We start from the raw sequence: 288,358 nt of genomic DNA, 5'->3' as shown, positions 1-288,358 counted from the left end.
GCTTCGGTAATGAAATCTGTTACTTTTATGCTTGTTAGAAGATATTTTGGCAAACTTTATCTTCCTTATTTAATCTGCAAAAAGATGTGTTTTTTCGATGTGACCTCATCAGACATCATCGTCTTTTTTTAATTTGAATTTTCACCATTGAAGAACTCAGGTCAAACGAACCACAAGTTGATTATAAACTAATGAACCAGTCGATGAAAGTATAAATCGACTAAGAGTTAGATAATCAGCTTTATGTATATTGTGCTGACATTTTGCATTCTATCACGTTCACATAAACTATAGATTCACTATAAGGTTTGTTATTGTTAGTTTGTTACTTTCATTTCGTATTTTTGTTTACTCATTGAAGAGTAAAATATCAAATTTGCCAATAAAATATATGGTTTAAAAAATTAACGCGTTATCTTTCAAAGAAATGCTTTTAATTTTATCTTGTATCTGCATGGTTTCCTTTGTCATTCTACACCAAAGAAACAAGCAAACATTTGTTTAATTTCCCAATCTTTACTCCATATAGAATTGGAATTCTTTATTCAACGCGTTGAAGTGACATTTATCGACGTTACACAAAGTTACATCCTATTTGTACACTACCATGCGATTTGCAAACTGTCTATGTCTTTATAACTATTTCAATCTTGTATTAATCTATTAGAGAAGGCAGTTATAAATCATGAGAAATATTGCAATGACTGGAAATTGTCTCTTTCTCATGTAACGAGAAACCTACTCGACCAAAGTTTCATGTATAGTAAGTTTAAAGCATTTTGAAAGTTTGTTACTGTTGAACTGGTTATGGAATGTTTGCCAATCAAGCGACCATTGACATGTGTCATTTGTTGTACATCCACTGTAGGTGTTATCATCCACAGGGACTCGGTTAGCAGATTAAAATTTTGTTAATCAATGTTTTTTTTGTTTTTTTTTTTTATTATTTCCTGTCTATTTGTATTACTTTATTAACGTATTTGACGTTGACATCACTATTTCTTTGTTTTCTGGCAATGTGCAGTTTACTTTTCATATCCGTATACTGAAAATCTGCTAACCGAGTCCCTGTGTTATCATCAGCGCACCATATCACTTATTTGCATATTAAATAATATTTCTTATTCGTTTCATCATTTTTATTATACGTATTATTACCATAATTATTAGCAGATCATTATTTTTGTGCATTTGTTCGAGACTGAAAGGTGTTTAGTGTTTTATAAGAACTTTAAGTTGATAGTTTGGTAGTACATACGTATTCTTATCCTGAGTTGCATGCATTGGAGGTCATATGCAGTCAAATTGAAATATTTTTATCGGAAAAATAATTCATAGTTTTACTAATGATATATTTTAGACTGAAAAACTCTTTCTATTTAATGATTGTTAATCAAGGAAATTTTGAATATTGGCTGTGGATGCAAACATGTATGTTGAGTATGGCGCAAATGTACTCCAAAAGTAGTCCAATCCTAATCGTCGTGGAGGTGAACAAGAAACTGGACACTACTGATGCACGTTTTACTTTGTATCAATAAAATAAAAAAGGTAGTATATCAATGTCCAGTTAAGTAGTTGCTTTCTTTATTTTTTTTTGTATTTTTGTTTTGAGTCATATTTGATGTTTTGTTTTTAGAACAACATGTTACAAAATAGACGTCTCTATTTTTAATTCTTAATATATTAATTATAGAAAAAAGTCAAGGTTAACATTTCTTATATAAACGTACAGTTAGAACGTTTGACATTTACTGTTATATAAATGTTAAGACATAACATAAAACTACCATTTGTTTTCCAGGACTTTTTACATGCTAGTAACATGTTACTGTCAATGACTTGTACTTTACTTACATATTAAGATCGTGCATGTAAAGGATTCAGTTATTATATTATGTTTGCTTTGGTTTTTTTTTAGGTAAAGTGAATGAATTTCTTCACACCATAACTCACTTAAAAGGGAAGGCTGACAATTTATGTAAATGTTTTATATTAACCCCGATTAAGTCTTTTTATAATATTTTTACAATTTGTCCTAAGTAGGAGACCAAACGATAGGTACCAACACCTGTTTCACATACATTGCAGACAATACGAAGTCATGACGTGCCTTCGTTCTGGCAAATAAAGACAATAGTAGTATACCGCTGTTCGAAATTCATAAATCGATTGAGAAAAAAACAAAACCGGGTTACAAACTAAAACTGAGGGAAACACATTAAATATAAGAGGAGAACTACGACACAACAGAAACACAACATTAAAATGTAACACACACAGAAACGAACTATAATATAACAATGGCCATTTTCCTGACTTGGTACAGGCAAAAATAATAATCCTTTACTGCATCATCATATAGAGTATTGATTTGCACAACTTTGAAACAGTATCGCAACCTCATCCAGTATCAAAATTCATAATCGACTGAAATAATATCGTAAACTTATCTAGTATCAGTATTCATAGACTACTATTATTATAGTATTGTACACTTGTCTAGTATTAACGTTCATAATCTACTGAAATAGTATGATAAACTTATGCATTATTAAAAAGGCGAGCGATGCCAAGGGGACTTTCAAAAACTCATATGTGGAAGAGAAAACGACAACGCCATGGCAAAAGAAAAAACGAACAAAAAGATGAACGAGTCCACCAAAAACTACATATTCATGTGTAGTAAATTATGGAAACCCGCTTTAAATACAGTAACAAAAACGCATTCAGGAAAAATCATTAAATTCAGTCTTCAATAAATTAACAGTTTTCTTTAATTCAATTGTCTTTTTTTAAGAGATAAATCATCTCTCATGTATATGAATTTGAACTTGAAAGCAAAGGTTATCGCAAAGAGACACACGTGCTTGTTTCCTAGCTACATCCCATTCATGAAGCTGATATGACACATCAAAATAAGAATTTTACTACGTTATAGAGCAACCCTACTAAGTCCAATATCGAATTTTCGTTCGCTGTTCATGACATTGCAAATGTTGTGTGAAATCATTTCATAAATTCTTTAGATCTTTTAGAGTGTAGGATTATACGATCTTCTAGACTACACCAACAATTGATGTTCTTTCAGCTTGCTGCCAGTAACTGTGAACCTTCTTTGATACGGTATTATTATATAGTATGTTCGTTGTACTTGTGTTTTTGTTTTTGTTGTTGATGATATATGAATTACATCTAGTAATGCTGAAATATTAAATTTTTCTTTAAGCTTCGTGTTCTTCCTATCCACTTCGCAGGAAGTTGAAGATAAGCAAACAAGCAAAATTCTATGCCATTTGGTCTCTAGTGGAGAGTTGTCTCATTGGCAATTATACAACATCTTTTTTATTTTTATATTAACTCAGCCACATGTTCATTGTCTTTATTTATATATATATATAAGTCTAAATTGAAAACAACGTTCAAACCTATGATTGCGTTGGATAAAAACCGCAATTTGTATACATGTGCATGCAAAACAAATTTATTGTTAGAGGGGTCTAAATACAGCACAAACAACATTTTCCAAAAGACCAAAAAAGTGAAAAAGTATATTTTAACAAAACGCATTTGACTAACAGGTCGAACAATAAATGTTCTTAAACCCTGCTGACTGCCACTGGCGATTACCAAATAAACGGATCACCAGATGTAACAAAATGGACCTTAACTATTAATTTAATACCAAACAGAAAACAATAAACTTGCGGAAAAGATGGTACACCGCAAACAAAAGGTGCAAAAATTGTACACCATATTCGGATTTCGACAATTAATGTCTCTTCAGTGATGTAAGGAATCGCAACGGTATTTGGAAGGCCATATAATTTACCTCAATTTAGGATAGACTCTTGAATTTTGAAGAGTCGAAAAAGGACGAACGGATCATATAAACCCGAAGGCAAATATAAACAAGCCCAAACAAAAAATATAAACAAGTCTAAATTGAAAACAACGTTCAAACCTATGATTGCGTTGGATAAAAACCGCAATTTCTATACGTGTGCATGCAAAACAAATTTCTTGGTAGAGGGGTCTAAATACAGCACAAACAACATTTTTCAAAAGACCAAAAAAAGTGAAAAAGTATATTTTAACAAAACGCATTTGACTAGCAGGTCGAACAACGTATATTCTTAAACCCTGCTGACTGCCATTGGCGATTGCCAAATAAACAGATCACCAGATGGAACAAAATGGATCTTAACTATTTATTTAATACCAAACAGAAAATATATATATATATATATACAAGTCTAAATTGAAAACAACGTTCAAACCTATGATTGCGTTGGATAAAAACCGCAATTTTTATACGTGTGCATGCAAAACAAATTTCTTGGTACAGGGGTCTAAATACAGCACAAACAACATTTTCCAAAAGATCAAAAAAGTGAAAAAGTATATTTTTAACAAAACGCATTTGACTAGCAGGTCGAACAACGGATATTCTTAAACCCTGCTGACTGCCATTGGCGATTGCCAAATAAACAGATCACCAGATGGAACAAAATGGATCTTAACTATAGGGAAAACGGTACTATTTATTCTGCCATAGGCGACACTACTAACATTTTCTAAATTTACCACTTTTTATAATAAAAACCTGGACAAAACAGTTATGTGTGGTGTTAGTACTTTATTACTCTGTTTTAAAAATTGAAGCCAAATAGTATCATGACCAACTTCCAACGGAGCTTGTTTATGTTATCCATGCCCACCGTCATTTTGCATTAAATTTATGAAATTTTGGAAGTCTTTTCGAATAATTCTCTAGAAAATATTTCAATGGGTTTCAAAATTTATATTGTAAATATACACACTGCAGTTATTCATAGATAAATAAAAAAATATATTGTACCCTTACATCCAATCACAGCGCTCCTAGGTTGACTTCCTTCACCTGCCTTGGGTACACAAAAGACCAACCTAATGCTGGGAAAATGTAATAGTACCGTTTTCCCTATACTGTGACATAAAGATATAAAGAATTCTTATGACACCATTAATGCAATACTGGCTTATTGTGAAAACCTTGGCTATAATAAATTCTTGTATGTCCCCATTACTTAAAGAAACATGGACCATTTCATGTCCCCACCCCTATATGCTGGTTTACCTCTTTCTGTACTTCTTTCAGATAAGGCTTAATAAACTACCTGTATCCAATCATATCTTATCTTATTTAAAAAGAATAATAAACAGTACCATTCAAACAGATAAAAATGACAGTTCCATTCAATTTGTATTCAATTTATCCAAAATTTACAACATAAGCACAAATTCAAGATTTTTCATACTAATCTCCATTCCATGCTTTAGTATATGCCATATTGTGGTTCAAAATTTCAGAACTTGTTATAAAATCCATTATTCTGTCTTGGGATGATAAAAACAAAGATATTAGACACTTATAACATTAAATATGCAAAATACTCAGCTGTAAAGTTGCCTTTCTTGCCTGTATCAGTCTATGAACAAGCTTAATTATGTCCCTTGGGAGTATTCATTTCCAACAAAAGTCCTTTTAAACAGTAGAAAATGAAAAATTATATATGCTTGGTATAATTAAAGATAGAAACTACAAAATGAAGCACTATTCAAACATTTACTGCATGAATTGACAAGAATGTGATCAATTCTTTACACTGGAGAATATAAAATATACCTAAATTTAGCCTCAATTGGGCCTCTTTTTTTCTTAGATGGACAATTTTTACACTGAAAATGCTTCTATTATGACCAAATATTGCCTTACTCCATAAACAGTTCAAACTTAACCAGACAATTTCCCAATTTAATAGATTATGTCTTGAGAATTACCCAAGCGATACATTTAGGAAATTACACAGCAAAAAAGGCAAATATTTAAGTTAAAAATGTTTGTCGCGACTTGAATTCTGGTGTTTCCAATTGAATTAATCATTGCCAAAGGTGAAAACAAATACAAAAGAACTAAAGTTAGGTGCATTTTATACAATATAGTTAATATTGAAATCCTAGAATGAAGTTTTATATCAGTACCCATCAATTTGACTTATTATGATGACTCAGCACTTTTCTCAGCACAGTATTTGTCTCAGTGAAAAATTTCTATTCTTGGTGATAAAATTCATATGTATTAATCAAAAGCTTCAAAATAGTGTAATATAACTGAAGTCTGATTGATTTTGGTTTCCCTTGCTATCTTCAGTATAGGGAAAACGGTACTATTTATTCTGCCATAGGCGACACTACTAACATTTTCTAAATTTACCACTTTTTATAATAAAAACCTGGACAAAACAGTTATGTGTGGTGTTAGTACTTTATTACTCTGTTTTAAAAATTGAAGCCAAATAGTATCATGACCAACTTCCAACGGAGCTTGTTTATGTTATCCATGCCCACCGTCATTTTGCATTAAATTTATGAAATTTTGGAAGTCTTTTCGAATAATTCTCTAGAAAATATTTCAATGGGTTTCAAAATTTATATTGTAAATATACACACTGCAGTTATTCATAGATAAATAAAAAAATATATTGTACCCTTACATCCAATCACAGCGCTCCTAGGTTGACTTCCTTCACCTGCCTTGGGTACACAAAAGACCAACCTAATGCTGGGAAAATGTAATAGTACCGTTTTCCCTATAAATTTAATACCAATATATATAGATTCTACCACTGCATCGAGTGTGATACGATATTTATCCACTCGAGACAGTTAAATTTTCAAATTTAAAACGCGAGGCTCGCCGAGCGTTTTAAATATTTAAAATTTAACTGTCGAGAGTGGATAAATATCGTATTACACGAGATTTGGTGGTGGAATCTGTTTCTCTAATGATTTTCAAACAATACGCAGGCAAATTTATTCCTTCTTTTCGAATGATCTGCAAAAAGATGTGTTCTTTCTATGTGATGTCATCAGGCATGGTCGCCTTTTTTCATGCCGTCACAATAGGAAATTCAGAGGAAAGCAAGAAAATTCGACGTCATAATCGGATTTTAACCAATGAAGAACTGAGATCAAACGAACCACACGTTGATTAAATTTTTTTTATACAATGGGTGCAGAAAGGGATAAATTGACGAAGAATTAGAGAAATATATATATATCACTGTTTTATCGACTTAAGTATTGGTGCTTAATTGTTCTGTCGTTTTTCGTTTACTTAATATTAGTGCTTCTAAAAAATGGACTCTCGTCTCACATTCTGTCACAAACAAATGAGAACAGACTTGGCAAATAGCTATTGTCAATGCGGTTAATATTTGATAACGAACATGACATTACATTATTTCTCCTGAACAGGATGAGCGAAGAAAAAGACAAAGTTTTTCTTGTTTGAAACGCTCTCATGGGAATGCTTACCTTGTGATATTCCATGACGACATCTTACATAACAACTTTCGATACAATATCATTTATTGTGGTAATTTTGTAAATTTTCATTTGTACAGAATACGGCATTGTTTTATTCACATAAAAAATACTTATGTGAAGACAAAATGCTCTTTATTCAATAGAACGAAATAATTTGTAAAGGAGCAATTTTAAAAGTACTTTAAGCGTGATCTAAGTCACTTTAACATTGTTTGATTGCTTTCACCTGTGCTTTTGTTGTCTGTTATAGAAGGTATTATACATCAACTTGATGTTTATGAATTCATTGTATCCAACTGATAAAAATAAAAAGGAGAGAAGTTGAGATCTACAAAAACGTTTTATTTTAATTTTTGGTTTTAAATTCTCTTTGATTCGGTTTTCAAACTGTTTTGTTTCAAGCGCAACTAATGGGTTTTCCATGTAGACCTGGCGTACCAAATTATAAGCCTGGTAAATTTGAAATGTTTTTAGTGCGACTATAAACATCCCAGTAGTCGACGCTTCTTCAATGACACGAAATATCATTTAAACGATCATTTACTGTAAATGTTCTGCTTTGAACTGTTAAATTATGTCTACCACCATACATATATGAATTATCCGTATTTGTCACATTAGGAATGTTTGCTTTTTTAAATGTTCGTCACTTTATACTTGTCTTGGAAGTCTAACTGTTTTGATTTGAACGCCACTGATGAGTCATATATAGACACAATGCTCGTTTAAAGTCCCAAATTGATTAGTTTTTTTTTTTAAATCACTGCATGTTCATGGCAAGCCAAGAACCTCGTCATTGGCTGCCTTAAGTTATACCTCAATGAAGTGTTTTTCACCAAAGAATCTGATATTAATTGCAAGGGGTGGCGATCAGCTTCAGGAAAAATAACTGTTACCGCGATAATCGATAATAAACGTCCAGTGTCCCATTGTTGCTAGATTTGTTCACTAAGTCTTGTTCGCAATATCAGAATCTTATCACAGGAAGAAAGACTAGAAAATGATACATTGCGTAACATTTCCCATTGAATTAGTTAGAAGAAATGTTTGATATTCAGATAAAACACGAGATAACTATGTGTTTTCTGTCAGCGTTACTGCATACACCAATCTAATTAAAATATAGATCTCGGATTTCGTTATACTACGATATACTACATACGTATGTAGTATAACGTAGTATTACGAAATCCGAGATCTATATTTTAATTAGATTGTGCATACACATTCACTGCATTATTTAATTTCGAGTTAAAAGTCGTTTTACTTTTATGAACGGTGGATGTGAATTTCACGAACCTTTCAAATAAACATTGTTAAAAGATATATTTATACGTTTTTTTTAAAAAGCATAATAAAGGCCAAGTCACAAATATTAGAATATAGCAATACGAGAACATAGTAAAATGGCTTATTACACTAAGTCAAATTAACCATTTTATTGGTATGTAAATTTATATTACCCTAATACGCATTCAGTAGAGTCTGAAATGATTCATCTAGATCAATATACAAATGTTTTTAAATTAATAAAAAAAAAAACACGGACAAAACGGATGATGATGAGGATGAATGGCTGCTTATTGTCCAGCGGCAAATTAATATGCATATTCAGGACGAGAAAAATGTTAATGTAGTATGAATATTAACCCTGCTTTGTCCTAGACCGACACGCTGAGCCGGGTTTTTAACGTGCTAGTTCACAAGGTAACAGCCCCCAGGAAGACATGTCAGTACAAAACGGTTACAATCAAAAACTATAAATCACTCCTATTTCTCCACGGTTAAATCATCCTAATTTGTTTTTCATTTTCATGTAAACCTATATTGAGATAATTTGTATTTATCATACTATTACCCAGGATGCTCGGTGGCATGACAACTTCAATGCTAAAGCATAAAAAGGGCGATAACTTAAACGTTCTTCTTTATATTTACAGCAAAGACATGAATAGAACATATTCTTTCTTCAATTTCTGGACGAGTAGACGTAGCTTTGACTATTTATTTCTCCACTTTATTTCAAACACTTTGTAGCTGATTTACCCCGTATCGAACTCGAAATTTAACCCGAATAAATTTTCCTGGTAACGGTTGTTCACATTTGGCCCTTTTAAGTAATTTCCTCTCAAAAATTGAATGATGATGGATGACTGCTGAACGTCCAGCGGCAAATTAATATGCATATTCAGGACGAGAACATGTCAATGTAATATGGACATTTACCCTACTTTGTACTAGACCGACAAGCTGAGCCGGATTTTTAACGTGCTAGTTCACAAGGTAACAGTCCGCAGGAAGACATATCACCGTACCCGGACACATTTTTCTGACTCTGAGCCGACCAGTCTTTGCTTTAACTCCTTAATGCTGCGTGCTTAGCGGAGAAGCAGCAAATACCAATTTTAAAGTCTTTGGTTTGACCCGGCCGGGGTTCGAACCCACGACCTCCCGCACTAGAGGCAAACACGCTAACACGAGAACAAAATTGACACGCATGAGCAATTATATTTATTTTAACGACAAAATGAAAAGCATTATAATTTCAATTTTCATTTCTACTGATATCTTTTATAAGGACAAATTGCCGGGTGATTAAAAATATTGAAAGAAGTAAAGGTAAGCTATCGTCAGGAGTATAAGAGATGTGGAAGATACCAACTGATAAGTCGAACACAAGCTGACAACGCCTTGGAAACAAAATTAAAAACGACAAACAACAGTCTACAAAACACAACATAAAAAAACCAAAGAAACACAAGCCCCACCTAAAACCCGAGTATCACGAGTATAAGGGGTTTATTTCATCATAATATCATTGACTTTTTGATCGTGGTTATGGTGCTCTCACAATGATCTATCGTCTCTGATTTCGTCAGACGGCTGCAACCATCATTACATTGTAGAAACAGCCTCAAATTGTCTCCACTTTGCGTTCACATGTAGAATGCGAGGCATTTAAGAAGCAATTTTCATGTTTTCAAAAGAATTAGATGGACATTGCTATAAATTGAAGACAAATAAAATTAAAAAAAATGCCGGAAAAATTGGTACCATCACTGTTTGCATACTTTCATAAGATTAAAACTACGCTCTTGATTAAATGTAGATTTCTAGTGGTTCAGTTTCCGCTTGGAAAATACAACTTAGAGGCAACAGTAGTGTACCTATGGTCTAAGCCCGTACATTCGTCTAAACAAACTTTAAAAAATCCAAACGAAACGAAGCCTGGTGCGTCGACATGGTATCACGTCTCATGCTTTGCATGTATTATCCGACATGCATGCGAATCCAAAATGGAAATAAGAAACACAACAAAGAATATGAAGCAATCGGTGGTTTTTACAGATCAGACCACTTTTCTGGTATTTCAAAAGCAGAACTCAGACCGCGAAATCATGTCTCTTGTACTTTCACAAACAGAAACTTGATGTCAGTCAACTTATTCGTAATGGTTATCGTAAAACTTAGATGGTTATTGTTCTTTCACGTTGTCCCGCTGAAATCGTATAATGTAAACATGCACGTGCGAAGTAAAAAACAGAAAAACTTAGATAAATATTCATTAGTCTCATAAATTATGTAAAACAAATACACAGACATTTTTATTGAATACGCCATAATGTTTTAATTACAGAAACTTTTAAATAACTACTCAAAATAATATTGAATCCCATCGCAGACGATATTCACCTCTAAACTTAAAAAAAAAGTGAAATACAAGGGATGAGTCCGTATTCCTGTGTTACACCAATTAAATTACAAATACCATCATAAATATTTGAATCCTAAAATAAATTCTGAATCCTATGTATCATTTGCATATCCATCCATTTATATTGGATGCACAACATGCAGTAACTTGTAGCGAAAAAAAATTGAAGCTTAAAATAATTAATAAAACCAATTACTCTTTCCTCTCTCCCAAATAAGCGAACCTGCAATTTTCTGTTCCGAGACAAATGTTGCCAGTGTCAAGCAGACTCACCATTTAACAATGTTAGACAGTCAGCATTTATGCACTTACAACATACATCATGTTAATCTATATTTAATTGTAAACCAAATCCCTGTCATTTTATAGTACGACGACAAATTAAAACAAATTAGAATACCATTTTAGCAAACAATAATAAAATATTAATTATTTACACTTTACAGCTTCATCTGTACAACAGTAGAAATACATTAGTAAATGACGATAAACTGTATAAATCTTATAACGTAGGTCATTGTTAATATAATCTGTATCCGGAGAAACTACACCTAGCGTCATGATCACCACTTTCCATCATTCTTCCGCCCTTTTTGTCTCCATTTACAGCGTAAACTTGATCACCCTTTAGTAACATCACTATGGTGACAGTAGTTGCAGTACTCCTATCATCATGGTTATAAGCATCAGGGAATGCTATATCAGCTGTATTACCATTTATTTTCAATAACAGTGTCATGTACGACTTATTATATGCAACACTTACTGTAAAACAAAGGTTTCGATCATGTTGTTATTTTTTTTTTTAAATTGCGGGTTTGATTATCTTTTTTTAAATGTGTGTGCAATTATCTTTTACAATACTGTGTTGAATGAGGTCTAAGCCTTTCCCCGAACTATCCAATATACTGGACGATGAAACTTTTTCTGTGTCTCCCGACATGTGTATTCCACGTTGAACTTTGTTAATAAAGTATTTCAAATATCCACACATTAGAAAACACACACTGACAACAAGAGACTTTCCATGATCGATTTTCTTAATAAATACGTTAACTTTGTACAAATTATTTTTCCAACGAAATTTAAAAATTTAAAATTAATTATTCATTATTCCAACAAAAGAACATGGTGAAATAAATATATGTTTGTTCACTACTTATCTTACTTACCTGTGTTAAAAATATACGTTCCGCTAGATGGTGCAGTGAAAACACCAGTCAAAACATCGTAGCCATCACCAATGTTAAGATTGACTTTGTCGTAAATGATTTTCTTATTTAGAGAAAACCAATCTATTCCTCTGTCAACCGAGATATATGCATAGAATGCAACTCTCGTTGCTACAAAAGACAACATAAAACTTGTTCTGTTTAACTCTTTCATACAGTTGTACATATATTATATATTAGAAGTGAGAGTTCAACATTTCTTTGCACTCACTTTACTACTTCATGTACAAATTGCGTTGTTTAGGTTGCAAACATGAATATTTGTCAAACCGATTGAAGATACAGACTATCCTTCATGATAATATGACATAGGGAAATCTTGAATCAATTTAAAATAGGTAGGGTGAATGCCCTTTAAATTCAGATCCCTTTATTATAAACGCCAGAAGATATTCCTTTTTATAACCAAAAAAGGACAATCAATTAACGCTTAGCTGTAAAAAATTGATATGCATGTACTACTAAGGGCCTATTTGTAAAAGCATTTAACAATGCAGGACAAAAATCAAAAATTTTCATATTCATGTATCATGATTAAATAATTATGCTTATTCATAATTACCGTTAAGTTCCTCCCGGAGTCGTTGGTTTTCAGCTTTCAAATCTTCAACCTCTGCTTTTAAGTCAGCCATCAACTGCTTCAGCTCATCAATGTTAGATTTTGCCTCATTGAATACCGGGAAGTATTCTAGAACGGACTGTTCAGGAGTTGCATAGGCAAGTGATAACAATGCAAAAGCAAAAGACACCTTCATGATATTTTTCTATGTGAAGCTAAAAAAGTAAATCCATTTTATTTTAATCCTTAACTATTTACATTGGTATATTTAAATCTCAAAATATTGACGTACTTAAATATCGCATTGAATCTATATGAATATTTTGTGTAGCTTTATATTGATCAAGACGTGATTGGTAAATTAAACTACCAGTATAACATGTTTATTTTAACTATGTGTTCTTCTTTAACCTAGTTTTAAATGTACATTTATATTTTACTTTCAAAGACATAAAAGGCCTGTTCATGAGTGACTCTGTTTTCAAAAACATTAAAAGACCTTTTCATGAGTGACTTCATTTTCAAAGACATTAAAAAGCTCCTCATTAAATGAGTTATAAGTTCAGTCCATGTCAAATCGAAAACAAAGATACCAGAATTTCTTTTCAATCAAATCACTAAGAGATATGAAATGAAATATTTTTACAGTTGCGATCACCATTTTCTACCGATTAAAACATTATTAGAAATTCACGAGAGAGATTACATTGTAATATTCATAGCTATTGTATTATAATTTGTTTGCACACAAATGAATTTAGTTATAAAAAACGAAACCAATAAGATAGCAAGACCACCCCTCCCCAAGGTTGACCAAATGATTTGAACACGCGATATGTAATGCATGGCCGTTTGTTTTGATGTGCGACATTTAGCAACCTTAGGAGATTACCATGTAATATGCAAGAAAATGACCTCACAAGGGATCTGTAGGCGTTCTTTAGCATCGGAAATATTTCTGCTCTACCAAACATACTATTTGTTTTCAGTATTACCGAATTTCCAACACTTTCCCGGTTGACCATACTTTACTTAATTTTCGCTTATTTTTTCCGACTAGAATAATCGACCAGAATAATCATGTTAAATCTTCAAATGATTTATGAAGAGCGCTACATGTGGACCATGATCTGCTTACCCTTCATGAGCACCCGAGGTCATCCCCGGTTTTGGTGGGGTTCGTATTGCCCAGTCTTTAATTTTCTGTGCTGTGTTTTGTATACTGTTTTTTTTTGTCTTTTGATTTTTTTTCTAGCCATGGCATTGTCAGTTTGTTTTCGACTAATGAGTTTGATTGTTCCTTTACTATCTCTCGCCTCTCTTTCATATGGTTACTGCAACCATAAATTAATATGAGTTTACTTAGTGAAATGATCAGTACTCATTTCAGGGATTAACATTAGTGTTTTGAAAATTTCTAGAGTAAAGGAAGAGAGAAAATATCAAGTGGACAACAAAAACATCAAAAGTCTAATTAAGACAACACCATTGCCAAACAAAAAGGAAGAAAAGTCATACAACAATAATTAAAACATTAAACAGAAAAACTAGATTCAACCACATAAACCCAGTACAAAAAAATGACCTAACGGTTTAAAAATGTTAAAGGCCTTTTGGGTCTTTCTCTTTTCTTATTTTGTTGACCATTCTTTTTACCTTGTGAATATCTGATAAGGTTTTTTGAATATTTATGTTATATTTGCTGCTTGATGATAAACAGATGTCTACAAATGTATGAATTAAACCAAACAAGAGGCACACATGTATCGCACACCTTGTAAAACAATCGAAAGTTTGCTAATAAGAACTTTTATATGCACATTTTATAATTACTCTTGTGATGCTGATCATGTCTTAATTTACATGTTTAACCTATTTCCTATAGTTTTATTTACTAGATAACAGCCAAATTGCAAAAAAAAAAAAAAAAAAAAAAAAAAAAAAAAAAATCTACATTTCAGGGATTATAACTCCAAAAAGGGTTGTGAAACTTTTCGAATAGATAGATATTGTCATGCTGATTATTTTTGCATTTTGCATTTTACACTTTTAACTTAGCTCCTGTAGTTATCAAGATACAACAAAACAATTATATTTCAGGGACAATAACTCTTATGGGAACAGGGCGACACTTTTAACATACATGTTTCCTATGATTTTTACGGTAATAGCCAACAACTGCTAAGAATTGGGAAAAAAATCGATATTTCAGGGGCAATTACTCAAATCCAGTAGTGCGATTTTTCTGCAAATTTCAGGGTGGATATATCATGCCATACTGATCCTATTTGCAATTTAATCTTTTAAACTAGCTCCTATAGTATTTGAAATAATGGCAAGGGAATGTCAGAAAAGTTGAAAATCAATATTGCCGGGCACTAACTCTAAAATAGGTAGGCATATGTTTTTCATGATTGATTGACCTGGATGTAAGATGAATATTGTTTTTTTGTTTTGTTTTAATGCATTCGTTATGGATCAAAATACACTAATTTCCACCAAAATTCCGATACTGACTATTAATGCAGAATTTAGAAACAGGTACAGGGGAAAGTTTTCAAAACTTTTCTTATACAAATCGACAAAGAGCAAAATTGATTAATGTGTATGTCAGATCAGAACAGTTAACCTTAAGAGGTTAAACCTAAGTATTGATACCAAAATTTAACCAAATTAAGAAAAGTATAAGATGATTTAGAAGGTACGTCATATCCTAGTTTTAAATAATACATCACCCCGAAAAAAATTAAAACTTGACCAATTTGTCTTGTCCTAGGTTTGTTACAACTAAAATATATATTTAACAGTGACAATTTTGCCTAAAATTTCAATGCCAAATACTCCAAATGTTCCATATTAATCACATATCAGAAGGTCATCTTTTCAAAAAAAGCCTTGTCCTATTACAAGCTCTTTAGAAAATATCTCAGCTGAAAGGTGCAATTGACCACGATGTATAATGTTTCCCACATTTGGGGCGTAATAGATGCCAAACTGTTATTGAAACGGTGACGTCAACTAATTGATTCAAATGTTTGACGTTCATTTAATAAATCCGTGATATCACTAAAATGGAACACGATTTCATGGATTTAGTGCGTCCGAAGCTTTTGCATTTCCCTTCATCAGAAACTCTAAAAACCAAAACATTGAAAAGCAAGCGATTTATAAACATATAGAAACGTTAGATGTATGACTAAAAATACGAACAATTTAAACTGAAATATTGTAATGTTCCGGTGTTTTCGAGTCAGGAATCACGGCGATACGTATATATGTGGGCCTCCGGTGAAGGAAGAAAAATCAAAAATTATAATGGAAGTTCATAAATTTTATGATTTGCTGCTACTGTAAAACTCAATAATAACAAGAACAGTGGTTCATAAAACATACGACATATAAAATAAAATACATTTATATATATATTACAGCTAGGAACATTACTTGCACCAAGTTTAACCAAACAATTCTGCAGACATTAGGAGCCGACAATCTACTCGAGATACTGCATACTAATACTAGTACTCTACATATTTGATGCAAAAGAATCTCCTTGGTGCACTGCATTCAAATACTCGGCATACTCAGTGCATAGTCAACGATTTACCCAAGCAACCAGTACTTCAGCATTTTGATATGAAGACTTGGTTAAATTATCCAGTCTATTAAATATTTTCATCAAGCACTTGTACTTGTTGCAGCAAATCATAATAGTTTAAAATTTACTGCTTATCGTGGTGAGGTTCTTGGAGAGAATCTCCCAGTTGGAAAATGCGTTCTGTTCTAATATTTATACAAAAGCGTCGTTTACTGGTGACGTAATACGCAAGTTCTTCATAAACAAGAACAGGAACACATAATGTTACATTTGGTGCGTTACTATGAGAGTAAATGTAATCAAATACAAAAATGAACAATCAAACTTGTGAATAAATTCAATACGTAGATTTAACGAAGTCATTTAATAATATTAGGTCCAGGTAAGCTATTCCTTCTGTAAAATACGGAACAGACCGCAACAACAGACATCTGCCTTTATCAAGTGAGGAACGAAGACCACAGTGAAAAATATAAACACAACTAGGTAATTAACACAAGTTAATACCAAAGTAACAATATAAACTGTCAAATCAAAGGGGAGTAACAATGTTATAACATGTCATTGTAATTTCTTGTTTTATAATTTCACGGTCTTTTCGTTCACTTTAACCATATCAAAGTCTTGATACGTGCTATTGCTATGCATACCAATGTTTCGTCTTCTGATTCTGAAATAGAAGGAATGTTTCGAAATGAATTGTCTTTCTTTTCAATTTTTCTTTTCTTCTTATATGGTGAGTTAGATATTTTCCATACATAACTACAAATAAAGATACGTAGGATAAATATCTGGTGAAGAGTGGTTAGAGGAAATGTTACGAAATTATCCTCATTTTTATATAAATTGCTACTTGTCCACTACACAGATTATGGTTATGAATCTAAGTGGTTGAAATTTATAAAGAATATTTTAGATTGTTGTGGTATGTCAAATATTTGGCAGAACCAAACTGATTTTTCGTCAATATGGATTATAAAATGTGTTGAGCAGAAACTTAAAAATAAATTTATACAGTTTTGGTATTCAGAAATGTGCAAATTGTTTTGGCTTTTAACTAGCTGTCAGTAACTGCGAGTACTCTCAAATCGTACTTTCTTGTTTATTTGACCTGTTGATACTAATTGTATTGCTTTTTTGTTATTTAATGTTATTCAGGGTTATATCTGGTCTATATACCAGCTTTTATAAGTGTTTGGTATAACTATAAATTTTCACTTCGTACTATGAACTTCAAAATTATTCATTTGGTAATAATATTTCCTTTCTCGATTGGTACTGTACACGAACACCTGACAACAAAATTATTTTCATTTACCTGTGTTTATAGTTATTGCAAATGGATGGTATTTATGTTCGAGCATATTGTTTTTCTTTAATTGTTTAACATTTCTTACCGATATAACATGTTACTTTTTTGAATATTCTTCCCTTAGTTTATTTATTTTGTATTAACATTGTGTCATAGGTCAAATTTATTTGTTCAGTGTATGTTCAATGGTGTTAATATGTCTTTTGATTGAGTTAAGCTATTTCAGTTGATATTTTATAGTGTGTCTTTCTATGTTGTGATGTTACACTAATGTTTCAGAAAAAGGGTGAAGGTTTGGTACCATTAAAACGTTTAAACCCGCTGCATTTGTTTGCACCTGTCCTAAGTCAGGAATCTGATTTTCAGTAGTTGTCGTTTGTTGATGTGGTTCATAAGTGTTTCTCGTTTCTCGTTTTTTATATAGATTAGACCGTTGGTTTTCCCGTTTGAATGGTTTTACACTAGTAATTTTTTGGGGCCTTTTATAGCTTACGGTTCGGTGTGAGCCAAGGCTCCGTGTTGAAGACCGTACTGTGACCTATAGTGGTTTACTTTTATAAATTTTTACTTGGATGGAGAGTTGTCTCATTGGCACTCATACCACATCTTCTTATATCTAAGTCTCCTAAAGCATTGTGCTAAACAATGTTCAAAACTAATATCTGTTTAAAAAAGTGTATCTAAGATTTATCCCCATATCATATTTACATCCATTGTAAATTTAAAAGTGGTAGTCACCGATTGCCAGTCGAGACCGTTGGAAATGGCAAAATTTGCCAAGAGGCAAAATAGTGTGTCCTCTCTGTAATTCGATGGCCATCGGTGACGAATACCACTAAACTATGTCATGTAGCTATATCAATACTGCTACAAAAATCTGCTTTCCCCATTTTGTGTCTTGAAAATGTAAACATTTATTTGTTTGAACGACTATATTCTTCAAACAATGTAATCGTAATCATATTAAATAAACTGTAAATTTATTAAGAACGTCTTAATTTTCATGACTTATACTTACACATTACACAGGTTGTTTCGTTGGTATAGAACAAAAGCAACTAGAGCACCTATGACAATGAAAGATAAAATAATCCCCAGAATTGCTCCAATTGATAATCCACTTGTCGTCGACTCTTGATTGTTGATTAATGGTAGTGTGACAAGATCATGTGATGTATCACAGTATGCATATTTCAGATATTCATCAACCTGACATTGTGTTTGTACGTCACAATCGGTTCTTGATCTTGCTGAATCGACAATACCGCCTTCTATCCAACCACAAAGACAGCTCTGACTTCCCAAATCTCTTGCGAGAAGGAGACTATCTTTGCTCGCTAGTTTCTTACCACTGTTTTTACATCCGGCCACTGCATCGGCATATGTGAAATCTTGCATAATTTGATCAGAATAAATGACGTCAATAACTTTAACTAAAAAAAATTGTACAAGAGATCATTCAGGTAAGCATACGCTATAGTAATGCAATATAGGAATCAATAGGGATAACAAGAAGTCACCTCCTTTACTCTTTAGCTTTATCGGTACTTATCAACCATCATGCTTTCAGTTTTACGAAGAATCTATTTTTAAAAATCTTTTCAGTGAAACAACATAGCAAATCTTAAACCAACTCTATATATATAATGAAATATATAATATATCAAAGGTTGCTGATAAAATTGTTCTTTTATTTTTGATTAGGAGCAAAATAATGCAAAGAGTCACCTAAGAGACTTAGAACTTCATTTTGATTTTTTGATGCTCAAATTGTAAAATTGCTAAGCAAAACCTTCACAAGAGCCAGAAAAACCACGTAATTTGATATGATTGAGTGTAAACAACATAACCTACGGGCATATTAAGGTTAGATATGGTCGAAAAGTGGCCATTGCTAACATAAGGCTGCGATCAAACAGGATGTTACAGTAGTTTAATGATGCAACTTCAACTGTTCTTTATTTTGTCATAAAATTGAACAGGCGTTGCCGCTTTTCAACGTGAATTTTAATCATGACACTTGGTGGGGTTTGTGTTGCTCAGTCATTAGTTTTCTATGTTGTGTTTCGTGTACTATTGTTTGTCTGTTGGTCTTTTTCTTTTTTAGCCATGGCGTTATCAGTTAATTTTCGACTTATAAGTTTGAATGTCCCTTTGGTATATTTCGCCTCTCTTTTATAACCTTATTTTTGATATGATCCGGCACTTATCCATGAAAATCAAGAGAAGTTTACCGATTTTCAAATCTCATAAATCTAATTTTCAAATAAAGGTAAAGTACAAAAAACACAGGGTTTTCGAATTGCATGAACTCGATCCGTTGACAATGTTAGCGTCTTCTGCAATGCATGGACTCGAATATAACACGGGTTAAAATGTTATTCAGCTATGTAAAACCAACTTTATTTTAAAACTCACCACAGAACAAACCATTATACGTTGAGATGGTACCTGGAGGGCAATCTTGACAATGACCATTCTGGTAAAAACTATTACCGCTACAGCATATGTCACCTACCGTCTGTCCCCTAAAAGAACAACAATATTTTCATAATTTTCTCATAAATTATAATGAAATAGCTGACTTTTCATGAGATCTGAAATTTTGTAAAATGTCATTGTGGTCGTCCTTATTGTTTTAGATAAGGCCTTGACAAAATTTAAATATCAAAATGCCAACAGCAATAATGAAATTTTACATGGAAAATTTTGAGTTTCCAAATCATAAGGGTTTAGAATCTTCACTTGCAACGTAATTGCATTAATATTTTTTTATGAACATAGCAATTGTCTATGAAAATATTACAAATAAATTGAAAGTTAAGACATATTTTTGTTTCCTCAAAACTTCATCACATACATCTTAAATAAGTCCTTTTGACAGGAAGCAATTTTTGTATATTTCCGATTAGTATCATGGTTTGAATACAATAATTCCAACCCTATGATACGATAATATATTTCTATAAAGAGACATTTACATTGATAATTATCATATGAATTTTGTTAGCGGTTTGCTGACCTTTTTGGCACAAATTTTGGATTTTTGACTTTCGATGCTCTTTACTTTTGATTTAAATTTTGCATTCGCATTGTTTTGATTCAAGCGCCATTGATGATTCTGATGTAGACGAAACGTGTATCTGACGTAGCCTGGTATCTTGGATGAGTGCTTACAACCACGTGTATTAGATCGATGATTGTGGTTAATACGGTCCTTTTCTGACATTGCACTGTTCATAAAATATCAATATCATTCAAAAATGATAAGGTTTTCTACTCTACTTCGTTATACATTTGGCATTTCAACTGTATAAATGGGTTTCACTGAAGTCACGAAACGCGCATTTAGCTTTTACATTTTAGCCTGAGCTGATTTGTGCAAGTGTTTTTTTTTGCAACACTTTATGGTGTTCTATCATCTTACAATTGGCAATTATTTTTTCAATGAGTGTATTGTACAATTAATGGCGCTCAATACTAGTATTTAGTAAAATGGGAAAATAAATAAAGTTAAATCAAAAATAACTTTTGTCACTCATATGATACGTGACACATTTATATTTGTGTATTTGATTGTCACCAATGTGATATGTGGCACACGTTTATGTATGTATATAAATTGCATAGATGCACGAGAAGTTAATTATAAAATGAAGAAGTATTGTTGGAAGTACGTAGTTGATTCATGATGAGAAACTGTTATTAGTTAATGTCTTACGTGTTTCTCTTTGTTCTCCGTTCATATGGGTCAATAAAGCAATATTTTAGTCCAACTTTGATTGGGACTCTAGTCGAAGGTGTTGAAAGTTTGGACTTTTCAAATCCGGAAACTCTAATATCTAGTTGACCGTATATTGATGGCTTGATTTTATCAGGATCGATGACACTATCAGTACCTAAATAAAATCAAAATTAAGGCAATAGAATTTGTCAATATTACTGAGATTTTCTATGTGTTCTGCTTGATCCCTATTGAATCTTGAGTCTTTATACTGCATTGTAGGGAAAATTTAACCTGTCGACACACCCGAAACTGCTTCATTGTACTGTAACATGTAGTACGAATGGAATTCATACGTGTTCATAGGAAATCTTTTCTTGGTTTGTATATTCAAAATGATTTTCGAGTTTTGAACATCGGTAAACTAACATCTACAGTTGCCCCGTAGTAAACTAGCATTTCGATTCTAAATATTTATATTACAACAGCTGGCTGTTGGTTTGGTCTTTTACTCTATTATAGTTGTTTTTTCATTATTACCTAGTGTGTGAATGCATATCTGTGGCATCAAATTCCCTCCATCAGTATCGCAGACACGGTATGGATTTTCAATACGTTCTTGACGGCAGGTAAGGTCTTTGCCTAGAGAGTATGACATTCGCATAGGAATAGATGGTGTTATGATATACTCAGTTCCGTCTTTGTAATCATATAATCTGTTTCCGGTATTACTTGGAGTAACAATCACTTCTACCTATGCACAGAAATGATAATATATTAAGTCGTCTGTAAAAATATAAAAAAATCAGATCAAATATTTTCTATTATTCCAAGCTTCCAAGAAAAAAAGTTTTTATGAAAATATGAAAAGCGAAATATTTCAATAAAAAAGTCGTTATAAAATGAAAAGGAATTACATCATTTTTATGATAAAAAAATGAAATCAAAATTATCAAGTGGTACATTACTTAGTCTAGTATTGAAAGATCTTTTTAGATGAAAACAAGTAAAATCAATCGATTATGCAAACATAAAATAAGTCTCAAAATTATACATAGAAGATCGCGATACAGATATACTAGTAAAAAAAGAAACGTTTACTTACACAAATTTCATGTCATATAATGTATAAAATGTCAACTTATATTTTATAACAATGAACACATCGTTCAAAAATCAACCTCTATGAAGATAAAGACACAATTGAAGCCGGGAAACTCTGTGACGTCGTTTCAGTATTGCTCCATTCAACGGACGTCGTGCCCGTAGGCCACACTGACGAAGACGATTTCGGATAGTTTTGTCTGAAATTCTGTTGTTTGATCTTCCGGGTACACGCCTGGCTGTAGTTGCTGCAGTCACAAAGCAATTGCGCAGTTGCATCTGACCAATTTGCCTGTTCTGATGTAACGTCGTTGGTCGAGGTCTTCTCTTCCGGAACGAGGGCGACCAGATTGGGTGCCTGTGTGCACCAAACGAACCACAAATCTATAAATTAATTTGGTTTTCAACTGCATTTTGTGACATTCCTGCTTGCAACATCCCAATGGTTCTTTCCCTCTCATCTTGACGAAAATGGGGCAGGGTGTTGACTTACGTGTAGATTTTTATCGTTTTCAAATTAACCTTTTGTTAACTGATTTAAACGACACAATTTGTGACCTTCATAACAATTCAAACACACCGGGATGACGCTTTATTTAGAAAGTAGTAAATAAAACCGTCAATTTCTGAAAACGACGTTAAAACATTCTAAAACATATTCAAACGACCAAAATCGATAAGAATACAACATCACTTTTAAATGTTCAGACACAAGATAATTAAATTATGCACGAAGTTTTCAAAAACTAATAAAAACTGATATAACGTTTCTTTTTTTACTAGTATATATAACCCTGTTTGTTTTTACAAAGATATTTTTATTCTATATTTACTATTTGAAGAATATAAAAGTAAAAGAATGAAATGTATTTTTAACTGTACATATTTTTGGTTACCTGATTCGAGAAACTGTTGTGAACTGGCAAGTACATTTCAAATCCGTCAATATAAATCACAAAGCTCTTATGGGCGTCCGGTATCCATCCTCTGTCAATAAGCCATTTTGAGTTCGGAATTTGAAATTGAACAGTTTCACCTTTGTATATTTTTGATAAATCTATCCAGTTTCGATTTGTTTCATTAAATGAGTTTGGTTGAGTGGGCAGATCTACATATTTTAAAATTGGATTGCAGCTTACGTCTTTCAAGGATAATAACCTATCAACATTTGTAGAAATACCTTGACAGTCATTTGGTTGTCTTCCCATTTTGTATTCTAGGATGTCACAAAGCATATACACGTTAGCAAATTGTACAATGCTCGTTGATATGTAAGATGCAGCTGCAAATGATTCTATTTCGAAAATTGTTAAATTACTAGGAAACCTTGCACGTGTTCCTGAACCAAGTATTGATGAGCTTTGTATTTGTGTAAGTGATCTCATCAACGAAGCCATCTTCTCCAGTAGATTTTCCTGAAAATCAAAGATTTCTTCTAATGACACCACAAGCTTTATAGCTTCTGCTTTTGCATCTGGACAAGCATTTGTAGCCCATATTGTTGTTTTAAACGCCGCTGATGCCACACCACTTGTTTCTTCAATTGATGAACAAAGGTCATCGATAAAACCTTCCCAATAGCTACTCAAAACAGTCAACTCGTACTTTTCAAGCTTTCCAGAGTAATTTTCATAATGTATAAAAAAATTAGATTGCAGTTGGAAAACATTTCGTCAGATATTGATTCTGGTGTGATTCTGTCTATGATATTCTTGATTGTCTGAAGTAAGGGTGCGTTTTGGTTTATTTTTTTGCTGATTTCAGCAGACTGTTTTTGAAGCTTTATCAAATAACCTGTTTTAGCAACGGATTTAGCAACAATTGCAGCAGCTTGTGCTACTTCACCGGTAGCTTCCAAAACATCAACTGTATTACCACTATTAAAAATCCATTTAAGGGGATTTGATGCTTCTGCAGCACGTGCTGCTAATTTTACTCCTGCTTCAACTAAATCTCCTGCGGCGGCTGAAGTAAAAGCAAGCAGAAGAACCCCAACTGACGACTTTAGTTTTGTTTTTGCTTTTTCGTGAATATTGTTGTATGAATCAATATCAGATTTTATACTATCTATATCTGCTGTTAATTTTTTACTTTCAAACTGAGCTATGCTTTTGAAATAAGTTCCTAGTTGTTGAAAGCGATCTTGAATTTCGTTTTTTATTTGAACAGCAGCAACCTGCAGGTCAAGTGACATTTCCTGGCTAAGTTCTTTTATTTGTGAGATTCGCATGTTCTTTATGTATTCTTTATAGTCAATGGATGTTACCAAGACCTTTCTTTTTGAAGTATATCCAGAGACCCCTGTTCCATACGTAAGAACAAATGCCCTTAATTGGTCTAATGTTTTAGCGAATGCACACAGAAGCCAATCAAATGATGGATATTCGGCCATAAAGTTGCATTTAACAGCAGAACTTTTAGGAAGTATTTTCAGAAGGTTGTTAGTCTTGATCAATTGTTTGGATCTGAACTCATCATAAATCGTAGTTAGAATTTCTGTTGTTATTTTTGTTATTTCACTTTTTTGTATCTTAGAATTTTGATGCATATTTTTAGGTGCTCTTTGGAATAAGGTAAAAATTGAAAACTTTGCAGCTTTAATTTCCAGTGAAGATTCATTCCAATCTGCCTCTGTCACCAAACCACACAGATTATCTATAGAATCTGCCAATTCAAAAAAGGGAATCAGTTGACAATATGGGTCGTCACGGTTGATTAAACAACACTCTGAAACTTCAGAAATTAGATGTTCAGAAACAGTCTTTCTGAACGGTTTAGTCCATGAACATAAATTAGATCGTGTTAACAGATGATTTTCAAATTCGGCAGCATATATCCACTGAGCTACTGGTATTTTTGAAATCAAATCAACAGGGCCGCAATTTAACTTTAATAAAACTGGATCAAGGTACCAGGCCAAAAGCAGAGCTGAATACATATATGAATTGTTGTCATGTTCACTGTCTAGGACACTGCTGAGTCTCTGTAAATCGTATTTCACATATTGTCCTATTTTATATAAACGTAAGTACACACAACCAACAGTCGAAGTATCTAAATAACTGCATTCTGCTTCTGTAGTGTTAATGCGAGCTTCGTTATCATTCATGTTATCAAATATATGATTCCCTGCTTTGAATAATTGATCATTATATAGGTTTTCAAACATGTCGAAATCGGGACCTGATGCTTTAGCAGGTAAAGCAAGTGTGATGCAAAGTTTTCTTAATTCAATATGCGTTGATTCATTAACAAAGAATGTCGCAGTGGCACTTTTCAAACACACACTTTGCAAAATCACTAATAAATACCATTGAACGGTAGACATGATAACTGCTAGAAAAAAAAGTACATACAAGATAAAGAAATATTAATTTTCAAAACTTTGTTTATTTAAAAACTAAATTAAACAAGGAAAATCACTATGAAATAATATAGCTTATGATCCCTATGCATTTGTCTTTAAACAATTTTCAGCTTTGATCTTTTAAAAAGTACATACAAGAAGACATCATTTTCATATCAATATATATAGATATAGTGTGTCCAGTCAGATGTGTTATATAAGGTAATTTTATTCGCAACATAACTTGTTTCATATCATGAACTTATTTCTACTAAATAAATGTAATAGAATTTAAGACCTGAACTTAAATTCAGTTATCACGATGCGGTGTACTGTTATGTTTGGTTTCGAGTTATGCAGGCTTACAGTGTGATGGTCATCATCCAGGTATAAACTGTTGAGTCAAACAATATAATATTTTCTTCCACAAATAAGACCAAACACCGGTAAGTATTGTGAATAGAAGGTAATTGAAATATAAACAATAGTAACTTATTTGTGAACTTGTTTTACTGACAATGGGAAATGTGTACAGAAATTTACATAGATTATATAGCTTTAATATTCTTGAAAAAAAGCAAACAATTTGTTTTCAAATTGTACATAATAATTCGTTAACCTGTCAAGATTTGGATTCTGGGACATTGTGAAACATGTCCAGAAGTGAAAACATATTTAAATCAGATGCCTGATAGGGTGACTCTGTTAATTGTAAGAAACATTATTTTCCTGAACACTATTCAAGGTCTTATTGTTTTCATTTATAAAATATTAAGTATTCATGCATTTTCATGTACTGCAACAGAAGAATGAATTACAATTTAGAAAGAAAAAAGGTGTACCTGCAGCACAACTTCTTTTGAATAATATAATTTGTATATATAGTTAACAATTTTTCTTTTTTATTAGATTGAAAATATTTTATAATTATTGATGAATGTATTTGGCACGCAGCTAGGTAGCGATCATCCATTTTATGGTGATGGACAGTGTAACCAATGTCTGGTTTAACTGTCAGTCTGGCAGAATTCAATGCTTTAATACATTTTGTCTGATAAATAGTATCATTAACTACAGATGGACAATGTAAGGATATTGATCCCTCACCTGTTGTTCAACGGTTATCCAAATTGCTTTAATCTTATCTTCAGTTAACACAATCTAAGGTAGTTATTTATACATATATTTGACAGTACGGTTGCCATAAATAGCGATCTGCCGGTAACCTCACATATTTAGACATATCAAGGTAAAAAAAAATCTTTGAAGAGCAATCACTCCTATACAGAGTTTACTGAGTCTAAATAAACGATTTCGGAAAAATTAAACTTCGTAAAAAATAAATAAAAATTGTCATTAAAAAGATAGAACCCCAAAAAGTGTTTCGGTCACGTTGACTTATTTGTAGATATTGTCTTATTGATATATTTTGCTATTTGAAGTGTCTATCTTTCTATTATATTTTCCATTTTAAGGCCAAATAATAATATATATGTGTTTCCGGTTACTCAACCGACCTTATTTTTTTTTACGGCCGTTTTGCCGACCTTAACACTTTTTATGTGATTAGATCAACCGATTCTTATTTTCGCTACAACAAATATAGTTTCTTCATTTATTGCATTAAAAACTTCATGTTCCTTTCCAAATCGCTTCTGAAAGTTTGTCATCTTGCATTTGTTGTTTGTCCGCCATTGACAATTTAAACGAATCTCCGGTCGGAAACGGATCAACGGAACTCCATTCTTACGATAATAACTACAGACTCACGAATGACACAGATGACAGAAGAATAATTACCGCAAAAGTGAAAAATACGCATTCAGCACACATTAATAAACATTTGGTTGGATCACCGTATTTACAAGTACAAAACATGTATATATTTAAATGCAAATGAAGTGTTTCAATTCGTTGATTTAAGTTGCCCCTTATCGTACCTTGTCCTTTGTTAAATTTTTTAACTTTATACATTTTTAATAATAAATAATGAATTTCATTAACAGAATAGTTTGATATCTAATGGCTTGATACTTCATTATCAGATATAAATAAATACACAGGTTTACAAATATTGAAGATGCACTAATTATAAAGCTGAGATAAATAGAACCCACTTAGTCGCAGTCAAATCTATTTATGTCTTATCGTTTGTGGTTAGAATTCGGTATTTTCGGTACATTTCACATATGTCTTATTCGTCAGTATAGTCGCGTTAATTTCCATTTTCCATAGATAAAGTATTGTGTTAGTCCAAATAATTATGACGTCGCCACAGCATGAATTCAAATAGCCTTTCAAGACCGCCATAATCATGATAATTATTTGAACTAGTATTGTGAAAATAATTGTGAATTTTTGGATCTCGTTACATATAATTGTATGAATTTCAAGATTACCTTTGATAATGTATACGTCACTTTTTTGTGGAGTTGATCCATTCATGTGACGTGTAGTTTGTGGTGTCCTGTGCTGTTGTTTTAACAAATTCATGGGAGATGTCCGTTGTTATTCTGCAGTTTACATGTTATAATGTACTATTATATTATTTATTTCTCTGTGCTGAGTGTTCTTGCGTTTGTTTGTACTGTATTCCTGTAACGTAGTGTTGTCATTGTAGCGGTATTTTTTTAACTTTGCCATATACGCGGGAGTTTTGGCTAGCCATAAAACCAGGTTCAGCCCACCATTTTTTTGTTCCAAGTCAGGAATATGGCAGTTGGTATCAAATAGTCCGTTTCTATGTATGTTGGCGTTTTTTTTTTTTGCAGTTCAGTTCTTCTGTTGTTTCGTTGTTTTCATCTTATAGTTGATGTGTTTCCCTCGGTTTTAGTTTGTAACCCGCATTTGTTTTCTATTAATCGATTTATGACTTTTTAACAGCGGTATACTACTGTTGCCTTTTATTTACATCACGGGTTTTGCTGTACCGTATAGCTACATTCTTGCCTTTTGATCACTGGCAAATCTAAATCTATCGAACACTCCCACCCTACCCCCTCCGATAAAAAAAACCTACCTACCTACCCTATTTTGAAAACTGATGTAATAGGAAACACAAATATTTTTTTTGGCCTAAAAGACAAAACCACTAAAATGAGTAAATATTAAAGAGCAATAACTCCAATAGTGTGTCGACTGGTGATATCGACCTTTAGACTTATTTGCAGATCTTGTCTTGCTGATCTTTATTATTTATTTGAGTTTTTATCTGTCTATCTATTATAGCTTTTAAGATATAAAGCAAAACCGCAAAATTGATAAAAATGGTCATTAAAGTGCAATAACTTAAATAAGGAGTCGTCGGACTATTTCTCCCATGTTGACAAATTTATAGGTCTTGTCTTGCTTAACATTTTTGCTATTAAATTTTTTCTCTTTCTATTACAGTTTAAGAGATACTAGATAAAACTGAAAACAATTGGCCAAATTTGTAATTTGAGGGCAACAATTCCTACAATGTATAAGAAGTTATCTGACAGCTTTGATGTCAAGGACATTAATCAGATCTCAACATTCTTAACATTTCTGTCTATGTCAGATTTTCTCATTTTATAGCGGTTTCAAAACATGCGTTTTACCCATTTAATCTATCTCTAGCTATGTTTGTTGGCAGTGAGGGTAATCGAACACGTTTTTAAACTAGATACCACAAATGATGCTTGTGGTTAAGTTAAGTGAAATTTGGCCAAGTAGTTTCAAGATGTTTGTAAAAGTTAACGGACGACGGACGTTAAGTGATGAGAGAAGATCACATGTTTTTTTTTTTGGCCCAGGTGAGTTAAAAAAAAGTCAGACTAAAAGACTCTCCATATGTTGAAACATGAAAGAAGATGGACAGCTATGTAACAACAATTGTTGATATTACATTAAGAATATAAAAGCCATGAAAGATGTTAAAATCAAGAAAAGTCAGTAAAACAATTACGTGAAAAAGAGGTGAAGCAGAAATGTTATATATAAAAACTCACCACACGAAGTGATCGTCTTCTACTTTTAGTAGTACCATCGATTTAACTGGGTGGTTTAATAGGACACATTTATTTAACTAACAGATTTAAGACATTTAACTTTTCAATAATATGTATTCAAATCATTTAACGTGCTTTGTATTGAAGGAGCCTATTAGTTATTTGCACTACGCTATGCAACGGCCATTTACTTTTTTTCATTAAAATAATAACAATGTTTACTCTTTCATAATCGTATTTTCTATTTTTCAGTTTTGAATATTTTCTTAAATTTCATCTGAAGGGGGTATATGAGCTATGATATTTCTAATGTTTCGTAAGAATGGAACGTTGACTAAACCCATGTGATTTCCTAACGGCCTTAGCCCTCCTTTTCACGGGTTTATAGGGTTAAAAAGCCAATAGTAATTAAAACAATACAAGAAAACAATCAATTTCAGCCAACAAAATGATATGAACCGTAAACATGTAATTGAAGAAAATTGAATTTTCAAAATGTATTTATATTCTGCTATCTTAATATATATATCCTTTTAATAGATATTTAAAGGAATTGTTAAACTAACTATTACAGCCTGGAAGTTTAGTAATTCATTCAAGGGTTAGCAGGACTAATGCTGTAATATTTTAATATACAGTACATACAAGTGCATCCAGAAATACCATGTTAGCTGTATCGGTCATATCATTCTAATGTAGAATAACAAGTAGACAGACGAAAAAGTTATGATTTTTGATAAAAATGAGAAATATCATATCAAATGCATTGTTTTAAAAAAGTCTTGATACAGGTAAGACATGCCGACAGGTATTTATCGCGTATACTGCCATTTATGTGTGAAATCGATACACATATAGTTCAATATATAGAATTTTCATGAACAGAGCTTGCCGAAAAAAATATATCGTTTAACATAATCATTAATGTTGTACAACTTTAAACCGGTTTTGTCGATATTGAATTAAATTACACTATGCTGCTTTCGTCATGTAGCTCACGTTTACTGTCAAATATTGATACATTCTACCATTTTCACTGTAGGGGCGATTTACATTTTTACAATAGGAATGTTATTCATTTTCCTCAAATATAGTCCTAATTCAGCGATTACAAACTTAATAAAGTCTCCGACTCGGAAGGATTTGAAAATGCATACTTTGTAAGTGAATGTATGACGCCGCTATAGGATTAAACACACATTTTTAGAGGTTATTAATGTGCAAACTGGGGCGATTAACTCACAAACTGAAAAAGAGTATAAAGGAAGTTTATGTTAAGCTAATGGGTCAGCAACCCAGTTTTCACACCAATAACCTCTATAGAAATGTGTATTAATGTCGTATACAAACTTCGTATCAGCGTTTTGTTTAAGACGGAAATATGTTGTGATGTAAAAAATGATAATGACTTTGTTCCTGATTTTTCCAATTATGTGAAAATTATTTATATTTGGGATAATATTTAGTATACAATTAAGAAGTTTTTGCAATGAAAGCGAGCTGCTTTTTGAATAATTAGCCGTGTATGAAACCTTTATGAACAATATAATAACTTAAAACTGCTATAGAGAAACTGTGACTTGTAACTTGTTTCTATCTAAATGTGATATTTGCCGCTTGATGATAAGCACAATTCTACCAATAAATCAATTAAACTCATATAGCCCGAAAAAAAACATTAAAACCGGAGAAACTATACTTACATGTATGTGTTGAGTATTTTGGCATCAGTTGTTCGACAATGTGCATACATAATATATTTTCCAACAATATCAAAAATAGAATTTTAAAAGTAAAAATGATCTTTGTTATTCGCTTATGATTTTATTTATATTCATTTGTACAGACATAGACTCGATGCGATTAAGTTCTTGACATACGATACTCTTGTCAGTTGCCTAAAACTCTATGTTTTTCTTATTGTACTGTTTCGTTGACATGATCCCTACATAAAGGACAAGTGGCGGCAATGGCCGTTTTTTACTCCATCTCCGAATTTTATTCAGCTTTTCAAATCGACATCTTTACCTCAATGACGTAAAATTGATTTCACATAAGACGATACTGCTTTCATATAACTTCAAATGTTTGACAAAAGGTGTAAACAAATTAATTGTTATTCTCAGACTTTTGATAGAGACGATAATTATTAACTTTGCTAAAACCTTGTCTGAATTTACCGTCTATTAAATGTTAGAAGCGCATTTCCAGAAGGTAGGGCAAGTTTTGCGGTTAAAGACTAAAGCTATAGAGAAGCTTTTGTATTTTAGGTGGGGACTGTCTATCGGGTTGAACATTCTGGTATATAAACTGATATTGACTATAAAGGCAGAATACAGAAACGTGTACAAGGTAAAGTTTTTATTACACAAAACAACAAAGAGTAAACGCATTAATTTGTATGTCAAATAAAGATTAACCTATATGAAATGAAACCAAAACACCTATGCATTGGTATCAACATTTAATAAAAATGAGAAAAGGGTAAAAACATCTCTTATTTAGAAAGTATCTCTTTTCTAGGTTTTGGTCTCGCCTTCGACGAAAGGCGATACATATTATGTTGCTTTTCCGGCAACGACGAAGGCTGCGGTATCGTCGTCGTATGCGTCAACAATTATTAGGTTTTCTACTTAAGTCAGTTTGATAGGAACTACTTGTGAAAGATCAATGATATTGTCTCTAAAGTAACATTTACTATCAGTACATATCAGTTTTACGACTATTTCGAGGCCTTTCCCCCTAAGTCATGGTCCAGTGACATTCAGTCTATTAACAATTTTCCATGTTAAGTTTTCTGCTTAAATTAGGTTGATAGGGACTAACGTTGATACATCAATTATATATTCTATAAATTTGCATTACTATCGGTACATATCAGTTGAATAACTATTTTGAAGCCCTGTCCCCTAGGTCATGACTTTGAATTTATTAGCAATTTTCAATGTTATGTTTTCTGCTTAGGTCAACAACAATGCAAGCAACATTGTTTACCAGCATTTCAATCAGCATGATCATTCAATCCTTAGCTTTCTATGCAAGATTGCATCATCGAAAAAAATATACAACATGACTAACAATCTTCATCTTGCAACACCTCTCCGTAGACAAAAAAAAGATTACTGGATTCGACAATTGGGAACTGCGACACCATATGGTTGCAATGACAAAATTGATGGTATAGGAAGAAAGAAAATAAGTTGACCGTTATGGAATATCTGTTTCACAGATGACGACCGACATGTTCCAATTGTCGTAACTACCATCTCGTCCCCTTTCCCCCGAATATGACCTACCACATATCACCGGGTTTGTACTTACTTGAGCAACACGAATGGTGTCACATGTTGAACAGGATCTGTTTACCCTTCCGGAGCACCTGAGATCAATCCTAGTTTTTGGTGGGGTTCGTGTTGCTCAGTCTTTGGTTTTCATGTTGTTTTGTGTACTGTTGTTTGTCTGTTTGTCTTTTTCTTTTTTAGCCATTGCGTTGTCAGTTTATTTTCGACTTTTGATTGTGAATGTCCCTTTGGTATCCTTCGCCTCTCTCTTTATAGGAACTACTTGTGATACTATCGGTTCATATCAGTTTGACGATTATTACGAGGCCCTGCCCTAGGTCATGAGTTTGAATTAATTAACAATTTTCAATGTTATGTTTTCTGCTGAATTCAGTTTGATAGGAACTAATTGTGATAAATAATTGATATTTTTAATAAGTTGTATTACTATCAGTACATATTAGTTTGACAACAATTTCCAAGCCCTGCCTCCGTATGTCATGGTCCAGTGACTTTCAATTAATTACCAATTTCAATGTTAAGATTTCTGCCTCAGTCAGTTTGATAGGAACTTTTCATGATAGACAATGGTATGTTCTTAAAGTTGCATTACTATCAGTACATCTCAGTTTGTCGACCACTTCGAGGCCCCAGCCCCTTCGGTTATGGTCCAGCAACCTCGATTTAATTAGCAATGTTATTATTCATCAGATTTTCCTTTTCTATGAATTATGTTCAGACAGGAGAGACATATCTCTGTGTCAACAGTTTGTTCATTAAATATTTTATTTAAGCAATTAACCACGATGCAATGTTACATATATTTGTGATGCAATTAGCGCCAAACTATCATTGAAATGGTGATGGCCGCTAATTGATTCTTGTGTTTGACGTCGTGAAATAAACAGATAATTTCCCATATTATTAATTTGTATATTTTAACTAATTTGATTCGTTCAAATGTATAGTAACATGTCAAACCGTATTTTCAAAGGCAGATTGAAAACGTCGGATAGAAAAGTGATATTGCACAGTTGTTTTGAATATCTATAAAAAAAATATAAAAACTGCAATTCCGTATGACGCATTCCCCTTTTCCCCGAATGTGACCTACATAATTAGACTTATCACCGGGTTTGTACTTACAATAGCAACACATGGGTGCCACATGTGGAGCAGGATCTGCTTTCCCTTCCGGATCAACTGAGATCACCACCAGTGTTTGGTGGGGTTTGTGTTGCTCAATCTTTGGTTTTCTGTGTTGTGTTTTGTGTACTGATGTTTATCTGTTGGTCTTTTATTTCAGCCATGGCGTTGTCAGTTTATTTTCGACTTATGTGTTTGAATAAACCTTTTGGTATCTTTCGTCTCTTTTTTCCTAACAACCAATCAAACGAATTTCTGCCGAGCTTCCGGCGTATTGTCAATACAGCAGACGGGCCGTAGGGATAATGCCGCAAAAAAATTATTTGAGGTACTGGAAGACGACGAAAGGGGAATTGAATGCATAATATTGATAGCAAAAAACACTAAGAAGCAGACGAACATGGCATTAAATAGTTGCCATAAATACATGACGGAGAAAGGCCTACCGTTTGAATATTCAGCAGGACAATGACCAATTTGGCGAAGTTCAAGCTAAGTTTTACCTGGAAAAGAAAAAAAAACAAAAAACGGAGAAATGCACAGAAATGCACAAAACAAATCAAATATGCAATCATACCGACAAGGATTACAGCGGCATCTGCCAAAACACAGAGACATTGACATCTTAAATGAAAGGGGATTCTTTCAAGAAGTCGACCAAACCATTCAAATGTATGACAAAAGAGCTGAAACGACTTGGTCTTACTGTGTTGGAGCACTACCCATCCATTGCTGATGAGGACATGGAAAACATTTACAGTTATAAGGTAAATATACAAAATAAAGTTCTTTAATTTTCATTTAACATTTCTGACAATGTGTATTTAAATGTATAACTGCATATAGTGTATCAATGCTGTGCATATACATGTACATGTATATATATATCATATTCAAAATTTCATTTCAGGTTTTCGTGAACATAATGATACATTGTGGCTGCAGAGGCAAGGGGAACTTGCTAATTTGACAAGAAAAGACTTTGCAGTTAAGCGATATCCGAACACCGAACATTATTGCATACACGTGTACATGTATGTATTACATACAAATATTTTATACCAAAGATATGGGATTAACAAAAATGATGTTTGCGCACATATAATAAAATGAACAACAATTTGCATGTTAATACGTATACTATTCTCATTCAAATACAATCTTGCAATTTGACTTGAATTAATCATTGAAAAGTTAAGACAGTAAAAGGATGCTGTGAATATTTCTTTACAAATCAATTTAATGGAAAAAGACAAAATAGATGAGACTAAAGCTGATAGAATATGATATGGGGTCAATATCTGTGATTAACTACCTCATAACAAAACACGTCATTACTTGTCAGTCATTTAATTTTCCAGAAGGGTTGCTGTCTCTTTGACATATACAATATAGATCGCTACATGTTGTATACCCAAAATCTGTTTTAATTTTATTTCACAATACGATCAATATTTTATTCAAATGAAGCCATGTTTTATTTGTCTTTTCAGATAGTGACCGATGTCCTGTAAGATCATTTGTTAAATGAATTTGCCATCTAATTCCAAAATGTGATGAGTTGTTCAGCAGCCAAGATTTACTCGTAAAGAAGAGATCTATTACGACAATATTTCGCTTGGACACAACAAGCTTTGCAACTATAAGAATGAAATAAGCTAAGCAGCGGATCGGTCCAGAGAGTATACTTATTATTTTTATAGGGCGTCCACATTTTGGATGAATCTCACATTCCCAACCGACACATTATGAGTGTGACAGAGTACAAGTCGGAGGCTTCTTTAAATACATACAGTGGGAAAACATGTGAAAAAACCTAGAACGTAATGTCTGAAATAATAAGTGAAAAAAAAACTTGGTAGTACAACTAGTGTTCTTAAGCCGGCTACTTTGTCATCATGTCTAGATTTGTGTTTTATGTTTATCGCAAACTAATGTCACTGTTGACACTTAGGAAATATCGACTGTCACATTTGAAACATTTGATTTACAGCCTCTGTCAAATTCATAAACTTAAAATATGCTTAATGATGGTGTTGATAATTTGGTGAAATCACTTGAAATTCCAAAACAATCATTATGTGTACCAAATCAGTCAAAATCAGTAGATACAAACAATGACACGAAAACCATGATAGTTGGCCAATGTCAAGTTGCAGTATTTAATAAATAAGTAAAAGATCAAATAATGGAAGAGATTCGGAAATGTATTCATTGAAATTATACCAGAATTTCATTGGCCTTAACATAGTCTTCGGAAAAGATTAAATTATTTTGTGATATATACAAAAGTCATATAATTTCAACATATTGTTAAAAAGTTTAAAAACTGAAGTTTTGTTTCATGATAAATTTCTTTCAAAATGCCTTCATGGCTTAAAAAAGAAAATGCAATAGAATTAGGTCAATATACGTAAGAAAAATTAAAAAAAAAAAATGGAAAGAACAAATATGAGGTAAACGTAAAAGAGACTATTTAATATGTACAAAATGAAACTATTGATAGAAAAACAACATAAACGAAATAAATGCATTGACAATATTGATAGATAGAAATGGACGCCTACCACACATAATTGAAACAGAAGCTAATTTGATTTGAAAGTCTGATGCATTGACGCCTAACAATAAGAAATGCAATAAATGTAAATTTGGCGCAGTAAAAATGTAAATGCACCTTTTAGTTGTTGAGAAATAGGCACTATTTTGTAAAATCTATACAATATTCAAATCAGATTTCCAGTCAGACTTTTCACATTCAATTACTAGTCATTGAATAGATCCGAAATACTATTGAAATGGAATAACACTTCATGAATTTCGTACGTCCGAAATTCTTTTCTGGATTGACCTCCATTAAGAACTCTAAACCCAAAACATTCGAAAACCAGCGATGTAGAAATACGTCGAAACGTTAGTAGATATATGACTAAAGGTCACTAACAGGTAAAACCTGAAATATTATTATATGTCATTGTAATGTCTTGTTTTAAACTTTCATGACTTTTCATTCATTTCCATTTGATCAAAGTCTTTGTAAACACTATCGCTGGGCATACCACATTCTTTCGGCGGAGTGTTTCTTTTGATTCTGAAATAGAAGGAAAATTTTCAATGAATACCGAAATTAACTTTACATATACACTTTTCCAGATCTACAAAAAGCGCTTTTGAAATTGATAAATCAAAATTGGCAAAAACAGAAGAATATCATGTTGACTAAACTCGTGTAGTCACAACATAAGTTTATTTGAACTGATACATTTTAGTTTTTCATCGGATTTAATGCCATCAATATTGATATTTACATAAAAGTGTTATCATTTATCAGCAAAAAGTTTAGATTTTGGCAATTAAACCAGAAAAAGAGAAGATAGTACAGCGATTCATATCACTATTTAATAGCAGTGATAAGGTATCTTTTTGATGACAGAAAATAGAAGCAATGAAAATTGCATTCCAAATCCATAACTACAAAGCATCTTCTGAAAGTATCGTTACTGCATCTGGAAAATTTGAGAAAATGACACTTTTCCTGTTTTATCAAAACTAATTGCTATTTTTAGAACAAGAGAAAAGATAAAATATCTATGTAATACTTCTATGTAAATCAGATGTAATCGTTTCATATTTAATACATGTCTTGGCATCTGTAACTTTAGAAATGAGGCGTGTAATACCAAAAAAACGCATATGCAAAACAATTCCCTTTGCAAGTGTAAACTGATCTCTCATGATGAGTAGTACACTGTTACATGTATACATAGTACAGGAATGTTCTCTGGTGATCCAAATCCGTTACATTACATACACAATTCTCTTGGTTTACATTTATGGGGAACCATCAGAAGAAAGTTCTGAAAGCCACATGTTTTTTGAAGAGCGAGATTAATAACAGTAAATGGTCATTTCTGCCTGATGAGTCTTTAGTAATAGTAAACAATAAATCATATTTCTCACTTTACCCCCTCTCTTGCGTAAAAATCTGGTTTAAGTTGGTGATTCGTGCATATCAGTAGATTTATTACCCGATAACGTGCCCGCTACATGTATCTCTCCTTTTAGGGTTCATTCGATTCTCTTGGTATTGTTCCTTACCTAGATTTGTCTATTCTTAATCGATGTTTGCGGTTTTATCATCGGCAAACTACCAGTACTTTCAAATTAATTTAAGTTTTACAATATACTCCTAATTTCGTTTACGTTGAAGACAATTTGTATTCATGACTTGTACTTACGTATCATATTGTTTTTTTCGCTTGTACAGAATAAACGCAGAAACCAGAGCAGCTATGGCAATGACAGATAAAGTAATCCCTAGAATGGCTCCAATGGGTAATCCACTTGTTGTCGACTCTTTGTTCTTGACTGATGGCTGTGTGACAAGATCATATGTTGTATCACAGTATGCATATTTCAGATATTCATCAATTTGACATTTTGTTCGTACATCACAATCTGCTTTTGATTTTGCTGAATCAACAATACCGCCCTCTATCCATCCACAAAGACAGCTTTGACTTCCCAAATCTCTTGCGAGAAGGAGACTATCTTTGCTCGCTAGTTTCTTACCATTGTTTTTACATCCGGCCACTGCATCGGCATATGTGAAATCTTGCATAATTTGTTCAGCATAAATGACGTCAACAACGTTCCCTAAACGAAATTGTAAAAAAAGATCATTCAGGTGATAATCAGTTAGGAGTTTATGGTAGTTCATCAACCTTGTTATCCCTATAGTGCTTTCATTCCTACATGAATCCAATTTTAGTTGTTTTTTTTTTATCTTTGAAAGTTTCTTGGACATTTCTGCTTAGTTTTAAAAGATAAACATACGCGGATTTTTGTAAAAACATTTTGAATATCTTCTTTTTATTAGTATGCTTTTGATTTGTGAAACAATTTTTTGGAGAAAAACATTTTTATTAAGTTTAATGATTTAAGGCAAATGCTGACATTTTATGCTATATATTTACCTTATTAAAACGTCATCGATGAAAATTAGACTTTGCTTACATTAAGCTGAGATCAAACAGAAAGTATATAAAAAGAAGAAGATGTGGTATGATTGCCGATGATGCAACTATTAACAAAATTCCAAATGACGTAGATGTAAACGTAAGCAACTATAATTCAACGTAAGGCCTTCAGCAGAGAGCAAAAATTATACCGTAAAGTAAGCTTTAAAAGGCCCTCGCATGACACAATGTAACACAATTCAAAAGAAAAAAACAACGGCCTTATTAGTGAACAAAACGTATGATAGGCAGGTACATACATAATTTGGCGGGTTCAAACATGTAAACAAGCACTCAAACCTCCCTTAACCGTAAAAAACACAACGTTTAGTTCATATATGCAACTTAATCCCCTCGTTTGACCAATATGTTGCCATGGTAATAGGTATGGATTGTTTTCTTTTTCATTCCTAAAATTGTTTCAGGCTGTTAATTTATTTGTTTGATAATATTTCGTTTACATAAGCTATATTCTATTAAGTATTTATATATGGAGCAAGGCTGACATTTAAGTTTCTATATTTATTTGACGTTTCTACAATTTTGCAATGTTATTCATGTGTGCTTACCATTTTAAAAGGACGTATTTAAATAAAATACATGTAATTATATTATTTGAATATGAATTAAGCATCTCAGCTGTCCCGTCTGAGTGGGATGCACATTATGCCTTGTACGCAAGCCTCGTGGCGTCACGATAGCTAAACAGGCTTTGTTGGATGGATATGATTCGAGCAATGGTTACTGCCTGGAAGTACTTCAGCCGTTTTGAGGAGTTAAATATATGAATTGTCGATGTGTTTATTTTCTTTAATTAATTTGTTATTTGTTTTTTTTTTCTGCCTTGAGTATCTTTCAAAGTGCCGTGGAATATACCCCATTCACTTTATCTCAGAACCACTCCTTTTACACCATAATGCTGGATAGGATGTGTCGTTTTTTCGACATGAATTTTAAGTATGGCAATGGTATCCTTATTTTTTACATAAGCAGGCACTTAAGCAATGAATTAAATAATATTCAGCTATGTAATACCTACATTAATTATAAACTTACCACAGAACAATCCATTATGCATTGAGATGGTACCTGCAGGGCAATTCTGACATTGGCCATTATGGTAAAAACTATTGCCGTTACAGCAAATTTCACCTATCGCGTTTGTCTCCTAAAAAAAAAGATAAAAAGATATTATTATACTATCATAACTTTCTCATAAAAAAGTATGAAACATTGGACATTACGATCAGTCAACAAGAGATCTGAAATTTTGTAAATTGTCATTTTGAATATTCTTATTGTTTTTAAATATAGGTTTTGCCAAACTAAAAGGTAATCCAGAAGTCAACAGCAATGTTGAAAACGCATATCAACAAGTTTGATTTCCCAAATTATAAGGGGTCATAATAAAAAAATCATGTTTTGAGTGATTTTTAAGATCCTCATAAAATTGCTTAATTGCATTATTACAATAAAAATGAGGAGATAAGGTACTATGATTGCCAATGAGATAACTATCCACCAGAGATTGCCAATGAGACAACTATCCACCAGAGATTGCCAACGAGACAACTATCCAAAAGAGATTGCCAATGAGACAACTTTCCACCAGAGATTGCCAATGAGACAACTATTCACCAGAGATTGCCAATGAGACAACTATCCACCAGAGATTGCCAATGAGACAACTATCCACCAGAGATTGCCAATGAGACAACTATCCACCAGAGTTAAAATAAAGTTGAAGTAAGCAATTACAGGTCACTGTCTTGTTTCAACAATAAGATTAAACAATACCGTATAGTCGGCTATAAAAGTCAGGACATAAAAATTTTAAACAATTTAAACTAGAAAACTAACGGCCTAATTCGAACAAAACAATTTACGAAAAACAAATATGATAAACATAAATCAACGACAACCACAGTGTTAAAGGCTCCTGACTTGTTACAGACACATACATAATGTGGCTGGGTTAAACATGTTTGTGAGTACTCAATCCTCCCCTTAACCTGGGACAGAGGTGTTACAGCACAACATAAGAACAAACTATAAAAATCAGTTTCAATTGGCTAAACTCAAAAGATTGGTACGAGGAACAAAAACCACTAGCATAAAAACAATAGACATAAATCATCGAAATAAGAGTACTCACAGTTACAGAAACCTAGCTCAAAGCCAATACAACTAATAAATAAATTTGATCTCCAAGACTAAAGTATCAATCAGTACACATTCAACGCATTTGGTATTAAGACGTCACAAACAGTAATGTCAATTTTCTATGAAAAGATTACATAAAACTGTATATCAAGATATCATAAAATTCCGTTAAAATGAGTTTTCAACCATAAAACAGTTGTAAGGCAAAGTTTATGCAACCTTTTCAGGGTTTGACTATACTTTTTGTCCTTTCCGGTCGTACATGTAAACAAATGTGTCTGCTCTTCAAAGTTTGTTTTATGTACTGAACTTAAGTTCATCCCTGGTTTTGTGTCGGGTTCGTGTTTTCTGGGTTGTGTTTCGTATACTGTAAATTGTCTTTTGGTCGTTTTTCGTTTTTTGCCATGGCATTGTCAGGTCGTCTGAATGTCCCTTTAGTATCGTTCGTTTCAGTTTTGCTTTGATCATCACAGAAGAAACATTAATTGTTGAATTGCGCATATCGTTCAGTAAAATTGATATCGTTAATGTTAATATAATATATTTGTTAATGTGACAATGAAAACATTCTCTCAAAACTTCATCGCATAAATCTTGAGTTATTTCTGATAAGAATCGATATACTTGTCAATATTTTCGGTAAATTTCATGGCTTAAAAATAATCATATATTTCAACACAATGATTTAACTCTATAAGGAGAAATTTTAATTCATTACAATTATTTGATGTTTGTGAACAACCGGATAGGCCTAATATGGTTTTGCAAACCTTTTTGGTCCTATTATTTTTCGGTGCTCTCCAACTTTGCTATATATTTTGCTTTCAAATTTGTTTTTGTTTAATTCAAGCGCCAATGATTAGTCGGATGTAAATGAACCACGCGTCTGGCATACTAAATTACAAACTTGGTAACTGGGTCGATTTCAATGCTTGTTGATACGGTAATTTTCTGACATTTACTGTGTAATGGAAAGTAAAAAAATCATTCAAAACACTTAGATTTCTACTCAATGGCATAGGTCGCCTCGACCAGATAAAGGCATTACTTTGCTGCATTGATGTACTTTCCAATATCGGAATAAACACATTTTTTCTAGAGATTATTGATATGTACACTGTGACCGTTTAACTCGCGAACTGAATAAAAGTAAAAAAACAAATGGAATTATCGACCGAGTGAACACATCAAAAACCTCTGGAAAGTATGTGTTCAATCTTTGTAATTCTCATCTGAACCATTTGCTACTTTTTCTTTCAATTTAAACATGTGCATCACTCATGAATTTATCACAGTGAAATCTACATAATGTTTATATAGGCTACAATTAAACATGGTCCATATAAATGCAAATCATGGAAAAGTATTCTAACACACCAATCATATTAGAGTATTTGTAAATATGAAACTCATATAAGCAGTATTGCTCTTCATCTTCGTTATCGAGTTGGCCTACCAACTGTTTAAAAACAAGTACTTAAGAGTCTTATGTACACGAAACGAGTATCAAGCGAACTGAATTATAAGCCTGGTATTTTCTCATTAGTTTTATGCCCCTTGTAAACGTGATTTGTCGGTAATATTTTCTGATGATCTTTTACCGTACTACCTGACCATTAATATTATTTTTACAATGAGTATTAAAGTTGTACAATGGAATGGCGAAATAATTTATTAAAAGTTAAATCAACTTTTGTCACCCGCATGTTACACACTTATATCTGTGTATTTAATTGTCACCCGTATAATACATACAAATTAGGCACAAATTTATTTTTTTTATCTGAAATGCTTTTAATGCATGATAAGTTACATTTTGAAAATAAAATACCCTTTGGAAGTATGTAATCGATTTATTAGATTACAATTGATGAATTAATGTCTTACGTGCTTCTCCTTTTTCTCCGTTCATTGGGATCACCAGGGTCAATAAAGCAATATTTTATTCCAACTTTAATTGGAACTCCAGTGGAAGGGGTGGAAAGATGGAACTTTTCTAATCCAGAAATTCTAATATCTAGTTGACCGTATATGGATGGTTTGATTTTATCAGAAGGGATGACACTTTCAGCACCTATATAACATGAAATATGTTGCGAAATGCCACATCAATAAATTTATTTTAACACAACATATCAATATTTCTTAGATTTTCTATGTGTTCGAGTTGTTCCCTATTGGATCTTGAGTCTTAATAATGCATGTATGGACAGCTTACCTTGAAAATTATTTCATTATTTGTTTCAATCAAAACCTAGCGTGCAAAATCAATGCATTATTATGATATATGTGGCATCAAAATTCCTCAATTAGTATCGCAAACCCGGTATTTCTAGGCGGCAGATAATTTGTTTGCAAGAGAATTTTATAAAATGTTGTCGTAATTTATCCTGTCAACTCACCCGAGACTGCTTTATTGTACGCATGAAGTTAATGTGTTTTCCTATGACATTTCTCTTAGTTTGTATATTAAAAAGTATTCGCGAGTTTTAAACATCGGTAAACTAAATTAAATGTTTCCTCGTAGTGTAATAGTATTTAAATCTTTATATTTTTTTTTTTTAAATTAATGCTGTTTGGTTGAAAATTATTTGATGTTTTTTTTTATTCATACCTAGTGTTTGAATGCATATCTGTTGCATCAAATTCCCTCCATCAGTATCGCAAACCCGGTATGGATTTTCAAGTTTTTTTTGACGGCATATACTGTCTTTGCCTAGAGAATATGACATTCGCATCGGAACGGATGGTGTTATGATATACTCAGTTCCGTCCTTGTAATCATATAATCTGTTTCCAGTATTGCTCGGTGTAACAGTGACTTCAACCTAAATCAGAGAAATATCATTATATTAAATAGTCTAAAGTTACCAAAGAGGGAATCAAAACAGGTCAAAGCGACATGGCAAAAAGAAAAACAACAAAATTCAAACAACTTACAGCTAACAAGTTACTAGAAAAAACTAAAGACAAAGACTGAGAAACACAAACCCAACTAAAATACGGAGGTTTATCTCAGGTGTTCCGGAAGGGTGGAAAATTCCTACTCCCTATGTGCCACCGTCGTGTTATTCCTATAAAATATGCTAAGTTATATCACGTGATAATGCAAGGACAGCAAATGACCAGATAAAGATTCGTTTATCATACAAATCAAAAACGGTGTTCTGAAAATATGAATACAAGATTTTTCAATCAGAAAAGTAGTTACAAAAAAAACAGTAGTTACACTTTTTTTTATAAAACTGGTAGTCAAAAATTTTATTTTCAAGTGGCACATTCCATAATTAAACAATTACTTTAAATTCTTAGAGGTAAATGAATCGATTATACAAACATATTAAGATTCTCAAAAATTTTGATTATAAAACCGCGATATACGTATACCCCTGTCTGTATTTAGAAATATAGTTGCAGTCAATATAGACTGTTTGAGAAATTAAAAATAAAGGTATTACACATGTAACTGTGTTTTTTACTGTTTTTAGTTACCTGATTTGAGGAGTTGGTGTAAACTGGCAGGTACATTTCAAATCCTTCAATATAGATGGCATAGCTGTTTTGGGCTTTCGTTATCCATCCATTGTCAATAAGCCATTTTGAGTTTGGAACTTGAAATTGAACAGTTTCACCTTTGTATATCTTTGATAAATCAATCCAGTCTCGAATTGTTCCATTAAATGAACTTGGTTGAGTCGGCAGATCTACATATTTCAAAATTTGGTTGCAGCTGACATCTTGCAATGACAGTAACCTATCAATATTTGTAGAAATACCTTGACAGTCATTTGGTTTTCTTCCCATTTTGTATTCTAGGATGTCACAAAGCATAAACACGTTAGTAAATTGTACAATGCTGTTTGTTATATATGATGCAGCTGCAAATGATTTTATTTCCAAAATTGTTAAACTACTTGGAAACTTGGCACGTGTTCCGGAACCAAGTATTGATGAGCTTTGTATTTGTGTCAGTGATCTCATCAACGAAGCCATCTTCTCCAGCAGATTTTGCTGAAAGTCATAGATTTCTTCTAATGACACCACAAGTTTTGTAGCTTCTGCCTTTGCGTTTGGACAAGCATTTGTAGCCCATATTGTTGTTTTAAACACCGCTGATGCTATACCACTTGTTTGTTCAATTGATGAACATAGGTCATCAATGAAACCTCCCCAATAACTACTCAAAACAGACAACTCGACCTTCTTAAGCTTTCCGGAGTACTTTCCGTAATGTTTAAAAAAATCAGATTGCAGGCTGGTAAACTTTTCGTCAGATATTGATTCTGGTGTGACTCTGTCTATGATGTTCTTGATTGTCTGAAGTAAGGGTGCGTTTTGGTTTATTTTTTTGCTGATGTCAGCAGATTGTTTTTGAAGTTTTGTCAAATAACCTATTTTAGAAATGGCTTTAGCAACAATTGCAGTAGATTGCGCTACTTCCCTGGTAGCTTCCATAACATCAACTGTATTGCCACTATTAAAAATCCATTTAAGAGGATTTGATGCTTCTGCAGCACGTGCTACTAATTTTACTCCTGCTTCAACTAAATCACTGGCGGCGGCCGATGTAAAAGCCAGCAAAAGACCCGTAATTTTGTTCTTTAAATTTTGTTTGGCTTCTTCGTGAACTTTCTTGTATGAATCAATACTCGATTTTATACTTGCTATATCTGCAGTTAATTTTTTACTTTCAAACTCGGCTATGCTTTTGAAATAAGTTCCTAGTTGTTGGAAGCGATCTTGAATTTCGTTTTTTATTTGAACAGCAGCAACTTGCAGGTCAAGTGACATTTTCTGACTCAGTTCTTTTATTTGTGAGATTCTCATGTTCTTTATGTATTCATGATAATCAATCGATGTTACCAAGACCTTCCTTTTTGACGTATATCCAGAGACACTTGTTCCATACGTAAGAACAAATGCTCTTAATTGGTCTAATGTTTTAGCGAATGCACACAGAAGCCAGTCAAATGATGGATATTCGGCCATAAAGTTGCATTTAACAGCAGAACTTTTTGGAAGTATTTTTAAAAGGTCTATAGTCTTGGTCAATTGTTTTGATTTGAACTCATCATAAAAGATATTAAGAATTTCTGTCGTTATTTGTGTGATTTCACTTTTCTGTATTTTAGATTTTTGAAGCATGCTTTGTGGTGCTTTTTGGAATAAGGTAAAAATTGAAAACTTTGCAGCTTTGATTTCCAATGAAGATTCATTCCAATCTGCCTCTGTCACCAAACCACACAGATTATCTATAGAATCTACCAGTTCAAAAAAGGGAACCAGTTGACAATATGGGTCGTCACGGTTGATTAAACACCACTCTGAAACTTCAGAAAATAGATGTTCAGAAACATTCTTTCTGAACGGTTTAGTCCATGAACATAAATTAGATCGTGTTAACAGATTATTTTCAAATTCGGCAGCATATTTCCACTGAGCTATTGGTATTTTTGAGATCTGATCAACAGGGCCGCAATCTAACTTTAATAAAACTGGATCAAGGTACCAGGCCGAGAGCTGAACTGAATACATGTATGAATTTGTATCGTGTGCACTGCCCAAAACACTGCTAAGTCTTTGTAAATCGTTTTTCATATATTGCCCTATTTTGTATAAACGTAAGAACACACAACGAGCAGTCGAAGTATCAAATCTATTGCATTCTTCTTCGGTAGCATTAATATCAGTCATGTTATTAAATATAGGATTCCCTACTTTAAATAGTTGATTATGATATAGGTTTTCAAACAGGTCGAAATCAGGACCGGAAGCTTTAGGTATAGCAGGTATTGCGAATATAATACATATTTTTCTTATTTCATTATTCGTAGATTCATTATCAAAGATTGTTGAGGTGGCAGTTTTTAAACACACACTTTGGAAGATCACTATTAAATACCATTGAACAGTAGACATGATAACTGCTAAAAAATACAATGAAGATAAAATAATGATGTATAATTCTTGTTAATTTACAAAACGTTGAATATTTGAAAAGCATATTAATGAGCGAAAGTCACTCTTAAATGATACATGTATATAGCATCTCTATAGATTTAAAAAGATGTGGTACTATGTTTGCCAATGAGACAATTGTACATGTCAATACTTTAACATCAGTATAAACTAAATACAAAATATGCAACCTTAAACTGAACGGTAAGTTTTACTACAAGTCTGTAAAAGTGAACATGGTGTACCAAGATGTCCCCTTAGCAAGGATTTTTTAAAGGCTCTACCATGCTAAAAAATTAGAATTGAAAGGTATTCTTTCTTCAAGAATCTGACAAAATAAATGATTTTATACGGTTTAACTATTTGATTTGCAATTTGAGCTACTAGAAAATATTACAAGCCGTTTTTAAAATATTCACAAATGTCCACTGCGTAACGATATATGTCCCCTATGAAACGGTATGTGTCCACTTCGCAACGGATTGTGTCAACTTCGAAACGAATTGTTGCGAAGTGGACCGTTGCGCAGTGGACGTATTTACATGTTAGCAGGCCATTGTTGTTACACGCGGTTCTCCAATACATGTTTTTATGATTATTGTCATAGATAATACATTTTATTTCATAAACTCCACGTTTTTTTATGATTTGAGGTCAACATTTCTTAAAAAAAAAGACGTTGCAAAGTGGACAAATAAAAAAGTACGCTATCCGAATAGGACTTGCAAATTGATTCAATGCAGACGAACTATATCATCAGCATCCAAAGATGACCGCCATTTTACTAAATGAAGTTGTATTAGTGGCAAGTAAAAGGAAAGATCATTACAATTTTAATGAAAGGATGATTATAATTATGCCAATTGTTTGTTGTCGTTGCGAAGTGGGCATTTTTTCATGGACGCCACTTAAAATCTGATAGCACAAATCTATTTGAACTTATCTAAATATTTTAATACTTTTTGCAATGTTCAGATGTAGCTCTATGACAAAACATTGAAAAAGGAGCAAAAAAGATTGGTAAATTGTATTAAATTTTGAAGATTTGAATTAACTTTCAAATGTGGACAGAGCGTTTTTGTTGTTTTTGAGCACTTTAATCTGATATTTTCAGAGAGTCTTTACCACAAAGCAGACAAAACGTGTTGTCGTTGTCTTTACCCTAGGTACAATTTATAGACTGAGACAAAAAAAAAAATACATATGATTTTACCACAATTTAAGCCCTTGACAGAGAAAGTGGACATGTTTTGAAAAACGCCCACCTGAAGAATGAAAAACAACCATCAGTTAGTAATTATCAATAGTGATACATCAAAGAGTCATAAATGTCAAGTAATAAGAATAAGAGTTTAGAATAAAGTAAATATTGCATTTTTGCCAGAAAATTGTAGGTAACCCTCAGTAGTCAATATTGTGTGTGAGTGCCGATTTCGAGGCTATATAACGTAACTAACATGATCCCGATAACTTTTACTCCAATTGCCGTCTATTTTATACATGGACTTGTTAGTAAACTTAAGATTGGTATACTTTTATTAGTTTCTATGTAATTTAAGAATTTACCCCCCAAAAAATTCGACGGACTTACAGTTTCTTCGATGTTAAAAAGTGACAGAATATGGACAGTTACATGTATGTACATGTTCATGTAACAACAATTGATTTGATATTAAAGTAAGAATATAACAGACATAAATGATGTCAAATCAAGAATAGCCATTAAAAAATTACGTGCAAACGAGGTGAATCAGGACTGCTATAAATAAATCTTACCACAAGGAAGTTATATCGTCTTATATTTAGGTGAATGGTTAAATAGGGCACATTTATTTTTAGAATATAGCAAAGTACTCTCGACCAATGAAATTGTAGAATTGGATGCCTCTTAATTGTGAAGAATGAATGTAAATCATGTTCTTAGTAAGGGATTATCCTATTATTTGGGTCTATTTACAGTTCAAAACAAAGAGTTTCTATAAATGAGTTACAACTGCCCCGAAGCACATTTATCAGATTGAAAGGATTTATCACACAGTTTTTGAAACTGACTCAAAGTTGAATTGTGAAACAAACAAAAATCTCAAAATAAGTTGAAGTTTACTGGTGCAGTAAAATTGGTACCGTGAATTTTATTATGAAAATATTAATAACTTCAAATTACTATAAAATTAAACAATACCAAAGCAATGCAAAAAAAATCAAAAAAATCTTTCAGATAAAAAATAACCTAAATCTTATTGGCTGTGAAATAAAATTTAGTTGTAAACTCAAATGTATTAATTGATTTAAACTGTTAATAAAAAAGGATAATTCCTCATTAAAATATTACATGATTTACATTCATACTCACAATCAGGAAACATACAATTCATACCTTTTCTTTCTACTGTTGTGTCACCTAATATCTATAACGCATTTAAAAAAAAAAAAATCCCAAATGATAAGAAAGTCCTCACATCACCAAAACTTATCCATAAATGACATGCCGAAAAAGGAAGTCATGCATCAATTATAAACATTGCACTGACAATGAAACTAATTCTTGAATAGATCATTTGAGCCTTGAGCACTTTACAATATTCTAAGTTTGTAAGAGAATGATAATCCCTTACTTCATGATAAGTACTCGCTAACGCTCGTACTTATTCATGAAGAAAGGGATTATCATTCTCTTACATATACGAAGACTTTTATTTAACTACCTGTCTAAAGACCTTTAACTCTTTAATTATAATATGTACTCAAGTTATCTAAGTGAACAACCTGGGTATTGTATTAAACGTAGTTATTTACTTAACGCAAAATAACGGCTATTTAATTTCTTCAAACCGATTTATCATAAAAAAAAAATGTCAGCTTTTTTAAAACCTTATTCCCTTGTTTTCAGCTTTGAATATTTCCCTAAATTTCGAAATAATTCGATTTACATACAAAACGATAACTTGTGGTACCTTGTCTGTAGTTAATACGGGTGCCACATGTGGAGCAGGATCTGATTACCCCTTTTTGTTTTTGGTTAGGTTCATGTTGCTCAGTCTTTAAAAGGCCAAAGATCAGAAAATGATACAAGATATAAAATATAAAGCTCGGTCATTAAAAGGTTATGTTCCGTGAACATGCGCTAGATTAAACTTGAAATTAAAACAAAATGTATTCATATTCTATCTTCATGAAATATTGTATCTATTAATTGTAAAACTTATTTTTTTCATTTCTTTGCTTAACCTTTATTCCCTGAAAGTTCAGCAACTCGTCCCAGGGTTACCCAGACCAACGCTGTTATCTGGATAAATTGTTATATAGCAGTGGTGGAATAACGTTATATTTAATTGTTAAAAAGTGTTATGCTATTCCATACACCTATGTGCTTTGGTAGACTATAAGAAAAAAGATACTTGGAAAGGCAACACGAGTATGCGCACATCAGTTTAACTTAAAACTGTGACCAGATCTTATAAATCTTCATACATGTAGCACTGCAACCTATACCTATTATATACTGAAGCATATATATTAAGAGAAACCATTGAAAACAATTAACAATAATAAAACCTTTTTTTCAAAGCCGTAATAGCTATAAACTCATCATCGATATCAGGACTAAAATGTTTGTACGACAGACGCGCGTTTCGTCTACAAAAGACTCATCAGTGACGCTCGAATAAAAACAGCAAACACGGCCAAATAAAGTTCGAAGTTGAAGAGCGTTGAGGACCCAAAATTCCTATTTTTGAATGGGTTGTTTTAAGATCTCTTAAAGTAAAGTTGTTTATACAGAAATTTATGCAAATTTTAAAGGACCGCTCTAAAGCATGTTCGTAATTGTTGCAGTAATTATATGCATATGTTTCATAATTATGTAACTCTGATATACTTTTTTTTAATTCCGTTATCAAGCAATTTATAATAATATAATTCGATTTACATACAAAACGATAACTTGTGGTACCTTGTCTGTAGTTACAACGGGTGCCAAATGAAGAACAGGATCTGCTTACCCCTTTTTGTTTTTGGTTAGATTCATGTCGCTCAGTCTTTAGTTGTGTTTTGTGTACTGTTGTTAGTCGTTTGGTCTTATTCTTAGTTTTGCCATGGCGTTATCAGTGTATTTTCGACTTATGACTTATGAGAATGTCCCTTTGATATCTTTCGCCTCACTGTTACAACATATATTCGTGAAGGAAAGATAGTTTTCTTTCAACATTTGGGTTTTTAAAGATATGTGTACATATACCTAAATTCTATGAGGTTTTTAGTTCGAATTAATACCAACGATCTCGCTGAAATATCTACAGAGTACCTACTTTTTTTTATCAAACAAATGCTTCCAGTCTTTCGTAGGTGTTATTAAGAGAGAACAACCAGACGTATTTGTTGCTTAGGGTATATGCTCCTATACTTTAAGTTTTTGAAATAGCATTTTTATTAACGTATTAAACCCTACATCTCCTTTTATTCGTGATTTTCTTTTTCTGTTATCTGATCACGAACAAATGCAATTTTTGAATTACACAAGATTGGTTATTTCAACCTACGCTGTTGATGACGTTGCTGTATAAAATTTTACCCCAATAAAGTCACCGAGTACCAAGTAGAAGGCGGGGAAACTGTCTTGTAACAGTACTTGGTTAAAGTAGTTTGAGTTTGCTTTCTGTTTACCTTTAATGTCTGTTTGTTTTGTTCACACATTGTTGTCAATATAATGGAATTTTATGCGACTGTCATACAAGTGAGAGGTTTAGCTAGCTATAAAACCAGGTTCAATTCACCATTTTCTACATAAGAAAATGCCTGTACCAAGTCAGGAATATGACAGTTGTTATCCATTCGTTTAATGCGTTTGAGCTTTTGATTTTGCTATTTGATTAGGGACTTTCTGTTTCGAATTTTCCTCGGAGTTCGATATTTTAGTTATTTTACTTTTTTGCATTCAGCTACTATGAACATTCTTCGATACGGTATTTTTAAATATAGCTTTATGTGTAAACATATTTTGTCGTCTGTTATATCATTTTTGTAGATTCGAGTTATTTTCCTATACTATTTTTTGTTATTGTGCTCATTTTTCTCTTTTTATAATTAACTGATATAAATTAAGAAGGGGTTGCTACAAAGCACTAGACAAACCCGCGAGATGCGAATTCATGTGCATTTTAAAGTAAAGAACCTTGTCAGTGATGTTTTTATCTTTTTTTTTTTTTTTATATTTTACTAATTTTTACTTTTTAAACATATGCTATAAACATCCCTCTGTCTCATTAAAGGAAACTTAAAGGTTATTCAAATCCTAAATTTTAACCTACTAGGTAGAACTATAAATGATGTAAATAGCACATAATTATAAATACTTGTTTTAAAATCCACAGTTCTCATCTGTTTAGAAAACTATTAAATTTTAGCACCCCATCACACTATGTAAATATTTGTTAAGTGTTAAAACCTATATCCCAAGTGGGAGTGCTCCGATATATAACGGAGGATAATACCTGTACAGAACAGAACAGATGGTATCAACCTATTTGTTTTTTCATGATGTTTGGTGATGGTGACAGATCTTTGATAGTGTGTGTTAAATACTTCCAAATATTTATGACTAGGTGCAATTTTGATCTTGACCTTATAATATATTATACTTCATGTCAAAATGCCAGATTTTGATTGGCTGATAGGAGGGAGACAATTTACTCTATCCCATGGCAAATACTCTATTACCCTTCACGGAGACGCTTGATCAAGATCGATCAAGTGTGCGCATTAATAAATAATGATGATTGTTATGTACAAGACGTCATAGTTTATTACTTTGAATTTGAAATTTGATAGACAGTAATAACAGAACATTCAGTATAATAAATTAAATAACACATATCTGAGAGGGTGATAGAGCAGATTGTTACCCCTCGAAAAGACATTGTCAAACTTGGCTTCGCCTCAGTTGACAACGTTTTTCTCGGGGTAACAATCTGCTCTATCACTCTCTCAGCTATGTGTTATTCATATAATGTTACTCTCTTGTCAATTGTCTATGCCCATATTATGTTAATTGACATTTAGATATCATTGAGATTTTATGTCTTGAAGTTGCTGTTTTGTTAAAGTTTGCGTCACATCTCTTTTTATATTGACTTTAGTTCTCGGCTTTTTTAATAGGTAATTTTCTAAAAATTGAGTTTTTACTCCCCCATGCAGATTTAAATACATACTACTTGGCAGTTAAGGTAAATATTCTACCTATTTTAAGGAAACTAAGAAACCGTACTTTCCTTAGAGAATCAAATACTAAACCATTATATCACTTTGACATATCAGCTTAAGGCCTCCTCTGAACATTTGAAGGTCCCTGATATGTTTTGACTACTAAAACAACCAACAAATCCGTTAAATATCGTTTCATCTTGGCTTCAAATAAGTGGTCCCGTCTTATCTATCTGTTTTTTTAACTAGTTTCTTCACTAAAATTAAAGAACTTGTTATCACCTTTTTAATAAGGCATAAGAAAATAATGGAATTGTTTTTTGCTGGGAGTGCGCCGTGTCGAAATTCTTTGAGTATTTTGGATAATTTACGTGCTTTGTTTTTTATGTTTCGTTCTTTTCTGTTAACAGATTTTACTTTTCGACTATGTGCACTACACGTGAACACCATATTTTAAAATTAAGTTAAGTGGTCCATTGAAACATCTGAATGCATTATTTAACGTTATTTGCAACAAAAAGGGCAAATTTGCTACTACATATGTAGGACTCAAATCTATGGCGGGTTCCAAATCTATGGCAGATTCCTAATCTATGGCAAATGTGACGTCATGTCATCCCAAATCTATGGCAGATTTTTTATAATCCTAATCTATGGTAAGTTTTGTAATTTCTAATCTATGGCGGATTTTTGTTGTTTCCAAATCTATGGCAAATTTTGTGCAAACGGAAAACAATGCAGTACATATGACCAATGACTTGTCTTAAACAAGTGGAAATGTACGGGAGCATGTCTATAAACATTCCATAATGGTCAACCAAATCGTGATGGCAACTAACAAATTTCGTAAATGATGAAGTCATATACCTTAATACAGACTTCAAGATTGAAATAAACATTTTCTTATCTGTGCATGGTACCTGTTTAACCCATTCATTAAACCAACTAGTAAGTCTCTTAACAAACAAAAAGGCAGTTTTTTATATTAAAGAAATAAATAAAAATGAACAGTTTGAATTTTCACATAATTTTTTTTTCATCGTTTATACATCTTTTTTATTTAATGACGATTTAAATCAAATTGGAATCCGGTAATTTCATCTTTCACTTTATAAATTTTGCCAGCCGTAGACAGTAAAATATTTACTATAACTCCTTTTCTAAAATATCCGGTACTGAAAACAGCGGTACCCTTATTCAACGCGGGCTTCGGCAGGTACAGCATATTTTGTCCTTCATCCGGATAATAGGTCAAATCTTCCTTTAAACCATCCGCAAATTGTCGTCGAGGGAAATACCTTCATTTGGAATGGTGCTCAAATCTATAGGTTCCACCATCGTTAGCGTCGGCGACGATTTAATACGGCGTTATTCAATTGTGACATTTTATGTTACTTTTTTCCCACGAAAATTACGCAATTTAAAGATCTGCCATAGATTTGGAGAAAACAAAAATCTGCCATAGATTTTATTTGTTTGACGTTTGTAACGTCACATTTGCCATAGATTAGGAATCTGCCATATATTTGGAACCCGCCATAGATTTGAGTCCTACACATATACTTTATACTGGTAATTTAATGAGATGATTAAAGCAGTAATTTACATTCTAATAACATCTTTTTTATAATATCTGTGAAGGTTTGGCAATGACGTTTATCGACAGTTTGTTGGTATTCCCATGAGCACCAATTACGCCCCTTAGACAGCAGACTTTTTCGTGTTCATAGTTTTTGACCAAACGCAGTAAAGATCCGTCCAAATTACATACCGTTACCTTCAAGATATTTTACTTAAAGTAATTTTAAACAGAATTCAAAAATACATTAATTTTATTATACTGCAGAAATTTACCCAAGGGAATTGTCTTTAGATAAATCCTATATTAACAACAACAACTATCCGTTTCTATATTTGGATATTCAGTTTCACACGGGAAATTCTATGAACGTACTGGTATATTATTTGATTTCGTTACCAGAATTTAAATAAAACTTTTAACAAAGTCTTCCATATATACAGAGATTTGGTATGGAAGTAAGGTTAGAGAACCCGGGGAGAACATCAAAAACAATGGTTCTCACTGGTAATATCTTTTTTTCTGCAAACCCCTCATACATATCTGGGGAAATCAATACTCGATTGTCAGGATCTTTAAACCAATGCAGTGTGTCGTGGTTTAGTCCAGTGTCAAATAATGAATTTCCTTCTGCACGTTTTTGACACTTTTCTTTATCGGCAGTATATTTGGCTTCTGCAAGGTTTTGACACTTTTCTTTATCTGCAGTTTATTTGGCTTCTGCAAAGTTTTGACGATTTTCTTTATCGGCAGTATATTTGGCTTCTGCAAGGTTTTGACGCTTTTCTTTATCAGCAGTATATTTAGCTTCTGCAAGGTTTTGACGCTTTTCTGTATCGGCAGTAATATGGCTTTTGCAAGGTTTTGACGCTTTTCTTTATCGACAGTATATTTGGCTTTTGCAACGTTTTGACGCTTTTCTTTATCGGCAGTATATTTGGCTTCTGCAAGGTTTTGACGCTTTTCTTTATCGGCAGATTATTTGGCTTCTGCAAGGTTTTGACGCTTTTCTTTATCGGTTGTATATTTGGCTTCTGCAAGGTTTAATAGCATTCAAAGGGGTAATGACAAAAACTTCAACGTATATATTGCCATTAAATTTTCTTTCAGTTCTTTTCTCATTTCTTGTGCCACTTTTATTAAGACTTCTTTGGTACTTTGGAAGTACATAACAGTCAAAGCAACTTCCTAACTGAAATCCTTAGCATGCATTCGAATGCTTGTTGCGTTTGAATTTATCTATAGGAAACAAACTTTGCGAGAGTCTTTTTTTTTTACCTGAGTTGCCTCGCTGATTGCAAATTCGTACTCCATTGCACGTCTACTCCTGGTTGTTGATCGTTGAGGAGTAGATTTAGTTTGGATAGTAAAATTCAGTGTTGGTACATAATCTATGTCCGTCGGATCTTTTGATATCCGCCCCGTTGTCAGTCGATAACGCAAAATCACGATCGATCGTGCACATGCACATTATTTCTCTTAACTAGAGTATTATACACAAATACTTTCACTATCTATCTAGAATATTCTTGAACGTTTCATTCATTTAGCTCGATTAACGATGAAAATTACATAAACGATATAAAATAAAGATCAATTGTCTTTATAATTGCGTACTATTCGCAACACATTCAACTGCTTGAAATGACTGTGGGCATTGATTGTTTATGTTAGCAGTAATTAAGGTCCATGTTATGAATGAGATACTTTTCACTTGACAATTTAAAATACATTTTCCGCATGTAACAGGACACACGATTTTAGACATCCCTTGGTCTCGTGCATATTTATATTAAAATATAACATCTACAAACGAAGAAGAGTGTATCCTGGTGGGGAATAAGATATAAAGTATCCAAGTGTTAAAAAAAGATAAAAAAAACTGAAAACCTTTAGGTTCTTTTTTCAGTTTAACCTTATCTTGGCAACAGAAATATCATGTACATGTATAGGGTATCTTCAACCTATGCCAACATTTCTTTTCGTAACAAATAAAATATAATAGGTGTTGAATAGATTCAGTTGTCATATCTTTTAGTAGATAGTAATACAGGGTAAAACATGGAAACATGGGGATGGATTTTCCGCAAACGATACATGCATTATTTTAAAATTATTTAACAGTTTAAATAAATCAAGTGTACACTACATACCGTAACAATCGATGACTTATAGATAAGAAAACAACTGAGCCAATTTAAACGTAATCCTTTGTCAGTTAAAACTATAATTTGCGAATTATATTAAAAATATATTAACCTACATTGTATCAAAGAACGATTTTAAAATGCAAATATCGTGAAAACTGAAGCTGTTACGGAAATATATCAAGCGTTAACATGCTTAGAAAGTCAGGATCTACTTTTAGTTTAAAAAAAGGAGTCATTGTCCTTTCGTCTCTAATATTTTAAAGGTTACCCATTGCAGGTCACGTGTCAGATTAATAATTTTGTTATATACTGAACAATTAATTCCAATAGGGCAAACTTAAGACACGTAATTGATACAAAGTGACAAAATTTACACACACTAAAAATAAACCCGATTAAGGGTACTTAGTTAAAAGAATAAAGGTTGCAATGTGATATTACTTACCTCGATAAACGTTCAAGTTTATCGTATATGATATTTCGAAGTCTAAATTTAAATCTAGATTCACATGAAGATCAGATAAATGATTTGGGGAAAAGTTAAAATATTTATCGATTACGACAGTCAAATAACTACTCAGGTATTTAAGTATTTATACAATCTTGACCTTCGATTTTTATGTAAGGGAGTTAATCGAGAAAGGCCAATTAACTCATTAAATGTTGTTCCTCATTATCGTGCAAGTTTATAACCAAACTCGTTATTGATTTGTTATGATTTGTTCAAACAATTTTACATAATACGATTGGGTTAAAATATTTATACAAAACTACTAGACGATATATTATTGAAAATGTGGTATCTAAAAGTATTATTCAATTTGTATCAAATATTAACCTAAATACAAACATTGAACCTAAACGACAATGAGTTTGAATCGTCGTGTTTAACGTTTAATTTCTACAAAAATCAATTCAAATTATACATTCTAAATTTAATTATGATACTGTAGGAAACTGAAAGATGTAAAATATTTTACTAAAATGTAGTTGAAGATTTAAAATAATTTTCTTAAATTGACAATTTTTATTATTTCTATCAGAAATGTATTTGAATGATTTAATAGAAAACAAAGGATATGAGGTATCCATTCATGACACAAAATCAGTACATGTACAACAAAAACCACACAAAAAGCAAAGGAACAGCGCTTGTATTGCTGTTTTAAACTTGTTGTTTTAACCAAAATATAAGCTTCCGTTTGTGATTGCATTGGCTAAATTTACATATCAATAATCTCTAGAATACCTTTTCCTGTGACATTACATGAAAAACTCAAAGCCTCATTTATCTGGTTACTTGAACAAAGCCAAAGTGTGGTATACAATATGTAGGACAAACAGGACGGACATTTTTTTTAGACGAACACAGGAACATCTATACCGCTTCCGAAAACCAAAGAAATTCAAAAGTATAATTTACCAACATTAGGGTAAACAATCACAATATTAAATTTATAAGATTCGATCCAGAAACAACAAGGGCAATCGCATAAACAATTTGAAGTTTCCCGTAAAATTATCGAACTGTCTTGGATTAAACTACTGCAGACACATATCCCTGCGTCTAAATGAGGGTAGGAATGCCCTTTACCGTCAGGCGTCAAACGGTCATTTTCGGCTACCGTTAGCGTCAAATTGGTTAAAATTTTATCGTGATTCGTCATAATATCCTTATCGTGATTCGTCAGAGGTATGAAATAATTAACCGTTACCGTTATTTTAGGAAAGAATTTAACGTGATTCGTCAAAATCAGTTGATTTTGATTATCGTCATAAAGAAAAGGTTCATTTTATCGTCAGGCACCTAAAATTACCGTTATCGTCATTTGGCAAGATTTTTTACCGTTATTCGTCATGAAGGTACCCCCATTACGACCCTCTCTAAATGACAATATAATGGGTCAAGGGAACATATCTAAGACTTCTTCTATTGATATAATGAATATTGTTGATAAAAGACAACGTAATAATAGGTCTCATGGCAAACGTATCAATCGAAATCAACGAATTATAAACATCGTATAAATTATACACTTGATGAACTATCTATTTTTAAAAACAATGGTAGGCATCATTTATTATGTAAACTGGGTCAAATACCAATTAGTAAATTACATATTTTCAAGAAGTGTGACACAATCTCGTTCTTCATCCCACTTCATGAATATTCGCGTATAATTACAGCTTTTTGCCATCATAGGCTGTTCCCGCGTATCGATAAACCTGAAGATCATAAACGGCATTTTCTGAAAATTAAATATATTACATGTAACAGAGGTATTGATTTCATCAACTTATCGAATATATTTAATGACTCTACCATTCAAAACTTTATACCCCCCTATTTTGATAACACAGAACCACCTATTATTTCGTATACATACAAAAAAATACCAGCAGAGAGAAGTTTAATTTTTAATTATACGTCAGTAACAGCAGACGTCAGTGTAGAAAATAATGCTCCTCTAACTTGAGACTGTGAATCGTCGAATTTTAGATATGATACCTATGGTCATGATATTACGGGGGACCTCAATATCGTTCAAGACCGAGAGATTAAAAACTTTTTGAAAAAAGGACCGAAACATTGTCCTCCATCTAAAATAGATTGGAAACAGTGTCGTCAGGTCACAAAAGACGCTCTTTCATCGTATTGTGAAAATTGGTGTAAACGGGACAAATCTGATAAAAAAAACTCTTAATTCTTATTTAAATAAATGTATGAATGCTGTGGAAATTCGAATATCACATTTTGAAAATAATTTAGAAATAAATAAAAGAGTACATAATACGCCTAGTTCCAGAATAAGAAACAAACTTCAAGTACTCGCAAAGCGGTTTGTGTTTGTACCAGCCGACAAAGCAGACAATAATGTGGTGGTGGTATGCCGTAAATACTACACGGACGTTCTTAAGAATGAAAATTTAAATTCTTCTACATTCAAGTCCGTGCGCTCCACAGAGAGTCATATAGTAAACAATCATATCATAACCACATCACAGCTTAAGGCCTCTTCTGAACATTTGAAGGTCCCTACTATGTATTGAATACCTAAACTCCACAAAAAAACAGTAAATATTGTTTCATCTCGGACTCTAGTAAGTGTTCTACAACTAATCTTTCAGTGCTTTTAACTAGTCCCTTAACTACTATCAAATAACTTATCATTAACTTTTGTAATAAAACATATGAAAACAATGGAATTAACTATTTTTGGAGTGTAAATAATTCTTTGGATGTTTTAGATAAATTACGTGCCTTTGATGGCCCTTTTGATTCTGTTGACAGTTTTGACTTTTCAACTCTTTACACTACACTTCCACACAAGCTTATCAAACAAAAGTTTTCCTATTTGATTAAATGGTCGTTCGGTAAATCTGAATACAAACATATTTGCTGCAACTCATTTAAAGCCTTCTTCTCTAACGAGAAAGGTAAATATGCTAGATATACTTACTGGAGGTGTGATGAGATGATTGAAGCTGTTAATTTTCTCCTTGATAATATTTATGTACGTTACGGCAATACAGTTTATCGACAGGTTGTAGGTATTCCTATGGGCACCAATTGAGCCCATCTAATAGCAGACTTGTTCTTGTACTGTTATGAATCACAGTATATGGCCAAACTCAGTAAAGATCCGTCTAAATTGCATTTTATTTGATAAATACAACAACACCTATCGTTATCTTGATGATATTTTTCGTTAAATAATCAAAAATTTTCTAAATATTGTTATATACTTATGCACATTCATGGCTCTACAATCTGTCGATACTTGTATCTTATCATTGCACAAGGTCATGTTTTTATCTGACTGTTAATGACGTTTTTACACTAAATTCATTGGATGTTGGATGTGTACTGATTGATATTTAAGTCTGAGATGCATTATTTTTTTATTAGTTGTTATTGGCTTTGAACTAGCTGTCAGTAACTGCGAGTACTCTCAGATCTGTACTTAGTGTCTTTTTGTTGTAGGGATGTATAAGTACCCTGTCACGTCCACTCTGTGTTTTTGTTATATGTTTTTCTGCTTTGTATCAATCTGATGAGTTAAGCCCTTTTCAACTGATTTTTATAGTTTAAAAAAAAATGTTCTTATGTTGTACTGTTACACCACTGTCCCAGCTTAGGGGAAGGTTGGCGCGCCTTCAAACTAGTTAAACCCCGCCACATTCTGTATGTGCCTGTCCAAAGTCAAGAGCCTGTAATTCAGTGGTTGTCGTTTGTTCCTGTATATCTTAAAATTGAGAATGGAAATGGGGAATATGTCAAAGAGACAACAACCCGACCAAAGAGCAGACAACAGCCGAAGGCCACCAATGGGTCTTCAACGCAGCGAGAAAATCCCGCACCCGGAGGTGATCCTCAGCTGGCCCCTAAATAAAATTGTGTACTAGTTCAGTGAAAATGGACGTCACACTAAACTCCAAAACATATAAATGAACTAAAATTAAAAACACATACAAGACTAACAAAGGCCAGAGGCTCCTGACTTGGGACAGGCGCAAAAATGCAGCGGGGTTAAACATGTTTTGTGAGATCTCAACCCCCCCCCCCCCTATACCAATAGCCAATGTAGAATAAAGAAACACATAGCAATACGCACAGTAAAACTCAGTTCAAAAGAAGTCCGAGTCCTATGTCAGAAAAGGTAACAAAAGAAACTAAGCAAAATGACAATGATACATAAATGAACAAAGGACTACTAGCAGTTACTGGCATGCCAGCTCCAGACCTCAATTAAACTGATTGAAAGATTATGTCTTCATCATATGAAAATCAAGTACAATCCCTCCCGTAAGGGGTTCAGTATCATACCATCATAAAATATATGAGAAGAACATAACCCGTATCATACCAGTAACTGGTTTTAGAATTAATGTGTTTATTTCCAATGCAAAGACCATATGAGTGAATCAATATTAATACCAAAATATACAATCCTTAATGACTTGACAACAGTATCGTAACTATATCCTTTCCGAGAAAGTCTGTTTAAAGGTTTGGTTAGCTTTTGAGTTGAATGCCGACATTTTTGTGCTTTGTAAAGAATATTACCATAAAATATTGGATGTAAAATACCCGAACGTATAAGATGTCTGCATGTTGATTTATATTTACGAATGATATCCTTGTACCGATGATAAAATTTAGTATATGTTTTGACTAGTTTGTGATAAAGAAAACCCTCGTGTAATAATTTTTCAGTAATACAGAGATTTCTTTCGTTGAAATCAAATACGTTGTTACATACACGAGCGAATTGAACAAGTTGAGATATATAAAAACCATAAGATGGTGACAAAGGAAGGTCACCATCTAAAAATGGATAATTAACAATAGGAAATGAAAAATCATCTCTTTTATCATAAATTTTGGTATTAAGCTTCCCGTTAAAGATAAAGAAATCAAGATCCAGGAAAGGACAGTGTTTATTGTTAGTATTAGCTTTATTTAAAGTCAGTTCGGCAGGATAAATCTCTTTAGCGTACATACTGAAGTCGTCATTATTGAGAGCCAATATATCATCTAAATATATCATATAAACAGAGATCCCCCCCCCCTTTTTTGGAACATGATGGCCAAATTTTTATTCATCCTTTGGACAAATCAGAGATCCTGAACAATCAGTTTGCTAATATAGCTAATATTGATACGAAACCAGAAATTCCTGATAATAATGAGCCTCCTCCATATCATTTAAACAAATTTGTCATCACTGAGAAAGAAATTTTAGACCAGTTAAAAATCTTGAATGTTAACAAACCAGCTGGACCTGACGGTATCAGTCCTAGAATTTTAAAAGAGGTTGCTAGCTTTATTTCTAAACCATTAACTAAGTTATTTAATATGTCTCTATCAGTTAAACAGGTTCCACTATTATGGAAAATTGCACATGTTAATCCTATTTTTAAAGGGAAAGGTAGTCCACATTCAGCTCTAAACTATCGTCCAATATCTGTTACTAGTATTGTTTGTAAGATTATGGAAAAGTTCTATTTAAACATTTGTATAATTATATGAGGAGTAATAACCTTTTGTCAAAGTTTCAATCTGGATTTCAGCCAGGTGACTCTACTGTTAATCAGTTAATCGAAATATATCATAAAATTATTAGTAATATGGATAGTGGGAGGGATGTAAGGTTTGTATTTTGTGATGTATCTAGAGCTTTTGATAAAGTTTGGCATAAAGGACTTTTATTTAAACTTAAACAATCTGGCTTAAATGATCAGCTCTTATCTTGGATAGAAAGTTATCTTTCAGATCGTCAACAAAAGGTAGTTTCAGAAGGCTTTTCGCCAACTCTAAGAAGTATACATGCAGGTGTCCCTCAGGGATCAGTTTTGGGACCCTTTCTGTTTCTTATTTATATAAATGATATAGTAAATGACATTGCTAATGATATTAGACTTTTTGCAGATAACATCTCTTTATTTGTTATAGTAGATGATGATCATGCTGTAGCAGCTGCTTCTTTGACTGATGACTTGGATGTTATCTCAAACTGGGCAAAATCATGGGCTGTTCAATTTAACTCTAAGAAAACTAAAAATATTGTATTTACTAGAAGGGAAAGAAGCATCCACCTGTATTTTTTGGGATAAATGGCGAAAAGGTTGAGAAAATAAATATTCACTGTCATCTTGGGATAACATTTCAGTCATCAGCTTCATGGAACACACATATTGATATTATTTATAAAAAAACATGCTCTCGTCTATCTGTGCTTCGTCAAGTTAAACATTTATTAGTTAGGAGTTCACTTATACGTATTTATTATGCTTTTATTAGACCTATATTAGAGTATGGTGATATTGTTTGGGGCAATTGCTCCCAGCACGAGTCTGAGCTTCTTGAAAATATCCAAATAGGACCTGCTAGAATTATTACAGGATTACGACGTAATTCCTCAAGACAAACACTTTATATTGAATTAGGTATAGAAACTCTGGAGAATAGACGTAATAAACATAAGCTAATACTATTCTATAAAATATTAAATGGGATGACACCTGCATACTTATATGAGTTAGTCCAGCCATATCTTCCTAGACAAACCCCTTATACTTTGAGGAATGAAAATAACACTTTTCACCCACCTCTTGCTAGAACTAGCTCTTATTTTAATAGTTTCATTCCTTCCACTATAAGACTTTGGAATAGTCTTCCTTTGAGTTTACAAAAATCCCCAAGTTTGGGTATATTTAGAAGTGGACTGGACAAATTTTATAGGACTGATGATATATTTAAACCTTTCATCTATGGGATAAGGAAACTTAATATAAGTCATTGTCAACTCAGAAATAATGCTAGCAACCTAAAATCTCATTTGTTTAATCATTTCTTATCCTAGAACACTTTTTGTGCAAACTATAATCACCCTGTTGAGGATAACCAACATTTCTTTTTTATTTGCCCTAAGTACAATGATGTAAGACAGATCCTACTTGATTCCATTTACTCCATTGCTGATATGTTGACATAAATATTGAATTATTACTTTTTTGAAACAGATTATTTTCATATTTTTATATTTTAAATCTGTTCAGAAATATATCAGTGACACTCAACGTTTTGTTTGAAATTTACTCAATTTTTGTTTTATTTAGTTTTATTTTTTAATTTTTTTCTCCTCCACTTCAACATTAATTCATTTATTGCACTAAGTAAGCTTAGTGTCTCTTTCAAGCCATACATATATATTTCTAATGACTTATAAAGGATATTTGCATGTTTCAATGCACTTGAATAAATGATGAGTAATTGCCTAGTATATACTTAAATATACTTTACATTTAATAAGTAACACTGTAAACATATATTTGCTCGTGTGTGCTCATAAGTAGCATGCATGTTCCACTATATAACATTATTTTAAATACAGTTGTTATAATTGAATTATACCTTGTACATGTAATATGGAGAGAGCTTTTGCCTGTTGCTCAATCCTTTTCATATCTTGAATAAAATATGTTTAAAATCAAATTATCTAAATATCTAAAAGTGTTATTAAATTTTTGAATCAGATGCTGTTTCGATGGGTCTTTGCTGATTTTTATCATAAACTGTAACTCATAACAATACAGAAACAGGTCCGCAATAAGTGGTGCACAGTTAGTCCCCATGGGAATTCCGATAACCTGACGATATACGGAATCTCCATAGCGAACAAAAATGTTATCTAGTAAAAATGCAAGGGCAGTTATAGTATCAAAGCAGGTCCAATTGACATAGTTCTTTTGTTTGTTGTTACTAAAAAATGACCTAAAAGAGTTTGAACATATATATTCGCATCCGACTTTTTAAATGCCCATTTAATCAGGTGTGTGAATTTTTTCTTAATAAGATCATGAGGCAAAGTGGTATATAGGGTAGAAAAATCAAAACTTTGAACAGATTCGAAATCACCAATATAAACATGCAATTTATCAAGTACTTCCAACGAATTTTTGACACTCCAAAAGTAATTAATTCCACTATTTTCAAAGGCCTTATTTGAACAATTTATTACCAGGTTTTTATTGTACCAAGTGTACTAGTGAGTAGAATAAATAGTGGAACAATGGCTTGAAGACGAAATAAATCTATATTTGTAAGGAGTTTTGTGCAGCTTCGGAAGCCAGTACATAGTTGGAACTTTCATTGTATTTGGTTCTGCTTGTAAAGAGGTAGCTAAAAGTTCATGTTTGTTACAGATGTCATTTTCCGAAAATGGAGTCAGTTGGAATGTTGGTGAATTCGTGATTTCCTTTTGTAGAACTTCAATGTAAAATTTACGTCAAACAATAATGATATTGTTAGCAGTCTTATCAGCCCGTACAAAAAAATTATTTGTTTTTCGATCATTATTTTGTACATAAATCAGGCCGTTAGTTTTCTCGTTTGAATTGTTTTACATGTCATTTCGGGGCCTTTTATAGCTGACTATGCGGTATGGGTTTTACTCATTGATGAAGGCCGTACGGTGACCTATACTTGTTAATGTCGGTGTCATTTGGTTTCTTGTGGAAAGTTGTCTCATTGGCAATCATACCACATCTTCTTTTGTTTGCATTGAATCCTATAATAACGACAACTAGATAGGTACCAAATTGAATGCTAATGGATTGGCATTCCCTTTGGGATATCACGATCCCCGCTCAAAAAGTACAAAGGCTTTTGTATTTTCATGGTTTAATTGCTACATATTGACAGTTAGTTATCATTTTATTTATTTAAATTGTTTACAAAAATGTCATTACACTGAAACTAAGATTTTGACTCTCTTTGCCCAAAGGGAACTCATGACAATTTTTGTTGTCCTTTTCAGTCGCTTTTGGCTATAATGCTTCCTAACGTTTTATATATTTCACTGCACTTTTCATTGATCTCTAGTGTACGTATATGTTGACAGTTATGTCCACAAAAATGAAATTTAAATACATTGTGTACTATTTTGAAGGGCAGTTTAATATGAATCCTTTCTTTCTAGGAATATACAGTCGGCTTTGTGGTAGCTCTTGCAAATTCAAATTTTAGTCATAAGAGACCAAAGGAAAAAAGACTTAAAATGGTACACAGGTGTTTTGATTTTCTTCCGGTATTCATATCTTTAAGTTCATCTTGAAAGCTCTCAGGAGTAAGAAAACATAGTATACATTATTTTTATAGTTTTGAAGCTATAAAATGGGACAAGAATTCTAACTAAATTCATTGAATCGATTTACTGTGTACAGCCTATAACTACTGTGGGTACATCAATGTTTTCGAACGGAGAACTGCTGTGCCCACAGTATTTCGTGCCCTTAATTTGAATAGTTACATGTAAGTACAGCTATAATTATTCGCCATTCTTGTGATTTTGACCACTACCAATTAGGTAACAGATTGTTTAAGATACCAGAAACGAAGTAGATGACTCTATGATTATCATTTATCAATCAAACGAAAATTTTGTATCAACAACAGTTACATTCTGTACATATCATTTTTTAAGAACAAATCTATTTGTAATTCGAGATTTGACGATTTTAAGGCAAATACAGTAACGTTTTTTTGTTGATTTTATGTGCTATCTATAAACATTCTTATCTATTTTGAAAGATATCATTCAGTCATATTCCCAGAAAAATAAAACAGATACATACATCTTTTCTTTCGATTTTCAGTTAAAGTTCACCGAGCCGCAATTGTATGAAAAGATTTACCAAAATATGTGACATAGCCCATTTACTGTACACTATCATTAGTGTGTTCTTTACTTATCGATATTTTTTCTTATTATTTTCTTAAATTTCTGACACAATCATGTAATATTATATAAGGATGTATTTCAGGTTTGAGACAAATTTCATGTGAAGGAAGTCACGTTGACTATATTTGCATTTCAATAATTTAGTTTAATAAAATTCCAACAAACCTTTAGATTTAACGTTAGACAACAAAATAACTTAACATATATGACCTTTTTATACTTGCATACGTCTATCAAAGTTTGAAGTTCAATACCAAATAATTAGATCACTTTTCGTTTATATCAAATAAATTTTACCTCAGTGGTATGTTTAAGCTATTTGTGAACATTGATGGTCCTTGAAGTAATAAATTCCCACCACGTAATTATATTGTAGAAAAACAAAGGATATGGGGTATCCAGTCATGACACAAAATCGGTACATCCACAGCAAAAAAAAAAAAAACACACGAAAAGCAAAGTAACAGCGCTTTATTGCTGTTCTTCATAGACAACAGTCTTCAACACAAGAGAGTTGTCTACATAATATGTCCCTAGTCGTTTGGACTCCCCCTTTTGTCTGATTATCTGATTAAAATTTCATGTTTTATATATATATATATATATATATATATGCTACCCTCTTATGTGTGGAATAATAATACAACAAAAAAGTGGTCAATGTCCCAAGCGCCTGTGAATATGTCAAGCTCTATCTCACATATTCTAAAAAAGTTAAATAAACTAAAATGAAATTGCCATCAACACCATGAGTTTGTAGGAATTATGTCAAAAGACACTACCAAGGATCTGACGTCAACACAAGAGGTATGTCAACAGACACTACCAAGGATCTGACGTCAACACAAGAAGTATGTCAACAGACACTACCAAGGATCTGACGTCAACACAAGAAGTATGTCAACAGACACTACCAAGGATCTGACGTCAACACAAGAAGTATGTCAAAAGACACTACCAAGGATCTGACGTCAACACAAGAAGTATGTCAAAAGACACAGTGACTACCAAGGATCTGACGTCAACACCAAATACCCCAAAGGACAAAAACATTAAGATATGGTGTAACAATCACTACTTTCGCATTGAATTTTAACTTGTTTCAGTTTGTTATAGAATAAACCAAAATCACCTTTTAGCAATATACAAAACAGCTTTATGTAGCTTTTCCTAAAGATTGATTTGAAAAACGCTTTGAAATGTGTAAATACATTACGACAATGTAAAGTATTGTTTGTCTTGTTTCGGCTTTGAGATTTGATTATACTGTTTCGGCTTCTTATAAATTGGCTTATTTATGAATTAAAGTCAGCAGTCGTTTAATAACTTTGGCCTTACTAAATTGTTGTAAAATAAGTGGAACACCTAGTATTCATATTGTCACAATTGAATTGACCGTTAAGGTACCGTATATATGAATACCTCTGGTAAGCTGACCATTAGATTCTGTGTAGAATAACATTAACATTACTACTATATTAGGTACGGACAATCATGTATGAAAAAAATAATTTAAGGCTAATAGTATTTTACATATTAATATTTAAGCAAACAAAAACAAAAACTAAAGGTTCTAAAAAGCCTGTGTTGCTCGCTTATGTCTATGTGCATCTCTTGCAATGTATGGTCTCCAACAGAATAGAATTCGTGACAAAAATATCTTTTTTGTTGATTTTGTATTGCTGAATCTTTCATTCTGTTTACAATTTCTCTCTATCTCTTGCCCAAAACACAAAAAAGGTTTAAAAAATTGTCATATAAAGACTGCGGCAAAATTTGACTCATTTTAGTAGAGCTTGTCGTGTTGATAAATTTTTGCAATTTAAAGTGTTTATCTATCTAATATAGTTTTCAAGATCAAAGGCAAATACACAAAAACTTGGTAAAAATCGTCATTTAAGAGCAATAAGGAGTTAACTGAAGATTCGACCATTAAGCTTATTTGTTGATCTTTTCTTCCTGATCATTTATGCTTTTTAAAGTTTTTATCTATCTATATTTATCATATACTATAAGATATTAGGCAAACACGTAAAACATTTGTAAAAATCGTCATCGCAGAGCAATACTGTCGTGGAACCCGAGCATTAAATAACAATATATGATAACTCAACATGCAGGTTTTATTCAGGTGACAGCAAATTATACAAAAAATACAGCAAATATATATAAGCAATCAATACAATCAATACAATCGATAGATGTTGTCAAAAGTGATGATTGAGAATGTGTGTAATTGTGCGCACTACGTCATCGGTTAATGATGAGGTCCATATGGCCCGAGAACACAGTTATTTCGTAGTGCATTTCTTTTAGACAATAAAGTCAAATTAAAAAAATCGCACCTGCTCTATCTCAAAAAGATTTTTACAGTGTAGTGTACTACTATTGGGACAAATAATATCAAAATTATAGAAAAGTCTACCAGCTCTAACTCAAAATATTGACAATTCTATGTTAAGGGGGTCTAAAATTCAGTTTGACAGCTTCAGACATACTAATTTTTGACCTTTTTAAACTGGACCTAATCACTACTTAACATAAAGATTCAGCACCCAAATTTTTTTAACATGTAATTTCATCCCCTTACTTAATATTTCATGCATTAAATATAAAGAAATAAATTTGGAAAGTGTATGAAAAAAATTTGCAAGTTATACACTGTCCACACTAGGGACTATATTTGTAGACAACGAAAATCGAAGGACGATAACTGTGTCCTCGGACCATATAAAACATGGAATGGTTCAGTACTATATATTGGTGTTCAGCACCACAATCGCCCCATCTCCGTAGAACCAGGCCAGGGATAAATTAAACGACTGGAAATAACGCACTGTCTGTGAAATTGTAATCCATGTAGTAACATCGAAAAAAAACGATGTCTCATATTTACGCATACAGTTGCATAAAAGTGCATAGTAAATAAATAGTATAAATGTTCTATATTCATATATAACACTATTAACGTTTACAAGTTCATGAAATAAGCAAAATAAACGGTTCAGACTATAATATGCCCATTCCTCTCTGGAAACGTAATCTAATGCGAATTGATACACAGTTCTACAAAGTAACATTATTTTACAACCGGGTTAACAAGATGACGGGTTAGAACCGGAAACCATTTTACTGATGTGATTCTTTTGTTTTTGGATCTGAAAGAATTTTTAGGCATTGTCAGTTTAACTGTCCACAGTAGTACAGACAACAGAATGTTCTTCAGACGACTAACTTCAGTAGCAATTACTGGTAGGTTCCATTGGGTGTTAACTTGATAGCATGCAAAAGGAGACAAGAGATGTGCATACATTTCAAGCACAAGCTTGTGAGGTCGACTACTTAAAAATTTAAAGTTATTGGTTTACTTTATTTTCTGTTGAATCAGATGCAGGTGTTAAACCTGCGGTCCCTGCAGACCTCTGACGGTGAATGTATTGTTAGTATACTCCCTTGTCATGGAATTCACGATCATATAAGTCCTGCATAAAACGTGGTAACAGCATTTCAGACGGCTTATTTTCCTGATCATTAGTGTTCGCTAGTGGTAGATACAATTGTCTGATACTAAACGTCACTTTGATGGATGCGCTATCATCGATAATTTCATGTACTGGTCCAGCGTAGCCTAAATAGGACCATATTTTTTACATGACTTCTAGTATCATGGACAATGTTTATAACGCCTTGTGGTCCAGTGTTCATGACGTTTGCTATCAAGAAATGCAAATGGCTACCTACTAGCACGATCATATAGTCAGCCTCCGGTAGTGATTTAGCTTCCACTTTTTTAAGCATACTTGAAGAGCGGCGAAAGATACCAAAGGGACATTCAAACGCATAAGTTGAATATAAACTGAGAACGCCATGGCTAAAAACAAAATGACCACCAGACAAACAATAGATCATAAAACACATCATTGAAAATTAAAAACTGAGCAAAACGAACCCCATCAAAACTGGGGGTGATCTCAGGTGCTCCAGAAGGGTAAGCAGATCCTGCTCCACATGTGGCACCAGTCGTGCTGCTCATGTTAGCACAAACCCGGTAATAAGTCTAAATCGGTAGGTCACATTTGGGGAAAAGTGGACGGGATTGTAGTTACGACATTTGGAACATATCCGCTATCATCTGTGAAACGGATATTCCATAACTGTCAACCAACTCGAATTTAGAGGTACTCTAACAGATGGAGTCAAAAACAGTCCCAACAGAGACTTACCGCTTCCTCCTTCTAATTGTGGAGGAATTGATTTTCTATTTAAAACAACAGTCGTACGCTCCAAGTCTAGAACAGCGCTGCAAGCAATCAGAAAATCCAATCCATGCTGATTGCATTGATCATATACATGACGCACATATCTTAATGCATAGTGAAGTGTCATAGAATTGGCAATGTTTGTGTCCAAGTTACCAACTGGTAGAGGTCCAATTCCTTTTAAAGGTACACATTCACATTTTTCCGGAGTATTTGAAATCTAGGAACTGCGTACTAAAGTGATAGCAGTAGTGTCAATGGAAGAACTGTCTGGCATATCATTTACAGCTGCAAGTATTACAAAACGTCTACTTACAGTCCTGACAACCAGGTGATTTAGGCTATCTTCCTCCTGAGTCAGACTTGAACCTAGAATGGCATGTTGTTCTGTTCTTTATTTGGTAATGGACAAAGGGAAAACGTAAACTCTGAGGACTCGGGAATTTTGAGTGCGACATTGTTGGGGTTGGTGATATGACATAGTTGTTCTGATGGCGTCTGGATAACGAATGATAATAACCTCTGTAGATGGTGATGTGTTACGCCTTCTATCTTCTAGAAACAGGCCAACTAGAGATGCCACGTCTTTAATATCAGATTGTAAAGAGCTATCTACTTTTTCAAACCTCAGTCTTACTGTTTTGCAAGGCCGTGGGCCTTTGTGGAAGATGATCAGAAACATTGATATCAGAAAAGATTACTTGTCGTTGGGAATATAACTGAGGACTGCCAGAGTAAGACATACTGGCTCCATAAATGGCTTTCTGGTTAACTAATGAAGACTTGGTCCATTTTAATGCTTTATTTGTAGTTCAAGATCTAGAATTTTTCTGTATGACTATCCGGGCTACCTCCTTGCTAACATCCACGCAGAATTGCCTCGGTATCTGTTTGGTCAATGATGTCATCGTTGCGTAGGTAATACATTTCTTTGTAAGCAAATGAACTTGCTCTGCAAATTTCTCTATGGTCTCTCCGTCTATCTGCCTGATGTATTTCAGCTTCTTCTTCTTGCAGATGGTTCCTCCTTGCTTAAGTACTAGTGTTTATTATCGTCATATTTGAATGTATACGATCTTCGGGTATATTCAAGTGCAACCTTGAACAAGCAATCTAGATACCGGCACGTTTTCTTTGAGTCATCCCAATTATGCCGACATGCAGTCCTTTCGAGCTGGTAAATAAAGGCTTCCCAAGATAGATTGCTAGAGCCGGTGAAGACTGGCATCTTCGGCAGTTGCGGACTTTTGCTCCTTTTTCTGACATGGGACTCCTTCCAACGGGATGATTCTCTGTCCAAAAAATCCTCACTTGATGAAGAGGATTCCCCCTGGCAGCGTTTTCTGCCTCTACTCCGGTGAAGTTCCACTGTTGGTCTGACCAGAAGTGGTGTTCACAGACTGATTTGCAGACTGCACATGGGACCCAGGATTATTCCACTGTACTGGGATTGAAGGTATACTTGAAGTTTCTTTATTAGATTCAGGGTAGAAAACTGCATCTGCCGGTACAGTTATGCTAGATTCCCGGTGGTGGAACACTGTAAGACCAAAATGGTGCGCGTTTGGCACCGTGGAACCTTGAATTAAGATGGGGTTATAATATGACAATGGGGCTAAAGTCCACTGTCTAATGTGACCCTGTGAGACAAAATATTTTGATTTGTTTCATGAGTTCCAGTAATGTATTAAGCTTCAATATATGAGGATACTGGCGTAGCCAAAGGTCCCAGTCCAACTTTAGACTGGCTGTCCAACTGTCCTGCTTTGTGAAGCTCGCTTTCGACTGTACTTCCATATTTGACTGAGCGAGCTCAATGTTAGAAATAAGCAAAGGCGGAGCCGAGGTCCCCTGTCCAACAGGAACTTCAGTGTAGGGTTTCTCATGTTTTTGTTTAGCCGCTCCAGGTCTAGTACTAAATTTCAGAAGAGGATGCTGCTGATGCATATAGATCTTCCTGGATGTTTTTGTTCATGGCGTATGACCCATCCAAATTGGAAATTCCAGTTGATTTACTGATAGTTAACACCGTGCTAAAGTCCGGATATGTTGTTGAACTAGCTGGAGTGCTAAATAACTTAGGTTTAGATCCAAATTGTTCCTCAACCTGCTTGTTTTAGTGTTTTATTACAGTGTCTATTGTAGTACCAAAGGCACAAGGTTGTTCCTCTGGGTTTTCAACCTGTTCAGGATGTTAGTCCTGCAATAATGGCAATGGGTTTTTGAACTGGATGGTTGACCTCGTCAACTTGGTTTGCTCCATTTTAGTCATGCGGATACACACGTCTTCAATAGTCTCTTTTGTGTTGTCAATTTCTGATACTTTCTTATCTTCCTCTTGCAGGTCTGATGTGACAGTTGAAATGTCCTGTTTGAATACCTGTCCTAACTTTACTATCTCATTGTGCACCTTTGGCAGGTTCTACAAGATGTTTCTTCAATGTTGATCTGGGCACACTAGTAATACCAAACACTACATTAAAGTCTATGAAGTGTGATGAATCTCTAGCCTCGAGTATTTGTATGTACCATCAATTGATTTTGTTCCATTAGTAACACAGGCTTTGATATCTTTGAATTTATTTATTACGTGAATTTAATTTAAAAGATTTCGCTGATTGTCGGTGTTTGGAAGTTGTCCACTCGAACGATACTGTAGTTCAACCGTGGACACGTGTTGTGAATATGTTCTCCTGAACGGTGATGTATTTTTCGCCGAAGGTCCGTGTTTTGGAATCGTCCACCATGCCCGTACTGTATTTCAACCGTTGACACCGTGTTGTGAAGGTATCCACAGATTAGTACTGTACTTCTACACAATACAAGCTCAATTTGGGCAAGATACAGCCTATGGTGATGTAAAATGGCGACTCACCAAAACGAGAAACGAATTAAATTTTAAACAGTGAATAAAATATACAGTACTGCCTGAAAAAGTACTGAAATATTCCAAATTTGATAGACTGAAGATTATGTTTATAATATATCCTCCGCTGACATTTGCAGAAAATTTAAAGCAAATGGTGTAAAACGTTCCGCGCAGAAGCGGTAATTTTAAAGTCAACAGATTCGAGCTGTCGACGCCGCCAATGTCGTAAGATCTGAGCATGAAATAACAATATATGATAACTCACCTGGGTATATTCAGTATATATAAATAACACATAGCTGAGAGGGTGATAGAGCAGATTGTTACCTCAAGAAAACATTATCAACTGAGGCGAAGCCAAGGTTGACAATGTCTTTTCGAGGGGTAACAATCTGCTCTATCACCTTCTCAGATATGTGTTATTTAATTTATTATACTGAATGTTCTGTTATTACTGTTTATTAAATTTCAAATTCAAAGTAATAAACTATGTCGTCTTGTACATAACAATCATCCGTATTTATTAAAGCGCAAACTTGAGCAAGCGTCTCTGTGAAGGGTAATAGAGTATTTGCCATGGGATAGATTAAATTATCTCCCTCGTATTAACCAATCAAAATCGGCATTTAGACGTGAAGTATAATAAAATCAATACAATCGATAGATGTTGTTGTCAAAAAAAATGAGTGAGAATGTGTGTAATTGTGCGCTCTACGTCATCGATTCATGATGAGGACCATATAAAACATGGAATGGTTCAGTACTACATATTGGTGTTCAGCACCACAATACTTCCAATAAGGAGTCGTGAGACGATTTCGGCTATTTGACTTATTTGTAGACGTTGTCTTTCTGGTCATTTTTGCTTTTTTAAAATTTCTAGATTAAGACAAACAGTCTAACATACATTTAGTTTGTTTTTCATTTCTGTTGTTTAACGCCACCTTCATCGACCTTGACTATACCAGGGCGGCCATTTTGTATTTGTGGAGAAAACCGGAGTAGCCGGAGACATCCACCAACATTGTTCGTGATCTTACATAATGACAGAAGGATGATTTTACTATGCTTATTGTTGAGTGGCATTACCTCCTACATATTAGCACAACAGTGTATGACTTAACATAGCAAAGGGTAGTAGGTATGCTGTATTTACAAGAGGTAAATCCAATCGATCATTTTCTTGATTAGCAATTCAACTGCAGTGAACTTGGTTTTTTTCTCGGTATATACTCTAGTGGGTTTCCAAAAAAAAGATCAGATCTGTAATACAAGTAGATACATGCAGAAATGTGCGTCGCGTACTGTATATTCATGTCATATGTTTGCGCCTTACCATCATAATTTGCGACTTCGTGTTTTCATATCCTAGTTGGCAGAATCTTGAAATTTTATTCATTAGTAGGTACTTCTTGTTCTGGTAATTCCAGGTGTTCTTGGGCAGAATGGCTTATCGTGTCAGAATGTTTCCGATCTACATTGCAAAATGTTGAAAATTTGTTTTGAAATTTGTTTTTATCATTAAGTATATTACATAGATGTTTCATAAGAATCCGTGATTTGGCGGATCGGAAAACAAACTATCATTATGCTTTCCAAAATTATATTCAATTGCCAAATAAGTGCAACATTTATGACTGCATATGCTCTCCATGAAAACGTTTCAACATTGCATACTAGAAAAACAAACCGAAAGCTTGATTTTATTCGTAATTTCATGATAATTGAAATTATAAGAATCGAATGCTTCTTTTTGTATTTATAGGGTTGTAAAAGCGTTGATTGTGCGCACATTTTTAGTGTTAAGCGCTTACGCTTACGCAAGAGACCGACATGTATCAACAAATTTGAACATTCTGCACTGCTCTCAAACATGTTTATTTGTTCGAGCTTCAATGATATAGGTGTATATCATCAGATTAAATGACGTTAGTAGCACTTTTCATTTGCTTTGATCACTCAATTCATCCGGTTGCTGATTTTCGTTCCCATTGTTACAACACTTGTCGTTTGATTGCTGTCTCATTAACTTTTATCCCAACTTCTCCTTTTATTTGAATCCTATTAATTACATTAACAACTAGCAAGCTTCCAAACTACACGACTCCCAAAGAGAACAAGCACCAATACACAATTGTCAGTATAATTATGCTTAAACGTTGATCATTTTTTCGATTCTTTATTTAAATTGGTGATGTTACTTTATTTAAGAAATTGAACATAATACGTACAAACAAAAAAACAATCATAGAACATACGCATCAGTTTATTCCGATTAACGCTGATACAGCAAATATTTACATGACTTTCAGGTAAAGTATACATAATTGGGCGGTATTTCGGATGATATGAAACTGTGTATGCTTTTTGAAGTCGCTGCACTACATCTGAATATCGAAATCTTATATATGTAGCAATTGTACACAATAGATATACACGCATTAAAAAAAGAATTATCAATATGTAGAAAGCACGTACAAAACCTCTTTTTTTAAATCAGGTCGTTAACTACACGTTATGGGTTTACTCACTTTATTAAATTGCGATTTATAGAAATTCTGACTAAGAAATTTGTTTTGCATTTCCGATTTGTTATGAAAATAATGGGAGGTCACCGGCTTCGTTTTTGTTGTCTTAATCATTTATATTCATATAAAAAAAAATGAAAAGCAAAGGTTTTGCAGCATGACGTAAAGCTTTTTTTATTTTGACGTTTTTTTTCTCAGAGTGCATATAGCAATTTAAAATGAGAAAATGTATAGCTATGGTGTTTTAAAGTGTATTCTATGCATATATTATAGATCTATTTAATTTTTTTTTAAATTTAGTGTTCATGTATCGCTGGAAGTGTACTGTACCTTTTCTTTTCGATATTCTGAATCAGAATAACGAGTTTAAAATGTATAAGATTCAACAAAATTAGAAATATCGCCAAGTTATAATTTATAAATTTTTATTTAGACTTATTGTAAGCAAATAAATAAGATACTGACATACATCATGACAAATGATTATGGTCTTTGATAAAAAAATTTACGGTACCATTTTTTCTGAACCAGATGTTCATTTCGACAATACAATCATATATTTTCAGAAATGCTCGTGGCCAAAATATTCTAAAAGACAAAATGTATTAGAAAAATGAAAAGTTTATAAACTAAATTATATGAATACTTAACAAAGACTTGTTTATACCTTGATAAATGTGTATTACAAGTGAAATAAAAAATAAATCCATAAAAATCGGTACAAAAAACAGCACCTTTTAAAAAAAATGTAATCAGAATATGCAATGTATGATGAAAAAACTACTAAAAGCTAGTCGCAGACAACAATTATCTTTGTTCCTGATTTTTACACAAAAACATAAGCTGCAGTACACCAAAAAGATATTTCTTACTGCAACTCCATAGCTAGCATAATAAAGATGTTTATTGTATATGTTCGTATCATATTTTAAAACGCAACATCTTGCTAGGTGGGAAAGGTCAATATGCAATGAACAAAACTCGTGTGCTTTAACACCAACATACAGTACAATAGTCCTCAAACCATATCAGTCTGTATGTTTAAAGTGTATCTATATATACACTCCATACTTCTATCTTCAAGACTTTTTCTTGGTAGATAAACGTTGTACAGGCTCGTGTCTGTTTCTGTGCACAGAATTATCTATGGATTGACACACGTGATGATCAAGATTCGGTACTCCAAGTTCTTCATTTTCATGCCAACCTGCCTAAAAATACAATAAAAAGTAATCAAAGATACCAGGCTTATAATTTTGTACACCAGATGCGCGCTTCGTCTACAAAAAACTCATCAGTGACGCTCGAATCGAACAAAATGATCAAAAATAAATATTGCTTTTTAGCGAATACTTAAGCTTATAAGGTATGGAGATAAATAAGAGATAACAATTATATAGTTAACCTATGTTCTTAACAAGTAAATCTGAATTGGACTATTCCAACCAAGAGAAAAAATCTTTTCAACAATTTGAAAAATATTAAAAAAAGGGGAGATGTGGTATGATTTCTAATGCCTATCAGTGTCCAAATGATGTGGATGAAAGCATCTATTATAATAATAGATCACCGTTCCACCTTCAGCAACAACCAGCAAAACTCCAAACTTGTATAGTCAGCTATAATTTATGACGAAACGAGATACAAATATAACAGACAGCAATCAACGACATTCACTGAAATACAGGTTCCTGACTTCGGACAAGCATTCACAGAATGTGGCTTGATTAAACACGTTTGTGAGCGCTCAATCCTCCCCTAACCTGGGACAGTGGTGAAACAGCACAATATAAGAACAAACTGTGAAATTCACGAAGCACAATAAAAACCCAACTAAAATAAAGACAAAATGCCCACAAATAAGAGTACTTGCAATTACCGAAAGCTACTTTAAAGCATAGGTTGAAAATTATAAGGATTTTATTTTACCAAATGTGTATGTTCTAGTGATAATTTCGAATGTAGACACAAAAGTTAATTATTGCTCAAAGCGGTTTATATTCTTTTAAACAATGGTGTTGACAGATGCATTGATATTAATATCCATTATTAATTAGATCGCAATATGATTCATATATACCTGAGGTTTTTCTCCATTTGATCGACCGTTTGTTACTACACGCTCATTCGTGCTCTCAGATGGACATCTAGTATACTCAATGTTAGCTGTACATTTCATGTCATTTCCAAAGAAATATAAACCCTGAAAAGATGGAAGAATTGCAGTATACTGTATAATGATATAGTATGATATATTACAAGAGACAGGACACTATTTTAAAAATATAATTTTGTTTGAACTATTAAATAATAGAAACAAATATTTTCGTGCAGTGGCAAATATTTCAGGACAAAAGGGAACAAGACAGATATCATAAGGATATACGGTAATATATGATAGGTAAAAAAAACAAAGAAATATACGTAAAAGATGTGCGCTATTGCGTATATTTATAGTTCAAATGAATACATTTCAACAGTGAAAAAAACAAAACGATGTACAAAATTTATATGTTGAACTTACGCCTAACTTTTGAACTTTGGTCTTTGTTTTATGGAAATGAATGACACCAACAACAATTGCAAATACAAGTCCACCAATGAGAATGAAGAAAACTCCCGCGACTTTGTTCAACGAAAGTGATCGTTTCTTTGACTTCTAAAAAAAGAAGGAAAATTATTTAAGATTTTAATTCAAAGAGTAATAATCAGTTGTATTATCTATTATATATTAAATGGACATATTCAGCATTCTATCTACCATACTAATGTATTGTAACTTTAGAATGAATTCGAAATACAAGATACTAGTACACAAATTTGAAGACAACATGGCATAATATGTCTAAAGACAAAACACATAGATAAACAACATGACGACATTGACGTCTCGCCAGCTCGACATAAACAAACCTTTTTTTATATGATTATAATCATTCACTTTACTCGTTGGCTAAAAACATAGGGAATCTTCTTTGATTAAACATTTTATTCACCGCGGAAAAAAACGAAGGGTTAATATAAGATTTGAAACAGCTTCGTGTACGTATATTAAATAGTTCTTGCTTAGGCAACTTCAATAACGTATGCTTATGACATCATGCAAAATTCTAGTTTTTTCTTTTTTTTTTTCAATGTTAATTTTTTTCTTAATAAATTTTATTGAATATTTTAACTTATAAAAGTTTAGCTATTGCCAAAACAGATACTATATTTGATATAAAAGGAGAAGTTAAATATCTTGAGCAAGTACTAGAAATTGGAGATAAAAAGTAATATAATAAAACAATTGTTGACTTTTTATATCAGTTGATATTCAACCCCAGTGATATAAGTAAACATTCACCCTCGGCTGTTGGCCTCTGAGACTATCATATAATTGTGTTTGATAAATCATTGTATCAACCTCATCAACAGTCAATAATTGTATAATATTACACACGAATATGATGATTGTCGTTGATAGTTGGATTGTTTATTTGAATACAAAGAGACGTGAGGGATATATACCTCGTATGAGACAGCAGGCCTGAACGCCACTGCTGTAAAAATAAAAGACATACAAGATACTACTTTGGTGGCTGTAAATAATTTAAAACAAATCACTTACTGTATAACATGTACTTTCAGTAATATAATAATAATGGATCTAAGTTTTAATATTAAATAATTTTGTTCTTAGTCATTTATTGTTTTAGTATAGGATTTGCAGTAAGCTTCAATATTTCGTTTATTTATTATTATTTTCTTTTTAATTTGTATTTCACCGTGTTTGCAGCGAGATGATTAAGAAGTATCGTATAACATAAAATTACAAATACCAATTTGAAAGTTAATTTGAGGGAACCATATTGGCATTTCGAAAAGAAAGTTCTCATTTGCAGGGTGATGCTTGTATATAATTAGATACCAAAAGTTAAAGTTTAGGAGCAATAAAACGAAAATAATACACAACACAGACCATTAAAAGCAACTTAGAAACACGCGTACTTATGCATTGAAGGAATAGCAATCGCTTCTATGCATTCACTGCTTAATCTAAATTCATATGGAATATTACGTTACCGAATGTGTTTCCTGGACTCCACATCCACCCTTTTCAATCCACCATTGGTTTTTCAATTTAATTAACATCCCATTCTCTTTTAGTTTTAAGACAGCTATTGATATTTTCTCCCTGTAAAAACGATTTCATTACAACGAAAAATGCTTTACCAAACAATATAATACATGCGGTGATGTTCATACAATGAACAAATAGTCCAGGAGCTTCCAGATTTATGTATAAACATACAGATCATATATGTTCCAATGCGCATGACACATGTTTAATTTATAAACTAAAACCCAACAGATTATTGAGCAGAATAATTAAAACGCATAGAAGCATATCTACAAAAAGGACACCAAGATTTGGTACGTTATAATAGTTTTTCAATCCATTATGTACTGATCTTTGTTTTGACTGAAGCTGCATGTATCTTTAAGTTAGTCCTTTTTTTTTTTTTGTAAAATTTCTTTTTAAATGAAATTAGCGAGATTTATAGAGTTTTGTATTAAAGTCGTAAGATCCTCAAAATATGAGTATGTTCTGTATACTTGAATGGCTATGTTTTAATGTAAAACACCTGTGATTAATCTTTCTTTTAAAAGAACAAAAAATCCTTGATCTTATTCAAATTTTGAGAAATGTACTGCTATTGAATTATTTTCTTCCCGTACTCTAGTTCGCCGATAGCTTTTCCGTATACAGTAAACTTTCAATGAAAATATCATTCGAAATTCGGCAATCGCACAGCGGAAGTGCGAAGGGAAAAACCGTGATGAAAAAAAAAATACAAACGTGGAAAGCAGAATCTGATGATATAGACCGATTCTGGGTAAACTTCGACAAAAAAAAAACAACCCGACAGGTTATAAGCAACCGATCACCGAATGAAATAAATTTTTCAATAATACGTTATGGGTTAGTGATAATATAAAATACGTGCACATAGTACTTAGTTATTATTTATATTTATAGTTAAGTATTTTATGAATGTATTGGTCCAATAATTTCCTTACCATTATAATCACCAAAGACTTTAAAGGCAAACCTTTATTTTTCAGTAGAAATGACATTCAGTGATGAATTTCTGCAAATCATTTCAAATCTTGGACTATTTAGAAGAAAAAAAATTGAATGATTACCTTAAACCAGAGCGTTTCCATGTGGCGATTCCATAACCTTTTGAATTGAGATTTGGTCCAACTTGCATGGTATCACATGGTTCTTGATGATTGAAGTATTCATTATAAACGGATTCCATCAGAAAAGCAAACTTTCCTTTCATATTACGCACCCGTTCAACGCCTTCTTCCGCTGATTTAACAAATCCCTTTGGCTGGGCAGAAGTCATGTAATTCCACATTGTTTGGTATACAGGCACCTCGGATTTCTAAAATAAAATATTAAATCTAAATGATGTTACGTATATACTTTTGTTTTTCTGAATATTTCACTCACCTCCTCAGCAAAGTAGGAAAATATATTAATTTACATTTAAAATATAACCTGTAATCGCATAAAAAGAATGCAGTCAAAGTCAGCCAACTATGGTATTGAAGTTTTTTCTGAGATAGACAATCATCTAAAAGAGAAAACGCCCAGGTCTGTGCATTTACAGTGTGCAATGAGTTTCTGACGAGTTACATTCACATAATGTCCTTTATTTAATCAATCTTTGATGAGATGTAAAATGCAAAGATGTGTAGACCTGCTATTAAAGAATGTATGTTTGGAAAATATAAATATCAAATTTAACCTGACTATAAAGGATGACGAGAACGGACATGTATACATGTGTATATTAATAATATTTGACTAGCTGTAAGGTTGACGATGTTTTTGTCATTCAAACTGAAGAGAAATCGTGTAAAGAAGCAACAAAAACAATTCTAAAAGAAATACCAACTGACACGGAAAAAATCCTGTGTTGATCCTGATGCTAATGTTCCATATGCGATTTCTGTTTGTTTTGCCAAATCGTCGACGCCTTCAATAGGGGTAAGTAACTTTTCTATGGTCAGAAATGCCGCTAGATTTGCTGTATAAGATGAAATTGTAATCAACACGACAAACCACCAAGCTCCACCAACTATTCTTCCAGCATTAGATCTAAAAAGCATAGGTAAAAAAATATTAGTAAATTTGACCGCCATTTGAACCCTTTGTTATATATAAAACATCTTTTCAAACCTCATAAATATGCAGTGTCAGATGAGTAGGCAGAACACAGAGTGTGGCTTTTTTTCCTTTAACTCAAGGCTGGAGAAATTTCAAATTTAACTTTATGATCACGTTTTGCTAGATTTATAATTTTAATCCCGGTCAAATAATACTTTTTAACCTGTCATGCTTTAAGAACACTTTTATCTAAAGTCAGAGGTCAAAAGTGTAGATTGATTGATTGATTGGTGTAAAATGCCACTTTGGCTATTTCGTGGCAGTCAGTTTTTATTGGTGGAGCAAGCAGAGTGCCCGGAGAGAACCACCTACTTTCGGTAGAAAAATGGACAATCTTAGTCAATTAAGATGATGATGATGATGATGGATGGCTGCTTAAAGTCCAGCGGCAAATTAATATGCATATTCAGGACGAGAACATGCTAATGTAACATGTGTAATATGAATATCAACCCTGCTTTGTACTAGACCGATACGCTGAGTCGGATTTTTAACGTGCTAGTTCACAAGGTAACAGTCCACAGGAAGACATGTCACCTTACATGGACACATTATACTGACTCTGAGCCATCCAGTCTTTAATTTTCCCCTTAATACCGCGTGCCAAGCGAAGAAGCAGCAAATAGCAATTTTGAAGTCTTTGGTTTGATCCGGTTGAGGTTCGAAACAACGACCTCCCGCACTCGAGGCGAACAGGCTACCACGAGACCACCGAGGTGGTTTTTCCTAGTCAATTAAGATTAGAGTTGTAGATATGTAAGGTTTGTTTGATACAATGACCGTAGTTGTTGCTCAGTCTTTATGAACTGTTTTGTATGTTGTTTTGTCTCTCGTCGTTTTTCGTTTTTTCGTTTATTTTTTGCCATGAACTTATCGGTTTCTCTTCGACTTTATGAGTTTTGATTCTCTCTTTGATATCTTCCGCCTCTTTTTCAAATCACTACTTTTACATCCAAGGAAGATATATTTTCACTTACCTTGGACAAGTGTCTGATCCCTGCAACATCATAGATCCCATGGTAAACCAAAACGAACTAGCTAAATTAAATTTATTATTCCCAAGTTTAAACGGTTTTGACCATTCCCATTCAGATGGACTAAATCTTCCTACTAGAAATATTCCAACGCTGACGACAAAGTATGATATTACGATACATAACCATAAAAATATAGAGAAAGGTTGCATGAACGCAAATACTCCAGGTTTCTGAATATCTGGTTTCTTTATCATAATGCTGATACCAGTATTCATAAATGGTTCTGAAAAGTCAACATACTCTTCTCTATCTCGTGTTATAGTCAATGGAGCGATTGATAAATCAACTTCCTGCAACATAAAAATAATAATAATAATAATAATAATAGAATTATAATAATAATAATAATAATAATCATAATCATAATCATTATAATAATAATAATAATAATAATAATAATAATAATAATAATAATGAATAATAATAATAATAATAATAATAATCATAATAATAATAATATTTATAATAATAATAATAATAATAATAATAATAATAATAATAATAATAATAATAATAATTGTTGTTGTTGTTATTGGTTTTGGTAGGCGGCTTACTTATGTAGTAATTGCGCCTTAAATTCATATAACATAAATATTATGTATATATACTTTCATTCCTGAATTCATTTTTAGTATTACGTTTTGGCGAGATTTATATAAAACTTTGACAATATGGTTGACTGTGTTACAATAAAGTATTTATATGTAGAGAGAAAAAAAAAAACACATAACAGAAGGTACATGTAATAGGAAAATGAGAGAGAAAAAAAAGCAAATGATACTTCCTAATGAAATGCACATTATTAATTGATAGGTATCATAAAATTGTTTAGAAATTTCATCTAGTTGTTCACCTTTGTGTCGTCTGTGATATGCTTATAAAAAAAAGTATATTTAGAAACATAAAACAAGACATGTGCTAGTTAAATGCTACCAATGTAAGGACGTCTCCCACGATTGATGTAGCAAATAAAGAATCCTTAAGTAAGGATTGATTGTAGTTTTTCCTTTTCCATAACGGCAAGTTGCGTTAATTTTTCCAAATAAATTTCCAAAGACATACTGGTATTTAGTGATTCCCCCTTCCCTGACGAGAAAAAAAAACACTTCTGTCATTGAATGAGAAATCACCCCTACCTACACCCTTAATCGCCTATTTAGATATATATATATATATGTAATATATAAATGGAGTAAAAATAGAAAAATATGAAAAAAAATAATACCAGTATATTATTAAAACAATGCAATTGTTTGAATTTGTTGTAAGTACAGAGAATGTCAGCGAAACAGAAATGCTGGGATGTGCATATATATATGCAATAATCTGTGTGTGTTTGTCTAACTGACATATGCATCCTCTAGTACAGATTTTAGTTTTTTTCATTTTGTTGTCATAGAAAAGGATTTAGCACTTGTTTCTATTCTAAAAAATATATGAGCTTAATGATTGTGTTTGTTTGTTTTTCTTATTTTCTAATAATATGACTATAATTGTCAGTTTGTGAAGATCTGAAAAGACAATTGTATTTTCCTTTGTTCTTGCTTTTCCTTTAATAATAATAATAATAATAATAATAATAATAATGAACATGTATGCTTGTCCAAATACTGAATGAGCCGAATGAACGTTTAATACATGTAACACATGGTGTTACAATAATAATAAAATAATAATAATAATAATAATAATAATCATAATCATTATAATAATAATAATAATAATAATAATAATAATAATAATAATAATAATAATAATAATGAATAATAAGAATAATAATAATGAATAATAATAATAATAATAATCATAATAATAATAATATTTATAATAATAATAATAATAATAATAATAATAATAATAATAATAATGAACATGTATGCTTGTCCAAATACTGAATGAGCCGAATGAACGTTTAATACATGTAACACATGGTGTTACAATAATAATAAAATAATAATAATAATAATAATAATAATCATAATCATTATAATAATAATAATAATAATAATAATAATAATAATAATAATAATAATAATAATAATAATAATGAATAATAAGAATAATAATAATGAATAATAATAATAATAATAATAATAATAATAATAATAATAATAATAATAATAATAATAATAATAATAATAATGAACATGTATGCTTGTCCAAATACTGAATGAGCCGAATGAACGTTTAATACATGTAACACATGGTGTTACAATAATAATAAAATAATAATAATAATAATAATAATAATAATAATAATAATAATCATAATCATTATAATAATAATAATAATAATAATAATAATAATAATAATAATAATAATAATAATTATAATAATAATAAATAATAATAATAATGAATAATAATAATAATAATAATAATAATAATCATAATCATTATAATAATAATAATAATAATAATAATAATAATAATAATAATAATAATTATAATAATAATAAATAATAATAATAATAATAATAATAATAATAATAATAATAATAATAATAATGAACATGTATGCTTGTCCAAATACTGAATGAGCCGAATGAACGTTTAATACATGTAACACATGGTGTTCCGAATGAATGTTTTGTACATGTCACACATGGTACATGTATTCATAAATGAGGTCATTTTTCAATAGATCTTGCGTTCCTATATACACTTGTGGTTTATATTCACAAGTTTAAGTATATGAACGGTTTTTTTCACTACTATTGTCACAAACAGGTGTTTTAATGTGAATGACAATAATACGCTTTTCATGGAACAATGAATATAAAGAAATTAAGGCATTAGACAGTAAAAGACTTATAAAAGATGATGTGCAACTATTACGTTAGGTAATTGACTTTGACGTCTAATTTTGTAGCAACAGAACTTATGTTAAATTGAATATGTCTACTATCCTTCGTTAAGTTAGATGTTTCCAACATTCCTTATACTTTTTCCATTGAGTTGTATTGATAAGAATTTGAGTGCATTGATAGTTGTGAAAATGAACATGACAAAATCTTCTAAACATGAGATGTTATAGTTTAAACAATAAGGTAAAGGCTCGTTTGTGATATAATTTGTCCTGCCAAAAACATCATCTAGGCATTAGAATATTATTAAAATGCCTAGAAAATCAACCTAACAATGTTAGATTAGATCTGATTCTTTACTTCCTCACCAATAGTGGCTGGAATCGTATTTTTAACTTCTCACTTCTACGGCAACACCGCCTAGCAATTTCGCAGGCGCCTATGAATATATTCAATTTAAAGCATATAGTTTGTATAATATTTAGTCGTTTATAGCACTATAAAAATCGGTATAAAAGTACTTCCGGTATAATCAACTAAAATAAAATAAAAGGAGAAAATAGAGAGACGTCTATCTTGGAGATTGGCAGTGTCTTCATTAACATCATCTGGAAGGTCCCTTTAAATACGAAATAAAGGTGCTCCAATATCAAAGTTTTACACAAACACGCTTCATTACCTTTCTTATGATACGACCGATCAGTCCATTCCACGAACTGTTCTCAGATATATATGTTCCATAAACTCCATCAGTACTATGCTTCAACTTGTATTTAAAATCCACAATGCTTGCAACTTCTCGTATCAATTCTACGGAAAAACCTGTGAATAAATATTTTCTTAAAAGGGTTAATACACCCAGGTATATAAGTGACGTAAAAGCGCAAAAAAATATACAATCAGTATAATTATCTATATTATCTACAATGCATTACTTTTCAACATGTATAGTTATAATGCAATTTATTGTTTTTGATATGATTATGACTAAACTGTATCACGGGTGACGTCACGCCTTTTAATGATGATTTAAGAATCAGTCGTGTGGAAACGTCTTACTTGAATTTTTCCTGCAATTCAAATTGCCCAGACAAAATTTTATGCATTTTGACAGGAAAATTTGATCACTAGATTGTTTACCTCAAATGTTTGTCGCATTTGGTTTCAATCATTTAATTTTAGCATGCATTCCATACCAAAATTTTGTATCATAAAATCATAATAATAAGCAAGTTATTACCAATATTTTAAATTCAAAAAGTTAAGGTCAAGGAACAGTAAATGGGCTATGTCACAGATTTTGCTAAAATTTAATATACAACCTTTGCTCGTTGAACTAAAACTGAAAATCGAAAAAAAATAATGCATTTATCTCTTTTATTTACTGATTTAGTTCCTTCAAAATAGGTGAACATTTGTATAGAAAGCACATAAAATCGGCGAAAAAACTTCTAGAATTTGTCTTAAAATCATCAAATCTCTCATTTCTACTACTTTCTTAAAAAGCTACATGTTTTTGATACATAAATTTCCGTTTTAATAATATAAAATAATCATAATTATGATCACCGACTTTGTTTTTTGTCTAATAATCAATCTGTTACCTAGTTGGTAGTGAAAAACGTCAAAAATTAACGTTTTACGGCCTGCCACGCGATGACGTTACGATTATTTCGACGTTTTGTTGTATTTTTTCACATACCCCCCCCCCCCCCCCCCTTTTGAATGATGTATACCGTTTAAACGAAGTCGGTGACCCTATCATTACTCTACATCATTAAAACGGAAATAAAATTGAGAATGGAAATGGGGAATATGTCAAAGAGACAACAATCCGACCAAAGAGCAGAAAACAGCCGAAGGCCACCAATGGGTCTTCAATGCAGCTAGAAAATTCCGCACCCGGAGGTGGTCCTCAGCTGGCCCCTAAATAAAATTGTGTGCTAGTTCAGTGAAAATGGACGTCCCACTAAACTCCAAAACATATAAATGAACTAAAATTAAAAAACATACTAGACTAACAAAGGCCAGAGGCTCCTGACTTGGGACAGGCGCAAAAATGCGGCGGGTTAATTTAAAACATGTTTTGTGAGATCTGAACCCTCCCCCTATACCTCTAGCCAATGTAAAATAAAGAAACACATAGCAATACGCACAGTAAAACTCAGTTTAAAAGAAGTCCGAGTCCGATTTCAGAATAGGTATCAAAAGAAACTAAGCAAAATGACAATGATACATAAATGAACAAAGGACTACTAGCAGTTACTGACATGCCAGCTCCAGGCCTCAATTAAACTGATTGAAAGATTATGTCTTCATCATATGAAAATCAAGTACAATCCCTCCCGTTAGGGGTTTAGTATCATACCATCATAAAATATATGAGAAGAACATAACCCGTATCATGCCAACAACTGGTTTTAGAATAAATGTGTTTATTTCCGATGCAAAGACCCTATGAGTGAATCAATATTAATACCAAAATATGCAATCCTTAATGACTTGACAACAGTATCGTAACTATACCCTTTCCGAATAAGTCTGTTTAAAGGTTTGGTTAGCTTTTGAGGCGAATGCCGACATTTTTGTGCTTTGTAAAGAATATTACCATAAAATATTGGATGTGAAATACCTGAACGTATAAGATGTTTGCATGTTGATTTATATTTACGAATGATGTCCTTGTACCGATGATAAAATTTAGTAAATGTTTTGACTAGTTTGTGATATCGAAAACCCTGGTGTAATAATTTTTCAGTAATACAGAGATTTCTTTCAATGTATGTATCAACAACATTTAGTTTTTCAAGAAAAAACTATGTTGTAGAAATGAGAGATTTGATGATTTTAAGACAAATTTTTCGCCGACTTTATATGCTTTCTATACAAATGTCCACCTATTTTGAAAGAACGAAATCAGTAATATTTCAGATGATAAAACAGATAAATGCATTATTTTTTCTATCTTCAGTTATAGTTCCACGAGCTAGTCTAGTTGTATGCAAAATTTTACCAAAATCTGTGACATAGCCCATTTACTGTAACTTGACCTTAATTAAGTAGTTCTCAAGAAAAGTCTTTCAAATTATTCAAACGTAAAACATTGCACAACAATGTGTTAGGTAGAACAATGTGCAATTACCAATCTTAATTGGTTGCCGATTGACATCAAATATAGACATAATGATCTGATAAATACAGCTATTTGAAATACTGCTAAGTATCAGCTGTTTGGAAACCCTGCATTTTTAAAAGTATGTTAGCCATGTATCAGAATGAGACAAAAAGACACGTATTCACGAACAATGCAGGATAATTAGAAATAAACAGTTACAAAATTATATGAATGGAACATTCGTCAATATACCTTCATATCGATCGTTTCCTGTCCATGCTGATCCATTTTTCTGTGGTTCTGATTTCAGCATAAAGAAAGGTTTTTCCTTCAAAAAGAAATGCACTCAGCATGCTAATAGAAAACTGTTATTTTTACCGAGTGCACTGTAAAAGCGCCGTGGTCATAATGAGTTTAGTCATCAACACAAATGATTTAAACCAATACGACAAAACAGAAGAACACAATATTTAATAACCCTTTTAGTAGAAGCACTATGAACGATATGTGCATGAAAATGCATAGCATAATCTTAGAATTGGACTTGCGATACAAGGTTTTATGCTTCCTTTGATGTTGTCGTATATAGACGAATTTTGTTAGTGCATGTAACAGACTTAATGTGCAAATGAACATTATAATGATATTGCTTACATTTCAAACGGCTTATTGTCAATTTCAGTGAATCTCAAAATTCATTATGTGGAACTTCTATAGTCTTGTAGAAGTTAAATTTAATGGACTTTTCTACTTTGCTCGATTTCATTTATTTCATTTGGGTGTTTTTGTCACAGACTTTTGTTTTAGACTTAGACAAACATCTCGTATAATAGAGGCAACAGTAATTTACCGATGTTTAAATCTCATAAATCCACGAAGAAGATAAATATCAATTGTTTACATCCACTTCATTTTAACTTTCAATTTTGGTTGATAGTTGTCTCATTGGCAATCATACTACATCTCCTTATTTTTACATCAATTTAAAAAACAAATTCTAATGGAATCTGGATGAGTCTGCTGTATGCATGCATTAAACAGTTTAAATTTCAACACATGAATTCCAAAAGTTACGCTCTACATAGATATAGGAAGATGTGGTATGAGTGCCAATGAGACAACTTTCCATCCAAGTTACAATTTATAAAAGTAAACCATTATAGGTCAAGGTACGGCCTTCAACACGGAGCATTGGCTCACACCGAACAGCAAGCTATAAAGGGCCCCAAAAAATTACTAGTGTAAAACCATTCAAACGGAAAAACCAACGGTCTAATCTACATAAAAACGAGAAACGAGAAACACGTATGAACTACATAAACAGACGACAACTACTGTAATCAGATTCCTGACTTAGGAACACGTACATTATTTGTTGACAATGTATAAAACTATACGTGATATTTACCATCTAACCACCTGATTTGTTTTACGTTTGTTATGCAATTATTACCAGGTTTGAGTTAGCTTTTCTTCTTTGATGTTTTTCTCATGTTTCTGCTTTTTTTTATAATGTAGTGTCCTCTCCATTGTCGATTTTTGATCAGCGTTGATTTGTTTTGCTTGAAATGGTTATTCTACTGTTACTTTTTTTGTCCTTAATTTTGAATTTCATCTTGAAATTTAAAAATTGTTCATCTATAATGAAACGTTCTTAAATAATGCCCATTTTGTATAGCCTAAATAATAAAATTATCGGTACGAAATCTTACTGCACAATAAATGTCTCTTCAGCGATGCTTGAAGCCAAATTATTTGAAAATTCAAAACTTTGAGAGCTCAGAACTAAAAAAGAACAAAAAGTATATCCCCAACGTATCTATATTAAGCCATGCAGGGGCAAATTTTCGAGTATTGATGTGTCAGTACAAACCAGCACACTAATCACAATTTTGATATCTCTGTCAATATCATCTATCTTTTCTTCACTCTTCTCCTCTTGTCCTTTCCATGTGAAACCATTGACGGAATTCCAATCACCTATCTGAAAGAAATTCGTCTTTGTTATACATGATTTGAGGAACGCGAATTCCTATATAGATAATAAAGAAGGCATAGAATTGTGCTATGTATAATTTTATGAACATAATTAAGAAACATTACGACCAATCTAATAAAGGGGTCATTGGTTCGAAGCTGTAAGCAAATGTTATAGACAGAAAACCTATGTTTTTACTTTCTTGCAGAAAAAAAATACTTGCGTAATTTGTATATATTGTAATTCAATTAGCTTTTTTCGTTCATTTCCATTACCCCAACATAGTAACGACAACAAATCTAATGAAAGTTCAATGTTGTGAAATGCAGATAGATATACCAAAGTTATTATAGACCACAGTTATATTATATAAATTACTGGACAGACATGTTATTATTTTAGTAGAATAGAAACATAATACTTTTATAAATGTCAGAAATATTACTCATAATCTAGTTCCATATATCTAATTATTTGATGAGCCCCGATTGTCAGGGAAAGCCAGGTTGCCTATATCATCTTTATCTGTAACTGGTTGTCTTTGATTTATAATACCATAACAGACTGTGTAATCTGTGACATGCAGTCTTTGACAGCTATACTTTGGTCTGGTAATTTGAAATAGATCCCATATTTAACATGCGTACATGTAGTTGAATTTGTCAGTTGCAATTAAAAGGTCATACCTGTACGATGGGTTTCATTTTCAAGTACAAGGAAACCGATCTCAGTTTTAAAATTTATAACGGATAATTTCAAAACAATAAAGAAAAAGTAAATTATTACAAAGTTGAAGTACTCTGTACCTTTGAAGGCCCGAAATCAAGTGACACATGATAAACTCCCATATTGAAATATCTGCGCATACCATTTTCATCAAAAGTGACTCTTCCTGTCAAACCATCAAAGTCCATCTAAAATAGAAATCTATATTACACCATAACCTATACAGGATTTTACTAAATGTCTTGCAACTGGTCAATTCTATTTCGATTGGGGAAGACCTAATTGGAAAATAAAAGATTTTGAAATTAGAACTTACGATCAAGTGTAATTAAGAGGTAAGTATGTTACATGTTGTAAGTAAGAGGTAAGTATGTTACATGTATCTGATAAAGCTGTAACATTTGGAAGCCTTGATTAGGGAAGTTCAGTGTAACTGGTCAATTGCAAGAAATACGCCACTGTTTTAATTAGTGTAAGTGATAATGATAGCTTTCTTAAACAAGGGGCATTAAGTATTACCTTCGTCCGTCCGTACGTCCGTTCAAAAAATAGTTTCCGTTCCCTAACTTAAGTTTGCCTCCACCAAATGCTATGAAACTTAAAATATACGCAATGCTTAAAACCACAAAACTCAGATCAAGGTTGAATTTGGGTGGCGTCACTTTTACCGTTGAGTTATGTAAGTTCATAACGTTATATGCAAGTGGGGGTATCATCTGTGTGCATGGCATCTGTGTCCCATGGACACATTTCCATTTTTTTCATTGCTTTTCGTGTTTTAACAATTTAAACAACCTCATATCACATCTCCTTTTATTCACACCGAAGCCAGCGATTAAATACATGGACACTTACAGCTTTCATTCTTCTCATTATTTCTTGGCCATGCATCCAAGGCCTACCACCGGAACATGGAATCCCTTTGGTTGTATTAAAGTTGTAAATATCTGCACGTCTAAATGTTGTTTTGAAGACATTAGGGTCATTTTCAAGCATCTCTTTAATCGTTTCCTGTAGTATCGTTGCTGCATCAATAGAAAGAGCTGCACCAACCTATTGTATATGTAAAATTATCTTAAGTAACTATGGATGTCAGAACATTGACGGTCCCTGTTATAAATATTTACATTTTTATGTCCTCGGGTGGTTTAGAACTTAACATGCATGTTAAGAATAAAATGCTTGTCTGTAGTTAATGATCGCTGACCTGTATATATATAACGATATATATAATACAGTCTAACAATTCCACTTGTACATGTAAACATAAAGTCATTTCATAAAATTAGATATACAAATTCTATTCGTCCAATTGTTTAGAGGGATGGAATACACATGTCTTTGAAGTATTTTAACAGTCCCTTTTAAGATATTTAATAATGGCATAAAACGAGATCGGAAATTCTCAAAGTTAAGATTAAAGAATACAAATATGTGAATAAGTTTCAAAACAATTTACTGCATTGCTGTTCCATTCTTGGTCGGAAATAAATTACTTGCTAGTATTCCATTTTTTTTTAAATAGAAGTACACGTTCATCAACTAATCAGCTGATTATTTATTACATGTATGCTGCTTTTGACCTCAATAATTAGGCAGTTTCACCAGATGACTAGTATAAATAATATGTTGGATATATTGTATGACTAAATGATTGTATGATTGTTGATCATTCCGAGTTTTTTTGTTTTTTTTTGTATTTTTTGGGGGGTAGGAGGAGGAGGAGGGGAAGGGGGGGGGGGGGCTTCAAACCAACTTGAAACAGGAACCCATCATTTTCTATATTCATAACACATTCACTTACTCTTATTTTGTTACCCCCTGCTCCGGGCCACAAGGATGTTGTTAGCGCTTTCCATTGCTCTATAAACCGGTGAACTTTGTATGTCGAATAATCTATCAGCTGAAATCCTGTAATCTTAACTCCACCATGGCGAAACTTTTCTACTGGAAGACTCAAAAAGTCCTAAAATATCACAGATGGAATCTGTTTTATTTATTAAATTTAATTCAAATGCGTAAAATAAGCAGTTTCAGATTACCAATTATATTGAAACCAGTTTTGAAGACCTAGATTATCTACTTTTGTAAAACGTCACCAGTGTCTGAGCAGAAAGTTGATGAACCAGGGGTATGTCAAAGAACGTCTCGTCCTTTTTCTAAAAAAAATCATCGGAAGGTACCAAGACCTTGTTGATAAATATTTCGTATCAACTTCACAAATAATACATGATGGTCTTGAAGTATAGAGTCTGCGTACTGACGCTGTTTATTATCTTAATAACGTGTTAAAGTGTTCTTTTATTTGTCTTTATTAATATTACTTTTACTGTTTGGTCTGTTTTTGATGATATACATTTGACGTGGCTCTGTACTTATGCATCCCGTCATTGTGTTGTTTGTATTATTTTTCATTTTTACTTATGAGCTTTGTCCGTGTGACTTTATATGTTTCTTTGATACATATGACATGTCCCTGTACTTTAAACATCCCGCCATTGTGTTATTGTTCTATTATAATTTTTGCATACTTTGAACGACAAAATTATTTTATATCTCTACCTGTGTGACGTTTACATTCTGACGTCAAACACGCGATTCTACGCCAGAGTTAATGTTAAAATTACGATTCGGTCCCAGTGCTTAAAATCCCTCGATCCTTTATGGCCGGTTGATTTGGCATACATAAATGAAAGACAAAAATAAGTAAGCAATGAACGAGGTTGTTAATGTGATATATGCTTTTTTGTGCTTGTTTGTCAAATATTTGTTTGTTTTTGTTGTGATTAAGATTGTGACACGGTGTTGACTGCTGTACATTTTCAGTTACCTTTTATGTCTGTTTGTTTTATTCACGCATCGTTGTCAATATAATGGATTTTGATGCGACTGTCAAACAAGTGAGAGGTTTAGCGCTATAAAACCAGGTTTAATCCACCATTTTCTACATAAGAAAATGCCTGTACCAAGTCAGGAATATGACTGTAGGGTGTCATCCTGGTTTGCCCACTTTTAATTACATGCATATGTAAACATGTTGTTTTAACAATTATAGTTTATTTCTGAATTATAGTCATATTTTTTACCTTTTATTTTACCTGTAAAATTTTAAAAAAGATACTACAATCTGCTATTAAATCAAGGAAAAAATGCAAAAATATTTTATATTTTATAAAGTTTTTAGCAGGAAAATGTATTGTATTTAACAAAAAACAAGTAAAAAATAGACCAATGCGTGTATAGAAAATGTATATTATTTTTACACTTTATCAGCGAATAGTTTTCATTGTTGGTACATTCTGAAAAAAAAGTAAAAAAGTAAAATAATGAAAGTGAAGATTAGAATAAATGTCATTTAAATTTCTCTTTATTATTCAATTTTTTTTTTTATTACTATATATATATAAAAATATTAATTTTCGCGAACCATTTAGGTCACGGAAATTTCATTTTTTGCCATCAGTAAGGAGAGTTGTACAAATAATGTGAATACACAGAACCCCGATCCAATTCATCTTTTGCTAAACATATTAATCATTTTCTGTTTTATATCTCCTAACATCATTCCATTTTTCTCTAATTTCGATTAAAATATGCCAAAACCTGCAGTAAAAATAGATGTATGCCCCAAATAAACATTCCCCGATTGGTTGAACTACTATGGCGTCGATGTAAAGCAACGCAAGCCTTGATGTAAAGCAACGCAAGCCTCGATGTAAAGCACACGCTTCCCAAGAGTAAGGAGAGTTGTACAAATAATGTGAATTCACAGACACCCGATCCAATTTATCTTTTGCTAAAAGTGTTCATCATTTTCTGTTTTGTATCTACCAACAACATTCCATTTTTCTATGATCCCGATTTAAACATGTCGAAACCTGCAGTAAAAATAGATGTATGCCCCAAGTAAACATTCCCCGATTGGTTGAAAAGATGTGGCCTCGATCTAAAGCAACGCAAGCACACGCAAAAATTTCCGTTGATATGTTGAACTTCGACCCCAGGATTCAGCCGAGGTAACCTTCAGCCGATTCACATAGAGATTTTCTTGCGCTCAAATGTAATTCTAAGTGAAGTATACTGGTAAAGTAAAATTATATTCTTTTACAGAAATATTTACACATTTTATCATTAATGTATTGTCATGCTTCTGCATATTTACGCTGAGCTTTAGTTAAATATAATTCTATACAAATTTTGTTACGTCAAGCATTAAGAGTAAGAATATATTTCGCGCCAAAACAAGAAAATAATCTGTGTCACAAAATAAGTTTATCAGCATCTTTCTGAAATTTTCCAACAGAAAATAGCGTTAATTATAGAGAAATTTTGGTGAGTATTACTTATTAATGTTAAAGTTCTCCAGAGGTGGTTCTCTACACCTTCTTGGCGGTCAATTTAATCCCATTTATCAATTATCCCCGATGTCGATGACACCCAGTCGATTTGTGTCATGAGCGAAAATCTTATCTATTTGATGAAATAACTTCTTCATTAACTGTACATGCAATTTTTTTGCAGTTTTTGATAATCGTGCACATTCCCATTGCATGTCCGCAAGATAAATGGGTTATGCATTTGTGAATTGTGTAAGTACAGTAATATTGTGTAATGGCGGAGGATAAACATTTGTGACGGTCAGTGCGTGATCACGTGACATTATTATTTGTAAACAAACGGGCTACCCATGTAACACGTGTCGGAACTATCCATACAAGGTGCAATCAATCTTATATTTCACTATTTGATGATATTTCTGTGTCTGTTTGTAGGTTTTGCAGATCAGATGTCATAGTGTAGTTTCATAGACAAAAAAGTACCATGATTGTTCCTGTTCAGTAGTTGTGAATTTTTTTTATAGAATTAGAAGGTAAGTCTACATTAGTCATTATTTAATGAATATAAAAATGACTCAATTCTCTGTGTAATTTTCCCCAATTTTTGAAAGCAGCACATCCACTTTGGACGGGCAAATATCATCTATCTGATATTGGACCAGCTGAAGTCCCACTGCCCTAGCTGGTGTCGCAAAACAATCGTTGGAGGTTAGAGTAATCTCCGATTACAAAACTCAATTCCAATGACAACAATGCCATAATCTTAAATTTAAAGCATTGGAAAAGTAAACAGCAAGAAATCATTAATTGAATATAAATTCAATTCATATAACCGATTTTAAGTTCTTTGACTACATTTATTCAGAAACTATAATATGTCAAATATTTAATTACAATCCAAATTCAGACCTGTATCAAGCTTAAATATTGTGTCCATTTTTGCCCCAACTGTTCAGGGTTGGACCTCTGCGGGTGTATCCAGCTGCGCTCAGCGAATCAGTTTATTTTTTAATTAAGAACTCCTTTTTTCATTCATAAATTACTTTATACTTGGAAATATAATTTTTCTTGGAGTTATAGTTTCTAAAAAAAGTATTGTCATTGAAAGAGTTGACATGTTGCAATGTACATTTATTCTACATAGTTCTATGGTACCAAATCAAAAGTTTATATAAAAGAAAGAAGTCAAAGGTTTCCCATCATAGTTTAGTTACATACATTTTTTTTTGTACCTGAGGTCGTTGAATATAGATCATTATATATATGGAGATGTGTTATGATTGCCAATGAAACAACTATCATCCATACTTACCAGTAGCAAACCACATTTGCAGAGTTGAATAAAATACAGTTGATAACATTTACTTATTACTAAAAAGAAAATGCCTAACTATTTTTAACAGTATTTGAATATCAATTATATGGTCATTCTTATAAATTTCCTGTTACAAAACTTTGAATTTTTCGAAAAACTAAGGATTTTCTTATCCAAAGAATAGATTACCTTAGCCGTATTTGGCACAACTTTTTGGAATTTTGGGTCCTCAATGCTTTTCAACTTTGTACTTGTTTGGCTTTATAACTATTTTGATCTGAGCGTCACTGATGAGTCTTATGTAGACGAAACGCGCGTCTGGCGTATTAAATTATAATCCTGGTACCTTTGATAACTAATTTGACTATAAACATAGATAAAAAAAGGCACAAACTGGACATAATGCACTAGTTCATAAACAAGTGAGAACAATCGCCTTCATATAGTGCTCAGAATATGATATTCATAAAACTTGTTCAATATCATTAGAGAACTCTAAATCTTAAATACTGAAAGCCACCTCTGATAAGTACACTGTACTATGCAAGATAATGATATAACTGGACTAAAAATACACACAACCTGTAATTAACTGCCTTTACAGCGCTTTCGCGCTTTGATTATAAATTTTAGATTTTACGTTTCTGAGTTATGGGGTTTTATTCATTAAAAAAGGGGGATTTTCCAGTTTTCGGACAATAAAAGTTTTCACCAACTTGCAAGAAATTGTGGTGAATTGTTTATATCTATTGACATGAGTTCCCTTTCGATTTTTATATATTTTAGATTTTACATTTCTGAGTTACAGGGTTTTATTCATGAAAAAAGGGGGGATTTTCCAGTTTCGGACAAAAATCAAAAATGCTTTCAGCAGTTTGTATGAAACTTTTGTGAATTGTTTATATCTATATTGATGTAAGCTCCGTTTAGAATTTTATAAATTGTACATTTTACATTTCTGAGTGATGGGGTTTTATTCATTAAAAAAGGGGTGATTTTCCAGTTTTCGGACAATAGCTCAAAAATGCTGTCAGCAATTCTCATGAAACTTAAGTGAATTGTTTATATCTATTGATGCAAGCTCCCTTTACATTTTTATAAATTTCTAATATGACTGGGAATTAATTGAACTTTATTTGTTTATAGTCTGACGACAGATTTACTAAGTATTGCGCAACAGCACAGTGTATTGCACAACAGCAAGAAATCTTTAATTTCATCACGTTCTAATGAAATAACTAGCTTATTTTGCCGAAAGTTAGAATGATTTGATCTAAGATTGAGTAACAAGTACCAGAAGTGATAAAAAAATTGTCTTTATGAAAATAACATGCAACCAACTTTAAAATCAATGCTTTAACCTCCTAAAGAAAATAAATCGTTTATGTCTTTGAATTTCTTTACTTTCAAATGAAAAATTGCTGTTTCATCGACTTGGTAAATGTTGAATATTGCCGATGACAAAAGCGACTGGATTTGAGTATCGTAAACAACAGGGCGGCTAGATTTCGCTTTTGAAGGTCGGTCAAAGCGAAGTAGCGACTTTGTCGCCCCAGTAGCATGGTAACGTGAGCCCTGCACAATGCTCATTACTTTAAAACACAGTCCTATAATATTTTTTATTCTACTTTGAATATTGCCTGCTTATTTCAGCAACTATTCTTACAAAACAATCCTCTATTAATCCTAGGTGTTGCACTCAGTATTGTTGATTATATTTATATGTATATGTAGTAAAGTGAAAGCAACCCCCTTTTTGAAGGTAAGTAACAGTTAACAAACTTTATCACTTATCAGTAGTTTAGAATGGTTTTAAAAAAGATCTAATAGATGTTACATGCATTATGACTTCCTCTCAAAAAGTTTGCATGTGTTTTAAAGTGGTTATTTAGCAATGTAATTTTTTCCGTCAGTATTAACATTAATTTGGAAGTAAGTTAAAGGATTTCAGTTAACCAAAATTATTTCACGCATAATTTATATAAACAAATCCCACGTCGATATATAACATGTACAACAATCAAACATCAACCCACGCCAAACTGAATGTAATTGAAAGACATCTAGAGGTCAATATACAGTCTCGAACAAAAGACAAAATAAGGAAATATAGCGAATTTTTGAGAATTATTATTGTTGCATGTATATTTGCAATATTTAAAATGCATAGTTTAAAATCTTTTGAGTTTTAGGTTCCACCTACCATTTTAGAAAACTGGGATTTCATTGCAGCTAGTCTATTAGATAACATTTTAAAGTTTTGAATGTTTCTTCATCAGTTAACTAAAATAAGTTGGAGGTATGTTCTTATTTCTGACAGATTGGTACTCAACCAATTTGTTCATGAAGCGATTGATAGTTGCTAGATACTGAATGATTTTACCACAAATTTGTTAAAGTTTTAACCGGTGTATATACTTAAAATATGTTAATAAAGTTCATGTCTTTTTCAGGACTTCTGATCCAACCATGTAGTATTGCATGTTTGTGAGATATGGTTTTGGCCAGTAGGATGTTCATGAAGGACCTGTAGTACAAAGTATATCACTGGATTGAGCTCATTGTCTAAGTGTATTATTAAAGTGCTTTGCTTTGAGCTCAGTTCATTGTTATGCAATTCATTCTTTGTGAAGTAAAGATTTGACAGACAACTCTAATGTACAAGGAATTGTCAAAGTAGTATCCATTCTATGTACAATGTAAGTAATAGGGAGATAAAAGCATTTTATTTAGATTTGAACCAAACATTTTTTGTCCATTAGCCAAACTTAAAAAAAAAGCACAAATTCACCAAACAATGCTACTGGCGCTACTAGCAATATGATGCTAGGTTCTTTTGTTACACTTTATTTTTTTACATCTGTACTGCCTACTGGCGACTCAGTCCTAAGTGTAAATGGTCATTCAGTATGTTAAGAAAAAGACCAAAATTTATAAGGCCTATCTGGCCTAATTGATTTCTAAAATATATTTCATTGTACATGTTCAACATTTATCATTCATTTGTTTATTTCTTAACTTGTGTGAATTAACAGTAAATGTTAATTACTACACTTTCATACCATAACAAAACTGCCTTACTGTATTGGTATCACTTATATTTGTATCCATATAACAAAAAAAAAAATTGAAAAGAGAATACTTTTGCAATAGCTTTTTCTTATTGAATACTAAAACTTTTTAGATATTTAGACATATTAAGTAGATGTTCATAATATCCACTTGACATTTTATCATATGACTTCTGTAGTTAGTTATGAGTCTTTGAAGCATGCTCACAAAGGTTCTTTTGTTGATATCATTTTCATACTGGTCAAAACTTTTTTTTGCTTTGACCAGCTTTGGAGGAGATATTTTCAAAAAATTAATAAAAAATAACACAGAAATTCACTTTCTAGCTCATCTAGCCCCAATCATCATGTCAGGCATTGTCATTGCTAAAAAACATTAAATGTCTTCTAAACTGAGAAACAATTTCCACATTTAACCGAAATCTTTTACTTATGATACTGACAATCCTCCACAAAGTAATATAAATAGAACCATACAAATAGTAAGCAAATACGTGTTCTCAGATACCATCTCCCATATAAAAAAATCACATTAAGAAAAAAATGAACCTATTATGTGTTACTCTCCTAGCTACAAAATGTATCCAAAATCAAAGATGTGGAACATATATTTTCAATCATAATCATTTGGTAATTAATGCAATTAGTATCTCTTCCATGCCCGTGTTGAACATAAAAAACTAAATATTACATAAACAACACCCCTAATGCTCATGTTGGATTGTCATTGTGCAACACAGTTAATACATAGAAAACATAAAACATAGAACTCCTTGTGTCATATAAAACACTGTCAAACATCCAATCATACTATCCACACTGATCTGTGTCCACACTTGTTTTTAATAAATATACTGTTCTGAAAAGCTTTACATTTGACACACCAACATCAGTTACAACTTCACCAGAAACAGAATTTACTGACTACTAAACAGCAACCATAGAACTGGACAGGATAAAACTTTACTCATGCCAAGTATTTCTTTATTTGAAACACAGATAAATTATGCATAATTTTTTAAAAAGTGCAAATTTTACAAAGACTAATAGGGGGAAATCGATGGTGGTATTACACTTTCCAACCCGCCTTGTAGAGGCTGTTTAGCTTAAAACTTTAGAAGACATTGGTGAAGCTGACAACATACCCGCTACAACATCATTTACTGATGACGTGACAGAGTTCTGGGTTGACGGATATCGCTTTCTATGGAACCACTTCTACACAGAAGGACCACGCACCACCAATCACCTGGAAGGATGGCACATCAAAATTAAGAAGAGACTCCAACATCTCAACCCCAACATGTACGAGATCACTGAGTAACTGAAGAAGACCCAGGTACTGACAGAATGTAACATTATCCAGTATGCAGCAGGAGGAGCCCGCCCACCAAAAAGACGCAGATACAGAGTAATAGACACCAGACTCCATACAGACAGATACCAACAAGGACTCATCGCGATAAGACTACTCTGACGCAGCTTCCCATCTTTTCCATTTGAACTGAACAACTTCGTGAAATATTGTAATTACTGACTTTGTTAATATATTGTTTTGTGACTTTTGAAATATATTTATAAAAAAGATTGCATTTCCCATCATTATACATATAGTGCCCCATATTACTTATTTATTTCCTTATGCAATGCATTTATATAAACTTGATTCATATATTATATAAATTATGATTGCAATAAAAGACTTGTATTGATGTATTTATATGAAAATCATTCAAAAACTATGGAATAATTAAGACACTTTTATAACTGAATGTCAATGTTTAATCATTAGTAACTGTTGTACACAAATGAATCGATTGAATTGATATTAAATTATTGAGAGAAAAAATATTTGATTTATTAATCATTTTTCTATACAAATGAAAATGTAAAATAAAAAATACCCGAATTTATAGAAAACACTAATAAACTATATACCCAGGTTGGAACAGACTATACAATTGTATGATCATTAAACCTTTTGTCTTTTTTGTTTTCTTTACTAACAGATAATTGGTATAATTAAAAGTGGGCAAACCAGGAGTAAACCGACTGTAGTTGTCCATTCGTTTGATGTGTTGGTTGCTTTTGATATTGCCATTTGATTTGGTTAGGGACTTTCCGTTTTTAATTTTCCTCGGAGTTCAGTATTTTTGTGATTTAACATTTTTCTAGATAGTTCAGATCAATACAGAACTGGATTATATCGTATCACTTGGTAAATACAAATCAACATTTATCAAATGTCTGCCACACGCACAGTTTAAATTAATTAGTTTATCTTAGTATTTTGCTTTACCTTCTTTTGTGGAAAAGATATTCATGTTTAAAGATAAACCGATACTCTGTGTAAAGTCCTAAAGGGTGTTTGACCACCTGAAAAGAACATTTTCTGTTTTTAAAACTACTACACAGCTACTTTAGTACAAGCAATCTTGATGTAAATTTATTCAGTTGCATATAAACTGTACATTTGTTGAGATTATATAAACTGTACATCTGTAAAGCTGTATATAAATTAAAAATGTACATCAATTGAGATGCATATAAACTGTACATCTGTAAAACTGTATAGAAAGTGTGTATCTGTAAAAATGTATATAAACAGTTAATATATATCTTTACAAATGTGTAGTATATTTGCATCTTTCCAGATGTACATATAATATACATCTTAACATGTGCGCAGTCAGTTTATATACATCTCAACAGATGTACAGTTTATACATCTTAACAAACGTACAGTTAAATGCGTCTTATCATATAAACATCAAGATTGCTTGTACTATACACACGTCCTTCTTACCTGCGTTGCTAAAATGTATGAATAATTTTGTTTATTCATTCCAACTTCTCGTATCTGCAAGAAATAATAACAAACTATGCCTTAATATCTTACCGGTAAGCCACATTCACTGTTTATACAGCCTACTGACGATAAACCCTCTTTATAATCATAAAAACTCACAAAAGATATCTAGCTCATAACTAAGTTCGCCAGCCCAGCGTTTCGTCAAAGAAGACCCATTAATTGCACTCCATTGGAACCAAAATCCAAATCCCCCCCCCCCCCCCCCCCCCCAAAAAAAAAAGAAGCTAAATAAGGCTATCATATCTAAGACTTGGTATACCTTAGTATTCGAATAATTCAAAATCTTATAAACAGTAATTAAATCTATCAGTGATATTGCATGACAACACAGAAGACTAAGTGCTGACTACTGGCCAGGTTATACCATTGGAGACGATACGTTAACCATCAGTGGCATCGACCCAGTGGTTGTAAAAATCAATTCATAATTATATGTGCATAATTGCGGGTACTGCACAGTTCAACAGGTTATTAATCACTGAACACGTATATTCTGCTACGTCAACACTTTTTTGTTAACAGTTCATTTCATGTTTACATTAGAGATCATCGATATTTCGATATTTTGCTGCAACAACGAAGACTTTGATGAAGTATTTATTTGAACACAAGAGCCAAAGGAATTGTAAAACCAGATTAAAATTTACAACAACAACAAAAACAGAGTAGAAGATAACTTTGTAATAGTTAAAGTAATTTTGCAATAATTGATGGATGCATTGAAGTTTGATGTTTTAATCTTATGAAGGCTATATTTGCGCATGATTAAAAACTTAAAGCACTATTCTCTCATTTTCTTCTTTTGGTTACCATAAAATTGAATGCAGATCAAAATACAATTCTTAAAAAACTTAAAAATGAAACATAAAAAAAACAATATGTATTTTTATGAAAAAAGAAGAAAACGAGGGATATTGGTTATATACATACCTGCTGCAAAAATACAACATATGATTCCTCAGACTCCAGGTCAATTAGAATCTGTTTTGTGGTAGATCTTAACTCGTTTGAATCTAAAGATTTGAGGTCGTCATGCGCTTGTTTTATGTTCTGTATTCTTCGTATTTTTATATTAACGGGATGATCAGTATTGTTCAGTAGGAGCAATTCTCTTAATTCCTGATAACGCATTAATCCTTTAAATATATAATAGAATGATAATAGTTTATAGGCCGTACTTTGACCTATAATTGTTTACTTTTTATACATTGTGACTAGGATGGAGAGTTAGTTGTCTCATTTGCACTCATACCATATCTTCTTATTAATATATAATTAAAATATGTGAAAATGCGTTTCTAGCGAAAACAATTTGACATACGATTTATCTTTAATCGTAACGGTTAGTCTGAGGACTTTCTATTGACATGAATACATGTTACTAGAACTTGTACCGCTGTTTTTTCTTTTGTCTATCACTATTGTATTATAAAGGTGTTCAAATGAGCTTGACTTCTCTTGAACTGAATTTTAATGTGCGTATTGTTATGCGTTTACTTTTCTACATTGGCTAGAGGTTTAGGGGGAGGGTTGAGATCTCATAAACATGTTTAACCCCGCCGCATTTTTGCGCCTGTCCCAAGTCAGGAGCCTCTAGGCTTTGTTAGTCTTGTATTATTTTTAATTTTAGTTTCTTGTGTACAATTTGGAGTTTAGTATGGCGTTCATTATCACTGAACTAGTATATATATTTGTTTAGGGGCCAGCTGAAGGACGCCTCCGGGTGCGGGAATTTCTCGCTGCATTGAAGACCTGTTGGTGACCTTCTGTTGTTGTCTGTTCTATGGTCGGGTTGTTGTCTCTTTGACACATTCCCCATTTCCATTCTCAATTTTATTGATGTATTTATAAAAAGTTGTTGAGGAAAATATGTTCTTAGAATGCTAATTATTTATTGTACTTTAGCTTCTAAAGGGATATGTGTACATCTATTCACTGAAAGATGTTATGATGGGTACGAAATAAATTAATAATATCATAGACACCAGGATTGCACTGTTGTACACCAGACTCGCGTTTCGTCTACAATAGACCAAGAATAGACTCATCAGTAACGCTCGAATAAAAAAGTTAAAAAGCCCAATAAGTATTTGCGTAATTTGTGTAAATTCCTATGCATAGGACTGAACTGTTAGTGGAGAATACTTGATATTTATTTGCCTCTCTGATGTATTATACCATTTTATGTTATGAAAATATATTTGTATTTACTGTACTGATAAGCATAATGTGCTTAAAGTAATAAAGAATTGAATTAAATTGAAGTACGAAGTTGAAAGCATTGAAAACCTGAAAGTCCGAAAGGTTTTGTCAACAGCTACATGTAATTAAGATAATCTATTATTAAAAACGATTGTAAATTTTTATGCATTTGACATTCTCCAGGTTTAGTGTTTTGTGTACCTGATGATGAAGGTTGTTCAGGTGATTATCAACACTGCATGAAATCAGTGTTATACCTTGATAACATGTTGTTCTGTTATTCAAGAATCACGCATTGCCTTCATTGCTTGAAAGATTCATTGCCTTTTGCTAAGCGCCAAGTGACAACAATTTCACGCTCGTTTCGGACAAGCAAAACTTAATAATCTATCTAACAGGTAGGTTCTGTATAGTTGCTCGGTCGTGATCATTAAAGGCGGGAATTTAGATTGCCATTGGAAAATAAATGTATCTTCGATCGCAACACTTTTGCCTTGCAAGATACTACATATAGCCTCATACAGCTCATACATATAGCCTCGTCATATAATTGTTACAATAGTTTTTTTAATATAGGATTTAACGCCCCATCAGACCGGATGTGTCTGCGTATTTATACATCCCACACAGCCGTGGGAAAATTCAAGATACAACTACCTTTCTTTATCTCTTAACTTTTCAGGATTTCGAAATAAGGCAATTTAGCCTTATTTATAACAAAACAATTTACGAAAAACAAATATTTAAGAGATGAACTAACGACAACCACTAAAGTAAAGGCTCCTGACTTGGGACATGCACATACAGAATGTGGCGGAGTTAAACATGTTTGCAGGCGCCCAACCCTCCCCTTACTAGGGACAGTGATGCAACAGCACAGCATATGAACAAACTATAAAAATCAGTCGAAAAGGGCTGAAATCATCACATCGATACAAAAATACAGAAAAACAAGTAACAAAAACAATGACCGGATGTGGCAGAGTATTTATACATCCAAACAACAACAAAAATAAAACACTAAGTACAGATCTGAGAGTACAAGCAGTTACTCATGTAGTTCGTTGGCACTGAAACATGTCTTTATATTCTAATATAATACCGTGAGATTTGACTTTCGATTATGACCTTTTTCAAACGAGAATCATACAAAATAGAATAAATTTATTAATCAAAAGTACGTGTAATCGGTAGCGTGAACTCAGATTAAAACCTGTGCATGTATTGCAGTAAAAGCGTTACTTACATTCACGTTTTATTGTCTCTGCTTGACACATGTAGGTGTCTCATTGGAAATCATACCAGAACTTCTTTTTTATATTTAAATAGGTAAGGTCAGGTTACTGTTGTGTAAACCAGTAGACAAATGAGTATTTTCTATAACTAAATGCCACAAAAAATGAGATTGAAATAGTTAAGCACGTACGTTAATGTTAAATAAGTCAGACATAAATAGTACAGATGACGTGAATTACTATTATATGCTAGTTTATAACTTAAAAACTAGTATATCTAGACAAATAACACCGAATAAACCGATTTATCTAGACTAGAAAGTTTTATTAAACATTTATATTCCCATGATAATTTCCCATAATAATGATTTAAAAGACGAATTAAAGAAAGGTTTTCAACGTAATGACCTTGTTGATTATTTTTTTTTAATAAACGAATATGCTGCACTGAAATAGACAATATCAAATTCCATCATAGAATAAATCGTGACCGAATATTAATTGCTTTATATATATTATTTCTAGTGAATTGAGTTTCTATTTTGAAATACCAAATGCATGTCAATATTTTTGATGGGTTTTTGAATTAAGATCATATAATTTTTCTTATACATTTTGATTGATTGACAGACTTAAAGGGAGTAGTTTCCAGTTTATAATTACAGTATTTGTATTTAATGAGGAATTCAGTCATTTTGATAGTAATAGACCGATTTCCTTTAGCTACGAACATGCAACCACAATGTGTCTGTATTCGCAAAAAAATAACATTGCACTAAATTAAGTCATTTTAAGATGTAAAATTAAGTCACCGGTATGATTTATTATAGGGGACTCACTTGTATCATATGAGTTTACATTATACTCAGTTTGAGTAGGAAGTTATACATAAATACTTCAATTGATTTCTATAAAATCTAATTTCATTTCATCATATTGAGGAAAGTATGATCTAGATTTATTTGAAGGGCCAAAATTTTACATTAGTAAACAATTTTGACTAGATGTTATAAAGCTAAGATAGCTTTGCTGAAACATTGAAAGCAAATAAAACTCTAAAGCTCGATAACCTATTACAACTAATGCGTACTTTTCACATGTGTTTCATTTTAATATCAGTAGGATGTTTAATATCTGTTTTAATCTTATCCTGTGGGAATAGTTTCATGTAAGCTTCAATGAATTTGGAATTTCCTGCTCTTAACCAGAAAAGGAAATACAAGAAATTTTATGGTTTGCTATACAACAACTATATAATTAAACCGTAAAACTTTTAACTTGGAGGAAATAAATGACAAGTTTGAAGTCGTTAATTTTCAATTTGTTAGCAGTCGTTATATCATTTATCTGAAGTTAGCTTAGTTCTGAGAATGGTTTCACACCACATGATCTCCTCTAGAATAATTATCACTATTTCTGCAGAAAAAAATATCCTTTTATAATCCGCAATGGATTCTGAAATATAACCAAATCTTTAGAATGTTTGACTCCTCTTTACACATTTACTTCGTTTAATCGTCTTATGTAGAAGTCATTACAGAACCGATATATTGTGACATTTTCCCGGACGAATTAATCTTGTTCAAATTACAGTAAATGGAAGACTTCACAATAGAATGGTTTTTAGAAAGCTTTAGTTCTGCTTCATATTATTGTATTTACCTAAACATTTAAGTGAGATATCGATTTGGTCTGAATAATAGGGTTTCAGCATGATATCTTTTAAGAAAGGGACACCTTAATTAAAGACAACATCAGGTTTATAGAAGTTGTATTAGGTTTTATTAGGAAAAGTCTGACGTTTTGTCAGAATGATCCCACGGATTATTAAAGAAACTTAATAGTCTTAGGAATGTCAAGTAACGACACTGGAAAAGTGTTTTGTTTCTCCACAATCTCCTTGCAACGACAAGTTGCTTAATTGCATTATTAAGAGATCAGAAATGGAGGATAAAAGAGGGAAGTGCATAATTACATAGATAAAAGATTAATCTAAAAGGAACAGACTCGCGAAGAAAAAGAAATAAAAACGGCTCCATCCGTCCTGGGAGTCACGAATGTGGGATTGTGAAAGGAAAAGATAATATACGATAGTTAAGAACAGAAAAGTATTCATTTGACCAAAAATTCTCCTTGATTAGACTTACAAGATCCTATTAGTGGTGAAATATTTTTACTCTTGTTAGTGAATACAAATTTTTCATGTAGAATATAAAATTGAGAATGGAAATGGGGAATGACCATTGATACCCTCGATTTTGTTGTCAAATGAACAATTACTGAACATAGCGAGAGATACACAAAAAAGTTAGACAAAAAAATTCAACATATTGTCCAGATAGCCTGACTTGGCAGAGGCATACAATTTGGTTTGTTAAACAAGTAAAGGAAGATTACATATGGCTTAATTGTTAAACAAAAAGATTTTTTAAAACGCTATTGGAAAGACTTCGTGTATATATTTTCGCTTATGTAAATCGTTTTTTTTTTCATATAACATCCTTTGATAAGATTGTCACATGACGAGTGTGTTTTAAGGTTAATAGTCAACAAAGTGTTGACAATCAGAAAGGTATGTGTAACTTCTACAACAACTTGACTGAATACGAAAGTTTAAATGGAAAATACTATCACTTTTCATGACGACGACCATTCATAAAAAAATTATCATAAAACAACATGGAAAATTAAAGGCATAGCAAAACTTATCCAAATGACAATTCGGCAGTATTCAAGAGCTCCGAATGACTTTAGTTTCTGCTCCACTTGTAACACTCACCGTGTTGGTGTAATGGATAACAAACAGTGTATTGATTTTTCATAGTCAGTATATATATATATATAATGAAAGAGAAAAGAAGACAGAGTTAACTCGGCTGGGAATACGACATTTTGAAAAAAGAATGTGGTAATGTCCGTAAAAATCAACCGAGTCATATAAAAACTGATTGTATGCAGCGAAACCTGACGTTCAATGTTAGTGCTAGCTAAGAAGACTTAAAACCAGGTGTTAATCAGTTCCAAATATTGTTGTTTTAACAGAAAAAAAAACATTGGAAGTTTCAAATGTTTAATAATCTTGAAGAAAAGATATATAAACAAAATTACTTAATTGGTATCTGAAAGAAAAAACTAATCATAATAATAGAATTCGTTCTGGTTTGGAATTTTCTTGCTTTAAAATAAAGCAACGATTCCAGAAATTAAAAAAAAAACCGCCGTTCTGAATAAATAAATCAGGATAGGTGAATTCCCGACCGGCTCTGTAAAATATGTGCCGATGACAAAAAAAAATAGTGCTGTATGATAAATAGCCACATAAGGTTCTGGAGAAGCATCACAGATATAATCTAATCTGACTTTACATAATATTATCTGTTTTCTCTACACAGTAAACTAATTCAACCCGAAAACATGGTATTTTCGTTCTTTTTTTTTATTCATGGACAACAAGGCCATGTTCAATCCAGAATAATGATTTATGATTTTCGTGAGTGTGTTAAAAGTTGGTTAATTTGACAGTCTGGTCGAATCTGTCTTTAACAAGATCTATAAAACATGCAAAATCCAATTTTTAGATGGGTACTTGAGGAAATAACTAGAAAGGAATAATCATTCGAGAGAAGACTTAAGCATCATATTACATTAATATTCCCTACTTGCAATAGTATAAGTACTTCAATAATGAACCATTCCCATACATGAAGCTGTAGATCCAATTATAAAATCTTATAAAATTACATTTATGTATTTATATTTTTCTATATACAATGTATCTGGTAAATGATCCAAATCATGAATGTCTGTTAACGGTAGTCTATTCATACAGCCATAAAACGTGAATTATGTGGATGACAATTTTACACTAAAATTGCATAAGAAATGAGACTAGAGCATGAAATTACGACGAAACCAACACATAACGTGGTACAACACACTTAAAACTTAAGTATGACAAACTTCTACATGCCAAGTCAATTATAAAATAGAGATAAAGATATAATACTTCCTGTAATTTACACGATTGCTTTAAAACTCATTCCATTGTATATTTAATATTATACAATGCCATCAAGTAGAAACCCATTCTAGTGAAGGATGATATGGTGTTGTCTGTGATAATATTTCCTCATCCATATCAAAAGTAAGCGTAATTAATTGGGGTCGATACTTCACATGACAAGAATACTATACATCGCTGACACATGTATCCTGTCCAACATACGATTGATTGATTGTTGGTGTTTAACACGGCGGTAAGGTTGTATTTGTGAAGGAAGCCAGAGTACCCAGAGAGAGCTTCCGACATTCGGCAGAAAAACCCAACATCCTATACCAAAACGACCGGTACCAATAGCTATATAAAATGATGTAAGTAAGTCATGGTGTGTTTTAGTTACTGTACCTGGCATGTCAACATGAAAGACAAAGAAGCAACCAAAAAAATACTTCGAAGTACACGCAACACCATGGATAAAAAAAGAAACAACCGGGATGACTTATTGTGCCACATCAGATTCCAGTGCTAAGTAGCATTTTGTGGTAACTTATAAAAAGTAAACAAAAATACAGAAATACAAGGAAAATTCAAAACGGAAAATCCCTTATCAAATGGCAAAATTAAAAACTCAAACACATCAAACGCATGAAAAACAATTGTCATATTCCTGACTTGGTACAGGCATTTTCTTATGTAGAAAATGGTGGATTAAAATTGGTTTTATAGCTAGCTAAACCTCTCACTTGTATGACAGTCGCATAAAGTTCTATTATATTGACAACGACGAAAGGAGGACCGAAGTGTTGTGACGAGAAATTGAACATATACGTGGTCATCTGGACACAAATAGCTAAGAAATGACGGTGAACATAAAACCTCGCAATAAATCTAAGGACCCATGTTGCAGATTCCTTGACTTGTAATAAAAGACCAGCGCTTCTTAAAGAAATCCTGATTGCGAACCAGCGGTTGGTGTGTTATTTTGATGTAGTATTACTTAGTACTAGATAAATGCGCATGGTGCAAGTCTTGCTGGATTTTGTAACAAACAAATAGAAAGTTTCCAATGGAGTACTGAAGTCATCTTCATTTGTCGTAAAGTTATTATTCAACAAATGTTGATGTAAGACAAACCAAACTGTGTACGTGGTATTTTCTATTTCAATTTTAAAAGGATTGATGCAATCAACATGACCACCGAAGTTTAGATTGTTCAGTTAATAACCAAACATCGTCCATATAGTTGAAACATGAAAAAAAAGAATACCAGATACTAGTATTCTGATTATAAATCCCATGTAAAAGGCTTACCTCAAGCAAATAAAGAAATAATATTAAAAATAGGGAGATGTGGTATGAGAGCTCGAAGGAAGTGAAGTTGAGCAATTTTAGGTCACCGTACGGCCTTCAACAATGAGAAAACCCCATACCATATAGTCGGTTATAAAAGACCCTGAATGTGAAACAAGAAAACTAACGGCCTATTTTATAACAAAACAATTTACAAAGACAAATACGAAAGAGATGAACCAACCGAAAACCACTGAACTACAGGCTCCTGATTCACATTCAGAATGTGGTGGGGGTAAAACAGGTTTGTGAGCGCTCAACCCTACCCCTAACATGGGACTATGGTGTAACAGCACAACATAAGAACAAACTAAATTAAAGAACCTTAGTGAGCACGCTCACATACCCCACGTCCCCACATTGTCACTGGAGAAATAAAATAACTGTAAGAAAAAAAAATTGTATAAGAAAAAAAAATTGAATCATAATTTCCTGTCGATATGCACATCTACATAGTATGTCCTTATTATCTACAAAGTTTCATGAAATTCTATTGTGTGGTTTGAGAGGAGTTGCGATGACAAAAGGTTGCAGTAGTATATTGGGCAAATAAGTTCAATGGGGCGTAACTCCTGGAAAAAAAATTGAATCGTAATTTCCTGTCGATATGCACATCTACGTAGTATGTCCTTATTATCTGAAAAGGTTTCATGAAATTCTATTGTGTGGTTTGAGAGGAGTTGCGATGACAAAAGGTTGCAGTAGTATATTGGGCAAATAAGTTCAATGGGGCGTAACTCCTGGAAAAAATATTGAATCGTAATTTCCTGTCGATATGCACATCTACGTAGTATGTCCTTATTATCTACAAAGTTTCATGAAATTTTGTTGTGTGGTTTCAGAGGAGTTGAGATGACAAACTGTTGCAGTAGTACATTAAAGTAAATAAGTTCAAAGGGGCGTAACTCCTAGAAAAAAAATTAAATCGTAATTTCCTGTCGATATGCCCAACTACATAGTATGTCCTTATTATCTAAAAAGGTTTCGTGAAATTCTGTTGTGTGGTTTGAGAGGAGTTGCGATGACAAGAAACAGGACTGACGGACTGACGGACGGACAGACGGACGGACAGACGGACGGGTCAAAAACATTATACCCTCCGCAACTCGTTGCGTGGGGTATAAAAATCAGCAGCAATTGACTTAACTCAAAAGATCGGTACGAGGCACACAAACGAATAACATAAAAAAGAGTAGGTACACAGCACCGAAATAAGAGTAATCAAAGTAACTGAAAGCTAGTTCAAAGCCAATTACGACTAATAACTAAATCATGTTCTCCAAGAGAAGACTAAAGTATCAATCAGTACACATCAAACGGATTTAGTGTAAAGACAGCTCGAGAAACGCATGTCCTTGTGCAATGCCAAAATATAAGTAAACAGTATCGACATGATGTAGGATAATGAGTTCTCATAGCTGTACATATATTGCAAAATATATCTAGATAACAAAAATTATCATAATGTTTTAATTTTTCAAAAACAAAATCAATGAAAAATAATATTTAAAGGTTTTACTACTGTGTTAAACAGATAACTTTTAAGAATAAGGTAGCTTTAGGAAGATCACATTTGGTTCGGAAAGGTATGCAGACATCTTTTTGGAAATCACGCCAAATCTAGCAATGTGCATGCAACTTTCGAAGCCAGTTTTCTTGTCTTTATAATAAATAACTGACCTATGCTTTTTGGTTACGCTTACTCTTTTTAATAACTTGTATACCAAATGAGGTCAAATCAAATAAGATGCTAAGTACCACAAGCATAAAATATACTTTATACTCGCCAGGTACACTCTGAATACAAACGTTTATTCAATACAATACCAACAAAATTATTATTCTTACCTGCGTCGGAATCATAAACATAGGAAATGTTGTCCCACTTATTGGCTAAGATCAAATCTCTCAAGATCCGTGTTAATGGTGGCTTCATATGTATTTCATACTTCCCTTGCATGCTTTCCAATATAGAGCTGATTGTAATATATGGCATATGGAATTTGTCAGAGTATGACGTCAGAATATCTTGGGAACGATAGGATTTCGTACCAAACAACGCAAACACACCATCCGACATCGATGTACATACTGAAATAAAAATATCTTTGATAAATGAGGGGCGTAAAGGGGGAGTATCTGCACGGAAGAACGCGAAATAAAATTGCCATTTCACGATGAACGAACAATTAAAAATTTCTTGCACGTTGATCTTTTTTCCCGATTTTACGAAACACGGTGAATAACGAACCTTTTTTACAGCTGCACGTGAAATAAAAATGGCAAAACACGTTGCACGAAAATAACCCTTTACCACCCTCATAAATGTTCATGTATGAAGTTCAGAAGTTACTGGGAAAGCTTAATAACTATTGTGAATGAAACGGTATTTAAATTGTGAAATATTTTCAAGAAAAAAAAAAGATATTTTAACATTGTACTGTATTAACTTTATCTATATGTAGCATTCTGCTGGTAACCGTACTCTATGTTTTTACATTGTTTTGTCTTTTCAAACCCTTGACTTTTAGCGTAACAAACAGATATGAAGTTCAGAAGTTACTGGGAAAGCTTAATAACTATTGTAAATGAAACGATACTTAAATTGTGAAATATTTTCAAGAAAAAAAGACATTTTAACATTGTATTGTATTAACTTTATCTATATGTAGCATTCCGCTGGTAACCGTACTCTATGTTTTACATTGTTTTGACTTTCCAAACCCTTGACTTTTAGCGTAACAAACAGATATGAGGTTTGGTATGTTATCTTATTGAAACCGTTAAATCTGCTTTGCTGCTTTAATTTGTCAAGCTTTGTCTAAAACCGTAAAACGTTTAAGACAAATATGCAAACTCGAGTTTCGAAAATTCATCAAAGAAAAAACCTATTACGTATGTTGTGTTGTATTCTAAAAGTATGTTGCTCACATAACCCATAAACGTCCGATGTCATTCTTTTATCGATGTTTAAAATGCCTGAAATCGTATAAAAACTTTTTTACTGAACTCACTGGAATAAAATGGAACAAAAATTAATCTTCTGTGCAGCTTTCTACTGGAAATCATTTTTCGTGTTTTTACAGAGCTTTGCATTATCAAACTCTTGATTTTTATCGTAATGTCTTTTAAAAAACCCGATTAAAATACATGAAGAAGTTTAGATTGTTCTATCTTTTTTGGCATTTTGAACCTGCTTTACTGTCACAGTTAAATTTACTTTAAACATTATTATGTGATTAGGCAATGTATTTCGCAATTTGTCAAGCCTTGTCTACAAATCATTTAAGACAAATACACTAATTCGAGTTTCGAAACACTAAGATAATTAAACCGTGCAATATGAATTAAAAATACAATCAATTGTTATCAGAGAAAAAACCCTATTTCACAAAAAAGTAGTATGTTTTGTATCCTAAAGTATGTTGCCCATGCACATAACCCATAAACATTCGCTGTCATACTTTCATCGCTGTCTAAAATCTGTATAATAATCATTTTTACTGAACCCACTGGAGTAAAAGGGAATTATCCAAATGTTCATAAGTTAAAATGTTTCCAAATGACTAATGTAAATTCAGAATTTTTTGCGATCTTATTATTGCAAATATAAGGATAGATTTCGTCAAAGTAAAAAATGTCTCACTTTGAATTTTGATAATAATATTTGAATGCAGCATTTCACAAAATCGTAATAATTGATTTCACATGTTTGTTCATTGTTCAATAAACGCAATAACAATATGCAGAGATCTGATTTTACAGTAAAGTACAATGGCTACAGTCATTAACTATTGACGAATGTTTTAACAATGTGATTTTGTTAGGATTTATCATTTTCGAGTACATGTATTAAACCTGTGCATGCTAAGGACTATTGAACAGATATATCATGTCATGGAGGGGTATTTGCGACAAATAACAGTCAAGGGACTGTAAAATTTCCCGAGCCGCTAGGCGAGTGAAATTCGGTCCCAAGACTGGTATTTTTCGTTTGAAATGAGGAAAACATATTAGAACATGCGAAAAATACACTGGCTATCAACCAATCAAAATCTGGCTTTCTTATATAAGGTGTAATTATGAACAGATATATCATGTTAAGGAGAGGTATTTGCGAAAACTACCAGTCGAGAGAATGTTAAATTTCGCGAGCCGTAATGCGAGGGAAATTCATTCTCAAGACTGGTATTTTTCGCAAATACCCCTCAAGAACATGCTATATCTGTTTAATTACACCGAATGTTAACGTTCAAAAACACATAGATGATCGTGACGTTACAAGCGTCCAGTCGGATAGAGTATTTTTTGGCAAATACCATGGCAGAGAGGGTAAAAAAGGCATATCCTTTTTGCATATACCCCGGCGGCGTTAAAAAATGAACGATATTCATTTGATAACAGTAAATTGGTGAAAAATACACTGGCTATCAACCAATCAAAACCAAGGATTCTTACATAAGGTGTAATTAATCTAAAAATGCAATTGAACGTGCAGTGAGGTGGGAATTTTGTTATTGCTCCGTGTTTAATATCTCACTTTTTAACTTTGAGACGAAAAAGAGCAAAACAGGCGCTTTTCGTTTGAATTTTTTCTTCATGATAAGATTATTATTCTAAATTCATAAGCTTCTTTTAAATGAGAAGGACACAACACTACTTGATACGTAATGAAATCCTTATTCCTATAAAATAATTATATACGTACATACAAAAATAAAACATTTTTGGCTATATGGTCTGATAACTGAATATAATAAGCGAGAATTCCAAATAAGCAACCGGAACAAATCATATCGAAAACCATTATACACAGAATACCAATTGCTGTTTCACTTCGATGTTGCACAATTTGATTTGTACGACCAGAACGTCAATTTATATCGTATGGTATTAAATGCCAGTCTTTGTTAGAATCAGGCAATTTAGAAAAAAATCAAAACATGTCCGAAAAAACCCCACCGACCTAAGCACCCTATTTTGAAGGTATCCAAACCTGAGTTAGAAAAGGTAGGTATTAGTTTCTCCGTGTCTGGTAGTTCGAGAAAGATCTAGAATTTCTAGATAAATTTTGGTTAGAATGATAGCAAATTACGGAGTTATCACCCCTTAATTGTGAATTTCCAGTGCATTGCAACCAAATTATATCTTGAATTACCAGAACAGGAAAAGGAAACAAATGTTGTATTCATGCACCATTATACATTCTGAACTTAAATTAATGTAAAGCTGAGCGGGTTTTTGTTTGTCATGTTTTCACCACTGTCTGATTCTATGGCAGATTGGCACTTTAAAAACGGTAAATTCTAAGGCAGAGATTTGACATCTAATGATAACCACTTAATTCGTTATTTTAAAGATAGTACGCTTGTAAATATAAAGTTCATAAAAGTATTGAGCTCTTATATAATAAGTGCTGATGACAACCAATATCAGATTTTATGAATGCTATTTTTGATATTGAAATTAAACTGTACTTTAGAATATTTTTAGAATACTGCTACGTCAGCGAAAAGCTTTCTTGGGAATACAAGATTAGATTGAATACAAACTTTATGACAATATAAACTGGCTTTTTTAATCTAAAGTTGGTTACGTAATTTCAATGAAAATGTAATCCATGAGGTAACACCCGCATTATGTTTAGCTGAGTACAAGAAATCATAAATAACGTTACGTTTCTGTTGTTTCATGGGGATCAATCTTTTTAATGTAACTATTCACAAAGTGTAGCGTCGCCCCTTTTTGGTTATATTTTGATAGTAAAATAGTAAAAGTGCATAAAAAACAAAACAAAGCAAAAAAGGTACAGCATAAGTGCTTCACATTTTCATTCATTTTTTTATTGGTTATTTTTATAAGACAGCGATCTTCTAAATATAGACAGTTATTCCGGAAACTATAGATTGGGATTTTGTTCATATTTGTCAATGTTCTACCAATTATATTGCCTTCAAAGCAAAAAAAAATATCAAATAAAATGACAATATTCCTGACAATTTATTCCTGATTGTGCGCCTTCTGCAACAAGAAACACCATCGATCACAAAATTTAAAAGTATATCAGATGGCAAAATCACGATGTTTTCTTCTTCCCTAAATCATGTTCATTGTAGTTAAAATACAATCATAATGATCTCATTACAACATGTCGCCAATTATGAAGCTGCCAGAAGTTACTTCCTCATTGACTGAAATAGCATCGCTAATAATTACACATAACCTCACAGCAAAAGATTGATAAACAGCATGTCTGTAAAACATTAAAAAGGGCTGTATCAAAGTATCAGCAGTAAAAGGCGTTTTGAAAGATAGTATAATCATATAAATGAATTATCTCGTAAAGCAGAGAAGAATCTTCTGCTGTTTTCTGGGTTCAATTCACAATTTGCATTTCCGCAAATCCTGTTATTAAAATTTATCAGTATATAAACCTGTGCAGATTTCTTTAATATAATTTAAGTTAATATGTATATTATTATACTTCATGTCAAGACGACATACAATGTAGTTTATTTCTTTGAATTTGAAATTTAATAGACAGAATAACAGAAAATTCAGTATAATAAATTAAATAACACATATCTGAGAGGGTGATAGAGCAGATTGTTATCCCTCGAAAAGACATTGTCAACCTTGGCTTCGCCTCAGTTTATAATGTTTTCTCGGGGTAAAAATCTGCTCTATCACCCTCTCAGCTATGTGTTATTTATATACTGTTATCATACATTAATATGTTCAGAAAAAAAATAAAAAAGAATAAGTCAAACATTGAAGGATGACGCATTGGTTAAAAACGTTTTATTAATTTAATACGGAGAAATCTAATTTATTTTACTGAATGCAGATTTAGGAAACGTCCGAGGGCTTTGAGTTGCTTCAGCGCATAATGAACACGCGTAATTTGGAGCACAATCTGATTGGACAATATACGGTTGCGATTAAATGACTAAAGGGAGCATCTATACCATAATTATATTCAGTTTCGCTTTCTACAAATACTTAACAGTTGGTCTTTGGACAGATCATGGAGCCAAAAAGCTTCCTCAGTGCTATATGCAATGTCTACTGAAGACCGACTATAACAGATAAACGAGTCAACAAATTGATGATGATGATGATGATGATGATGATGATGATGATGATGATGATGATGATGATGATGATGATGATGATGATGATGATGATGATGATGATGATGATGATGATGATGATGATGATGATGATGATGATGATGATGATGATGATGATGATGATGATGATGATGATGATGATGATGATGATGATGATGATGATGATGATGATGATGATGATGATGATGATGACACCCTACTCGGACACATTATTCTGACTCCGAATCAACTAGTCTTTGCTCTTACTTCTTAATGTCACGTGCTTAGCGGAAAGCAGCAAATACCAATTTTATAAATCTTTGGTTTGATCCGACCGTAGATCGAACCCATGACCTTCCGTAATGGATGCAAGCACGCGACCATGCTACCACGAGACCACAGAGACTGTATTTGATCAGTGTTTACGGAACTCTGATACGATAGATCATTGAGTCGACAAAGATTCTTCATTAATAAAAATGTTTACCGAACAAGGGTATACGTACGATTACTATAGTTGATAATGATTTATAAGCCACAAGCAAATAAAAGCGATATTAGATTTAAAATCTATACACACTTAGGCTCGAAGGAATTTTTTGTCAATACCAGTACGGCCACTTGTCTAATAACGAATTATCAAGATAAACGAGCATCATTAGGAACCTAATCGCAGAGAAATGTTCTTTAATAACCGTATGATATAAGCCTGGTCTTAATTTGCTCCTTTAATGTCTAGAACTGATGTTTTATTCATTTCAGACTTAAGAGAATGACACTGTATTGCCTTGGGGACTGTCGAATTAACTTGCGACTACAAACACAACTTATCACATCTATGCGTACAAATGGCGCCTATTATCCATTATAACAACCCCTAATCAAATAAACTACAACAAATCTCTATTGTCAAAATGTAACTTCAAGAGAAGATATTTTCTGATGATGTAGAAAGCTGTAAGAATTGAAATCCCACATTGACGTAGTATTGTTTTCAGTTCTAGTTTGACGTACAGAACGGAAGCAGCTATCAAATGCATTTAACTGCATGAAGTGCAATTTTCTTTCTGATAATTGCAATTTTAGATTTTCGTTCCATATAATTTCACTTTCAATCCAATTGACTTTGATTAAATTGTTATGTCATCTTTATTTTTATGTTATATAATATGATATTTATTTTGAATGTGTAACTTAATCATTTTTGGTATCGACCTATTTTTTCTCTCATTAAAGCAATTTCATAAATGCTCAAAATTCATTATAGTTGTATTCTTTTACGATTTAAATGTAAATTCATTTCAAATTTAATCTGAGTTAAAACATCAAAATGACAATCAGCTATAAATGTTTTGACATAAAGGAAATTATTCAACATCAAAAACTTTGTAATTAAAAGTTAATTGGTATTTGTTTTTGTTTAGCTCAATAATAAAGTTGGGACAATAAAGATATACAAATATAAGAAGAATGTTAATACCGATAGGAAAGAAGCATCTTTATTAATTTTGATTCTAAAATAATGATAATAATAATAACACCTTTTACTTGGACTACAATATTTTGCATTGCTAAAAAAGCTCCCTTACTGAAAAAATCAGCCCCGTGCAAATATTTGCTGCAACTCTGCAGCGAACTTGCTTCAGACTTGCAGCGAACACAGAGTCTGTATTTGCGGCATGTTTACTGCAAATACGCTGCAGGTCTGCTGCAAACAATTTACCATGCAAATGAGTGTTTGCTGCAGACCTGCTGCAAACATTTTTATGCAAACTAATCTTTCTCCTGCGTGTTTGCTGCAGACCTGCGGCAAATATTTATATTCAAATTAATCTTTCTCCTGCGTGTTTGCTGCAAACTTATTATAACCAATGTCATGATGTGTACACATCACATTATCTATATTACACAGCAAATTCTGAAAAAGTTATGTTACATATATACATACATACAATAATTCAAATACTTTATCACTTGCAAAATTATCATAGCATAAGTTAATACCATTTAAAAATTGATTTAAATTTTTTTTTTTGTTCAAGTACGTGCTCAAATGAATTGCATGCATGAATATCTAAAATACAAAAAAAAAGGTTTATTTGAAATTTATTTTGTGCATATATACAGCTAGTTAAATTAATATTGTCACAAAATTCAACTTGACTTATTACAACATAATATTTAATAAGTTACAATCTCCAAACATATTAGAGAGTACTGTATATTGCATGGTTACATGTTTGAAAATGCTTTTCAAACCTTCATGCAGGACTGGTATTTGTGGAGGGGACGAATTTCGTAAGTTTACACTTCTATGAAGAATTTGTACTTACAAAACTGTCTGGGAAAACTAAACTTTTAATTTCCAAACTAAAATGCCTCCCTGAACACTAATATATAACATGACTCAAACACCATCAACATTTTCAAATTTCAAATCTTTATCTTCCAGGAAGTTACCAATAGGCATGCTCAGTCATTTTATGTAATTCTTGCAATGCTCTTGCAAACATGTAGAATTGTCAAAGATTTCTGCAATCTAGCTGCGAACATCCCTTATATCCCCTATATTTAGTTTTTCATGCAATCTTACTGCAAACATAATTGTTTCTGCAAACTTGCCGCCAACTTGCAGCGAAAAGCTGCAATGTTTGCACGAGGTTTGCAGCTAGCTGCAAACATCTGCAAACATTATTCAAAGGGTTCCTGCAAGCTTTTTGTTTACAGCAAACCTGCAGCAAGTCTGCTGCAGATCTGCAGCAAACATTTCAGTTCTGTAAGGGAGAGGCAATAGAGAAAAACAAAACTCGCCGATAATTCGAAAATAAACCGATAAAATTATGGCAAAAACGAATAACGACCAAAAGTTAAACAAAGTATACAAACATAACATAAAACTCTAAAGACTGAACTACACGGACCCCGGAAAAACAAGGGATGATCTCGGGTGATCCGGAATTTCTATGTAATACTTTCAAATAGTTGCATAATCAACACATTTAAAAATATTTATAAGAATTAATATTGAACCCCACCACATGATTCAATTTGACAATTTTCAAACGAAAAGATTTTTTTTTTTTGGGAGGGGGGGGGGGGGGATATTATGTTCCCAAGTTATTAAGTTGTTGGTATAATTAAAGGTGAAAATGATCAACTAGTACATCTACCGTTATATTTTTTATGTAAATTTTATCAAGCATTTTTAAAAGTACATAATCTTTTGCAAAAGTAAACAAATATTTTTTTGCATGTTCTGACTTTTTAGAATCCATACCGTATAGTCAGTTTTAAAAAAACCCGACATGAAAAATGTGAAACAATCTAAACTACCGCCCTATTTCATAACAAAACTTTTTACGAAAAACAAAGAATGACACACATGAACCAACGACAACCACTTAATAACAGGCTCCTAACTTAGGACAGCCACATACAGAATGTGACGTGACAGGTTTGAACATATTTGAGAGCGCATAAAACCCCTAAACAAGAGACAGTGGTGTTACAGCACGAAAAGTATAAGAACAAACTGTAATAATCAAAAATCAGTTGCAAACGGCTAACTCTATTGATCTGTACGAAGCACAAAAAATAACCAAATAAACATAAAACCAATAGACACAAAGCACTGATATAAGAGTACTCGCAGCTATTGAAAGTTAGTTCAAAGCCAATTACAACTAATAAATTAGTCATGTTCTCCTAGACTTAAGTATCCATCAGTACACTTCCAACGGATTTAGTGTAAAGACGTCATAAACAGTCTGAGAAACGCATGACCTTGTGCAATGCCAAAATAGTAGTAAACAGTATCGACAGGATGTAGGATCATGAGTACGTGTAGCAACAAATATTTAGTTGCCAATTGTAGAACGGTTCTATACCGGACAAAATGGGCTGCTGTCCATGTAAAGCATGATATTAAGTCAGTGAACGTGATATATAGGCGTTTTATCCAACTGTGTTTATGAATGTAATATAACATTTAAAAAGCTTATAGATTACTCACTTTACGCACAGATAAATTGCTCTCTTCTAGTTCTTCGTTGACAATGTAAATTAATGTCCCTCCTAAGGGAAACAACTCACAAAATGGATCTCTATTACACGGTCAATACCGGAATTGGCAAATAAACTATTTGCATTACCTTTTTCTCGTCCATCTATATTCTTAGTTTGATCTGATTACTCTTTAACAGTGTTATTTTATTTATACCAAATTACTTGTTTCGTCAGACTGGTCGCCATTAACAAATATGTTAACCTTCTGTTGGAATTAAACATTTTGAAATATTTTACATACCGAATTTTGCAAAAGTATTTCAGAATTAAACAATTAAAAAGCTGCTTATGTGAATGACAATATTGTTATATTTCTAAAACGGGAAGAAAAGGATTGAAATATAGGAGGGTATTTACAGAATTGAGAAAAATGGACCTAAAAATAAAGAATAGAGAATAATGAGGTGCTATAATATAACGAATATAGAATAATGGGCAAAAATTAAAGAATAGAGAACAATGAGGTGCTATAATAAAAAGAATAGAAAATAGAGAATAAAGGGAAAAAAGTATAAAGAATAAAGAAAAATGGCCTAGAAAATTAAAGAATACAGAAATGAAGGACCCCATCCAGACCCTCATATAATGCATAAACAAACGAATGTACAAAGTCAAGCTATATGAGTTTCCATTAAATTAGTAATATTGGATAATGAATGAGAAGCATTTGAATCTTAAGTTTTCGTTCTGTTTGTTTCATTTATATTGTCCATAAAGTCTTACCATCTTGTGGAAATTTTGCGTTTTTCGTGATGGTCAGTATATTAAACTTCGGGGTAATAAACAGCGTAAAAATTTCTTCGTTGCATAATATCTAATGATAGTGCAATAGTTATTGTCTGTTTACACAATGGTTATTAATTATTGATGTACTGTAATGAAATATCCTTGTTTCTATGTCCTTCTTCCGATTAAACTAACTATGTTAAATTGTACGTGTCAAGTGCAATAACTAATAACAAATGACATATAGGTTTCCGTCTAGTTTATCTAGTTTTACCTGATTATGGCAATAAAACGTTAGAATTTACTGAAAATACAAATATGAAAATACTTGCAATATTCATTTTCGGTCTCTCTCAACTACACTTGCTTTGAAAATCTTTTCAACAATTTATACAGCTGTAGTAAGTCGAATAATTTGGTAAAACTATAGTTCCCCAATCAAGTACCTTTTATTTCCCATTTTCCTTGTGATTTCAATTATTTTTTAGTCCCTTTTATAAGATTATAGCATTCTTTGAAGTTCAGTCTATCGTATTCCATTGTCAAATTCTGAAAACTGGAAAATTTATCACAAATATTGATATCGCCGTTTTCAGCCATGATCTTAAAATTGAAAATCAGTGATCGGATTACACGCACCACCTGATGCTACTGAAGATAATATTACACACGATTCCGTACGCACATGCGCATTGCAATGGCCGGACAAATAGCCCTGGCACTATTCGTCCGGCTAGCCGGACAAATAGCCACTCCGATGAAAATATTGAGCCGAAATGTGTTTCCTTACTGTTTATTGGCAAATATTACATGCATATTCAACATGAGAACACATACAACAAAATTATTTATTTTGTAAAAACTATTTCCGTACTCCATGTATTATACCTTACAACAAAATTATTTTTATTTACCTGTGTACGTTATTTTATTTGGCGGCATTTTGTCCATGGTTATGGTTGTATTTTTGATATTGTTTTACATCTAACCCCTTGTTTTTTTAATTTTGTATTTACATTGTTTCATAGATCAAATTTATTCGTTCAGTGTATGTTCACTTGTTTTTGTTAATATGTCTTTTGATTGAGTTAAGCCATTTCAATTAATGTTTTATAGTGTGTCTTTCTATGTTGTGATTTTACAATATTGTTTCAGGTAGGGTGAAGGTTGGCGCCTGTTAAAACGTTTAAACCCACTGCATTTGTTTGCACTTTTCCTAAGTCAGGAACCTGATGTTCAGTGGTTTTCGTTTGTTGATGTGGTTCATAAGTGTTTCTTGTTTCTCGTTTTTTATATAGATCAGACCGTTGGTTTTCCTTTTTGAATAGTTTTATGCTAGTAATTTTTGGAGCCCTTTATAGCTTGCTGTTCGGTATGAGCCAAGGCTCCGTGTTGAAGGCCGTACTTTAACCTATAATGGTTTACTTTTACAAATTGTGACTTGGATGGAGAGTTGTCTCATTGGCACTCGTACCACATATTCTTATATCTACATACACATTATTTTTGTTTGAGTTTTAAATATAAAACGAATTTACTCTTTGAAAAATATCAAACATTAAGATCCCCCCTTTTATTAGTATCATATCTAATAACACCCGAACGACTGGAGTGAAATAAACAAATAAACGATAACAATCCATATAAGATACACTAGGGAAAGCAAACTTCCACTTTATTTGAACTTTGGTGGATAGTTGTCTCATTGGCAATCATACCACATCTCCTTATTTTTATATTGAACTAGCTGTTTCTGCAGGTGCGTTGTATCGATTTGATGAGTTAAGCCTTTTCAACTGATTTTTCAAGTTTGTACTTACGCTGCACTGTTACATCAACGTCCCAGATTATGGAGACGGTTGGGCTCTTGCAAACATGTTTAAACCCGTCAAATTATGAATGTACCTGTCCCAAGTCAGAAGCCAGTAATTCAGTGGTTGTCGTTTGTTGCTGTATACATGTGTCAGATTTGTTTTTCGTTGATTGTTTTTTAACATAAATCAGACTGTTACTTTTCTCATTTGAATTGTTTTACATTTGTCATTTCGGGACCTTTGAATTATGGCCTGATATGCGATATTGGTTTTGCTCATTGTTGAAGATCGTACGGTAACCTATAGTTGGTAAAGGATATGTCATTTGGTCCCTGGTGGAGAGTTGTCTCATTGGCAATCATTCCACATGTTCCTACTTTTATATTGAGTTAAGGTCTTGCATAAAAATATGCTGACGGGCAGAATAACACAGAAACGTAGGGACAGAGCGATTATCAATATATGTTGTCTGACGACCGTGGCTGTTGCCCTATTAACCGACGAACAGAATAACACAGAACAAAAGGGCAGAGTGATTATCCCTGGATGTTTTCGAACGAACATGCCTTTTGCCCTATTAACCGACGGACAAAATAACACAGTACACAAGGACAGAGTTGATTAACCGACGGACAGAATAACTCAGTGACACAAACATAGAGTAATTATCACTGAATGTCATCCAAAGACGTGGCTGGTGCCTTAATAGTAAAAAATGTTTAAAGAAATACAGCTTATCCGTTATTCTCGGAGAAGTCATTTAAAAAAAAACTGTAATTGAAAAATAGTAAAGTGAGAGGATTGTAATTTGTTTAATCGCACGTTTTGAAACCTTTGGAGATTCCAATCGTACAAATAATATAATCTAAATTCTTGATGCTCTATGCGATAATTGACTTAAATGGTTTTTCTGTTATATGCGTGAAGAACAAAACGTATTCGATTAATTTTTTAAGAGATTTAAATGTCGTTTTATTTCTTTGTTTTGAGTTATTACAAATGAATTGATTATACATCTGAAGGCAGGAACAAAAAGTTGCACGATCTACTCCTTCGGTATTTAAAAACAAGTTTTACTTTTATATAATGTTTATGCGTGATTTTGTTGGTTTGTTCGTTTGTTAGTATGTATTTTGTTTTAAGTCCTTTTTAATAGATCAGTGCAAGTATTATCAGAATAGTATAGGAATAATGCACGACTTTCCGTTGTTTTTTTTAACCCACACAAGAATTCTTAAGAGGGAATATATAAGTGCCTATACATAGTAACACATAACATACAAATCTATTTGAGTTTGGATTAATCAGTACAATTATATACCTATATGGAGGTATTTTCTTTCAGAACGACAGGTTCACCTCAAAAGCTAACAAAACCTTTAAACAGACTTATTAAGAAGGGATATAGTCACGATACTGTTGTCAGGTCATGAAAGATTGCATATTTTGGCTTTAATATTGATTCACTTATAGGGTCTTTGCATCTGAATTAAACATATTTATTCTAAAACCAGTTGTTGGCATGACACGGGTTATGTTCTTCTCATATATTTTATGATGGTATAATACTAAACCCCTAACAGGAGGGATTGTGCCTGATATTCATATGATAAAGACATAATCTTTCAATCAGTTTAATTGAGGTCTGGAGCTGGCATGTCAGTAACTGCTAGTAGTCTGTTGTTATTTATGTATTATTGTGATTTTGTTTATTTTCTTTTGTTTCCTATTCTGACATCGGACTCGGACTTTTCTTAAACTGAGTTTTACTGTGCGTACTGTTGTACGTTTGTTTTTTCTACATTGGCTAGAGGTATAGGGGGAGGGTTGATATCTCAAAAAACATGTTTAACCCCGCCGCATTTTTGCGCCTGTCCCAAGTCAGGAGCCTCTGGCCTTTGTTAGTCTTGTATCATTTATAATTTTTGTTTCTTGTGTATAATTTGGAGTTTAGTATGACGTCCATTATCACTGAACTAGTATACATATTTCTTTAGGGGCCAACTGAAGGATGCCTCCGGGTGCAGGAGTTTTTCGCTGCATTGAAGACCCATTGGTGGCATTCGGCTGTTGTCTGCTCTATGGTCGGGTTGTTGTCTCTTTGACACATTCCCCATTTCCATTCTCAATTTTATCATTATTTTGAACTATATGGAGTTATTTCCCTTCAGAACTACAGGTCATTATTTTGAAGAAACAACCTGGAAGATACATGTACCAAGTTTCAATGAAATGTGCTTCAAGGCATAAAATAATCTCCTGTGTCAGGTCATTATTTACCCTGATTAAAATGCAAAGTACAGAAAACTAAAACATTTAATTCGAGTGTTGTTGCCAATTGGGGTTTTACTGTACAATTTTCTATCTTGAACATTATAAAAGTTTAGTCAGAAACAATCCTTTTTCCTCCGTTTATTAGGCTAAAATAAATACCATTTACTCTATTACATGACAAAATATTCCTATGTACTATAGGGGAACAGCCAGTTCTTTGAAAAGGGGGGGGGGGATTATAACGTTTGATCCTGATTCTCAATTTGTGAAAGAAAAAATACAAATGCCTGTCTATTTATATCTAGATTTATATCGGAATAACATGGCCATCAGGAATCTTCGGAGTTCATTTCGATGGTTGATTAGATGGAGTCTAGTCATAAAATACGGACGAAAGTTTGATACTTCATAAGGATTCCGTGCATTGGTTTTTTATTCCTATGTATGGAAGTTTTGTAAATCTGATAAATGTTTTAGTATGTTATAAATCGGATTTAAGAATTTGAGTCAATTAGGTTGTCATGAATTTGAACGATAATGCCGATTTAATTCATAAAATGATCATGAATAATTTGAACTGTACATGTGATGTAAATGTCAACTAGACTCAGTCTGGAAACCGGCTTGGACAGTCCTTACTGTAAAAGCCGTCTTCAGTCTTTAAGATTGGCAAGAGCCCACACCACCTGTCCAACTCAAAATTGTCTTTTGCATCATTGCTTATTCTTTTACTCATTGTAAATAAAATACATAGATTTGTGAAGAAGCTTCGATACTTTATAGAAACGTAAGAATAACGTATAAAGAAACACATTTTCGACGATCATTTATGCATTAATACATTAGGGAATATAAAAAAATCAATGTGATCCATTTCTACTGGAGTTAACCTGATGTCCGCAATAGCAGTTAAGGAAATATCAAATGGCAAAAGGTTAGCCATTGCAAAACATCTGATGAATCTCACTTATTGTGTCATTGTGGATTTTATTATGTTCGCATTTTCTGAAAGCATTTCATCTAAATCTTCCGTTGTAGGATTAATCTAAATTTTCCGTTGTAGGATAAATCTTAGGATTTATCCTACAACGGAAGATTTAGATGAAATACTTTCAGAAAATGTTTAACCTGAGATGTAAGTCCTTTTTTCTTTTGTTTTTTTTTCTTTTTCGGTAAGCATACATGTAGCTGTGGCGCACATTTGTTCAATTAACCTATAAAATCACTTAAAAAATTTTCCTTATCTCTGCTTAAAGATCTATCCACTTGAAGCAGATTGTATATACAAAGGCCCAAACTGTAAGACCCCTCATGTGGAAATACTGAGTATGACCGACAAGGATACTTACTATTTCAGTGTGAGAAAAACAAATACACTTCAAGAATCTAGAAACAACAAAACAGTTGTTAAGTTGCCACACATTAGTTTTTAACAGTGTTTATCATAATACATAAAAGGATAACATGAATTACCAAACATATAGGACATTGCAACCAATTTTATTAACCACCAACTCTCTACTCCTTTTGGAAATAAACGTGCAAACAAGAAAGAAAAACTGCAAACGAAAAGCATGGTTCAGATAGATCAAAAACAACCTGCACAGTGCAAATACCAACAGGATGACCATTTACTTGCACAAGTATGTAAAATACGGAACATAATTTTGAAACTTGGGTCAAAAAGTGCTCGCGACTTTGTTATTTCATGTTTTACTATAAGGAGCTTACTTGCTTGAGCCAGTTTATAACTGTCCGACTTGTCGACATATTCAACAGGAGTATGCAGCTCGAATGCCTGTGACTGTACTTGTTTTAACATTTGTACACCGTAGTAAAACCCTGTAAACGTCACTTCATCTCGTCTGTCCTTGATTATACCTGGAAAAGAAATTATTTTCAAAAATACATAATACCTTTTTGTATGGGCAGTTGGAGAGTTTCCGATTAAAACAAGATGTAATTGGACTAGGAACATCTGATTCAGTGACGATACCAGCTCCTTAACCAATGTTAACATTTGGAAATAACAGTGTTTCTGTTGTGAAGGGCAGATATCGTTATCAATTAAGATTTTCTGAACCCCTGTGCATAATGGACGATCGAGACCAAAAGATTTGAAACAATAGTATACATATAATCTGATTAAAGGAGGTATTAAGTGTTCGAGACCATAAACCAATCAGAAATAAACAGAATAGCCAAAATTGTTAATGGAAAATGTTGCATGATGGGACTGCAATCTTTATTTTAGTATACCAATATCAAATATAAACTGGAAAACAAATGTAATATTTTGATAAAATGTCAGTAACCACAATATTGATTTTAATCGCAAGTAAGGGGCAAAAATGATGAGATAAAAAAGAACAGATTTTTGCACTGTCCAGCGAAGTACAGTCAGGACATTTGTGTGCAAGGATAAGTTCTTATTAAGATATTATTAAGTCTTGACCATCTGTGAATATCATACTGTGATATTTCAGTGCATTAGTTAATATGTATTAAATTTGGGAATTTGTATTTCAATATCTCAATTTTTTTAGTTGTACAACTGTATGGTATTGAATGGGTTTGATTCTGTGTAAAAAGCAAACTGCGTGAGGTCACAATATATTATTCTAAAAGAAAGAAGGTCTAAATGTATTATAAACGATTATATGAAAAGAGTTTCTTCACACAAAAAGTAGCACAACTAGTAAATCATATCTTTATCTTTATATTCAAATATGCCATAGAATGGAATGAGTAAACCTGCAGTACTTATTTGTAATGCATCTCTGTAATCATTTGCAAATAAAGAAATGCACATGAATCATTTAAGTGTCGATTTAATGTTTAAAAGTACCGTAGTCTCTTTATTTTTTTTCGGCATGATAATTCGTTCTGTTTTTTTTTTTCGAAAAAAGAGGTCTCGAGATTACATGAATATTACAATGTCTGTAGCTACAGTCATAGATGCATGATTTTTTTTTTGTTAGTTGTTATTGGCTTTGAACTAGCAGTCAGTACCCGAGTAATCTCAGATCTGTACTTTGTGTCTTTTTGTTGTAGGGATGTATAAGTACACGTCTACGTCCAGTCTGTGTTTTTTGTTAGATGTATTTTTATTTGTTTCCATCTGATGAATTAAGCTTTTTTCAACTGATTTTTATATTTTTTTCTTATGTTGTACTGTTAAACCACTGTCCCAGGTTAGGGGGGCGAGTTTAACACCGCCACATTCTGTATGTGCCTTTCACATGTCAGGAGCCTGTAATTCAGTGGTTGTCGTTTGTTGCTGTATATTCGTTCATTATGTTTACATAAATTAGGCCGTTAGTTTTCTCGTTTGAATGTTTTACATTTGTCATTTCGGGGCCTTTTATAGCTGACTATGCGGTTGGGGTTTGGCTCATTGTTGAAGGCCGTACAGTGACCTATAGTTGTTAATTTCTGTGTCATTTTGGTATCGTGTGAAGAGTTGTCTCTATGGAAATCATACCACGTCTTCTTTGTATGTTTACAATAGAGAAGACATGTAATTTTCCAGGATTAACTGTTGGTAACCCCTGTTTCTTTCCCACACGAGTAACCACTGCATCGTCCCCACACACTGTCATGCGATTGTATTTCTAGATACCTTTCAGTTGTATTAAAAATCAAAACAAACACGTGCTTACAATAAGAGATATGAATAACACAAAACTGATATTACAAAAAATATAATAAAAAAATAAATATATTTTTGGGGATAAAAAGGTCAATGACTTACCTATAGGTATCTGCCATTGGATATTTCTATCACGAAGTTCTGCTATGACGGAATTTCGGAGTAAAAAAACAAGTGCGATTCTTGTCACCAGACTTTGGCTATCCATCATCATAGTTTGGAAATTGTCCGTGTGTTTCCTAGTACTGTTAGACAATCACCATTAACAGTTATATCTTCATTATTGCACTTGATGTCACTTGCACCTGATCAGCAATTGTGGAGCAATCCCTTGTGTCATTAAAATTAATTTGCCCCAGAAAAAGCATGTAAATTATCAGTAATGCCTTATTTATTGTCAGCATACGAAACAGAGATCATTAATAAAGACAAACGGGAATTATTTCAATCCTAGCAAATCTCTGCACTAAATTAAAACAACATCATATTTTCAAAATAATGCCTTTGTGATACTTGAAGATAAAATCACTCTATTGAAATTTTCTTCTGTTCATAAATCGTTATCTGTCTTTTATTCAAATCTATTGTAGTCAGTTTCTCTAATGTTGTTGTCTATTGATTCTAATCAATCACTCCTGATTGTTCCTCACGGTATTGTCCAAAGTCTACGGTTATAGGATCTTTCCTTTTTCTGATTCAAAAACATCAATTAAGATTTAATTTTTCATCATTGTTCACAAAGCTGTCATTGTTTACATCTCTAGAAATGACTTCTGTGTCATTCATGGTAGTCAATTCTTGTACAAAACGTTTTAAAAAAAGCAATTATTAGAGTTTTTATATGTTTTTTTCATCCATTACGCAGTTCCATTTTCTTTAAGAGACATTGCTGACATTTCCTCTTTATTGTAGATTTTTCTATTGACATGGCACTGTCTTAAGACATTACCATTGTCAACAACCTGTCACCGGTTCCCAAGAAAAATAATTACACGGATGTTGTTAGCTGGAGTAAAATGATGGATTCCAAACTTCCATCTCTTTCCTTATTAAATCAAAAACGATGTTGTAAGACACCAATGAAGATTATCTCATAAATCATAGAAAATTGTCTGTGGAAATGCCGATCCCTGATTAATTTGAGCAAACATACTGGTATCAAGTAGAGAGAAAAAAGATTTTTTAAGTTTACAAATCAAATTATAAAAAGAAAGCGTTGTTGCGAGGTGAAAACTTTCTAAGAAATTGAATCAATTATATGTAATTATTGTAAATTTCTGCCGATGACATCCGTTTTGTCATATTATCTACGACACTAATTAATGATTTAAGAACCAGAGTTTCTCTGAGGGGAACTGTGTATTCAACTATTGTGGAAAGTATATGATATGAAACAACTGGGGGCAATTTATCTAATACCAAATATGCGGAAGAAACCAATGCATCACAAGTTACATCGTATATTTTGAAACGGTAATGATGATAACACTACAAATTGTGTAATTTCTGAATTTATAAGATTTTTGTAACTTATTACTACGAGATAGATATTTGTAATAACTAATATATTTTTGTTGTCTTTTATTCAGATTATATAAAAACACTACGTGTTTTTTGTTTGAACAATTTGTATTATATGTGTTCCTTTTGTTTTTCACCTACTGATCGAGACTAGAAACGATCTCAAGAAAAAAGTGTTACCTTCGCTATATGTAGATGTCTACGTCAATCCAAACTAGGAACATCATGTTCGTCAGCGGTGGTCTCTAGTTACATCAATGTGTTTCTCCTTAATCTGTATTTCTTAATTTGTATGGTGTTATTTGCAGATCTTTTATTATAATATCTGTTTAATGTATTCACATCGTGGCTATACTCGGGCAAAGTCGGGTCAAGCTTGATATATGGCATAGGCACCTGTTTAGGTACCAGTCTTGTATTACAACTCCAGTTTCCGGTGCATGTCACAACATGGAGGGCAATAAAATAGTCCATTTTTTTCTGAATTTTTTTCTGGACTCAATTTATTCTGTTTGATTAAAAGTTTATGCTGAATTGAAACATATATATAAATTTTTAAAAAATCTTGCATCTTTTTAGGGATATCAATCCAGGAAAGTGGAAGGATATCATGTTTACTGGAAGTGGTGCGGCCTAGTAAAAACAGCAAACAGAAAGTAGAAAAAAAAACTGTTTTTACTTCAGGGTTACATTCCTTTTTATTCTTCGTTGCATGACCCACTTTTTTTCGATTAAATCACAATTTTACATTAGTGCATACATGATATGAACATGAAAAAAATTTTCTATGTAGCATTTTTTATTTTTTTATTTTCAAAGATCAGCTGTTTTGCATGTAAGCCTATGGAGCAGTCAATTACAAGACTGCAACCTGCATGCATAGGGTAATTTTTTCCTATGTGCACTGCAAGGAAGTAGCTAATGTGGACTTTTATGTGCCCAGAATGACAAAACATCATGATTTAAGGACTTTTTAAGAAATAAAAATCATAGGGTATCAAGTTACACTGAAAAAACTGAAATTATGTAATAATTATGATTTTTTATACAAGACACCATTCAAAAGTATAAAAAGATATAAAGCACAACAGTTTGAGGTAAATTGAGATTCTGGTAGTATTACATACATGATTTTTAAATAAAAAGAACATAGAAAGATTTTTTCCTCCATGAAATCTTCTTTTTGTGATGAAAATTCTAGTTGCCCAGTTTCATTGAAAATCAGTGTAAAGTTGAAGAGACAGCTACATACAAAAGTATTTTTTTTCTTTAGGGTTATTATTTTTATGGCTAAATTGATGACATTTAGGTAGAATATATATGAAATGAACTTTTGATGAAAAGATTTTCACAAAATTTTCATTTTACAAGAGTCTATGATTTCTTTTCCTGTCTGCGGCACTGCATGGTTAATTGCAAATTCCATATTTGGGTTAAAAATGTGTTTAAAAAGTATAATTTTTCTAAAACTATCCATCATGACAAGCATTTGTTTGTTTAGGTGTGACAAGTATTCAATTATCTTTCCAAAAACACCAACTTGAGTATTCATTTTGTTTTTTCTTGAATTTATTGCCAATTTTATATGCATGGGGGTATCAAGTACAGTCTAAAAACCATCATATAGTAGGCATGTATAAAGAGATGTATAGTAAAAAAAGAGAAAGGTATAGTCTTTCTTGTCTTTACATAGTTGTATTGCAACACATTCTTCAATATGAAAAAGTTTTGGGGTAGTTTTTCAATTTGAATTAAACAAGAGGCCCACTTGGATAGATTTCATGGAAAAAAGGGGAAGGGGTAAAATACTGAAAGTGGTTCAATCAAAGAGAAGGAAAAAAATAAAAATAATAGATAAGAATTCTCTTCTAGCTTCACAGTATCCAAATAATTAGTAAACATTCATAAAGATAGACTAGAATGAGATTTACAGATCATTTGAAAGGCATGACTTATTTCCAAATTTTGCCTTGTTTCAGAAAAGGGTACTCCTTTGATAATGGGATTATATTTAATAATACAACTAAACAATTCTTTTAATGGCATATTTAATGTTCAAATATGGCTACTTAATGAAACAATATAAATGATTTATTTTTTTCAGACATTCCATTACAGTTATAGGTACCAGTCTTGTATTACAACTCCATTTTCCGGTGCATGTCACAACATGGAAAGAAATAAAATAATCCATTTTTTTCTGAATTTTTTTCTGGACTCAATTTATTCTGTTTGATGAAAAGTTTATGCTGAATTGAAACATATATATAGATTTTAAAAAAATCTTGCATCTTTTTGGGGATATCAATCCAGGAAAGTGGAAGGATATCATATTTACTGGAAGTGGTGCGGCCTAGTAAAAACAGCAAACAGAAAGTAGAAAAAACAGTTTTGACTTCAGGGTTACATTCCTTTTTATTCTTCGTGGCATGACCCACTTTTTTTTCGATTAAATCACAATTTCACATTAGTGCATACATGATATGAACACGGAAAAAACTTTCTATGTAGTATTTTTTATTTTTTTATTTTCAAAGATCAGCTGTTTTGCAGGTAAGCCTATGGAGCAGTCAATTACAAGACTGCAACCTTTACTTCGTGAAGACTGTGCGTTGACAATTAGATAGCTTTCCTGTTTTACTGTTACTCTAATGATGGCTCTTTGATGTTTATCTCATATCTCTTTTATTCAAACATGTATATGTGCATATGTCGAAGCAAATTTTGTTTCCATAAGACGTTAATCACAATTTCTATTGTATAATTTGGTGAGAATGGGATATTGATACATGGCGGAGTTAAAATAGTCTTTACATGTTCGTACTTAATTTCTTTTGTTTCTGTATTAAACTGTGGAAAAATAAAATGTATATTTGAATCAGCTAAACACAGACTTTTACTGTATTACATAAAAATGAGATCAACACAAGTACTTAATAAAATGTTTACTATATTACAAATGCTCGGAGTAACTGAATGCAAACTAACATAACGTTATCTGCTTATATAGAATTTTTATTTTGACCACTGTTTTTCGAAGCGATAAAATATTTTATTGTCATGATAAGTGAAGATAAACACGTTCTAACGAAATCTCCAGTAATTTTGTACAAAGAACGGCAATACAACAAGAGTTAATAAAATACCCAAGCGGTGTTTTAAATTTTAAATTATCAAAACAGTTTCATTTAAAAATACAACCCAAGAAAACGTATTGAAGCATGTCTTATTGTATACCGCTTCTGGTGGACTGCCAGTCCTCGAGGATATCATCAACTCCGTAGTCAGTGCGCTACAGTACCTTTCTTAAATTCTTTCTTGAAAAATTATCAAGAAACATTTGTCGAATTTGGCTATTTCTTATTACCCTCTTGGTCATACAGGTCCACATGTATTCAAGTAATTATACATCCTTTGCTTCCAAATGTTTGGGACTGAACGATCTTAATGAAGGTAAATCAAGAAATATGCTTCAAACGCACCAATTATATATAAAGCGTTTTAATTTTTTTTTATTTTTTAGTACTGGATCTATAACGCTGCTGGTAGACTGCTAGTCCCAGAGAGTATAATCAGCTCAGTAATCAGTGCCTTGACACTTGCATGATCTTCCGTAATTCTCCGTTGAAAAATTAAACATAATTGAGAAACTAGACTCTCTCGGTGAAAGTTTACTTAAGTAAATGTTTCTTTTCTTCGTATGTTCCTTTTGTTCATATAGCCGCTATGATTTCAAGTAGTTATACATCCTTGGCTTTCAAATGTTGATTTTCAGATTTTCTGATGAGGATAAATCTGAAAAGCGATTCGAACGCATCAAATTTAGTAAGTGTTATTTTCATTATTAGACTGTTTATCTCGATTCTTCTGCATTACAATATCAAGTATAGGAAACGCCCAAGGCTGGTACTCTATTGTTAGAAATATATACTAAGTGTTACTCACATCTTTTTAAAAATAGGTTTATTTCATTGGACCGAAGCATGCAAAAACCAAAAAAATCAATATATTAAACTTGTAATTTGGTGTAAGACAAGTGACAGGAAAAGTGTTAAAATAGTATCAGGGAAAGTCGCCAAAACCCTCTTTTTAATTGTAAAATCCATAGTGATGGAGATGAAACCAAAAGGGGCAATACAAAAATCCTAATCTACACACAAAAAATTTCTGTTATTCTAAGGTGAGTAGAAAAAAGAAGAGGCAAGGGTGTCAATGAGACAACTCTCCATCCAAGTTACAATGTGTAAAAACTAAACAATTATAGGTCAAAGTACGGCCTTCAACGCGGAGCCTTGGCTCACACCGAACAGCAAGCTATAAAGAGCCCCTAAATGACTAGTGTAAAACAATTTAAACAGGAAAACCAACGGTCTAATTTATATAAAAAACGAGAAACGAGAAACACTGAAGTACCACATCAACAAACGACAACCACTGAAACAGGTTCCTGACTTAGGACAGGTGCAAACAAATGCAGCGACTTAAACGTTTTAACAGGTACCAACATTCACCCTAACCTGAAATAGTAGTGTAACATTACAACATAGAAAGACAAACTATAATATATCAATTGAAATGGTTTAACTCAATCAAAAAGACATATTAACAAAAACAAGTAAACATACACTGAACGAATAAATGTGATCTATGACACAATGTCAAAAAGACAACTACAACCTTGGACAAAATGGCGTTAAATAAAATAACGTACACAGGTGAACTTGAATATAATAATTTTGTTGTTAGGAGTACGGATATATTTTTTACAAAATAAATGAATTTGTTGTTCAATGTACGAGAACAGTGAAAAATTATCGTCACAATAAATACTTACAAAAATGCATTACAAATTGTATAACAGGTCAAATTAACACGAAAATACGATTTGAGAGTACTCGCAGTTACTGAAAGCTAGTTAAAAGCCAAAAACAATTAGTAATAAAAAATCATGCATCAGAGACTAAAATCAACTAAAACACATCCCAGGGATTTAGTGTTTTAACGCCATGGACAGTCAAAGAAGACATGACTTGTGCAATGCCAAAAATAAAAGTATCGACAGGCAGTAGGATAGTTTGGATTTAACCTTATAATAAATATGTATAATGTTATATATAGATAAAGCAATCTCTATATAGAAAATGAACGTGGATGTGTATATATAGATATAGGAAGATGTGGTATGAGTGCCAATGAGACAACTCTCCATCTAAGTAACAATTTATAAAAGTAAACCATTATAGGTCAAGGTACAGCCTTCAACACGGAGCATTGGCTCACATCGAACAGCAAGCTATAAAGGGCCCCAAAAATTACTAGTGTAAAACCATTCAGACGGGAAAACCAACGGTCTAATCTATATAAAAACGAGAAAAGAGAAACACGTATGAACTACATAAACAGACGACAACTACTGTACATCAGATTCCTGACTTAGGACAGGTGCAAACATTTGCAGCGGGATTATACAAAAAAACATTCGAAAAGAATACAAATTTAGTTATGTTTTAATTTGTTGATGATAAAAACGATATTTGTGCCAATGTAAACAATATTCATAAGATAACCTTTACTAATAAGTTTGTTGAAAGGTTCGATGAGTTTACACGGATCACATAGTGGTTTCCGCGCTTTTATTACAATATTATCGTAAAATTTAGGATGTGAAATACCGTTTTTAATAAGTTTTCTACAGGTACAGCCAAATTTACTAATCAAATATTTGTATCTATGAAAGAATTTAGTAAAGGTTTTAAGTAATTTAGAGTAACGAAATCCCTCACTAAAAAAATTTCCAGTGATGCATTGATTACGTTCGTTAAAATCAATGACATCACTACACACACGGGCATAACGAACGAGTTGGGATATAAAAACACCATATGATGGAGCCAAAGGAACATTGCCGTCTAAAAAAGGAAAATTAACAATAGGGAATGAAAAATCATCTCTTTTGTCGTAAATTTTAGTGTGGAGTTTCCCTTTAGAAAATTGAAATGTCTCAATCTAGAAAAGGACAACTACTGCTGTTTATGTTAGATTTATTTAAAGTAAATTCCTTTGGGTAAATTTCTGTAGTATATTTAGAGAACTCTGGATTATTTAACGAAAAAATATCAGCAAGATAACGGAAGGTATTGTTGAATGTGTCAACCAACTGTAACCATGACGTGACTTTACTGAGTTTGGTCATAAACTGGGATTCATAGCAATACAGGAATAAATCTGCTATTAAAGGGGTGCAATTAGTTCCCATAGGAATACCTACCACCTGTCGATACACTTTATCGCCGAAACGTGCATATATGTTGTCCAGGAGAAAATTTAAAGCTTCAATCATATCTTCACATTTCCAGTAAGTGTATCTAGCGTACTTTTCTGTTTCGTTACAGAAAAAGGCTTTAAACGAGTTAAGGAAATAAATTTGCAACGAGATTTTTCAAAAGACCATTTAATCATATATGAAAACTTTTTCTTGATAAGATTGTGTGGAAGTGTAGTGTAGAGAGGAGACAAATCATAACTGTCAACAGAATTAAAAGGACCATCAAAAGCACGAATTTTATCTGAAACCTCTAAAGAATTTTTTAACACTCCAAAAATAATTAATACCATTATTTTCATAAGCTTTATTAGTATTACAAAAGGTAATAACAAGTTCTTTGATAGTAGTAAGGGAGGTAGTTAGAAGCACTGACAGATTAGTAGTAGAACACTTACTAGATGCGGAGATGAAACGAAATGTAAATGGTTGTTTGTGTAATTAGGTTACCAGTACATAGTTGGGACTTTCAAAAGTTCGGAAGAGGCTTTAAGCTGGGTAGTGGCAGTGATATGCTTGTTTACAATTTGACTCTCTGTGGAGCGTTAATTGTACGGACCTGAATGTAGAAGAATTGATAATTTCGTTTTGGAAAACTTCCGTGTTGTATATGCGTCACACCACCACTACATTATTGGCTGCTTTGTCTGCCGGTACGAACACATACCGCCTTGCGAGTACTTGGAGTTTATTTTTTATTCTAGAAATGAGTATATCATGAACCTTATTATTAATTTCAGAATCGTTTTCAAAATGAGATATACGAATATCAACAGTATTCATAATTTATTCAAATAACTGTCCAGATATTTTTTATCCGATTTTGTACGTTTACACTAATTTTTACAGTAAGCAGACAGAGCGTCTTTAATGACCTGACGACACTGTTTCTAATCTATAATAAATGGAGAACGATATTTAGGTCCTTTCTTAAGAAAATTTTGACCTCACGGTCTTCAACGATGTTGATATCTCCTGTAATGACATGACCATAGGGAACATATCTAAAACTAGATAGTTCACAGTCTCAAGTGAAAGGAGCATTATTTTCTATATTGACGTCTGATGTTACTGACGTATAATTAAAAACCAAACTTCTGCTGTTTTTTTTTGTACGAATACGAAATAATAGGTGGTTCTGTATTATCAAAATATGAAGGTATATGGCTATGGATGGTAGAGTCATTTAATATACTAGATACGTTAATAAAATCAATACCTCTATTTATATATTTTAATTTAAGAAAATGCCGTTTATGATTTTCAGGTTTATCGATACTAGGAAACAGCCTGTGATGACAAAAGGCTGTAATAATAGGGGTGTATTCATACAACGGGCTAAAATAAAATTGTATCACACTCCAGAAAAATATGATATAATTAACTTATTGGTATATGACCAAGTTTGCATAATAATTGATGTCTACCATTATTTTTTATTATAGATAACAGATCAGCAAGTGTATAATTTATACGATGTTTAATACGTAGATAACGGTTTTTACGGTTACCATGAGACCTATTATTTCTTAGCCGTTTATCGACAATGGTAATGACATCGGTAGAAGTTTTAGATATGTTCCCCTGTCCCAATATTTTGTCATTGAGACCTAGAGGATAAGCTGTTTGAAGTCTTTTTATCCAAAATAGTTCGCGAACTTCACGGGATTTTTCAAATTGCTTGTGTGATTGTCCTGGTTGTTTCTGAACGGTTTCAAGAGGTTGGAATTTTTTAACTTTTAGATTGTGATTATGCTGATCTATATGTTGGTATATCAAACTTTTGAATTTTTTAGGTCATCGAAAGCGGTAAAGGTGCTCTTGATTGCTTCTGTAATATTCTCGTCCCGTCTGTTCCACATATTGAATACCACACTTAGGTGTACATTACAGTCTCCGAAAATATTTTTTTCACCTCTTCAATTTTGATCCTTAAAATACGTCATATGGACCTCTTGCTAAAATTAGTTTAGTTGCACATTCGAGCACACTGACCTTACAATATAATCATAAAGGAAGCGGAATCAAAAATCCTAAGTCACATAAAAACAAATAACATCATGATGGTCCAAACGAAAATAGACGAAACTACAAACAGCAGTTACAAAAAAAGACTGCAAGAGAAATTAAAGATTAAACAATATGAAACCCACTAAAAACCGACGTGAACGTAAGTGTTCCGGAAGTGCAAGCCATAAACGGTTCCTTCTCACATGTTGCACATGTACGCGTCGTGTAATTCAATGCTGGTAATTCGGTAATGTCACAATCAAAGAAAAAGAGGATTTGATTGTGAATACACCAAATGAAAACTTTTGACAAATGTATATGAACTTGCAAACTTACAAATAAATTATCAAGTGCTACTGTTGGTCCGTTTAGAATGGTTATTTTCAAAACCTACGAGTGTTTTAGACATTAATGTTATGTGCATAAGATTGAAATTTCGCAGATTTCAATCTGCTTCAAATATATATGTTTGAACATATAAATATATTAAAGGAAAATAATAAAAATGTCGGTATAGCCCTTTCCACAAATTTGTTTCCGGAATCATTAATTCAACTCTAAAATCACAATTTAAAGCAGGTTATTCCTCTCGTCGGGAAGTAGAACTACATCGCGGCAATGAAGCTGAGTTAAGGGTCAACGATTAGCGGTTTTATTTCCTCTTGATTTCAAGATAATAACTGGTTTAGATGAATATAAAAATATTAATGATCTTTTGCCATCCAATATTCTTGTAATTAAACTCGATTCTGAAGCTTGAAATGTGTAAATTAAAGTAACATATTGTTTTCTATTTAATTCTTATCGCTTCTCTCTACTGCAGCATACCAATATTATACCAGTTTACTTTCCAACAAGGGAAATAGTTCGTATTACATTTTAATTTAAATCATATTTGGGCTTTAGGAAGTCAGCTTCTTGAAATTCCTACACATGTATATATAAATGTTTATGTGTGGAATCAAAATGTACACTTTTTAGTTTACAAATACTTAATGTAAACCTTTACATATTGGCAAAAATGCAATGTCTTCACTACAAAACTAATTATGAGTGCAAACAAACCTGTGCATTTGGAAAGGTTTTCAGGTATGACAGGACCTAGATGAATGAAATTTAAATGTTTTTTGTTTGGTTCCAGAAAATTAAAAAAACTTACCTGGATTTTGCTTTGCACATTTTTTCCATCTGCAGCAGGATGGTAAAAACGACACCTGAATTTACTTGACACGGTCCACTCAGTTACATGTTCATACTATACACTATATGCACTATAGTATTTTTCTATGTACAAATGTAATATAGTTATATTTTGACTAGTTATGATTGTTTTCATCTTGAGTTTTGTTTGATAAATTCTAGATTATAACATTGAACTGATAGTATTACACGACGGCAGTAAACATAATAAGTTTTGATAAAGAAAGAAAAATATCAACCCTTAGTTTCAGTTTTTACATGATGAAATATTTGACGTAATCTTAGAATTTCAAGATTAAAATCTCCAAATTAATAAGTTAAACTAAAACTGATTTTAAAATAGCGAAATGCCAAAGATCAATGTCTAAACATACTGATCAGATTCATAAACTTGTAGTAAATGTCTACTTTTAACATAAACGTGGTACACAAACTCTTTACTTACAGGTCTTTAAGTTCCAGATAAATTGAAAAACATGTTCAACTTGGAACTTTTATTGAACGTTTTGTTATTATGTAGAAGGGCCTTTTTCAATAATCTTACAGAATTACTAAATTCAACACCACATGTCTTGTTCTTATCTTTGACGTTTGCTAATAACAGAGTAAATTGTAGGACGGCCGTATTTGACCTAAAACTTGAGGTCTTCCATAATCAACTGATTTTTTTAGTAAAATTAGAAATTGACAAGTATGTGCGATAGCTGCATTGTAAAGTTGTCTTTAATTTAGTGGTAGCTGAGGTCATTACGTTTGATTTTCACAGAACATCTAAGACATTAGTAACGTGGTCATATCGGTCTAAATACATGAAAAAAATTAAAACAGTCTGAAGGCCACAGAACGTTCAATATATCAATATTTGTAAGTTAATAACACCAACGGTACCAACTGCACTGCACCATAGCACATTTTGACAATTAATGCATCTTCAGTAATGCTCAGAGCCAACACATTTGAAAATCTAAAACTTGATATAAACGTCGACCTGATAAAACCGTAAAGCCAATGCAATGTAGGTTTCCAGTAGAATGAGTCCCATAAAGTTCTCTTGGAATTAGATATCAATGATTTAATTTCTTTCGTAGACTCACTTGTGTTTGAAAGTGAAGTGTCAATGTCTGAATTACATACATAACAACTTTGTTCATGTTGTTAGGGGCATTTTCTGCAGCAAAAAGAAAAAAAAGCTTCACATCACGATAAGTGCTGCATGAGTATTTATATAAAGGATAAGTCCGTATTTTTCTTTGCTCTGTTTTAACTGTCTGTTAGTTTGCGTGTCTATAGCTTTTTACTACAAAAGACTTTTCATTTTATTCAAAGTTTAAAATTGGGTATTGAAGTTAACAATTAAACTAATTTCATTGAGTTATTATCAGGCCTTTACTTAACAATTCTGTCGCCTTAATTCTACAATACAATAATTCACCAGTAAATCAATTTAGTGCCTGGTTATTAGAGTATAAACACCTGGTTATTAACCGAACAACATGACAGATATTGCCACTGGCTAACTCCATTACCCTCACTCATCCCTGCTACTACAAGAGCCATCATTAAACCATCACAAAAGATTTAAACGGCAGAAACGGAGGGGAAGCAAATTAGAAAATCGATAGCTTCTTCTAAGATGTTAAGCCTACGTGCTTAAGCCGCAAACTGTAATGAGTTTTCTTTTTCTGATAACGTCGGAAAATAGCGTTATCCGTTGATGGAGACAGTAGGTTGTAAGGCTTGGTTTTCAATCATAGTCTTAATTTTTCATATTACTCCATTATAGTGAATTATGACGGCGAGGTCGGATCCTGGATTTGTTATTGGAATCTGTCGATGAATTGCAGTATATCATTAGAATCGATTTAGATCATCTACGAATAAACAGAGGTACTAAATGGGTTTCACTGGAAAATTTATTATCGATAGAAACTAGCATATCTAAAACTTATTTCAAACAAAATTTCAGCCTTTATTGTAATTATTTTTGAAAGATATATATTTTGATCATTATGATAAAAATCAACAAAACAAAAAGCTAATATGAGCATAACAGGGAACGAACAGATCTATTTATACTGAGGCAGACTTGAACAAACCTTTGTACCTTATTCTAGCTAAGGACAAACATAAAGCTTGTGATGCGCCGTATGAAAGTTAATTTTAGTAAATACGAGCATTCCACTTCTGCTTAATTTTGCAAATTGTATACGGTGGGTTAATGAGATAAACACTTTTTAACTGGACACAGATATGATGTAATACATCAACAGAACGTACTATATCACTGACGGCATGCAGTCTGCTGATATATGATGGAAAAGTATGAAATGATCCATTGATTATTAATCGATTTTCTACCAAAAAATACAAAATGATTTTTATATGCTTATAAATGGTTTGCAGTAATACAGCAATACACTTTGATATATATGAAAATTTGGTACGATAATTATAGCATTGGTAGTTTACTAATGATAAATTTAAGGCACTAGGTGTTTGGAAGGATGCACTCTTGAATACATACATAAATAATTCAATAATTCAATAGGGTACCTTTCATATATTTCATTGCAAAAGCTTTTACAAGAAGATAAGAATTTGCGATAAGGCTTTCAACACAATATAAATATAATGCTTAAAGTTTTAAAAATAACTATTTCTCTGAAAAAGTACGTTTAGAACAAGGAAAAAATGATGATTATTTCACAACTAATGAAACATTATTTAGACATGATGATATTTTTAAATTTCTTCTAGATACAAATAAACTTTGAATAATAACTTTAAATGTATTGCTTTAAATTTATGAAAACTCGTGGTCCTACATCCTGTCGATAGTATGTATTTATATTGTAGCATTTCAGAAGGTCGTGCTTTGCGCAGACTGTTTACGACCTTTTTACATTCAATCAGTTGGATGTGTACTGATTGGTATCTCTAGTCTGAGAAAAGATGATTTATCTAATAGTTGTTAAATGGCTTTCATTAAATCCGAGTATACTCTAATAAGATCGATATTTTATGTCTTTTGTATTTATGTTAGTTAATTGTTTTAAGTGGTTCGTGCCGATCTAGTGAGTCAAGTAACTTCCAATTGAGTTTTACAGTTTGTTCTTATGTTTTGCCGTAGGGTTATCCATAATTGCTCAAATCCACGTCTTTTCGGATTCTGTTTGATAATTGATTCTTTGGCAATCATATCACATCTTAGTTCATATCTACAAATGTACGTCTTTAATTTTTCACATTTTAAGGTAATCCCTGGTTTTATCGATATTTATCATATTTGTTTTACTGTCTAGTGTTTTGTAGACTTGTGTGGTATGTTTTTTTTTCTCTCAATCTACTTATGCCTCTGCTTACTCTATAGCTAATAAACCCTCAATGCATCTCTTAAATAATTATAAACTGCCAATATAAAAGTTGTACAGGTAACATTCTGTGTTTTAATTTCTGATGCATTAGGTCTAACCTTTTTCTTCCAAATGAGCTTTTACAATATGTAACTTACACCTGTATACATTTCTATATTGTTCATCATGTGAGTTGACCATGAATTTCCCTGTCTGTTTGGTTTAACAATTTCAGTAATTCAGTTGCCAATTCGGTTGTGATTACCTCAGCGAATTCTACTATTCAATGAATTTGTTTGTGAGTCTAGTAAAGTATTTGAGAGAGAAGAAATCAATTTGAACGCACATGCTTTGATTACAAGGATCTGACAACGCTCTATTCTTTTTTTGTTTTTGTTTTTAAGACCTTTCGAGATCCTCTGGTTTAGTGGTAATAATACAAATCGTCAAAAATTTGAAGGCAGGAATTTCATTGGCTTGTGAAATAATTAACAGAACAGAAAGTAAAACAGAATGTTGTCAGATCCCAATGTTAGCGAAGCGTGGCCACCGGAACTGTATTTTAATTGTTTTTAACGTTTCTAAGAATGAACAAATCTCACAAACAAACAAATAAACACGAAAAGAACGCTTAAAAAAGTTGATATTGACAGCAGTACGTTCCTTACAATGACAGAGGAGAAAGCGTCACATATAAATTAGGTCTTAACCTATGACAATTCGTTTATTATAAAGTAAATGCCAGAAAACAAATGAACAGTAAATAGATATAAGAAGATGTGGTATGAGTGCCAATGAGACAACTCTCCATCCAAGTCAAAATTGATAAAAGTAAACCATTATAGGTCACAGTACGGTCTTCAACACGGAGCCTTGGCTCACACCGAACAGTAAGCTATAAAGGGCCCCAAAAATTACTAGTGTAAAACCATTCAAACGGGAAAACCAACGGTCTAATCTATATAAAAACAAGAAACGAGAAACACTTATGAACCACATCAACAAACGACAACTACTGAACATCAGATTCCTGACTTAGGGCAGGTGCAAACAAATGCAGCGAGTTTAAACGTTTTAATGGTACCAAACCTTCACCTTTTTTCTGAAACAACAGTGCAACATCACAACATAGAAAGACACACTATAAAATATCAACTGAAATAGCTTAACTAAATCAAAGGACATATTAACACCATTGAACATACACTGAACAAATAAATTTGACCTATGATACAATGTAAATACAAAATAAATAAACTAAGGGAAGAATAATAAAAGCAACATGTTATATCGGTATGAAATGTTAAACAATTAAAGAAAAACAATATGCTCGAACAAAAATATCAGACATTTGCAATAACTTTAAACACAGGTAAATGAAAAAAAAATTTGTTGTTAGGTATACGTGTACAGTTCCAATAGAGAAAGGAAATATTTTTACAAAATAAATAATTTTGATGTTCATAGTACGAAGTGTAAATTTATAGTAATACCAAACACTTATCAAAGCTGGTATATAGACCAGTAAAGCATTACGATATGTGGTCTTTTGTTTTAAAAAAAACAGGGTCATTCTTCTGAATGGGACAAAAAGTGGACCATCCTTTAAATTTAAGACTACACGCATATGTACAAAGAATGTTTTAAATATATTGCAGTTGTTTCGATCTTTGTATTGTACAATTTAGGAAAAGAGTTTGATTGCTAGATGTCTTGTGAATATTTGTTGGGTTTCCTTATCTCATAACAATATTATGTCTCCATGGAACATCTTCCCCTGGTCGCATTGTCATATTTTGATGTTCAGGAAATCGCAAAAGTTTATGCCAAAACCATCATAAGATCATATCATAATGATTACATGTACTAGTTTATGTGACGGCAACTTTATGGTGTACTAAGTTTCTAGATGTGACCGCAACGTCATGGTATAGTAAGTTTCTAGTTAATGTGACAGCAACTTCAATGGTAAATAAGAGGTAACAGTAGAATACCGATGTTCAAATCTAATAAATGTAGTATGAATATACTAATCAAGGTAAAAAAAACTGAGGGAATTGCATGAATTCCAAAAGAAGTAAATGACTATAATCCCAATCGTAACCTATAAAGCTACTAGGAAACATATGAACGGATAGACAGACATACAGACAGACTAATACGGCCCGGAAAAACACAATGCACACTACTATCGTAGTTGGGCATAACAATCCGAAACAGGCTTATTTTACCAATATAAGGAATGTTCTTTAAACCGAACGATTAAGGTTTGTACCAGATTGCAAATAATATAGGTTTTTCTAGACGTACTCAATAAGAATATGAATACAAATAGACAAGAACAAACAAATATAAAGGAATTGAATTTTACTTAAATTATCACTCTCAATTACATATGATGGTACCAATTCCATAATACAAAATGTAATGAGCAAATATTATACTAAAGCATGTAATATTTTAATGACGACTATATAAAAAGATCCTTCACATATGGACTGCTAAATCCGTTTGTCTCTATAAATTCAAGTTGATTGACATTTAGGCAGAAGAAATAAAACCGTTCTTATTATAAAATCGATTTTTAATTCCTTTGTTTACGTAAACGCTCAGTCAAGACATTTTACGGCTGTACATAAAACAGAAACGCAGAAGTGATGAAAATTACATGTCTGTTAGTAAAACTAATTACAAAATGATACAATGTTGAAGTTATTTCAGAAAGGCCAACTGCGTTGCAAACTTTGTATTATTAGGAAAAATTCTCCTGATATGTAACTTGTTATTTGTGTACATGCACCATTAATATGAAACCTAAGTCTTGTGATAAAAACATAAAAATAACGATGACTTAAAGGATTAACACATAATCTTTTAATCTAGATCAATTGAGTAAATATTTATGGATCTGACCACATGACAGTATTCTTAAGTATATTGGATATCCTTTTTCAAAACTACTTGAAACTATTTATTTTTGCGTCTTAAATGTTAATATTTACATTGACAACTGCATATATGAATATGTACCAATTCTATTTTGTACTTGGGCATATGCACACACTTTGTAATTCAAAAAGAACTATTGTATGTACAATTTCAGCTTGTAGGGTTATTTATATACATCATACGAATGAAAAGAAAAATTAACAGCTATGCAAACAACATGCAACTGTTGTTTGAGGTTGATTTACGAAAATATACGAAAACTTTTTAATCAAGTCCCGCGGCCTGCAAAATAATCACAACTCAAGAAAACAATGCTTCGTCCCCTTCAGATCTGTACGTTGCTCCATCGCCGAACGTCTTCAATTGATCATAATCAGGTGGTCCTTGGGCATACTGAAAAAGAAATAAAATAATATACTGTCTGATTAAAACATAATTATGTCAAATTTCTGTTTATTTTTGTCAAAATTTGAATTTTTTTTTTAATTGATAGTTTAAACAATATATTTCAAACATATTTACCTGAATGGAACTTCATCGGATAAGTATAATATAATAAATACTAGCTTCTGTAGTCATTCGAGAAGCAAAATAAATTGAAAGAATACACAACCCATTCATAGTTTAAAATACAAAATGATATAATAGTCACAATAATAATAATAATAATATGTTCGGGACATATTATTTGAATGTGGTAAGCAAATATGTTGGTGGTTAAAGATTTTTTTTTATGTATTACATTACTGTTTCTATGCATGATAAAATCGCATAAATAATCAACAAATGTCAAATTTGGAACTGACTTTCAAATTTCAGATTCATAATTTTACGGTTTATTCATAGTCATCAATAAATCGAATGAGAAGTATAATGTTAAAAATGCAAACTTTGTATTTTGTTTATATTATTTAAATTATAACATGTATGAATGTGAAATAATTGAAATACTGATACAAATACACACAAATGCAGTTGCATGTTGCTAACAGAATTGACATTCATTATAATTTCCAGTTTTCACGTTTTAAATATCTACCAATTAATAATATAACCACATGCTTCTGATAATGCCATTGCACACACTGAGTATGTCAGGACTGAACTTTAGTAGCTAGGTTCGAAACCGAAAGTTCGGATAGACAACTTATAACGTCTGGTAGCATCAAAGCCAAAGAGGGCTTATCCACTGTCAAATCAGCCACACATGTCCATTGTTATTCTGTAGTTTACATGTTGTACTGTACTATTATATTATTTATTTATGTATTTCTCTGTCCTGAGTGTTTTTGCGTTTATTTGTACTGTATTCCTGTCACGTAATGTTGTCATTTTAGCGGTATTTTTAACATTGCCATATAAGCGGGAGGTTTGGCTATCAACAAAACTAGGTTCAACCCACCATTTTTTCTTAAAATGTCCTGTACCAAGTCAGAAATATTGCAGTTGTTATCAACTAGTCTGTTTCTATGCATGTTGTTTTTGTTGCAGTTCAGTGTTTTTGTTTTTCCGCTGTTTTCCTCTTATAGTTGATCTGTTTCCCTCGGTTTTGGTTTGAGACCCGGGTTTGATTTCGCTTAATCTTTTTATTACCATTGAACAGCGGTATACTACTGTTGCCTTTATTTACATGATTGATTAATGAAAATAACATTATACGGTACCAAATTGACTGCAACGGTTGATTATTTCGACAAATGATTTCTTTTCATTGATGCAAAACCAAATACAAACATAGAAGATCAGATATTACCAAAAAAAGGACCAAAAGTAGAGCCAAACCAAGAGAAGAACTCAAAAGTATGCATGAGGTAGTCACATTTCTTAATTTCAAATTATTTCGTAAGTTTTATAACTGTTGGAGCACATTTAACAACACAAATTTCCAAACACAAAGAATCCTTTGAATCATGCCATAATGAAGCACTTGTACTAAATTAATGAGACTGTAGTTTACCTATGTCCAAATTTCGTAAATAGATTTAGAAGAGACAAATCAAGGTATCAAACAAAAGATAAGGGAATCCCTAAAAGGGGTGAGACCGGTTGTTCAAATAATCACGTTTGGTCCCTGAATGGGTTATTAGTAGGTTACAACGAAATCATTTTAATTCAAGGAATGCATTTCTCTCATGTATAGCTCTGATTCCTTGTTCTTGTTTGGAGTTACGCTTGGTCCTTTTGGATTTATCAGCTTTTCTAGATTTTGAAATTTCGAATATTTTGGCCTTGAACGTCACTGAAAATATTTAACTGTCGAAATGCGCATCAGGTGCACTAAAATTGGTATCGCAAATGTTCTAGTAAGAAGTTTCTGTACTACCTGTGTAATTGTCATCATTCGTTGGTTTTAAAGTCGCAAATATGACGTAACTAAACGCCGTTAAATATATGGTCAACAGATACACAAGGTATTTCTCTTTCTGTGGTCACTACAAGTCACCGGAGCATCACAACATGTGCCGTATTTGTTTTAATTATGTCTTTTTATTACGATGGTGTCTTCTGTTGATAAATTGATCGCCGACTTTGTTTCTTTTAAAACATTTTACACAATCATTTTGTAAATCTTAATCAATAAATAATTTCAGTTTATTTCATTTGAACCTACCCCAGAATTATCAATTTCAGAGTATCCTGCAGCCTTCAAAACTTCTAGTGGATTTTTCTTCTCTATTTTAACCGTCGATTTTACTGTAGATTTGTACCTCTAAAAACAAATATCTAAACAGTTATGATATCATTTAAATATCGAAAACCAAATTAGGCATGCAAGTACATTGTAATTTACATGTCTATTCTAAATACATGGCTTTGCATATTCAACAGAATGTAGAATAAGGATGGAAGTAACGTACATGAAAACTTTTCGAAGTTGCTATTGTCCCATTTTGTAATAGCAAATGGTATAGAGATCATCTGTACGAACAGATAAGAAAAGTCGAGAAATTATATGAATTAATTGCAGTTTCATGGTATTTAGATAAAAGTAGCTATCATCCCCACGAAGAAGAAAAAAAGAAATTGACATTTGTTCGACGTATAGATGAGGCAAAATAGTGAAAGAATTTAAATTAAAAGTATTTTCACAATCTAATTAAATGAAGTTTTAAACAATCATTTTAAACCGGTTTAACAAAGTGTTGTGTATTGAAATATGATATGAACTCACTTGTTTATGTTTCTTTCTAATGCTGTGAATAATAAACTCAAAAAGAGCAACACACATTGATATTACTAATCCACCAATTAGGATATGGAATATACCAGAAACATTACTCAAGGTCAATGCGCTTTTTGTATTATCCTGAAATATATACACATGTTTATTTACTTCATTAAATCATGTTTGAGGTCCGTACTAAGTATTTTCAGATTTTTAGTAAAAAAAACTGAGAGAGATTGAACCATATCGTGAGTCAATATAACAAAAACGATTATGTAAAACATTCGTAACGAAAACTTTATTAGAAGGGACGTTAAATGTTGTCATTCAAATACCGATTAACTTATGTTGGTTAAGGATATCCTTCAATACAAACTTTCACTAAAACATGTCAAAAAAATGGCGACATTCTATTAGAAGATATAAATTATACATTCTATCATTTGCATTCGAGATTAAAAGTTTTTGCGTTAAAGGAAAAAAAATTACTGCTAAGATATCTTCATATATGAGCGACGAATATAACATTTCCAAAAGAGAAACTTTCCTACAAAGATATTGCAATGAGTAAAATACATTAAGAGGAAAGGTTGTTCAAATATGTCTTTATGACATCACGAAATCAGTTCTACGCTGAAATGACCAGACAATATTAATATATTCATGTATCAATCAAATTAACATTATTTTTAAAGAAAGAAGAATTCTAAAAAGTTTGCCATTGTGATGTTTGCAAATTAAATTGCCTGTTCTAACGCCACATCGTTTTGTTTTCATAGAAAGTCTTCCACAGTGCGATCGTGATTTAGGAACGTGCTTATTCAAATTGATGTTATTTCCTGATTCATGTTATTTTTCTTTCAAATTAAACGGTTTACTCCAATAACCCTTACAAATTTACAATAAAAAAAGTTATATCTTCATTCAATCTGTTGAACCCATATTGTTGATAAATAAAGAAATTAGTTAGAAAAACTAGAGTTTTAAGTCCTTTTGGCAAAAAATGACATAAGACGGCTGTGGATATTCCCTTAGGCCATTTAGGTCTTGGAGTATACAAGTATTTAAACATCCTTGACTATTAAATTTTCGGGTTTGAGCGTTCTTGATGAAGGTTAATCCACAAAATGTTTAAAGTATTGTTGTTATTTTGAGAACAAAATGACCTCTAAAATCATATGACGATAACAATAATAATAATAATCAGGGCACACACTTTTCCATTTTTCTGTCTGAATCTTGTCAATTTTTGTATGACTGAACATACCTAATTAATGTGATCATTGTGTGACACACCATTATTTTCTATTGTTGATGGCAAAGCAACATTTTAAAAGGATCATTTTAAAAATAAATACAAAGATCTTCCACAAAAACTTAGCAAGATAGTAACATTTTTCTAAAGATAATGTAATCTCGAAACCTTACATACACACACTTATGATTGAAAGTTGAATATTGCAATAAATGGTACATAAATGTTTGATTTTAAACGACGTCAAGAATTTTTAATTAGTCAATTAAAGGATGACTGTACTGTTACTTTACGCCAGTCAGCAAATATGTGATCCATATCTAGGAGGATAGCATGTTAAAGTGCCCTGATTGAAATCTGCTTTATATTCAACCGAAACACTGATTCATGACAACTGTTTAATGATGTTTAACGAGTTAGCTCACAAGGCAATATTCTGCTGACAGATTTGATTCATGACGTTTCGACAACAAACATGACCACATTTAATTAATTCAATTATATTTAACAGTTACAACAATAAAAAAAACGTTTAAGGCTTAAACAAATCATAGAACCTAGATACCTATAATAAATACAAAATAAAACAACTGCGTTTTTTAATGCTGACTTATTTTAAATAATAACTGAGTACCATGTGACTTCAATAATGTATCGTAATGTCTAAATTACCCAAAACAAGTAAAAATATATATGTATATACATGTAATTATTATCTTAGTACCGTTAAGTCTTAAATGATTCGTAATTCCCCAGTAAAGCAAATTGTAATTATCTCCCTTTAAATACACATGGTTTTATAAATGAATGAGAAACACTACTGGATATTTGATTATAAAATGAATACAAATAGTGGGTAGGTCTCGGAAATATAACATAGCAAAATTTAAGAAGTGAAGTTCGTACACTTTTTATTAGGTTTTGTTCTGTAGCTCAAGCGAAGCACACAAACGGAAAACAATTTTTATAGCAATACAACAAATGTCAGTTAATAACACTATCCCAAAACTAAAGACTTGACCTAAATCAAAACTTCCTCTTCTGACGTACCTTTGTGTCTGAGCCACATTCACCTTTGTCGTACCACCAACGTTGTTCCAATCTGTACATCACACCTTCTTGATTCAACTTTAATATGACTAAAGTCAGATTTTTTCTGAAGTTATAACGTTACAGTCAAGATAATACATAGTCTAATTACAATACATTTAAATTATTCGATCTCGATCTCATATGAGAGAGAGCGAGAGAACAACACTAGATAACCTAGCAAAATATTTCTTGCATGTTTCTCTACTAAATTTGAATGATTTTTCTCAATAAAAATAACACTTATATAAATTATCGCATTGGAAGCGCTTTTATGGATTAACCTTGATCAGGAACACTCACCCCCCCCCCCCCCCCCGCCCCCCACTCCCCAACCCTCACTCAAACAAAATATATTTGTATTCTTTTACCTTAGTTACAAAAATTACTAAAACAGAAATAATTATAAAAACCTGAGTTCAGAAAGTTCAAATTGTGTAGCTATTCCATATCCTTTGTTGACTAAATTTTCTCCAACCTTCATTGTATTGCACGGTTTCTTCTGATTTTCATACTGGTTCCTAGGAGATTCTAACAGGTAGGCATAGTCGTGTTTTGAATCTCTTACTTTTTGAACTCCTATTTCATCCTTGTCTACCATTACACTGTCGTAGTTAGCAAGCATGTATTTCCACATATTAGAAAAAGTTGTAACTTTTGATTGCTGAAAATATATATTTATCACAATTATAATTATCAATTTCTGTAAACGCGGTTTCTTAACATTTAATGCAAGAAGAACAGTGTGCGGTCAGACAAAAAAAACCAGAAATTTAACAGAAAATTATAAATATAAAAGTTGTAAATATAACGGAATTTGATGAGACTGTCGTACAAGTGAGAGGTTTGGCGCTATAAAACCAGGTTCAATCCACCATTTTCTATATTTGAAAATGCCTGTACCAAGCCAGGAATATGACAGTTGTTGTCCATTCGTTTGATGTGTTTTGTCATTTGATTTTGCGATGTGATTAGGGACTTTCCGATTGAATTTTCTTCGGAGTTCAGTATTTTTGTGATTTTACTTTTTATACAGTTATAATGTTAAACAGTCAAAAGAAAATAAAACAAATACCATGACAAAAAAAGTGTAATAAAAGGTGGAACATATCAAAGGGGCAATCAATATTCACAAGTCAAAGAAAAACCATCAACATCAAGGCAAAAACGACGAAATGGCACACAACGGTCTACAAAACAATTAACAGATGTTTCAAGACTGGGCATTATGAAACTCGCACAAAAACCCCATAAACTCTTTGACCACTAGAATCCTTAAGCTTTGGTTCAATATCTTTATTGTAAGTAGCAACCAGCTATCAATTATAATTGATTGGAGACGTAAGCTTTGGAATATTGTATCAACTAGTGTATATAAACATGCAGGCGCTGCTGATAGTTGCTTAATAGTAAAGTAAAGTTCACAACTGTTATGCTCAAAACAACTCTTTTTTCGTAAGGTTTTGATCTTAAACGACCATCACTGTCAATCTCTAGATGTAAGTCAATATATGAGGCTGACTTAACGATATATGTGGTACCTTTAATTTCAAATTTGATATTTCAACGAGCTCACAAACCTCCCCTTTTGAATATTTAGATCATAGATTATAAAGATAAAACAGGCGATTACAAGCTGCAAACTGCAGCCACCAACAGGAGGGACTCTAGAAAAATAAATTGGAAAGCATCGTTTACACTTGCTACTAAAAAGTCACGATTGATGATTGATTACTGTCACTTAAGAAACAAATAATCCTGTTTGATAAAGTCTCATTATAAAACAACTGAGTTGACATTCTCTAAAACAACAAATTGAATCCGTTCCACTTGGATGATTACACATGCCAGGTAGTTCTGCATCATGATACACGTTGGTTATCTACATTTGAATAAAATCAATCACAAATAGTGGCCGTCTTTAAGAGTCACTTAACAGTGAGCGTTTGATTCATGTTGAATGCCTCCTTTGCTTAGTGTTATGCCAAGAGCAGGTAGGAATTTGTCTGATGAATTGATATCGTGTCAAATGCAAACAAAACCAATGAAAACTAAAAAACTGACATGTCTAATAGGCCATGTTTGCACATTTTTATGTAAGTAACAGAATATTTAATTGAAATTGATGTATAATTCGTGCATGGGGTATACATTTTCGTCAATTTCGACACCAAGAAATAAGCCAGGATATGTTATTTTAAAAGATTAAGTTTCTTTAGAATCCGAGATCTATGAATTTTGTAAGTAATTTGACAGCTATTTTAAAAAATAATCGACAGATAATAATTGACACAGGGAACCATTTTAGAATAGCATATTATGCTTTTGCATCAATTAGTACAGAAAGATGTTTTTGTAATATTGTAATTTTTTTACAAAAAAGCAAGTGTTGGTCAACTAATCCTACAGAGCCTTTAACTAGTTTCTTTTCCACTTTCAATTTTTGGATCGAAAAATTTCTTCGTATTTCTTTCAACTTACTTCAATTAATTTGCATTAATTGTCTTCACAGTTTCATTGTTTGACTTTTACATGGTGTACCTGTTTACAAAGGAGTAGGTCCGGTAAAGGCCGATTTTGGCCTCAAAATTCAGGTTCATCTGATGAAAGATTTTGGACACTTTTTAAACACTTAAGTGTCTACTTCAGTCGATTCAATTAGTTTATGTAAAAGATTTTAACTGATGTAGTCATTAAAGACGCTCAAATTCGAGCTTAAATTTGAAAAATGTCACTTTTCAGATGGTTTTTGTCAAAAAAGAAAGTGGCCGCATCCGTGTTCATATTCTCAACCTTTATATATGTTATGTATTATCATCAAATACAACTTACATTTAAATATTAAGAATGAATACAAATGCGGCCACTTCCATTTCAGACGGAAACCGTCTAAAAATTAAGCAAAATGCTAGAATTTCGAAGATTTCAGTAATTTAGCATTACTTAATGATGCTAGTACCCGATACATGTGTATTGTATTGTCAAAAACAGCCCATATTTATGTAACAGGAGTATTCTTCTTTCCAATAAATAGCTAAAAATTTACATTTTAACAATTTTGTAAAACTGCTATATTTTGGGGCCAAAAAGGGGTCTTACTGGGCCTACTTCTTTTCACATAAACGGAAAATGTAGTTAACACCCGACTCAAAACACACAGCCCGTAACATTGAAAGGCAATGAAACATCACAATGGACACAAAAAGACAGTAAAGCCACAATTTGTGGTAGGGATTAACAATCTTATGTGTACAACTACACCTCCCTCTTCCTTTTCCACATTTTCCTTCTATTTTTAACCATTTATTTTGTTTTTTCTTATACTTCATTTTTATAAACTAGTATGGCATGCACACTCTTAGATAAGGAGTCATACCTCAAAAAACTTCTCAGTTGCACCACCCTTGTATGCACCATACTTAATTTTAGTCTGTCCTACTAAATCATCAGCACCTCGAATAGGTGTCAGTAATCGCTCAATAGTTAGAAAGGCTGCTAAATTGGCAGTATAGGAAGATATAAGAATAAGTGTAAAAAACCACCATGCACTTCCAACTACTCGACCGGAAATGGACCTGCAAAAAAGTTATAAAATTCATTTAAGTTATTATTCATTTACAAACTTGTGAACATTGTCCCGCATAAAAGAAAGATACAAGTTTTAGTGAAAGACGCAAGAATATTTGAATGAAACTAAAGTCCTCCTTCAGGAATACAATTGAATGCATGTGTTCTAGAAAATAAACCTTTTCTTTACATTAAACATGCCTAGTTTTATGGAGGGTCTGGATTGGGTTTACAGAATAAAACATAATTGGCCAAGAGTACAGAAATAACCAAACAAATAAGAAGGAACAGATAAAAATAGACCAAAAACAAACAATAAAGAATAATGTGGTGCTACTTTATAAAACAAAAGAATTATGGGCAAAAAAAAAGAGGAAAATGGACTGAAAAAAATATAGAGTACACCCCCGGACTCTCTTTAAATAAAATGTTAACATAATACTTACCTTGTTATTTCGTCGTTTAAATACAAACAGAAAAAAATGTTTGCATTATTCGTTATGATATGCATCCAGACTTTGATATTTGCCCAAGGTTGGTTTTATTTGGCAAAGGCAAGATCAATAACTTAGATGCACTTTTTAAAGGGGTCTGGGGTGTGTTGTGTTTCCGGGGTTCTTTATAGCATCACTGATGAAATATTATTGTAGATATCAGAAATAAGTAAAATGATTTCATACAAAATGAGGAAAAGGGTAGATTAAGTTGATAACAAGATTAACAATTATATGCTATTTTGTTATATGTACATCGATTTTATCATCAAAGAGAATGTAATAAACATGTGAACAGAATACGTTCTATTCAAAATGTTCTCAACAAAATTACGCTCAGAATAATTTGGTTGAGCAAAATCACAAATAATTATTACTCTAAATTAAGTTTGTTCTCAATTTTTAATTTTAACAAACCGAAAGGTCAAATTTCTATTCAGAACGGTTTTCACTTTTCGCGTTTTATGCGAAGATCAAATATAAATTTGCTTTGTTTGGCGCCCTGGCTAATCATGATTTTTGCTTAATATGCATTTTAGTATATGTTTTTCCATCGTTCATCCGAGTCCTACATTAAAATCAGGGAATTTGATTTTCTAGAGGTATTTTCAATTATTCGCTGCAAATCGTTGAGAATGGTACTTGTTTTTTAGCATTGATGAACAAAGGAGACTTAATAATAGGTTCATTTGAACTAAAATAACATGCATTCTAATTGCATAGTTATGGTATTTGATCAATCGGTCAATTTGTTTATAAATACAATGTCAGTATAATTCTCGAGTTAAGTATATAAAGTCAGATTTAGTTTTTATGGATATCAGATTACAAATGTATCGGTAATACCATTGCCAAATATGGGAAAAAGAGAGGTTGATTGATTCAAGTTGAAGTACAATCCTGCCTTTCTGCCTTTTCCTGTACATCCATGTTGTCTATCAGGATGAGATTGCGGTGCGAATGTTCGGAATTATAAAACTTGATAGAAAGTGTATGTGGTAAAAAGTGAAAATATGCAATAAAAAGTGCGTGGAAATTGTTGGAGGTGGTGTAAAAATTGTGAAAAGAAAGGGCGGACATTTAGAGGTCTACAAGAAAAATTGCATACCAACTGCTTATCTTACATTATTCTGGAAAATAAAATGCGCTTAAGATATAATGTGAAATAAATAATCATTCCTTTACTGTGTAGTCAAACGCAAACCAGATTCATATCCATGCAACGTTTGCATTAATTAATACAATCAAAAGAACTGCAAAACTTTAAATGTAACGTATACATATGTCTCGCACAATATTTCAAAAGTATGTTACAGTGAGTGTTTTTTATTTAGCTTTCAATATCAAAATGACAAAAATCATGCAATGCTGGTCAAATGTATGAGGTTTGAATAGCAATTCATTGAACGGCGTATTACACAAAAACAATGTATACAGAATTCTAAGTGATTAATACTACAAATTATCGAAAAAAAACTGCAGAAAGGTTGAATAACATTATTCAATAAAAAAAAATAAGATATTCACCATCATGAGTATCATGCATATAAAACAATAATTCCAAATCAAATGATAATGACATCACACCATGCTTTGTTACAACAACATATTTTAAGTGATATGATAAAAAGGGAAGATATATATAAACATATTCATATTTATATGCATCTATATATATGCAGACAATATGGAGCTGTAATGTTTATACGCATGTATAACCATCTGATATATCGAGACCAACCTTGGGAATATATCAGATCCCTGCTGCATTAATGCCCCCAAAGCAAACCATAAAGTGTTAGAAAAAGTAAATGCATTCGATTGATCTCTTGAATTTAGGATTTCTCTCCACTCATATGGGCTCCAACGTCCGACAAAGAATAAAACGAGGCTGACTGCTAGAAAGCCAACCATCACACATATCCATACTTTAACATCTAAAGGATCCATAAAAGAGAATACGCCTGGTTTTTGTTTATCTGGTTTCTTAATCATTATACTAATGCCCATTTGCATGAAAGGAGTTGTAAAATCAACAACTCTTTGTCTATCTTCTGTTATTGTGAGTGATGACAAGGCTAAGTCTGTTTCCTAAAATGAAAAGAGTTCGTGTCTACTTTTGACTCTTTGTATACGATATCAGGACGTTAACGCTACATTCTATACGTGTTAAATGACAATGAAATTAAAGAAAAGACAAAAAAGCGACAATAAAATCACTAGTTCTTAATTATTGAAAGACACCTGAATCACAATCTGAAATCTTATTGAAAATATAATTTTATACACTAAGAATATTTTACTATTGAATAAATACCAGCTGTCTTATAGAAAGATAAATGAGTGCCGCATGCATGACTTCTGTGACCTAGCAGTAGATTTTAACTCTTCCGGGGCACCTGAGATCACCTTCGGCTTTTCTTTGCTCGGTCTTTAGTTTTCTATGAAGTAATGTATAGTCTGTTGTTTGTATTTGTGTCATTTTTTCTTCTTTTTTTTTTGTCATGGCGTTTTGGGTTGTTTATCTTCGAGCTATTTGTTTGAATATCCCTTTGGTATCTTGCTCCGCTCGTCTATGACAGTAAAAATACATGTGTCACTGATGACTTATAATTGTTTTTATTGACCTAGCGAGAAACCTATCTTCCTTTTCCATTTTAGAACCAACATGTACAAGTGAAACTAATGTCATGATTGATGGTTCGGTCTACTTACCTTGCGTGAACACCACAGAACTCAATCGCGGTTTATATAGGGATTTGTGTTGCTCAATTATTATTTTTGTCATTGAGTATAACAGATCTCAATCGCGGTTTGTATGGGGACCTGCATTGCTCAATTATTAGTACTCACGTATAATAGTTTTACATTTTCGTCTTATTTCGATTTGCTGGAATGTTATGAACCATTAATTAAATTCAAGCTGTTTGTTCAGTGTTTGCTTTTGTTGTCTCTATCTTGTATTGTGAAATTTCCTGCGACACAGTGACATTGCTACTCTTATATCTAACTTATACTGTTATGATTCGAGATCAACTGATCAGTAGTATGTAGACAAAACGCTTCTACGAAACAAATTATACGCCTGGTATATTTGATGAGTTTTAATAACCACTGTGCCGATGCCACTGATGGTGGACGTTTCGTCCATGAGGGTATCACCTGCCTAGTAGTCAGCTCTTGTACTGACTTGACATATCATTGATATGTTCATTTTCTGTAAATTTACTGTTTGTAAACTGTTTAACTATTCGAAAGACTAAGGTTTTTAGATTACCTCGGCCGTTTTTGGTAGAACTTTTCGGAATTTTGAGGTTTTAATGTTATTCAACTTTGTTTTTGATTTGGCCATCCAACTGTTTTCATTCGAGCACCACTGATGAATCATATAATATAATTTGTTATATATATAAACGAAACCATATTATAAGCCTAGTAACTTTCATTAGTTTTCACATCTTATCAAGTCAGTATGAACATTGTCTTAAACAATGCAGTTTAACAAGGATCTCTAAATTCTTTGGGAAAAAAAGTCTTTTTGTTCCATTTTGTCTTCTTTATTTGTACTCAATATGGCTTTTCTGTAAAAGATTAGCTTTAATTACCAAACTATCCCTATTATATGATAGGATAAATTTCATTGAAGTACGTCAACTCAACATATCGTTAACGTAAACCTATTCCAATTGTATTTATCCTACGTTTACTTACATTTCGAATCAATTCACCGACCATACCATTCCATGTAAAATCTTTCTGGCATTTCCCAAATTCATTGTCTTTCACAAAATGAAACTTAAAATTAAAGTCTGTTTTGTGTTCTATAAGGTATCGTTCCTTTACTTGTTGTATTAGTTCTATACAGTACCCCTCGTATAATTTACCATCAATCTCTATAACACCATCTGTACGTTTATCTGTATGGGGTGAGGTCACAATTTGGACAAATGGTTTTGACTGAAAGAGAGAACATTTTTATATCCAGTATGTAAAAACTGAGGAGAAGTATGATCTACAAGACTGGAGTATGACAAGAGCCTTTGAAAATGAAAATAACAAGTATTAATATTACTGTGTTAATTTGATAGTGAAATGTAATTTGGGCATTTTTGTCGGTTGTGTGTGTTGTCACTATATATATATATATGGCAAAATAAAAGTGTTAAAATTGACATATTTGATCTTTATAATGACCATTTATCACTTAGTGAAAAAATTATCACTCAGTCTTTAGTTTTCTATGTTGTGTGTTGTCAACTGTTGTTTGTCTGTTTGTCTGTTGGTCTTTTTCTTTTTTAGCCATGGACATGTGAGTTTAAATGTTGGTATCTTTCGCCTTTCTTTTAGTGCATTGCATCTTTTTTGAATAAGGTTAAAATTTTCATATAGTTTGGCCTCGAAGATCCCCAAGGAGATATTTGGTGTCAAAATGTGCCTCTGGTGCACTAAAATTGGTACCGTTGATGTTAGTGCATTGCACAATTCAGCTACTATTCAGCCACTTATTTGACTAAAAGGTATATATCCACATTTTTTCGTGTCTATGGTGAGTCTATCGGTCACAGTCTTGCCTATCCTTTGCCCTGAAAACTCGTATTTCAATTTCAAAATTTAACATTCGGTCAAGTTTAAAGGTTAGAGAATTCCCATGACTGTTCATTACGAATTTGGTGATGTCTCAGGGTTATATCAGAGTCAAGTACCTATCTGTTGTTGTGTGGGGCCTAATCACTTGATTTAAATTGTCAAAGTATCTTAAGGGAGTAACACGACGGTTGCCACAAATCCAGAGCGGAATCTGCTAGCATCTCCGGGGAACCTGAGATTCTCCGATTTTTGGTGGGGTTCGTGTTGCTCAGTCTTAGTTAGTTCTCTCTATGTTTTGTTTTGTAGACTATTAATCTTTTCGTCGTTTTTCTTTTTCTGTCATGGCGTTGTCAATTTCATATCGACTTATGAGTATGAATATCCCTTAGGTGTCTCCCGCATCTTTTGTAGCATACTATATTTTTGCACCCCATCATTTTCAAATCCTTTTTTAATAGTTTTCTCAATTTTTTTTTATATATTTTGCCCATTATTCTCTATTCTGTATACCCAATCCGGACTCTCGTATAACTTAAGCAACCAAGTTGTGAACTATTTCAGAGGCATTATATTATAAAGTATACGTACTATTTTGGTTGCAATTCTCCATGTCCTATTTGCATGGGTCAAAGATCTGTCCATTGGCATACGAGAGGGAATATTTGTCTCAAATCTTTTCCCTGAAGGTCTATTAGGTGACCAATCTCCAATCTTAAAAAAAATTACTATTGGTCAAAGGTTTCTTTATGTTTCATTCTATTTGTGCTCACTAACTTTAATTTATCAGTTTGATGATATTTACATTCTTTGTGCAGTAGTAGTTTCCTAACTCATATTTTATTTTGACATTTTTGAATATATTAAAGGCTGATATCTAAGTTAATTCGATTTGTTTTTTCTTTGTTATTTGTTTTATCATCTTGTCCGTTTTTCTATCTTCTACCATAATTTGACCGATTTTTTTTTACGAATGTGAAGCTTGTAAATTATTTTGAAATTATAACAATAAATTTGAATCACATTAAAACACAAGGAAAGAAAAAGAAATATCAGCACCTTTGTCAGTTTAGACTTGTATCCCATTTGGTGTACTTCTAAAGTGTAATCTTTCCGCAGCCCATTTGAATCGAACGCTACTTTTCCCGTTAAACCTGCCGGTAGTTCAACCTAAAAAAAAGTGATCACTACTAACATGTAATTTGCCTCATAAAAATGAAGTATTTGTCCGTTTACATGACCATAACGGAAATAGATAGATAAGTTATGATCTTAGTGGATAATTACATAATTTTCACCAGAATTGAGAAAACTAGTACAAAATATAGTATTCCAAAATTACGACTTACGCTAATGAAAACGAAATTTGCATTATTAATTATGAATAAAATTTACACATTATTATTTTCGTGCTTCTAAAGCGCTTTTCTTGATTTATATTCATCAGACACGCTCAGTCCAAAACATTTGAAAGCCAATAATTTATAAGACCTAAACCAGTGAAGAGTGATTTGATCAAAAGGAACCTAAAATATAGTCAAATTCATCTAAGGTCAACTTTGCCTGACGGAGTTGGAACCTAAGTTTCTTAATAATTTCGTATTTTATCACCGGAAAATTTAAGAAAAGTTTGTTAATGATCATATCAGTACCAAAGAACTGACTACTGATTTGATGATACCCTAGGGGACTATAGTGTTTTAATTGCATTAGTGTATACAATACAGATCTAGAGACAACATTTAATGATTTAAGATTGCTATTGTACATACCTGTTTCATTGATTTGGCTATTAGGCTTCCACGAGTAGGTGTATCTTTTAGATCTTTTTTATAACCTTTATTACATGTCGCTCCTTTATATGAGACTGCCAAAGAATCGGCCAAGTACTTATCTATTCCTTTGCCAATAAATCTGACAGCATCTATCATCATCGCTTTATCAATCTGAATCAATGATTATTTAATCAGAATACAAACGAGTAATCAGAATATTCAGGCCAAAATATAAAAGGTCATAACAGAGAAAAATTGAAAAGATTTTCTACATGAACCCTTCACCATAAACTATCAAATTTCAAGTATAATATTTGTTAATCCATCGAATCTATCGACAGCAAAGAAATAAAGATATGGAAGTTTAATGTATTACAAATCTAAAAGTCCGTTTGAGCCAATGAATTGACACATTCGAACACAAGCTTTCATTATGTATAATAATATCCGTCGTATGAAATTGATCCGCAAATGTGTTCGTGTGAACTTGCCAAATTAAGCAATTCTGGTTCAAAAACTTTACAACAGTGTAATAATATTCTTCACCAATGTCAGGTGAATGGAAAAGTTAACACATAATCTGCCACTTCTTAACACTTGTGTGTTGTCTTTTCGTTGCAACTGACATGCGTTAACATATCTATTTTAGAGTTAGTATGTATTCTAAGTAAACGTTTCTTCTTTTTCCTTTCTTTGTTGAATATCAGATAACTATACTAACCGTCAGTGGATTTAGGTGTTGGTAAACTTTTCGGTTAATGTCTGAATCTACTTCTTTAAAAGTTGTTGAGTGAGCGTTTAACATAGAAAAGCCAGTGATATTCACGCCACCATACGCAAAGGCGCTAAGGTCTAGTTCTTGTATTCCCTGAACCATTTAAAGTAAAATGAAAATATACATATCTATGACACAGTTAAAATGAAATATATGATACTAGTAATGGTAATGTAAGCTATTTTAAACGGTGCTAGTATTACAATCAATGCTACTTATCTTTAAAAAATGTGCCGTTTTATGTTTGATAACAAAATGAACAAGCAAAGTGTACCAGTCCTAATTTAGTTTGATTGAAAGTACAAAAATCTAATGCAAACATCGATGTTTTTTTTTCATTGAGGAATTCGCTTGGGAGTTTCAATATAGCTTTTACATTTGACTTTTGCTGTTTGCTGTTTAGTTTCAAATGACAAGGTTCCAAATTATTTATTTGACCTTAAACGACGTTTGCTGAATAATTTGAGTAATAAAATGCACTCAAAAACTATATAAATATGCTCTTGACTTTTTTTTATGATATTAGCGTGTTTTTTTTTTAAGTTTGAGAAGACCATTAGTTACTTTGATTTTTCATAAAATTTGTATTGAGATGATTTAGCCATGTTTACTGTCAAATCAATGACAAAATATCAAAATCTTCACTATATTTTGCAGGAATGTAGTTTGAAATGTATTTAAAGAAATTATGAAAAAAATAGAGTTATATGGGAAAAATTGTCTAATGTGATTAAACCGATAAAGCAGGAGCAGCTAAAATATTGAAAGCAAGAAGGCAGACATCACCAGCCAATAGTCATCCTTAATTTGTCAGAATAACTACTGGTATAAAGCAACAGTTTGTTATTGATTGACAAGCTATGAATACCTTATATAATGATAATGGATTGGTATTAACGTCCAGTGACAAATATTACATGCAGATCGGATAGGACGAGGCTATGTTAAAGTGGTATGAATATTTACTCAGCTTTGTATTAAACCAACACTCTAAGTCAATTTTTTTTAGGTGCCATTACAGAAGGTAACAACACTCCACAGGAAATATATGCCACCTTACCCGGACACATTATTCTGACTCAGAGCCGAACGGTCTTTGCGGGAATCGAACAAACGACCTATTATCAATAGGTAAAGAATTAAAGCTTTTAATAGATTTGGAAAACTAAATAAAAAAATACATTCTTACAAAACAAATTGTTATGACAAATTAAATAAAGAATTAAACTTACAAGTCCTCCAAGAATGTAGTGATATTCATCTCTGTTCATGCCAACGTTGATTATCTAGTAAAAGTGAAAATTGAAATGATTAAAATTATAATCTTTGACTGATATATAACAATGACTTAATTCATTTGAACCACTAATTATCAAGGTGATGTTGTTTATAGAGCCCGGAAACTTAGATACGATCCATGTAAACTCGTTGATCCTTTGAATATTAAACTTGTTATTGAAGAATATCAATTAAACAACGTAGTAAAATCTTTAAATATTGTTTCTATCGGTACTAACATTGATACTGTATTTGAAAAATTAAAACATAACTAAATATACATTACTTTATATGTACAGTTATGCGTAATCATGCTACCACATCTTGTTGATGATGTTTACTTGTCATTGCACATAATACAAACGTTGAAAAGCTAATAATCTAAACAGGACCTAAAGTAAGCAGAACAAGCACAAAGAATCAGAGTTATCATATGTATCATCCGCATTTAGTGACACCCTCGGAGACTATCAGTACACCAGCAAAGGTAACGACCAAGTGGTAGTTATATAATCAAAAGTTCAATCTTAAGTTAGTTGAGTAACCTGTTCTAGTGTTAGATTGAAAGCTTCTTTTGTAGACAAGTCTAGAATTATTCTCATATTACAGGCAAACTGTATGTCACTATCACAGTAACGATGTTTATCGACAGAACGTAAAACTGCATAGGAATCACTGATATTGACAATCCGTTTAGGTCTGAGTGAAAACGATCTAGTTCCTAAACTTTTCTGTGCTCTGTAGATTTCTTGAATTCTATGAAGACCTGCATGAAATAAATAACTCATCTTTGATTTACTTCTTTAGCTTTATAGCGTTTCGTTTTTTTTTAATTTGTATAATTCATTTTTGATCCAAAAATATGTATGTACTTATAAAAAGCCCCACAAACGAATCGTTATGGTAATCAGATCATTTTCCACACGTGTTAATACGGTAAGTGCGAATTCGGTGACAAGCTTTAAGTATATGAATCAGAGCTTGGTACCTTTGCATATACTCTGGGGTGCTTGGATTTTCTCTGTGTAAAAATAAGCAGTGACAGTGATGTCGATAAATCGAATAAAACAATAACATAATTTTTTGCATGAAGTGTGTAGAATACTTAAAGCCGAGGGAGTATAAATACAGTAACTACTTGATTACTTGAAGAGCTATCTAACCAATACTGAACTAAAGATAATAAAATACACAAAAAAAAACAGTGTAGAAAAGTGCAAGAAAAAGGAGGCTGTAAGAGTTTAAAGTAGTTTCTTCTTATTCAACTTCTATTTTGCTATGTTCTGTTAAGCATACTTACTAGAACCCAATTAATGTATTCAATTTAGACTTATACTGAGGATTTAGGGTTCGACATATTGTATAGACATGTGTATAATGCTTAAGACCGTGCGTTGAGCTCTTTACGTCGCTATAAAACCAGGTTTAATCCATCATTTTCTACATAAGGAAGTGACTGTACCAAGTCAGGAATATGACAGTTGTTTTCCATTCGTTTGATGTGTTTGAGCTTTTGATTTTGCCATTTGATAAGGGACTTTCCGATTCGAATTTTCCTTGGAGTTCGGTATTTTTGTTATTTTACTTTTTAGTAAATTCAACAGTTTTACTTACTTTCTTCTGAGTCGTAGACATAATACACAACTTTCCAACCAAAATATTGAATATAATCAATGATGGCACCAATAAAGGAAGGTGTCATGTCGAAAACATATTCAGATGTGTGATTGTATCCAGGTCCTCTTGGCAAGACAACAGGAATTTCAAGGTTACTCGACATCGACTCGTACACTTCCATAGATTGTTGTGACGAATCCGCAATAAACAGTATAATGTTCTTTGGTAGTAAATGACATACTAAAAGATATAAGACTTAATATGAGATTAGCTTTAGATATCTAAATGATGTCCTTTCGTATGTTTTATTCAACTAAAGTAAGTAATAAAATGTTGTTAGGGTTGTGCAGACAAAAAGTTTGATAAGACGAAATAAAAAAATTAACAACATTGAGAGTTTTTTTTATAATGGGCATCATTTATTTGCGCATAATTTAAGAAAAGAAGCATATGTGTTCTTTTTGCAATAAAAAATTTCAAAAACATAATTATGTTGTGTGAGCTTTAATTAATTATGTGCACATAAACCACAGTTATATAAATTGAAAATTAGTCTTTATGGTACATAAGGAATATATTTTTTGTCATATTTTCTTTGAAATCAATTGAACCTTGAAAACACAAGGACGAAAGGTGAAAGGTGAAAGGTAAATAAGTCATCAAAAAGATATAGACCAATACCTAAACTAAATTGAAATTCGAGGTGTTATACATGTACATATACATGCAACTTTTCATAATTAATATATTTAGTACAAATAAGAACGTCTATGATTACTTTGCCTTGTTAGTTGGTAGCTGTTGTCTATGTCGGTGACATTATGTCCTTTACTCTGTAAAATCACACTATTGATATCCTGTCTCAGGCTTTTGTCACTGTTGAATGTTTTAATGGCATACTTGAAGGCATCATCCATTCCTTGTCGGTCCTGGTAGTGCAGACTAACATCCTGTATCAGTCCTATGTCTAATGTGAGAAAAAATATTGAATTTGAAAAAACAAAAAAAAAACAAAAAAAAAAAACACGAATTACAATAGTAAAGATAACGTGGCCTTTATAAACCTAATAGTATTTAATATGTGCAAGAACTAGCATTTTTATAAATGGAATTCGCTGGTAAAGATTCTTAGCTATGCTGAAAGCTTCAAGACGCCATATCATCACCTTGATAATACGCAACGACAAAACTACAATACAGACACACCAATTAATATGCTGCTTACAAGTAATCGCAAAGCCTACGTGTTTTACAAACATTAAAATATATTTGTATCCAACACCCAGTTACTACATGTACATTGGCAAGAAGCTATAACAATATCACAGAATGCTTTCACGCGTATCGTAAGCAGCAAAAAATACTTTTAAAAACACTGTGCGGGACAAATTTGCAATTCCAGAATTGGCAAATCTGACTTTGTCGGTTTACAAGATATCAAAAATATTTTTGGCCCAAGTGATAGATAATCAAAAAAATTAAAATTTCTCCATATGTCCCAACATGTCACCATTGTCACTGTTGTCACCACAGCTGATTAAAAGTACATTTACATCGAATATTCCCATGGGAAAAGTTAAAGTTTCCATCGGAAAAAGTACTTTTCCCATGGAAATTTTAAAGTTCCCATGGGAAAAGACGAATACAGAGAGTTCCCATGGGAATTTAACTTTTCCAATGGGAACAGTTTTTCTTCCCATGGGAACAATTTTTCTTCCCATGGGAACAATTTTTCTTCCCATGGGAAAATTTGTCTACCTATGGGAACAATTATGCAGGATTTATGTTAAATTATTGCAGTATGCAGGTTTTCTACAAAATGTCAATATGGTTTCATATCTAAAGCTGCTCTCAACATGCAACTTCCATAAAAACTCTGATTATCCCGTTAAATATGAAGCAATGGCAAGTAAGTTTTTAAATAAGTTGTGCGTGTATGTTGTGAATACAAATTTCTATTTTTGAACTTATTGGAAAATAGATAATAAATGTTTAACAACTTTTTTCCGGTGCTTAGAAAAACCCCATTTTAAATTTTTTTTTTCAAAATACAAGACCCATAAAACAAAAACACTATAACCATGATAACATGCTGAGATAATATATTCATTTACAATCTGTATACACGTGCGTAATTAACGGGTTCTGGTTGAATGAACATGAATTCCGATCGATTACACACAGATGACGATCAATAGAGTGTGGCACGTGTCGTTAAAACATTTACATGGTAATTACTAAAGATGTGATTATATAATTTGGAATTATTGTTTTATTTTTTTAATTTAAAATAACATAGCCTACTTTTATATTTTTATGTACTTTGTGGCAACTGTATCATCACATCAAGTCCCTAGTGCGTATTATTGAGGTGGTCATTTGTGGTATTTCTACAGACGTCTTTAGGGTATTTCAATATTTTGATTCCTTTCGTATTATATTTTGTATAGGCAGTTTATGTAGGTGAATTACAAGAACAGAAACAAAGTAAATTGAAGTCATATTATTAGTCTCCGTTGTATTGTTTTAAAAACTTAACATTGACATGGATTAGTGATTTCTGTGACATATACATGTACATGTACCAAATGTACAAGTTTGTTACTTTGAGGTGTTTTTTGTGTGACTTATCTTCGTTTTTGTTTTGTTTTTGTTCAAACACATTTTATTTTCAAAAGTAGCATGTGGGATTGAACACAAAATACATAAGATAATAACGAAAAACAAAATAGAATAAGTGTTGTAATACAAACTATAAACAAAAACGAAAACGCAATATAATATTTTTGTAATATGAACTGGCGTGAAAAGTAGGAAGTCAGAATTAATTGTATGCGAAGTCACAGTCTGAATATTTGTGTAATTCTGATATAAGATTGCACAGATTCAAAAGTTGCTTTACTTTGCTGAAATGTATAAAGGTTACCGTGAACAGCTCAATTGGTATAACATATCTTTTTAAAATCAAAAAACAATATTTCTCTTGCTTCATTGTGAAATGGGCACTCGAAAAAATTGTAAGTACAATCTTCAACAGCATGGCTACAGCTGCATGCGGTATTTAGTTTAATATTAACACAGATCTGCATTTAAGGAGCTTCTCATACTTCTGAACCATTAATAATATTAAGTTTTCTAACACCACAACTAAAGAAGAAGGGTGGATGTTTTTAGATTTCAGAAAGTCCATATGTCGGGGTTTAAAATTCCATTCAATAGAAGTAGATGGGAAAAAAAGATGTTTTGGTTATATCTAGTCTATGACGCGGGGTACTACATAGTTGTTACTAATTCGTAAATCATAATTTGAATTTGACCAATAATTGGGAGCATTACCAGTTGTTTATGAAATACAGTTCTCGTGCAATGAATGATATTTAATTCCAACCAAATATTTGAGGAATTAACAATTTATTGAGATATTTTCCATCGGTAAATTTGAAAAATGTAAGTTTGTACTTCTTGTCAATAATAATGGATATTTCAAAACATTTAAATATTAATTCACAAAAATGAACGCACTTGCCGATCGTTGGTTTAGAAAGATAGAAAGATTCGGAACTAAAGATAGTCACAATTAAAAATATGTATTTTGAAAAAAAGACAAAAACCGCCAGAACAGATCTGATTTAAATCCAGGGTCCGTATATGCATATGGTACTTAAGTTAAGATTTGACCCGAACGGACGGATTTTTCTACATGTTCTACAATAAATTTATACTACGATTGGATATTGTTGTATGCATATATGTCCAGATCTATATAGAACTTACTTTGCTTCGTCGAAAGTACGAATATAGAAAAATCACAGATTTTTATTTCAACTAGAACGTTCTAGAACAGTTAAAGAAATCATTACAATTGTTAGTTATTTTGTACATGTATAAGTATAATGCGAACCTTGTGAAATAGCACGTGAAATCCCAACTAAGCGTGAATTCTTTGGAAAAGCGACGGTTCTATTAATACCTATTGTCAATTTCAAGTTCTTTTTCGACATGCATTGTAATATATGTCACTGAACGTTAAAATTCCATCATTAATTTCGTCTTCGTCAAATATTGCTGTTGGTTTCTTTTCTTTTTTTTTATTACATATACATGAATACACCACAAGTTATTCCTATGTAATCTCATTTAGATATTTAATGCAAAGTAAATTTTAAAGATGAAAGTCGTATTAGTTCGATAATGCTTCAAACTAAATATAAACTGAGAATATATGTATCACTGCCATATTCCGAATCCCGGACATTCATTTGTGTAAATGAAGAAAAGATAACAATGATCGGTATCTGAGTGAATCTACGTCTCAATCAAGCTTCATAAAGATATTACAGAATATTCAAGATTTACAACTTTTCTTGAATATGATTGCCAATGAAATAAACTATGCAGGAGATTTCAAATTAGCCCAATTAATTTGTGTGTGTACTTTAACAACTGAAACCGTAATTCTGCTGTAGTTCACGTCGATCGTATCTGTAACAGGAAGGCGTATGGTAACCATACTACCTTACTAAGTTCAAAAGTACATAACAACCCTTTCTTTGTGCATTATACGCTCAGGAACATACATCTTGCTATTTTGCATGGATTGGTAGCAAATGTTACTTTTCAACTGTAGTCCTTAACCAAAAGCGTTGTTTTTTTTCCATCTGACAAACTTAATTTTGGATCAAGTGATCATACAAGAACGGAGGCTAGGATTTATAATTCGGCTAGTCTGGATGACCTCGTGCAATACCCCCGCTCCCTATTCATTATAGTTTTTACATAAATCATTTAAATTTTAGATCCTTCAGTTTGCATATAAATATGATATTTAAATTTCGTATGGCTTAGTACAACGTGCAAAACATTTTATTTGATGTCACTAATAGTAAACATATAAAATGAAACAATAACTTACTACTAGTATACCAATATACACTTTTGTTGTATGATTACACAAACCGAAATCACTACTAGACGAGGGGTTGACACGCTCAAATTAACAAAATTGTGTTTCAAAGAACCAATGCACCAAATTGATTTTATAGGATTTAGTTTAACATTTTAACCTGTTCAAGAATGTATTACTTGACAAGAACAATTTAAATGTAGGACAAAATCGGCTTACAACACGAAATTTGTTCAAAGAATAGTACCAAGCATGTGACAAAATGACGGGTATGTAACAGAGGTATCGCAATTGCAGATGGATTGGTGGATAGTAACTGTTTGTTCAACGTTCAGTGACAAGAATCTCATGCATATTGCAAGACCAAACTAAGTTGGGCAGACGACAAAAGTGAAATTGGGACAAATTCGTTGTTCGAAATTTATTTTCAAGTGCTATTTAGGAAGTCAGACATGTATATGGAAAGTAAATTTTACTATTATTTATTGAATAAAATAAAAAGATCAAAACCTCGAAAAGAAAATAAACCCGGTGAATGACACTCCTTGTTGTTGAATTTGGGTTTGGCTGACCTTAATTGATATTACGTTTCAAAACAATTATTCAAATTAAATATACAATTATTTTACTTTTTTTTTGTGGGGAGGGGGGGGGGAGAGTCATTGACCCTAAAACATAACAACAATACAGGCTTATAGTATTTTGAAGCATTTTTGAAGCATTCAAATATAATGAAACGTATGATAAGGCAAGTCGGCCCAAAAATGATTGATATTTCAAAGAAAAATGTATAGTGTGTTCTAGAGGAGGATCGACACTCTGCACACGGCACGCAGATTTGTCTTATATTATCGATCGGTCGCGGTGGTATTGTGTCATTTATATCAAACTACTCGTGGTGTGGACATCACCGTTAATGACACCTGGACAAGCAAAATTTGTTGAATCAATTAAAAAAAAGTAATATACAGAAGAGCTGATCATGCAATATACATATACTTTGTACATACATAATAAACAAATTTGTTAGTTATTTCTTGGCAATAAACATATTTTATTATTCTATACTCAAACTGACTGTTTATTACCATGGGCTAATTTCGACATCGATAATTACTGAATTCTCAATTTATTCAGTCGGTTTTAAGTTTTTAATCGGGACAAAGTTTTGTAAAATACTAAATTTTAAATATTGCATTATTTCGTCATTTGTCAGTAAACAAAACAAAGATAACACTACAGAGAAGGCAATTAAGCAATCCAATACACAAATAATGCACGATTCAATTATGAAAAAAACTATATTTTTTCATGATTTTTATTCATAAGACTAAATTTTCATTTTGTTTTTAAAATAATTAAAATACATAAGAGTTTATATGCCTAAAATAACATAGTTACTCGCGGATTTGACAAATATTTTGGATATTTTACTTACCGGAAATAATATTTTAGCGACTTATTACGAAGCAACGGCTGGAGACTTAAGGAGACTTAAGAAGATTTAGAATGTTCGAATAGTGTTCTTTGATTGACATAAATTTGAATGATTTTCACGTGCTGACATTTGTAAAATTTACAAAAATCTGTGCCTCGTGATTTCGCAGAGATCGAATAAAATTTCTCGCCATTACAGTGTATTTCTTTATTGATAGAATCTACTTTAAAGATAAAAAAACATAAAGAAAATAATTCATATAAAGTGATCTTCTATCATTGATTAATCTTTTTATTTCAAAACTTTCTTTATTTTCTGCGAGTTGAAGAGAGTATATTTGATATTAAAAACATGAACAAATCGATCTTTTCCAGATTCAAAATTGTCAAGGGACGCTAAAATCGTACCACGTGACCTACAAAAATTTGCACACAGCACCTAAGGCTGTCTCCCCTCCTCTGAGTGTGTTCATTGTAAACTTAAACCAGAATGCGTATAAATGTCACTATTATAACAGTCACAAACCACTTCTAGAATTAAAATTCAGCGATTTACCATTCATGCAATAATATTTTGTCGAAAGTGATCGAGAGGCCCTAATTAGGTAATTCAAATTCTCGGACACTTAATTTTTTTCCAGAACACGTTATAGTTAATATCAGAGCCATATAATACATGTATTATATCTGGGACTATAATACTAAGTATAATAGTCCCAGATTATATTATCTGTTAATATGCATCCTTCTTTTAAAGTTTTGTTTTTCTTAAACACTTTAGGACCATATATCGGGGGCACTGCCGAAAATAATCTTTCAAAAAGCAAATATAAGTTTCAACCTTTAAAACTTGTATGTCAGATAATTTGACCACATGACAAGAAATTCTGCAATAAACATTGGTCACGCACGACAGATTCCGATGTAAGACACGTGCCGTTACAATAGCCAGTCAACACGCATCAGCACACACAGGTTTGTCGAATAGGCCAGTTGATTGGAGGAAAGTTACCAAAAATGACGCCTACCTTAAACTAATACCCAATCAAACGCCTTTGACAGAAACAGGGACCCTGTTCTAACCAGCTGGGCATGAAAAAGTTACCCTGTTTTGCGGCACACTCGTACCACTAAAAATTTAGGAAGTAACCCCCTCCCCCCCGGGCCGTAATGCAAGTTTCGCAATTTTACAATAAATTTTATACATAATTTCACCTACATAGTGAGGAAAAAATACAAATTTAAAAAAAATTGCAAATTAAAACTATTTCGAATGTTCCGAGTCTATGTGTTATAGTAGTCTCAGTCTATTCGTACAAAAAATCATCAGCAATTAAAAAATCAAATATTTCTTTCACCTGTATCCAATCGGAAAAATAATTCATTTTAGTCTTTGATCTAGATGCAAAAGACGACAATGCTCCTTACAGTTTAAACAGTATACTCCAAATTTCATAGTGTATGCAGAGCTTGACAGATACCCATTACTGTCCTATGTAAAATTGCGAATAATACATTTCTAGAGTATACTTCTTAATGGAAAAGAAAGTAAAATTTGTGTTGAATTATACAAACTTGTGTTTTTATATTATGCTAATAACGGAATAGAAACTAAGTGGATATCATATATGAAAAATATTTTTGATAATAACGGTATGATCTGCGGTATGATTATGTCCAATATTATAATGCACAGTTTGTGATAAATGGGTGTCAAAATTTATTAAACAAAAACCCAAAGACCAGTTTCAACAAGAATGCTTTGCTTTTATTGCAGAATCGCATAAAACTTAATGTTATCGTATTTTTAAAAAGAATTAACAATTTGAAAAAATACTTTTCATTTTTACCTTACTAAATTCATTTATATATTATGCAAATATAGATGTGGTAGTCACCACTTGCCGATTGAGTCTGGAAGGTGGCAGTATATACAGAGAGAAAACATAGTCTGCCGTCTCTGTGACACAAACAACATCGGTGACGAGTACCATTACATTATGAATTGTAGAACATTTAAACTATAGAAAGAAGGAAATTTTTACGGAACTACTGTTAGTCAAACCCTAATATCTTTAAAGTTGATCAACAGTTTAACTATTCAAATATTGTAATATTAGAAAAACTATGTAAAAGTTATAAATGTGAAAGTTAGTCCTCCAAGTTGATTTAATTGTATCGTTTACACATGCATGTAATAATTTTACCTTATAGTTATGTTTATGTATGTTCTCGATAACTAGTAATTGCAGTTTTATGAGAAATAAAGTATTCGTATTCCTTTAAACCACAAATTACACGAAGACAGCCTACCGGTAAAGTACAAGTGAATATATCATAAAGTATATATTAAATCCTCATCCGTCCTTGTAAATGCAAAACTCTGGATTCTCTTTGATATTTACCTGAGAGATCATAAAAGACAAATCTAACAAGACTTTCAAAGGTGTTTGCCAAAAATGAATTGAAATAAAAGATTTTGTGTAGACGAGTAACAATATTGCATTAGCATGATTAGTAAATTTGACCAAAATGAATGAAATAAACTTTAAAAAAGTAAGTGCACATCTTTCTAGTGGCGAAAACCACGCATATCGAGTTACGTTGACGAAAAAGAATAAGTACATTAATAATAATTATGAAGTCAATTTCATGAAATTATAGGATTATAATTAGAAAACAATCTTAAACACGATTCGTGATTTCCCATGTATATAGATTAAAACAGATTTATAATTTTTATTCTTAAATTAAATTCTGAAATACAAAGGCATGGCTCTGATACTTGACAGTTCAGCGAACACTATTACATGAAATGCACGATGCTATTGATCGAAAACAAAGGTGAGAGATTCAAATTGTAAAATCAGCCGCTGCACGGTAGAATTTCTACCAATCATTCAACGGTAATAAAAGACTTTTGAGTGTAAAAGTATGATAGAAATACTTTTAATTTATTGAAATTACATTTTTTTTTATCAAATGGAATGCTTGTTAAACTGTTCCAGTCATGGTTACTAGTAACTGTCAGTCCATTGCGATATTTCATAGCTCTTTTACAAATTCTGAAAAAAAATAAAAAATAAAAAATAATGTTCCCATGGGAAAAATATATCTTCCCATGGGAAGAATAAATGTTCCCAAGGGAAAAAGGTGTTCCCTTGGGAAATCTAGAATTTCCCATGGGAAGAAACTATCTACTAATGTTCCCATGGGAAATTGTAGTTCCGATGGGAACTTTAAAATTCCCATGGGAAAAGTACTTTTTCCGATGGGAACTTTAACTTTTCCCATGGGAATTTTTAAATTTCCCATGGGAAATGTACTTTTAATCAGCTGTGGTGACAATAGTGACAACGGTGACATGTTGGGACATACGTGGAAATTTAATTTTTTTGATTATCTATCACTTGGGCAAAAAATATTTTTAATATCTTGTAAACCGACAAAGTCAGATTTGCCAATTCTGGAATTGCAAATTTGTCCCGCAATATGTTTAAAGTTGAAATCGAAACCCTACTATCATACACACATATATCAGCTATAGTAAGTTTAATTGATTGTGGTTGCTTAATGTTCAGTGGCAAATATTTCATGCATGTTCAGGACGATAGTGAGTTTGAATTAAAAATTATAAGGTGACAATAGATAATAGTGACGATAGCTTTTGCAATATTTTAACATGAACTTAGCTCAGTTTTAAGAAAACACATCCGTTTAAAAGACACTTACAAGGCTATGCAATGTTTCATTTTTCAACAAAGGCATAACATTTTATATAATCAGAAGACTCTACTCTTATTACCATTCCTATAGACCAAAGTTTCGAATATAATGATATATCAGTAACGATGGATGGATTGTTTAGATCCCGTATGATGTTGTATAATACTGTATGTAGTATTCTACAATAATTTATATTAAATGCAGTAATGTTTAATTTTACGGATTAAGCATGTTACATGTATATAGACCTTTTTCATCAAATCGTTTATTTGTTACCTGTATATTTTTTTTTGCAAAATAAAGCAAATGATTACAGAGATCGAAATTTGGTTTAACTTTCGTTTTGTTTATCGATATGTTGTATAAGGGATTGGTCTGTTTTCACGGAATGCTGATCGAACAGGAAGGTTAACTTCAACATTCTTTAAAGGTGGAGACATTATAGGAAATTAAAAAGCAGGTCTTTTAATGAAAACGATGAAACAGAAAGATACATGTTTAAGCTATTAAAGAAAGTGGAAGCATTGCATTAATCACTGAGAGTTCTACAGTCATAGCGACCTATTTAAATGTAACTAAATTGTCCAAACCAACATTTACGATTTTTCCAATAGGTGGTTTTACATGAATTGTATAAAGCGTGATTCTACATAACAACACAGAATTATGGAATTCGAGTCTTTATTCTTTTTATAATAGAAATGTTAGATTTTGGAGGGATTGTGTAACATTGCGTAATGTGATTGTAGCATCCCACTCAATTTGGTTGAAACTGGTATCGCTAGCCGAGAGATAATAATAAATTCAAAAGAACATTTTATTTTCATTAGCTGGCTGTTTACAGATAACAAGAATCAATCAATAAGGGATACAATTTGAGTGCAAAAAAACTTTTTACATAACATGTTTTTATCTTTTTAAAAATCTGTTTCAGATTTCTATAAAAAGACCAAATTTTATTACAATATTTCAAAGTACACTCAGCTGATCAATACCCTAACAAAATCTGATAATTTTGAATTAAATAAATGCATTAAGTATTTTGTTTCGAAAAATAAAATATTGAAACAATGTAAAAGGATAGATTCCATTAAGATTATGCTACACTAAAATAAAATATCGAGAAAATTATTTCCTATATCGTATTAGTTTGAAAAATGATCTTTTAAAGTAATAAATATTTTGTAAAAAAAATACAGTTTTACAACATTTATGTGAAAAGTTGTGATTAAATTTTTATTACATACGATCTGAATATATGCAAAAGAGTTCAATTAAGTCAATTTCCATTGCATTTAGGTAACATGCAGATCGGGCATTTTCACTTTCAATCTTGAGCCGAACTTACAGTTATCATATCGACAGGTTTACATTATGACGATAATCATTCTAAAAGATGAATGAAAACTGCGGTTTTTAAATATTTTGGCAAATGATGAGAACCATTATCTGGCCCATGAAATTGCAAAAAAGTAAAAGAATCAGCTTCACACAAACACATATTTTAGCCGTATAAACATCTCTTGCAGCAAAAAAAAAAAAATAAATAAAAATGGATCATATCATTTTGTTTAAATATGTACATTCTTCGATGAGAATGTAAAATTTGTAATATTATGTTCAACAGCTGCGATGTTTAAACTCGACTAACAGTTTTTTTATGTGAATATAGTTTGGTAAATATACAATTGTAACATAATGTTTTATGTATATTATATGGAAACTTTAGGTGACAAATTCCAATTCCACCAACCTGATTTTGACCCCGCAGGTGGAAGAAATAGTGAAGAAATATAGAATGGAAACGGGGAGTGTATCAAAGAGACAACAACTCGACCAAAGAGCAAAAAACAGTCCAAGGCCACCAATGGGTCTTCAACGCGGCAAGAAAATCCCGCACCCCGGAGACTGTCTACAGCTGGCGTCTAAACAATATATAATACTTTAGTTCAGCGAAATGACAAATGACCCAAAATTAAAAAGTATCTCTTTTTCGAAATAAAAATATAATCAAAGATTTGTAAAGCTCTCTAGACAAAATTGCTTCAGTATATCCATTTCATTCCTTATATGTTGTTAACGCAAGAATTTATAAATTTTGGAAAACTGGTTAATTATCGGTTTATTCTTATGGTTTATTAAGAGATTTTCATTTTACATGTGTCAATAACAAAACTTTCCGTTTTCAATCAGATTTTTAATCCTAATGTCTTGCAAATGATGCATGAATAAAGGATAAGTTTCAAGAATTCAATAAAAAATCTAATAGTATTGTTATTAAAGGCAGAAGATCATTATTTTCTATTTTGAATAGTAGTTTCTGCTAATGGTGAATAATGATTTAAGGATTATAATGTTATATGTTACTTCTGTACAAATAAAGATTTATTGGAAATGAAAAGAAACAACAACAAAACTATACAAATAATTAGTCAGAGATTAAAGGTTGAATCACAGGTTTCCAATTTAGAGATTTAATGTATGAAAGGAAGGGAAAAAAATAACGATTAAAAAATATCATACTTAAGAAAAGAAAAGAAAAATAATTGAAGGGATTTATTGGTCAACATACTCAAATATTAAACAAAACAGCACAAAAACTATTCAATACAAGTTGGATGATTGGCATGAAATAGCAACACTCAAATGGTTATTAATAGGGAACATTCATACCATATCAAGTTGCCTATAAATAAAATACAAAGAAAAAATGTCTCCAAATGATGGTCATATTGTTTCCCATATCTGTCATCTTGATCTCGGTATTGTAACTTTTCTGTCGTATTTGGTTTCAAATGTTTGGACAATTCCAGATCTAGAGATTTTAATTTTTTTTCATTTTTTTTTTAAAAGTGTAACGTTATTTGTAAACCCCCTTTTTTGTCCATACTAAAATTTAAATCGGCAGCTTATAGCACCAATAACCATTTTGGGCATAACAAATTGTACTGTATATGTATATGAATCATAAGAGCTGCTTGGAAAAAGTCCATGAGCCAGCAAATCAACAAGATACTTTAATCAAAATAGATATCACAAGGTCAACGATAAACAAACGCCTACATTGTACCTCTTTAACTGTTACAGTAGATAAATATTCACACTACAGAAGAGGTGCTGTAATGTATAGCTCACAGGAAAACATTTTTGTAATTGTTAACGGAAAATGGATACTAAGTAATAGCAATAGCTCGCACTGGCCCTTTGCACCATGTGACTAATATAGAAAACGAATCTTCGATTCAGTTTTGTCATAAAAATATTCCTGATATAAGTTGATTGTATATTTCACATTTAGTTTTTTCCATCAAGGGAAAATATAAAAATAGAGAGATGTGGTATTGGCAATGAGTCAACTATACACCAGTGTCCAAACACGTTGGATGTAAACAACTATTGGCCACCAACAATGAGCAAAACCTATACTGTATAATCAGCTATAAAAGGCTACGACATGACAAAATATGAAACCGTTGGGAAAAACCAACGATTTATTATAAAAACAACAATATGCTAAAAAGAAATTTAACAGACAGCTATCAATCATGACAACCACTGAATTACATGCTCCTGACTTGTGAAAGGTACATAAAAAATGTGGCGGTTAAACTTATTTGTTAGCGCTCGACCCTCCCCTAATCTTGGACGGTGGGGCAACAGCACAACATAAGAACAAACTAATAAAAACAAGTTGGAAATGGCTTGACTCGTCAATTCATCAAGAAGCACTACCAACAACTAACATAAAGACAACAGGCACAGAGTACTCGCAGTTACTGAAAGTATTTCAAAGCCAATATTACAACTGGTGAATAAATCATGTTCTTCCAGACTAAAAATATAATACAAACTCATCAAATAAACCGTAGTTATCACTACCGTTATGTTACATTGTAGTTATCACTACCGATATATTACATTGTAGTTATCACTACCGTTATGTTACATTGTAGTTATCACTACCGATATATTACATTGTAGTTATCACTACCGTTATGTTACATTGTAGTTATCACTACCGATATATTACATTGTAGTTATCACTACCGGTATGTTACATTGTAGTTATCACTACCGATATATTACATTGTAGTTATCACTACCGATATATTACATTGTAGTTATCACTACCGATATAATACATTGTAGTTATCACTACCGGTATGTTACATTGTAGTTATCACTACCGATATATTACATTGTAGTTATCACTACCGGTATGTTACATTGTAGTTATCACTACCGATATATTACATTGTAGTTATCACTACCGGTATGTTACATTGTAGTTATCACTACCGATATATTACATTGTAGTTATCACTACCGATATATTACATTGTAGTTATCACTACCGATATATTACATTGTAGTTATCACTACCGGTATGTTACATTGTAGTTATCACTACCGATATATTACATTGTAGTTATCACTACCGATATATTACATTGTAGTTATCACTACCGATATAATACATTGTAGTTATCACTACCGGTATGTTACATTGTAGTTATCACTACCGATATATTACATTGTAGTTATCACTACCGGTATGTTACATTGTAGTTATCACTACCGATATATTACATTGTAGTTATCACTACCGGTATGTTACATTGAAAGTCGTATTAACTTTTAATTTTTGTTTGGCCGACAACTGTTTCACACAAATTCAGACAATTTTAAGTGAAATTGACCGATTAAGGCACATGTATACAATCCAATGTCTCCTATTAACCAAAGGATTAAGACATTTAAGATTTATAAATTTTGAAAAATAATATTGGGATGGTAAAATGTGTTTAACAACTACAATTACTATAAACTATTTGTTGGTCTCTCATCATTCGTACGTCACCAGACACTTGCATGCTGCTGCAAATGCTATTTACATTAAGAAATAAAAAAATCTATAATTTCTAGACAATTTTGACATATACTTGATCTGTGATATGATCATCATCATCATCATCATCATCATCATCATCATCATCATCATCAAAAGTTTCACCCAAGTAATAATAATAATGATAATAGTCTAAGCAATAATAATAATAATAATAATAATAATAATAATAATAATAATAATAATATAATAATAATAATAAAATAATAATAATAATAAAATAATAATATTTTTTTATAAAAATAATAATAACGATAATAATAATTATTGTTATTACTTTTTTATAACGATAACAATAATTATACACACAAATAATAATCCAAAGTTGATATTGGTCATACCGATTTTCTAGTGAAAGGACTGTACTTAAGTTATAAATTGAAATCTACAAGCTGTGTCAAAAAGAATATGTTTTGTGTATCACATTGCAAACAAGCTTTCTGTTGTATCCGGTATTCCAAGTGCAATGACATATTATGCAAGGTTTATCGAGTCGCATATAGCATACCTCACTGGTTTTGGTCTAAATTAAAGAAATTTATTTTGAATGTTCGTTATATTTTTACAAGCCATCGGGTATAATTATGCATATCAAGGATAAAAAAACTCTTCCTACTCACCCCACCCCCAGCATACCAAATGATTGTCCCCTTAGACAATTAGATTCAAAAACACATCATTTAGATATATTATGTGACGAAAGGGACAAATAAACCATCATATTATTTTCTGCCTTTTAACGCTTATTAACTAAAACGTAAAACTTAAATAATGTGTATGTTTGCATAATATAAGATAAGCGTAAATCTAGAAACATACATCAGTTGTTAAATTATTGAAAACAACATCTATTTCTAAAATATTGCAATGTATTTAAGTTAAGAGTAGAATCAATGTTAATTACTGGTCAAATTGCCATTAAGACTTGCACAATTATTATATAAAGCGCAAATCGTTGATGTGAAGAATCTATTTCCAAGTACAAGATAATCGATAAGAGAACTTGGAAAAGTAGAGTGAAACATAGGATAAGACGTAAATTTTCTCAGACAGAATAGTCAATAGAGGATTCTAGAAATGTATCATTTATTTAATAACAGGGGAGTAAAGTTGATACCAGACACCATAATAAAATGATACCTAACGATAGCTTATCATAGCTTGATGAAAAGATGAAAACAAACATTGAAGTCAATAATTTGAAAAGTCGTATCATATGTAAAACACAAGTCATAATTATTATTGTTGAGTAAGCTGATAAAATGTTTCCATGTATAACAATGCAGCTAGGTTGAACATTTTATTTCCAGAAAGCAGTTATAGATCAATCCAATTAAGGGTTTCTCCAAAATAGCCATAATCAACGGTAATTTCTTTTAAACGCTAAACTAATGATGTCAGATTTTAGATTCATTCATATTAAAGTTGGGTTTCTTAGTCTGAATATACATGAAATAATTGCTACTGGACGCTAAGCAAACGGAAATCAATCAATTGTTTATGTTGAATGTTGTCATACCATGTAGGTGAAAAAAGTACGACATAAACCGACTATGACACTCGAACTAACCATGTTGTCGATGAAGTGTTTTTTACTGATGTACAACACTGGTCGCATGTGGGTGAATAAAAAAATGGAGGATAAATCAACGATACAGATATCACCATACATTCTAAAACGGTATCACGTGATCAATATAAGGTTGTGGACAATAGACAAGCACATATGCCATATATCAAGTATATATAAAAAGGATATGTTGGGCACGCGCCAATGAGACATGAAACTAATGGCACTAAACATAAATCATTCTAGAGGTCAACAGACTGCTTTCAGCAATAGGCGGATGTTTATTCAATTTGTCAAGCTTTAAATCGTCCGAGTGTTAAATGATGTGAATTCCTGTCTACATGTACTGATAGGTCAGTGGTATTTGTTTTTTTCTGGTTTATTGTTTAATTTGATGTTATAATTTATTTATTGAAGGGTGTATTTTTTCATATTTAATGAACATAACAAATAAGCAGATACCCTGCAACGTCTGTTGTGTGTTATTGTTAGTGTCTTGTTGCTTTGTATCGATCTTATGAGTTAGCCCTTTTCAACGGATTTTTATAGTTTGTTCTTATGTTGTACTGTTACACCACTGTCCCAGGCTAGGGGAGGGTTGGCGCCTTCACATATGTTTAACCCAGCCACATTCTATATGTGCCTGTCCCAAGCCAGGAGCCCGTACTTCAGTGGTTGTCGTTGGTTCATGTCTGTCATATTTGTTTTTCGTAATCTTTTTGGTTATAAATTAGGCCATTAGTTTTCTCAATTGAATTGTTTCATATTTTTCATGTCTGGGATTTTTATAGCCGACTATACGGTCTGGGTTTTTCTCATTGTTGAAGGCCGTACGGTTGTCTATAATTGCTTACATCCACTTCATTTGAACTTTGGTGGATAGTTGTCTCTTTGGCATCATATCGCATCTCCTTTTTTTCATATCAAAAAGACACAAGCTACCCATGTAAGCGTACTCGCAGTTTCTTGAAGCTAGTTCAAAGTCCAATTCAACAAATACATAAGCCATGTTCTTCCAGACTAAAGTCAATCATTATATTTTCAACGGATTTAGTGTAGAAATGTTTTGTTGAATTAATCCAATTTAATTGATCAATATATCAAAAAAATAAAGTAAGAACACTTCCAAAAAGGTTTTACTCTCACGTTCTATTGCATTGCCTTTGATCTTAATACGATTGATAAAAATGACTGTTTTTGCAACGTGGATAAAAATGTACTTCACCTATATACATATATGGCATCTGATTTCACAAGTTTTACCATGCAGTTAGTCGATATTTATGTTTTTATCAGAATATACATTGAAAGAAATGAAAGCTCAATGGACAATTTAATGTTGATTTTAAATACCAAAAATCGTATTTATCTTACTGCTTGTTCAATTACATAACTGACATAAAAAATAGCCTTCAAATTGGTAACTCTAGAAGAGACCAGATATTAATGATTTCCTAATAGGAAAACAATGTAATGTCAAAGTTTATTATCAAACTACTCTATTCTGAAAGAAAACCAACTATAAAATAAAACATAATTTATCTGTAGGATGGTTAGTGAGACAGGAAAGTCGATAATGTTTATTTAACTTTGTATCAAAGGGCATGTGAAATCATATACTACTCTAAAGCACTGTAGACGAATACAAACAAATTGACAAGTTTCATAAGAACTGGAATAATCGTCGTTTTTCTTTAAAGTACCTCTTGGAAACATGAAACGACACATTTTGTTCTTATTCCGACAATATTAATGACAATTTTAATGTATGATTAACAATAAGTTATTAAATTTGAATTAGACAAATAAAAATAAATATATAAAAAGGATAAAAAAAAATTTACGCAGGGAAGACATAAACTTAATAAGGAAAATAATTTGAAATAGTAAAGGAGACTTGATACAAAATTTTGAAAATAGAAACAGAAAAAAACCGGTGATCCATGCCCCAAGCGGCTGTGGCGTATCCCAAGTATAATCCAAACTTTTATAAATATAGTTAATGTGATCGTAATATATTTTATGATTTATGTATTCAAATAGGAAATTATTCTAATAATTTGTCTGAAGTTTTCATTGTAGGCGATATGGACTGCAAAAACGTCCGACACCAGGGGGTCGTTAAATAGAGTCATGAGGTTCTTGTGTCCATGGCAGTTTGACAGTAAAACCTATTCTGACTCTACTAAACGAGCCCCTGTGGTCAGACTCATATGATTTAACAAAAGACAGTATTGTACACGAAAGTGTTTCATGATTTTGTAAGTCTTGACTTCATTATTTAAATAAATGATAATGACTCACATGTACTACCACCGTTTAGAACGCGGTTTCAAAGCGAAGAAAACCCGATCAAGGTTAGTAAAAGTATCAAGTTTGCTTTTTTGGATACTTTTTTTTTTAATAATGTATTGAACAGACGGTTCCCACCTTTAATCTATTTCCAAAAAGAAGAAGCAGACGTCCATAGTGCTCTTTTTTTCTCAATATTTGATATTGTTAAGCTATATTTAGTTAGAACAAATAGATAAACTCAAATATATATCAATGTCAATAAGATAGCAATCAAACCATATAGAAAATCAAGACAAAAAATAAAACGCACACCAAGAAAACAGATGACAAATCATGACTATACTGTCGAGTGGACAAATCAGTCGAATAAATATGGACGACTTCGATAGTTTTTATACTGAGCACCCATCATTGCTTGGTTTCTTTTAAAACAAATTATCCGTCATTAAGAAAATGAAATATTTTAAAAAAGTGTAAGATTTAAATCTAAGTTTCAGCCTCAAATCTAAGTCCTTTCCCCCGATATGTATCCAATCCTATATTTCGTCATAAAGGTCACATATCAATGTTCAGTCTTTTCTCAACTCTGTGTCCTTTTTAAAAAAAAAAGTCCTTAAAAAAATATTTGATGCATGTTCAGGACGAGAACAAGTTAACAATAAATACAGTAGGTAGGTCCTGTGATAGTGGTCGACCGTGATGAAGGGCGCAGAAATTTAGGATGTCTCTGGAAAATCTGGTTATATTGGATAGGGGTAGAAATTTAAAAGAGACACTACAGGATTTTTCAAATTGTTCCTAATTCAAGGTTTAACGTCCCTATTGTGGCCGGACGTGGCTGTGTATTTATACATCCCGCGTAACCAAACGGAAACGTTACAGTTTGAGACTAGACATAAGGCCACATATTTGAGTATTGTGACGTCACAGCATGGACATTTGAATTTGTAAAAGAAGGTACAATATAACTTTAAAACAACATGTATAATTCTGGAAGAGATTATAAACTCAAGTTAGATTGCACTGCAAAAAACCCATCATATATATGATATCAAGTGAAAAAGTAACCAAGAAAACGAAAAGGAGTACTACGTTTTCATTACAAGATGTTATTAATATATACATGTATAATGCATCATTTTTCAAAAATATATAAATTTCTACTTATAATCCAATTCTCACAATTTTTTTTTAAATTGAACCTCATATTTCTCGAAAACAAACATATGTATATAAATAAGACCGTTGATTTTCCTTTTTGAATTGTTTTACACTAGTCATTTTGGGGCCCTTTATATAGCTTGCTGTTCGGTGTGAACCAAGGCTCTGTGTTGAAGGCCGTACTTCGACCTGTAATTGTTAACTTTTTATACATTGTGACTAGGATGGAAAGTTGTCTCATTGGCAGTCATACCACATCTTCTTATTTATATTGAAAATGTACATTAAAGCTGATATTTAGAAATCAATGAAAGACGATGTATAAAAAGAAGCAGCCAAAAACCATAAAGTCAAACAAAAACAGAAATTGGCAAATACCAGTTCATACCTGTGGTGTACTATTCTCATGATTTCACCAAGCCCTAAATGAAGCAGAGGGGTTGACATATGAATTTTAAAAAAAAGCAAACATAAATATAATGTAAACTGATTCAAATTTCCTAGGTTATTATGAAATGGGTTGATATCCACGAGTAAACTAAATAATGTGCAGAATATTCAGAATATTAAATTTGTTTTTCAAAATTTTATTATCATGACAGTGCAAGTTACACGAAACGCTTTACATACAATGTTAATTATGTTCACCGGATATTTTGGCGATGAGCAAGATACCAGTATTGTTTTCTAGCAGAGGTCTATGGCATTTGCAAAACTACAATTGTTCAAAAATAAAACGAAAGAACTGCATGAAAAGATCGACATTTGTACAATTTTTTGTATCTTTATACATGCAATTTCATTTAATATTCATTCATCCGCCACTATTATATTAGCTTGAATATATAGTGGTTCATGTTATTTTGTGAATCTGATATCAAACTGCTGTTGTCCAAACCGTTTTTTGTTATGGTTGTAGATATTGATCTGATTTTTGGCACATTAGTGAACAATGATAACTTACAGATTGAGTTTGTACAATGATGACTTACAGATTGAGTTTGTACAATGATGACTTACAGATTGAGTTTGTACAATGATGACTTACAGATTGAGTTTGTACAATGATGACTTACAGATCGAGTTTGTACAATGATGACTTACAGATCGAGTTTGTACACTGATGACTTACAGATCGAGTTTGAACAAAGATGACTTACAGTTCGAGTTTGTACACTGATGACTTACACTTCGAGTTTGGACAATGATGACTTACACTTCGAGTTTGTACAATGATGACTTACAGATCGAGTTTGTACAATGATTACTTACAGATCGAGTTTGTACAATGATGACTTACAGATCGAGTTTGTACAATGATGACTTACAGATCGAGTTTGTACAATGATAACTTACAGATTGAGTTTGTACAACGATAACTTACAGATTGAGTTTGTACAATGATAACTTACATATTGAGTTTGTACAATGATGACTTACAGATCGAGTTTGTACAATGATAACTTACATATTGAGTTTGTACAATGATGACTTACAGATCGAGTTTGTACAATGATGACTTACAGATCGAGTTTGTACAATGATAACTTACAGATTGAGTTTGTACAATGATGACTTACACTTCGAGTTTGTACAATGATGACTTACAGATTGAGTTTGTACAATGATGACTTACAGATTGAGTTTGTACAATGATAACTTACAGATCGATTTTGTACAATGATGACTTACAGATTGAGTTTGTACAATGATAACTTACAGATCGAGTTTGTACAATGGTGACTTACACTTCGAATTTGTGCAATGATGACTTACAGATCGAGTTTGTACAATGATGACTTACAGATCGAGTTTGTACAATGATGAATTACAGATCGAGTTTGTACAATGATGACTTACAGATCGAGTTTGTACAATGATGAATTACAGATTGAGTTTGTACTATGATGACTTACAGTCCCAGTCTGTACAATGATGACTTACAGATCGAGTTTGTACAATGATGACTTACAGATCGAGTTTGTACAATGATAACTTACAGATTGAGTTTGTACAATGATGACTTACAGATCGAGTTTGTACAATGATGACTTACAGATCGAGTTTGTACAATGATGACTTACAGATTGAGTTTGTACAATGATGACTTACAGTCCCAGTTTGTACAATGATGACTTACAGATCGAGTTTGTACAATGATAACTTACAGATTGAGTTTGTATAATGATGATTTACAGATCGAGTTTGTACAATGATGACTTACATTTTGAGTTTTTACAATTATACCTTACAGATCGAGTGTGTACAGTAATGACTTACAGATCGAGTTTGTACACTATGACTTACAGGAACGAGTTTGTACAATGATAACTTACAGATCAAGTTTGTACACTGATGACTTACAGATCAATTTTGTACAATGATGACTTAAAGAACGAGTTTTTACAATGATGACTTAAAGATCGAGTTTGTAGAATGATGACTTACAGATTGGGTTTGTACAATGACAACTTACAGATCGAGTTTGAACAATGGTGACTTACAGGTCGAGTTTGTACAATGGTGACTTACACTTCGAATTTGTTCAATGATGACTTATAGAACGAGTTTGTACAATGATGACTTACAGATTGGGTTTGTACAATGACGACTTACAGATCGAGTTTGTACAATGATGACTTACAGATCAAGTTTGTACAATGGTGACTTATAGGTCGAGTTTGTACAGTAATGACTTACAGATCGAGTTTGTACACTATGACTTACAGGAACGAGTTTGTACAGTGATAACTTACAGATCGAGTTTGTACACTGATGACTTACAGATCAATTTTGTACAATGATGACTTAAAGAACGAGTTTGTACAATGATGACTTAAAGATCGAGTTTGTAGAATGATGACTTACAGATTGGGTTTGTACAATGACGACTTACAAATCGAGTTTGTACAATGATGACTTACAGATCGAGTTTGTACAATGGTGACTTTCAGGTCGAGTTTGTACCATGGTGACTTACACTTCGAATTTGTTCAATGATGACTTATAGAACGAGTTTGTAGAATGATGACTTACAGATTGGGTTTGTACAATGACGACTTACAGATCGAATTTGTACAATGATGACTTACAGATCAAGTTTGTACAATGGTGACTTACAGGTCGAGTTTGTACAATGGTGACTTACACTTCGAATTTGTACAATAATGACTTACAGATCGAGTTTGTACAATGATAACTTACAGATCGAGTTTGTACATTGATGACTTACAGATCGAGTTTGTACGCTGATGACTTACAGATCAACTTTGTACAATGATGACTTATAGAACGAGTTTGTACAATGATGACTTAAAGATCGAGTTTGTAGAATGATGACTTACAGATTGGGTTTTTACAATGACGACTTACAGATCGAGTTTGTACAATGATGACTTACATATCCAGTTTGTACAATGATGACTTACAGGTCGAGTTTGTACAATGGTGACTTACACTTCGAATTTGTACAATAATGACTTACAGATCGAGTTTGTACAATGATAACTTACAGATTGAGTTTGTACAATGATGACCTACAGATCGAGTTTGTACAATGATGACTTACAGATCGAGTTTGTACAATGATGACTTATAGATCAAGTTTGTACAATGATGACTTACAGATCGAGTTTGTACAATGATGACTTACAGTTCGAGTTTGCGCTTCATTCCAGTTGACTGACTTCACGCGGAATAACGGTCCTTTAACTTAGAATTCATACAGAGTGTCCTTGTCCAAATTTAATGGTAATGCCTGCAGGTCTGGAGTATATTTTTCTTGCATTAGGATGCTAAAACGATAGTAGGAGGTCGAGTTTGCGTTTTATTAACGAATCAATCGTTGACAACTCTTTACATAAATAAAATTTCACATGAATATACTCTAGATCTGCCAGCATCGTATTAAAAATCAATCGTACAATTTGTTTTTGCATAAATCTCTTTTGAACTGCAGTTATGACTGTGGTTTACCGTATGGGTATGCATTTAACTCATGTTTTCTATTTTTTGCCAAGTGCTTGGCCTTTGTGGGGAAGGAAATATTTATTGCATTACATCTTTCCTGGTGGCTTAGTTCACCCCTTCCTAGGCCAAGCTATTGCATTCTGTATTATTGTGTTATCGTTTCATGTTTTTCATTCATTATTATCTTGTTGTTAAAATGTATATGTACAATGTATATATTATTTATTTTCATTTGAGAAAACTTTTTACTCTAAATAAGTAAAAATTTCGCAATTCACATTCTTGTTTCTCTTTTTATTTATGCATTCATTTTTTGTCGAATAGAATGTAAAATACACGAGCAACTTTCTGACTCATACAAGGGAATGTTAAACCTCTGGTGGTTTGTTAGGATTGTAGGAGGAAAGCATAAACAATATTATTGATGATTTACAGATCAACACTGTCTCCAAACCTAAGATGAAACAATCGAGACAAACCCCACTATATCTGGGTGGTTGCAAACAGTTGTTCTGTTAATTTTATCCACATCTATTCGAGGGCATGCATGCACGGATGATTAATGCATCAGTCCCCCTCCACAAAAGAAAAAAATATTACTACACATATACTTTGAAAATTGAAGTAACAATAACAAAACTGTGTGGATTTAAAAGCGATCCATCTCTTTTGAACGTTATAAAGACTTCAGTAAGAAGGGGTGTTTCATTTACCATGATAGAATACATTTATATCAGCTTTTTTTCATAGCAAAAATATTTAAATGCAATTAATACTTACCCCCATAGATCTCTATGCTGTTTGAAGTTCTGGTAAGTATCGTTATAACGAGCAACCAAATCGGCACGGCGGTACCCATATTTGAAACTAAACCAGTTCTACAAACAACAAAGATTTTCACTTTTGTCTTTCTGTGGAATGTTCTTCATTAACTTGTCTACAGATCGTATTGTTTTATGCTTCATGCTTAGCTATTTAACACTTCGTCAGAGCTCTTACAGAAACCCATCATTAAACACTGAAATCACGGTTTCAAATTTCTTGTTCAATGCCATCAAAATGTCATTTATTTCACCCAGATTGGGTATGCTTTTTACAGTGTCTCGGTAATAGATTTACAATCCAATAATTCAGATAAATGAAATTAGTGAAAATAACATGGTACGAACCGGACAAATCGACCAATAAACATGATAAATAAAATTGACATTAACCAATTACACACATTTACCCTTTGCATCCACAAACAAAGAGGCTTAGAGCTCCACACAGCATCTTTTAGTTAATGTTTTAAATCTATAAGTGTGCTGTCATCATCCCTGGAGAAAGTAATTAGATTGCATACAACGAGCTTACACCATCAATATAGAAGCAAGGGTGGTATTGACATCAATTTAAACTCCATCTTGAAGAGCCCTCAGTTATAGATAGCCGAAGCTGACATGCGCATACAAATTACTGCGATATAGAGGAAAAATGAAGCATCTTTTTCCTAATGGAGATTTTTAGTAAAAAGTACACAATGAAACAACAAGTGAAGATGAAGATTTATCTCTTTGTATCTTTTTACTATGTTTTTACAACGATAGATGCGCAAGATTCAAGCAAAAGACGTAAAATTGGTAAGTTATTTCTTATAGTATATTTTGTCTGCATTATCGTTTTATTTAATTGAAATGTACCATTAGTATCTTAATCTATTATTACAATTGATTTTGATCTAAGATTGCCGTCATTTATAAATTTTCAATCGTTTATCGGAATTAAATGTAGATATATGTTTATTCTTAAGTGACTTTGTTTATGTATTTATGTCATACTCTTTTATTTCAATCATTTCTCAAGAAACAAGATATCGATCATGTAACATCTATAACTTGTTGTTACCCCTGGGGAGATATAAGTGATTATTGGACTGACCAGTATCTCATTCGTTTTATTTAATTATGTCCTTAGACAGAAGATATTCTCTTTAAGTAATTAACTTTTTGGTTATCACAGCACCTCCTATGGGATAACCTAATCAAATTACTGAATATGATAGCGCTAATTATTGGAAATCTGAATCTTTCCGATATATTATTTCGACTGTAAAATTTGTTAACAATTTTGGTGAAGTCAATCAGTGATTATAAAATGTATTTCTTTTTGTATTTCGAAGTCGTTGTATACAAATAATTCCAATACACTGATATCACAACAACAACTATATTTTGTAATCATATTTATGTAAATTAAAAGAAAAACAAATTTGTGTAAAACTCTAAAAACAATTTAATTGATCTTTGTGAAAAAGAATACACAATCTAGGTCAGTTAGTATATCTATTAGAAGACACTTCATTACATTTTTTCACTTCGATTTATGTACAAAATCCTCCTTAAGGATGTACTTCGGTCAGGTTTAGGAATTTTTGTCAGATGTTCGGACTCTGATTTTTTTCCTACGATACATGGTAAAATATTTTGCCCCATAACAACCATTTTATTTTCATATAAGACTTCAATAGCTCATAAAAGGTCATTTACTAAATTTTAAGCAGATTCTAGATTTCTTTTCTTTCGATTGAGACCCAAATAATACCAATGCAAATATCAGGTAAAAGTCCGAGTCAGCCTTTTCCCGCCATTTAAAAAAAAATAATATCTCGAAAAGAAGCTCCATTAACTATCAATATTTTTAGCTTATTTTGTTCCTTAACTAATGCTCTTCTGACTTATAGTATCAATTTTAAATTCTAGTTTTTTTTAATATCACCTAAGTACATCCTTAATGGCATACGATACAGAGACAGGGGAGGTAATGACGTTGCTAATATATCTCAGTGTAAAATGTTATTTTTCGCGACGTCAAACTGTGACATATCGAGAAAAGATGCATTTTCGACTAATTTTTATCATTCAGACTGATTTAACCTGAAAACGAGTTCATGGACTCCTCTTTTTAAAAATGGCATAAAGCTTGATTATGTAAGAAGATTATCTGTGCCAATTTTTATGAACACATCACCGATAAAATATTTTTAGATTAAATAAATGTACAGCCAAAAATGCCGTTTTTTGACTAAAATCATGAAAATGTGCTAAAATTTAATTATTTCCAAAGAATTGTTACACAATCTCAAAATACTTATGTAGCGAAGATGTTCAAGACTTTTTTTTACAAAACTCCGCTTGCATTTATCATTTGAAACAAAAAAGTTACGTGTGTCTTTCCATTGAATAGAAATGTCCAAGAAACAGAAATGTCCAGTAAATGGCTAAAATTCGACCCCATTTATCTCTAAAAGTAGCACATTAAGAGTATTTTTTATTACATATTTGAATTGACTAGGTGAAAAATAGCTTGTATGCAAACTTTCGTCAAAAATTCACAGTGGGATCAAAACTGTAACGTATGCCCTTAAATTGAACGTTAATTACGTGTATCGTACATGCCTTTGTTTAAATAAACATACATTTAATATAAGCGAGAATGTCATGATATAGTCAAAACAGCTGTCCACAAAACCGTCCAATATGGGTTACTGAAAATATAGTAACTATAAATTCAAATCAGTATGCACTACAGGGTGCGGGAGTTTCTCGCTGCATTGAAGACCCATTGGTGGCCTTCGGCTGTTGTCTGCTCTATGGTTGGGTTGTTGTCTCTTTGACACATTCCCCATTTCCATTCTCAATTTCATACTATACGAACACCTTTTGGTTTTAAGGTTAATATCTCAGACATACGTGACAGGCGCACAGTAGTCGGTGTCAAACGTTGATGGCAAGTGTAAAAAAATGTTACCACCCATTTCAGAATTAGTAAAACAAAATTATTTTAAAAACCCGTTAAACAGAGAGAAAGGTAAAGTAAAACCAAACTGAAAGCAATCGGGAATAAACCAACTATCTGACGTGTCCGTATCGATTTATATGCACAAAAAAGTGTACAGACTTAAGCTGGTTTATTCCCGATTGTCCCACTTTTTAAAATTTTAGAGTTCTGATTGTCCCACATGAAAAGTTCTGATTGTCCCACATTATTTTATGAAGTAAAATGTTCTTAGATAAACAATGTAACTGTTGTTTGTTTTGCTAAATAAACAAGAATTAATTTATTGCTCATTTAATATTAATTGTATAGAAGTATAAAAAAAATGTTTTTTAAATCATTAGATTAATGCACTTTTGATTAAAAAAAAATTTATTTCTGATTTATGAAATATATCTACAATGTTACGTTATTTATAAAACAAATTTCAATACCGTAATTTTAATTACATTTTCTCTAAAGTTTTTGAATAAATAATGCATGCAATATAAAAAAAAAAGGTATAAACTCATTTACATTCTACACTTTACACGAACTTGTTTATGGAGAGATTTTTCCAGAAGTCTTTACAATTTTACTAGGGAAGTCAGAGGACATTAATACAACATTCTCTGCACTATTGAAGACTACTAACACCCAACGTCAGATTCACCTGAACCCAACAACTTCCTTTTTTTGATAACGAAGCTGTTGTCTAGAATTCTGCCAGATCAGCCTTTCTAAGAATCAATATCAAAAACTATCCCAGATGAAATACAACAACCAAATACACGCCTATTGGACTTCAGATGGTCGTATATTTGTTAAAAGGGCTGAAAAAAGTAGAAAGGAACTGATAAATAGCTTTGATGACATCTCTGACATCGAACGGGGCATTACCGAATCACCTAACCAACAACGTTCAGATACTGATAGGAGTCCAGAAACAAATGAAGTTAATAACTCACAACAGTCTAATAATGGAGAGTAAAACTGTTTGAACAAAACATAACTGTTTTTCTTATCTAGTTTGAGCTGTTGAAATAATTGCTATACAATGTATATTGACTTTCCGTCGTTAATACCATAAACGGGTTTGTCTGAACTTGAAAATTTCAGTAGTAGACAGATGGTCTAATCCAACTAAAGCTTTTTTCTTTGTTTTTGTTTTAGTTATCTGAATAATTTCAATCAACTGCTAGTTACATCATTTATCCAACACACTCTCTTTCCCCTGTTCACTTGTACATACAATTGCAACTTATTTCTTTTTTCCACTGATATTAATAATTCCAGGCTTGACAATTCAAGTATAATTTTCAAACTCGTATTGTGACGATGTCTGTTTAAGTTCCTAAGTGACTAAATACATTTGAAAAAACACATAATATGTGATACCCCCCTTTTTTTAAACTGGATATAACAGTGAAAATTTGTACCCTTTAATAAAAAAAAATAAAAACTTTATTCATATTTAATGCTTTTTTCTCACCTAAATAAAATCAATACAAATAATCTAAATTTAATAAAACATTTTTGTAAACCCGATAGAGTTTACAGCTGTGATGATAAATGTAATATGACTTCATTTTGTTGAAAACTTCAGATGCCTCCACCTTTAAAGATTTATGTAAACAAAATGTTATAACCATGCAAAAACATGCAGTTCACTGACGTATACTCTGGTTTTTGTTTCAAATTTATGATAACAAATACCTAAGTATGAACAACTATATTGAACACTTTTGAATGATATTGAAATATAAAAGAAGATATTATTATCAAAACGTATTAATGATGAAAAAACCTGCTTTACTTTAAAAAATTGAAGCAGTTATTTTATACTGTAAACCCTTACGGCCTCTTTTGACGTTAATTGACACTGAGAATGAAGTTATCTATTTAAATTCGGGTGCGTTTGACTAGAAAGTCCTAAAATATTAAAGACTTCTTGAAATTTGAATTCGCAATTACATATACGAATGTAGCTATATCGCTGTTATTATTATTTTTTGTCTGTACTGCACCATGTAATGTATATGATGTATTTTGTTGTATTGATGTCACTTGTAGTATTTGTTTTCATCTTGCGTGGCTCTATGCATAAATGTTGAGTTTATAGGTGTTTCCTTTACTTATTTAACTTCTTTAATTTAATATTTTATTTAGAACTAATAAATTCTTCTCAATCAATCAATAATCCTTAAATGCAATTAGGTAAGAAGTTTGTAAACTTCCATAACCATATGATTTTACACGTAACAACATATCAGTATAATGCTTTTTAAAAAAAGTTCGAAGTCTTCAAGTAGTAAATCATTTCCCATTTCAAATACAAATGCTTTCTCTCATATTCCAAACCTTGTTTCTTTTGTTTTGTATATTTTTCTTTTATTTGTCTTTTTTGAATTTTTCCTCAGTTATATGTGATGATGTGTGTGGTTGTTGTGATTTATATATTTCGTTTTGCTGCCTTATTATATGTATTATGATTTCTATGATAAAACCCAATGGGTAATTGTATAGAACAATATAGGGCAGCTATCGGGTTATTTAACTTATGTAGATGCACTTTTAGACTCGGCAGCTTTAACTCACGAACTAGTGATAGCTCTTTAAAAGAAATATTACTTACCAATTTCAGATGCTCGTTACTCTTCGTCTCTCTCTCACTTCTCCAGAGCTTAAATCCGAATATAGATATTGTTTTTCTACTATTTGTTTTAAATGTCATCCTAATTATAGGAAATATTGAGACTAATCCAGGTCCGAATATAGATATTATAACTGACTCTACTAGCATAAATGAAACCTCACTATCCATATGTAACATAAACATACGTAGTCTACGAAATAAGCTTAATTTTCTCCAAAACTTTACTGACGAATTTGATATATTAACTATAACTGAAACTCATTTGGATCCAAGTGTTAACATTGACGATTTGCAGCTTTCCTCATTTTCAAAGAATATAATCCGAAAGGATCGTAACAGTGCCGGCGGAGGCATTGTCATCTATGTAAAGGATGATATATCCGTCGTACGTAAAGGTGAACTCGAAAACCACATTGATGAGACAATATGGGTAGAGATTAAAGGTAAAGGTCAGTCATTTCTTCTTTGTTGTACTTATAGGCCTGAGTGGACGGACAATGACTATTGGACAAGACTTAATTATTCGCTGGGATTGAGTTACCAACTAAGCGAGAATATTGTGATAACAGGAGATTTGAACTCTGATTTATTTTCAATTCATAATAATAAATTATATGATACAATGAATCTTTTTAATTTAGAAAATGTAATAAATAAACCGACAAGGGTGACTGGACACAGTAGCACATTACTAGACCCGATAATAATCAGCGACACAATTAAATATTCTGTTGCCGACGTACTTAAATTACCGTCGGAAATAAGTGATCACGATGCTTCTTTAATATTTTTAGAATGTCCGAGATTTGCATCCAAATCATTCAAAAGAGAAATTTGGTTGTACGATAAAGCAGATTTAAAAAAATTTTCTTCCGGACTTGATTCTGTCAGTTGGGATGCACTTTTTTCTGATGTTGAGGATGTCGACGAGATGTGCAATACATTTACTCAAAAAATCCTTGACATCGCAAGGCAGAGCATCCCAACTCGACATGTTTATATACGAAACAATGACAGACCATGGTTTGACAACGAGTTAAGGAAAGAAATCCGCAGAAGAGATCGATTTCGTAAAAACGCCTTAAAAACTAAAAAAGATTCTGACATTAATAAATACAAAAAGCAGAGGAATAAAGTAAATAATTTGAAAAAAGCTGCAAAAGAAAAATTTGAAAGAAGCTTGGATAATATCATCTTAAATAACGTGGCTAACCCTAAAACTTATTGGAAGATAATGAAAATGCTTATTAAATCCAATAAGGGTTCTGGTGATTTACCACCACTTAATAATATTATTCACGATGAAAGTATGGAAGATGTAGTGTACGGAGACGACGAGAAATGTAATCTGTTGAATAAATATTTTAGTCTAATTTCTTCCCTAGAGGAGGAAGGTGTTCCCATCCCTGAAGTTGAACCAAGAACCAATATTATTTTAAATGATTTAGTAATTGAAAAATATGAAATAGTTGATATAATTAAAATTTTAGATCCTAATAAGGCATCTGGTCCAGATGTCATAAGTCATAAAATGCTGAAAATGTGTCCTGAAAAAATAGCAATTCCTTTAAAAATAATATTTAATAAATCCCTACAACAATGTAAATATCCCACCAGCTGGAAGACTGCAAATGTAATTGCTTTTTTTAAAAAGGGAGATAGTTCTCTACCATCTAACTATAGGCCTATATCGCTTATAAGTTGTGTAGGGAAAATAATGGAGCGAGTTGTTTATAAACATGTCTTCAATCACCTACATAGAAATAAGTTAATATATGAATACCAGTCTGGTTTTCTTCCAAAATGTTCAACAGTTCACCAGCTTTTAGAAATTTACAACTGTATTTTAAATTCACTAGAAAATAAAGAAATTAGCTGTTTCGTTTTCTGTGACTTTTCTAAAGCTTTTGATAAAGTTTGGCATCAAGGATTGCTATATAAAATGAAGTCATACGGTGTGGACGGGAAATTACTGAATTGGTTTAAAAGTTACCTGAACAACAGACAACAGCGAGTTGTTATTAAACAATCGTCGTCAGAGCTTTGCAGTATTTCAGCTGGTGTCCCACAGGGTTCTGTTTTGGGACCGCTCTAATTCATTATTTATATTAATGATATTGCTGAAAATTTGATATCTTTATGTAGATTATTTGCAGATGACACATCTCTCGGCTACTCTAGTCGTGACACGTCACAAATAAAATCAGTGATCAGTCACGACCTGTGTGAGCTGAGCGATTGGTCTAAGAAATGGCTGATGTCCTTTAACCCAGAAAAAACAGAAATTATGTTGTTTTCATACATTGAAACTCCGGAAATGAATTTCATATTCAATGGTAAGAATATTAAAGTTACAGATTTTCATAAACACTTGGGTGTTACATTTAGTAGAGATGCTAAATGGAACACTCATGTGGAAAGTATCATAAAAAATGTATCGAAACATTTGAATGTACTAAGGAAACTAAAGTACAGATTAAGTAGAAATAACTTAGAAAAGCTATACTTGACTTTTATAAGACCGTTACTCGAATACGCCTGTGAAGTTTGGGATAATATGGGTGTGGGTTATTGTAACAAATTAGAGCAGCTGCAGCTTGAGGCAGCCAGAATTGTAACAGGCCTTCCTATTTTTACTAGTAGTAGAATTATTTATGATGAGATTGGTTGGGAAACTCTAGCTGAACGAAGAGAAAGGAGGAAGTTACAATTATTTTATAATATTCAACATAATAATGCACCAGCCTATCTTTGCAATTTAATTCCACCAACAATCCAAAGTACAGCTGTTTATCCCTTACGTAATGGGAATGATATAATATACCCTTTTTGTAGACTTTCATTGACCCAAGAATCCTTCATACCTTCAACTATACGACTGTGGAATAACCTTAATGTGCTGACCCGCAACATTGACTCTTTAGGTAAATTCAAAACTGAATTAAAAAATCTTAAACTAAATTCAAAAGCCCAAGTACCCAAACATTATAAATTTGGCAATCGTAAACTCAACATCATTTTGACTCAACTTAGATGCTCAGCCTCGTTTTTGAATTATGATCTTAACAGAGTTAATATAATTTCAGATCCGTCTTGTAGCTGTGGTGCTAAGCGTGAAGATTCATTTCACTTCTTTTTTGAATGTCCTAATTATACGAATATAAGAATCAAACTATCTAATAATCTGAACTGGTTACCAGAGAACTCTCTATTAAATTTGAACATCTTAACCTCCGGTGATTCGTCATTAACTAATGATGAAAATGAAAGAATTGTAAAGAATGTATATGAGTTTATTAAAGAGTCAAAGAGGTTTCTAATTGTGTAATACAGCACACTAAAGTGCATATACATGTATATTGTGTACAACCATTCACATCATCACACATCATCTTTTACACATCCAATATATACAATGTATTGTTTGCATGCATGCTTTGTAAAAAATTCTATTGTTATAAATTGTTCATGGGAGAAGACTTCATAAGTTTGATTAACTTGTGTCTCATCCCTTTTGCATATTTAAGCAAATAAAATATGTTTAAACTAAATCAAAGGTTGTTTTTCCAATATTCCCAGTGTCTTTGCCATAAAGTGCAGTCAACAGGACTCGTCACCAACTATAAAGAAGAACCAGACTTCCATAAAAAAAAAGATATGATTGCCAATGAGACAACTCTCAAAAAAAGACTAAATGACACAGAAATTAACAACTATAGGTCACAATACGGCCTTCTACAATGAGCAAAGCCCATACAGCAGAGTCAGTTTTAAAGGTCCAATATGAAAAATGTAAAAAAATTCAAACTAGAAAAACTAACGACCTAATTTATGTACAAAAAATGAACGAAAAACAAATGTGTTACACAGTAACAAACGACAACCACTGAATTACAGGCTCCTGACTTGGGACAGACACATACAGAACGTGGCGGGGTTATACTTATTTGAAGGCGCCAATCCTCCCACTAAACTGGGACAGTGATGTTACAGTACAACATAAGAATAAACTAAAAAAAATAAGTTGAAAAAGGCTTATCTTATCAGATGGGTACAGACAGAAATACATCTAACAAATCACAGAGTGGACATGGACGTGGACGGCTACTTATACATCCCCATAACAAAGACACTAAGTACAGATCTTAGATTATTCGCAGTTACTGACAGCTAGTTCAAAGCCAATAAAAACTAATTAAAAAAATCATGCATCTAAGACTAAAATTTTATGATTTCATATTATATTCCATGTTTGATGATACTTCAATTGTACCTACTACATGTATGTGCAAAATATAATATGTTAGTATTATTATTTGTTCATGGTTTTTTTCATATTTTATAAGTTACAGTGATTAGTAACTTGTAATTAACTGACACAGACTATAAAAACAAATTAATCACTATCAAAACAATTCCCGATTGTCCCACATTTAAACTTCCCAATTGTCCAACAAACATATTCCCGAATGTCCCACAAATTTCATTACTTTTTTACCTGTAATTTCAAAAAGTGGGACAATCGGGAAGACACCAGATAGTTATACAAAATGACGATCCGTATAATTTCACCCACATTACCAAACCTTTCTATTACCGATTAAAACGTTTTTCCAGGTGAGGATAAGAGACTTATTTTCAGTTTGAAACATTTTTGAAATATTCATTTATATTAAATAGGATCTAGATTGTAAAATAGACTTTCTAATTCATAACCAAACTGTAAAACCTGTAGTATAACGGCTAGATCAGTCGACCATCATTGTGACTGTGAAAAAGGACTGACGTGTTGGGTTCAAAATAAATTTCTGTATAAAAGTAATTCCATTCAATATAAAATAGTTGTGGAATTATTGCCAATGAGATAACTATCCACCAAATTTCAAATGAATATAAGCAATTATAGACGACCGTACGCCCTTGAACAATAAGAAAAACCCATACCGTACAGTAGTCTATAAAAGGTCCCGATATTAAAAATTTTAAATAATTCAAACGAGACAACTAACGGCCTAATTTAAAATAAAATGATTTACAAACATTAAATAATATATGACGGACATGATCCAACCAAAGCACTGAACTGCAGACTCCTCATTTGAGAAAGTCACATAAAGAATGTGGCGGGGTTATATATGTTTGTGAGCGCTCAACACTTTCCCTAACCGGGGACAGTGGTGTAAAAGCACAACACATGAACAAACTGTAAAAAGCAGTCGCAATTGGCTTAACTAAAAGATCGGTACGAGGCACAAATAAAAAAATCATGTTCTACCAGACTAAAGTATCAATCAGTGCACGACCCACGGATTTAGTGTAAAACGTCATAAACAGTCTGAGAAACGAATGACATTGTGCAGGTTCTTCAAAAATAGATTATAAATATATTGCATTTACTCTGATTAAAACAAGAAGAGTACAAAAGTCAAATTAAGGATATGTCATGCCACTAAATATTCATATGTCTGTCAGCGAGGTAAAACGAAATTTGGATAATTTACTTAAAAACATGCAGAATCAGTAAATAAGTCACAGAAGTAAAGGAATGATGGGATAGTTAAGGGATTCGAAGTATATGGAATCGCTCCAATAACAATAGAAATGCTCCGAATAGATCTGAAAAACAAATATTTTAACGTTGAAATCTGTTTACTTTGTTGATTGACACATTGCACAGCTGTAAACTTCTGGGAACAAATATTAATTGAATTAGCAATTGGGATTCATATTTAATCTATTTTTGTCATTTAATTTATTATCATGTTTCAAACTTATCTGGAAAGTGCATTTTTCTTTCTCTTTTTGTGTTATACATGTATCCATCATTTTGATTGGCAACCTCAAATGTGTTCCTTGTTTCTTTAAAACTAATATATACATGTATGTATATATATATGATAATACTATTTATCATTATAAATATCATTATCGTTATTATTTCGAATACGAATACTGTCATCTTACCTATAATGATTGGCGTAACAATAGATATAAGTGACAATACTTATGATAATATGAAGCTATCTATAGCAGTTGTATTCTTATTGTAAATCAAATTTACAGTGTTGCATATTTCGTCGTGTTCACATGAGAGAAGCCAAAAAAATCTGTTTTTTTGTATCTAGAATTTTTAAATTATTACATATTTGTATAGCAGAATCTAACACAACTTGTCGTTTTTTGCTCGAATGTTGGGCATTCCATTAGAAAATGAATTTGAATACCATTAATAATTTTATCGTTGTCGTTGATGTTGTTCTTGTTAGCATTTGTATTATTATATAAAAAGGGCAGAAAGAAAACTATAAAGATTGAAAGAATTAAAATATAATCCTGACAAACAACGGCACTTTAAACGGAAGCTTTTTAAAATACTGGTTCACTATATGTCGTAGAAATGTTGATGTATCAGCAGCAAAAATGGACTGGTTCACTGTTTGCCGTAGGACTGTTGCTGAAACAGTAACTGTAGTGAAATTGAATGGTTTTGTTGTTTGTCGAATGAAAGAATAAAATAGACCTCTCTCATACACTTTGGTTTATTGCAGGTGCCATATTTGATCGTAAATCAGAACATTTAGCCAAGACATTTGAGTTTGAAGTTCGGAGGTTGTCGAATTCAGACAAGGATATACATTTGGAGCAAACACACGAGATAGTCGAATGTCAAGATAGTTTTCACGTTAGTAATGCAAGTAAGTAAAATGCATACTTTATTATAAATGCAATTATAATTTCTACACAATACCTTGCGTACACTTGTGTTACTCCTGTGCACAAGGGCTTGCGTACACTTGTGGTACTCCTGTGCACAAAGGCTTAAGTTTTATTATAATAAGTAGTCCTACATGAATTATGTAAAGGAACAATGAAAAATGTGTTTAACTTACTACACTGTATGTCGGTGAAACATATTCCTCAAATCCGAAGTTGTCTGTTTGTTAATAACCTGAATTTGAGATTAAAAATTAACAATGAAGAACATGACTCATCATACTGTATTCATTTTCTTATCTTGACATACTGCCTGTTTACTTCTTATGTAAAAATAGAATGTTTTGAAGAATTCGCTGTTTCTCAATCCTGAAAGTCTAAAAAAAAAAAAAAAAGACTACTGCTCATTTTCAATTTTTTGGACCGCACAGTTGCTTGCATTTCTAATTTTTGTTTCTTTTATTTTCTTTACCATCAACAAGACTATAAAATCTTTTTCATAAACCCTATTGACTACCATATTGATTGGGCATGAGTACAGACAAGCATTAGTCGCCTTTATCTGTATCATTTATCATTCTAAAAGCTCTATAATAGTCAAATGGTACAAGGCATGACAGTTCGACTCAAAAGTTCGAATTGCAAACTATGATGATAGAAACATCATTTTGGACAGTCTGTTTTAAGTTATGTGCCACACACCACCTCCTAAAAGACAATACAATAGTGTACCTCTTTAACTAAAGGCATTTGCAATCATCGTTCTTCTTTTAAATTAGATTTAATTTGCATAACCATAACTTAAATTAAATTGATTAAATTGAAATAAAAAAGAGAAGAAAAAGTTCTGAGTACTTAAGAATATTAAAAGATGTAAATGATGCTAATGTAGTATTTTGAATATAAATTAACTGAGACCTTACATATAAGTTGAAAAAAAAATCCCCAACCGAACAACACAATCAAGGAAAAAGACAAATAATACACTTGGCAGGTCAATAAAGAATATATAACTATAACTTAAAGCTCATACTACTGTATGTGACAAACTCTAATCCACCATTTATCTTGACTAGTTATGAAAAAATAAGAGAGCCTACTTAAATTATTTCTTATTCTCACGGTCGGTTGAGATCTTTACAAGTAATGATTTTAGCTTTCCAATTGTGAACCTTCCATTTCCATGTAGCAACATTCCAGCAGCGCCTGCAGATAAAGTATATGTTCAAGTTGATACGATAGTCTAGAGCTTGCGTTCCCTATCATGATTTCATTGATAAAGGGTTTCTTCTTACGTGGTTGCTATTGGACCGAGGGTTCCTAATGGTAAAGTTGAAGTCATCGTTTAAGAAATTTCACAGACGTCAACATGAGTTTATTGACTGCTATATGCTATCTGTGTCACAGATGACCACGTATACCGGTATGTTCCAATTGTAGCAGCCACAATCCCGTCCATTTTCTTCGATTGTTACATCACAGAATGATACTTAACATCGAATGTATACTTTCTATAAGGAATACGCTTCTTGAGCTTATGATATCACTCCTAGTTTGAAGTGGTTTTGTGTTTCTCTTGATTCAGTTTTTTTGTACTTTGTGCTTTTGTATTTTTCTATGTCGAGATCTGTGCTGTTTCTACCGTCACAGTCTTTTCAAAGATATCCTGAGAAATCGTGCATCAATTTCTACATTTCAGTCAAGTTTAAGGGTGAAAAAATTGTCATGACCGATGGTTTACGAATTTGGTGATGCCATATGGGTCAAATAAGAGTCAATTACCAAATCCGCCTTTGTCTAATCACTTTATATATATTTTCAACATAATTCATAATAGTAACCGATATGGCGCAGGAGCTGTCAATCCTTCAGAAACACCTGAGTATACCCCCGGCATTTGTTGGGGTTTGTGGTGCTCAATGCTTTTTTTTTGTAGACTGATGTTTTTTTTGTCATCCTCTCTTCGATTTTTATTCTCTCTTTGTTATATTCCGCTTCTTTTTAAAGACAATAAGACTAAGATAAAAGTTTAGGACAACCTCTGATTAAGTCCCTGTTTAAGACAGACATATTACATGTTACGTATGGCAAGGATAAACAGTTGTATGTAAATAGCCCATCCCTTTTTCATCTTAATAATTTGAATAATGAAATGTAAATTACAAGAAAGGACCGTTCAGAGTCCGTTCAAAATAACCAATTAATTAAATCTATATGATAGTGGCATGATAGAAGACCCAAACATGTCATGATAAGATGACACAATACCTAGTTATATCATACTAAAGAAATCAATGCTCGTTAAATAAAAGAAAGCATTAATGTCTTAACTGAAACTGATGTAGATGTAAATCTTCTAAATCTATCTGGTATAAAAAGAAGCTGTAAGATGAATTAAACTGTAGAAACATTCCTCCTCGATCATAAATTATACGTTTTTAAAATCGTCATGCTCTGAAGATGTATTAAAGAAACTTGTCCCCCATCTGCCTCTCAGTCACAGCACCAAAGCGGCAAAGCTATATAATGTCTATGAAATATATATATATGAGATCACTTCGAATCCTCTTCACAATCGATAACATCTTTAATGTAGATAAAATTAATGTTATACAGTCATATGTTATATTATTTTTACACAAAACGAACATAACTAAACGACCCTATCTGGATGTAGTTGTACCTTTCTGATAGACTCGGACTCGATTCCATTTGTTTTTCCAATCTGATTCTACATCACTTTTTTTGTATTAGACCTTTTCTTATGCATTGAACAATGTTTGGACAAAGGGAAAATAGCGTAGAGGCGAAACAAAAAGCCATCACCAATCACAATGTCTTTACAATGCTTTCATTTATTCATTCTGAACAGGCCTGTGGAATGTTTTTATGTACCATGAATATAAAATCGACCATTCTGATATTTAATTCTTACTTATTTATATTTGCTCACCGATAAATTCTTATTCCATTCATTCAAAAAGATCTTTCGCGGAAGATGTAACCATCAATATGTGAAGTCAGAAGTCCTTAAGGATATTATACCTCTGAGTCACTCAGACTTTAGGTATCAAATTCTATTTTTCTTGAAAGTTTCATTCTCAGTTGATCTTTGACAGACAGTATATAATTGCTTTCTTTATAACATCAAACATTTCTTGCATTTTTTCCAATACTCTGTCATGTGTCTCGGGTTTAAACTTACTAGAGAAAGATTGAGAATTTGTAACTGGTTTGACAGTCCAGGATTACCGGTAGTTTTATGTTCCGAGGCATAACAATTGCGTTAGAGATGACGTTTTACTTTATTGTTGAATGATACATGTATATATAACAGGATATGCTTTCCATATCGGGTCCAACTGTCGCATTTAAATTTATACTGTAGACATGGATTTTTTTGCAGGTTGTTATAAACGCGATTTCAATGCAAAAATTCGCACATATAAATTTTATGTCCTACAAATGTACCTAAATAGTGCTGCTGCCGACAAATTATTTGCACGTGGGGGAATTTCGTGCATTTTATGTGGTCGCGAAATAAGTAACAATCATTCCCGCGAGAGAATGTTTATATAATACAGCTTTTGACTGAAATGTTTGTTTGTAACATGATATGAGATAATTGAACGGACATTCATATGATCAATTTTATCAACAATTATATAGGAAGTTGAATAATGATGGGCACGTTAATATCATTATTGAAAAGTCTGTATTGATAATAATGCCTTAAAGACTCTGATTGGTTTGTATCCTAACCAGTGATTTCCTACAGTTAAATGAATTCAAGCAGAATAAAAAAACAACTACCCTCCAGTTTAAACCTATAATGAATAATATTGTTTCTCTAAAGGCAAGTAGATACAAAGTAAACCCCATGCCTAAAGTATTGAAATCAATTTATCTGTTGTCAATGACTTACCATATATGTACTCTGTACCACGGTAAACAAAGTGCGCATTATTACTCTAGCTGTAAGAAAACATGACAAAATCTTATAACACATCTCGTTTCATTTATCTTCCACACATAACGTAAAAATTTCATTTGTTTATCCTTTGGCGACTTCTAGTTCCAATCCCACAATAAAGACTTAAAAAAAATTAACTCATAAATGTTTTGGTATGAATCAAATTTTGTCTGAAATAATCAGTTCATAAAATTCTATTGCACTGCTAAAGCGAGGTGTACAAAGACCCATAACGGTCTCGACTGTCTTTTAAGATTCTTTCGGTTTGTTTTCCCTTAATTTCTATATATTTGGTCATCAAAATACCTATAATGAATGTCATTCAAGAAACACGTGATATGCACACTTTGCCAAGCATCCGGGACACTTCTATTAGGATGATTGCTACTATAATGAATCAATTACATCCTCGATTTACACTGAACCTCTGTTGTGTTCGAGGACATAAAAAAAATAGAGCCCAATACAAAAGAACACTAAAATATGGCAATCTGTAAAAGAAATACAAACAGATACAAAGAAGGCTGTCGAAAATAAAATGTCGAATAACAAAATTTACAAAAGCAAAAGAGAGAAACAGACTAAACATAAACCACAAACAAATTAGTCCATCCTAAAGTAATGTGCATCATAAAACCAGGTTAAAATCTCAATTATAAGAATATATCTAAATGCCTGCTCAACAAGTTGCCATTCGTGTTGTTCATAACAAAGCATATCTTGAGATTATATGTTTTGGTCATCCATGATTGTACGTATAATCAAATACTGGATTATGTTTACGACAAATGGAAGATATCCGTGATTATTTCTGTCAGGAATAATGAAGTGCATGCTCAACAATAAGAAAGAACCATTGTTTCAACAGCATGCCAATGAATTAATCAGCGCTACCAATGAATTAATCATATAAGGAACCATAACTTTTCTAACATGGAAACAACTGCATGGTACATAGAATGTTTAAACTGAGGACAGTAAAATCTGCGTAATAGCACAATGAGAATAAATGATGATTTAGAAGGGGTAGTGATAAAGACATTTGAGTATCATGAAAATAAGGAGATGTGGTATGATTGTCAATGAAACAACTATCCACCCAAGTTCAAATGATGTGAACATACGCAATTATAGGCAACCGTACGGCATTCGACAATGAGAAAAAAACCATACCGTATAGTCGGCTATAAAAAGTCTCGACATGAAAAATATGAAACAATTCAATTGAGAAGACTTACTGCCTAATTCATAACAAAACCATTTACGAATAACAAACATGACAGACACGAACCAACGACAACCACTGAACTACAGGACTGTAATTCAGTGGTTGTCGTTGGTTCACGCCTGTCATATTTGTTTTTCGTAAGTTGTTTTGTTATGAATTAGGCAGTCGGGGCCTTTTATAGCCTACTATACGGTATGGGTTTTTCTCATTGTTGAAGGCCGTACTGTTGCTTATAATTGCTAACATCCACTTTATTTGAACTTTGGTGGATAGTTGTCTCATTGGCAATCATACCACATCTCCTTATTTTTAAATTAATGTCTTCTGTTTTTGTTTTGCAGTAGTTTGGTTAGTCTTTTCTCCTTATATTCACATCTGTATTTATAAAATTCCCCAATATTGGGATACTGACTGATTTAGTAGATAAAATCCAAATAAAATATCGAGATGAACGTGTCGTCTTTGATTAAAATATTTCAAAAAAATATAATTGATAATAAGTTTTAATGTATTTTTTTTGTGTAAATGAATTTTCAGAAGATTTTTAAATCTAAACAGACGTATAGTACATAAAATTGAGAATGGAAATGGGGAATGTGTCAAAGAGACAACAACCCGACCATAGAACAGACAACAGCAGAAGGTCACCAACAGGTCTGGTCTGTACAGACTGTTTCCAAACTTCTAGTGATATCGAAATGTCCGGTGTATTCGACAACTAAGTTGTTGAAATTTAGCAGATGCACAATATCTAATCGGCAAACCTCGGGTGACTTTGCTTCTGTACGGAATCGGCTGAGTTGTGACGAATGGCACAATATCATATAAGAAATTAAATTTACTGGAAATAAGTTTTGGTATTGTATGCTACTCCTATGCTCTCCATACTGTCCTAAGTATGCTTCATTGTCTTTATATTTTACCCTTCTTTTCTTTTGAATACCCACTGTATGGATGGAAAGACATGTTTTCGCGATCTCTAACCTTAAGATATCAAAATAGTAGTCTTATCTGTAAATTTATTGTTTTTGTTCCCTATCGGGATATTTTGACAGAGTGTTGATTTGCATGACGGGTGAAGCATGCATTGCAGGAGACACTTACCATGTCGACGTCCACGTTTTCGGAAAACATTTTATATTTCAAGGTTTGTGCTTAATATTACTGCTACTAATTTGTATCTGACATTTATTAATAGGTATTGTAGATAAGTCCGGTTCCAATAAAATATTAACAGAATGAATTTGATTTTTTTTTGACATTTGAAACTGAAACGATTAACGAATTGCAATTTGTTTTTATATCATATTACAACTTTTATTTGGCATAAAATGGCCAATTATAAACAAGAATTCCTAACAATTCCAAAATTAACTCCGTTATTTTACCACTAATTGGGAGAAGTCGATATTTTGATAAATATTTAAGAGAAACCGGTGAATTTGAAGACGCACGACAGAGGATTTACACTTTGCGTGTCAAATCAATTTTGCACATTTCTACTCCTTTTCATTTTAGTTACTATGGAAACGAATTATTTAATTCCCTGAGCGAAAGATTTATTTTGTTTCAGAGGATAATGGATTTGTACAAGTTTGGTGGAAGTCATTTGTCGAATGATGCGTTTCAGAAAGTGTTTGTAGATAGTGATATCGACTTCCATAATAGATATCATAAGGATGTATATTTCTTTTTGACAAGTCTACTTTATATGTCTTAATTGCTTTCTGATATAACTTTCCTGATCTTGTTTTGATATGGAAGAAGTCTTTAAAAAGAGAAAAAAAATCATTGCCCCTAAATCAATTACCTTTTCTGTTTTCGCACAGTTATATAAAAAAACTACAATTAATGAAAATTTTTAAGAGGATTTACATAACGGAATTTAAAGTTTCTTTTTGGCTTTCATGGTCTCAAGCCATTTGTGTTTTATTGTCATCTTTTGTCGTTTTTCGTCCATTGATAGTCGAAAGGAGTGGACATTTAAAAAAAAAGATTATCATATTTTATTAATATTTCAGTTTACTTTGTTGAGCATGAAATTTCAAATATATCATTTTTTTCTGTGTAGATTAATATTTTCATTGAGTATAATTGTGATAAAGTAGTTGAGGAAGGAGAACAAGGACGGATCAATGGTCATCAAGTTTCATCTTAACAATACCTGTACCAAGTCAGGAATATGACAGTTGTTTTCCATTCGTTTGATGTTTCTGAGCTTTTGATTTTGCCATTTAAAAAGGAACTTTCTGTTTTGAATTTTCCTTGGAGTTCGGTATTTTTGTTGTTTTACTTTTTTTGGCATACATGGCTATAATTCTGAATAAAACAAAGACCATAGACAGGAATAAACTGTGTCCATCCTCTAAAATTAACTTGAAGGAATACCAAAGTCATCAGCGACCTTCATTCTTCTTTATGCAAATATTGATGCAGATAGAGAAAGCTGATGAAAAGCATTATTTTTTTTAAAACAATATTAAAATTATCGCAGAAAGCATTGTGTGTTTATACAAGCTGAGAAAGCAGCTAACACTTTTTGCTATGTCAGATTGAGTAATATAAAAACATTATCAACACTTATTTCGTCATATCGCTCGTTTACTCGTTCTTCTTCTACTGATCGTAGATGTTTACTTTTCAATAACTACTATACTGAATGTTGATATTTCACATACAAAAAACACAGTAAGTATTGTTTGGCTTTGTTATTTACACAAGATACATAACTGATTTAATTTAATATAAGTTCAACATCCAATATATTTATCCTTCTGACTACTGTTGAAACAACATGTATTTTTTTTATCTCTTTATGTGTCCATCAGTTCACTGACTAACTATTAGAACATAGCCCTACTTTGACAAAAATGCTTTTGATGTTACTGTTTGCTTAAACCAGCAAATGCATTTACATGAATAAAACTTATATGAGAAATATATTTTGACCATTGTGAGCCCAAATTTACTTGTGTATGAACTTGCATCACAATTCTAGGGTAGATGTACTAAATAGAATGCCAATTAAGATTTTAAGAAAAGGAGGGTGCTATTTCAAAAATATTCTCTTGTTAACATTGTCATATGGATTTTCTAGTCTTGTCGTCGTTTAGTTACTTCCCAGTAACAGGATTACTTTGAATTGGATCTCGTGAAGCGTACCACATTATTTAATTTAGAAAGTAGGAATTATATCTGTTAAATTTCTTCCTAAATAATTTGCATACAATTATTATAATTTTTGAGAACATCCAGAAGATCTTATGCATACTGATAATAACAGAAGTAATTTTGATAATAATTGGATATACAATCATTTATATATTATATTCATTTTTCGTTAATTGTTTCGTCGTTAATGAGGCCGCTGAATTTCTCGTTTGAATTGTTTACGTAACATTTTGCCATGATATCGTAAACTTTTGTAGCTGGCTATATGGCGTTGGTTTTACTCATTGTTGAAGGCCTTACGGTGATCTATGGTTGATTAAGATTTTGAATTTGTGGTTGATAGTTGCCGCATTTACAGTCATAACTCATCTCCTTATCTATATATTTATCTATGGTTCATTTTGAATTTTCACTACGAAAATAGAGATCTGGCGCAAGGATTTATAAAAAAAAAACGTATCGTCTAAAATCTACAGTAAATAATGAATACATCTATTTGTGTTAAAATTAAGTACAGATTATTGGAATTGATTTATAATTTCTAACAATTAATCAAACTTGCTGCAATGTATTAACTTGATTTGCAGTTTTTCCTAACAACAAGATTTCGTGCAAAAATGCTTTTATCGTAATTATCTTTAAGCATCGGTTATTTCTTTGGACGGTCATTCTTAATATCTTTTGCAATGTGGTATGTGAAACGAGGTAAAGAAAATTATTAAATTCTCATTTCTCTAGGGACAAATATAACTAAGAAATCGATCTCATTTCCACCATGCTTTTCGACAATAAAACAGAAATTTGATTACGGAAGAACTACCGTTCATCTTTACCCTGCTGTGTACGTTCTAATCGATTGCGGACGTTGAGACTTTTGCTTTCAAATATCTGAAATAAAAACAACGCCAAGTTAGGTTATCAATTATATCAACTTTACCACTAAAGTACGATATATTTTGCGGTATCTGTGTTTCCATTCAATGCGTATCGTCGCACACGTTAAAAGCGATTAGTTTGAATGTTTTTATGGGTATTATTTTCTAAAAATCATTATTCCCCAGACGATCTGATAGGTTTGTTATGGGGACATTTTAGTTCTTGAATTCGTGATATACAGACTGAAGAGCTTTAACATAAAAACATTCTCGTTATGTTATTTGTTTACTCTATCATCACACTTGAATGATACAACAGTGCTTGCTATCGTTAGTAAATGGCATTATATTTTGTTGGAAGTATTGAAATGAAACTACTGAGATGATTTATAGACCTGTCTTTCTTACATATTTTTGTTTGCATAGTTGTTTGTTATATACAACTATGAATAGAAAAATATTGAGTGCGTACAATTATTTAAGTTTTTTTTATAATTGTTTATTAATATAATGGTAACATTCAAAATGCAATTGTAATGAAAGAGAGACGAAATATACCAAAGAGACATTCAAACTCATAAGTCGAAAATAAACTGAAAACGACATGGCAAAAAAAAAATAATGAAAAAGACCAAAGACAAACAACAGTATACAAAACACAACATAGAAAACTACTGACTGAGCAACACAAACCCCACAAAAAACCGGGGGTGATCTAAGGTTCTCCTTTGTTTAGTACATCATGCATATATCATTAAGCTAATGATGACAAGAAATGTTTTAGGGTTACAAGAAAAATGACGAAAGCTAGTAACGTGCTTCTTTTTCTGTTGTAGTTTGTAATTTATTGGAACACAATGTATATGGAATCCTTGGAGCATTTCAGTCATGTGCCTTATCAACAATCCAGTCGTATACGGACACATTTAAAGTCCCCTTTATTTCGTTAAGTATGCCACAGCAATCCTCTTCTCCAGACCCGTACCAGCTTTATATAAGACCAGCATATATAAAAGGACTACTTGATGTTGTACAGTTAAAACAGTGGAACAAAATATTTTACATTTATGAAACAGATGATGGTATGTGTTTTTTTTTAAATATGTACTTGACGCGTTAATACCTATATTTATATATCTAAACAAATATTTTGGGAAAAAAATCCAAAAAATGGGCAATAATTTCATCGGAAAGAGAAGGTAAAGTACACCTTTTTATGTTCAGGCGTGTTTGAGATGACTATTTTGTCTTGAAAGCGTATTAAGCAAACATATTTGATACATCATCTCGCTTTAGATTCTATTATTTTTTATATTTAGGCTACCGGTTGATAAAATAGAATTAGAAATTCACAGTACTAAAAAATAAATATATAGGTCAGATGAAATACCTTTATAATGAGTTATAACAACAGAGTAGGTGTGTTTGAATATCAAATATTTTTTTTAAAAGTACTTGTCGACAGAATTTACTTGTGAATCTTAAAGATGCATAACTTTTCTTTTTTTTTGTGTGATATCTAGGGTTATTATTCTTCAACCTCTGCACATGTTTAGTCTGCACTTCCACGTAATATTTAATTAGTTTTTTTGTAATGTTTTTGAACTATCGAAAATTCACCATGACAACTGATCAGACAATTATGGTTTCAGATTAACTAAAGGCATTAAAAGTACGTTAAATGATGCTTATTAGCTAGTAGATAATTTTGTCTTTTAAAATACAACTGTTTTATTTAAGGATCGTAATGACGCTATGTGGATAAATTTATCGGTTTTTAAGAGCAAAATTGACAGCGCGTCATCCCTACAATGGCTTCCATTTTCACGATTGAAAAAAATAGGTGGCGTAATGTGGAAAACATTTTGAAGAAGTAGAATCCTGACTGATCTTTAGATTAACAAAAACAAAAAAAATTACGATGGTGTTGATTTTTTTTTTCGTATGTATAAGTTTACATGTTCCGCTAATTTTACCTTTGAAGTTTTAAATATGATTAACCAATTCATAAACTGACTTAAATATGCGTATTTCTTATTCAGGATTAGTAAGACTACAACAATTATATCAAGACATTAATAGAAGGGAACTAGACCTAGATATAATTGTAAAGCGTATAGTTTCAGTACAAAGCTGCCACCAGATGTTGCGAGATATTTATAATGAAATTACAAAGGAACCGTTGAGAGTATTTCTAGACCTAACTTCTGACCAATCACAGGAAGTTATAACAGCCATTGTAGGTATCAACGATATTTTGCAGACGCTTTTCAGATCTTACTGTCAGTATTTCTCGATAAATTATTTTCAAATATACTTCCACATCTATTTATGAATAAATTATCTCAAAAGAATAGACAACTTCAATAAGGCAAGAAGATAACAAGAGGCAATGGAACCGTAAGCCGAAGAACAACAGGCAACACCATGACTCCCCCAAAAACAACGGAAAGACACATTCCACAAAACACTACACTAGAAACTAAAAAATATGTAATACAAACCCTATTGAAAACCAGGTTGAACTCATATGATACGGATGGGTAAGACGCTGTATTGGCTATTGTCTTACTCATTATTAACTTCCAGATTGTTAACATTAGCAACAAATAAGGGTGTTGCAGTAACAGCTGATTCTTTTGGAGCATCAGTGTTCACTACTGTTTATAAGGGTTTTTTTTGTCTTGTGTTTTGTGGACAATATTTGTCTTTCTGAGCTTTTGTTTAAATCTCATGATGTGGCTGTATTTTATCGTCTTGTAAATCTTAATGACCATCTTGATATCTTCTTAATTTATTTTGAAACTTATAATGTCTCCTTTGCAACAGAAAATAACACATAGACACTCCAGAATAAGCCTTTATTGTTTGTTTTATAGGTAGACAAGAATTTAAAATTAAGTATAACATTGACAGCTTTGTTGTAATCAGCAGATACACATACAATGTAGAATTAATTATAATACGAAATTTACACTTCTATTGTGGTAAAATTTGTTTTTTCATCTTTTTATAATACAGAAATATATATATATATATATACATATATATATATATATCTAAAATACTACAATTACAACTATATGCTTTTGAATTTATATTTTGCCTGTGCGGGTTGAGATTTTCAATAGTTTCTAAATCAATCAACGGATAATGTAAGAAAGCCATGTTAAATATCTTGTCAGTACCGATGCACCGACTACTGAGCTGATGATACCCTCAGTGACTGAGAAGTCAACCAGCAGCTATATCGATCCAGTGCTAGAAAATAAAAATAACACTTCATACATTTGGTACATTCGAAGCACTTTTCTTGCTTTACTTACTCTGAAAGTTTCAAGAGGGTTAAGACGATGATTGCGGTTTGAGGACTTCTACACTTGTTTTTGAAATTCTGACTAATTGTCATTTAATTCACTTCGTCTTTAATTCATAGTCCACTGGTAGGAATATATAACAACAGTATCCTGACTGAAGGCTACAAAGCTTTTTTGTCTCCATATCTGACACTTTTGCTCAGTGGGTAAAGTTCTATTTAATAAATGAAAACCCCACCAGAAAATGGTCTCAAAGTTTTGTTATTGTATATTGTAAATAATCAATATTTGAATTTGCGTCTAATGACTGTTTTGATATGTGGGGTTTGTGTTAAAAAAGCACTTTACTAGAATTTGGCGTAAATTAATGCAACATTAGTTTACCGATGTTCAAATCTCACAAATCAATTAAGAAGAACTAGTTGAATAGGTATTTCTAAACGAATCTTTTTATGATATGCTACTGCACTATTTTGATTGATGTTTTAAGTTCGTCAGCCTTGGTCTTAAGTCATTACCAAATTCAGTGAATAATGAAATTGTTTGAAGTCGTTAATTGTAATTGAAACCACACTATGGACATTGTAGTTTATTAAACACTATGAAATCACGCATGTATTAAAAAAGGGAACAGACACTGTGAATTTAATTTGTCGAGATAAATTTCAAATCTGATTTTTGTATTTACCAACGCTTTTGATTAATGCATGAAGTAGTGCCAGACACCATGACTTTTATGATATACATCAAAGGAACTAACAGAAGTTTAATGTTTATCATTTGGTCCAAATATGCTTAAGGTGATATGAAGCTATCAGGTTTTAAGTTTTCTTTCTGTTTTATCATTGATTTATTACTGTTGTATGTATTAAAAAAACTCATGATATTAAGCTGTGTAGGCTCTAAGTTTTATTGTTGCAAGGTTATTTCTCGTTGATTGATTAGTTTTTAGCCTAATTGTATCGTCTGGTCAGATAGGAAAACAGACTTGATCGACCTAAATGTTAACATTTGGTCTCAGATGGTATGTAAATTTACAGAGAAACTTGGCAGTTGAACCGTAGTCACGACACTGAAATAAGAAGGTAGGATAGGTTGATATTTTCAATTGCATGCAGACTCAAAAAGAATGATAATAGATAAAGTTAATTGATTACACGCAATGAGTGTGTTAAACATTTAACACTTAAACTTCTGTTGTGTGAGTATTTTAATGCAATTGAATTTACGATTGTCTCTCTTTTACAGAAACATGATCCAGACATCAGCAACAACAGATTTCATTTTCTTCTTGTTGATTTGGTTAGTATCAAATCAAATACCAAATGTCGATATGTTTATAACAATGGTATCGATGTTTGATTATTTGTTGCATTGTAAGGTCTCAACTTCATGTATACAAATCTTTGTTTATTGTATATGCTATATTTCATATTTGACTGGTAGCGTATTCGTTCAGGAAGGTTGATTTGTAATTATCAATAACCGAATTCGAAATAGTTTTTTCAATATGTTATGTTTAGCCTTATTCAGACTTACAAGTTATGAATCATAGGATTGGTTATGTGAGCAAGATATAATAGATATTTCCAGTCCCTATTTTTAATTCTCAGTAAAATGTACGACAGTGCGCATGATTAGAAGTTATTTTAGAGTTAACTTGAATAAACTCAAAAGCCAAGTGTAAATCAATACATTCGCCTTTCAACATATTGAGATTGTTTTATGTATTTTATGAAAAATAAGTCACAGCCTCTACAAATTTATTTAAGCTCTTCTAATATAAAATGACAAATGCATAAGATTAGCTGATTTTATTCTTAGAGGTCAGTTAAGGACGTTAAATACTACAATTTAACATGACAACGACAACAATTTTCATAGATAAAACCTTCTTTTGCAAAAAGAAAAAATATATATAATGCATCTTTATTTGAAAGCAGCACATAAGGAGTTCTAAATTAACGGTAATGAGGAGTATAAGTGACAAATGAATGATAAACTGGGAGGAAATGTAGTGGAAATAATAAAAATAATAAAATATTTGTTCAGAAGTGCTTCAGTTGTATGGGGTTTTACAAAGATGGAAGAAATATATTCAGGTTTTCCTGCAGAAAAAACATTAAATGCATCGCTTAAGTAGAAAAAAATCCGGAAATGTAGGCTAAGGGACCATGAGAAAACTCAAAATTATAAGCCTAGTTTCTTTGGTGAGTTTTCTTTTTTATACATCGTTAAGGCAACGATAGTAATAAAGGATTTATCATGAACTTAGGACAGTATTAGGTTAATAAATAAATGCTGTCAAAGTACACCCAAATCTGCTTTAAAGTTCGTGTCTGTGTAGCGAAACCATGTCTTGTCAGGAGACCCTGTTATTGTTCACCATTGAATATACCTATGCATTTGAAACCTCTACAAGAAGGTCATCCGCGTTAGAAGGTTACATTTCACGGGTTTCGAGACTGACCTTTGAATACTGGTTTGCTGGTACTTATATCTAATGTATCATTCTTAATTGTGTGGTTAATGAAAATCATGAATGTTTAGTACCCGGTTTTTTTGTGTACATGTGCAGTTTCAGAAGTTTGCACGAATATAATGACATAAAAAAAACTTAAACCTGGAAACTCATTGACGCCACTAACTAATACTTTTCTAATGTATTACAATACACAGAAAAATGACAATTCATGAATGTAATTAATTTATCACACCTTATTTTAGGGAATCAACGACATGAATGCAACAGTGTTATCCGCTGGCATGAACGTTTCTGGGTTCAGTTTGAAAGTCCCTGAAGCAGAGCCATGGAATACTCAATCACGAAAAAGGAAAACAGTAAGTCACGTACAAAATCGTAAATAAATTTTCACATTGAAAATGTGCTTATTTGAAGTAAATACATTATTCCTCGAACCAAAAATATTCCCTGTTATTTTTTACCTCTAATCGATACTCTCGCACACTGACATCAGAGAAAAGCACACATAATAAATCCTTGCTTTTTTTTTCATTATGAGTAATAATTGATTTGTTCATAAATACAATCTACGAATTTACCAAAATATTCACGTCACAACAAACCAGATATCTGCTAGTATTTTTATTGTCAAATACTCCCAAGATAAATTAAAAAAGGGGAAGTTCACACAAAAACTAACAAAATCAAACGTTGTCAAAGATCATCTGACATGACCAACACTGAAAACAACAATATGAATACAATAAACAAATTAAATCAGTGAATTACCATTCCTAGAATGATCATATATGAACGTCATAGGATGTTCTTGACAATTTGATTTTACTGTATTAAAAACATTGGAAAATGCCTTAAAATTATTACTTAATAATTCTTTCAATTATAAGAGACATTACTGTTCATTAAATTGATAATATATAATAAGATAAAACAAAAATGTTCAAATTCATGTTATGATTTAAGTATGGGGACGTACTTGTTGAAGATGCAGTCCTGGTCTTTCATAGAGCTTTGAAGAAACTAACTGATCCAGTCACCCAGATACGTAATCCAGACGACATGATCAAGTGTAGAGACAATGAACGTAGTATTTCATTTAGGCCCGGAAAACGTGTTTTGAATGCTATAAGAGAGGTACAAACCTATTATTTTTTCTTCTTACAAATCGATTGTTTCAGGAGCGTTCTTGATCGATGATATTTTTTTAAAAATATGTTCGATGAAATCAGCTTCATTCGTTTCTCTTTTTTGTTGTAGACGAGTCTTGAAAATGTATCTGACCTCCTAAGTGAAACTATTGATTATAAACATTGATTGATTGATTGATTGGTGGTTACCGCTACTTTCTGTACTATGATTACCGGCATAATTTTTGCAAGTGAAATCGCGTTTGTTTATTTCTAAAAGTTTACATATACACTTCTTTACGAAACAAAGGGGATGTGGGGAAAACGTCAATACACCTTATCGCTAATCCCGCTTGACCCGAGAATCAGTCCCGCTCGAACTTTTGACGTCATACAACAATCACTTTTCCATTGTGGCGTCAGATATTTTCTATTATGACGTCAAAATTTTACGGGAACTTGTGTGATGTCCAGTAATGGCGGACAAATAGCGATAAGGTGTATGGACAACAACCGAAAAAAAAAAAGAAAAAAAAAAAACAACAGAGGGCAACAAACAGTTCTCGACAACAGGCAGGTAACTCTTTGAGGCTTTTAACTGTCTCAAGTCTATAAAAGTTGTGAATAGATTTAATTCTGAACGAATGAATTTTGTACAAATACCAAAAACTATAGTAGCAATTTGTTCAGGTAGGATTGACCTTTCGATTAATAAACCGTTCCTGTATGGGTTTCGTTAAAATGTATCTGCCTTCCTAAGTGAAACTATTGATTATAAACATTAAATGATTGATTGATTGGTGTTTACCGATACTTTCTGTACTATTGTGCTATTTCGTGGCGGTCAATTTTTATTGGTGGAGGTAGCCGGAATGCCCGGAGAGAACCACCGACTTTCGGTAAGAAAACTGACAATCCTAGTCAATTGAAAATGGAGTCGAATGAATGGATCAATACATGATCTTTTAAAATGTCCATACGCAATAGGATGGCAACGTATCATCTGTTGTGTAATACCTAAATAAGACGATTCGAAAATATTGTTATCTGTTTTGTAGGGAGAGTATGATGGAAAAAGTGATAGTGAAAATCCGATAAAGTTTCAGGAAAATGGCTGGCGAAAGGAGTTCAAGCTTCCTCTTTTCGAAACTAGAATGAATATGCAGATAGCTAAAGTATGAACTGTTCTCTTCTTTCATGGTTTTGTTCCTTTGTTTTTTTTTCTAATTGGGTTTACTTTTTTAGTTGGTTCCGATAGTCGATGATAGATGTGACGTATCATGTTTTAATGAAAATAATATGTGTTTCTAAAACATTAAAAACAAGGACGAAAAACTATATAGTGGTTAAAACCTTTGACTAAGGTAAGGCATTAATTGTGTTGGTATGACTCGACATTATAAAGTCAAGTTACAATATTATTTCATATAGTACTTCAAACCTAGCATTTTATGATAACATTATTTATAAATAGTCAAAACAAAGTCTAGCAAAAAAAACATTTCAAATAGTATTTCAAACATAGCAATATATGATAAGATTACTTTAAAATCATTCGGGTATTGTCCTTCAAATCATTCTTCCTTTTTGAAATAAAGGTAGGTAGATCTGGTATGATTCCTAATGCAACAATCATCCACCAGATACGAAATGATGTGGATGAAAACAACTGTAGGTCACCGTACGACCTCCAACAATGAGAAAAACGCATACCGTTTAGAAAGCGATGAAAGCCCAACATGACCAAATGTTAAACGGTTCAAACAAGAAAACCAAGGCCTGATACATAGTTACACATTTATAAAGTCTATAATCATAATGTTGTTATTTGCATCCCGTTTTTATTAATATCAATTAATTTTATTATTACAGTTTGCATCACAACTAAAAAAAGTTCTGTATTGAAAATCTATAAAACTCAAATTTCACACGATCGTGCTTAATTTCTCTGTTCAAGACATTGCTGTATGGAATTAACTCCGTGAATAATTAAAATTTGTCTAGAATAAAGAAATAGTTTGTATCAGGTAACAGACTGAAAGAATAATTTGATTTCCCAACAATACTTAGTTTTATCTGCTCCTAAAATCTGTAATTATATTTGTTTTTCTCTCGTTTTTTTTGTTAGCTCGAGTTTGTATGACTATGTTATCTTAACTAATATTTTACAGCATTTATCAGATTCTGATTGTTGTCCTCTAAATATATAAATATATGACGACTTTATAAAATCGTGTTTCCTTTTTTCAGGTAGGAGTTTTCAACCCACCAACACAACTACAGTTACACGAACCAGAGATACAAACAGCGCCTAGACCGAATATAACAAATAGACAAATAGTTCGACGGATAACCACAGTCAAGGTGACAATTTATGCGTTTTAACAATAACATTAGTATTATATACTACTTTCTCATGGAATTGAACAAGATTTTTCTTGTTCATTCATTAAAAAACTGTAATCGAGACGTCTAATGGTTGTAACTTTTGACATCTTAGCATTATACAAAATTTCACTTTTGTGACTATTTTCAATAACTATTGCTAGGCTCTGTTCAAAGCTGGTACAAACACACTAATTTTTCATAGCAAAGTTAATCATTTCGAACATTTTATTGAATTGTGCACAATGGATTATGAAACGTTCTATGTATTAATTAAAGAATAACTAATCGAAGAATTCAAATAGAGAAAAATATTCAACGAGTGACCGAACAACACATTAATTCACGAATGCGCGTAGCGCATGAGTTAATTATCAGTGTTGTTCGGTCACGAGTTGAATATTGTTCGATATTTGAATTCTTTGATTAGTTATTCATTTTATTACATTGGCAAATGGCTTTTTTTAAGGAAATTAATGTAGAAAATGTAAGGAACTATATCTTGTTCCTACGCATTCACAATTTGTTTTGATCCGACGTTATCGACGTCTTGACAACGCCTATTGTTGTATGACGTCAGAGAGTGAAATAACCACGTTTATTTCACATGTGAAATTATCGGTTTTTATTTGTATGGGAAATCAATGTAATTCATTGCTACCAATGTAATAACTATTGCTACTACATTTTATATTAACTAAATAAATTACTAAACTTATATTGTTTATTTCATTTTATGAGCCCTGCAGTTGGCTAACGTATCAGTTAAACTGAAAGAGCTGAAGATATCACATAGTGAACGTAGTTTTGTAGCTTATTTATTACTTTGAATGGGAATACCTTTAGACCATTTACATTAAATAACAAACAAAATTTATCAACATCAACAAGAATTTATGTTTTTTGATGTTGTAAACGAAGACCACACCATACATGTATGGGAAAAAAAGAGGACGAATAAAGACAGATAATACTAGTAGAATGACCGATAGAAAAAAGGCAAACAATACAAAAACATTCAATTAAACACCATATAGATGTGTTTAGGCTGTGTATCGTTCACAATCATGTTTGCGGGAATGCCACAGGATCTGCTATATATTTTATTTTATGATTTATTTTCTGGTCAAATCATCTGTCACACACACGCACGCAAATCATGTAATTATATCAGAAAGTAAGTTTAAATCGTGATCAACAAGATGTCGCCTGAATGACATATCTATGTATGAATATATCAACTGCAGGGTTTGTGGGTAAAATAGAGAAGTCTTCGAATATTTTAAGCGGAGATCAGTTCAAATCATTCCGTTTGCCTAATTTGCCGGCGAGAAAGACAGAATAGAAGCTTGTTGAAACGGTCGATATTTTACAAGACCCGCTCACTAACTTTACAATAGTAACAGAAATAGCCTGCTAGAAAGACAACCATTTTATCAAAATACATAACAAAAATTAAATTGGTTTATTGATTGATTGATATTTAACGCCACTTTTACCACTCTAAACTAAATTAAAGATGATGTCTGTTGAAAAAAATACACAAAATAAACAAAATATATTTTCTTGTCCAATAGAAGGTGAAACTAGATTTAAAATATACATCATTTTTGGGTTATTAGGTTACGATAGTGAAGTTGACGATGAAACAAAATGCAAACAGAAAAGTAGAATCCTCCTTTTATAATGAACACTTGTGGTGTTTTACAGGAAGATCCTTATGTAATGTGGACTGAACAAGGAGAACAAATAGGAGCTACATGTGGAAGAGAAAACTTCCAAGGTTATATAATAGATCTGATAGAAAAAGTATCTGATTATCTACATTTTAATTATACACTATGCATTTCTGGGGATGGTACATATGGCAAAAAACTGGAAAACGGCACATGGAATGGTGTGATCGGAGAATTAACCAGAGGGGTAAGTACGTGTCGTATACCACTATAAAAGAAACACACACATAATCGAAATAATGCAATATCAAGGGAAACAACAAATACTAATAAATTCAAACAATTTTGTTAACAAATCACAGTGCCCATATTAGGGCAGAATAATTACAGTAACTGTACTTATGATTAAAAAATTGAACATATATTCATTTGTTAAAGAAAACAACTGCATGAAATATACATACTGGTGAATAAAAACCAGCAATATGGAACACGACATTTTCTTACAATAATAAAGGGGAACAGCTCTGAAGTCAATTATTCATTAGTGCATCTCTTTCGTTGGACAGTTGTTTTAAAAGTTATGAATTATATAAATGCTGTCTGTGTCTTCATTGCTTAAAAGCCAAATTAATTTATTTTCGTCAGAAAGTTTACGAAAATTATTATTATTATTATAATAAACCTCTCACTAATGCATTTATCATCCTTTTAGTAGTTAATGATGGTATAAAAGATATATGAAAAAAAAACATAGTTATAGCGAGTATATAACTTCTGTTCTTTTCAGATTGCTGATATTGCCTTTGCGGCGATGACAATATCATCAGAACGAGAAAGAGTAGTCGATTTTACAAAACCGTTTATGAGTTTAGGCATCAGTATCATGATAAAAAAACCAACAAATAAAAAAGCACACACCTTCTCATTCATGGACCCATTGTCCTATGAAATTTGGATGTGCATTTTGTTTGCCTACGTCGGAGTTAGTGTGGTGTTATTTCTTGTCAGTAGATTTAGTCCAACAGAATGGCATATAGAAGACGACAGGACAATACGAAATGACTTTACAATATCAAACAGTTTATGGTATTCGCTTGGAGCATTCATGCAACAAGGGTGTGATATAAGTCCGAAGTAAGCCATTTTATGAATTGAATATAGTCAAGCATATTTTTTCTCTGTTCTCTACAGCCATATGCAACAGAAAACTCATTTTCGCCAAAAAGAAAACAGACTAAAAAACAACTAAAATTCAAATTTATATCTTGCACCACATTAGGTCATGAGTGCCTTACATTTTAATTCAAAACAAAGGAAATATGAGATATGTGGGTCAACTGTGAATTGTTGAAATGAACTGACCCATCAAAATAAATATACAATACTTGATGAAATTTCTGTTTTCTAAGTTTCTAGAAAATATCTTAAGTATATGATTCCCTTGTATGTGTACTCATTGGCATTTTAGTCTCGGAAAACATGGTTTACGTATCAGCATTAGTTGAAATAGGCTTAGAACTTTCTTCAAGTTACTATGAGTACTCTCAAATCGGTACTTCGTGACAATTGTTTTCATTTTAGTTTTTTCTTCCTTTCCCATCTGACGAGTCAAGTCCGCTCCAACTGATTTAACAGCTTTTTATTATGTTGTGCTGTTTCCCCACTGTCTCTGGTAAGAATGTTTTGAGCACTTACACACATGTTTAAGTAAGTCACATCAATTATGTGCCTTTCCTTTTTCAGGATCCCGTAATTAAGTAGTTATCGTACAAAAACTAATAAAGAGGTTCCTAACTTCAAATAGACGCTAACGTTGTTGTTAAAAAAAACCTACAATGCATTTAACAATTGTTTTGAATGAAAAATAAACGGATATTTTCTAATTTGATTTCAGATCTGTTTCTGGAAGGATTGTCGGTAGTGTTTGGTGGTTTTTCACCTTAATTATCATATCCTCATATACTGCAAACTTAGCCGCGTTCCTTACAGTAGAGAGAATGAATACACCCATTGAATCAGCAGAAGATTTGGCTAAGCAGACACAAATTCAGTATGGTGTATATGAGTATGGAACTACAGCTGACTTCTTTAGGGTAAATAAGGATATGACTGTTGCGATCTATTTTGTATCTCATTATGTAATTAAAGGTGCTATGACGCTCTACTTTTAGTTAACACAGCTTTCATGAACATGTACATGAATGGTTTTTAAGAAAAAAACTGAGATCACGGTCATATGATGATTTGGACAATTTAAACGATACACTTTGTTTGCAAATGTCAAGGGCAAAAACCATATCTGTAATTGTACCAAAAACTACGTTTGTTACTCCCGATTAACGTTATTTCCGACACATGTGTTATGTACATATAATTCATTTGCAAAACGTTTGATAAACAAATACATAGATCTCTCGGTCTCTTTTTGTTAAAGTAATAGCATTGCAAAGAAATTAAAAGACGGAGGTTTACTTCTCCTTCCTGTTTGAAAATCTTCAATGTATGTTCGTAGCTTTAATTCATCCATCCTAAATTTACATGACTTAGAGAAATGATTTAAAACACACCAATCAAGAAAGACCTATACGTGTGCATACACAATTAAATAACCAAAGGTTTTGGAGCTATATTTTTTTTTATTTAACCCCCCTTCCCCTTCAATGTAAAAAAAAACCAACAAAAAAACAAGAGTCTAGATATCGTTTTACTCGTAGTACCTATATATATATATAGATATAAGAAGATGTGGTATGAGTGCCAATGAGATAACTCTCCATCCAATTCACAATTTGTAAAAGTAAACCATCATAGTTCAAAGTACGGCCTCCAACACGGAGCCTTGGCTCACACCGAACAGCAAGCTATAAAGGCCCCAAAAATGACTAGTGTAAAACCATTTAAACAGGAAAACCATTTGTCTAATCTGTATAAAAAACGAGAAACGAGAGACACTTATGAACCACATCAACAAACGACAACCATATTTATAAATAGATATATTGTTTTCATATACATATCTTTAATTTGTCAATAGTACATTTGTAATGTGATAAAATAATGCGTTTTACAGCTGTCAAAGGTTGCCATTTATGAGCGTATGTGGGCCTATATGACTTCTGCACAAGATGTATTTGCAAAGACAACAGCTGAAGGTGTACAAAGAGTACGAGATGAAAATGGCAAATATGCGTATTTGATTGAGTCGTCAACGAACGAATATAAAAACACACGAAAACCATGCGATACAATGAAAGTAGGAAATAATTTGGATTCAAAGGGCTATGGAATCGCTACACCAATTGGATCCGATTTAAGGTATATGAAGACACATATTAACCAGTACTTGTTTGTGCTAATATAACAATCGCATGAAATATCCTAAGAATGGATTGTTAAGACGAGTTCACCAATGAAAAAACTTTAAAAACTACATGTAAAAATAAGTCAATTGAGAACAATTTGCAAGGAAATTATTCTTATATGAAATACTAAATCTTTTTTATAAATATTGGTAACAAACAAATGTTAAGATAGACAAAAAGTAAAATCAGATAAGTATTCTAAATACAACATTTTACCTTTCAGAGATTCATTAACGCTTGCAGTACTCCACTTAAGAGAGAAAGGAGTATTACAGTCATTAAAGAAAAAGTGGTGGGATGAGAGGTCAGAGTGTGGCAAACCATCAGCTGCTTTGGTAAGCATTTAATAATAGAAACGTTATATTTAGAACGAATAATACGATGAAACTCGAATCCCTCTATAGTTCATGTAATATAAGATAATTAACTTTAAACGTACAAAAAGAGGTTTTTTCAATCTTTTGGCGTAAACAATATCACAATTTTCAAATGTTTGGGCAACTGTTATACCAAATTATTTGGAGAAGAAGGATTAACTTTGAATGTAAACTAACCTTAAACATATGAATATTTGCAGCCTAGATTGTTTGTTTTTGTGACTTTTTTGTATCGCCAATGAAGATTTCACAAACATCATTAAGAATACTCGTTAAAAAAACATCATCATACCAAACATGGGAAATATTTTTTTGGCAAAAACACACCATGCACCTAGTTCCGACACAACAAATCCCTTCAGAAGTTGAGTAAATAACCAAACGTGCAATTAAAATGATTAGAAAAAATGTATGTTGTCTATTGTAGTTTATTGCTTTGTTGGATAAATAAAACAATCATTTTAACTTAAAAAGCTATCATGGAGTTAGGTTATTGTATGACTACGTATTTGTACATCCGATTTCTCTTTAAAATAGTTACACTTGTACAATGCTTATTTTTCCATTCCTGGAACAATTACAACGACAGCGAGGATTAACAAAATTACCGAATGGTAAATTAAAAAAATAAAGTCCATAGATATAAAAAAATTAAACTATAGACTTTATCAACCAAAGAAAGTAATGGGAATATAGATTCCACCACTTCAACAAGTGTGTTACGATATTTTCCACTCGAGACTGTTAAATTTTGATATTCAAAGCGCGAGGTTTGTCGAGCTTTTTAAATAATTAAAATTTAACTGTTGAGAGTGGAGAAATACCGTAATACACGAGTTATAGTAGTGGAATCTGCTTCTTTAATAATTTTGTCCTTCCTTTTCAAAGATTTGCAGAAAGTTGTGTTCTTTTTATGTGACGTCATCAGACATGGTCGCCTTTATTAATGATGTCCCAATAGGGCATTCAGAAGAAACCAAGAAAATTTGACGTCATAATTAAATGTCGACCAATCATTTGCCGGGAACAGATATTTCACTAGAGAGGAGAACATTTGTTTTTCACAATTGGTTGGGAAATGTGAAAATAGTGAAATAATTAGAGAAAACATTTGTCATACTTCTGACTTGGTACATGCATTTTCAGAACCTGGTTTTATAGTTAACTAAAATTACCAGTTGTATGCGATAATTTCGTTATAATGACAAAATGGTAAATGAAAATATTTGGTCTATGTAATCTGTCAAAAAGACAGCTAACACGTTTAATACGTCTGACACAAAACAACCTATTTAAGAAAAAGACCCTTTTTAAGTGCTCGTGGTTGTCGTTTGTTCACGTATATATCATGATCATTTGTTTTTCGATTGTGATTTTTACATAAATCAGGCCGTTGTTTTTTTTAATTCGAATTGCTTTACATTTTTTCATGTCAGGGTCTTCTATAGCTTGTTATGCGGTATTAGTTCTGCTCATTGTCGTATGCTGCACAGTAACATAAAGCTGCCTCATTTGGGGGATAGTTGTCTCATTGGCAATCATACCACATCTCCTTATTTTGTATTTATTCTATATTTCAAATATTTCTAACTGCATTTAAAAGGTATTCTTAACTTTTATAACTCAAAATAATGTATTTTTAATAATAACTTTTTAACACAAATACAATATACTTTGTATATTCAATTCAAGCTGATTTAAAGCGTTGGTATACTTTAACTGGGAATGACATCTGTTTGCTTGCATTTTTATAACATTCACATTGAAAACATGTTCACACTCGCAAAAATGAAATAAATGCGAATCCAGCTGGACATTACTTCCTACTGTGATTAAGCGATATTCTCATCAGTCAAATTGATAACAGTAATAAGTGTGACAGTTATGCCAAAGACACTATTGTGTTTGACAGAAAAGGAAGAAAATATTGTTTGTTAGTACGAAATTTTTGCTGTAAAACCGAAACAGAATACGTACACAGGTATCAATTCAGTATCGTTTTACGGTTGTTTCGTCAGCATGATATTTTATAGTAAATTGTAACACAATCGGATCTATGTTGTCTATTTTGCCCATTACATTGCCTATTAAATGATTTTTATCAAACTTTTGCCATATGCTTAATAATTGAATATGAGTGACTCATAATGAAAGCCGATATTCTGATAACTAATATTTTTTTGACAGGATGGCAGCGAAGCAGAGTTGAAACTAAATAACGTAGCTGGTATTTTCTACATTTTGATTGGGGGTTTAAGCCTGTCGGTAATCATAGCTGGATTTGAATTCCTGTATAGGTCTATCGTGGATTCCAGAAAATCAGAGGTAAACTTTAAGTTTAATGTAGAAACATAACACTTATGATATCTTGAATAAATGTTTAAAAGCTGGCAAAATGTCGTTAATGAAAAATGATGAACGTTCTAAATCATCTAGATACCAAGAATTGTCGTTCTTCCGAAATGTCTGATTAGTGTGAACACTTAAAACACCATTAACTAAAATTGTAGTAGTAAACGGACAACATTGCAGGGCAGACTAATACATACGGTACACATACGGTTAGGTTCATTCTTTAATCTTCATCACACACAGAGTAACACATTTTCAATAACACTAACAAAGAAGAGAAATTATGTTTGTGTGTGTGTTTTATACAACCCTTCACGTAATTATTCCATTGTCCAAAATTATGTAAAATGTTTGATGTAACATAGTGTCGATACCTCTTTAACACAATTATTTATTTATTTGCAGCAAGGGTTTGGTACTATTGTCAGAAACAAAGCTCGTCTATCTTTCCGAGGATCTATGGATTCGGGTAATCCAGAATCAACAACTCCTTTGAAAAAATCTGGATCGTCAGGAACTGTAAGTATTTTTGATGTAACACTAGAATATGCCAGTTATACTTTCCTTTTAAAGCTCTTGATACTGCATCTCCCGTTTCAGGGTGTTCGTGCTGTTCAAGTATTAGTTTTTATCTTTTTAATTTGCTCACATGATGCCTTTGCAGAGTCAGGCTACCTTGACCATGTATTGTTCAGTGTTGTTTTTTTTTAGTTTGCAAGTTTGTATTCTAAGGAGTCAGGTGTTGTTAGATGATGACGTTTGTTATACTGTTCACTATTTTCATCGATTCTCTGTTTATGTATAATATATATCTAAAGAATACTCAACTGTCGGTCATCAGTATCTTTTATTTGCTCTGTACTTTACTTTCTATACTTTTCTTTTTCTTTTTACTTCACTTTGACTGTTTTGGGTTTGAGGCAGTTTGCATTTTTAAATATTGTTGCAAACGCATCTATGATAATGTATATAAAATAAGAATATGTGGTACGATTGTCAATGAGATTACTCTCCAGCACAGACCAAATGACGTAAAAGTTGACAACTATGGGTCAGCATACGGCCTTCAACAATGAGCAATCCCCATAACGCACAGCAAGCTATAAAAGGTCCCCTTCCCCCGAAAATGACAAATGTAAAACAATTCAAATGAGAAAACTAATGACCTGATTAATGTACAAAATAACAAAAGAGAAACAAATATGATATACAGCAACACATATTATGCCAATTTTAACTTTCTACATCAAATAAGCTTCAAACCTTTGGTATAGTTCAGTCCTTCTAGTTAAAACAATAAACGTATGATAACGCTTTTATCTAAAACATACGTGCGGTTTTGTATAACCTTCATCATGTACAGTATAGGTTGATCCCAAAAGATAAGAAGACTAACTACATAATTATAAATTTGCAACGTTAGAATCAAACCAACAAATAGACAGAAGCAAAACAACAAACAACTATTTTAAACATTGCCTGTTATATTTCCAACACCTATACATAGTCTTGAATTGAAAATGAAAATACATGTATTTGACATGTCATGATGGGTAGGATGTTCATCATGTCGATATCCCAGTTGCATTCCGTAATTCAAGTAATACGGACTGTTCAGCGTTACAAATGCATGCTACAAGATATAGATACCGAGAGCGTGCAATTTCAAAATGAAACTTTGTAACGTTGTTATATGTGTACACTTTCATGCGTTGCTGTATTCACGTTTGACAGGTTATGAAAAAAACCATGCCTGTATGAATCAAGAAGCAAACAATTAACAACAAACATAATTAAAGTCAACATTGAAATATTGCATTTTTTTTTACAGTATACATATACAGGACCCACACAGCTTCCAGGATTTGACCCCTATGTTGATACAAACACACATACACAAGTATGACCCCAAGCTGAAGAATCAAACTGATGATTGTGATATTGAATTGTTTTTTTGTTTAATATATTTATGATATCCGAGTAGAAGATGTACAATCTCAACACATTTAAGTTGGTACTTACGTATCCTCATCAACAATTAAAATTTTAAATTTTAATATATTTAATTATATTTAATAGCAATGCAGTAATATGTGATTTAGAATTCGTTTACGATATCATAATGTAATCATAAGATTTTGATTGTGTTAAATGTATCATTTGTTTACCCTACAATATCAAAAATGTAAATTATTATTCAATATTAAATCGCACCACACAGAGAGAAAGAGAGATATAAAAACAATACTTAAAAGAAATATAATGTGAAAATCGACAAATCATGGTACATTAGACATTCATTCCTTTACTCCATTTACATGTTCGACTATATTTGTATACATATAGGTTGATTTATAGGTTACAATTGCAGTCATGATAGATAGAGTAAGAGGAGAATTTTGTAGACTCCCCGTTAGTCGTATATACATTCAATTTTAAACTGTATTTTGCACCTGTTGTTTTGTTGTTTTGTTGTTGCTAAAAGTGATGAATGCAAAACTTAACTTTTATATGTATGCAAATAATTCGAAGTACTATAACATGTATAATCAATAAGAAAACAGAAGTTGCAGAACTAACGACTGTTTTAAAAGCCAAAAATGAAGGTTATCAGATAGTGAAACAAACATGTTTAGCAAAGTTAACATTGAATGTTTTGGAGATTAATCTAAACATATCTATAATTTAACGTCTTAGTTGTCATAATAGTTATGTACTATTGTTATTCATTCGTTCTTGTTTATTTTTCCAACCAATAGTTTATCTTTTTAAAATATATTATATCCTGATTTAACAAAACCAACATTGAAATCATTATTCTTTTAAGACAATAATGGTAATAATTTTTTTTTCGAGTGTTTCCTTTTCGTTGTGTGTGTGTGTGTGTGTGTATGAAAAACTTTATGGTAACCTTAGTGTACACTAAATATATTTCTACGACAATCCTGCAACAAACAAGAATATAATCAAAATATTATAATTGATTAAAAACAATATTTAAATATTGGCTCATATAAAGCTCAAATAACATATTTAAGGAAGCATACTGCTGCCAGGGATAAAAAAAGTATTTTGATTTTGTAATAGGAAAGTAAAATAATTAGGAAATTTAAATACAAGAGATGCAGAATATAACTCAATGAGATATTAACCCAACAACCCAAAGAATCCAAGAACTAATCTTTTTAACTTTAAAAAAAAACCAACTGATACTCATGATCCATGGATTACCTGTTCAGCAATAATATTATTACTAGCATGCCTAGATGTAAATCAGTTTTTGTAGGGGAATGTATGTATTGTACACGTATTTACATGTTGCGCTTACTTAGATATACAATAACAAAAAGTACAATGGCTGACTAAAAATAAAGGAAATATGACATAGGCTTAGATCATTTAAATTTTTTTTGTGGCAGTCTTTCCAGATGTATCTTAAGCAATCTGAAATGCGAGAAGTAACTCTTTGATTAAGTTAAAGCTATCTTCTAAATTTGATATTTTGCAAATCCGGTGATGGACATTTCGACGTGAAATAACTTTTATGTTTACTTGAAACAAAATGTCAAAACAAAAAATAAACTGTGTTTTGTGACACTTTTTTGTGTACAAATGTATCTATGTATAAGAAATGTATGCACTTTAATTTGACACATATCTAATTGTTGTTACATTGTTTAGCTTAGACATTTGCAATGAATGTGATTGAAGGCAATTTAAGATTAAAAAAAACAATACCAAGGTCACCATACTTAAATCGTCTTCAGCATAGAAACAATACGACATTATCCCATTGGTATCTCCTCATCTTTTTCAACAAAATCCGACAATAATACAGCAAAAGGACTAAACATACACACACAATATATCATGATTGTTGTCTAAGTGATGTTATTGTGTGAAGTATAACCAATTGTTATATCCGTACTAAATAAGTGTACACACACACACACACACATATATATATATATATATATATATATATATATATAAGTACGTCTGAACCAGTGGCGACTTAGACGAATTATATATACATATATATATATATATATATACATTGTATATAAACATATATTGGATTGTATAGATTCTAACAGAAACACATCACCCTCTTTTAATTCAAAATGTATCCACACGTGACAAGTTTACCGAGCATTCAGAATTTGAAAATATACATATCGAAAGGGGTGCAAAATTGTAGTCAACAGAGTAATGTGGTTTCTCTAATAACTTAATGAAAAGTGCCAAGTGCAATATTCCAGCACGATTATACACGACACAAATTTGTTTAATCAAAGTGTGGTTTATCAACGTTCATCAAACTGGTTAAAACTGGATATTTGCCAACAGAATTAAGGAAATTGATTTTTACTGCTTCTAGATATCTGAACATAAATTGTTAGTGTAAATATCTCACCCTTATTCATTTATTCGCATACTAGTTCCTATCAGTCGTGTAGTCATTTTGTACAGACAGTGTAATATTTCGTGACATTCTACATACAAAAATATTATTCACTCATTTTTATTGGTGTTATTCAATTATTTAACATTACAATGTTTGCACTTATTATGATATGTATTTATAAAATGAAACGAAAACTATTGTGTAATTTGTAATTTGTTAAATGATGTCACAACCAGTTCATGAATATTCAAGTGCAAAGAAAACATTGCTATAGGAGGTAATTGTACTGTTTATGTCTTTCAATAAAATCGAAATAGTATAACATTATCAAATAACTTGTTTGTATGCCTCCAAAACGAAATGTCTAAGTCGTCCTGTTTTCCGTGTCAGTTCAATCTTTCTACACATATTATAAGTATGTATTTATCATACCAATACTCCATATTTTGAATTAGTTAATTAGTCCCAATACCTAGTCTTACACTGAAAAAAGTTAAAGCGGATTTGTTTTTCAGAATTAAATTTTAAAATACTTATGATTTGAATTTTTTCAGGATATTAGTCTAAATCAATTAAAAAGTGTAGAATTATCCTCCATGTATGTCATGAAACATGTGTAGTAAAACATATATCTTATATATACACAAAACTTTCAGAGCAAACAACTAAATAATGTTCCTTCAAATATAATTCAAAAAAATTTCAGCTGGCAAACATTTTTTATAATTAGTTCTTGCAGATTTCCTAACAAGGAATTTGATCGATAAATTTTAGCAGCACAATAATTTTAATCACTTTGGCGATAACATCATTTGTATAAAGAGTGAGAGAGATCTTAAGCATCTTATGAATAAACGCAAAATATATTTATATATATATATATATATCGGATTTACGTAAACATATAGCAATGAAACGAAAAGAAAGACGAAATTAAAGGTAAACGAACGAGCTTTACTGAACGACAACGTCTATACCAACGCATATAGTTCATAGACGATAGCATTGCTGACTCGACTCTAAGGACCATCAGCTAAACCAAGCGACAGTTAAAAAAGGAGGCAGAAGATATAAAGCGGACATTAAAAAAGGTCGAAGAAAAACTGACATTGCCATGGACGACAATAAGACGAACAAATCCAGAAAACACTAGGTATAAAGCTGGAGATTGAGCAAACCTCAACTCACAAACACTAGGGGTGAATTCAGGTGCTTCAAAAATAGCCATGCAATGTTCCTGAAGAAATGTGTAGACTGGATTGAAGTTATTAATATGGGCACTCTCTTCCCGGACGTCATTAAAGTATGGCAAGTATGGCAGTTAAAACTGTTCACCCTCTTTTTACTTAGTTCCCGATTTTTGGCAGTTTCAAATGCATATTGAGTTTGATATATTTAATAAGGACGTTTAACCAATTTTGGATACAAGATTTGTATCCATTTTTCATCTCTAAATATATCTCATTGAGAAAAGCTAATTAGACCTAATGAAGTTATAATTCAATTACAAACATAATGTTTCTGTGTTAAATATGTTTGCAGGTGCGCTAACCCTCCCCTAACATGGAACAGTTGTGAAACAGCACAACATAACAACAAACTATAAAAATGTGTATGAATACTTATGGTCCTACATCCTATATCGTATCTTATATTTTGGCATTGCACAAGGTAACGCGTTTATTAGATTCTTGATGAAGTCACTATTTCCGTTGGATGTGTGCTGATTGTCTTTAAGTCTGAAAGAACACTGTTTATTTATTAATTGCAATTTAGTGTTAAACTAGCATTAAGAAACTGCGGGAACTCACTATTTGTTTCTGTGCATATACGGATGGGATTAGTAAAGATCTTCAGATTTGTTGTTGAAATGCGCATCTGGGACAGAAAAAGTGGTACCTTTAATGTTATTACAGTTGCTTTTTACAGTTTGTTCTTGTGTTCTGTTGTTAAACCACTGTTAAAGTAAAGCCATGTTAAAAACGCCACATTCGTTTGGTGACTTACCAAAGCAAGGAACCTAAAAGTTTAATACACCAGTGGTTGTCGATCGTTGATCGCTTTTGACCTCATTTGTTGGTCGTTCATTGCTGTAGTATAGATTAAGCCGTTGGTTTCCTCTTTTGAATTGATTCACATTTGGTCATACCGGGGACCTTTGTTCAAGATTGAAAGTTGTCTCATATGTACTCATTTCTTTGTTTTCATAAAATTTTAGATTTGCTACCTAATCAGTTTTTCAAGAAAAATCGTCCCCGGAAACTGCAAAATATTAAACGTTTTGGAAAGATTTCGGTTTACTGCATTATAAACTGTACGGAAAACAGATTCATTTGTCAAAGAAAACAACACTGGCAAACAAATAAGTTAATAGCGACTTTAGACATTGCTCGTGTTGCGTAATCGGTTTTTTTTTGTTTGTTTTGTGTAGTGCTTTTTATACTGTAATTTGCCTGTTCGTTTTATTTCTTTTAGATAGTGCTGGCAAAGATTTTTAATTGCGAGTTTTATTTCCCTTTGTTTTGTTTTGGTTGAGTATTAAAAATCAAAATTCTGATCAAATTGCAGATTCTTGCAATCTTTTCAGGAGTAAATTATTGACTCTTGGCTATTTTTTTTTATTGTGTGACAAGACAAACTTCGTAATATTCAACGGACCGATGACGCAAATATAATAACATTCAGATTAAATTGTTCCTTTACGACATCCTTTTTATACCTAGGGTAAGCACGGCAATATAAACTGTTTATAAAACATTTTTTTTTTTATCTCAGTCGACCTTCACGGTCAATTTCAAAGTAACTATCACATACGCCTGATGATGCAACCCATTATACAAGTCCTTTCTAGGTTTATAGTTTATTTAAATGAATTTCAGCTTCCCGATTATGAACTTTCCATTTATATGTAGCAACATTTAAGCAGCGCCTGTATACCATAATTTCCTTGATAGAAGGTTACTGCTCACAAGGAAGCTATTAAACCAAGAGTTCCAAGTGGTGAAGTTGAAATCATCCCTTCGTAAATTTTATGAACGCCATCACGAATTGGTTGACCGTTATGGAATATCCGTTTCACAGATGAAAGCGGATATGTTCCAAATGTCGTAACAACAAACCCGTCCCCTTTTCCCCGAATGTGACCTACCGAATTAGACTTATTAACGGATTTGTACTAACATGAGCAACACGACTGGTGCCACATGTGGAGCCGGATCTGCTTATCCTTCCGGAGCACCTGAGATCACCCCATGTTTTGGTGGGATTCGTGTTGTTCAATCTTTAGTTTTCTGTGTTGTGTTTTGTGTGCTGTTGTTTGTCTGTTTGTCTTTTTCTTTTTTGGCCATGAAGTTGTCAGTTTGTTTTCGACTTGTGAGTTTGAATGTCACTTTGGTATCTTTTGCCTCTCTTTTATCATTAAGATTTACATTTCTGAACATGTTATATGTATTTATATATATTTAACATTTCAATATGCATGTCTCACACCATTTTGTCAATATGGAACTTAAAACAACTGTCATACAAGTGGAAGGTTTAGACAATTATGAAACCAGGTTTAACGAATTATTTCTTCGGAAAATTCCTGTATCAAGTCAGGAATATGACAATTGTTTGCCATTCGTTTCGTTGGTTGATATAGTAGAGCATTTGGTAATGTCAGGTTTTATGGACTGTCTTGTCTTGAATCTTCCATATAGTTCTGTATTTTTGTTAATAGTATTTTTGCATATTTTGTTTTTATTTGTACATAATTTTTTGTTCGTTTGGGGTCATGTTCTGGTTTGTCGCAAGCAGTGAAGCAATTCGATCACATCTGAGGGTACCACTATGGCAAAATTACTGCTAGTATGCACTTTGGGGGTTTAACATCGTTATATACATTATTGCACCATTTATCACATGTGATATCCGAATTGGGACAGCTTATTCATTTTTCAATTACATGAATGGTGGTATATGCATATCAGGGGACACCATACCAGGTCTTTTCAAGTTTGAAGGTCTCATGAGTTCAACGGATTCCGTTAATTTTCACTCCTAAGTGTGTCTGTCTGTACATTCCTTGACATGCGTGCGTTGTTAATTTTGTCAGAAATTGATACATCATGTCCTTTTTTTCCCCGTTATATGACATTTTGATAGAAGAAAGGGTACACTGTTTCTTATATTTTTATTGGAACCAACAAAATTCTCAACAAACGTTATTTCATAAAATGATTATTTATAGTACAGTAAAAGAGTAAAATAACAAAAATACAAAACTACAAGGAAAATTTCAAAACGGAAAGTCCCTTATCAAATGGCAAAATCAAAAGCTCAAACCCATCATACGAATAGAAAACAACTGTCATATTCCTGACTTAGTACAGGCATTTCCTTATGTAGAAAATGTTAGATTCAACCTGGTTTTACAGCTAGCTTACCCTCTTACTTGTATGACAGTCGCATATAATTAACTGATGATGGTAAGTACCATTGTAAGAACAGAAAACGTTATCCTACATGTATGTGGACGTTGTGATGAATATTGTCGCTGACGTTTCTTCAATTATTACGTAACAAAATCACTTTCATTTTCTATGTTCGGTGGACCGTGAAATTGGGGTCAAATCTCTAATTTTGCATTAAAATTAGAAAGATCATATCATAGGAAACATGTGAACTAAGTTTCAAGTTGATTGAACTTCAACTTCATCAAAAAATACCTTGACAAAAACTTTAACCAACACTTTAACCCGAAGCGGGACAGACGGATGGACGAACGAACAGACGCACAGACCGAAAAACATAATGCTCCTAGGTGGGGCATAAAAATAGTTACTTTAATCCATGTCTTGGCATTCGTAGCATGTGTACTATTAATCGTTTTTAATGACATACTTCAAAACGAACTTATTTTCGCGGATACTTTATTTCGCGCTTAGCCCATTCTAGTCCACTTCACGGCGATTTAATTTCGCGATTTTTAAGTACATTTGATGTAGTAAAATAGGAAAGATCCAAGTTTTACGTATTCGCGGGGATTTATATTCGCGTTATATTTTCTCTAGCGAAAAACGCGAAAATAAATCGCTCGCGAAAATTAGTTGGTTTACAGTACACAGTTACAGTATTTTAATTCTATTTTGAGCCATACACCATGTACAATAAGAAATAGGATACCAAATTATCCTTATATGAACAATTCAGAAGAAAGTGAATAAGTACGTCAATATAAGGTTATATAAAAATGAAAAGACACATTCTCTAGTTAAGGCTTGGCCATGCAGGTCTCAAAAGATTTATTGCTGATTTTGTAAAGGTTTTAGTGGCTTTTTACACGTCCGTTAACACCATAGAAGTTAAGATGCCAAAAAAAAAAAACCCTCCTTTTATCTATTAAATTCTTCAAATGCAAAATATTATATGAAAGGATATGTAAAATTGTAATAACATAGGTTTAGATACGATAATACAATAACTTTTTATCCAGCTTTATCTTATTTTGTACCTGTTTCGTTTATCAAGTATCAATAATATATCTCTAGTGTTTAATAAATTTCCTGTTCAAGGTTCAAAGGTCGTGTATGTCATGTATAAAGCCAACAAGACAAATGCCCGCAAGCCTCAGGGAACAACAGTGTAACCGTACGGCTAATAGCCACTTAATCCAATCATGATCATTAAAAAGATTTTTCCCAAAAGAATAGCATTTATATGTACATAAATGTGAATATTCCATGCAAAAACATAAACATTAAAATGTCCTCAATCAACTGAACGTACTACGTCGTTGTCCCTGTGTTATCTTCTTGCTTTTCTTACTTTCATTGTGAATGCCCTTGCTCTAATCAAGTACTAGACACTAAACGGTTTGCATTGATTTTCAATGCACTGAAAATGTAAGCAAATATATAATGGTTGTGTATATATTGTACAATGCTAAAGTTATCGACGTAGAACCAAATGATGCAGATAAAAATGAAATTATAGGCAAAGACGATAAAAATGTAATGCTGATTATATCTAGGGTAAAGGAATTCATAGAACAAGATCGTCTACAACACGACAGACATTAACCATCAATACTTATTGATATTTTACACCCAAAAGTGATTTTCATAGAATTGTTGACTTAATGAGTTAATCTATAAGCTTGCCGATGTTGTCTCTTTGAGAAAATAAATGCGTAATACATGATGTCTATGCTTTTAGTATGAAAGCAATATTAACATCAATTTAAACTCCATCTTGAAGCATTCAGTTGTAAATACTGACTACTGACATGCGCAGGACAATTAATGGTTAGATACGATTTTTTGCTAATAAGGACATTTTGCAACATATGTATTTGGAAACTATTGTTTTGAAGATGAAGATATATTCGTTTGTTTCTTATCTTTATTTCATGTTTACAACGATTAATGGACAGGACTCAAGCAAGAGGCGTAAAATCGGTAAGTCAATTTCATTTCTCATTAGGACAATATAAGAAATTGGTTTATCTATATTCTAATCGCAAACAGCTGATTTTGAAGATTCCGTTTTTAATGGCCAATAATAGATTGCTATAATATATATAAAGATAAATATCATATCTAAGGATATTCAAAAATATTTACCATTTCATAAAAGATGTTATATGTATATGGGCATATACTTGATTTACATTGCGTTTTAAAGGATTATTAGGAAGTATAAGGCATTACACATGTTGACCGGTGTTTCAGTTGGTGAAAGTAAATGCATTTAAAAACAACTTATTGGTCCTATGACAAAACATATTCGTAAAGGTTACCGATTTCACACAGTAGTAAAATCTTTCAATATTGTTTTTATTAATAGTATTAAGTTATTGATTATGTTTTTCAAAATTAAAACATAACTAAATATATATTGCTATATATGTACAGTTATGAAAATTCATAATTCTACAATATGTCGATACTGTTTACTTATATTTTGGCATTGAACAAGGTCATGCGTTTCTCAGACTGTTTTTGGCGTCTTTACACTAAATCCGTTGGATGTGTACTGATTGATAGTTAAGACATGGAGAACATGATTTATTTATTAGTTATGATTGGTTTTGAACTAGCTTTTAGTAACTGCACGTACTCTTATTTCGTTGTCTGTTTCTATTGTTTTATGTTAGTTATTTTTGTTACTCGTACCGATCTTTTGAGGTGAGCCAATTGCTACTGATTTTTACAGTTTGTTCTTATAATGTGCTGTTATACCAATTCCAAGGTTAGGGGAGAGTTGAGCGCTCACAAAGATGTTTAACCTCGCCACATTCTTTGTGTGCCTGTTCAAAGTCACGAGCCTGTAGTTCAGTGGTTGTCGTTAGTTCATGTCTGTCATAATTGTTTTGTCATAAACTAGGTTGTTAGTTTTCTCGTTTCAATTATTTCACATTTTTCATGTCGGAGCATATTTATAACTGACTATACGGTATGTTTTATTTTTCTAATTTTGAAGGCCGTACGATTGCTTTTAATTGCTTACATTCATTTATTTGAACTCTGGTGGATAGTTGTCATATTGGCAATCACATCACATCTCATTACTTTTATATTAACAATTTATTATATAAAAAGATATCATTCTAGCCCGACACGGTGTCGTCTGATACGGCAGGTGCCCCATCATCACCATGACACATGACAAATATCCCAAATATGACACATTCAGATCATCATACTAATAACAACAGCAATAATCTTCGTACGTGGCCGTTGTTCAGTTCTTTTACAAGACATTTTGGATTTTAATGACTCTGAACAAAACTGTCTCATTTCGAAATGTGAAACCAAAAACTACAAAAATTTCAATTCAGTAGCATTTTAACTAAGACATTTTATTTTACCAGAAGCTACGATGATCTAAATTGTAAATCAATAAATCTCGTCTACAGTTTAGAGTGTAACCTTTGCGGATTGGTATATGTCGGTGAAATGAAAGGAAGGCTAAATAAACATATTTGCGGCCATAGATCAGACATCAACAACAATGCAAGCGATATTATTTACCAGCATTTCAATCACTCTGATTATTCTTTCCGTTCTATGCAAGTTCGCATCATCGAAAAAAGTATACAACAGGACTGACAATCCTCATATTGCATCACCTCTCCGTAGACAAAAAGAAGACTACCGAATTCGACAATTAGAACCTGCGATACAATATGGTTTCACTGACAAAATTGATGGTAAAGGTATTCTATCTAGTCCTTCCTGTAGCTCGGTGAATGTGATGAACATTTTCAACTGTACTCCTCGACGTAGACGCAGTCATGGTCATCATCATTATACATCACCTACTCTCCATGATGTTTCCATTAATGACCTGCTGCCATTTAAACAAAAGCTGATTGGTATTCATCAAATTCACAGGAAGTTTAATTCATTACCCCTTTCAAAATTCCATTCTTGGTACAACTGATGTTTGGAAACCACTGTTACAAACCCATATTCAAACCAGTACAAACTTACAGCCATCATCTCGGATATTGCAAGTCACAGACTTTTCAAACTAGTTTGCATTGGAAAGATAGAAAGGAGAAAAGATCCTTTCTAAAACTTTCCTTTGCCAACAAAGATCTCGATGCCATCAACTTTGGCGGTATCCTTCATCATAAATCAGTTCAATCGAAAATACCTCCCCATTTTAAAGATCAGTCTGTACCTATCATTTCTTATACCTATAACATTGTCAATAACACTTCTCTGCGAAATGTGTTATCCAAAGTCCCGAGATATCGTGAGCCTACACAGAAAAAAAAATTACTAAGTAATTATATTTTACTTAAATTAAGTATTCCTTTTTATTACTTATTACTAGGAATTACTTACCAATTACTCACAATTATTAGCAATTACTTATATTTTACTAGATATGAACAAAGTTACTTAAACCAAGTAATTGTTTTACTGAAAATGTGTGTGTATTAAAAAAAATACTAAAATAAAATAAAATACTTCTAATAATTTTACTCACTTGAGTTAATAAATTACTTAGTCCTTATTTAAGTAATAACTTACTGTTTTAAGTAAAAAGAAATTACTTGAATTTAGTAAAATATTTAAAGAACTACACATTTTTATTGTTTCTTACTAAAATGCTGTATGAAAGTTACTGGAATTACTTCTGATAACTTGGAAATAAAACTTCTTATTATTAAGTAGGCTTAGGCACTACATATTTAATGTCGTTTACTTGCATAAGGTTAGTTAATTTTTAATAATAAATGCTTCCTATGAAATTTGACATCATAATTTTACAATTTCAACATATGCAGTTTTCACAGTCGTACATAAGTAGTTTGTGATTTGAGACTAAAAAATATTCAGCCAATCAGAATTAAGCTTTCATTTTACTTCGGTAAGCTATTTTTGAAAACTGGCTGGAACTCATTCAAATTTGAATTTGAACAAAAAGTATACTGAGTTTGTTGAAATACTTGCACGATTGACAAGCATGAAAGGAAAGGAGAAATTTACAAAAAGGACACTTTGTGTGGTTATTCATGTTTCTGGCTACTCTTTGTGTACCATTTCAATTAAATGAAAATGTAGCACAAAGAGTTGCTGGGGAGGTAGCCCATGTTAACTTACAACAAACAAGAATAGAAATGGATTAAAACAAAGGATATAGTATATGATCATTCTTTGAAAGGTATGTTACTTTTTGAAATTATATGCATTTATAATAAAACAGTGTAGAATTTTTATTCTTATCTGTATATATGTACAATGTATATGTAAAAGAATTACTCAAAACCTACAAATAAATTTACTGATTCAAGTAATAGTTTTTCCAGAAATACTTCCCATGAAGAAAAGAATGGCTTACAAGTGATAAAAGAATTACTTAGAACATTAAAAGAAATACTTACTATTATTAATAGAAATACTTAATGTGTTTTCAAAGAATTACTTACTATAATTAAAAGAAATACTTAATGTGTATTAAAAGAATTACTTACTATAATAAAAAGAAATACTAAATTTGTATTAAAAGAATTACTTACTTTTATTAAAAGAAATACTTAATGTGAATTAAAAGAATTACTTACTATAATATAAGAAATACTTAATGTGTACTAAAAGAATTACTTAAGATACATTGAAAAACTCCTTGCATTTAATTACTAGCTAATTACTTATAATTACTTGGAATTACTAGTAATTACTCATTTTTTGACAAACCTTTTTACTTGCTTTTTTACTTGATTTGAGTAAAAACAATACTTGTTTTAAGTAAAATCTAGTTAATTTTTTTTTAGTGTATAAATTCACCAATTGGAATTATAACTTCGAAATACTGATGGATTCAGTCGTGGATTATACCAGACAATGGGTTAAACGCGAGAGAAAAGAAGTAGATACTCTTTCTGAATTGAGTAAGGCTGTGAGGTCGTTGATACAAATCAGAATTAAAAAACTGAATGAGTCTATGAATATCTATGCTACATCAATATGTAGAGACCAAAATGTTGCAAAACATCTGTCCTACCTGCATGACAAATATGTTGTTGTCTCCGCAGATAAAACCCAAAACAACATCGTTTTGTTGTGTAAATCACATTACATAAACTGCTCGATAAATGAATTAGGTATTGACAATTCACTTCGAAACTCAACATATACCCCCACGACCTTACCTAGGAGGAAATCCTAGATAATAGTAGGTCTGTTCTATGTTCCTTAGGAATGTCAACCAAAGATGAAGAACTGGCTCTTCTCTCACTGTATTGGATACATAAACTACATAAGAGTCCTTACAAGCAACGTTATATTACTGGGTCTTCCAAGTGCTCCACGAAACCTCTTTCTAAATTATAAGCATCTATTTTATCAGCAATCAAAGAGAGGCTTCAAAGTTATTGTGAAACTACCTATTCTAGAGGTGGCGTGAATCATATGTGGATACTGAAAAATACAAACGATCTTATAGAGTACAAATAATCTAAGACTCTTTCATCTTGCAATAGTATTAAAACATTTGACTTTTCTACACTTTACACAAGTATTTCAAATTTTCCAAACCAAAAGAGAAATTGAAAGAGTTGGTTCTGCTTTGTTTCATAGAAAAGAATGACCTACGTAGATACAAGTTTCATGTCTTAGGGAGGGATACATTGTACTTTGTAAGAAATCACTGTAATTCAAACAAAAAATTCTCTGAAACTGGCATTATCAAGATGCTTGATTGACAACATATTTGTTACGTTTGGAGGACGTGGTTTAATAAGAAATCGGTATTTCCATGGGGAACCAACTGTCTTCCTCTTCTTTCCGACTTGTTCCTTTATTCATTTTAGGCTGAATTCATACAGGAACTTCGTAGGAAGAAAGAAAAGAAGTTAGCAGTATCATTTTACTTCACTTTCCGCTATATACATGTAGATGATGTTCTCTCGCTAAATTATCCAAAAGTTTTTGAATATGTTGAACGCATCTATCCCATTGAACTGGAGATAAAGGATACAATAGATACAGTTAAGTCTGTCTCATATCTTGACTTACATCTAGCAATTGACAATGATAGTCGGTAGAAAACAAAACTTTACGACAAAAGAGATGATTTCAGCTTCCCAATTGTGAACTCTCCGTTTCTATGTAGCAACATTCCAGCAGCGCCTGCATACGGAGTATATATATCCCTGTTGATACGATATTGCATTGCTTGTATTTCCTATCATTATTTCCTTGATAAAGGGTTGCTGCTCGCAAGGAAGCTATTAAACCAAGAGTTTCAAGTGGTGAAGTTGAAATCGTCTCTTCGTAAAGAAGTAGGCCCGGTAAAACTCCTTTTTGGCCCCGAAAAAATAGCATTTTAAATTTTGGTAAAAAATGTAAACTTTTAGCTATTAATTGGAAAATGAAATACTTCTGTTACATACATATGGAATGCTTTTGACAATACAATGCCCATGCATCAGGTACTAGCATCATTAAGTCATGCGAAATTACTTAAGACTTACTAATTTTAGCATTTGCCCTACATTTAACGGTTTTTGTCTAAAATGGAAGTGGCCGCATTTGTGTTCAGTCTTATATATATATGTTGTATTTGATGATTATAGATAACATATACATTGGTGTGACGAACAATTTATATTTCGTTTGTATCGTCCTGGTGTGCTGTTGTGGATTCCCGGAGGTGTCCGTTGTTATTCTGTGGTTTACATGATGTAATGTACTATTATATTATTTATTTATGTGTTTTTCTGTCCTGAGTATTCTTGCGTTTACTTGTACTGTATTCCGGTCACGTAATGTTGTTATTTTAGCGGTATTTTTAACATTGCCATATAAGCGAGAGGTTTGGGTAGCCATAAAACCAGGTTCAACCCACCATTTTTTTTCTTAAAATGTCCTGCACAAAGACAGGAATATGGCTGTTGTTATCAAATAGTCTGTTTCTATGTATGTTGGCGTTTGTTTTTGTAGCAGTTCGGTTTTTCTGTTGTTCCGTTGTTTTCCTTTTATAGTTGATGTGTTTCCCTCGGTTTTGGTTTGTGACCCGGATTTGTTTTCGCTTAATCGATTTATGACTTTTGAACAGCAGTATACTACTGTTGCCTTTATATAAAGGTTGAGACTGAAAACGAATGCGGCCACTCCCATTTTAGACCAAAAAACAAACATCTGAAAAGTGACGTTTTGTGTCATATTTGATAGATTTTTCATATTTAAGCTTGAATTTGAGCGTCTTTAATGACCAAATCAGTTCAAATCTTTTACATAAACTAATTAAATCGACTAAAGTAGACACGCAAGTGTTTAAAAAATGTCTAAAATCTTTTATCCGATGTACATTAAATTTTAGGCTAAAATTAGCCCTTACAGGACCTTCTCCTTTACGGAAACCATCACGAGTTGGTTAACTGTTATGGAACATCCGTGTCACAGATGGCAACGGATATGTTCCAATTGTCGTAACTAAAATCCCATCCCCCTTTCCCCGAATGTGACCGACCGAATTAGACTTATAACCGGGTTTGTACTAACATGAACAATACGACGGGTGCCACATTGTGGAACAGAATCTGCTTACCATTCCGGAGCACCTGAGATCACCCCAAGTTTTTGGTGGGGTTCGTGTTGCTCAGTCTTTAGTTTTCTATGTTGTGTTTGGTGTACTGTTGTTTGTGTGTCTTTTTCTTTTTTAGACATGGCGTTTTCAGTTTATTTTCGTCTTATGAGTTTTAACGTCCCTCTGGTATCCTTTGCCTCTCTTTCAAAGATGTGTTTTGGAGATTAAACACACAACACAAAATGAACATTATTCATTCCACATTTGAATGTTGGTATGCTCACTAGCCAAAAGAGCTCATTCCTAAAGTACAGTCAACCTCTCCACATGGTCTGACTTTGAAATATAAATATATAAGAACAGTTTCCTTTCTTGATAAATAGCCCTTGCTAAGTTAACAGAGTGATACTTCAGTATTCGCTTAGTAACACGAATCCCTTGTTCTGTTTTGATACAATACTGTCATTTAACTGTGATTACCATATGTTTTTTAAACAAAGCTTACATACTGTGAAAGTACTTTTCTTCGTGGGTATCAATTTTCGTGGTTTGAGCAAGTTACATGTTCGTGGGTTCTTAAATTCATGGAAAAAAAATCGAGTTAAAAAATTGAAGCTATCAGAATCGAAAATTTTTGAAAATAATCCTAAGTTGTTTTAAAATGATTTGTGGACATTGCAAAATAAGGTGATAATTTTCACTTACATGTTCGTCTTTCATAACTAACAACATTCAACTGTTACATATATTTTAAATAATAATAATTTTCGGAAATAATCTGATTTATATTTGCTTACAAATTGTCTCGATTGAAGGAAATTGCAAAGTAAACATTTTAATTGTTGAACATGTGTAATCAGAAGTGATGACACTAATTAACCCGAGATCGAATGATCAACAGATTAACGATCATCAAAGGTGTTAATTGAGCCATAAACATGTCGCTTAAAGAAAACGGTTACATAAACAAATGCTATAAATGTACAAAGTACTTTGAATTGTAGAATAATTTCTTATGAAAAACCCAATATGACTTTTTTGTTTTTTCGTATGAGAATTATGAGGAGACAAAATGAAAACTTCATCATCGCATATCATCACCGGACATCTAAATTTCATTGATCAAAACTAGTTTTTTCATGAGAATTAAAAGGTTAAACGTCGTACAGATTATGTTTGTAAACGATAAAATGGGAAAAAATGCTGCCTGAAGTTGTATATATAGTTCATAGTGCGTTTGCTGATATTCGATGTAACCTCTAGATTATATGCCCGTATCATGCAGTCAAACTAAATGGTGATTTGTTCCATGTCTTGATTTGGACAACAGTTGTTATATTTCGTTGGACACTTGAATTCGGGGATAAAGCCATCCTCGAAAACCACGAACATTGGTACCACACGAATAAAAGTACTTTCACAGTATCGGATAAAGTGAGTACATCCGTGGTCGAGTGGTCTAAGTAGTTCGTCTACACTTAATTAAAACCAAAAAAGTAGTTCATCTACAGTGAATGAAAACAAAATAAGTAGTTTGTCTATAGACATTACTTACCTGTCATCTTCCTAATTGACAAAGAGGGCAGATACAAGATATTTTACTTACCCTATCAGTTTGAAAGAATAACCTATAATATATTAAATATCCTTTCAGGTGCTATATTTGACCACAGATCAAGACATTTAGCAAAGACATTTGAGTTAGAAGTAGGTCGTCTATCAACCATGGACAAAGATATCACACTGGAACAGATTCATGAGATTGTAGATTGCCAAGATAGTTATTACGTTACAAATGCAAGTACGTATACCTCATCAAAACTTGAAGGTTTTATTTTATATGTAGGAGAGTAAGGTTGTAGGTGAGTCGTTTGCAGTCCATTCTTTTAACAAAATAACTAATTTTGATCCATGAATGCAATTTAGATTTCTAATTATAATGAAAACAATTTATATTTGTTGTAAATACCAAAAAATACAAATCAATACGTAAAATCACCAATTTAGAAACATAACCCCCACAAAATGCAGGGTTGCCCAATGAAGTTTTTTTTAAATAGTACCATCAATTGGCGTCTACCTAGTCCTTCGTTCGACGTTGCGACGAATCTACTAGACAAATTCGAATCAACCACAATATGATTGATTCTAAGGATGTCATCATTAAGATTTCTCAATAATACACATGGAAAAAAGTATCGTACCACTTTGTATAAATGACTAGTAATAGTTCCCCGAAATGATTTAGCATTTAAAAAATATATAGGCTAATGTTTACCTTTGTTAATAGCATACCTGTGTCCCATCGATTTTTGTCTACTTTAAGAATTATAACTAACACGTGTATTATTGTATTCTCAAAAAGAAGAAAACTAACCATTGTTACCACATTTGCAGTTTATTATAACTTATACAGTTTTACGATTAAAGTTACGAAATTAAAGTCATGGGTCCACCGCAATTCTCAAATAAGAAAAGATGGCAAATTATAGATAGGTTTCGATAGGACGAAATCATTTCCCTTGGCCGCCATTTTGGAGGGGTTAAAGGTTGCTTTTTCAATTTGACTAACCAATTTGAAACATTTGGTATCAATAAGTCTGAATTTGGCTGATTTTTTAAGGAATGGATGCACTTATATATTCTCAAATGCGAATAAAGGGAAATAACTCTTGCTCAAAGTGGGTCAATCGCAACCTATCTATATGGATGAGAAATGCTGGTATGTTACCTAGACAGATTGCCAGGTAGATAGGGCATCATCACACAACCATCAGTCGTCTTGAACAAAAGCATCATCTCACAAATGCTGTTAAAGACAATCAAAGGAATGAGAGACCCCAAACACATCTGCTTGAGAAGATATTGATTTAGGAAGACTGATAAAACGAGACCCGTACTTTGTAAAAAAGTCTTTGGTTGCGCCGCCGTGCACTGTCTATCAAAACCCTGAAAGATGCTTGATATCGATATAGAAGACCATTATAGAGGAGGTTGCTTACAAACAGACACAGGGCCACAAGTGTAGCATAGTACCCAACCTGACGTCATGGAGAAGAGCACACTGGTCTGACGAGAGCCTTTTCGTGTTGCATGTCATAGATGGGCGAGTTCGTGTATGGCAATAACCAAATACAGCAATTGCAGAAAAGACGATATGGGAGTGCGTGTCATATGATTGCAAGCTTCACGGTATTAGGAAACCTTAACGGTCAAATATACCATAGAGAAATCCTGAACAAAGCATTTCAATAACCATCATCTGCAGACATGACCAATATTCACGAATGACAACGGCAGACCTCATCGTGACTGCATGTGGAGAGTTCGCCAACTACACAACTTCCACGATGCAAAAATTAAACGTTTGATCCAAGGAATGAGAGGCCGGGTAGCATCGGTGATTCGTGCGAACCGTGGTTACACTCGACATTGAATACTATCATTACGAACCGTGCGTCTATTGTTAAAAGTTATGATCCAGTCATCATTAATGAGTTTTTACACCACCTTTTATCTTGAAAATTATTAGATCAACAGAAAATGTCATTTCAAAATGATTTTCAATACAAGATATGCACAAATGTTAGTTAATGAAACTTTCCGTTGTGTTATAAGTTTGAACGGAGACTTTTGTTCAGTTTGTTATCATGTTGTGACTATATTTTCTATTTTAAAAACTTATATAGATTCCTTATTCAATAAGATGTGATTGAATATTTGAGGAAACTGCCTTTTACATGTAAATATTGTCTAATTTGATAGTTCCTTTCTTTGTTACCTATTTCAAAACTTGATAAACAAACGACCATTAAAATATGAAAATCCTTCCCCATCTAGCGTACAAATGTATCTTAAATATGTTTTATAGACACACTGAAACAGCCTTTTTGAATAAAACTTTGAGTTGACTCCTAATAGGAGTTATTGACCTTAACTGATTTCTTTGGACAGTTTTAGCGTTTTTCTGGTTTCTATCTATTATTCTGAACAGAATTATAATTATGTAGATATAAGAAGATGTCGTATGAGTGCCAATGAGACAACTCTCCATCCAAGTCAAAATTTATAAAAGTAAACCATTATAGGTCACAGTACGGTCTTCAACACGGAGCCTTGGCTCACACCGAACAGTAAGCTATAAAGTGCCCCAAAAAATTACTAGTGTAAAACCATTCAAACGGGAAGACCAACGGTCTAATCTATATAAAAAACGAGAAACACTTATGAACCACATCAACAAACGACAACTACTGAACATCAGATTCCTGACTTAGGACAGGTGCAAACAAATGCAGCGGGTTTAAACGTTTTAATGGTACCAAACCTTCACCCTTTTTTCTGAAACAATAGTGTAAAATCACAACATAGAAAGACACACTATAAAATATCAACTCAAATAGCTTAACTCAATCAAAGGACATATTAACACCATTGAACATACACTGAACAAATAAATTTGACCTATGACACAATGTAAATACAAAATAAATAAACTAAGGGAAGAATAATAAAAGTAACATGTTATATCGGTAAGAAATGTTAAATAATTAAAGAAAAACAATATGCTCGAACAAAAATACCATCCATTTGCAATAACTTTAAACACAGGTAAATGAAAATAATTGTGTTGTTAGGTATACGTGTACAGTACCAATAGAGAAAGGAAATATTTTTACAAAATAAATAATTATGATGTTCATAGTACGAAGTGAAAATTTATAGTTATACCAAACACTTATCAAAGCTGATATATAGACCAGATATAACCCTGAATAACATTAATTAACAAAAAAGCAATAAAATTAGTATCAACAGGTCAAATAAACAAGAAAGTACGATTTGAGAGTACTCGCAGTTACTGACAGCTAGTTAAAAGCCAAAACAATTAATAATAAAAAATCATGCATCAGAGACTAAAATCAACTAAAACACATCCCAGGGATTTAGTATTTAAACGTCATGGACAGTCAAAGAAGACATGACTAGTGCAATGCCAAAAATAAATGTATTGACAGACAGTAGGATAGTTAGGAGTTTAACCTCTTTATAGATCTAAACGAACGTTAGTGTGTCTTTATACATCACACTTGAAAAAAATACAAATTTAGTTATGTTTTAATTTGCTGATGACAAAATCGATATTAGTGCCAATGTAAACTATATTCAAAGATCTAATTACAACATTGGTAAGATAACCTTTACTAATAAGTTTGTTTAAAGGTTCGATGAATTTGTAAAGATAGATAGAAAATTTTAAATATGACCAGTTTAAGAGTTTTTCTGGTTTCTACCTATTATTTTGAATACTAATATAATTATGTATTTGTAAAGATAGATAGAAAATTTTAAAATGACCAGTTTAAGAGTTTTCATGGTTTTTACCTATTATTTTGCACACTGTAATATAGAGTTGTTGACCTTAACTTATGTCTTCGGACAGTTTTAGTGTTTTTTCTGGTTTCTATCTATTATTTTGAACATTAATACAATTATGTATATGTAAAGATAGATAGAAAATTTTTAAAATGACAAGTTTAAGAGTATTCCTGGTTTCTACCTATTATTTTGCACACTGTAATATAGATAGATAGAAAATTTGAAAATCAAAACTAATTTGAATACATAATCTACAAAAAATAATAAATGACTAAAACAACCAATGCAGTATCCACTTGTAGATGTTGTTCCCGTTTTGCATTATTTTTGACACTTATAATATTACAAACAGCACTCAATTTTGAAAGTTATGGCCAATACAAAATCAACATAAAGTGCCAATATGACCCCTGCATGTTATCTTGAAAACTGTGTACATTTTATGGATAGACAGATCTAGACATAACCTAAGTCTAAACAATAAAATATTATCAATAATTCAAAATCTATAAATCTGTTTTTACGATGGAAACCATACATTGATTAACTTGTTGGTGTTAAAGCACTTTCATAACACTTTGTGACCATTACAGCGTTTTGCTCGTTAAAACTATAAAATTATAGATAGACAGAAACTGTAAACAGCACCAATAACCGTCCATGCACGATATACAAATAGTTAATTTGACTGAAACTGTCGATAATCATTTTTAATTTGAGTTTTTAACCTAAGATGTATAAATGTTTACATTATTTGCGTTTTTGTTAAAAATATTCACCTCTCAAACTGCTGAATAAATTTAAACCACATTTGACATGCATGTTCCATAAGTGTGTCATATTTTTCATTTTATTACCAATACTTTGATCTATCAACCAACATGAAAGCTATGACCAAAAATAGAACATATGATGTAAAATCAAAATAAGTGTTTTACATCTAAAATTCTGAAGTACTTACGTAAAATTCGACAGTGACAGCAATTCCCAGAACATCCTTCAACATTAGTGTCTTTTAGATTACGCTTTTAATTTACTTTATTATAACACAAATCATTTTGTCATGCCAGGGATTTTATAGCTTATTATACGATATGAGTTTTACTCATTGTTGACGTGATTGGTATCTGTTTTTATCTTCGTCTTTTAGTCTCTGGTGGGATGTTGCTTGTCTTATTCGAAATCATACCACATCTCCTTATTTTTATATTTGTTTTGGTTTTGGTTAACCTACAATATCTTAGAAATATCTCTAATATTCACCGATGATTTATCAAATTAGAATGAAATTTTCAACAAAAGAAGACTTCATATATATGTACAGCAAAAGTCTTTATAATGTTAAAAATGAAGTTTTATACATTGGACAAAGAATAATTGTGTAAATTATTGTAACACAACACAATATCTTATTAGAAAACTGAAGTCAAATACCCCTTTTTATATTTTCTAACCTTAATTAATTGCATATAGCTTTACAATTTATCCGTTTTTAACTGGATGTTACTGCATTAATGTGACACAAATATGAATGCGTCACTTTACATATGGAAAAAAGTCCTTCATAAAGAAATGGGAGATATTCAGAATATGTACTTTATATTATTACAAAAAGGCAATATATATATATATACTTTTGATAAATGAAACTATAAAAGTAAATTATTGTATTTCCCAGTCATTAAGTCACTTCTATCGTTTGTCATGTTTAATGGTGCTTATTTTATCAGTTTGAAATGTCATACCCACCAGATTCCCTCTAGAATCGTGTAGATTGTAATGTAAACAATTAATGCATTAACAGGGACTGAAGTTTCCTCTTTATTAAATGAATGAAAATGATTTAATGGTGGCAATTGGAAAAGTAGATTTTTATCTAAAAGGAGGTAAAATTATATTTGCCTTGATTGATATCTAAGAATAAAAGTGTGCTAGGAATCTTATTTCACCTATGAAATGATTCAGTTCTAAATCGTATAATTTGTGCTCTTACAGTATCTTAAAAAATAACTCTTTATAATATTTCCTGGCGACTTACCTATTTTTTAAACTAACCTTCACCAGAAACGCTAAAGCCTCAAAGTGTGTTACCCAAGAATGTACAATGAATATGAATACGACAGGAGCTACAAAAAATGTATATGTATATTATCAAAAGGGAAATAAAAAAAGGTCAAGTTTGCGTGAGGGTATATACTGAATCATAATTTCTTCAAAGTTTCTTAAACGGAAAATTGAATAAGGGCATGTTATAAATAATGTCAGCATTGGAACAATGATTACTGATATGTTGATACCCTCGGAGACTAGCAATTCAACAGCAGCGGAATATACCCAGTACTAGAAACTAAAAGAAATAACACTTGCAAGGACAAGTCTTTTCTGCATTATCGTTCAAATATAAGCGACAATCATTACGATACTTAAGCCGAAGAAAACATTATTTAAACCATTGCCGTTACGTAAGCGTATTCTTTTACCGTGGTTTCTTTTTCTAAAAACAACGCTTCCTAAATCTGTCGCTGAAATAGACTCCCCAAATTATATTCAATTGTTTCCTTAATTTCATTAAGTTTGAATTGGCTAATTTACTGGTTTCTGTTCACTGATGGAGCTAATTTAAAAACTTATATTTAACTTTTGTAATTTTTATATGCCTTCACTGGGAATCGAACCCCTCATTGAGGTCTATTATGTATGACTTACATCAACTCATTGACAAAATCTCTCGACTACCAATGGGTTGCAGTTTAAATGTCTTTTCACATATATATATATATATATATATATATATATCAATGAACATTTGGTACACATCGATACAACGAACACCTTTATATTACATAATAGACAATTGTATAGTAAATGTTCGTAGCCGCAAGGTTTAGATGAATGCGTTGCAGAGTCAAGTAAGAAGATTTGTCGGTTTATATTCAAATCCCTGTTTTCTCTTTGTTGTCCCTTTTCTTTAGTTTTTCCGTCTTTCATATTTTGTATGTTATTGTGGATATTTTTGTAATAATAGCGGGTTTTCCCGTTTATAAATTATTGGCTATTCGAAGTATTTCATAAGAAAATGATTACATTCAATTGTTCCATTTTTGAAAATATAGTGTGATTTTATCTGTTTTAATACATGATATCTTTACAAATTTATATTCGCAAAATCCCTATACGAGTAAATCGTGATGTGCCTAGACTTAGATTTTTTGCTAGAACATTCGGTAACATTCATATTATGTTAACTTAGAAATTAGTTCGAATATGTCTTTTTGGTAAACTACGGATAATATTCAGATGCGTAATAATTGAAGGGAAATTTCAGTACAGTTTACTGCAAGTGCATGTGATTTTTCTAATTAATGGTTGTTTAAATATTGTGAATCATTTCAGATAATTAGGTGGTTATTTGAACTCACTGATAATAGGGCCTAATTAATAGAGGTCGGTTAATTTAAAACGTATCCAAAGTATCCGATACGTTGACGTATACGCATCTGGAGGAATATGCTTGAATAATTATTTTGATCGCGAGTTATACTCGATGTACTATTTTCAAACAATGACGGGGATCAAACTTTGTGGCCACAACTGATTAATTTGCATCTGCATATTTCTGAATGCCTCACTTAAATTTCGGGCCATAGTGGTCAATTGGTTTGTTTCAATGTCATATGTCATACGTATGAGTGGCAAATCTTGGCTTGATTTGCCACACAATCCCCATTTTCTATCAATTGCAATCAAACAATAGATATTATTGTTCTGCTAGGAGTTTCCCCTCGGTATATGTCGGTCAATTTAAAACGTATCCAAAGTATCCGATAATTAAAAAAGACTAGAACATGATTTACAACTGATATATACATGTATATGCTGCAATATTTCTACTGACAATATGCTTTCGTGTAAATGTGAGATTCATCTTGATATTCTAAAAATACTTGTTATTTCTGTAACTGACAAAGCTAACTATCGTTAGAAGTCAGCATTGTAAAATGAAGTTAAGGAAAGTATTAAATTCTCGTTTCTCCTGGGACAAATATAACCCTTCAATCGATTTTGTATCCACCATGTTTTCGACAATAAAAGCTTTTTCAGTAAAATTGGATTACGAAAATGCACTCTTATATTGATTGCAGACATCAGGAAGTTGACTCCTGATAAAGATATTATTAGTCATATCAAATGTGAACCGATACATACATAATTATACATTCCCATGCAACGCGATTCACTTCTACGGTTACATGTGATTGCCGATAAACATTTCATGGCATATTATTTTCCGAAAATCTAAAACAACGTTGTACTAATTGTTTTTATGACTAAAGTGTTTTTACATAAACTATCCTTTATCGGTCTTTAACTCCTTCTTATTTGTTTGTTGCAATTAGTGTAAAAATCAATGTTGATTGTTAAAATGAAGTATCATACTTCATGCTATTTCAGATATTTTTTTACCAAGCTTGTTGCAAGCATATTCTTATTTTGAAAGGACAATAACAGTCGATGGAATTTGTAAGAGAAAACGATTTTTCTTAAATTAAATTTAGACATTATTTTGTGAGCTTTCGCATTTCATCTATTTATTAGATTTTCATTTATAGCATATTAAGTTTTGATAGGGTTCGTGTTGCTTAAACTTTCGTTTTCTGTTCTATTTTAACCTATGATTTCTAACTGCCTTTCTTTGTATTTGCCTACTGTTTCTGGATTGTTTTTATCGATCTGTAATTGGGTAATCTGTCCTTCCTCTGTATCTTCTTAATTTCTCAATGATGGTTTGCTAATGCACTTTATGCGTTTGAATGATCGAAATGATAGAAGAGTATTTGGAGACATATCAAAGAGGACCACGTGTCCATGTAACTGAAAGCAAGTACAGCAAGTGTTGTTTACGGTAATATTTTAATAAAAATCATAGTACATACCTGTAAAAACTTATGATACTAAATTTTGTTCACGACACAGATTTCTGGGGTAGTATTGTTTTGGTACGTTCACAGTGTAGAAAGTGTTGTTAAGAAATGCCAAAAATGGTTTAAAAGAAACTGGCTAAAATTTTTAACTTGAAGGAATCATGGCTATGTAAATTTTGATAATATTATATGTTTCATCAACTGCAAATAAACAGCCACATATCGAACTGAATTTTTGGTCGTATACGCCTATTCATAACTAATAGCTTTCTTTTATAGAAATAAACTCATCATAAGTACCAGGATTGAAATTTTGTATTTACGCCAGACGCACGTTTCGTCTACAAAAGACTCATCAGTGACGCTCAAATAAAAAAAGTTAAAAAGTTAGAAATTGAAACTTGACCTTATTAACTTTAATTTATAAACCTCCTTTAAGCTCGCTATATAATTCTGGATCTGCTTTTCTCGTCCAGTTACTTTCAATGTAGTGTGTGGTTAAATTCCCATTAACGTTATCAATATTGTGAATCAATTTATTTTCGTGGGCTCGAATTTTCGTGGATAGCTGATTCCATGGTTTTCACAAATTCTACATTCAAAGCTTTTATGGGAAATTTAAAATATTTGGACATTTACATTCGGGGTTGTCCTGTATCCCATAAATATTTTAAAATGCTACCTACACACATTCGTACATGTAACGTCGCAAAGTATCATGAACTTACATATTAATATGTGTTTTGTAACATGAATGGTAATTTTTCCTTCGATCTTCGAGTGAGTCAACTTCTGTTATTTTTAGAGGAGTGCATTAACTGAATGAATTTTTAGTTATTGCACTCTCCAGTTCCGCCGTGTGTCTCTTGTCATAGGAAAAGCACAACATTGGAGGAGCTTAGACCAGTGCTCTAAGTTGTTATTTCACTGTCTAGCTCCGCCTCCTTGGCCTAGTAAACAATGAAATCAATGACCATAAATTGTCCTAATCATTTTAAACAAAATGCATACACAACAGTATATCCAAAACAAATTCGGGTAGATGGGGGACGTGGAGGGGACGGGCTTACCTTAACACTAGCCAAACTTGTAAACCTAATCCTAAATTAAAAATGATTCCCTATGCTTGAAACAAATAAATGCCCGGTGAGAGCTACAAAAAGGAATAACGTGGTCTATAAACGAAGAGACGATATCGATAAATCGGTGGATACTTGTTTTTATCGTGTCAAAAAAATGTCACTGGATTTTTAGTCGTTTAATCCAATCCATGAGTTCATTTTCTGAAAAATAAGAGAAGTTTTGTCAGAGAAAGCGCTACTATTTGATTGACATATTTAATTCATGAAAAGTACAGTTAAGTTTAACCTTTTTTATACGTGTGCATGCAAAACAAATTTCTTGTTAGAGGGGTATAAATACAGCACACACAACATTTTCCAAAAGACCAAAAAAGTCAAAAAGTATATTTTAACAAAACGCATTTGACTAGCAGGTCGAAAAACAAATGTTTTTAAACCCCTATTAGATACAGACCAAAGGTAACCACTAATGGGTTAGTATCAACCGTTGCCGCATACGTAGTGTGTCTGCACTTATAGTCAAGTAAAGGTCCGAGGCAATAGTCGATGACATTGGCTTGACTACGAATGCTGAAAAAGAAACTCTAGGGCTGGTTATTACTAACCCGTTGTACTGTTATTTTGTTTTGTATCTGACTAGCTTTCAAAGACTATTGCATAATAAGAAATTTTATGCAACAAAAATGTCCATACCGTTTATGTTCCACATCGTACGATGATTAGTGGTAATTAGTCTTTAATAAACTTGATTAAAGTACTGTTTTTCTATACCCTCTTCGTAGGTAAAGTCGTTCAGATCACACTATATAATAACAGCAATTATAATTGTTTTGTGTATTTTTTTCCTATCATAATGTTTGAAAATAAAATTGTATTTTATAAAAACAAAACTACTATAATTGTCTATCTTTCTTTTTTAGTTTGTGATTTGCTAGAACAGAATGTATACGGAATCCTTGGAGCATTTCATTCATGTGCTTTATCAACCATACAGTCTTATACTGACACTTTTAAAGTTCCCTTCATATCGTTGAGTATGCCACAACAGTCCCTGTCTTCAGATCCATATCAGCTTTACATTAGACCATCATATATTACAGGGCTTCTTGATATTGTTCAGCTTAAAGAATGGAACAAAATATTCTATATATATGAAACAGATGACGGTAGGTACAAGTTATTGATCCCTTGTAAGGACCATTGTACGTTCCGGGTGAAGGTAAATCTAGAAAAGCGCGAAGGAAACTTTGAATATATAAAGTGTCGTTTTCATTGTTTACCTACCTACCTACCTACCTACCAACCTACCTATTATTTTCCAAAGTTATGAGTTTAAATGGTGTTTGTTAAGAATTAAAATATTAATACCATATCTTTTTTATTTCGAAGATCGTGAAATATAAGAATTGAATGCTGTTTTTAGAAAATTCATTCGAAATTAAACGAAGTCACAACATCACATTTCAACAAGCATCGAAGAAGCGCTTTAATTTAGTTTCGAATAAATATGATTAGTTAGTATTTCCGGTCCTGGCCTCGGTGACTTATGTCCTTTTTTTTTATTATCTGCTATCGGTGAGTCCGACCAAGTTTGTTTACGTTCACATTTTTCAACTCAACAAGATCCAATAGAGATTTCCTTCAAATAAAATAAAATGTGCTGCAAATGAAAAATCTTGTTGATTTTCCCCCCATATATTTTCAAAATGTGCAATGCAAATTTGACGGAGAATGTTATCGACTTTCAGTTCTATTTGTTTGGTTCTTGAATTTACCGCTGTTCATTTTATGACGCTTAACCGTTTAGCTAGCTACTCAATGCTCCCTCAATACTATAAGCCTCAATACTATAAGTTAAACAATATGATTACAAGAAAAGTATAAAATGTTACCTTATTAATTTTTCTGTATTTTTGTTCCTTCAAATTACTCTCAAGGAACCCTTAGCGAACTTTCTTCCTTTGTGGCTTAATAAAAACTTAGATCAATCATAAGCAAATGTATATCTAATTTAAAACTAATGCATTACATTTTGCATTTTAACTTCTTCATTTTGATCTTGTTTCTAACGCCCCGCCTACGATAGAAAAGGGGTATGATGTTTTTCGTCTTCGCGTCCGTCCGTCCGTCAGAACATGCAAACACGCAAACACGCAACCATAATAATTTAATTAACTTATTTTTGTTTTATGGTTGTAGGATTAGTACGGTTACAACAACTATTTCAAGACATTAATAAAAGAGAAATGAGCATTGATATTGTTGTTAAAAGAGTTGTATCTGTGAGTCATTGTCATCGAGAGCTGCGAAGTGTTTACAATACAGACAGAAAAGACGATTTACGAGTATTCCTAGATCTGACAACTGAACAGTCTGAAGAACTTATTACATTAGTAGTGTGTATTATTACATTAGTAGTGTGTATTATTACATTAGTAGTGTGTATTATTACATTAGTAGTGTGTATTTTAAACATTTGTACTTCAATGTTTTGTTGTTTATTCTTTTTGAGACGACCTTCAAACCTGTAATATTTTTTAGGAAAAACCGGTTTATGAACGTTTGTTGTTGTACCAATAAAGTTTTGCAGATGTCATAGAAAGAGAAGTGAAATTTCAATATTTTAAAACTAATGTTTCCGAAAGAAATTGTATAATAATAGAAAAATATCGAGAGAAATAAGACCAACCTTTATTTGTTCTCACTTCTAAATCATGCACACACCAACATGACTGGTTTGTATATAATGGACTTAATATATCGCTACTTATGTGGAAGTAGCATATTTTCTTCATAAAACACTTTTCTACAAACTATCAGTATAATTAATACTGTGACTGAATATCGTAGGAAACTTCTATGCCGCCAATAATATGTAGATTCTTCAGTATTTAAACACATGTAAATGAACTTGATTTTAGTCTCTGATGCCTGATTTTTTTATTATTAATTGTTTTTGGCTTTTAACTAGCTTTCAGTAACTGCGAGTTCTCTCAAATCGTACTTTCGTGTTAATTTGACCTGTTGATACAATTTGTAATATATTTTTGTTATTTAATATATACCACCTTTGATAAGTGTTTAGCGATAAGTTTCCCGTACTATAGGAACAACAAAACTATCTATTTTGTAAAAATTATTTCCGTACTCCATGTATACCTTACAACAAAATTATTTTTATTAACCTGTGTACGTTATTTTATTTGGTGGCATTTTGTCCAAGGTTATGGTTGTCTTTCTGATATTGTTTTACATCTAACCCCCTTGCTTTATTAATTTTGTATTTTCATTGTGTCATAGATCAAATTTATTCGTTCAATGTATGTTCACTTGTTTTTGTTAATATGTCTTTTGATTGAGTTAAGCCATTTCAATTGATATTTTATAGTGTGTCTTTCTATGTTGTAATGTTACACTATTGTTTCAGGTAGGGTGAAGTTTGGCGCCTATTAAAACGTTTAAACCCGCTGCATTTGTTTGCACCTGTCCTAAGTCAGGAACCTGATGTTCAGTGGTTGTCGTTTGTTGATGTGGTTCACAAGCGTTTCTCGTTTCTCGTTTTTTATAAAGATTAGACCGTTGATTTTCCTGTTTGAATGGTTTTACACTAGTCATTTTTGGGGCTCTTTATAGTTTGCTGTTCGGTGTGAGCCAAGGCTCCGTGTTGAAGGCCGTACTTTGACCTATAATGGTTTACTTTTACAAATTGTAACTTGGATGGAGAGTTGTCTCATTGGCACTCATACCACATCTTCTTATATCTATTGTGTTGTGTAATATACACATTAAGACGTCTTTTATATATAATATTCTGACTAAAATTTAACCCAACTGACCAAGTCAATCGATGATTTTATGTATTTTACGTTTGAATATGAGACAGTTCTTCCACAACCTCCATTGGATAATACAAGACTTACATCTCAAAGTTAATGTAAATATACTTCATCCTAAATATAATACTTCAATGTTAAAAATGGAAATCTGTTTTGTGTTCTGTCCCTCTCCTTCAGCGAAATTTAAACCAATGTTTCTGTTACATCATGGAAAATCCGCGTGCGCTGTGTTCTGCGCTAGAGACATCTCGGCCAACTAGGCTATATAAATAAAACTTTCGTTTTCATCTAGGTTTGTAATACCGTACATCTATTATTAATAGGGTGATTACATATATACCATTCAGTCACATTAATATATTGATTGTTATAAATCTAAATATGTAACAACTATACGACTCTATGCTAAAACAAAAATTTTCTTTTTATTTACAGAAAAACGATCCGGACATTAGCAATACCAGATTTCATTTTCTAATTATAGACTTGGTAAGCATTTTATTTCATTTTATTTCATGGTAAAAATGGTATTGAAAGAGTATTAAGCATAAAAGCGACTTACATTTAACAGTAAAATATGCATAGTCTCCGGTGATGGGGGAAGGTTGGCGCCTGTTAAAACGTTTAAACCCGCTGCATTTGTATGCACCTGTCCTAAGTCAGGAGCCTGTTGTTCAGTGGTTGTCGTTTGTTGGTGTGGTTCATAGGTGTTTCTCGTTTCTCGTTTTTTATACAGATTAGACCGTTGGTTTTCCTGTTTGAATTGTTTTACACTAGTCATTTTGGGGCCCTTTATAGCTTGCTGTTCGGTGTGAGCCAAGGCTCTGAGTTGAAGGCCGTACTTTGACCTATAATTGTTAACTTTTTATACTTGTATTTTGAGACATATCAAAGAGGACCACGTGTCCATGTAACTGAAAGCAAGTGCAGTAAGTGTTGTTTACGGTAATATTTTAGTAAAAATCATAGTACATGCCTGTAAAAACTTATGATACTAAATTTTGTTCACGACACAGATTTCTGGGGTAGTATTGTTTTGGTACGCTCACAGTGAAGAAAGTGTTGTTAAGAAATGTCAAAAATGGTTTAAAAGAAACTGGCTAAAATTTTAAACATGAAGGAATCATGGCTATGTAAATTTTGATAATATTATATGTTTCATCAACTGCAAATAAACAGCCACATATCGAGCTGAATTTTTGGTCGTATACGCCTATTCATCACTAATAGCTTTCATTTATAGAAATAAACTCACCGTACTTTGACCTATAATGGTTTACTTTTATAAATTTTGACTTGGATGGAGAGTTGTCTCATTGGCACTCATACCACATCTTATTATTTATATAGACCAAGATATTATATTCAGTGATATGGGATAATCTTAAATATAACCAGAAAAAAAGAAAACAGACGTTGTGGTGCGGTCGGAATTCTTTGCTAACGGTTGTTTAGACATGTCAATGTCGTTGCAAACTGAGACGTTTAGTAATATTTTTTTCAACATTTCATTTGTTTTCACTATCGCTTTGTTTTTCTAGGGAATGAGTGATATGAACGAAACAGTACTTTCCGCGGGACTGAACGTGTCGGGTTTCAGTTTACCAGAAACAAAAGGCTGGGAATCACAGCCAACCAGAAAGAAAACAGTGAGTTTTTTTTTTATCATTTTAGATACTAGTAGTTTAAAGAAGATTATTCCACTGTATTCACTGTATGTAAATATTGATATATATTTAATATATATATATGATACCAATATTTAACTGGTCGAGACTATCCCATGTGACATTGAACAAAACTTCAAATTTCTTTCTGAGTATCATATTCCCCTCTTAACATCGGGACTACCTCAAGCGACATTACGTGAGGTTACTGTACCAAAAACAATGCGTATCGAACGTTTTTAAATAGCGATAGTATAGTCATATATGAAATATTGTATGGAAATTAATAGTTCACGGCCAGGAAGTCAAAAAAAAAAAAAAAAAGCATAAGCATAAGCAGTGGGATAAACTTTCATATGTCTTAGATAAGGGATAAATGAAGATTTGTTTCGCCCTCGAAATGTACTATTTCTCTAGTATGAAGCTCCCAGGAAATATGTATTTTCTTTGTTGAACAAATCTTCATATCGCCCAAACACATGAGAAATTATGTATATTTTATATATCAGCTAAAATTTAAAGATGTTTTATAAAAATGGTAGTAAACGCTATAAATTTATTGCTTTGGGATACCATACACATATTTTGATAAAATTAAGAATGGAAATGGGGAATGTGTCAAAGAGACAACAACCCGACCAAAGAGCAGAAAACAGCCGGAGGCCACCAATGGGTCTTCAATACAGCGAGAAAATCCCGCACCCGGAGGCGGGCTTCATCTGGCCCCTAAACCAAAATGTGTACTAGTTCAATGAAAATGAACGTCACACTAAACTCCAAAACATATAAATGAACTAAAATTATAAAACATACTAGACTAGCAAAGGCCAGAGGCTCCTGACTTGGGACAGGCGCAAAAATGCGGCGGGGTTAAACATTTTTTTGTGAGATCTCAACCCTCCCCCTATACCTCTAGCCAATGTAAAATAAACAAACACACAGCAATACGCAAAACTGACAACATATTTGTTGAATTTGGAGGTAGAAGTTTTCAACAAATTGTCTGCATTCTTATGGGAACTAACTGTGCGCCTCTCCTTTCCGACCTCTTCTTATTTTCATAGGAGTCGGAGTTCATTCAGACACTTGTGAAAAACAAGAAGATCAAAGAAGCCAGATCATTTAAACTCACATTTAGATATATTGATTATTTTCTTTCCATTAACAAACAAAACTTGTCTGATTGGGTTCCATTAATATTTCCTAAGAACAAGAGAATTTTACTAGACTTTGTGTTAAATATTAATACATTCTTATAGTTTGGGGATGATCTTGTTAAAGATGCAGTAATGGTCTTCCATAGAGCATTGAAGAAAATTGAACAAGTAACTCCTATCCATAAAGCTGACGAAATGATGAAATGCAGAGATAATGAACGTAGAATAACATTCAGTCCAGGAAAAAAAGTTCTTAATCAGATAAGAAAGGTATGTACAAAAATATATTTGACATCATTAGTTTTCTATGTTGTGTTTTGTATACTGTGGTTTGTCTTTTGGTTTCACTTCGTTTTTTGTTTTTGCCATTGCATTGTCAGTTTGTTTTTGGCCTTTGATATAAAAATAAGAAGATGATGTGGTATGATTGCTAATGAGACAACTCTCTACCAGAGACTAGAGACCAGATGACATAGAATTTAATGATCACAGATCACCTTACGACCTTCAACAATGAGCAAAACTCATATCGCATAGTCAGCTATAAAAGGCCCCGAAATGACAAAAGTAAAACAATCCAAACAAGAAAACTAACGGTCTGATTTATATACAAAATGTATGTACAAAGAACGAAAAACAAATTTGATATAATTATAGCAACAAACGACAACCACTGAATTACAGGCTCCTGACATGGGACAGGCAAATACAGTATGTGGCGGGGTTAAACTAGTTTGTTGGCGTCAAACCCTCCCCTAACCTGGGATAGTGATGTAACAGTACAACATAAGAACAAGCTATATAAAAGTTAGTTGAAAAGGGCTTAACTCATCAGATTGATACAAAGCAGAAGACATCTAACAAAAACAGACCGAACGTGAGTTTGAATGTCCCTTTGGTATCTTTCGCCTCTATTTTACATACTTTTAATATACTTCAGGTAGCGAAGGCCGTACGGTTAGCTATAGCTGGTCTCTGGTGGAATGTTGTCTCAATGGCAATTATACCACATCTTCTTATTTTTTACAGTGATGTCTTTTTATTATAAATTATAGACTGATTTAGAAAAAAAATATGATAGACAGCTATTAACAAAATTAAGTACCCGGCACATTGAGAGATAAGACAATTAACTTCTAACATTCACAGTTTGGTATTCAAAATTTATCTTAAACATGTGATAAAAGGTAAAACATACATTTTACTTGCATGTGTTCATTAAGCATTTTTCAAACATGGGATAGAAATGTACAGTTATTGAATAAAACATAAATCTGGCCGTTGGGTCATGTCGGGACCGTTTATAGCTTGTTATAAGGTACGAGTTTTGTTCCAATCTGAAGGCCGTGCAGTACATTATAGAGGGTATGGGTGGAGTTTGCGGTATACAGAATAATGTGTCAAATATACACACAAATGGACTAACAAAATAAAGAATATAGAAAAAAAGGGCAAAACAATAGAGAATAATGGAGTGCTAAACTATAAATAATAGAGATAAATGGGCAAAAAATATAAAGAATAGACAAAAATGACTTAAAATATAAAGAATACAGAAATGAAGGACCCCCATCCAGACCCTCTTTATAGCTGTTTACATCCTCGTCCTTTGGTATCTGGTTGATAGTTTTCTCATCGGCAATCATACCACATCTACTTATTTTTGTATTTATTACATGACGTGTTTTTTTTTAAGGCCATTTCATATTACTATAATATACTTTATTTTTCTACAGCTTTTGGCAATTTAAACTAATTGCTTGTGATACTAAACAAGAAAAACGTTTCATGCACACACAATCTTGTTACGACGAATTTGTTTTTTGTTTACCATACACGTTCGTGAAACTTATTTCGAAGCAGACTGAGAATGAAACGATTGTCTGTCAGTAAAGAAATGTGTTTATTACAAAACAAAAATTACAATCATACTATTTAAAAGTAGTGGACATTCTGTCGCAACCAATCTGGGTTTGATGTCTGATTTATGTTAATTTTTTTTATCCCATTTCTCGTTTTTTTTTCAAATACGTTTCATGTATTGAAGAAATTGCCAAGCGTTTTATTTGATATACATTGTATTTTAGGTAGAATATAATGGAAAAAGTGGTAAAATAAAATTTAAAAATAATGGATGGCGGAAAGATTTTGTATTGCCATTGTATGAAACAAGAATGGATATGGGAATTGCTAAAGTGAGTATACACACGTTTGTCTTGGGGAGGGATAAATCGTACTTAGTAAAAAAAAACTTTAATTTTTGATAGCACACGCTTAAATGTCTTATTTATTTCCTTTATGGAATTAACATCAATCAGCGTACCTTATGGTCTAAAATATGCCTGAATAATTGTTGACGACAAAGAACAAAATCTTCATGAAAATTATTGAAATGCTTATTTGTTTCATTTTAATCTACATAGATCGATTCGTTTTTATTATGCTATCAAAATATAGAAATAAATGATATTTTCTTGTTTTTTTGTTTTTTGTTTTTTGTATTGTTTTGTTTTCTGTAAGGACACATGCTACATTTTTCTTTTAGGTTGGAAGTTATAATCCACCGACACGGCTTAATTTACATAAACCAGATTTGGTTTCTAAACCACAGAGGCAGAATTATACAAATGACAACATAATTTGGCGAATAACCACAGTCAAGGTGACAAACCATTTTGAAACTAATATTTATTTTGTATATAGAAATTCTAATGCATAATATGACTGTCCATCATCCAATTGAATTGAATTGAATTGAATGCACACAATTTGATATTTGTTTACATGATTAATTGATTGGTTGATTGATTTATTTATTGGTACGATAAAGATATTACATTTTATACATTTAATAACGTTCGTTTCCAGTGTTTTATTGTTCGTTCCTTATACATTTTCAGTATATACACTACTATGAATACAATTTATTAAAGTAGGGTTCCAAACATTTCATACATATTTAAGCCGAGAACAAGTTAAATGCTAAATCAATAAAGTTCATTCCTTTTCTAAAAAAAAAGACTACCACAGACACAGCAAAGGCTGCTTCTTATCTTGAATTACATCTAGGAATTGAAATTGATGGTCGGTCGAGAACAAAAGTTTACGACAAAAAGATAATTTCAGTAGTGAACTTTTTATTTATATTTAGAAACATCCCAGCAAGCACTTGCGTATATATAGTATGTATTACCTGGTTGATACCATATTTCAGAACTTGCGTTACCTATCATGATGCTGCAGGGTTACTGCTTATAAGAAGCTTTTTCTCGATAGTTACATCACCGAATGACACTTATCTCCGATATTTACTTGCCAGGACGACTGTCACTACTGGATTATGATCTGGTTACCCTTAGATCATCACCCTTTTTGTGGGGTTCGTGTTATTAATTCTTGATTTTTCTGTAAAGTGTTTTGTATACATATGCTGTTCTATTCGAAGTTTGTTTCTAATTTTTGCCATGGTGTTGTCTGTTTTGCTTTGACTTATGATTTTGGACTGTCTCTTTGGTATCTTTTGCTACTTTTTCCTGTCATGAAGGTCGACCAGGATGAAAGAGGGAGATTTCGGACTGTCCGTGGAAAAAAAGAAATGGATAGAGTCGAAAATTGCCTTTCGATTGGTCGATTTATTAACTTGAAGAATTGTATTGGTTCTTTAACGCACAGCTAACGTTTAACTCTCCAACAAATATTCCCTAATATTATGATTTATATTAAAAATGTTCAAACGGAATCTATTCATATAAAAAATTCTGAAATATAAATGCATTTAATAATAGTTGTGTTTTGTATACTTCTTAAGGTATATTTTTAATATAATCTGAATAATACTGTTTCGTAGTCCATATTAAATAAATTTACAACACGGACTGAAATTTAAAATTTCTTACCTTTATAATGTTATATATACTGTTGCGAAAATCTGAATAAAACACTATAGTTCCTGGACTTAATTTTAATGAAACCCCAAATTCAAATGACTATAAAACATTAAAAGAATCATTATTCAGAATATCTGTTCTTTTATTATCTTACAGGAAGACCCATATGTAATGCATAATGAAATTGGGCAACGAACAAACGCCCAATGCGGCAGGGAAAACTTTACAGGATATATAATAGACCTGATAGATGCTGTTGCTACACATATGAAAATTAAATATAAATTATGCATTACTAAAGATGAACAATATGGAAAGGAACTTGAAAATGGTACATGGAATGGAGTGATTGGGGAATTAGTCAGAGGTGTAAGTTCATTTATAAATCATCAGGTATCTACTTTGCCCTCTAAGTTCAAAGCATTATTAAAAAAAACCTCATCAAAATTACCAGGCTTACAATTTTGTACGCCAGACGCTCGTTTCGTCTACAAAAGACTCGTCAGTGACCCTCGAATCGTAAAAATCTAAAAGGTCAAATCAAGCACGAAGATAAAGTGTTTAATGTTACTGCATCAAACGTGTAATTCATGTCTATTTTGTGATACCCGTGGACAAAATATTTTTAAAATCCAAAACCTTACATAAACTTTGAAGAGTGACATATCTCTTTGGTATCGTTCGCATCTCTTTTTCATTGTATCTCCAGTGATAATGTAAATAGATATGCAGTTGAATTTTTGCATTTTCTATTAGAAGTAGCATTAGTAGTATTGTATTGTCTTTTATATCCACTGAACCAGCTGTAAGTGTTAAAATGCCTCTCTATCTACGAAAGAAACTTGACATACAATTATGTATGGTAAACTTTAAATATGTGTGGTAAACTTTCAATAGTAAATTTTAAATATGTGTGGTAACCTTTAAATTTGTGTGGTAAACTTTAAATATGTATGGTAAACTTTAAAATTTTCACAGCAACTGCATTTTAGCGAATACACACCTAACATGCATCGCAAAGTCATGTTAGATAATAATTTAAACAAAAAGATTTCCATGAACTACAATATTAGTTGGCACATTTGTAAATTAAGGTAATGGAGAATATCATATGGCTTTTTCAATATCACATCCGTATCAACCCGAGACACCAATATAATCCCAAGAGCTCTGCTCGAAGAAATATATTGGTTGAGGGTTAATACGGGGTGTGATATTGAAAAAGCCATTTCATATAACACTCAATTCTATACCTCTAGTACTAGTCTTTTTCACGTAAAATGATGTAATACAGATTAGGGGTTTGATAAAGCCTTAACAACCGTGACTGATATCGATGACGTGACGTCATATAGATTAGGGGTTTGATAAAGCTTTTTTTACCGTGGCTGATATCGATATCATCACGGATGGTTGATACAGCATAATTGCCATTGATTGTATTACATATACAATTTACCTTTATATACTAATAAGTATATAATAAGTATAGATTATTTCATGGCATTTTTCATATCAGACCCTTTATCGGCCCTAGGTCATGATATCAGCCCAAGAGCCGCAGGCTCGAGGGCTGATATCATGAACGAGGGCCGATAAAGGGTCTGATATGATAAATGACATGTAATTATCTTTTTATCAAATACTTCAACAGAAGAAATACAGACAAGAACTATTAATTAAAATTTTGTCTTTCAATTTTTAGATAATAATTTACAGACAACCAAATACAAATTTCTTAACTTTAATTGTTTTTATTGATATTACAAGCATTTTATTTATCTTGTCACAACAATTATCATGTTCTTAGTTTGAAATTTGCTCCTCAACCATTTTGTGAAAAGTCTAAAATCACTTGCGGTTTTCCGCACTGTGTTGTCGTTTTCGAACAAATTTCCGGAAATGCACGAAGTTGCATGTGATAAACGTCACGGAAATTAACGGAAAGGCATGTGATAACATTCCGGAAGCAGTCAATAAAGGTTCCTTTATCAGCCCGCTGAGGAATCTGATCAATAAACCTAGTAATCCTTTCATAGCCTTTTAATATTTTTAAATGTTATTGAACTGTAAAATTTTAGTAATATTTTATACAAGTATATGATAATGTATGTTATATATGTTTTAGGAAGCTGATATAGCATTTTGCGCAATGACAATATCATCAGAACGAGAAAGAGTAGTCGATTTTACAAAACCGTTTATGAGTCTAGGCATCAGTATCATGATAAAGAAACCAGCCAACAAGAAAGCACACACCTTCTCATTCATGGACCCTTTGTCTTATGAAATTTGGATGTGCATTTTGTTTGCCTACGTCGGCGTTAGTGTAGTTTTATTCCTTGTCAGTAGATTTAGTCCAACAGAATGGCATATAGAAGACAACAGCACAATAAAAAACGCCTTTACCATATCTAACAGTTTATGGTATTCCCTAGGTGCTTTCATGCAACAAGGATGTGATATCAGTCCTAAGTAAGTTTAATAATGATGCATTTTGCTAAATTGTTATACAATTAATTATGATTGAATAATTACCCCATTCAGAGTTTGAGCTTATATGAAGGAGACAGCCATTGTCGTTGTTAAGTGTTACTAGAAATATCTCTATCTTTATCCACATGTGTTATACAATTCGACTTATAATAAGATTCCAGAGTTAAACGTTTATGCGTCTATGGTCGTATTTTTGTCTTTGCTGCCTACGTTACTTGGTAATACAAAATATAACCTCAATTTGATACCGAACTTTCTTTTTGTATTTTTAATTTCCTAAATGTCTGAAGATTTATGAAACCATATTCCTTGAAGTAAATAATATTTGAAAGATTTTTTTTCCATTTTTAAGCGAATAACAAGTACTTGCTTTGCCCTGATATGATGAAGTATGCAATAAGACGCATTTCTACCTCTTTTCTTTTACTAAAAGGTATTTAGCAACAAATATAAGACGTATAATCGATGAAAGAATTTAAATATGCGCGCAGATAAATAAATATAAAATTTCGACAGTACGAATAATAAAAAAAAATCTGACAAAAACAACCAAAACTGGATTTATATTGTATATTTATAAGTTTGAGTTTAACACTTTTTCAAGAAATAAACAAAAAGTATTTTGAAAACTAGTCTCTAAGAACGATAGTTTTGAGGCCAATTGAAGGTTTATTTTAACTAGAATGATTTTTGCAGGTCTGTTTCTGGTAGAATTGTTGGTAGTGTATGGTGGTTTTTCACTTTGATCATTATATCATCTTATACAGCAAATTTAGCGGCTTTTCTCACAGTTGAGAGAATGAACACGCCAATTGATTCTGCAGAGGATTTAGCTAAACAAACACGAATTCAGTATGGAGTTTATGAAGGCGGAACAACCTATAATTTCTTTAAGGTAACTTATTCATAATAATTTTAAAATTTAAGATCTGTTTAATTTGGTAACATCTTTAGAAAATAATAGTTTGTTTAGAATTTACTATGTCTTAAACAGATTCTTCTATATAACAAAGGAAAAGCCTAACAATGTTACTGAACTGTGATTATTATTGACTGTCAAATTTTAACCAATCCATTCAATAAATAGTCTCAAAATATCCATAGTTTGATGATGATATCGATGATGATGGATGGCTGCTTAACTTCCGGCGGTAAATTATTATGCATATTCAGGACGAGAACATGTGAATAAATTATGAATATTAACCCTACTTTGTACTAGACCGACTCACTGAGCCTGATTTTTAACGTGCCAGTTCACAAGTTCAAAGTCTGCAGGAAGACACGTGACCTTACCCAGGAACATTATTCTGACTCCGAGCCGACCAGTCCTTGCTTTTACACCTTAATGCCGCGTGCTTAGCGATAAAGTAGCAAATACCAATTCTATTGTCTTTGGTTTGACCCGACCGGGGTTCTAACCCACGGCCTCCCGCACTCGAGGCGAACACGCTACCACGAGACCACCGAGGCGGTCCCATAGTTTGAACTATAGTATGAAATCCAAGCAAAGTTTTAAATTCTTCAAAAGTTTCATTCGACATTTGGTCAGAGACCACTTTCATTGTTTCTTTATTATCCTTATTCATGTAGAAAACAGTTGCTCTCAGAACCACCTACTCACTTCAAAATACAATGATGACGAGTCAAACACACTATAAACAACAGCTGTGCTGACTTTCAGGCAACAGAATGCGTTACACGAAAAGATTTATTTGAAATCTACATTATAAAAATAGGAAGATATTGTAGGATCGCCAAAGAGACAACTATCCATGTATGCTTTAATAAACAATTTTGCAGACATTTTTCATAATTCATAATTATTTATGTCAAAACGACTGGAATCTAACAGGGTTTTTTTTATTAACAATGAATACCCTTTTCAGGAAATGAGAATGTAATATGAATAAGAAAAAAAAGTAATATTTTTCAGTTCTATGTTAACGAATGCATATGTTCTGACTATGGTAGAAACCATGCAAGAGAATTGTGTATACGTCTACCAGTCAGCAATCCAACAACACGAGCAAATGCCGTCCATTTGACTTGAATGTTACAAAAAGTATTTGAAGCAAACTTGTTTCTAAAATTCAATTTTAATAAGTCTTAGAAAATCATAAACACTTAAATATTACGTCTAATGAAAGTCATTTAAAGGATTATGTTTCTAGAAATGTTTTCATGTTCTACATTTATAACAATCAAGTCGGAAACTGTTTCAGAAATCAAAGGTAGCAATTTATGAACGTATGTGGGCTTACATGTCTTCTGCACAAGATGTGTTTGCAAAGACAACATCGGAAGGAGTAAAGAGGGTTCGAGATGAAAATGGAAAGTATGCATATTTGATAGAATCGTCCACAAATGAATATATTAACACAAGAAAACCATGTGATACCATGAAGGTCGGAAGCAATCTAGATTCAAAGGGATATGGCATTGCAACTCCAATTGGGTCAAATCTAAGGTATTACATGTATATAACTATTATTCTTCTTCGTCCGTTTTTAGTTGTACCATTTTCTATCCCCCACCGTTATCGGAGGGGGCATTAAATGTTACCCTTGTCCGTCCGTACGTTTTTATGAACGTACGTCCCGAAATTGGTTTCCGTTCTTTAACTTTAGTCTGCCTCAACCAAATGTTATGAAACTTATACACAATACTTATTACCACAAAACACAGATCGAATTCGAATTTGGATGGCGTCAATTTTACCGTTCTCGAGTTATGCCCTTTATAACGTTATATGCAAGCGGGTGCATTATCTGTGTCACATGGACACATTCTTCATTTATTTATGTCATGTATTTTTGTAACTTGTTCAACTATAATTAATTATGGTGCGATGTAGCAGATTTATATAGATCAATATGGGTTGATTAAAAAAAATCTGTTTTTGTTTTATATTTTGTAATACTTTATTGAATTTTTTTTCTTCATTTTTTTTGTTTTTGTTTTTGTTTTATTGTTTAATAGTTTGATAGTTTTTTTTATTTGTTTTTTTCCCTTATATACAATAGCTATCATGAATACAACAGTCGCATTGCTTTCAAGGGTTGCAAACTTATATGAGATATATATCCTTTAATTTACTTCACCAGACAAGCGTCTACTTATATAAGACCCATCATCGATGCTTTAATAAAAACTATGGGAAGAAGTTACATAGCACTGAAACCAAAAAGACTGAGACAGAAATGCATGTGTTTGTTCGAAAATAAAAATAAAAATGTGAACAATCTATAGAACAAGACCGAACAATAGTAAATTAGCAAAATATTTGCGAAATATATAAAAGGGCAATCGATGTTCATGAAATAACGGAATTTATTATATGTGTGACGGGATTGCTTCCCTTCAGCAGTAGATACTTAGTCAACCGTAAGCGGTTGAGCTAAGGAAGTATTTCTTTAGCTCAGTCGGTTAGAGTACTGCCTTGTAACACAGAGGTCCCGGGTTCGAGTCCCGTAGGAGACAATGTGACTTTGCATTGCGAATCATGCTCTCCGGTTACATATGAACTAATCAAATGCTTTGTTCAATGCATTTCCAATCGAACTATGTGAAATAGATCTGTACTTGATTAAAGCATCATCGTAATGTGTGTTGGCGTTCAATGTACGCTAGACGTTTAATTTAAATTTCTAAATATGTGAACAAACTTACAATAGTATATCTCTTTCACTGAGTACATATACTATATTTTATACAAGTATTATTCTATTGCAACGTTAATTGTAACGTTCATGTTGATTGGATAATGTGAACAAATTTCAGGACATTGATTCTATGATGCATTATCTTTAATTGCGGGCCGTATGACTGATTATAATATGCAGGATTTAGTAGTGATTTTTTCAGTTTATTAGAATGCAGATAACATAATTGCAATGTGTTTGAGAATTTTGGGCATCAATTTTTGACTGTTTGTTGACACTATCCGCTTACTCAATTTGCAACAATCAAATCACTATGTATGCCCACAGATCGTGAAACACAATACTTTTGATCCTTTAATTTCATATATATTTAATCGCCTTTCAATGAAACAAGCAACGTTAGTAACTATGAAAAACATGTCACCTTGTAGAGACAGACTTACGCTTGCCGTTCTTAACTTAAGGGAAAGAGGAAGTTTACAGTCATTGAAGAAAAAGTGGTGGGACGAGCGATCAGAATGCGGAGATGATGCCACTGTCATGGTAAGCCACATAAGATTTTAGATAAGACAATATTTAATGTAAACAAAAAAGTTCATACAAAATTTTCCAAAGAGGCATGAATGTCATTAACGATTAAAAGCACTTAACTTCACAAGGAATGTGAAAATTATGAATTCTCCGGGAAACCATACTAAAACATAGGAATAACAACAACAAAAATATTTTTGAGGAATTTTTTTTTACAAATATTGGATTTCAATAGTTTCCATAGCAACGAAGCTCATTTAACATGGATTATAGTCTATAAATGTAATAAAACTACTTAAAATTTCTTGAAATGTATGTCAGAGTTCAAAATGATTGTAAACGAAAGAAACGCTGTGTTGAGATATATTTTTTCGATACAATACTATAAGCTCCTCATATAAAAAGCATTGAACGTATTTGTGGTCCTCGATACTGATATATACATAAAGCTTGGAATTGTTATCTATACGTTTACATATGTGGTTAATATAACTCGATTAGTAATGTGTGAAGTGATGCACTTAAGCATTTTACTAATCATCTGTTTAAAATGATCAATACCTTTGTCTAATTGTTCCTTAAGAATAGATAGATGTTTGCTCAGTGTTGAATGCTTTGAATACCGTACGGTGAAATATAATAATAACTGCTTACATCTACGTAAACATACCACATCTTCTACGTTTTATATATCAGTTTAAATCAATTTTTAAGAATTATTTTCGAAAAAGTCATCCCTACTTCAAATATTTATTGCTATGCCAATGAGGCTAAATTATATTATTGTATATTTCGTAATCGGATTTTTCTGCTATTCTCCATTCATGTCTTTGTCGTTTCGAACGTTTAACAACTCCGCTTTAGTTTGGAACAATATACATATATTTATATTTACATTGGTACAAGTGGATTATCGGATTTATCCAATCGAGATAGTTAAATTATCGATTTTAAGGTCCGAGCCTCGAGCCTCGGAGAGAACTTTAAAATTCGATCATTTAACTATCTCGATTGGATAAATCCGATAATCCACGAGTAACTAACTATGCATGAGTTTGTTTCTTTAATGATTATCAAATAGATTTTCATTTTTGATAAACAAAAATTCCAATCCAAGTGCCTTCTACTTTTTCGGATTCCTGCGTCTTACAAATATAAAGATGACCAATCTCTCTAACACATTGTTTGCACATTTCGATTGATCCAGAGAGCTGATAAAGGATGTGACCTTTTAGCTTAGCCAATCATCTACTGAGATCATCGGCAACCACACGTTGATTAAATGTTTTAAACAATGGGTCCAGAAAGGGTTGATTATACAAAAGAGTAGAGAAGTACATGTACATGTGTATTTATTATATACGTTTAATTTTTTTTTAAAGTTGAGCTTGTAGATGTCTTTTGGAGTGACACGCTGTATTTAATCGATCAAAATCACTTATTTCATGCAATAATAGTCATTGCAATAATAATAAATAATGTTAAAATAACAACAATTTTTTTTTGTTTTATTGAGGATGGCAGCAATGCTGAGTTGAAATTGAATAATGTTGCTGGAATTTTCTACATTTTAATTGGTGGATTATGTTTGTCAGTAATCATTGCTGGATTCGAATTCTTATACAGGTCAATAGCTGAATCTAGAAAATCTCAGGTATTTAGAAAAAATATAGAACTTTAATCAGTTGTTAAAGCAAAATGTTTTAAACATTTCCTATCAACAACAAAAATAATTTGCATTTATCATCATAAAACACTAGAATAGGGAATGGAAACGGGGCTTGTGTCAAAGAGACAATAATTTGACCAAAGAGCTGAAAAACAGCCTGAGGCTACCAATGGGTCTTCAACGCAGCGAACAAATACCAAAACTTGGGGCGGGTTTCAGCTGACCCCTAATCATTTTATACGTTTTATTTTAGTTGTAGCCTAGATTGAGGATGTATCATATTAACATGCACAAAACATGTTTATTATAGTACCTGTTCAATGTGGTCAGTAACTGATAATGGTAATTGTTCTTGACAAGTGGTCATTACTGTTGCTTTCTTGCCAGTGAACCAGCGTGTTGCCACACAAACTTGTTTTCATGTAAATAGTTGCAATTTATATTAAAGATGCTACGTAGAAACTCGACAATACCGACACTAAATTTCCATTTTAAATCTAATTCTAAAATAGTGAGTGAAAATTTAGAGTTATATATTATTTAAGTCTTATATTTCTTTCCCATTTCTGTTTATGTTTTATGATTGTTGGAATGTGTTAGATTAACATGATGAGACCTTAAAAAAAGATGTGGAAGATACCACAAGGACGACCAAAACTCTTAAGTGGAAGAAAAACTGATAACGCAATGACAATCAACGTAAAACGACGAAAAGTCGAAAAGTCGAACAAAACACAGAAAACCGAATGTCATTTAGAAATCAACATATTAAGATCCTCAACAAAAAACACCTATCTATGCCATGTATAAAGATCTCAATCGCCTAAAGCCCAAATGAGCTGTGGAGTAACATTGACTTAAAAAGACTCGCCTTCAACTCTTTATACTTATATCAACCTAAAACATCAAGATAAAAAAAATGAAGCCAACAAGATTGCTGATAGAGAGGCTCAATATCATGACTTTTGTGTAGATGTTGATTTAGTTTATTTGTGATCGAAACACTCTATCTTTCTAATCTCGGTTGTACATATAAAGCACTTAACTCCCTACTAACGGTATAATGGAGTGTCCTTATTTAGTCTATCCATAAACTGTAATTGAGTACGATAAAAGAATAATTGTTTATCAGCATGCTTGAGGTAATTGCTTATATTGTCTTTGTTTCTTTTGATATATGACAGAAAACTTTTGGTACAATCGTTAGGCAAAAAGCTCGCCTTTCCTTCAGAGGATCTATAGATTCAGTCAATCCGGAGGCTTCAACTCCATTAAAAAGTTCCGGATCATTTGGAACAGTAAGTAGGCCTTTTCCATCGTGTTTTATTTGATCTCTATTTTATGCTGTATCCTTGAACAAAAGGATATTATTAAGTTAGAAAGTTGAGATATCTGTATCAAGTTTAAGATTTTAATGGGATTGTATGCCAATGTTCTGATATTGACGTTTGACTTAACTTAATCCCCAATAATAAACGGAGATGCATCTGCTGACTGATTAACATTGTCATTATAACTAGAAATAACACAAACGTCGAATAAACAAACAAAACTAATTTTGACACTCTTGTTCAGTGTCAAATTCAATTCAACATTTCAGTAATGATAGAATTGATACCCGTTAAGTATAAATTGACACCAGACTCACGAAACATGACATTTATAACGGGTTGATGTTTATCAAATTTGATTTTTTAACTTTGTAGCTTCAGCTACTTTTTATATAGAGACAAGTCACACCGTAATGACAATTCTTTCATTCGGCGTTCAAGAATCTAATGCATTCTGGGTAATATTTCAAAAAGTGTACACCAAAACGTTGTGATTGGTTAATAGCGTTCACAACAATGAAAATTCAAACAATGGCATAACGATAATTGCAGTTTGATGTACGTACAATGAAATTAACTATATTTCTTCTAACTTCTAAAATGGCGACTTTGTTTTCAATTATGAACATTTTTTTTAATTAATTGGTTATACACCTTATCGCTATTTGTCCGCCACTACTGGACATCACACAGGTTCCCGTAAAATTTTGACGTCATAATACAAAATATCTGACGCCACAATGGAAAAGTGATTGTTGTATGACGTCAATAGTTCAAGCGGGAAAGATTCCCGGGTCAGCCGGGAATAGCGATAAGGTGTATTAATGTAAATAGAAGATAAAGTGGTATGATTGCGGATGAAAAAATTATCCACCAAGGTTTGAATGAAGTGGATTTTAGCAATTATAGGCAACTATATGGCCTTCAACAATGAGAAAACTCCATACCATATAGTAGGCTATAAAAGACAACGACATGAAAAATGTGAAACAATACAATAGAGAAAACTAACGGCCTAATTTATAAGAAAACAATGTACGAAACACAAATATGACGGACATAACCCAACGACAACCACAGAACTACATGCCGCTGTCTGCATTTAAACATGGATATCTATATGCCAAGTGTTGTGTAGGATCGTTATTTTTTGTATTTAGAATCACGTTTAGTAAGTTCTCACCAACTCAACCCAAATGACGTGCGTACAATAAAGTAGCATTAACAGAAAACTATGCCTCCAAATGTAGGTCTATATTGCTAAAAATAGAAGAAAACGTCACCTCATTGTTTATGTGATTTTGAAAGTGTTTGCAGATAAAAACGCACATACTGTTTAAGAACGTACATGTAAACTACTTTAGTGCACACCGCTCGTTGTGGAAGAGACTGTTTAGATTTTGTTATCTGGTCTTGAGTGTATAGAGTGGTGTGTTGAAAATTGGTATTTGCTGCTTCTTCACTAATAGTGCGCCATTGAGGAGTTAGGTCAAAGATCGGTATGTAGTCAAAACATTGTGACGGGAGAGGATGAAATGTCTTCAGGCCGAGTGTTAACTTGTTTACTAAGGTTACTACAGAAAGAATGTCTACTACATGTTTTGATCTTTTCCCCGATATTGACATAGATGGATGATTTCAAACTAGAATCCATGACAAACGTGATGAATTCAATTTCCATTTGTCAACTTCCCATTTATAAGCAGTAACATACCGTCTGCTCAATCGTATGGCGATTACCTATCTCAATTATTACTATATGCTCGTAAATGATCACACTATACAGACTTCCTAACAGCAGTGTGGTCCTTATACAAAAACTGTTGCTACAGAGTTATAAGGAAGAACGACTGAAGTCAACACGATGTAACTTTTACGGTCACCATCACGAATTGGTTCACCGATACGATATGTCGATGTCTTAACTCTATTGCGACAAATTTTTGTAGTCTTATATTTTTAGTTACCAGTATAATCGTCTGATCTGTGGCTTATTCTCTATTATGACATGTTGACTGAGTGAATTCGTATGGCGGGTGTTGCATGACGACGCACCTGGTCTCTCTCCTGTTTGAAGTTCTAGCAATTCCCACAGTTTCCATTTGTTACCTTCGCTTGTCTCTTCCTAATCAATTTACGAGATTTGAACAACTACTGCCGCCTTTATTTACCAGAAAAATGAAAACCTGCTCAAGGTATCGGTCTAGTACAAAACAGGGTTAATATTCATACCCCATTAACATGTGCTCGTCCTGATATGCATGCACATTTGCAACTTAAAAACCAATATCATCATCAATATATCTTAATTTAAATAAAAAGTTAAATAACAAAAATACCGAACTCCAAGGAAAATTCAAAACGGAAAGTCCCTTATCAAATGGCAAAATCAAAAGCTCAAACACATAAAACGAACTAGTTTCTTTGCAGTTCATAGAGTACACTGTCAGTTATGATATATCCTCTCTTTTATTAGTTCATTTGACCCAAAGCGCCAGTGTTATCTATTGCCATCACCTAGCGTCCGCCGTCTTTCATCATTCGTCGTCGTCCATTTACTTTTATAAAGAGCATCTCCTCTGAAACTACAGGGCCAAATTTAACCAAACTTGGCCACAATCACTAATCCGGTATTTGTTTTACGGCCGACAACCATAGCTGTAATGGCTAAAAATAGAACATAAGGACAAAATGCAAATTCTGTCGATTGTCTTGAAAACGGCAATAATCTGACAGAAGTAAAACAGTTCAGAATAATGTGATATATACGTACTTCAAGTCTGTTTACATCAAATTTGTCAGACGACATCTTATAAGTTATTGCCCTTAAAAGACGAATTTATCAATTGTTTTCAATTTTTGCCTATTTTATCGAAAATTATAAAACATAGACAGAAACTTTAAAATGCAAAAATGATCGAAATCATAAGTAGACATCGTATTGCAGTAATTGCCCTTTAATGATTTTTTTCCAATTTTTTGCATTTTTGCCTATCATCTTGAAAACTATAAAACAAAGATAGAAACTTTAAAATGCAAAACTTATCAGCAAAAATAAGTTTCACAAATGAGTTAAATGACCGAAATCGTTAGTCCAGGACATTTGAAGTTATTACAATTAAATGATGATTTTAGCCTATTATCTGGAAAACTATAACTGATAGTAGAAGCTTTAAATAGCAAAAATTACCAGCAAGCCAAGATCTACAAATAATTCAAATGGCCAAAATCTTAAGTCGTCTCGTTATTGGAGTTGTTGCTCTTCAAAGATAATTGTTATCATTTTTAGTCTATAATCTTGAAAACTATATCAGATAAATAGACAATAAAAAAGGGAAAATGGTCAGCAGGATAAGATCTAGAAGTATGTCAACATGAATGAAATAGCTATTAAGAGTTATTCCCAGTTAATGATTATTTTTATATAGAATGGCCATTGTTGGAGATGAAGGTGAGCGACAAGGATCTTTAGAGACTCTTGTTTCAATCAAAGTTAGATTTTTTAAGTATGCATTTGTGAAGGTAAGAAAAAAGGTCTTTGGCTTTAAAACAACTGAAAAAGTATGATAATGTCATCGCTTTTAATGTTAAACATGGTAACTTACTGAACGACATATAAATTTAAGTAACACTTTTAGTGAAATATCTCTTTGTCGTTGATATTTCTTTACTTTCATATAATACTGGTAGTATTTGGTTTTTGAATCTCAAACTTGTCAAAGGAAAATAGAAAATCTTCAAAAAACAAATCATGAAGGAAAATTCTTTGCGTTCTTCGAATCTGAATTTTAAAAATTAAATGTATGCACAATGTCAAAAAAAAAAAACAACGTGAGATTTTTTTGTGTGTAACGTTTGTCCTGCGATCATAATGCTCAATTCAAAATCATATCCGTCATGTATTTAAGGAAACATTTCACTTTTTAGTACCATCAATTAGATCATTTATTTTCATTGCAGTACAAATATAATGGACCATCACAGTTACCTGGTTTTGACCCTTATGTTGACACAAACACTCATACAGAAGTATGACGTCCAACCAAACGACTACTGTTGACCTCTCCATGGTGGTATAAATATTGCTTGTGATACATTTTACATCTGTACAGTTTAATGACATTCATAACATCGACGTTTGCACGTGGTTTTGTATTTTGTTAACTGTTTATTATGTATAAATTGATTAAAATTTTTATATATATTTGACGTATAGATGAGGTGGTGATCATTTTATTTACGTCAATAATAGACACTCTGTCTTCCAGTATTTGTCGAGTTCAAAGGTAAATTGTATTTGTTACAAATTCAAAAAAATCCATTTACAAATAAAATTAGGATAAATCATATTAAGACAGTTCTTTTGATGAGTTTGGTTTTCCCTTATTTTTATAAGAATTACTATTTGTTTATGTATATATAGACATATGGATATCATATACAAAAAGCACGGACTTTTGAAGTAGATTAAATACGACACTGATGATGCTTTGTATATCTTTTACTTTTCTTACAAACTGAAAATATATATTTTGTTTTGTGCTTGTTTTGACATTGACAAGGATATTGGAACGACTTGAGTCACATTGCTGATATAAACTAAAAATATATGCCGTTTAATTTTTCACACATATTCCGTCTTCATAAAACAAATGTTTTTTTTTATACATTATATTTGTTTATTTCTAGAGTGGTATTGTAGTTGTGTGTACATTGTTGTTATCATTCAATTATTGATCCAGTCATTATCATAATCATCATAAAAATGTACTCACGTATCACTCGTATCAATTCTAACAACTCAGTGCTGGTACAGTATGATTTAACTTATACACAAAAATTAATTACATTTATTTATCACATAACTTTCAGCCTTAGAAACTAAAGGCAAAGTAATCGTTCTCTTGGTTGAATCATGTTGAAATTATTATAAAAGAAAAATGTATTCTGATTTTTAACAAATGAATGATACTCAAACACAATATTTTGTATAGAAAAGAAACAAAATTCTTGAAAAAGATTTGCCATTCTAGTATTACTTGTGGTATGCATTGAGAGAGATTTTTTTTATATACAAACCTTATTCATAGCCATAACGTTTTTTCTGTGATAGCCTATTTTATATGCGTGCATCGAACTACATACAAGGTATCATAATTGTGCAAATGTGTTTGTATCTAAATATGGTGTGGCATTGATGCACAATGAATTAAGGCTTAAACTGTTTCACACTAACATTTATCTTAATATATGTATTAAGTGTACATAACTTATTTGAAAAGTGTTCGTCATTTGTCAATGTCATATATGTATGTTTAATTTTATCGTACCATAAAACTATGTTTATGATGTCAGAATAAAATATTATGCACCCGGATTACTACTGTAGTATATATAAAATTGAGAATAGAAATGGGGAAAATGTCAAAGAGACAACAACCCGACCAAAGAGCAGACAACAGCCGAAGACCACCAATGGGTCTTCAACGCAGCGAGAAAATCCCGCACCCGGAGGTGGTCCTCAGCTGGCCCCTAAATAAAATTGTGTACTAGTTCAGTGAAAATGGACGTCATACTAAACTATGTGTTTTTCTTGTTCACATAAAAGTTGGGCGTATATAACCAAACAAATTTAGGTT

General features: G+C 32.1%; 7 protein-coding genes across 7 annotated transcripts; 2 read left to right on the top strand and 5 right to left on the bottom strand.

Annotated features, from left to right (window-relative positions):
* Positions 1–10,921: 10,921 nt before the first annotated feature.
* Positions 10,922–13,187, bottom strand: LOC127715514 (heavy metal-binding protein HIP-like). The gene is made up of 3 exons (XM_052221573.1): positions 12,881–13,187; positions 12,259–12,429; positions 10,922–11,851 (listed from the first exon to the last, which is right to left on the bottom strand). The coding sequence occupies exons 1-3, from the start codon at positions 13,071–13,073 to the stop codon at positions 11,607–11,609; spliced, it is 609 nt and encodes a 202-aa protein (XP_052077533.1). The 5' UTR covers positions 13,074–13,187; the 3' UTR covers positions 10,922–11,606.
* A 3,000-nt stretch (positions 13,188–16,187) lies between these two features.
* On the bottom strand, positions 16,188–25,046 carry LOC127715513 (uncharacterized). The gene is made up of 6 exons (XM_052221572.1): positions 23,512–25,046; positions 22,052–22,265; positions 21,509–21,686; positions 20,206–20,315; positions 18,806–19,220; positions 16,188–17,145 (listed from the first exon to the last, which is right to left on the bottom strand). The coding sequence occupies exons 1-6, from the start codon at positions 24,010–24,012 to the stop codon at positions 17,055–17,057; spliced, it is 1,509 nt and encodes a 502-aa protein (XP_052077532.1). The 5' UTR covers positions 24,013–25,046; the 3' UTR covers positions 16,188–17,054.
* Positions 25,047–36,816: 11,770 nt separating this feature from the next.
* LOC127715507 (uncharacterized) lies at positions 36,817–47,461 on the bottom strand. The gene is made up of 5 exons (XM_052221565.1): positions 45,033–47,461; positions 44,155–44,368; positions 40,434–43,614; positions 38,598–39,015; positions 36,817–37,450 (listed from the first exon to the last, which is right to left on the bottom strand). Exons 1-3 carry the CDS (start codon positions 47,457–47,459, stop codon positions 43,424–43,426), a joined length of 2,832 nt encoding a protein of 943 aa, XP_052077525.1. The 5' UTR covers positions 47,460–47,461; the 3' UTR covers positions 36,817–37,450; positions 38,598–39,015; positions 40,434–43,423.
* A 29,589-nt stretch (positions 47,462–77,050) lies between these two features.
* LOC127715506 (glutamate receptor 3-like) lies at positions 77,051–133,736 on the bottom strand. Its single transcript, XM_052221564.1, has 18 exons — positions 133,345–133,736; positions 131,322–131,471; positions 115,448–115,690; positions 105,743–105,948; positions 104,747–104,800; positions 95,022–95,183; positions 94,073–94,270; positions 93,298–93,405; positions 92,387–92,497; positions 90,766–90,841; positions 88,078–88,220; positions 84,532–84,881; positions 83,287–83,485; positions 82,519–82,766; positions 81,394–81,505; positions 79,853–79,987; positions 79,409–79,531; positions 77,051–78,539 (listed from the first exon to the last, which is right to left on the bottom strand). The coding sequence occupies exons 1-18, from the start codon at positions 133,454–133,456 to the stop codon at positions 78,408–78,410; spliced, it is 2,862 nt and encodes a 953-aa protein (XP_052077524.1). The 5' UTR covers positions 133,457–133,736; the 3' UTR covers positions 77,051–78,407.
* A 16,262-nt stretch (positions 133,737–149,998) lies between these two features.
* Positions 149,999–195,483, bottom strand: LOC127715505 (glutamate receptor 2-like). The gene is made up of 18 exons (XM_052221563.1): positions 195,399–195,483; positions 194,948–195,045; positions 170,976–171,164; positions 170,195–170,437; positions 169,126–169,346; positions 168,535–168,588; positions 167,249–167,395; positions 166,525–166,698; positions 165,812–165,922; positions 165,344–165,466; positions 163,880–164,125; positions 161,910–162,259; positions 159,484–159,682; positions 156,521–156,771; positions 156,069–156,174; positions 153,770–153,904; positions 153,209–153,307; positions 149,999–150,990 (listed from the first exon to the last, which is right to left on the bottom strand). The coding sequence occupies exons 1-18, from the start codon at positions 195,440–195,442 to the stop codon at positions 150,898–150,900; spliced, it is 2,883 nt and encodes a 960-aa protein (XP_052077523.1). The 5' UTR covers positions 195,443–195,483; the 3' UTR covers positions 149,999–150,897.
* A 178-nt stretch (positions 195,484–195,661) lies between these two features.
* Positions 195,662–238,398, top strand: LOC127715509 (glutamate receptor-like). Its single transcript, XM_052221566.1, has 17 exons — positions 195,662–195,789; positions 207,167–207,313; positions 217,416–217,661; positions 218,622–218,818; positions 221,145–221,198; positions 222,624–222,737; positions 223,345–223,515; positions 224,567–224,683; positions 225,759–225,872; positions 227,604–227,816; positions 228,360–228,706; positions 229,467–229,665; positions 230,643–230,887; positions 231,158–231,269; positions 233,499–233,636; positions 234,069–234,182; positions 235,495–238,398. Exons 1-17 carry the CDS (start codon positions 195,663–195,665, stop codon positions 235,567–235,569), a joined length of 2,730 nt encoding a protein of 909 aa, XP_052077526.1. The 5' UTR covers position 195,662; the 3' UTR covers positions 235,570–238,398.
* A 5,716-nt stretch (positions 238,399–244,114) lies between these two features.
* Positions 244,115–288,094, top strand: LOC127715510 (glutamate receptor-like). The gene is made up of 17 exons (XM_052221567.1): positions 244,115–244,511; positions 252,752–252,898; positions 263,401–263,646; positions 264,680–264,876; positions 266,752–266,805; positions 267,858–267,965; positions 269,243–269,410; positions 271,228–271,335; positions 271,686–271,802; positions 273,184–273,396; positions 275,156–275,502; positions 276,220–276,418; positions 277,749–277,993; positions 279,620–279,731; positions 281,236–281,373; positions 282,573–282,686; positions 286,680–288,094. The coding sequence occupies exons 1-17, from the start codon at positions 244,400–244,402 to the stop codon at positions 286,752–286,754; spliced, it is 2,700 nt and encodes an 899-aa protein (XP_052077527.1). The 5' UTR covers positions 244,115–244,399; the 3' UTR covers positions 286,755–288,094.
* Positions 288,095–288,358: the final 264 nt, after the last annotated feature.

Source organism: Mytilus californianus, unplaced genomic scaffold, assembly GCF_021869535.1.
Source record: "Mytilus californianus isolate M0D057914Y unplaced genomic scaffold, xbMytCali1.0.p SCAF_9, whole genome shotgun sequence".
Classification (NCBI taxonomy): Eukaryota; Metazoa; Mollusca; class Bivalvia; order Mytilida; family Mytilidae; genus Mytilus; species Mytilus californianus.
This window is presented reverse-complemented; position numbering and strand designations above follow the sequence as displayed.

Excerpts from the sequence above, each read along its gene's own strand:
- LOC127715510 (XM_052221567.1), top strand. The coding sequence starts at position 244,400 with ATGTATTTGGAAACTATTGTTTTGAAGATGAAGATATATTCGTTTGTT. Across the intron at positions 267,966-269,242 it reads AGCCAACCAGAAAGAAAACA|TTTGGGGATGATCTTGTTAA; the intron begins GTGAGTTTTTTT and ends ACATTCTTATAG. Across the intron at positions 276,419-277,748 it reads CAACCTATAATTTCTTTAAG|AAATCAAAGGTAGCAATTTA; the intron begins GTAACTTATTCA and ends AAACTGTTTCAG.
- LOC127715514 (XM_052221573.1), bottom strand. The coding sequence starts at position 13,073 with ATGAAGGTGTCTTTTGCTTTTGCATTGTTATCACTTGCCTATGCAACT. Across the intron at positions 12,430-12,880 it reads ACTCCGGGAGGAACTTAACG|CAACGAGAGTTGCATTCTAT; the intron begins GTAATTATGAAT and ends TGTCTTTTGTAG. Across the intron at positions 11,852-12,258 it reads AACGTATATTTTTAACACAG|TAAGTGTTGCATATAATAAG; the intron begins GTAAGTAAGATA and ends TTTGTTTTACAG.
- LOC127715506 (XM_052221564.1), bottom strand. The coding sequence starts at position 133,456 with ATGATGATGGATAGCCAAAGTCTGGTGACAAGAATCGCACTTGTTTTT. Across the intron at positions 104,801-105,742 it reads ATGTTGTATTTTTGCAGCAG|ATACGAGAAGTTGGAATGAA; the intron begins GTATGTATATAA and ends TATTTCTTGCAG. Across the intron at positions 88,221-90,765 it reads AGGAAACGATCGATATGAAG|GTTTTTCCGTAGAATTGATA; the intron begins GTATATTGACGA and ends ATTTATTCACAG.
- LOC127715505 (XM_052221563.1), bottom strand. The coding sequence starts at position 195,442 with ATGCTGTGTGGAGCTCTAAGCCTCTTTGTTTGTGGATGCAAAGG. Across the intron at positions 170,438-170,975 it reads CTACCAACTAACAAGGCAAA|TATGTCATTTACTACCAAAG; the intron begins GTAATCATAGAC and ends TATATCTTTTAG. Across the intron at positions 153,308-153,769 it reads TTAGAAAGAAACATAAACAA|AGGTACAAATCTACAGTAAA; the intron begins GTGAGTTCATAT and ends ATTTGTTTTTAG.
- LOC127715513 (XM_052221572.1), bottom strand. The coding sequence starts at position 24,012 with ATGGCTTCGTTGATGAGATCACTTACACAAATACAAAGCTCATCAATA. Across the intron at positions 20,316-21,508 it reads CGGAGAACAAAGAGAAACAC|GGGACAGACGGTAGGTGACA; the intron begins GTAAGACATTAA and ends TTGTTCTTTTAG. Across the intron at positions 19,221-20,205 it reads GTATAATGGTTTGTTCTGTG|TTAAAGTTATTGACGTCATT; the intron begins GTGAGTTTTAAA and ends AATTTTTTTTAG.
- LOC127715509 (XM_052221566.1), top strand. The coding sequence starts at position 195,663 with ATGGAGATTTTTAGTAAAAAGTACACAATGAAACAACAAGTGAAGATG. Across the intron at positions 195,790-207,166 it reads AAGCAAAAGACGTAAAATTG|GTGCCATATTTGATCGTAAA; the intron begins GTAAGTTATTTC and ends GGTTTATTGCAG. Across the intron at positions 234,183-235,494 it reads AATCTGGATCGTCAGGAACT|TATACATATACAGGACCCAC; the intron begins GTAAGTATTTTT and ends TTTTTTTTACAG.
- LOC127715507 (XM_052221565.1), bottom strand. The coding sequence starts at position 47,459 with ATGTCTACTGTTCAATGGTATTTAATAGTGATCTTCCAAAGTGTGTGT. Across the intron at positions 44,369-45,032 it reads ACACCAACTCCTCAAATCAG|GTTGAAGTCACTGTTACACC; the intron begins GTAACTAAAAAC and ends TCTCTGATTTAG. Across the intron at positions 43,615-44,154 it reads GATATGCATTCAAACACTAG|GTGCTGAAAGTGTCATCCCT; the intron begins GTATGAATAAAA and ends CATGTTATATAG.